Source organism: Camarhynchus parvulus, chromosome Z (genome assembly GCF_901933205.1).
Source record: "Camarhynchus parvulus chromosome Z, STF_HiC, whole genome shotgun sequence".
NCBI classification, from domain to species: Eukaryota; Metazoa; Chordata; class Aves; order Passeriformes; family Thraupidae; genus Camarhynchus; species Camarhynchus parvulus.
This window is the reverse complement of record NC_044601.1, coordinates 43,598,900-43,887,257: the sequence shown is the minus strand read 5'-3', so window position 1 is coordinate 43,887,257 and position 288,358 is coordinate 43,598,900. Positions and strand designations below refer to the sequence as shown.

Here is a 288,358-nt window from a genome sequence, read left to right as displayed (position 1 = left end):
GAAGGCAAATATGACCAGTCTGCCTCACAAGCCAAATGTGGGGCTGCTCAGGACATAAACTGTGAATAAAACATATAAATTGTACAATCTGTGATTCGGAGCCCCAGTACCTCCTCTATTTCTTTTTGGCAGGTATTGGAGAGCTTGCAGCACAATGCCATCCGTGTATGGAAAGAATTCAATGTGCACAGTGTCTCCAGCTGGTCAGTCTGCAAGCTGCCCCTCTCCAGTGTCAGCAGCAGACTTTTCCAGTGAGCTTGCATGACACAGACTTTTTTGTTGGTTTTTGCAAGCAAAACCAACCAGGGCATTCAGTCCGAGTCTTCTACAAGTGCATGATTGGCTGAGAAAAACCACTTTTTTATTGGTTGGGACTGTGCCATCCTTGGAATTTTGCATTCAAGTGCGCTGGTCATGCAAAACGATAGTGAGGTTGATCTATGTGGCTAAATGGAACAAGCAATGCTCTAGTGGCTATGAAAATTTATTTTTCTTTTCCCCAGGTGTTGCTGTCTGTTTGCATGTGTTAACTAGAAAGCTTACTAAATCTCTCTGTTGGTTTCTCTGTTTGTACACCTGAGTGTGAAGATGCTGTACATCTGAGTCAGGCAGTGGGTGAGCTTAGAGACATCTGTGGAAATAGTTATGGAAGGTGAGCACAACTCACCCTGTGCTTTCTGAAATAAAAGAATATACCAGTTCCCAACACCTGATAAACAAAATAAGCCCCATATACACAGGGTATTTCTATTGTTACATCTGTACAGTAACAGTATGAAATTTCCTTCTTAGTAGCTGAACAAGGTTTTGAGTATAGTAATAGAAGAAACTGAAACAGAAGAATCAGCTTGTATCCACTTTGAATCCTCCTGCGAAGTTCCTCTTGTCAGCCAACAGACTTCACTAAATCACCCCTCTTTTATCTCCCTTTACTCTCTCCTGTTCCTATAGGATGTTTAACATAAAAAATTATATTTTCAGGGCCCTTCACAGCCTCTTCACAATAGTTTCTCATCTCCCACTCTCTTACATATCAGCTCCCCCCTCCACATCTATCACCTGCTTCTTTGATTTTAAACATCTCTGTGCTCTTTCTCATAATGACTCTCACAAATGAGTTGCATCCTGTCAATATCAAGAAATCAAGAACAAGTCTTACTTTTTCAAAATTAAACCCTTAAAATCACTTTTATTTACAAGACTGCCAGACTTTTCGTACTGTTGGGGCTAACCCAAGGAGACAGTTAAGGACTCCACAGACTCCTTGTCACTTCCCCCCATCACTCAAGGGGTATCAGGGGCAGACAAAGGTGATACAGAAACCCTATCATCAAAAGGCATGAAAAGGCACTTATGAAGGAGAAGTGAAAGAAGAGAAAAAGTAAATAAAGCAAAACAAGGGATGCAACCTCCCATGGACAGAGAGATATCCTGGGAGCTTCTGAGTAAAAGATGGCTAACTCTCCTAACATCTTGTCTTTTCCCTCTGTATTGCTGAGCATGATGTTGTATGACATGGTGCATGCTTTCAGCTTGTTCAGAACATCTGCCTAATTTTCTTCCCTTCCAATCTATTCTAGAGGCTCAGAGTGAGATCCAAAGAAGGCTTTGATGCAGTGCAAATGCTCTTCAGGACAGTTAAACCACTGTGCCTACAGCGTTTTGGTCACACCTCTCACAAAAACTTCTATGAAAAAATTTAACTCAATCCCACCCAGAGGCAGTACACATACTAACCACTGCTGTCCACTATCTCCTTTTATGTTACCCATTTGCTGTAGTTTACTTCATGCTCAGCAATAGTTTACTTCATGCTCAGCAATAGACTCTTCCTACCTACAATCTGGCAGAGTGGTATCCTGGGCCTCAGGACTCAGTGATATTTCCACGAGTACTGATAATCATCATAAAAATACAAACATAACTAGCAGAAACTGACTGAGAGAGCTGGTGGGAGTGCTCTCTGAGCCACTCTCCATTGTTTACCAGCAGTCCTGGCTAAAATGGGGAGGTCCCAGTTAGTTGGAGGTTAGCAAATGTAGCCTCCATCTATAAGAAGGGCTGGAAGAAGGATACAAGCCTGTAAATCTTACCTTGGTGCTAGGGAAGATCATGGAGCAAATCATCCTGAGTGCCATCACACAGCATGTACAGGTAACCAGGGGATCAGGCCAGCAGGGGTTTGTGAGAGGCAGGTTCAGCTTGGGCCACCTAATCCCTTCTATAACAGGGGTGGGTGGGTGAGGGGAACACTGTGGATGTTTCTACCTGTACTACACTAAAATCTTTGACACAACTTCCCACAGCATTCTTGTGGAAAAGCTGTCACCAGTAGTGTTCCCTAGGTCTCAGTACTAGGGCCAGGTTCTGTTTAATGTCTTTATCAATGATCTGGATGAATAAATCAAGGGGACCTCCCTCTGTCGACTTGAAGGTGACGCCGGGCTGGGTGAGAGTGTTGATCTGCTGGAGGGCAGGAAGGCTCTGCAGAGGGATCTGGACAGGCTGGATCATAGGCTGAGCCCAGTGGTGTGAGGTTCAACAAGGCCCAGTGCTGGGTCCTGCCCTTGGGTCACACCAACCCCACAGTGCCACAGGCTGGGGCAGAGTGGCTGCAAAGCTGCCACAGGAAAAGGACCTGGGGGTGCTGGTGACAGCAGCTGAACATGAGCCAGCAGTGCCCAGGTGGCCAAGAAGGCCAATGGCATCCTGGCCTGTGCCAGCAATAATGTGGCCAGCAGGAGCAGGGCAGGATTTTCCTCCTTGGTTCTTGGTTCAGATGAGGCTGCATCTCGAATCCTGTGCTCAGTTTTGGGGCTCTTATGACAAGAACGATACTGAGATGCTGGAGTGTGTGCAGAGAAGGGCAATGGAGCTGATGAAGGGTCTGAAGCATGAGTCCTTCATGGAGTAGCTGTGGGGGCTGGAGAGAAGGAGGCTCAGGGGGACCTTATCACTTTCTACAAGTGCCTGAGAGGAGCAGATAGGGAGGAGGGGCTCAGCCTCTTCTCCCACATAACTCACATCTATGACAAAATAAGGGATGGCCTCAAGTTGCACCCGAGGACGTCTAGGTTAGATACTGGGAGAAATTTCTTCATTGAAAGAGGGGTCAGGCATTGGAATAGACTGCCTAGGGAAGTGATGAAAGTGCTCAAAAAGCTGTGGATGTGGCACTTGGGCCATGGTTTAGTGGTGAAACTGGTGGTGCTGGGTTAAGGTTGCATTCAATGATCTTGGAGGACTTCTCCAAACTTGGTGATGACTACAGAAAGAAGCTAATTTTTGTAAGCTTATAAACCAATCTCTTAACCTTCAAATAACCTTCAAAACTGTCAAATGGCAAAAGGCTCTAGACATCCATTTAGAAGTGATAGGCCTTTCCTTCTGGTTATGCTGACAGCTTTTGATGATCATTTTTTTAGCACCCTTTAAAGCATTTTTTAAGCTTTTAGAGCATTTTTAAGCTTTTGGCCAAGGTCTATCAACTGCTCTTCCACCCAATTTCCTTTTTTTTTGAGGGACATATCAAGCTTCTTCCTCCTCCTGAACACCCCAGTTCCCACAGTAGCCAGTGTGAAAACTCCTGTTTAGCTCAAAGGCAGCAAAGACAGCACCAAGTAATTATTTTGTTACACCATGGACAAAGGATCTGAGGTTATTCAGTTATATCAAGCATCAGAAGCTTCAGGAGACAGTATTAATTTTGTCAGTGGTCCAGATTTTCTGCTCCCACAGCGTCCTCATGGCACAGGGGGATTTAGCAGCCTTCTTGATGTGTTAAACAACTCTAATTTTCCAATTCTCTCTTATGGTAATATTCTCCTTACTCTTCCATTCTTGGCCACAGCTTTCTCAGTTTGCCTTCCCACAGAGGGTGGTCTTCACATTTTACTGTGTTTTCTCTGCTGGTAGGGAAGTGTTCACAAACATATGAATTGATCTCCTGAGGCTGGATGAAATAAGAAAGAACCTTATCAAGAGGTGTAAATAGAAGTCTTCTGCATGTGCAGCAAACACTTGATAGCCAGACTGTCTAGTTCCCTTGCAGAGGGCCCCTCATGACTCTTTCCTGGGAAGGGTTACCAGCCACCCCACCTATCTTTGAACTCTACTTCAGCTGTATTGCTCTCCCATGCCAAGAGCTTGATTGATCCTTCAGTGTTCAAATGCTCTGTGGATCACACTGGCTTGTCCTGTCTGGGCTCTTTGCTTCTAAATCCAGAAGAAACTCAACCTTTTTTTCAGGAGTGAATAGTAATATGCATCACAGAAAATTTCATTGCTCACTAAATTCAAGAAAAATTACAGGCAGAGAATGTAAAATTTATAAAGAAAGCATTATCTTAATGGAGTTTCAGAAAGGGTTTAGAAAATATTTATTTATTTGTTTGGGTTTTTTTGTTTGTTTGCTGTTACCTACAGTTTGCTGGCATATTAGCTTTGAGACAGGTTCAATATCACACAACAGGATCTGAAAAAAAGTCAATGAAGAAATGTATAAACTTATATATATTTTTTCCTCCTGAGAAACAACCTCCTCTGAAAGGTGGAGTTTGTATATCAAGTCATCAGGAGAAATTCAGCTTTCAGTAATACTAGGCTGGAAAATAACTTGTCAAGGCACTTGAAGGAAGATAGTAGTCTGGTGACTTTGTTGCTTGAAACCCTACCTGGAGAGGTCTGAGAAACCAGATTTAAGGTAAAAGAAGCAGTTTTAAAGCCTCTATTTCCTTCTACAGGCTTATTGTTTACTTATGCATGGGAGACTAACACTTCATTGAGGCTTATAAGTGTAGAAGTCAGTGTTCAGACTGTTCAGTCCTGTCTGTAGCCTGGTCTTCGTTAAGAAATCTGTCTTGTGGTTTTGTTATAACTCAAATGTTAAAAGAGATTTAGTTACATTTTGTTGTAGCTCTTTTGTGCCAGAAAAGCTGGCAAAGCAGGCATTTTAATGTGTCATTTAATTTGAAACTTTTGAAACCATTCAGTGAACTAATCTGTAAAGGCCTCATTAATTTCTTTTCATTAAATTCCATTTCAGCTGAGTTTATCAAACCTTGCTTTCTTGGCAAAAAGGGATATTCTTCATATCGTACTTGCATAGAAAAATAAAAATAGAGTTTATGAAAACACATATGCTATAGATATGTTTCAAATATTTATTTCAGGGTCCCTAGTCTAAAAAGAAAAGATCATAAAAAAGTTTAACAACCTCAAGCACAACAGAAAATAAAAGTGACTATAAATATCCATATTACTTTACCTCATATGAATTCTATCTAAATTGCATAGATGTCATACAAAACCACCATTCTGGCTTTAGTCAGTCTTCAAACAATGTACATATAATTTTATTAATAAAAATGTAGCTTAAACAAATCAAAACCAGGTGCTGTTTTGTGGCACTGTAAGGTATACACAAACATTTCCATGAACATTCATTCCTGTGGCTCCCGACTGCGCTGAGAGGGGGTAGTTTTCATTTTTACACCTGAACATTCCCCATCACAAAGAATTCTAATTAGTAATGGAGAAAACTGGAAATTTAAGTCTAAAGCAGAGCCAGACTTCATCCTGAAATTCAAAAGGAAAAAAAACTTTCATTAAAGCTTGTAAAAATTTGGTGACATGTTTTTTAATAGCCTTTTTTATAACCTGATTGTTTTGAGCATTTTTTTATTTTATACTGAATGGCAAGACCACAAAAAGTGTTCTGTTTCATTTCTGCTCAGCCTGATATGAAATAATGTTACTGATTAAACTTTTACTGTTATCTCTTGGTAAAAAGCTACCAATTAAGTCCATTTCCAAAATGTGAGGTGCCTTAACCTAGAGAACATTCAATAGACTAACCTGTCAATAGACCTTGTAGCCTCTGCTGGTTTCAAGAACACCAAGCAGATAGTAGGTCTGAATAGGCTCTTCTTTAATGTCTTAGAAGAAATCTAACAAGGAAAGACCTATAGTAAGTTTGTTTATATTTTCACTTCTCTATAAACAAATTAGATTTCATCTGCTTGCCCGTTATCAGTGCTTGCAAAGAAGCAAACCCAATGTCAGCTAGTGCCTCCATTACAGTTTAAATTCTCCATTAGGCATAAAATGCAGTGTATAGACATGTATCTGTATATCCACAAAAACACAATCTTTTGGGAATAATTGATTATTAAATAAGTGAAAAACTATCCTTTTTCAAATGTCCTTCCACAAAAGACACATGAAATTTTAAACAGACACAGCACAAATATTTTCTTACCAAGAAATGAAGTGGGATGATAATGAATGAAAGAAATGTTTTTCCTGTAAATAGAATACTTTTCATGTTAAGAAAAACTCACATGCTCACCCTTTTTTCTCCTTCCCTTATTTATCTTTATGCTGGTTATTCTTACTGCTTCTTAAAGAAATGTATGTTCAAATGACATTTAAATCCCCAGTGCTCCCTTCAGAGCCGAATTTGTGACATCTTTTATTTCAGTGGCAAGATAATAAGGTATCAAGACACAAATGCAAATTCATTGCAACAATAAGCCTGTCAAAAATCTCAGCTTAAACTAAACTGCAAGGCTGAATAACCTTGTTCAGAGGAAGAAGGAGAACATAGGGGAGGCCTCTACACAAAACTCCGTGATCTGTGGCTCAAATATATTTTGGAAAAGAAGCTGGGTGGCAAGAAAGAAACAACAGATTTGAATAGCAGTGAGAACTTCCATGTATCCTGAGAGCTGTGAGTGAATGAAAACACAGCTCTCAATAATGCTTAATTTTAATACTTTTCTATTGCTGTAAATGTTCTGTACTTAGATAGGAAGAGAGCTCATAGATTTTTTTTCCCCCTCTTTCACTTAAATAGGTCATTGTTTACAAACCTGGCTAGGACTATTCTTACTCAAGGATGCAGGTGGCACCATCTGTCCTTAGGAGCTCTGTGCCAGACAGTTCTGGCTTCACTTTGTATATGAACTCTATTATTGCATAGAATTGCAATATGCAGATCCTGTGAAAATTATTCTGCCCAAAAGAGTCACAAATGCACACAGTATACAAAATAAGAAAGACTGCAAGGATTAATTTTAATAAATAAAAAAAAATGGAAATTTCTTTTTAATGTTTTTCCTTGCAGCACCTCATTCAGAATTTAAAAAATATGTCCCAAGGTGATATGGCGACTCTTTAAGCACAGTTTGGTTTCCTTGTAAAGTACAAACATTGTCTATCTAGTATCTCTTTCTAGGTAGCCTGAGAACAAAACTTCTCTTCTGTGGCAGGAACTGATGAGACAAAACAACACAGAATTCACCTTCTGGATCTGCGCTGCCAGCTCTCTGGGATGGGCCTCCTACTTGCTCCAGACATTCAGATCAGGGCCATTCCAGACCGGGAGTCTCCAAAAATAAATCAGCTTAGTTTGGGTGCTGAACATGATGAACCTACTGCTCTTCACAAAGCTGATGTGGCCCCTGGCTTGGAGAGGCAGGACCCCGAGGGTTGGCCTCTGAGGCCCTGTTTCCAGATCTCTTTCCCACTAGATGTAGATCCTGAGCTGGTCTTTCTCATGGGACCTGTGCCTCCACATTGACTCAGGGGCAGGGAATGGAGCATTCACAGAATTGTCACAGAATTGCTTTTTCACAAGAAAAGAGCAGAAGACTCTGTTGTGTTAAAAATTTTGTCCTAAGATCAGTCCACCAAGCTGTAGATGTCTAGTAGCAAACTTTCTATTTGTCAGAATATCCATTTTTTAGGGGAAACTTTGCAGCAGGGCACCAGGCTGGTAAAAGGATTTACTAGTAAAAGTATTTATCAATAGAGTGTGTCTGGTCTCAGCTACACCCTGTGACTCCACTGAAGTCCACTGAACTTAGTCACAGGGAAACACAACAGAGCTCCACTGGGATTAAACTCTCAGTTACATGCATGCAGCCCCAGTGGATTCAGTGAAGATGCAAAAACATACATGATGGCAAAACTTGGCCTGTTGCTGTGTATCAAGATGCAGGTGGCACCAGATGCAATGGGTTTCCAGTCACTTGGCAGATGTTCACAGCTGTCTGAGAGCAGAGAAAAACTCACATAGTTAAGTCACATTTGGGCAGCAGTTTGAGAGAAAATTACATTTGTTTTGTTTTTTCAGTTTGCTGATGCTATTTGTCACTTTGAAGTTCGCTGTTATTTTTGGAAAGAAAAAAAGGAGAAGCCCCCAAAAACCGCAGATCTACATGATGCATGTTGTTGTTGATGCCAGGACAAAAATGAAGGGACAGATACCCAGATTTTATATAGTTTATGCAAACATCTTCAGTTTATGGGTTGGCCAAATGTTACTTACCATCTATTTTTCCACTCAACACCATTGTTTTTGTTCTTTAATCTAATCTATTTATCCGTGAAGGTTTGAAAATTCATACTCAGCATGTATTTTGGAACATCACAAATATATACTGTTGTTTCATAGGGAACTTAAACAACTTTGTTATGATAAAGGACATGGGAGAGAGGGTAGCTTAAATGTAAACAATGGTGGTTTTATCCTTTGAAAAATCCAAGGGAAGCTGTGTTTGTTGACAGCAAAGTTTATTATTCTGAATGAGTAATTTATTACCCTGAATGAGCAATTTTCTGATCTCCTCTGATCTGCTCAGCTCCTCTTCTTTATGTCTCCCTTACTCTGTCATTTCACACCAGGCCTGTGTTCAGGCAGATACAGATAATAAAATTATCACCATCTCTGAAACATATCCTGCTTTGAAGTGTTGCTTTTCCAACTATATTGACACCATTTGACATCGCAGATTTGAATGAGTTTTTCAGCAGATCTTGCTCATTCTGACAGACCTACAGACCCTTCCCAGTCACGCAGATTATGTTACAGCACTCGGAGAGAGGAAAAGCAGGGCTCTCTGCTGTGGAGCTCCCCGAAAGCCAGACCCGAGCACCTCAAGCAGAGGCCGTCAGCCCGATGCCCACAGGCAGACACCCAAAGGCTTAGAGATAAATTTGGTTTCTCCCTGGCGAACGGTGAAGGCTCACTGCCACCTGTGGGCAGCGAGCAGCATCCGCAGCACTGCGCTCCTGCGAGGAGCCGGGCTGCGAGAAGGTCTCTAGCTGCGACAGCTCTGCTGGATGGAGCCACCCTCTGTGGCTAAAGAGCTGCTGCAGAGCTGCACCCATCTGCCAGTGCCAGCGGGCAGCGGTGCCTGCCTTCCAGCTCATCTCCTTCAGACCGAGACATCGGGAGCTGCTCTCTGCTCCAGCGGGCTTTCTCCTGCCTGCTGGCCTATGCCAATGCTTAGCCACACCACGGTCTCTGTTGGTGTGTGACACCTCTGTGATGGCTCTGCCCATTTCCAGTCCTCTGGCACCCCATAAAGGATCACCACAGGCGTCCTTCTTACAGCCTGGATGCTGCTGTCTCCAGATCTAGAAAAACTTGGTGGTATGGGAGACTTCATATTCTCTGTTAGAGTGAAATTGCTGATGTTTGAAACATTATTAGCGGTGAACAGGACAAACAAATAGAAACATACTAGTTCTAGTCTCAAAAACCTGGTCTTCTAAAGAAATGTGGGCTAAACCATGGTGTTTAGTTTTAAGATATCCTTAAAATCCATTATCTGGATTCCATCCAGGATGTGATTGATAGACAACAAATGGTTTTTCAAATTATATCTTTCTGGAATGGCAACTCTGATGATCTAGTTTCAATTGTTGTTTTGTAGGGGAAAAATAATTTTACAAAATTTTTATTGAATTGTTGAGTATCTTAAATTAGAAGGGACACATCCATAAGGGTCATTGAGTTCAGCTTCATGCTCCTTGCAGGACTACTTAAAACTAAATTACAAGACTGAATGCTCTAAGAAAGCAATTCTCTTGAATTAAAAACAATTGTCTTGACTAACTAATTTTTTAACATAGAGTGCCATCAGGAAAATCCAAACAAAATTAAAAGGAAGGCATTAAATTAAGGGATAGCCTACATTCAAAAAAATAATAAATTTTTACAGCCTAAGAACTATGTAAACAGCAGCAAGCATACATACCTGAGTTTAGACTGGTTCCGCATGTATTATTTTATAATTATATCCTGTGAGAATTTAAATATCTGTGCATGCACATTTGCATACAGTTGTCTTAAGTTGAAAGGGCTGGCATCATACGTCATGCATTCATTTGCATTCATGAACTCATCTGTAAATTTCTCTGTCCCTGAGCAAGTGAAGACAGAGCAGAGTGCCTAAGCAGAATCTAGCCATACACAAACAGACACGCTGCAGTCTGTATGTACACAACAGTGACATTCTCTCCACTGCGCCTCCACCTAAGGAGAATTTGCCTAGAGTGAGACAATTTGCTCTTAAAATACTCATTAGTAGCTCACTGCATTTGGGGTTCAGTGACTTTCCCTTCCCAGCATCCCATCCCATGGGCTGAGCCGCAGCCGTGCTGGGGCACTGGGGTTGGGAAAGCGCATCTCGGGAGCCCTCGGGTGAGCTCTGCTGTGCAGAGAGGCACGTTGTGTAACACCCATCTGCTAAGAGCTGAGGCACTGACTGCAGTGGAGTCCTGCCAGACTTCTTGGCTCTGAGCGAGTTCCAAACACTGCAATAGGTATGTGATCTTATCTTCCTAATAGTGTGTAAAAACTTAGCACAATTTGGACACAGTATAAATATTGTTGACAGCGTTCTTTAACAAAATTGTTCATAGCAACTTAGTTCCAGCTGTAAAACTTCTGCTGTGCCTCTTCTTTAATACCTCTATAATAAATATTTACAATGCAGTACCTGTTTTCCCAAAAGGTACAAAGATTTGTTTATGAATTCTTCTTTCAAAAAGTTAGCATTTTTTCGGTGTTTCCAAACTTATAATAGTTTATTATGATTTGGGCAAAATCTGAGATAGCTGTACATAAAAGAATTCAGGACATCTGTTAATTCTAGAATATTTGATTATTACTATATAAACAATTAATTACATGTTGAGTTATATGGCAATATGAAGTTTCCTTTTATACGTATCCTTGTGAATACTAATATTTTCATCAGGGTTCATGAAACTGAGCCAGAGTGAAAATGCGTTTCAGCTTTTCCAAGAGCAAATACAGGATCAGCCATAAAAATAGCAGATTCTTCTAATCTAGAGGAAAGTAGAAGTACATGTTTGTGTGTCATATGCATGCTTACTTAAACAAAATTAGATAAGTTCATGGAATAAGATTTATCAAGGACTGTCTGACATGAATATGCTGGCTCTGAAGCCTGTGAATTGCAAATACCTGGAAGTTGGAAGATCATCCTGGATGTTGATGTTCCTTCCTTTTGGTCTTCTCTAGGCCTCCAACACTGATCTCCATAACACAGGAAACATGGCTAAGTTGACACTTTCCTACCATACTACAGATATTCTTATCTGAAGCTTTTAGGATGGAATGTGATGTGACCTGAGAGAAATTTATTCTTTTTAAGGGACAACAGTTTCCTCTGGCTTTGTATTTCTGCCACTTTCTAGGCTGGGAAACGGCCTGGGCAGAAGCTGCACTGTGGTCAGACACACAGTTAGGAAGCAGAAAAAAAAGTGAATCCTAATTAGTGGAGCAGATGGACCAGAGTATTGTATTGTTCTGCTTGTGCAGTTGTGGACTGAGCCTCCCTAATCTTACAGCTGTTTCTTTGTTGGTGTAATTGTTATAAACATCTTTCAGCAAGCAGTGGGGAGAACCACCAGTAGGAAAGCAAACTGAATCCCTTTTTCTGTTCCCAATGCAGTCTGCATTTGTTGTCTGCTGCCTAGAGACACAGCTTTTCCTTGCAGCTGGAAAGCCTTTTTTCTTATTATAAAATGCTAATTAATAAGACATGGAAAGTATTTGGTTCTGCATTTGAGGCTTGCTGCATAGTCCTCCCCAGGAGATGGGTAACTATTTCTGTTCCGCCTTCTTGGCCTCTGGCACACTTCTAAATATTGAAGTATGTGAAGGAAAGGTGTGCCACCCACTTATGCTAAAGAAAGGTCACAGTGTGAGAAGCAAAGGAAAAAGAGGAGTCCTACAATGGACTTGTGAAGATTAATTTCCTCTCTCCTGTTGTCAGTACCCAAAAAAATACAGAAGCTTTACAGTTGCATTTCATGTCAATTCCACCATATATCGATTTCCATTTCCCCATCTCCTTGAATATTTTGCAAACACGTTAGTATTTGCCTTTCCTCTGCTACGGATATGTGTCCTCTGCTACAGAGCCTGGGAAGAACAACAACCACAAATGTATGGTTCTGTGGTTTTTTCGGGGTCCCCCCATGGCAGGAAGGAAATTATGAATCTGACTCCATGTTCTTAGAAGCCTAATTTATTAATATAATATAATATAATATAATATAATATAATATAATATAATATAATATAATATAATATAATATAATATAATATAATATAATATAATATAATATAATATAATATAATATAATAATAATTTATTATTTTATGACATGATATTATATTATATTAAAGAATGCCATACTAAAACTATACTAAAGAATAGAGAAAGCATGCAGACAGAAAGCTAGAAGATACTAATGAAAACCTGTGACTCTCTCCTCAGAGTCCGACACAGCCTAACCGTGATTGGTCATTAAGTCAAAACAATTTGCATGAAACCAATCAAACACCCACCTGTTGGATAAACAATCTCCAAACCACATTCCAAAGCAGCAAAACACAGGAGAAGCAAATGAGATCATATTGTTTTCCTTTTTTCTCTGAGGCATCTCAGCTTCCCAGGAGAAACATCCTGGGCAAGGGGGTTTTTCAGAAAATATGATGGTGACATGGTTCCTAAGAGCTGCTTTCTCCTCATGCACCTGCAAACAGGGACAACACTACCCCTTTTGGAGGATGTAAGGTCCTTACACCACTTCTGCTGGAAGCCGCAGTTATGTCACCATAACTTCATTTAACTTTAGACTTCAGGGCTTTCAGAAAGACACACTGTGTAAGTATGGAATAAATCTATTTGATAGTTTTGTTACTATCTGAAGTTACTGAGTGATGTTGCTCCTTTACTTTCTTAATTTTTTATAAACTGTACTCTGAAATGGCCAGACTAGCTCTTTGCTCTCCTGAAAAGCAATGTAGAAAATACATTCAAGACCTGGGGTCAAAGTTTAATAACCACTGGATACTGGAGGTCACAGACCAAAGGTTACATACCAAAGATCCTGGACACTGGCATATGTTTTCTCCAGCGATGAAGATATAAAGCAGATATAAAGAAGAGAGCTAGAAGAAGGCTTTTATCCTCCTCGAATGTTAGCTTTTATCAAAAGGGCTGCCTTATCTAGAGCCTGTAATGGGAATGGCAGATACAAAGGAAGAGTGGCCCTGATACTAAGACACCTGATGAGGAGCTCCTTTGCTTTGCTTCATTTCATAGTGGATAAGGTAACATGGCATCACATGTTGAAGGTGAGGGTGGATAGCACAGGCCATGGGGAAAACGCCTCACTACAAACAGTTTGCATAGGCAAAATCATCTTTTATGGGTGTGTGGACATGATTCCTTTAAGAGGTTAAGACAGTCAGTATATAATACATTTCAAAATGAATTAATTTTTTCTCCCAGATGTTGTTAGTCACAGGTTCTTGGCCTTGGTTTGACTTGGTGAAGTTGCACATAATTTTTCTACTTATGTTGCTCCTCAAAGGAAGGAAAGAGATCTCAAAATTCTCATGACCAGAAACACCTCTACTGTAATGCTGCTGACTACTACCAAATTGCCTCAGGAAAATACTCTGTCCATGGCAATTACCTACCTTGCAGATATAAAACAGTCTCAGATGATACAAATACTAACCAGAAAAATGCTGTCCCTGAGTTACTTGTAAGTCCAAACATCTTTTGCTCTAAGTCAGCCCTCCAGTCACCAGCCTAAGATGGACTCCTCTGTTATTTAGGTTTCTACCTTTTCCACCAGGAAAATGTAATGTAAAAGAAATAGTGTCAGAAAAAAGGCACATAGGTACATGTGGATGCCCTTACACCTGACATTCAACATGACTTTGTAATTTTTGATTTTTTCTACTCTTTCTTTTACTGAAATCACCTTTGCTTTCTATCTGCCTCCTTCTTTGTTAACAGCTGGTTGAAGTTTTGCATACAAAAAAGAATAAAATTTTGGATGTCCTGGCAGTAATTTATGTTCAAGTGATCACACAGCAGCATTTTAGATTAACTGACAAATCAGTTAACTGTAGCAATAATGAAACTCAAATCATCAGACTGAACAACTACATTAGCTACAAAATAAGCGAAAAAACCCCAATTTACCCACAGAAAAAAGGTCTCCTTCACTAACTTGCATTTGGAACTTATTGGACCTCTGACTTGTACTAGTAGCTTCCTTTCAAAATCCAGTTTCAGTCGCTCAGCAGTGCTGTCCCTTCCTCATGATCACTCCCTGGTGTCCTGCTGGTCACTTGCACCACGGATCTCATCTCTCAAATCCCCTAGCCTTGTCTACTCTGTATTGATGCTTTCCTGTAGGTAGAGAAATTTTCTGGAACTCATTTTTTCTACCTCCTGGCCTCAGGGCCTGCATTTCAATAAGAGCAACAACACGTGCTAGACACTTTGGTGCCAAGCAGTGCAGGGATGTCATTCAGTTCTACCACATTTTGACCGCTCCAGTCTAGGGTCTGACTTACTGTAGAAGCATCTTTACTTCTATATTTTTTTCCTTAAAAATAAAGTGTATGTTATAACATGTCAAGCATTTCCATTCAGGTTCATATTTACTGCATGTGTGATTTTTAAATAATCTTTTACTTTGTTTATTTCCAATTGTATGTCTTAAAAACTTACGCATGAGTGTGTGTGTGAAGGAAAGGCATTGCTGAACACATGCATGGTGGATTTTTGCAGTGCTTATTCTGCCATGAAAATGCAGAGATGAACCTGGCCAAGATTTGTCAGACATGAGGGGCAATTTTGTAATGATGGTTTGTTGGTATTTTTTCAGATGTAGCAAATTGTGGAAAAGCCTAACCTGAAGGACCCTAAGGAGGAACTTGATTTTCAGAAAATAACAAGAAATTTTCCCTTTGGAGACAGATGTGTTTACTGGGCAGATATCCAGCTTTGTCACTCCTCTACTGCTGTCCTATTGCTGTAGGTATATGAGTTAAGATAGGCAAGCAGTAAGAGGGCAGAAAATCACTGACGGTGTACCTGCTTTTTCTTGTTCTCCAGGTCCCCTGTGCCCACACAGGCTGGCCCAGCATCCAGAAATACTTGTATCATCAGAGACAATAAAGCTGTTCCTCCTGGAAGTGCTAAGGTCAGAGACCTTCTCTTATGGGAGCAGCCTACTACCTCAGAGCAAGGGAAATACAGACTCTGGAAGGACAGACAGATAGCTTCATCCTGAGACATGGGCTGCAGCACTGAGATGACAAGATATTGCAATTTCTAGTTGAAGACGACAGACTGGACTTAATGGAATGGGGAGCAGGCCCCCATCTTGCTAAGGATATGAGTTTCTAGAAAACTTCCTCTTGCTTTTATTTAAGCATGCTGTAATTGTGGATGTTTTCTGTTATGGCTTGTGTTTGTTGCCTTTGCCTGGGGAAGACCAATTCCTTGTTCGAATTACTCTTACCGGCAAGTGAAGTACAGCTCAGACCACTCATCTGTATCCCATAATTAGCTTTGCTTTTCTTCTTGGGATGCATGGGCTCGTTTTTTCCCATTTCTAGCTTTTGCAGAGGAGTTCCATGTGAATTTCCACTCCTCTGTCTTTAAGTACTTTGTTGAGCGCTGGACCCTAAAAGATGTCTAAAATATTTTGCTGTAGAAAGACGACTACAGAAAGAGTTTGCATGGATTGGACCACAGTCTGTTACTGGAAGGGGAGCTTAACATTCAGCTTACGCTGTCAATTTCCCTTTGGCCTGGGTATTGCCAATGTTATCGTGAGAGTTCCTGTGGTTCCGTAAAACCTACTGCTCATCCATCAGCAGAATACAGGCCTTTTAATTTAGCCATGGTGATATATGTGTAACTGAGCCTAACAAAAAAACACAAGGAAAAATGCAGTTCCCCACTTCCAATCTCCTCCCCAGCCCCCAAACCTGCCTCCTTCACTCTGCAGTGGAAAGTGAAAACAGAACTTTAGCTCTGTTTTCTCTCTCCTGGTAATCCACTGTCAAGAGGCTGTCTGTCACTCTTTCTACCTCAATGAAAACATCATCAGCTTTTTCATTTTAAGTGTTGACTTGAGAGACAAACCAGCCCTCATTTGTACCTTAATGTTCGTCTAGAAAGTGTTTTAAGATTTCAGGTTACACTCAGCAAGCCAATGCCCAGTGGGTCTAAGGGCTTAGATGGAGCTGGCCTCTCAGCTTGGAATTTATTGATTTGACACAGTTTCTTTTCTTACTTCTGAAGCACAAGGCATGCAATGGTGAAGGGGGGAAGACCTCAATTAATAGAAGCATGAAATAAAACACACATGTAAAGGGAGGTAAACAATAGGCCAGGAGCAGAAAACATGTAGGAATCAAGTTTGCAAAAAAAAAAAAAAGAAAAGAAAAAGAAAAATGCAGTCGCATTTTCTTGGAAAAGAAACATTCAAACACATTTAGAGACTCAAGCTTTTAATTCCATAATTGTTATAGTCCCAAGCAGACCGTGTGCACCAATCCCTCTCGGAAGGTGACATGCTACAGGTCTGTGTCAGTCAGGATTGTCTATAGGTCTCCTTGTTGAGCTTTACTACCTGCACTGGAGTTTACTACATAAGGAGGATGAACAGTTTACAAATTTAAATTGAAGATCAATACAGATAGTTAATCTAGTTTACCACAGACTATATATAAGTCCTTATTTATCAGCTGTTGTCATTGAGTTGTGTCTGACACACCACACATAGGAGGGGGGAGGTGTTTTCCATAAAACTGTGTGGATAGCTGTTGGCTAGTGCAGGCCCTTTTACACTGCCTGTGCTCATGACAATCTTTCATTTCTTTCTCAAATATCCATGACTTTACTCACCAAACATGCACAGCAGGAACCAATTTCTTTCTGTGCTTAGAGAGTTAGTGGCTAGTGAATAGAGGAGCCCAGAGATGATGTGCTTGTTGGCATGCTGGAAAGGGTACCAGGATGCACCCTTCACAAGCCCTTAAGACCAGGCAAGACAGCAGATAAATTGGTTTAAACCACAGACTGAGCATATCCCCATAGGCTGATTATGGTGATAACGATTAATGATGAAACAACTCACACCCCCATGAACATGACCAGGTAGAATAGGGGCAAAAAATGTTATTTAGAAGTCAGATCCTATAGATATTTTCTATGCTGTTGTGTCAAGTCACCTGTAACTTTACTGACTTATTCTGGATGTGCACCAGAGTAGGCAACTTGTATGCAGCAGACCCTTACATACAGGGCTCATGCAATGGCTAGTAAATAATATCAAGCACTCAGCAATGCTTCTACAAAATAGAAATTTTAAAATGTTAGAAAAATAGACCACATGAAGATAAGGCTGAATGCTGAAAAACTTAAAAAGCTGGAGTAATTATTCTGTGAGGACTAAGAAGCTGTGAAAAGTTCAAGCATTTAAATAAGAATTGTTGAACTGGAGCAGCACTTCTGAAAAAGACAGATTAAATGGAATAAAGGCAGCTTTGGTACAAACGCAGCTTTACTACCACTTTATTTACTAGTTTCATTAGTGTTAGACCCTTGGGTGAGTTGAATAATTTGAGGTTCAGGTTTTGTATTTTTATACCTATATTATTTTTCCTCTGTATCAATTTTTAAGGAGAATGATACAACAAACTCACTTTCATAGTTATGTGGGTAAAGACTGAAAAGAGCCTCATCCACAGCTGTAGGGGAAGTTAGTCTTTCTTAGAGTAAGAGAAGATGGGCTTAAAAATGTGTAATTCCCATTACATGAATTCTTTTGTATCAACAAAATGAAGCTTTTAAAAGCAAAGAGTAATGCTTCCCCTCATCTTACATGTAACAGTGAAATGACAGGCTTGATTCACCACTGCTTTTTTTCCCATGAATGAAGCCTCTTGGAAAGTAAATTCACATTTTTTTACTAAGGGTGATGTTATAAATGAGATTAACACATGATCGATATTTTAATCCATGGTTAATCTGCTTCTCCAATCCTTAAAGAGTCCAACAACTCCATAGATAGTTTATAACCATCTAAAATGCATTAATCTCTGTAATATGGCTACAACATCTGTTAATCATTTGTTACCCACTTGTACAGCATTTATAAATGCAACCTTTACATAAAGTTTAAATGAATTATTTTGTGTTTGTACAACACATTCCTTTCAAGGAATGCAAAGCACTTTGAAAGCATCATTTATTTGAGGCTTATTACTGCCACATGTCATAGGTAAGTTGTATCCTCACTTTACCTACAGCCAGGCAAAGAAATAGGGTTACATCCATACTAGAAGAAAGTGGTACTTATAAGCTACCTCAAATCAACAGACTTTTGTATCCCATAGACTTCCTGTCTGAATTCCTGCCCATGACTACTGCCACAGAGTGTCCATGTTATGCTTCTAAAGCCTCATGCCTACTCATGAGACACAGGCTATTGCAACTCCTTCCTGGAGTGAATATGAATAGGTTGAAATCTTCCAAGGATTGGTCAGCAATATCTCCGAAAGATTTTCTTGAAGCCCAGCTCTGCGGAGACTCCTGTTTCCTGTTTGTAGTGCTAGAAGTTTGCATGCAGAGAGAAAACTGGTTTTGCCCTTGAAGGTCATTTAAGTATGAGCAATCTCTGAAGTTTGGGTTAGAGCCTTATCTCAGCAGGGACTTGTATGTCCGAGCATGGATGTTTACCCATGTGGTGGATGGTGGGTGTCCTTGGGCCTTGGAGCAGGCTTAGACACAGGTTTGTTTTGGTGATACCCCAAGTCCTGCAGCTCTCATGACTCAGTGAAGGAAGGTGTAGTATGACAAAAAAGAGACATCTGGCTTTCTTGTTCCATTTCAATCACAAGCAAGTCCTCTCTCCCTGCAACCATGTTATACCCTGAGTTTTGCACTCGTATCTCTTCAGAGCCAAAACCCCTTTCTGGGCTGAGTGAAGCAGGGCTGTCTTTCCAAGTCATTCTTGATATTGACATTACCAAGGACAACCTCCTTGCAAACAACCATTTGGTGAATCTGTTCCATCCATCACCCTTCATCTTCCTCCTGCTGGACACCATGACTTTCTATACTACTTATTCACCCTACAGTCTTTGACACCCATGAAAAACCTTAACATATGGACATTTTCTGTTAGACCCTGAGAAAAGATGGTCAGGAAGATCATGGCAGAAGACATGTTGAAGTTCAAAATAAAGCACAAAAACGTAGCTGTTTGGGAGTCAAGGAATTAAAAGATGAGTGAGTATACTTATTACAAAGCTCTGCTCAACTCAATTTCAGTTCCTTGAATGTATTAATATGTCTGCTTTTTCACTTGTGACAGGATATTTTCCAGACTGTCTTATACATAAGCCTCCTATTTTTCTGAAACCAGGACATTTTTTCTTACCATTTTCTGCCTAAAAAAATAATAACCAATGCTTTTTTTGGATCTCTTTTTAATATGTAGAAAGAGTTGAAAGGCTATACCAGAATAAATTTAAAGAGAGTGAATTTGATAAATACACCTGGTCTGAAAGTCTCCCCCAGCCATGGAAACAGTCACAGCAACGTGAGGCCTATTCCAGAGTATCATGACTACCTTGTGGTGGTTACTTTACCTTGGTGACCCCTTAATGAGGCAGGATTTGCAGTTTGTGGAGTTTGAAGGAAAAGCTGTTCAAGCAAGAGCTTTAAGGGAAAACAGCCTCTCTCTGTGAGATCCTTCCCCACAGCCTCAGGGGAAACAGCCCTGTAGGTACCTATTAGCGTTTGGACACTCCTGCAGCAGCCCTGCTCTCTGCCCCCAGACTGTGGTGGCTGCTGCTTGGGAAGGCTCAGCTCCAGAGCGAAAAAGTACTGAACTCGTACATCACAGCCCTGGGCACTCAGCAGCAGCCCAGTATCCTTTCCTGACCCAAGTCCAGTGGGACTGTCACCAGTGGCACAAATTTGGCTCACTGAAACAAACTTTTGATGTATCTGCCTTGCAGACTGCTGTGTGTTGTAAGCAAATCCGTGTAAGCTGCAACCAGATATAGTAGGGGCTCTGAAAACAACCTGCTGGGACAGCACAATACTTAGCAACACCCTGAATAAAAAGCTAACTCATGTTGTTTTTTCTCAGCTTTAAGCCTTTTCACAATTTTTTCTTATAGGTTAAGGCAAGCATTTGTATGAATGGCTTCCCTAATCCTCTGGTACCTGATAACTGCTCCTGCCTCATGGACTGACAGCCCCTCAGACTGTAATGCACCTTACCCCTGACCACTCTCCCATCTGTTTGGTTCTGTGATGCCCAGTATCCACCTTAGTGCAACAGCACAATAGATTTCTAAAAAGAAGGTTGAGGCCTCCACTTGTCCTTATTTACCACTTTTTTCCTATCAGACCAAAGTATCACTTCTTCAGACCTTTCATATCAACACAAAGAATACCCACGTTAAATCAAAATCCTTTGGATACCAAGGGTTATCCAAACAGTGGACTGGGTAAATATTGTTTCCCAAGTTGTTGAACAAGTGCTGATGGATGTATGCCTGATTGATCAAAAAATTTTTAAAGTATTTGGTGTTTGCCTTCTCCCTTAGCATATGTCTTTTAATGGGACATGTATTTGTTCATCTCCTCTGATTCTAGTCCTTCTAATGTAGCTATGAGGGCAACAGTAGGATAATGCATACCTCTCTCTTCTGTTGTTTCTGTGCATGAAAGTCTGAAATTTCCTGTGACAGCAAACAGTGTGACAGTGAGACAGACCATCTCAGCACAGGTCTGCACCCATTGAGAGCTGTGTGGTGTTCTGCCCAATTATTAGAGTCCACTTCTCCACCACAGAGACTCCACAAATTCACACCTTGTAAGAACCACTGTGGGTACTTTGTTCCCATACTATGACAAATGTCAGTCTCTTGCTGTTAACTGGCATGTCCAGTTCAGACAGTCCATGACTGAAAAACACATCATTGTAACAGCCTACGATCTCCTGTTTACCTTACAGAGTCTGTAACTTGTTTCAGAACAATATCAGTGTTTCTGGTGCTTTTAGGCTTGCCTATCAGCCCCCAAGTATAACTTCATATACAGCTCATCCTATTTCAAGGTGACAGTCTGTTCTCTACCATGTTTCTCCAGGGAGAAATTCTGCTGGGAGGATGGTACTCTTGTACCATAAGAGAAGACAGGTGTGCAAGGTATAAAAGCCTTCTGCTTCCTCCTTCTCCTCAGGCAGACTTAACTGCATTATGCATTTTCTGAATTCTCTTCATAGATTTCTGGCATTGTCCACTTCTTGCAAAGAACTATGGTCCACTATGGTTTCATAGAATTCCAGTATAATAGAATGGTTTGGGTTGAAAGGGACCTCAGAGACCATACAGTTTCAACCCCTGCCATGAACAGTGACACCTCCTACTAGACCAGGCTGGTCAGAACTACCTGGCCTTGAATCCAACACATCCCCAACTTCTCTGGGCAACCAATCACTGTCACAGTAAAGGATTTCTTCCTAATATCTAATCTAAACCTACTCTCAGTTTAAATTTGTGCACCTTTCTCCTGCCACTGGTGGTCGTTGGAGATTGAGAGGGTGAATGTGGCCCTAGGGATTCTTTCTGAGGGCTTTTTGCACTGATCAGCTTCATAAACTTGCATTCTAACCTGAGCAGCATTCTAACCTGAGCAGCATTCCAACCTGAGCAGCATTCCCACCTGAGCAGTATTCCCCATGCTTTTGCTTTTTCAGTGGCCAAATTCTGGACCTTACATGAATTTGTTTATGTGCATTTTAACCTATGCCCATGTAACCCTCTGCATAGGCAGTGATCTGTCTTCATAACACTTTGTGGGATACACAAATAATTATGTCACCCAACTGACAACTTTTTATGGTGCTTTACAACATGAAGCAAACATTGTTTTAAGACCACAGTGAGGTATCATGCTTGCAGTTTGATTTCCAGCAGGGGACATTTCACCTTGAGTTAGTTTTCAACCACTTGTCAAAAAAAGAAAAATAAGCCGCTGCATTTGGATATGGAGTGTAAAATCACCCGGATGGGAGTAATGTGAGTGCACATAATTGTACACCTGTTAGTTATTTCTGAGAAACAAACCTGTTCATGCTACAATTAGGTACAGTGTAAATCACAAAGACAGAAAACACATTCAATCAGTTGGACATGGTGACGGGAAAAAAAAATCAGATTTCATGGCTTGATAGAAAAATCACATTAAGGTCCAAATGAATTATTTCTATGACTCAAATAAATTATCATCCAGGCTTACATTGGTATTAACAAGATGAACATTTTGGAGAGAGAGAATTATATACTCTAGGGGAAAGTGGGTGTAAATCATTGCAGTCAAAGATACAAAGGTTTAGCTAGGGTATGCGCTGAGAGTGCTTCTAGAGGGGAGTCCAATGAGAAATTTCCTTGATGTGAATGGTACCATATCTGGTAGATTTTCCAGACATAAGCCCACAAAACTTCCATTTGCAGTGTCAAAAGATGATTTGCTGGCATCACATCAGCAATCCTGTGCTTTGAAGATAAATGTAAACCAAGGCTGTAGCAGCAGGCTTCAACACCTTGTCAGCCACACATAAGGAGTCTCAACTGCACTATTTTGGTGTGACAGGGAAATGTGCAAGTTTTAAATACCGCCATGGAATTTAAAACTTGACCATTCAGTCCTTAACACCAATGGCCTGGTACTGTTTGGATGCTGGCAGCTTGACATGGTGTCATTTCCTTTCTCTCACAGAATTCACTGGTATGACATTGTGTGACAGGTCATGCGTCAGGGCATGGCATCTGCACATACTTGCTTCCAAAAAAGACAGTATTTCTACAATAAGTTGGCTAAGCTGGCATTTTTGCTCAAATGACAATACAAATAGGATGGTATTGCATAAAAAAACAACTAAGTGGTTTTGCATGTTTCTGCAGCACTGAAAAAAATTAATAATCACATTTTACCCATGTACTTTTAAAACTCTAACAGATATTTCCTAGGGAGTCATGAAAAGTCTATATGTGTGAATACACAGACAGTATGTGAAATGCTCCTTTGGTATTACTATGTGTCCTGAAGTAACTGCCTGCATCAACAACTACATCCACATTGATATATGTCCTGAAATTGTGACCACAATCAGCAACAAGAATTCTGTTACAATAAAAAATACTTAATGATTTTTTAGACACAACCTTTAGCTCAGTAAGCCCTGATATTTTTTTTTTTTGCCACACAGGCCTTTGTTTAAAACCCTTGAAGGTAGTAGAATTCCTTCATTGTCTGCGTTGCCTTAGATTGAATGCACCAAGTGCAACTTTTTGTGCATGCTGACAATCTTCTTTCTAAAACCATTAGTCAGGTGCATGACCACTGAAATCCACAATAATGAAGATATACCAAATGAGTAGAAGATGAGCACAGTAACAAGAACATGCAGTCTCACTTAGGAAATCATTGATCATTTAATTTGTGCTAACATATTTAAATTTCCTTTGATTTGTAGATTTTCCAAGACAAAAGATGAAGGTGCCCAGCCAACAACTTAAATATCTCTTACGGTCACAAATACAATCCTCAGTCTTTGCATATACCTAATATTAGTGTTGATTCCACTTCAACATGGTTTCTGAGGAAGCCATATATAGGGTCTGTATATATATTCTCCTCTATTGCATCTTCAAACTTACAACAATAAATTCTAAGTTTGGGGTCCTGTGAAAACAGCTCTTTATTTGATGCAATAGGTGTGTGTTTATGTATCAGAAACAGTCAGCCTCAGCACTTTAAATCTTGCATAATCAGTTCTTGATCTGGGCAGTACGGGGTGGCATCTTCTGTCATGATTAGTGAGACCAAACAGGTGAATATAAAAGAGATTTTCACAGCAGATCTGGTGTCTGATGCCTTTGGATCTTTTTTGCGTCATGCTTACTGAGCAGATTTAAATATCCAAGGTATACAGCAATTAAGATGTAATGATGCTTTTCCAGGACATTAAAAATTATTAAATAAATGCTTTGAAAATGAAATCTTAATGTCTGTAAATAAGACAGAGGATGGTCAGCAGCCATTCTACCACAGCTAAGAAGAAAAGGTAAGGGAAAGTCGGATCAGAGCATGAGTTGAGAGCCCTCCTTCTAAAGGAATTACCTCTCTTCAAAGAGAAAATAACTGGAATGTGTTGTTAGTTCAGCCGAGCTGTGGCTTATAAAGTTTATCATATATAAAAGCTAACAGTGAGAAGTGAGTTTGCCAGTAAAGTCAATATGTATGCCCTGTATCCACTGGGCTAGGTTTGTGATGCCAGCCTCTCTCTATCACTGAACAATGTCCCAGAGCTGGCCACCCTTGATCTGAGGGCAGCAGGATGCTGGCCATCTCAGCACAGCAGGGGCTGTGTCTTTGAGCAGCCTGCTGCAACAATAAACACTGAGGTGAATGGTGGGAGTGGTGAAGCAATCATCTGCACTTTCTGCTAAGTACATTTGGAGATGCACTGCAGACTGAGTATTTTCGATTTTGTCTTAATGCTGAAACCAGAACTCCAACAAGGTCAACCTGAACTGTTAACCAGATGAAATAAGTGTTAATTTGGTAAATTCTTGTACAAGATCCTCTTTCATGATTAGTAACCGAAGTGTGGACACTAGGCCTGCTTGAAAGGGTGCGTCTGTCATCATTAACAAGATGAGAGTACACAAGGCTTTGAAACAGAGGAAAGCTGATCTCCTAGTGTAGCTTGATGCCTTCAACACAATTTCCAGGGAATCAGCACATCTGTAAGCAAAACAAAGCAAGGACGTGACAGCTAGCACAGTGTGTAGAAGAGCAGAACAGGAAAGGCTGAAATTGTCTTTCCACCCTGCAGCAATTGTCCCTTGGCTAACAGAATTCACTGGGAGGAACAGAGCAGAGGGGGGGCATAGGCACATGAGGACTTCCCTCAGGAAAAAAATCTCTATGCCATCCTGGAATACAAGCACCCCAGAGCTTGAAAAAGAGAAGAAGGAAAAAGAGAAGAAAATATTATTTGTTATAATTTTTTTCTTCAGTAGCTGCGATGGCCATTGCACAATCTGTTGGGCAAAACTACACAGCTCAGAGTAAAGTGCAGTACTCACTGTTTGCAGGGAAGGGGTAGAAAAGGAAATTGCAAGATGCAAGGGAAAAATAAAAAAAATCACTCCTCCTTGTAACAGAAACTAGCAAAAAAATTCAGATCCAAAATAAAAGAAATGTAGTTATTTCCCAGAAAAACTGAAGGAAATATGTTTGCATTTCAGCTTCTGTGGGAGAGACTATGCAACTTGTCAAACTCAGAGGCAGCAGCAGAGACAACAAAGGAGATGTGCTGATACTGAGGACCTGAGGAGACCCCTTTGGCTCTACCTGATTTGCATCTGGGCAGGCGCTTCTACCTGAATTCAGAGTCTGTAAGTTGTTTTTATACTGCCAATGTTTTGTTAAAAATTAGAATTCAAAGCCAAAAAATTAATTCCAGAGACTCACTTAAAACTTTCCATTAAAAATGTATTTTAATGTGAATTAAACTGTAAATGGCAGAAGCAGAAAAAGCAAATGTAGTAGAATGAAAAACAGACACCAATGAGTTATTCTGAACAACTCATAACTGAGAAAGCAAAGTGATTTATAATGCTTGGTCCTTTTTTCTTTTAATGTTTTTCTCCCTAAACCTATTTATTGTCCAAGTCCAGGAGGTTCTCAGTGTCAGACTGACATAATGATAGCTTTTCTCCATCAAGAGAGAGAAAACAGTTTGTTACATGCTTTCCTGACACTCCTCATTATCATCTGTGCAAAACAGGCACTGAAAGAGAAGTAGAAATCAGAAAAACTAACGCCTCTTCCTGGAGTCATTCATCAAGAGCTTTAGTAGCAAATGTTCCCAAACTTGCAACACAACCTCTTGAAACAAGAGCTGACTTCTTGCTAAATTCCAATATTAGTCACAGTTCTGCGGTCACAGCTCTTTGTTTTTAAATAGAAACCTTTCTCATGGCTGTGACAAGTTACTTTGTGGAGGCAAGAAAGGAAGGTAGGAGAGTTTAGGCTGCTGTTTGCTGTCCTCTGTTGCAGGTGAGCACAGAGGGCAGGATGGATGGAGGAGGAACAAAACAAGCTCTCCAGAGGCTGACAGACAGAGGGCTTTCTGGAGGGTGAACAATGCAGGCAGTGTTACCCACAAATGGGACCTTTCAACACCCTTGGAAAGAAGAAAACTTAAAAAATTAAACATTCTACAGTGAGTTCCTAGTGGCTTATACTCAGTGCCAGCTACAGCCAAACAAGCCTGCTTGTATAAGCTTGTTAATGGGGAGAAATACATCTGATCTGTATGGCATTTGAAGATGATTAATGAGAGGGCTTCTGACAGGATAAACTTTCTTTCCTTTTATGTGTCCTTGGCTTCAGGCAGCACCTGCTCTCTTGCAGCGAGGCGCTATCGGGAGATCTGTCACTGGAGCTGGCCATCTGCGTCAGCAGGGCTTAAAGGGCTCCTGCATCAGGCACAAGGCTGCATTACAGTCTGCAATGCCAGCAGAAAAAATTGGGGGTGCCAGGGCTTAGTGCAAGAGTCGCATCAGGCATGCACCCTGGCCCCTGTGACCACATGGAGTATCATAAGAAAGCTCATCTGAAATGTCCAAACTCAGCCCTGCTCCTGGTTGTTGCACTCACATCCACTCACCTCTCCTGACCACAGCAGCAAGACTGCTGACTCCTTGGGGCGTCTGGAGATCAAACTGATCTATCAGCTGATCCCTACCTCCAGGGAGGGTGACTCAACCACTTCACTGGAGAGCCTTTTCCAAAAAATGAATTAAGTAATGGATAAGGCTTAACACACAGCCATTGTAGACAATGGAAAGTTAGAAAGAATAATCTCCAGATGCAGTATGTGTTCATTAATCCTGGTGTCCCAATTTGAGTACCGCAACATTCATTTTAATCATGTGTAGTAGTGCAAACACATGATTAAAACTCTGGGCAAAAATTGTCTCCCCCAAAGAGTTCTTTAGAAGTTAAGCAGATTAACTTTACCCCAATTATTGTTGAAATTTGTTTATGAGATAAAGTTCTGCAAGCTGTCAACATCTAATAACAGTCATTTCTCCTAGATGAGAGTGAGGTAGCACATTATGCTTTGTATGTTGTTAATGCATAACCTGTGGCGTGGTTTCAATGATAAAGTGCAAAGATCAGGGAAACAGCAGAGCAAACAGCTGTTTGAAAGAGAAACTAAATAATTGTTGCATGTGATATTTTTACAATTTTTCTGGCATAAAATGGAGGTAAAACAGCTGTATGAGTCCTCTGTGCCTCTTCTTCATGTTAATTTCTGCCACCTACCAAGACAGCCTGCAGAGTGAAGACATTCATAAAATGCAGTACCTTATCCTTACCGCTCTCTAACTTCTGGTTCTAGACAATTTAAAGCTTCCAAAGCCAATCCAGGCAAGAAAAAAGACACTGTCTTCCCAAGCAAACAATACACATAATAAAACCCCCTGCAATATTTCCTTTGTATACCAAGTAACGTATACAAAACACTTGAATGCCAATAAAAATAAAAGCTGTAGCAAGATAGCAAAATATTCCAGTTAAAAAAATAGTGTAATAAACCCTTTCTAACAAACATTAGGACCCTAACTTAGAACAAAATGACTTGAAGAAATTCTATGCACATTCAAAACCATTTGTTAACAGAGAAGTGCTAACCACATTAATGTAGAGTCTGTGATTCCTCATGTTCTTGTGCCTAGCATGAAATATTAGGATTCTATTAATTAAAGTAACTCTTCATTTTAGACCTCTGTGATGAAATGTTAACATGTTTCCAAATCCATTTCATTGAAAGAGCTGCATATCATAAAGTAGTAGTTGTCTTGAAAAGTGCTAATGCTGCAGGCAAAAGGTCTTTTCTGCAAAGGCAATTGTGAGCTTAAAAACCATGCACCTGCATTCAAGATATGGAGGAGTAAAGCAGAAAAATGAAACCAGCCAAGCAGACAGTTCTAGAGTCAGCCACGCAGGAGACCAGTCCTAAATGCTGTGAAGCCCTGGGTGCACAAGGATGTAGGGTTCTGACCCCACCTCTGCTGTGTGGGCTCTGTCCTGACTCAGCCCACGGCAGGGACTGCTCAGCTGGGTGTGGGTCACCTGGGAAGAATTTTACAGGCAGGCTGATTGATGTAGGTGGATTTCTTACCTGGGTTACCGTCAATGCTTTAATTGCTCATAAGGGGCATGCCAGCACCAGCTTTAGCAGAGTACACCAGCAAGAGCTAAAGAACAAGCCATACTTTTAATTTGATCATCCTCATGTTTTCTGACCCCACCCTCAGTGTCTGTGAAGGAGAACCCAACACAGTTTTCCTTAGCACAGCACTCTCTGGTGTACTGATAAACATCAAAAAATTTGAGAGGATTACAAGGAGATCACAACAGTGTCAAAGGTCTATTTTGCCAAGACTGCAAAGACTTTCTGCACTCTCAGACTACAGGAAACCTTTTGTTTTTTTCTATATATTTTCTTTTAATAAAGGTACCTACTGTACTTTAGATGTCTAAGTAAAAAAAAATCAAAGCCACACTTTCAGTGTAGGAGTTATGATCTTTCATATTCAAAGAATAAACTGAAACACAATTCTTGTCAAATCTGGCAAGAGCTTTGTCATTCTTCTGCAGCAGCAATGATGTCCTGCTCTGAAAGATAGATTCTGTCAGAGTAACAGTGAAAATGAAATGTAGGATCTGATTTCTGTATCTATGCCCTTTCTCTTGCAACTGGAGCTGGGATGTTGCTGTGTGGCTTCCTGGAAATGACTGAAATTTTGTGAAAGGGAAGTAGACCAGTCTAGTTCCCATGAGTGGTCAGAAATGTCCACCCATGCCAGCTGCACTCAGACTTTGAATTGCTAATGACAACAGAGCAGTGGCTCTATAGTGACAGCCTCATTTTAGTGGGGAAAGGTTATCATCCTATGGATTATCAGCTAGGACTGCAGCAGTCCTTTTTGTTCTTTTGGGGGAGAAAGCTTGAAATTTGGTGATGAACAGACTTACAACATCAGTTCAACAAGAGACATTTTATAGAGACCTTCAAGTCCACGAACCTGAAATATATTTGATTCTTAACTTAGAAGTACATTGCTGGCTATCAAGCGAGAGCAAAAGCTCCAAACAGATGGCATTGAGAAACTGTGACAGTGTTCTGTTGGTACTGAAGACAGGTACTCATGTACTAATGAAGACTGATACTGTTGAGACTCATGAAGACTCGTACCTGTCCTAACTTCTGTGCATTTGCAGCTGAACAGTTACGGGGGAGCAGCAATCTTTGATCAAATAAAACTATCCACCTATCATAGCATCTGATAATGGCCAAAAACAGATTCTGGGAAAGGAATGAATTGTAAGAACAAACATGTTGTGATACATCCCATACATCCCCTAAAAAATGATTCAATCTCCCATGAATTGTTAAGGTAATTTCTGAGTCAAAGGTAGTACCTTTGTATTTTACATACTTTGGTGGATTTCTCATGCACATTTGTCCACCTTTTTCTCAAATGTGTTTAAATTTTTAGCAGCCATATTGCGTTGTAGCAACCTGTTTCACAGAATATTCCATTCCCACTCTGCACTGAAATAAACTTTTCCTTTTTTTTTTGGTATGAAATGTCCCATGTTGGTTTAATTTGTTACCATATCTCTTGTATGCAGACAATATTATTTCATAACTGTTAGGAAGTTTCAAATTAAAAGTGCTTTACACTTAAGAACAATCACCTCTAACTATGTGAAGCTGACTTCGGGATATGTTTAGATTTTTTAAAGGTATCAAATTAATAGTTTTCTGAGCTGTTATAACTGAATAACAGTCCACATAACAGCAACAAAGAAGAAAGGGTAACAAAAGGAGCATGTGCCATGTCTTAAATACTGAAGCTGGAGGAGGCCAAGCCTTGAAAAATAATGCATCATCAGAACCTCAGTTCTGCAGAAACAATGTTATTACTTTCTTTTTGCCCTGTGCCAGAGGATGGTATCCTGTGAAATTAATGGAGAGAAAGATGAAGACACACAGAAGATAGTAACATTACTGTACATAACAGACCACCACTCTGTGAACTCCACCATTCCATTAAAATGAGAAGGTATCTTGGTTTTATGGGGAGGATAACTTTATGAGCAAAATAACACCTAGTGCACTAGTAACCATGAGAGGAAAGGATGAGACTGCTCCCAAGGACTAGAAGGGAAATCTCTCTGGCGCATCACAGTTACCATTATCTCATTCTCCTTTTCCCTGTATGTCTTTCTATCATCATCAGAAAATAGCTACTTCTGAGAAGTTGTTTTGCAGATCAGAACATCTGTGATGAAATCTTGAAAACACATGAAGCTCAGGAAGGCAAGATTCTTGTAGAAACCACTGGAAATATGCCAGAGGGAGAAGCAGGAGGTGCTAGTTAAAGAAGAACACAAATTATTCTTAAATACTTAGATATTCCCCATGCTTTGTAAGCATCAGTAAGGCAAAAGGATTCCCCCAATGGGACAGCTACTAGAAGAAGACCCTCCAGAAGATAGTGCTAATTAGCAAGTACATATGTGCTACACTGATCAGCCAGGACAGATTGCAGCATTAAATTAAATTAAATTAAATTTCATTATATTTCAGCATTTCTGTCACAGTCATGAATACCAAGATTATGATTTTAAAAGTGCTGAAACTTGAAGAGCGAGCTCGTGGACCAAAAATCTTCTTCCTTTCTTGTTCCCTGTGATTCACTGGCAAACATACTCTCCAGACTTCTTAAACTCATGTTTTGCCTAAGACCCCTTACTGCAGAAATCTCTCTTCCACACCCTCAACATGCAGTGAAGCTCTGAAATAGTTAAATAGGCCAAGTGACACATGGGTATTTGCCTCTGTTTTGAAGTTTAAAGGACGGAAAAAAGCTCCATCACTTGCAAATCCCATGCAAGTTTCTGCAGGCGGAGCATAAGAGGGAAAAAGCCCTGCCATGTCTGTGTTTATTATGACAAATGCCTTTTAAGCTCCCAGTCTACATTGCGTATGCTGGTTATTTTTAACAGTATACAACAAAGAGGGAAAAATGAAGGGTGTGTCTATCCTCTACCCTTCTGCTGTTATCTGAAGATCTACTTTGAGAGAATTACTCTTCTGTATTACCTGTTAGCTCCCCACTGTCAATGTCGAACTAGAAAACTAAAAAGAAAGACAGGACAGGAGACTAACCCTGTGTTCTTTGCATCTGTAAATGCATTCCCAGCAATGTCAGCACGGGGATGAGAGAAGTCAACTCTCAATAGACCAATCCATTCTTAGAGAAAGAATAACAAGCAAGTTAACCTAAGCCTTAATTAGCTGGTCCTATCTGTTGAATTTCCTTGCCTCAAAAGTATAGAACAGGAGAGGAAACTCAAGAGTTTCAAGGAAGACTCAAAAATTCTTCACTTCTCTCTTTGTCATCTCAAAGTCATCTTGCATCAGCCTTGGGTACAACAAGCCATAGTCAAAAGAATCAGGTGGCCTAAATGGGCACTCTGTAAATCTTTGCATAGAAGGAAAGGTCATATACTGGGATGGTTTAGGTGGAAATGGCCCAAAATAATTATTGCGTAAAGTTATTTCCTTTACACTGTATGTTGTGCTATATTATTTCTATAGAATGTGTGTGCATGGATCAGGTACTTTTCCCCATCCCATTGTAAAATACCAGAATAACTGGTGCTTGAATATCACTACAGGTCTGCACTGATGCTAAACCATTGATTGCTCTAGCTAACTTCAAAATGTTCACTTTAAGGCAACTCATAAGACAAGGAGACCAACAGGACACACCCGCACTTCCTGATACTTGTACTGGAGATGTTTATATTGGTCACTGGTTGCCACAGAAGATTTGCAAAACTGTTGGTTTTAACTAAAGTGTCTGTATTTAGTAGAACTATTCAAGGAATAAAGAAATTTTTCTTTCTACTTAGCTAAAGACAGCATCAGGGTGTGCTTAGTTGAATAGCTGCCTTATTTTACTGCTAAGAATTGGCATAACTGCTTTGGAAACAGGTATGGTTTGGAGCTAGTTTATTTTCTGAATTAAGCCAAAAAAAAAGGCTGTTATAAGATGACCTGTAGGAGATACTTCATCAAAACTTTAAATGTGAAGTAAGCTGAATTTCTAAATGCTCAGACAGACACAGGTATAGAGCAAGGCACAACCAGCAAGTACAGTGTAGCAGTAAGAGGTCACAATTCTTGAAGGAAGCTGAGTTTTTGCCTTTTTTAAACACCTTCACAAAAGCATTTTCTGAAAGTGGAGTGTCTTTAAGTGGTATGAGTTCTTGTACTAATGTAGTTTACAAAGGTAAAACTATTTGATCCATAAAATGATTAATATGGACTAGTCTATATGAGCCTGAGAGTGGCTGCCTAGACCAGTAAATCAAGTGCTTGACTATAATGAAATTACTATGTAAAGTCTCACTGACTTCATAAAAGCTCACATTTTTGAGCTTTTATGGGTTAAAGATTTTGCCAGGTCAAAAGGGAAGAAGTGACAACTTCTTTTGGGAAAACATGAAGAACAGCCCATGCCTTCTAGTGATGTATGAGTGCCCCTAACAAGCAAACCTTTGTGAAAAAAATCTAGGTTATTTTTTTACTGGACATGCTTATGTGTCTCAGCCTTAAAAATTTACAAGAATATCATTGAACAAAAATACCTAAAAACTATTTCAGGAATTTATTGCAAAGTGGAACATCAAAAAGCTGCTTTTCCTGTCAGTAAATGAGAGGACACCAGGACAATCCTCTCACTGGCGGAGTTCCTTCTAAATATATCTACTTACACATAGAAGTAAGCTACTGAATAAAAGTCTTGCTGACTAGTCACTTTTTATCTTGCATTTTTCTATTGTCATATTTCCACAGTTAAAACCCAGTTAAAGGAATTTGTAGACATGGTAAGCAGGTGGAACTCTCTAAATGCACACAGTCACAGTTAAGAAATAAGGAACTTTGGCCAGAGTTTTTATTTTGTTAAAGAAACGCTGTTTTATTAATGTTAGCTGTTGGTACGAAAATAATTAAATTTTTTGCTGTGACAACAGCTTCAACTGATGCAGTGGATTTCCAGTCTTCAGAAATGTAGAAAGCTACTCCTGTATGTAATAACACTGCAGTAGGGGCTCTTTAGCAAGAGACTGGTATAAACCCTTGCTGCCATTTGGGAGAATACTTCAACTCTTCTCTAACACATCTCCCCCACTTTATAATCTGCAACACTACTAAACCCTCCAGAACAAGACAAAAATGAGGTTTATTGTAAGCCATGTGGACTGTTGGGAGAGAAGGATTGTGCATGTTGACTGTTTTTGCTAAGCCCCTGAGAGAAGAACAATGAAACAGAAATCTTGTAAAGGATTTATGATGCCTGGGATTAAGGAAATGTGTGAATGCTCTTGCTTAACTAGTCTGAGATAAGAGAAACATGTGGAACACTTCAGTGCAACGTAACTAATGTTTCAGTGCAGGTGCTAAATAAAACAAATACTTGTATCAAAGCCCTTGTCCAGACATCAAATAAACAAATAGATTGAAGTACAGTTCAGAAGTGAATTTAGGAAACCATTCCAGTGACTATAAACATAATGGAATTTCCGAGGCTGTTATGAGAGTATAAGCTGCATTTCCCTGCACAACTGTACCTGAATTAATTTGCTTCACAGGAGCCTTTGGGATGTAGTTTTCACAAAAGTAAATGACTAGAGTTACCCATCACAGCTATTAAGAAGGTGGTTAACCTGTTAATCTCTTAGCTCTGAACCTGTTATGTTTAGATTCTTACTACATTTTAGTCTTTCTGGGAGAACTTGTGAAGGTTGTTTTGAGTTTGTGTCCAGTCTCCTTGTTCTTAAAATTATCATAGCAACCCTCCATGGAGGAGTATTTTTTTACTAGGAAGTCACCAACAGACCACTTGGCTTGATATCAGGAATGACAAGAGCCACAGAACTTGCCACTTGCACAATCTCAATTTAGAAGTAATATTTTTGGACTGAACACAAGACTGCCCTTTTAATCACAGAGATCTAGAGATCTGACAGTATGATGTAAACATGGAGATACCTGTGGCACTTGTAAATCTATCAACTAGAGATAAAAGCAGCAACTTCTTTCTCACCCTCAGCTCTGCAAACAGACAGAACATGCAGGTTATCAGATTACTTTTTTTTTTGTCTTCTGCTGGTGCTGAACTATAATAAATTTTGCCACCACTGTATCAATCAGTCTCTGTCTATTCTAAAAATTACTTATTTCTGGTTTTGTATCTTTACTTTCGAGCCCAAAAATACATCTCTTTGCTGAAGGTAAAAAGAGGTATAAGTCTACAGGTAAGTCCTCTGAGGAACAACTGAGGGAGGAAGCAGTTTGATGTGAAGAAAAAAAGGCTCAAGGGTGACTTTATGACTCTCTACAACTGCCTGAAAGAGGTTGTAGCCAGGTGGGGGTCAGGCTCCTCTCCCCGTAGCAGGAGACAGGATGACAGGACACAGTCTCAGCCTGTGCCAGGGAGGTTCAGGCTGAACATAGGGAGGAATTTCCTCGCAGAAAGGTTGATTAAACATTGGAACGGACTGCCCAAGGCAGTGGTAGAGCCACCGTCCCTGGAAGTGTTTAACAAAAGACAGGATGTAGCACTCAGTGGTTTGGTCTAGTTGACATGGCAGTGCTCAAAGACTGGGCTGGATGATCTCAGAGGTCTCCTCCAAGCTAATTGATTCTGGGATTGTGGGACTCTGGATGACACAGATAAATCAGTACCTGCAGTTAGGTCACAGGTGCCGGATATGTCACCGTTCCTGAGTGTGATTAAACGTAAAAGACAGCTGACTCATCTGTCACAGTAACTCACAAGTGTAAACTTGCTAACAAAAGCAAAGGACTTTCAACAGCCTGAGGTGATACAGGTTCCTGCATCTCCACAGTAGGTCCTTCCTAGCTACCAATTCACTCTAAGCCTTCTTTCCCATACACAAAAGCTGTACTGCACCACTATTAAATGATGAAGTTATGGACTTTTGCAAGTCTGAGATAAACTATGTCGTGGAGATGATAAAAAGTTTTCCTGATGTATTTTTATTAGGCAACAGAATCTGTGCTAGTTTTAGAAGTTGTTTTTAACTACTGGAGAAAATATTGTTTTTTATAGGATCCTTGCCACTGTTGGTGTCTACTAACATGCTGTGCATTATGTAATGTATGTACATGCCTTTTCAGAGTACATAAATTTACACACAGTTAACTATGAAATTTTACTTCTAAGCAATGTTGAAAAATACCTTTTTGAAGGAGGAGATATATGAAACAATGTAAGAGGTACCATCTGTTCGGGTTCCGTCCTGAAAAACATGCCACTCCTGACCACCTTTTCACCATCTGACTGTAGTAGCTGTTGTTGAACACAAGTGGTTCACAGAACCATGAACATCCTGGCTGGTAAAAGCAAAAAGATGTCACAGAAGCACTAAAACTGACATTCTACAATAGCACCTGCAGTGAGTGTGTACTTGAGAAAGAAACAGCTGAAGTTCCTGCACATTCCTTGAAGTAAGAAACCATATTATTATCTTGTGACAGAAAGAAGTTATAGCAGACTCCTCTTTTCAGCCTGTAGAGTGATTTTACAGCATTGATGGAACTAGATAGTATTCAATTTTTTAATACCGTGGGAGCCCATCCCTTTGAAAGCTAATCATCCAGTTTTATTTAGTGGGTAAAGAACAGTCGTTTTCTGGGCAAAACTGACAAGTTTTGTTTCTGGCTGTTCATTTGATACTCCCCTCTTTTAAACTGAAAAGTGATATATGATTTCAACTTTCTGACAATGGCTCCCACAATAACGATGTAATGTGTCTGACATGATGTCCGATGCATTCGCATTTTGGGATTTGTTTTGTAAGGCAGTACCCCAAATTAAAAAATACCTTGCAGTCCTTGAATCTTTAGAGGTGATTGATTTGTATGCAACAGACAGTTTTACTTGCCTTCTTCATGTGCTGATTAGATGTTATTACCAAAAAAGAGGCAAAAAACTGTAGAAAAGCTGTGTTCCAAGTAGATTCTGAGACACAATCCAAAAAAACAAAGTCTCAGTTTGGGATGGATACTCTGTGTTCTGACTGTGGCTGGGAGTCATGGAGAAAGATCTGTTTGCTGTGCTAGACTCAGAGATTCAGAGCTGCTTCCCCCTAGGAATGAAATACCTATTGCTTCAAAGCCTGTTATTGCAGGTAATTCCTCACTGCACGATAGTACCACAGAGAAATGCCAGACAAAGATCTGTGCTCTGGACAGACATTGTCTGATCTCCCTATTGCCTTGCATATGGTGTCATTTTCAGAAAGCCTTTTAACCTGTTTTTGTAATGGCAAATGTTTAAAACATCAGATTTTGCTGGTTTACGTCCTTTCTGTGTACTGGAGTTTCTGATGTTGCAGTTGCAAAGGGCTGGGGGAGAGGGAGTATGTCTTTCTGTTCCCTCTAAAGCAGATCCTGTTAATTAAGTGTGAAGGCTGCTTTCAGCTGGAGTCCCCTCTTTCTGGTCTCCTGTTTCCTCTCCCTTGTGTCCCTGTCTTTTCTCCCTCACATTCTTTTGAATCCCTGCTACTCTCACCTGTCCTTCATGGGCAGGCAGCCCATTTCCCAAAGTCCTTTGGGTCCCAAGGGTTAATGTACATCTCTTTTGTTCCTGCTGCCAAACAGGGTTTGGTTTTATGTACACACATATCTTTAAAACTGTAATGTTTATAATTTTTGTATATATATGTGTATATATAAAAATAAAAAAATAATAAAAATATATAGCAGAGCTTATATTATATTATATAAAGGGTTAGTTAAAGTGAATGAGAACTTAAAGTGAATGAGAACTTTAACATTTAGTTAAAGTGATGAGAAGTGGGGAGGGAAAATGATACAATTTCAATGAGTCACCTATTCTGCAGGCTCTCCTACTACTCATTTCCACTCATCTTGCACTGAGTTTTTCAGTAGACATACTTCTTTGAAATGAATATTCTTCTACTGTTCTCTTCTCATCCAAGGACATGGATTAAATTATCTTCAGCCACAAAACTTCCAAGGCAAAATCTACAGAATAAGTCTCAGTTGAGATAGTGATGGCAGTAAGTCTACTGAACAAATGACTGCTATTGTTGGGAAGAAGGCACACAGACAGTGATCTAACAGAGATAATGAAGAAAAATGCCATAAAGAAATGACGTACGGAGGGACTTCCTTTAGACTACTTGAGTCAGTGTTGAGAATGAAGTCTGGAATTGCAACAGGAGTTAGTACTACAAAACAGAAAGTGCACTGCCACCCAGGCACCCGTAACCAATACTTCTTCCCTCCCTAAACTCAGACATGCCAAATGTACTTGTAACATATATTTATTATGGACCTGTTTCTAGCAGTGCCTTCAACAGTGTCAACCAACTAAGGAACTCTTTTGAAACCTGTTCCACCCCAAAACTGAAAACTGTCACAAAGAAAGCCTTGAAGTGAAGCTTCTTGTAGCCAGAAAGTCTTGCACTAGCCAGTGCAAGAAATGGGTGCTGTCAAGTTCCACCATCACCTCTGCAGCAAAATGTGTGCTCAGGTGGCCATGGCTTTACCCACCAGAGATAACATGCCCTTGGCTTTGGCCTCTGGATCTGCCACCTCTGACTTCCGGAGGGTGAAAATTTGTGTGAAGGGCTTGGCATGTCTAGAGCAATAATGTGGTCTTATATTGTTTCTCCAATTTTGGAAGATTATATTCTCCCTGCACGGAAGGGGACTTACTTAGGGAAAATATCACATTTAGGCCACAGTAAACTAAAAACCAAATGACTCTGCCTTCCCTTCTCATTCTCATATCATCTTTAGGAAACAAATTTTACTTGTTTGATTTTCCATGACTATTTTCCTAGATCTACAATTACTCTCTAAATTAGAGGCAATAACCTTCTAAATTAGAAATTGAGTGAGCTGATGAAGCTGCTTTGCATCTGGCAGTTTTATTTGGGCTCCTTTTTTCCCATAAAGCACACATGGTGATTGTGCTGAAGACTTAGTTTTTCATCTTGATCTTTTTATAAACCTATCTGAAGCATTTCCTGAGGAAGTATTTATGTCAAAAGAGATTTAAACTCCTTCTCTTCTCAAATGCTTTAAGGAGATTTCTTTTCTTAAGCTCTTTGCTTAAATGAAAGATAAATTGTAATCCCAATTAACTGCAAGAGTGAAAGTGACCCAGACAAAGCATGTTCTTAAGTACTTGCTTGAATCGGAGCCACATAATCGATAGTTGCTGTCAGGAATCTCTCAAAAATGAATCATTCTGTTACCAGATCATTTATTTTAATTAATTTGTGTTGAAAATTTCATGGTAGTACCTACATTATGACAGTGCAACATACTATGGTAATGGTTGTTTGTGCTTACCCATGTGAATATGAGAAAGAAACAAGATGTATAAGAATGTTCAACCCTCAGGTTTCAATAATCAATAAAGGTAGAAAAAAGGGAGGAGAAAACAGCACTAAAAGAAAGCATTAAAAATCTAATCCCAGTAAATAATCTTTTTTTTTTGCCAGAATCAGCTGAAGGATACATTACCCACTCACAGGAGTAGGTACAGTGTTGCTTAAAATCTTTTTAGGATCGAAATAAATGAATCTGAATTTGACATTACATGTAGTCTATGCATAGTAATTTTCAAAAGCAATTTCAATTGAGTTTTGTGATAAAATTAATGACATTCTGTTGTGTAGCTTTTGTATAATCTATCAAGCACTTCCCAAAGGCCAAGAACAATTCAGTGAGAAGACTTACGTAGTTTTGGTTTTTGAGAAAGGAAAGTTCTCATCCTTTCCTGGTCAAACATAACCCTAAAGATGTAAATGAGCACTGACAAATGATACCGGTGTTTTTTCCACACAAAGCCCAGCAAAAATGAATGTGAACTTCTCAGGCCAGCTATGAGTGTCCTTTGAATTCCTCTGTCTCCAGGACACTCCAAATTCCTTTCTGAAAATGGTATTGGACTGATGAGCTTCCTTGACGGAGTCTGAGATTTCTCTGATCTTTCTCCATGGGTCTATGTGCAGTCTTACTAATTAAGTTCCTACAGTAGGTTAAAGCAACTGTATTGTGAAACTTTTTCATGCATTAAGGATTTTCTAAGACAAATCTAGAAATAATTTTATCAGGTACAACACATTTGTTTAAAGTATATTTCTTCTGCTTGGTAACAGAAACCATGTGAGTAATTTCTTAGCATATTATGTCGTAAGGAATTTCTCAGGATAAAACAATTATAGATTTGTATCAAAAATACAAGTTCATCACAATCTATGCAGATTTTCTTTCTTCTGGTTTATGAAGGCAGAAGAAGTAAATCCTTTTCTATTAGTTTTACATATGGCAATTGCTACCAAGTGAAGAAAAGTGGACAGACAACTCTGAGCTCCCACAGTGGACAGACAACTCTGAGTGACTGCAATTACACAAGATGCTGGTGTTCCAAAGTACCTCCAGGCTCTGTGGGAATGTGTGATAGTGTGTGCCCAGCTCAAGAAAGTGGTACAAAATACCTTCCCTCCTCAGGTTGCTTTGATTCCTTTTTTTATAGCTGGAGGGGGAAAAAAGGAAAAAAATGTGGGATTTAAGATACAAAATATATACTGTGGCACTTCAAGTTTGAGCCACATCATCTGTAATGAAAACAGACCAAAAGCCTTCAACTACAGCGACAGAGACAGATACCAAAAAAAGAGAAAAGGGCCCAGCACTGCCAGAGACATGGTCTGAAATTGTGCCAAAGATTTCAGGCTGGCAAATTAGCAAAGGAGCCAAATAAATCAGAATGGGTGTAACAGGCCTCATCTATTTCAGCACATCTTAGCCTCTACTATGTCATTGTCATCAACACACAAAATATACTTAGTTGCAGGAATAAGACTATCTCACTAATAAAGCAGAACTGAACCATCGAGAGGAAAACAAAAGAATAAAAGGAGAAGTGTAGCCATAACTGTGTAATAGTGATGCAGCTGAATTATTCAAAGGAAGGGGGAAAAGTTTTATATACTGAAAGAAGAAAAAGTTTGGTGTTATTTTATAAAATAATTTAGTTTCCTGGTTTTGATTTACATTTACTTGTAACAGCTGCTTACAGGTCAGGTAACATTATCATTCAAAAGCCAGCCCTAATAAAATAAATTCTGCAGTTAATATTGGTGTTAATTCTATTTCATGCTTTTGGGCTCAACAGCACAGAGAATTATTTAAGACGGAAATGCCTTGCAAACACACTCTACAATATGCACAAATACCCACAATCTGCCATTAAAGCAAAACCCTGAAATATATTTCTTCTCACAAAAAATGTACAGAATGTACAACATATAAAACTCCATCAAAGACAAGCCTAGTCCTTACTCGTGCAGAAAGTCTGGGCACAGCTGAGACATTTTATCTCAGCATTGTGGGAAATGTGTCATACAGAGAACCCTTGTGCAGGATCTGTGAACATCTGCTGGTTTCTGAGTACAGGGCAGGATCTAGCTGGATCTGCCCAAGGCGGTGTGCCAGGCTAAGTGTGAGTTTTCACACATATCTCCTCTTCTTCATCTCCACAAAACTGAGAGAAAGCAACCAATGCACAAGCTGGAACAAGGTGCCCTCTGAGAAAAAGGTGTGAAAGCTTTTGAGACACTTAGAAAATAAGGTAACCAAAACCCTCAAGTAACTGAGGGCATGTATCCATCACACATTAGAGCATGATGCCAGCAGCAGCAATGAAATACAGGCCAGGTGTAGAAGCTGGAAGCCCAGGACACCTGAGCCATGCAGCTTTGTGGCACCACTACAGTGCAGAGCTCCTACCACCTCTTATAGCAGTAGGTTTGGGCTTTGACCTTTCCGTTAAAAATCCTCCATTTGGCTTTGAAGAAGCAAGTCTAATCTGAACTGAACTCTCTGTGATCATAAAGGGGTTATTTCAGTTGAGAAGAACATTAATAGAGTTTAAGATTACTTTGTTATTTTCACAGCAAAGATGGACAGAAATCATTATAACGTGCAATAGGATCTGTGTAATGAATAATGCTGTCTTCCTAAATCAGGCCTGTTGTGTTAAGAAGACTATTGGTCACTAGCAAGATAAACAGCTTTGATGGACACAATGTAGAGAAAACCTTCAAATTCTGGTAGAAAATAGTGCATATGTGTAATATTTGGGAGCTTCATTTTCCAGTTGTGAGATTAAATTAATTTACATTGACTTCAGCTGTATTTTTGCAGCTGGAAGTGGGAACTGAGGATCCATCTAACTCTGACAGAGAGGATAATAAAAGTGTCCCACTAAAAGGTGTGGTCTTTCAAGCATTTTTCTTTATGCCACACTGCCAGAGTTACACTAATGGCTTTACACAACAGCTTACACAAAGCCCTTGCAAATGCAGCAGACTCAGACCCTTTGTGTTATTCTTGGCATTAAGCAGGGATTGCTCTCCCAAAGCGAGGCCACTTATTTTTTACCTGAACTCACCAAGATTTTAAAAAATCCTTTCATGACTGTTTTGCAAGACAGACTGTGTGGGGTTCAGTTTTGATCTAACACCAAGCTTGTACTCATGCAAACACAGCGATTAATTTTCAAAATTAAGCCTGCTTTACACCTACAGAGATGAAACGAGAATTAGTGCCTCAGTCTCCTTTGCTAAATTAATGGGAGGGTGACAGGATAATTCCTGTGTAGAAGATGATACTTGCTCACAGACGATACTTGCTCCCTTTGCCTCTTTCGGTCTCGGTGAATTTAAATTATTATTAAACTTATTATTAAACTTATATTATTAAACTTATGATCTGCAAACTTTGGAGGGAATTCATGGACTTTTCTCAGAGATTACAGGAGCAGAAAAAGCAAGTCTACATCCAGTGCTGACACAAGTTAATAGGAAAACGTTGACGGATTCACAAAGAGGCGTTCTACATGCAGCCCTTGTAGCTGTCCTGCAGCTTGGCGGTCCCGGTGAGCAGAGCAGACTGACGCCGTTTCCTCACGCCGGATGGACGGGAGCAGCCGAGGCGCTGTTACGGCGCGGCTCGGCTCGCAGGCGCGGGGGCGAGCAGCGCGACCCCGCTCCGCCCGCCCGCGGGCCGCAGCGACATCCTGTGGCCGCGCCGGGGAGCGCGCCGGGGAGCGCGGCCGCTGCGGCACCGCGTCCCCCCGCTGGCAGCAGCGGCTCCCGAGGGGCGGCTCTGCTTCCCGCATCATCAGGCGGCGCGGAGCTGCGCTGCAGACACATCTTGCAGCTTAACTTGCAAGTTAAGGTGTTTCTGGAAAAGCTCGCTGTTGTACCTGGGAGGATCTCGGGATCAGTGTTCCGTGTTTGCAGTGACTACAAAAGCCAGGACCAGAATAGCAGGTGTGAGCTTTTACGTTCACAAACACCCTCCTTTCTGAATCCCCATTTTCCCCTTGTTCATATGAAGCAGACCCATTTATGGCATCTCAGCCAGAAAAGAGCATAGTAATTTCAAGAGAAAAATAATAGGCCCAAACATGGATCCCATATGTGAATTTGGCATTTTCTGAAGCTCCATAAGTTTTATATTCACTTTCCTTTTCTTCAGTATCATGGAAACTGGAAGAATTTACAGGGCTAAAAAATTTCTTCGATACTTCCACAAAGTTCACATGAAGTAGGCTAGAATGCCCCGTCAAAACTCTGTGACTTAATGTTTTTGATTTGCAGTTTCAAACAATGACAAGCTTATTAGATTTGCTTGGTGTTTAGCAGTTTGTTGTATAAAAATAGACTACCATCTTCAGGAACAGAGCTCACATCAACTTTTGAACCTGGGTCCAAGCCTATGATACCTTTGGCATGGTTACAAAGCAACTAAAAGCAATGAGTCGAGTTTTAGAAAACACTGGAAGTCAGGTTTATGATTTTCTTTTTTTCCCTTCTAAATAGACTGGGAAAGAAATCTTCAAGACTTACAGGTAATTGGCCAAGGACACAGAGTGGAACCCTGATGGAGATCAGAAGTTAACCTTATTCTCTTGAAATCAGTTGCATCAGAATGCCCTTGGCAGATAATTTAAATGTGATTGCAGTTTTCAAGGACACACTTTCTTCAAAGTACTGGAGAGGGCAGCAAGCTTCTTCACCCTGGAGCTTACCTGGAAGTCACCCTGACATTTTCTGTCTATATTCTCAGAACACAGAAGTAGTGAAGTACTTCTGAATAAAACAAGAATATTATTCCTTCAGTACCAGTAAAGCGTTTGGCGTAGACTTCTTTTTTTTCCCCTTCCCTTCCCTTCCCTTCCCTTCCCTTCCCTTCCCTTCCCTTCCCTTCCCTTCCCTTCCCTTCCCTTCCCTTCCCTTCCCTTCCCTTCCCTTCCCTTCCCTTCCCTTCCCTTCCCTTCCCTTCCCTTCCCTTCCCTTCCCTTCCCTTCCCTTCCCTTCCCTTCCCTTCCCTTCCCTTCCCTTCCCTTCCCTTCCCTTTCTCCTTCTCAGCTTTTTTCCTATCAGTCCAACAGCCTGTCACATGTTTTGTAAAAAAAAATTAGAATGGCAAGGCTTGCACGAGGGATGCAAGCCAAGAACAGCTTAGAAAGTATCATTCCTAAGTACACTCCTCCTCTCCTGTTTCAATTATCTAGAAATCAGAGACATGCAACAAAGAACAGCAAGAGGAACTTTTTATCTGTGAGGGAGCCCCAAGTGACACACAAGTCCAAATTATATAGAGAACAGAGTTGTACAGAATATTTGCTAGAGCAGTGCAGTGAGCTGATTTGAAACATTCTTTTTTTACAAGAGAGGTATTTGTCCTAGGAAACGGACATAAATGTTGAGTTTGGGCTTTGCAGCAGTGACTTCATCATTCTGGCTTAATTCTTCAAAGAGTTTAAGAATCCTTGTGCTAGGAAGTGAGTGTTTGACTTTAACTGTGAGTAACTTCTCCCTCTTCTTTGTCTACAAAAGTTGACATTTGCTATAGATACCAACTGAACATGTTATTACTTTTATTAATTTTTTCTGCAGATAAATTTAGCAAACTTGTCTTATAGGGTGTTATGAAGACAAAAAAATTATATGAAGCAAAGATATTTCAAAATGAGCAGGAGATTGAGTCAGCTTGTCCCTGCCTCTCAGTGCTTGGTGTCCATTACTATATCCAGGAGACTATTTGATGTGGAAAATACAGTGTATGATGTCTGAACTGTACTGCTGGTATGGAAACAAGCTCAGCCTGTGAAATTGCTCACACAATACCTCTTGGTGCCATGCAGGGGGTATGTGCTGAAATCAAGCTGAGGATTTGGGTCTAAACCACAAAAGCTGCAACCTCAGTTACCACTGCAGGGCTGCATAATGAGACCTGGATCCAGTCATAGGAGTGACTTGGTTATGTGATTTTCAGTGTATTTCAGGTGACAAAAAATAGTTAGAGACTTGCAAACTGTAATTCAGACTTCCAAAGTTTTCACCTGTAATATACCTATGTAATGGAGAAGTGTTTGAAAAACTTAAACTGTTAAAAAGTTATTTTAGACCCATTATCAACAGAAATATTCTTGAAGTAGAGACACTTTCATGAAAATACATGTTAAATTCCAGGCAGTAATTTGTCGAAATACATATTCCAGAATGTTTTAACGGTTTACTCATAACCATTTATAATGTGATCATCCTTTTTTTTTTTTAAGTAGTCAGATTCGCTTCTCTCACAAAGTCACATATAGGATGGCCGGAGAGAGTTGCTCTTGGTGCTCCGTAACCTCTAAGTAGAACACTTTGCTGCTCCTTTATTTCTGTAGCATGTTACATATATAAAATATTTTTACTACTGCATGTAATGTGCCTATGCATGTTTTTATATACACTTAAAACATCATCAATTTTTGAATACGTTAAATATTTCATTATCATATGCTTGAAAGCCTGTATGCATACACATAATTTTTTTTTTTTAATGTAATTGTCTCACAAACTTTGGAGACTTATGACTTTTAGTGGGATGCATAATTATTTATGTAGTTAGGATTCTTTAGTTGAAATTATTTGTTGCTCCAAGGTGAAAGCATCAATGAATATTGGACACCCCAAGTCAGTTTTCCTGCGCAGCAAACATATTTCTACACCTAAGAACATGGATACTAAGAAAGAGAGAGAGGAGATTTTTTTACAGGAAAGAAGGGGAAAAACTGTATCTGAGTCCCGCCATCTCTCTTCAGAAAAACTGAAACTATCATCCGAAGGAAGTGGATGCCGAAAGACCCTATGGACATTTGCCTTGTTTATACCTGCTGTTCATTATTCAAGAGGCAGCTGGGTATACAAACTCAGTAAATTCCCAGATGTTCAGAAAGGGATTAATTTCTGCACCAGTGCCAGGACCAGAACAACTCTGAAGTGGGAAGGCTTGGAAGTTGCCCATAGGCTCAGGATTTTAGGATCTACATCTACATTTTGCTCAACCTGCCAAAGCAGCTGGTACAGTCCCAATCATGTATGCAAGTTCTGACACCTTCTAGTTCCCTCTATTTCCTCCTAGTTCTTATGTATGTTCCTCCCCTTCCCACCATTCCCAGTCTCTATCAGTAGACAGTGCCAAGTAGACAGTGCCAATGTGAATAAGTTTCACACTCTCTTTCCCATAGAAAATACCTTCCTTTCCCGTGTCATAAGAGTTCTACACAGGATCCTCCCCAGGATGCTCAGGACTGGCCTGCTGAATTGCAGTAATTAAGGCGATGGTTCTGGAAGACCTTCTACACAAAGGCTCCACTGACTGCCCCTTTTAGGTGAGAAGTAGTGATGTGACTGCAGCCTTTCTGTTTCCATGACTGAACCGAAGAGCAGGTGAGCTGCTGCCTGAAGCTGGACACGGATAAACAGCTCTGCCTTCGAGTACCCGATGATGTGTGGTCATCCCAATCCATGGCTACAGGACCAGCTCATCTCTACACCTAGCCCAAGCACAGTATTCCATTCAGGCATATTCCTAGAAATCTGCTGTCTCGTCTGTGTAGTTTACCAGCACAAAACACCCAACCAGAAATCAAGATCTGTCCCCAGATCTTCTGTTTGGGAAGTCTGTTTTCCAGGGCAAGTAATGACCGTTCTGAGTTTCTTCATCACATTCATGCCTAGAGCAGATCTTAATGCTGCTTGAGCACCTTTGTGGCCTAGTGAGACTGATGGAGCTAAATGAAGAAGCAGTTTGCTCCTTCCAGTTGTGCAAGAGAGAAAGAACTGATGGACAAGTCGCTAGTCTCCCTTCTGGTGGACAGTGAAAGTCCTTTTTAACTGATGGCAGATTTATAAAAATATCATTGGGAATGTTAATGACAGCAGTGAATGGTTGATTCTGGTAGATGGGGATAAGGAATCACAGTGCTGTCTTCTGCTTTTGCAGTTGTCCAGTATCTCTTTATTTGCTAAACCCCACAGGCTTCTTCACTGGGAGCTTTATAAGGGAGCTGAAAAAAATAGTCCCTGGAAAGTATCCAGGAAGGTCTTATAAAGAATAAGAAGTAGGAAGAAAAAAAGTTCATATCAGAGATATAAATATGGTCTGAAGGATGTTAGAAGAATCCAGGTGACAAATGGCATAGCTAGCAATGGGTGTTCCTTGGATGCTCTTCCACTCTCCAAAATCTGGGCACAAAATCAAGTGCTCTGGAAGTTATGAGAATAAGCTAACATGAGATTCATACTCTCTTGCAGTCTGGACAGGAAATGTTCTTGCAGTGTTTTGGCTTCATTCTTTGTGCCCGGATGACAAGCAACAGTGTGTGAAATGAAAAATTATGGAGTAGACATGGGTATAAATAGGTTGATGAATGACAGCATTTTGTGTCTTGAGAGAGTTTTGTATCTTAAATGGAATCTTTGCTCACATTCAGAGGAAGGAACATGAAAAAAAAATCATTTTGAATTGTTCCCACATTTTTGGATTGTGTTGACCTGCCCCTGCTAGGCTGGAACTGTGAGCAAAATGCTCTGAGAAGGGAGACCTCTTTAAGAATGGGGAAACTCTCTGAAAGCACACAAATGTGCCAAAACCTCCGAAATATGCTGAAAAACATGCAATGTCCTGACAAGTTATTCTTGTGGTCAGGCTGCACTTTGAAATACTTTTCTCCATAAATTCCTAATCAGAAACTTCATCAGTTTGAACAATTACGCTTCAGAAATAGGAAAGCTTGATACTTATGGTAGAATACCATGATTTCCAGCATGGAAAAAAAATAAGAGAAATTCAAGGGAATAAGTTTTCTCTTCCCCCTTGGACCCCTATGTAAAGATTTCAAGCTTAAGGTAATCTTCCCAGCATTAGTCACTGGGAATTAATATGTCCTCCCCAGCTGTTACTTGTAGATGCCAGGCCAGACTGTAAAAACTAAATAGACTTGAGTGGAATGCCTAAAATTAATTTTCTCACTCAGATACTTTCATCTCACTCATTTCACTGTGTTTATGGGCTGGCAGGTTTCCTGAGGGCAGCCATGATTTAGATTTACAGTTCCCTGGCCAGTCTGATTCTGAAGAAAAGTTATAACACCTGTAATGTAATACTGTTTCCAAAAGGAGAGAAAAATGTTTCAGTCTGAAAAGGAAGCCTCTAAACTCCAATAATCACAGTATATCACATATCTCTGCACCCCATTGCAGCAGCTGAGGTTGCCATTACTTCAAAACAGTTTCAGCTTTCCTTCCCTCGTCTCCACCCACTTTTTGCAAGGAAACCAAACTTGCCTCATCATGCTGGAGACTTGCCTTTAGAAATTTTCCTGGACTTTCTCCTGTCCAGGTTAGGCTGGGAAAACACTGGGATTTTGGAGAAGGAAGGAAAACAACTGTGTGATGATGCAGTGCCTCTTCCTGACTATTTAAAATAGACTGGACATCCTTGCCATGTCCTGCCAAGCACTGGGCAGCTAGATTTTCACTCTTCAACATTTATGGACTCCCATATATGTGCTGATGACCACCAAAGCATGCTCCAAGCATCACCAAGAACGATGTAAAATAAAAACTTCAAAAGAGTAGGAGGTCAGAAACAACACCAAAGTGGTTTTTTTTTTACGATAACAGCAAGAAAACAGAAGTTTAAAATAAAAAAAAAAAGAGGGGAGTAAGGAAAAAGACAAACACCCCATTTTCTTCCGAGCAGATTGTTCTTACTGTATCTTTTATCATTATATTTAGAAACTGCTTAGAGAAACAATGATTACTGTTATTCCTCCCATACACATTAATTTGAATGTGATCCTTTTGGGTGTGATATGAGCTTTTACATCTACTGCAGCTTTTTACTTCTTTTCTTTTCAGTTTTCCACATGCCTCTGTAATTCTTGTTACTAGACTATTGGAAAGGAGGATGGTCTAGGCATTTCTTGGAAAATGCTTTTTTTATGGGATTGGTCATTGAAATGTAGAGATGCAACACTGAAATGTGTGGCATACCTCTTTTGAGTGAATCAGAGGTTCATAGATTTGTTCTTAGGTAAATAGATTTGTACTTGTAAATAAGAAAAAGAAACAGGCCCAAAAATTCTCAATAACTACCTTGAATTAAATACTGATATGTATATTTTTATATGGAGATATTGTCTCTCCATCAACAGCAAAGAACTTTTCAGCTATCTAAGAAGGAATTCAGTAATAATAATCCAAGCTCCTGATGACAGAAATAGAAATTACTGTCTCACAGAAATACTTCGAAAGTCACGTATTATATTATTCCAGATCTGACTGCTCTCCCTATTTACTGTATCCTTACTGGGTGCTCAAGAATCACATAAGGTGTGTAATGTTTCTAAACTAAAAGCCATTTAACTTTTATTGGAGAAAGGAGCTGCTTCCAAACGAAGCAAGTCAACAGTTTACTTTGATCCCCCACCCACTGGCGTTCTTCTGAGTAATCCCCAAACCAGCTTTATTTTAAGCTTTAAATTAATTTACATCAACTTTGGATCTGAAACTACCCTGTAAAGGAGCATATCATGTGTCACCATTCTTCAGACCAAGGGAAAAAGGGGAGGACAGCCAGGTCACAAATTACTTCACCCACTGCAGTGCATGGGGATTTGGGGCCAAGCCTACATCTCTACTACTTCATGGCTGGTTCTTGGCAGCTGCAGCTGATGCCAAGGGAATCTGTGGGCTGCTCTCGCCTGTGAGCTGGCAAGCTCTGCCACCTTAATCTGTTTCTAATGCAGGGCTGATAGGCTTAACCACTGCCTCCATTTTCTGTGAAGAATGTCATTTAAAAACTGGCCTTGGTGTCCATTATGCTTTCAAGAAATGTAGCCCTGCTTTGAGCAGGAGGTTGAACCTGTTGACCTCCTAGAGTCCCTTCCCTAGGGCCTGAATTACCCTGTCACTTCTAAGTTTTGGTGATGACAGGCTTTGGCTTCATCTGGTTGGAAAACACCGGGATTCTCAGTCTGTGTAATATGGATCTATGCATGAGACAATGACAAAATCACATTGTATGTCCTTTACGTTTAGTGTAAAATACTCAACAAAACTTTTGGGGAATGAGAGCTGTAACACACAAAATTTGAAGACACAAAATTGCCATGGCACTGCTCCAATGACTTTTTTGTCCTGTGGCACACACAGTGCTGGCATGTCTTCTCTGTCTCTGCACCCTCAACAACCGCCCCATGTATGAGGAATCCGACATCAGGTAAAAATCTGAAGGTTTGGACATGCCAGCATTCACCAATATGTGGTTTCTGGAGTGATTTAGCCCCATTTCAGGAGCAGAAAGCTCATGGAGATTTGAGACCGATCAGAAGTGACAGTGTAAGGCAGCACATACCTCAAAAATTAAGGCTTCAAAGGAAATCACAAATGTGCAGATCTGATTTTTTCTGTACTTCTGTACTTGTGGGTTTGGGGATTTGCTTCAGGAGAAAAGCAGCAAAATGGCACCCAATGACATGTGAGGTAGTATCAGTCTGGCCTGCCTTTGTTCTGTCTCCTTTAGAACGTGCTTCATTGTGCAAATGAAGAGCATTTGGGCTTGAAAATATGACTCTCTTCTTCTACCTTAGGGATCCACAAAACCTGAAATAACCTCTCCTGGGGTACAAAAGAACAAGATGGATAACAGGATTCTGGAGCCTTCAGTGAAATATAATCCCTATTATCCCTACAGTAAAGAGAATAATCCTGTAACTCAAACAGTGAAGGCTTGGAAAAGACAATGATTTTTCAGCTGACCTTTTATTTCAATAAATTATTTTATTTTGTATATCAACACAAGTACTATGTTAAAAAAAGTTAATGCTATTGAAAGTGATTAGCAAGGACATCTGACTTAGCATTATGTAAACATAATAAAAGTTGGCCTAAGAACAATGCCTGCTTTAATCTATTCTGTTTAATAAGCATCTCTAAGGAGTTCATCCCGAAACCCCACAGCTTTCACAACTGCCTGTTTGGGAGGACAGTGCCTGGGAGCCCATGCTGAGATGCAGCATTACTCCCTAGTGTTGCTTGGTTTTCAACATCTTGTGCTTACCTGCTGTGAAATGGAATTGCTAGAAGCACTGGTAGGCTGTCACTCTGCAGCTTTCATGGAGTTTGTCCTGCACGTGGGAGACCTGACATAGGGTTAAATGGAAATGAAGTCCCCTGAATAAAAAAAAAGCAGGGCATGATCAATCCTATTTTGGCTGTTTAGCTGCCAATAAAGCCAAGCCCAGGAAAATTGACCATGCATAGTTTCACTATATTCCCAGGCCATAGTTTTGGCTGCCATCACCAAGGGCATCTCAGATAGGAGGTGGAGAATTAGCAACTGTACACCTAACTGTGACATTCCTAAGCCCCTCTGGGCACTGGTTGCTCTTGAAAATTACAGAGTAACAGTATGGCTGCTGCTGGTAAACCTCTGCTGCTCAAACTCTCTGCTCAAGCAGAGCCATCTACAACCAGTTGCCCAGTACCCTGTACACGTGGCTTTCGAACATCTCCAAGGAGGATGGCTCTACAAGATGCCTGGACAGCCCTGTGCCAGTGCTGGGTGAACCTCATATTAAAAATATGTTTCCTGATGTTCAGAGGGAGCCTCCAGTTGGCATTCATTGTCCCTTCTCTTGTCACTGGGCACCAGTGGAAAGAGAATGCTCTCCTCTTGTTTGCTACCAGTGAGTGCCCAAGGTTGGACTCAGCTGGAGAGAAATGAGCGTGACCCCATCAGCCCCCAGGTGGGTGAGAACTGTCCTTCAGGAACTTGGCTTGCTTAGGCTTTATTATCAGATCTTTTTTTTTTTAAGTGCACCTATTCATTACATAAGTTGAAGAAAATTTGTCCAAACTTCCTGACAGTTCTTATCCACATTTCCAACAGAATCAGGATTAGCCTCTATTCATTGATTGCTCCAAGTGGGCTGTAGGAATACAGTTGATGTTTGCAAGGTCTGTGTTTTTACCTTTAAAGGAAATGGATACCTTGTTTAGAGACAGAAGATGGCAGGAATTTCCCAGCCCGCTTATCTGCTACAACATGGCTCTGACCTGGAGCAGAAGTCCAGACTTTGGTCAAGTTGCAGTGATGGCTGTAGTGCCTCCTGATGACATGATTTTTGTCAAGCATTGGAACAGGCTGCCCAGACTTAAGTCACTATCCGTGGAGGTATTTAAAAGATGTGGAGACATGGCACTTAGGGACATGGCTGAGAGGTGGACTTGGCCATGCTAGGTTAACAGTTGAACTTGGTCTGAGAAGTCTCTTCCAATCTAAATGATTCTGTGAGTGTCTTTCCAAGGACTCAGGGGGCCAACATAGTTCTGCCAAAACAGTCCCCTACAATTATATTCTATCAGCTTCTGTGGCAGATTCAGGTGGGTTGATCCCACCAGCCAAGCATTCACCCAGTTGCAGCACTCTCCAGGGCATGAGGGAAGAGAACTAGAAGGACAAAAATGGAAAAAACCCTTGATGGATTGAAAAACCTGAAATAGTTTTAACAAATGCAAAGGGCTTTGACTGCTTTGATAGTTTTCTCCAGCAGCTAAAAATCAGCAAAAAGTGAGTCATCATTATCATTTTAACATTTCTGGCCTTATCCTTTAACTAGACACTGGTTCCTTCTGTGTCTGTCTCTGCTGAACTGAGAGGCTTTTGAAAACCCAGTAGTTTTTTTTCCATGGAGGTATTAGTAGACTACAATGAAGCTTTTTCTCAAATTCTCTGTTTCTCTGTAATTTAAAACCATTAAAGATTTCAGAGCAGATCTCTAAATCCTTGCTGTAAGATATTTCTTTCACCCCATCAGATCATTGTATGGCTCTTTTCTGTACCCTTTCCATGTCTGTAGTTTGTGTGTGTGCATGCCCAACTGTTGAGTGTGTGACGTTCAAAACTGTCCAGATGCCCAGTATCCAGCTCACTGACATTATGGTCAGAGGGAAATTTATACTTTCAGCCATTTCAGGTTTTTCTTTTTTATCTGTTCAAGAACTATAATAATCTGATTTGTCTCTACATCAAAAAATTAATTCCTGTTGAGCTGAGACTCCTACTTATCACACTGCCACTCACACTGCAGCCCATGCATTTGTAGCCATGACTTTAGGGCTTCCTTTTATGACCATGGCCATGTACTAAATAGTCACATAGAAGTCAATTTTGCATAAATAGTTCAAATTCTCCAAACAATCCAGGTTGCTTAAGCAAATATGCATATGTATTTGTGTATGTATACACAAATGCCATTTATATTATTTGTATGTATTATGAATTTATATATTTTATATGTGTGTGCCACTATACCAAAGAGTCCTCATGGTTATTTGCCACCTTGTCAGTTTGTGTCATCTGCAACTGTTATGAGCTCCTGTGCTTCTGGATCTCTGCCAGATCTTCAGCCTGATCATCTGTCAGAGGCAGCTCTCCATATGAGTTAAGGACCTATGGAAGAGCTGGGCTGTCAGAGAAGAGAGAGATGAAGTGGCAGGAGATGACAAAGTCCTCATGTTTAGTAAAAATGAAATTCTATTGTACTGTAACTTGGAATTTTTCAAACATGTAGGCTTAGCTATTTTAAAGTCAAAAAGCAGAAGAGACACTCATACACTGAGGCACTTATGCATTGTTTCTCTCATCATTTGTCTGAGTTGCAGTTCTAAAGGCATATAAAAGGACATATTAGAAATGTTTAGTCCCTACAGTTTGTTCAAAACAGCTCCATGAAAGCCATCTCCTTACCATAGTACTTCCCTGCCTTATTTTCTCATTCACTTTTCAGTCTTTGAATCCAGCATTAAGATTTTTCATCTTCACCTTCCAGAGGATGCGAAAATATGCTATGTCCTTCATTTGGCTGCTGCCCTGCAATCTTTTGCTAGCTGGATCTGGATGTTGTACCTGCAGACCTGCAAGCATTTTTGCTTGGACAGCTCCTCAAGCTCACACCCATGTACACATTTTGGTACAGGGTCCATCCGTTATAGGAGACAGAGGCTTACATTGGTATGAAAGGACCTCAGGAAAGGTTTTGTGAAATGCCTATTTCTGAAAATGAGGCTTGTCCTTTGGGAAGAAAGCAGGTTAGACAGGAGAACAAAAAACTTTTGTTTTGACACTTTCAGGCTGATGGCACAACAGCTTGTTGAGAGAGCAGACATATGTGCCAGGGTGTTACTCCCCTTTGCCAAAGGCAAAGTGTCATCTTTCTCTGCAGGTACTCTGCTAGGAGTGGAAACAATTATGCTTACTTTGGCGTACTTTATGATTCTGGGAGACAAAGGAGTGTCACATGAGAGTTGGAATGAGTATTAATACTCAGCACTCACCAGCTGTACTCCCTGTCTATTGAAGGGCTGCAGTTGCTTGCCATGCTGCAATAGTTAAACCCCTTCCTGACTGTTTAGCTCAGTGTGGTTTGCTATCTCTCTCACACAAACACATAAACTTTGTACACAACCAACATAATGTAGGCAAAAATTTTTAATGAGCCTAGTGAGAAGCTCTCATGGATGTAAAATGACTACGGATTCTTGTACTGTGTCTCTTAGAGTTGTTTGGTTGCTCATTCTGTGTGGTGTGGTTGTGCTGCTCTATAACCTCTCTGGTTCAATTTGGCTCGAAGACAACAAGCTTATTCTGCCATTTATTAACTGGCTGGAGGGCATTCTGGAGAGTTTAAAATAAAATAAATGTTCAACTATAAAATAAATTTTAGCATAAATTTTAAACCATAAAACTTGAACAGCTAAGCCTGTGGTTTGAAGGCATTAAATTGGAAATCCAGGAGATGCACCAGCTTCTGTAATGGCTGTTGAAATTCTGCTTTGGGGAAACATGTCCAGTCATGCAGGCAGCTGCATTTTAGTTGAAAATTATGAAAACTAATAGTACAGCATTTCCATTATTTAATATTGGGGCAGTATTAGTATGACTATGCTCCTTTGAGGATATGAAGCTGCAATGGGGATAAAGATGCATTAACCAAAGAAGCTAATACATTTTCCAGCTCTATCATATATTAGACCAAGAGATCATGGTAACACTTTCTATGATGCTGAGAAATCATGATTACTATTTCTGTGGTGCTGTTAGTGAACTGATTTTCAGGCTATGTTTATTATCTGGTTAATAACTTCTTGAATATATGACTTGTAAAGCTTTAACATCATGCCTTGAAAGACTTAGCGAATTGAAAATACTGTTTAAGCTTGGAGCTATCAGTGCTGTAGTTTGGATATTCAATGGAAACATTAATTAAAAGACCTTAATGGATAGAAGAGAAAATATAACCCAAGCTCTTGCTTAGCATATAGCACCCCTAGAGCTGCTCATTAGAAGTAAGGGTCTGTTAAACCAGAAGATAGGGACAGATGAGAAGAAGGTGTTTCTGTATACACTGGGGGAAAAAAGACTGCCTAAAATAATTGTCAGAGGTGGCTTCTGTAGTCATCATTAGCTATAAAAGCAGAAAAGACACAGATCTAAAACTCTCCAGGACACGACAGCCTTAAAAGACATTACAGGTACTGATTAGTCAGAATCACAGGCAAGTGGCAGCACTGCAGAACCCAAGCAAAATTTTCTTCATTAAATATCATCTTAACAATGTATTTGCTATTTGATCTTCTGGTAAATTTCTCCTGTTATTGTCAAACTGTGGCTTTTAAGTGTTCCCTTATTTGCAAAGCTTAAACAGTTTTATGGCTGAAAGATCAGACATAAGGCACTCCATTCCCTGGGGAATGGGTACCTTACAAACCCCAGCTGGAGACCATTGTCATAGTCACCAGCATATCCCAGCTCTCCAAAGGCTAGAGGAAGCACCTAGATGGAAATGGAAATGGCAATGTTTCTGCATAAAGAACTTTTCATGCTGTTCAGAAGATGTTATGATTCAAGATCATGGATTAAATATCAATGCCTCAGGAAACAGACTGTGATAAGTGAAACACCAAAGGTTGCTGTCACATAAGCCACATGAACTGCTCACATGAACAGTCACATTTTATGCAGCACTACTGCACAGGGAAGGCATTGGTAAGCATGGATACATGTGCTGAGGAATGCCCTCTGTTTCTAAGACACAAATCCCCTTTTTATTCCTTCTTCCACTGAGTCTGCAGATGACTATGGCCTGTAAAGGTATACATTGTTCATTTACTTTAAGTTTCTATTAAGTTTTCTGGTCTTTATCCTTCTAATAACCTCAGGCCTCATTTGTGATTCCGTGGAGTCAATACGTGTGTAGTCTAACCTAAAGTGTTTAAGAGTGTCTAAGGTGTGAAACTAAACATCTTCCAGCAAGGCATAAAATAGATGGGTAAGTGCGATAGTACTGCAGAGGGCACTGCACCTTCCTCTGTGTTACTCTCCCCCACCTGCAGGGCTTGGCCGCTCAAGGGACTCAAGGCTCAACTTTGCTTCCCACTGGCTGCATAACCTCAGCTAAGGGTGCTGGTGAAGCTGCTGGCCTGACAAAAAGCTGTGTAAATGTCCATAGAAAATAAGCAACAAGGTTAATAAGGGTAAAATTACAGGCAGGGGATCAAGGAATCCCAAGTACATAAGTGGAAAGATATTGACATGAAGACTTAGTAACTGCAGATGAGGAAAAGGTGGAAGTGCTTAATGGCTTCTTTGCCCCAGTCTTTAGTGGGAGGATAGCTTGTCCTCAGGACAACTGTCCTCCTGGGCTGGCAGATGGTGTCAGGGAGCAGAATAGCCCCCTACTATCCAGGAGGAAGCAGTCAGAGAACTACTGAGCCACTTGGATGTTCATAAATCCATGGGACCAGATGGGATCCATCCAGGGTGATGAGGGAGCTGGCAGGTGAGCTTGCAAAGCCGCTCTCCATCATTTGCCAATAGTCCTGGCTCATTGGTGAAGTTCCAGAGGACTGGAAGCTGGCCAGTGTGACACCCCTTCCCAAAAAGGGTGGGAAGGAGGATCCTGGTAGTTATAGGCCAGTCAGCTTGACCTCAGTACCTGGTAAGGTCATGGAACAGTTTATACTGAGTGCCAGCACACAGCACTTACAGGATGGCCAGGGTATCAGACCCAGCCAGCATGGGTTTAGGAGGGGAAGGTCGTGTTTGACCAACCTGGTCTCTTTTTGTGGCCAGGTGACCTGCCTGGTGGATACAGGAAAGGCTGTGGATGTTGTCTACCTGGATTTCAGCAAGGCCTTTGACACTGTCTCCCACAGCACACTCCTGGAAAAGCTGGCAGCCCACGGCTTGGACAGGAGCACTCTGTGCTGGGTTCAAAACTGGCTGGGTGGCCGGGCCCAGAGGGTGGTGGTGAACGGGGCTGCATCCAGCTGGGGTCAGTCAGCAGTGGTGTCCTCAGGGGTCTGTGCTGGGCCAGGTCTGCTCAATATCTTTATTGATGACATGGATGAGGGTGTTGAGTCTTTCATTAGTAAATTTGTAGATGACACTAAGCTGGGATAGCGTGTTGATCAGTTGAAGGGCAGGAGGGCTCTGCAGAGAGACCTGGAACAGTTGGATGGATGGGCAGAGTCTAACAGGATGATGTTTAACAAGTCCAAGTGCCGAGTCCTGCATTTTGGCCACAATAGCCCCCTGCAGTGTTACAGGCTGGGGTCACTGTAGTTGGAAAGGGACCTGGGGGTACTGGTGACAGCCAACTGGACAGGAGCCAGCAGTGTGCCCTGGTAGCCAAGAAGGCCAAAGGCATCCTGGGCTTTGTCACGAACATGTGACCAGCAGGAGCAGGGAGGTCATTCTTCCCCTGTACTCAGCACTGGTGAGGCCAAACCTCGAGTGCTGTGTCCAGTTCTGGGCCCCTCAGTTTGGGAAGGACCTTGAGACGCTTGAGCGCGTCCAGAGGAGGCAACGAGGCTGGTGAGGGGCTGGGAACACAAACCCTGTGAGGAACGACTGAAGGAGCTGGGGGTGTTTAGCCTGGAGAAAAGGAGACTCAGAGGTGACCCAATCACTCTCTAGAACTCCCTGAAAAGTGGTTGTAGTCAGGTGGGGTTGGTCTCTTTCTCCAGGCAGCAACGGGCAGAACCAGAGGTCACAGTCTCAAGTTGTGTCAAGTGAAATACAGCTTGGATATTAGGAAAATGTCTTTTACGGAAAGAGTGATAAAGCACTGGAGTGGTCTTCCCGGGGGGGTGGTGGAGTCACTGTCCCTGAATGTGTTTAAAAAAAGACTGAATGTGACACTCAGTGCCGTGGTTTAGTTGAGGTGTTAGGGCTGGGCTGGACTCGATGATCTTGAAGGTCTCTCCCAACCTAGTCATTCTGTGGTTCTGTGATTCTATGAATAAGCTCCCATTGGAAAGAAAGTGAGAGCTGGTTGCCAGGCTATTGGGTGTACTTGGTATTGATGGAGCTGGTGGAAAAGACATTGGGTTTTAACATCAAAGGTTTGCTCTAGAAGTGGTATGCTCCCCTACATGTTACCAATGTGTGACAGAGGCTCCTTGGATTCCTCACAAGAGGTGGTCTGTAGCTCACCAAATCATAGCCATGTTTTGTGTGTGCTAGGCAGGAAACACTTGCGATGTGCTTGTGAAGTTGTACATATCCTGTTTGTGAAGTTGTACATGTCCTGTTTGCAGAACTTCTTGCTCATGACTAGACTACAGACACCTGATCAAATGGACATGAAAGTAAGGTGACAGCAACAGGTGACACAACCTTCTCCACAAAAGTGACCCCTGTGCCAAGTCAGCACAGGCAAAATGTATGTGATACCACCAGTACAGTGGAGGAGATTCTCACACAGGCATTGGGGTTTACCCAGCACAGAAATCCTGGAGTCCCTATCTGGTGGACTTTGAAAAGAGCTTTAACTTTTACACCAGATGTTCTGTGCCTTGCTTGTTCTGATTTATTAACAATATATAAAATGATCCAATATTTGGCCACTGCCTTTAAATCATAGGATTTTCCATTCCAAATGACAACCTTTGCATTTTATTAGTGTGGCTTAGTCTTTATTAGGCCTTTACTAACCCCATATATCTTATCAACACTCTTGGAAGAAGCTTTTGTGCATATTATAAATTACCTTGTGGAATGACCACATCCACTGGCATACCTGAGAATATGATGGGCTGCTGCCCCAGGTCTTGGCAAGCACATAAGAGAAGGAAGCATTTGTATTGCAGTAACACCAAAAGGGGAAGGTGTGGACTTGTGGTGTGGGTGGCAGATGGGGGTGGAGTAGCCTCCTGAATCCAACAACTTCTGCTGTGACCAAATCTCTGTGAGCCATGCAAAGGTGTTTCACTCCTTTTCCTCAGTTTCCTCATTCCTGAAAAGCATATTTTTATTCCTTGGAGAGACACAAGAACTGATTGAATAATGTCTATAAAACAGCAAAGAGAGAAGCACCGTGTAAATGCCAGGGTGGATTATTGATATTCAGTCTTCCAAAGGAGCATCAAACTATGTTTTGCATTTGAGCTTAGCCAGATCTCTGGAGTGAAACTGAGGGCTTATCTTAAAAATTCAGGAGGTACTATTTAACAGCCTCTGTAAGCACAGCCAGAGAGTGTTTGCTGTGTGCCCTGAGCTGCATTTGCCTTACTCACAATTCCTTTTGCTTTACCTGGGAATACACTGTTATTATTAGTATTATTAACAAAATTGGTCAGTATTACCAATCTGTTGCTAATTTCTATGGATTCTTCCTCATTTTTCCTCAACTCAAATATTAGAATGCTATTTTTGAAGCCACTGAGAGGAATACATTACGAGTGTGAATTCCTGAAAGACACATGTTTGCAGAAGTCCCTGACAGCACTGTTTGGCCCATCTGAGCAAGGACTGCGAAAGGACAAGAAATCATGAATGCATACTGAGCAAATTCCAGCAGTGATTCTGTGTCATCCCCTGGCAGTGACAAAGACTGGCAAACATCTTCATCTACCTATAAGGCCTTACAACCATTTCTGGTAGCTTATTATAGGAATTACTTCTTTTTCCTGTGTTTTACAATATTTCCACATGAAGCAAATTTCTCACCCTCAAGCCTCAGGCCCTGGATGTTTTGGAGAAGGTTGTTCTGCATTTTGTGGGTCTGGACCACCTGTAATGTGGATAATCTCACCTAAGACTTCCTTCACTGGAATCACTGCAGTGAAAGCTTGCAAGGTCCAGTGACTGGGTAGCTGGAGATAAAAGCAGTGTGTCATGAGACTCTGCTTCTGCAGGGGATGGGCTATCCTTGCAAAAAGGTGTATCTTATATCTCTGAAGGAGCCTGTGGCTCACCAGGAGCTGATACGACAGGCTTAGCTCCTTGCATATCTAAAAATGCTGCTGCCAAGAGAACGCTCTTGGGTGCACATCAAAAAGGTTTCCAACAACTTGGAGTGCGTTCCCCTGCTTCAACAGCAGTCCATATCCTCAGGCTCACCAGGTTGCACAACAGTCATAGCCTGTTCTAGACGTCCTACAGTTTGTATACTGCTGAAGGTAATGCTATAAATGTTTCCCTTCTCTCCTCTGCTTTGTGGTGGTCCTGCTCTTAAGATCCTTATGTTTTCTATAGAAAGGACATCCCATTCACTCTCAGATATCTTGTGCCTCCTGCCTGCAGAGTCCCCAGTGGTGTCTGGCTTTGCCCAGATATTCACCATCCTCCCCTTTGCTCCATACAGCCACTGGGACTGAAGTTTCAGCATTCCAGTGGAGGGGATCAAGGTCTCGGCTCAGCTACTTGACTCTGGAGGAGCTTACTTGTCTTATTCAGCCAGCTGTGCCTCTGTCTCGCACTCTGCTCTTTCTGACCCCAAAGGTCTGCAGAGGAGGGTGCTTCTCCTGCATGTCCCAGTCCAGTAGTGCATTTCTGATTACAGTAGGGACTAGACGGGTAGCCAAGATAAGCGTAACAGATGTCCTTCTGTTTTCTCTGTCTCTGCCAATGACTACAACAGCATGAAAATTCATAAGTTCATTGTATCACAGGACATTCTGACTTGGAAGAGATCCACATGGATCATTGGGCTCAACTCCTGACTTTGCATAGGACCATCCCCAAGAATCCCACCATGTGCCTGAGAGCATTGTCCAAGCAGTTCTTGAACTCAGTCAGGGTTGCTGCTGTGACCACTTCCCTTGAGAGCCCCTTCCAGGGCCCAGCCACCCTCTGGGCGAAGAACCTTTCCCTAATATCCAACCTAAATCTCCCCTGAAACAAGTTCAGGCCATTCCTTTGGGTCCTGTCACTGTCACCACAGAGATCAGCGTCTGCCTCTTTGCTTCCCCTCTTGAGGAAGCAGTAGACAATGATGAGGTTTCTTCTATTTGTTTTCTTGCTTTCTTCCCCAAGCTGATTCTCTTCTTCACGCCTCCCTGGTCCACACCTCTGTACATTAAGGCCTTTCAGTTCTCTGAAAAAGGAAAACATTGCATGAAATAATAGGCCATAGCACCTCTGTGAATTGGACTGTGTTGATTGAGAATGGTTTTACAGAGCTGTATAGCAAATGGTTTGACTCTAAAATCATGAAAGTGATGTATTTTTTTATGGAAAACCTAGTTCTAGAAGCAGGTGATTCACAGCAAATCAAGATGTGGTGCTGCAGTGTTCTCTTCAGCAGAAACTACGTGTGGAAGGCATTTCCTGAGATTTGATATAGACCATCAGTGAGTTTGGATAAAACTGTAATTAAGAACTCCATGGTTAATGCAAGTAAAATGATGAGTGGAGAAGTGGATCATAATCTTTAAATGTGGGACTGAGTGAAATTATCTAAGCTAGCATCTGCATTATCTCAGCTAGCACCTGAAATTTTTAAATTTGGCGTTAAAAAAAAATCTAATTCTGTATTTATACGTATAATTAAGAAACCTAAATGCCAGAAAGGATCAAAATTATATTGCTGATGTTTCCATGAGATCATATACTGCCCTACAGGTTCACTGGCAAAGGCAAATTACTTTACCTGGACTTCAATTCCTGGTCTTTTTCAGTGTCTGTCTGGATACTTTGCCATAAGAGTCAAAAAATCTGACCACTTTGTATTGTTGTCAATGTAACTGAGTAAAATGCATGGTTCATCTTTTATTTATTAGAAGACATAGCCCTAATTTTGAATGTGTTTAATTTTCAAATCAAATAAAAATGCTTAGTTCTCATGTCTGTTCAACTTCCTCTGAGCTAATATCAAACTATTGTTACTTCAAACTAATTCTGGTTTTGTGCTGGCCTTTTGTACTTTGGACCACCAACTACTTTTTGTCGATGTTGAAGTTTTCATGGGGCTCTCTGTTTTCATCATAGTATATTATCTGACATTGCATTGTACCATCTGCTCTCTGAGGCAAAAAAGAGCTCTTGTTTACTTTTCAAGAAGTATTTTTGACTTCGTATGGATAATCAGATGACATGACTTTTTCTAGTCCTCTAAACAAAATGGTGCAGTATAATGAAAGAAGAAATATTCTCTACAATGTTTTTACTTGCTGTACTGGTTTAATTGATGAAGCAGGGTGGATCTCTGCATCTACATTGAATTTGTGCACCCTTTACTGATTCAAAATATAATGTAGATAATGTGGGACAATGCCATACTTTAAGTGTTTTCCAAATGACTACATGGACTGAGATGTAATTCAGATGAGTCCTCTGCTATCCCTCCATGTATGTGTTTTATGAAAGATCTTTAGTACATTATCAATAGTGTCCATACTTAGTGTCACAGATCAATTCCCTTTATTTCTTTTTGCCCCACCAGTTAATGATTTTATTATCAATTAAATGTCAAATCACCCCTCAGAAAGAAGCCAGCTTAGCTTGCTTATGCAAACATACTCAAACCTCCTTAAATCTAGAAAAAAGCTCCAAGATCTGATATGAGTGAGGTCTTTGGTTAATTTTTTGAGATGTAGTTCAGAAGGGGCACAGATGCACAGTGCTGGAAAAAAGAACATTCAAAGAGTAAGACTATTTCATTTTGGGGTGGAGGTTCCAGTTGGCCCATTCCACCCAAAGTACTTCACCTCTGGCCTGAGCACAAATAGGAATGGTTTTGCCTTGGAGAAAGATTATTGCCCCTCTCACTGACAATGTGTGCTGGGGCAGAAGGAAACCCCGGTACACGTGACTGATGATACTTATGGCTTGTTTCAAGTCACTGCCTGCTCTGTGCATGAGCAGCAGGATTCCATTACACAGAAGTACTGAGTGTTCTCTTACTGTAAGGGAAACCAAACAGCCCCTTTACCTGCTGGCTGGAGGCTACTGTCCCTTGCTGTGTAAGCTTTAATACTTCTAATAATATCTTCCATCTTAAGACATGGTAATATTAGTTACGGGCTCTTCAGGATAGCCTTTTCATTATTGTCCTAAAAGGAATGGTGACAATAGTGGATGGGAAAGGTAGGGTAGCCCACATTGTGCAAAATAATTCAGATGAAAAACATCTGAGTGCTTCCCTACCCCCAGGAAGGATGCAACCTGAGATAGGACCATGTGTGTGCTGATTTAGAATAACATTTCCTTCCTATGTTAGTCTCTATGAAAATGCAAACAGGTGTTAGTAAGGTAGTGTTACATTCTGACAAAATCCCTTTCAACAACAGGCCTGGGCTTGCACCAGCTCAGGGGCAGGAGCCAGGAGAGATGGAAAATAATAAGTAAGCTCCTCCTAGAGGTGCAGCACAGCTTACCCAGGTTTTAGGGATCTTCTTCCCTTGCTTTGTTCCTCTCTCCTCCATCCCTTGGGTAACTACATGTCAGCAGCATCTGATCACAGACAATGGAATGAAATTTTGGGCTGTGCCAAGAGCTGGAAGTATGTATGCTGGTGAAGCAGAGGCAACAGGCTGGGGCTGTCAGCCTGACCCTGCTGCCAAGAAAAGATGCCAGGGAGTTTTCCCTCAGGCTCATTTACCTTCCCCAGGGCCAAACGTCAGCTGTCTAGAAGTAAGAGAGTTGGGGACCGCCTTCTGTAATGCTCTTGCATCACTCACTGGAGGGGAGGGGAGGGGAGGGGAGGGGTTCTTTGGACTTGTCCATCTGTGCACTGGCAAGGGAAGAGCCAAGAAGGAGAGGGAATAGCTCAGCCGATGCTTGTCTTGTCAGGCTGGTTTTGCCTTGCGTCAGGGTGGCACCTCTGTGCTCCATGTGTGGCTCCATGTGGCATGTGTGGCTCCACATTCCTCAGGTGTATGTATTTGTCAGGAGTATATGCTGTTAAAAGTAGAATATAACCCACCTGCCTGCTTTCCTAAGTCTTATTTAGGTAGAACAACAATACACAGCCACAAATGTATAACAGATGCCCAAAATTTAACCTGTACATCTAGCTTTTAAGGTTTTTGCCTTTGCTCGCAAGTTAGATGGCCCTCAGCTACAACAAGGAGAATTCTGTCTGCAGGCTTCTGTCTGGTCTTCATCCACACAAAATCCATGTGGACACAGCCCCACAAACCTTTTTATGCATCACATGGTGGAATTATTCAACCCAGTAATAACCTGCATCTACAAATTCGGGTGGTGAGGATTAAATGTGGATAAAGGATGGAAAACATGTTGCCTTGTGCACAAGAGTGGCATCTGATCACACAACTACTGTACACCTAGACCACTTGCAACACTTAGGGGGGCTCAAAGACACCTGCTTCTGAAAAAATATTTCCACTTGAAAATTCTTATTGAGGTGTTTTGGGGAAGGAAGAAATAGCATTACTATCCCAGACCTATGAGTGTAAAAAAGCCAAAAAGAGGCCCACAGTACTGAAACTGATGAACATCAGATCTGCTAAAGGACTTAATACAGGTCTTCATGTACATAATTCAGCTGAGAACAGTATTTAGCCTTATTATTTTATTACATAAAAACTGACTGGAGTCTGGTATGAATCTCTGAACACTCAAGCCAATTTTCTTCACATTATCTATAGCAAAATGAAAAGTGAAAAGGATAGTGCTTCAATAATTTGATTAGTTTTACTCTAATTGAAACTTTTTTCCTTGTGAGTGGAGAGAGAACAGGTGCCTAATTCGAGCCCACAATAACTCTCACACAGATATAATTAAACAGGAAGATCAATAAAAATCTCTTCTTCCTAAACAGTTGCCACTTTGGAGATAGATGTTTAAGTGTGAAAAAATAAATCCTTTCCCTGAGGAGCACATAAGAGCACTCTTTGGGAAAAAGATTTTACTTATTTATCTTTCTATCATGGCCATGGTACTCATGAAGAGTACGAGCCAGCTTGTTAGGAAAGAGTTTTGCTGCTACTGAAAGATTGTATGACTGTATACAGAAGGTTTTTTTTAAAAGTAAATTCTGCAGGAAATTGTTACTTTTCCAAGATCTTCTGGAATTTTTATGAAGTATGTTAAAGAAATTTTATTTTTAATATATTCATGGAACAACTAGAAATACCTTCAATGGGTGAGACTGTTTGGCCCTGTCTTGAGCAGATGCTGGCTCCCACGTGAATTTGGCTGTTCTTGAAGTGCATGGCTAGTGCAATGAGAGATACAGAGAATATCAGAATTTGGAGGACCTGTGGACTCCTTGAAGGCAGAGAAGCCCTTCAGAGAGGCCTTGACAAATTAAAGGGCTAGGCAGTCACCAACTGAAGGAAATTTAACAGGGACAAGTGCCCAATTCTGCACTGGCAGCCCTAAATGTGCAGACAGTCTGGGGAATGAGATGCTGGAAAGCAGTACCACAGAAAGGGACCTGGGGTCCTAGTCTGTGTCAAGTTGAACATGGTCAGCAGTGTCCTGGCAGCCAGGAGGGCCACCCATGTCCTTGGGGGGCATCAAGCACAGCATCATCAGGCACAGCATTGTTGTCCTGCTGTGCTCTGTGCTGGGGCAGCCTCACCTCGAGTGCCGGGGGCAGCTCTGGGTGCCACAATAGCCTCATGTAAGGCTAGAGAGCGTCCAAAGGAGCTCCATGAGGATGCTGAAGGGCCTTGAGGGGTAGCCCTACAAGGAGCAGCTGAGGTCACCTGGTCTGTTCAGCCTGGAGGACACTGAGGGGAGACCTCATTGCAGCCCACATCTTCTTCTGGTGAGGGGAAGAGGATGGACAGGCACTGATCTCTTCTCTGTGGTGACCAGTGACAGGACCCACAGGAATGGCCTGAATTTGTGTCAGGGGAGGTTTAGGTTGGATATCAGGAAAAGGTTCTTCAACCAGAGGGTGGCTGGGCACTGGTAGAGGCTCCCCAGGGAAGTGGTCACAGCACCAAGCATGACAGAGTTCAAGAAGCATTTGGACAATGCTCTCAGGTGCATGGTGTGATTCTTGGAGTGTCCTCTTCAGAGCCAGCAGCTGGACTTACTAACTCTTGTGGGTTCCTTCTTATTCAGGATATTCTACAATTATCACAGAATCAAAGAATTGTTTTGATGGACTTCAGTAATGGACTCAATAAAAAAAGAAGAGCCAATTGCATTGTCATTTACTGTGGTGGATACCTTGTCTGGAGGGCACAGCTAACATGAAAAATAGCACAGATAATCTCTCAAATGAGCATAGCTGTTATGTGTCCTTTCTTTTTTGTGTCCTCAGTATGGATCCTTCATTTTTGAACCCTCAGACAGTGTTGTGAGGAGAAGAAAGCATAGAAAAAGCAAATATTTCCTTTAATGAAAGGAAATATTTGATTCAAAATAAAAGAAAGACTAAGTTTTCATTGGGCCATGATGATCTCAGAGGCGAAGGCACTTCTTTTCACAGCCAGTTTTGGTGCTCTACCTACTACAGTGTGTCTTGGATAACATAAGCATAAACACACAGTTCACCATCTGCCAAGTCCCTCCATTCCTGATATATCTTGTGAAAGTATCTTCTTCAGAAAGGGCTGCAGTATTTCTGGTAATGGCATTATAGGGCCTGAAAATGCACTTTACCATAATGTTGCAGGTAGCAAAGGCTGCGTTCTAGTGAAAATCGTGGAGAAGTGCTATGAAATTCTCTACTCATGGCAAATGTGTTCTTCCTGCTTAATGCACCTCTAAGAAAACACCATGATGATTGGGCCTTGAAAATTCCTAATTTTCTTAAAATTTGAAGAGTCCTAAAGTCAAATCCCAGCTGCTGTTTTATGGTACCATTTGTTAAAATCTTTTCTTCTCTTAAAAGAAAACCACAGAAGTGTCAGCAGATCTTCTGAGCTAAAAAGTTACTATTTCATTACTTTAAAAAACCATAATAGTGTACATGATATTATTACTGAAATTACTTTGTGCTATAAATAAGATTTGCCCTGCTTATACTGCTGGTGTACTGAACATTCTTAAATGTCTCATGAAGTAATCCTTATTAACTGCTGTCTGTATCTTTTTGCTTACTATTAGTTATCAACTGGTAAAGAGTCCCCTCCAACCAGACCATTTAATGCTGCTTTGTTGCTCAAATTAAAGTTGTGGAAACTTCACACAGAAAGTAATTATTAAGCAGATTAAGTTACATTAAAAGAAAGGAACAGGGAAAAAAAAAGAAAGGATTCTGATAGTCTACACTTCAAGACAAATGCAAGATATATTCTGCTGCTCTGCTTTTTAATGCTTCACTGAAATTCTTAAGCAGTATGCTACTGGCCCTCTTGATGTTTGCTTGTAGATCACAGCAAACAGAAAATGCATGCATAATGAGAAAGATCAAGTCTCATTAGAACATCAAGACTATTGTAGACAGAGACTGTGTAATACCAGCTTTTGTCTGTGACTACAAGTGTCTCATGAATACTTGAAGAACTGACTTGCATTGCTAGCACAGAAAAAAATGAGTGCCTGTATTTGGTCCCTTCTTTGTGCTTTGCATTTTTTAAAAATTATTTTTAATTTTTTTCATTATTGTTGCTAGTAATTATTTGTCTGGGAAGGAACATGTGGAGAAGCCAATGTGAAGGAATTAATGTATAATGTCTGCTGTTAGGCAGTCTTTTGGACGGATCATTCTTTCTCAGGCAGGCTAGAGACTCTGGGTTATTTGGTTAGTTGGTTGGTTGGTTGGTTGGTTGGTTGGTTGGTTGGTTGGTTGGTTGGTTGGTTTTGCCAAACTGGATCAGAAGCAGTGGAAACACTGCTGGATTCCCAGCACTGCAAACCCAGTACAATTCACATTGACAAGAATATGAAAAGTTTCTTGCTGCCTTTGTGCTGATGCCAGTTACCCTGTTAGGTAAGCTGGACTTCCATAGAATGGAAAGATAGAAGTAAGCTGTTCTTTTTCCTTTTGAGTCCTATGCAAGCATTCTAGTCCCCAAATAAAGTGTTCAAGGAGGTAGTTTGGGCAAGGAGGTAGTTTGTTTACTCATTTTATGTTTTCTACCATTGCTTGTTAGAACATAATGAAAATGTGCTCATCTTGAAAGGAAATCTAAGAAATGAAAGCAATGTAAAGATTTAGGTAAAGCATTTCAGGTGTAGCCCTAAGGTAGAAGAATTTACAGGCATGAATCCTGGTCAACATGGTGCATTTCTTTCTGTCTATTTACAAAGTTTAAGTTTTGAGAATTAACTGTTCAAAGTTAAGGAGAATTTGGAACTAAATGGTAGGACTAAAATTTTTTGTTCCTCATACTATCTGTCTTTATCTTAGCAAAGATTTTTCAGATTCATGGGTTTTATAATATTAGACATGAATAGAAAATGTGATGAGGCTCCATGAACAAAACTCCAGAGAAGCTGAAGTCCTGCTCCAACCTGTGACTTGATTGCTCTGTGCAATGCAAATTAAAGTTGCATGGTCTCCTGGTCTCCTGAGGACAGTGAGGTTGGTCCCTCATTTCTCTTGCAGGTGTGAGTGGATTTGCACTTATAATTCCCCCTTTCCAGGACAAGCTGCAGTTATCCTCATAGTGAATGTTGTCACTCCCAGGTCTGTTGCAGCTGGTAAGGATCAGAAAATCCCTTTGAAACCTGCCTAAAGGACATGGAATGGACATAGAAAAACTACCTTCTATTGCTGCCTCCTAAGAATGGAGGAGAGAAAAGAAGGCCATGTGGCTGAGCTGCAAATATGAAGTTTCTGCAACTTCCCTTTCTTGTCTATTACAAGCCAGAGTGTCCCCATCCACAGCCCACAGCAACCAGCTTGTATCTACAGTCTCTCTGCAGCAGACCTCCGCAACCACCACCAGCTTTCCTCACTCTCATTGGGCTTGTTCTTGCTCACTTCTGGCAGTCCCATCCCTGGGTAACCTTGTGCTTTTCAGAGGCAGTGTAACATATTTTTTAATTTGTTTGGATGAATGCAGGAGAAATGTGCTGTTAATGAACCTTCACATGTAGTTAGGTCTAAAAGAACAGTCTATTTGGATCAAAATTGGTCACACAAATTTGCTGACCACACAGGTCTGCTCAGTGTGGCCAATGCACTGGAGGGTAGGGATGCCACCCCAAGGGGCCTGGACAGCCTGGAGAGCTGGACCTCTGGTGCAAACTTCTGGAAGTTCAACAGGGTCAAATGGAAGGTCCTGCACCTGGATCAGGGCAATCCCAGACATGGATACAAGCTGGTCAAAGAATGGATTGAGAGCCATCCAGGTGAGGAGGACTTGGGGATATTGCTGCACAAGAAGCTCACCATGACCCAGCCATGGGCACTCCCAGCCCAGAGAGCCACACGTGTCCTGGGCTGCATCCAGAGCACTGTGGGAAGCGGGGCCAGGGAGGGGATTCTGCCCCTCTGCTCTGCTCTGCTGAGAGCCCACCTGCAGGGCTGCATCAGCTCTGGGTTCGCCAAAATAAGAAGGATATGGACCAGCTTGATTTGGTCCAGAGAAACATCACAAAGATGATCAGAGGGCTGGAGCATCTCCCCCATGAAGAAAGGCTGAAAGTATTGGGTTTGTTCAGCCTGAAGAGGAGAAGGGTGTGGGAAGACCTTATAGCATTTTCCAGTACCTAAAGGAAGCTACAAGAGAGTTGAAGAGGGACTTTTTTACAAGGGCATGTGCTGACATGACAACAGGAAATGGCTTTAAAATGAGAGTAGGTTCAGATTGTATATTAGGAAGAAATTCTCTACTAAGATGATGATTCGGAACTGGAACAGGTTGCCCAGAGAAGTTGCTGCCCCATTCCTGGAAGTGTTCAAGGCCAGGCTGGATGGAACTTTGAGCAACCAGGTCTAGAGAAATGTGTCTCTGCCCATGGCAGGGGGATTTGCACTGGATGTAAAGTCTCTTCCAATGCAAATCATACTATGATTCTAGGTTTCCATGATTATTAAACAGATGACCTGGCAAGAAAAAATGCTGTCAAAGCACTGTGGAGGTATTAGACTGAACAGAATTTCATTATTGGAATTTGGTATAAGACTTTTCAGTTATATTTTATTAGACCTTTCCATGTAGGCAGATGCATTATTATTAGGTAGAGCAGTACTTACTGTAATGACAGTTTGCTGGGTTGTCACCTGTATACACACACAGAGCTCTGTCACAGTCAGAGAAGCCAATGTAGTCTCTAGAAATATATTAAGAATTAAGATCAAATATATGATTCTTGAGATAAAGGTGAGAGAAAAACATGCTGAGGACAATGGGAACAAAGCCAGTACCTCATCTCATTATTTTCTGCCCTGCTCAGATGAAATACAAATGGAAAAATCATAAGTAGTAGGTGAGACCAATACTGGAAGGCATATTCAGCTTAGTTGTATTTTATTTGTAGAATGATAACTAAAACAATTTAGAAACATTCCTTCTTATGAAAAAGTGGAACAGGAGAGACTCTTGTTAGAAAGAAGAAACTATGAACTCTTAGGTACAGGCACCCAAATACAACACTTGCACTCATAACTAGGGTTGCCTCTCCTCTGCCATGGAAGTTAACAAGCTTATAGCAAAAAGAACCAGCTTCAGCAGATTATCTGTTTAAAAGGCTGGAAATTAGTAACTTAACACCATGATGACAGGACTTAAGAAAATACCATAAATTACCAGGACCATTTCACTGCAGTTGCAGAATCATTAATGGCACATTTTACTCAACAAAAACCAAATGAACAAAAATTATTAGCCCTGGCTTCTGAAGGAAAGAAATTCCTGAAATTGATCACTTTTTCAATCACCTTCACTCTGATAGTTTGAGAATGGACTCAAAAAAATTTGACAGAGAGATTTCTCAAAAATAATTGAGTGTATAGAAGCCTTGTGGGAAACTGAAAGTTGGCTATAGGAAAATTTGTAACTGGTTTCTCCACTAACAGCAGAGAAAAAGTGAACCTCAACCACTCCCTTTTTGGGTGTCTGGCCGGGAGGGGTCATCATCTAGGTAGCCTCAAACCACGTAGAGCTATTTTGATAGTAGAAGGAGTGAAGTAGGTGTTTCAGGAATGCAGAGAGAAGCTGAAAGATGTGCTAGGTAAAGAGTAGAGGGAAAGAAAATTAATATTGTTAATGCATTACAGAAGTATAGGGCACAAATCCATAGAAAATCAGGCTTATTTTCTTGTTATATTGAATGTCTTTTAAATGGAAAATAATAGGTATCAGAAGCAAAATAACAGTTCATCAGATGGTGCTCCAGTTGTAAGGCACTATATATAATGTGGAATGTCTGTACTTTACCAGCACAGGTTTTTCTCACATTGTTATGTGTGAGCAGAAGTTACTATTTCACAATATACTGCCAAGTGCTAACCTTTCTTGGAGTAGAAAAAAGCAGTTTTAGGGAAGAAAAAATTCTACTGAAAGCTCGTTGTGTGCCTTTGAGCAAAAAACCAAAAAAGGACATACATGTTTTATTACACTTTATTACCCCCCCCCCCCAGCTGAGGGGCAGAGTTAATTTTGCATATAGGTGCTCAAATGCAAGATACCTCTTATGGCAATGGTGTTCCCTTTCTTCAGAGGACTGGGTGCTACAGATCCCAACTTCCAGATCTTTAGAGAAAGGGCCCAGCCACAGCCTCTAGTCACTGCTGTCTGCCCTTGCTCTGAAGGGAGTCTGGCAGCCTAAACAGATTCTGAAAAAAAAAAAATCTGAACAGCCTGTTAGGTTTATAATTGAGAAGGGAAGGTTGGAGTGTTAAGCTACTGTCTCTCCAAAAGATGTCACATGCTCCACCTCTTTCTTGTAAAGTGAATAACTTTAATTGTCAAGAATTTTGTGTAAGATTTGAACATTCTGACATTCTTTTCTGTAAATTTTCCAGAGCTTTAATATGGTTTGACCATTTCCAACACACAGACAAGCTTCTGTATGAGTAATTGGGCTACTTTGCTGAGGCACCAGACCTGTGGCTAACATTAATACTCCTGGCTGGGAAACCTGGCAGCAAAGAGCTGCCCAGATCTAGATGATCTTCATTTTTGCCAGTTTTATGATGCTCTTGTCATGAAATATCCAATTACTTTTACTCATGCTTGTAAGATTTACTTTTCAGATACATCTTGCCTGGGTTGGATTAGGTGGACCAGCACATGGATTTGGATTTGAAGGAGGCTTGGATAGGAGTTTTGAAACTAACCCCAAACTGTGTCTTAAGACTGACAAGTGGAAACTGGCATTCAGATTCAGTGATATTTACCAAAGCTAGACAAATATATGTTCTCCTTTATGTCAGGATTAAATACCAATGGTTTTCATAATTTTTAAGGAGATGGCTTTCAGAACAGAAATGGTGATGTCAGTGCTCTGTTGAGATGTGAGGAAACTCAGCACTACATCTTGTGCTCCAATCTGGCCTTTGAAAATGTTTTAATTTGAAAGTGTGTCCATGCAGTAAGTATATTCACCTATCTTCATTGATTATTCCAGCCTTTTACATTTACTTTCCTAGCATAAGCCACAAAAGAACTCTCAGTCTTCAGTATTTCTGCAAGAGAAAACTGAGACTGTCCTACCAATTTTAGAAAGTGCTGTTCCATCTGGCTCTTTAGCCCGAACACCTGAAAATTCAGATTCCATTAGTCTCTTTGCTGTAAATCCTACCCTCTTACTTACCAGCTCTGCTCTGAAAAACTCAGGCACATATACCAGTTAGAAAATAAGACAAAGGAAATAATCTTGCCTAACTTCACTCTGTCTAGGCAGTCAGCACCTGCTAGAAGCTTCCACCACGCCTGACAGAGGCAATGTCTGATGGCTCTGAAGATGGACATGCTGCTGGCACAATTAGAGAGGTTGGTAACACCTCTGTGATGACATATTTAAGAAGAAAAGCAAAACAGCACGTGCACAGTTTTTTCCAGTGGTGGCAATGAGCCGTAGCTGCTGCCATCTCGATGCGGCCCACAGTGGGCCTTGCCTGCCTGGCCGCCCCTAGTCAGCCACGCCATGGGCAGAAGGACAGAGGTGGGGGTGGCTTTCCCTTCCCAGACCCCGCATGAAGGGAGATGTTAAATAGTGCCAGTGCCACAGCAGCCGTCACCGCCCCTGCCATGGTGGCGAGGTCACCTGGCTGGCAGCAGAAACACAACGAGGGACTTCCCAATGCGGAACCTCTCGGCACTGTGAGATCCTGCAGGAATCTCTGAATTGGTAGAACTTGTTGACAATGGTACCTACTGTCCCAATCCGACCCAGGGGGTACAGATGGCGGGGTTGATTTTTTAGGTGCAAAATAACCAAAAAGGCACAGAGGATTTACAGAAACAAATCAGATACAGTTTTATTGAAAATCACAGCAGAATGGCGTTGGTGAAAGGGGGGAACCAGAGAGAAGAGGAAAAGACAAGGAAAAGAGGGAGGAAGGAAAAGGGATATGGGTTATAGCTACCAAAACCATGGTCTTACTTCTCGCGGTCCAGCCGTCAGAAGTTCAGCAGGGTACCAGGTCTTGGGGAGATCTCGAAGGGACGGCTGTTCTGGGACCCTAATTATACCGTTGCTCATTGGGGGAAGGGAATCAATTTCACAACCGAAATCACGAAAAGGGGGAAAGAACACAGAACTCAGGGTACAGATACACGGAGTCCAGATAACTAGCAGGAACCATTGTTTTCGTGCTTCAGTGCTTGCGCTTCAGTTCTGGGCAATTTTCCCCCTTCCCAACAGCACAGCTCTCCCTCCCCACCACCAAGCTGGGCGGGGGCAAGTTTTGGTAGTTCAGTCCCAGTCTTTATAAGAAGGTACATGGGGTCTGATGGTACAGGGTCTTCTTGTCTTGATCCTTCGATGAAGAAGCCTGCATCTTTGTTTATTTGTCACAATGGTTGAAGGCAGGCCGGGGGGGTCTCCTTGTTGGAAAGGGGCCATATGCACAGTCCAAAGCCAGCCAGGCTGAGAGGCGGGGAGTCCAGATCCATTGTTTCGAATCAGGGGGCAGAATGTCCCATGAAGTCGACAGGTAACTACCTATGGAGACAGGTAGCTAAGAGGCACATAACTTCCCCACCCTGCACTGGCTCAGCAGTTTTTTCGGTGGTCTTTTTTGGCAATAGTGAGGCAGAAAAATGCAGGATTTTGGACAGACTCTCACACCTACACAGAGCAATTTTTCTTCTAGTCAGAGAAGAGGAGGAAATGAGGATGTGTGAGAGAAAACAACATGGTGGCATCAAGGTCAGTGATGCTTTGAGGGGAAGGATGTGCTCCAAGTGTCTGACGTGAGATGAGGACTGTGGTGAAGCAAACTGTCCCCCTGTAATGCATGAAGTCCATGGGGGATGCAGATATCCACTTGCAGCCCATGGAAGAACTGCTCACACTGGAGTGGGTGGATGCTGGAGGGGCCTGTGATCCATGGGAGACCCAAATAGAAAGGGAGGGCCCCTGCTTCCAGAGACAGAGAGAGAGGGTCCTTACTTCCAAACCAGAGCAGCCTGTCCTTAGAGGACTGCAGCCTGTGGACCCTGGACAAGTGACCCACGCCACAGCAGGTTTGGGAAGACTGTTTGCCCATGGGAGGGACCCCATGGCAAGGCAGAGAAAAGATTCCTCTCCCTGAGCGAACACAAAATCTCAGCTGATGAACTGACCAGAACCCCCACACCCTGTTTTCCTCTACTGTCAGTGGGAAGGAGGGGAGGGCTGGCAGGGGAAGGAAAAGGTGTTCTAAAGGTTTATTTTACTTTTCCTTATCCTCCTCTGACTCTGTTAATAATAAATTTATCTTATACCCTTAAATTTGAACCTGGTTTGCCCTTAGAGTATTTTTCTCCCAGTCCTTATCTCAACTCATGAGCATTTTGTTATTTTTTTCCCTCTCTTCTGCCCAACTATAACAGAAGAAGGTGAGTGAATGACTTTTGTGGCTGTCTGGTGTTTGGCCAATATCAAACCGTGACACTAATTCTGAATAGCAGCACTTACCAATTGTCAACAGAAAAGCCCTCATGTCTTGCTCATAGGCATTTTTTGTACCCTTAGAAAATGCACTATCTCTGATTCTTTAAATAAGAAATGACCTAATTCCTTTTAATGGGGACATTAAGAACTCTGATGTTCCAGGTATAAATTCTGGTTACTACTGTGCACCTTAATTTACTATTCATATGTGAATCCCCTTTGGGTTCCCAATTACTATCCAGCACTGGCAATTGATTCCTGAAATTACTCCCACAGGTATGACTTTGCAAAGGACACCGCAGTTTACACCTTAGTTCTCTAATTAAAGACAGAACACTCAATAAACCTTGAACAACTAGCAATTGGAACCTAAGTTAGTCTCACCAAATCCCTGTTGACATGGGTTTTGTTGCCTGATAACTGACCACAAGTGGGTCATGTGAGGTGTGCAGAATGAGTATTGAGGTCACATGCTAGTGAGGATGAACTAGTAGGAACTGACTGAAAAACACTCTTGTGTAGACACTGCCTTGACAAACACAATTTGTTGCGACTCAGTGCACAACATCTAAAACACTACAGGTGTTGCAATTCCAGCTATCAGCTGGGACGTGAAATACCAGGTGAGATTGGTGGGGGAAGGAGAGATGGGTTTCAAGAATCTTGTCATCTTTCTCCCTGTACTTCTCTCTGTAAATGCAACTTAGCCACAAAACAGTTCTTTTCATTTTAATCAAAGTCCTGGCCATGATGGTATTCCAAGAGCAGAAATTTGTTTCCTGTTGGTTTTCTTTTCCCCTGCAGATTCAAGCTCCTAAAAGCAAAAGGAGCATAACCAGGTTTATAATTTCTTTTATTACAGCAAAGCAAAACATTTATAACAGCGCTCATTCCACCGTGTATTTATGTCATTCTCTTATCGAAGTGTGGATCTCTGAAAAAACAACACGGAATTTCACAGATGTTCCAGCCAATGACACAAACAGTTTAAGACTGATACTAAGAATGGCTGCAGTTGAAAAGCAGTGTTGAGCAAGAGTTTCATTTAAGGTTATTGTTCTTTGATCAAATGTGTTCTTCCTTATGTGAAGTAGGAAAAAGTTTATGTGCAACTGTATCAAAACTGCTATCCTACTTATTTGAGCAGGAGCTTTTGAAAATTAATTAACATTTAAGTGTCAAGGTAAAACAATACAGATTATAAACAACTCACAACTTCAATACTTCACCTATTTTGCATCAATCCCTTCACTTCCCACTGTTATATTTGCCACGGTAAAAGGACAACATAAGAAGGGCTGTGGTGTCTCAAAAGGAGGGTGCATGCAGCAGCCAGCAGCCCATCTCCACTACTAGCAGTTGTCCAGGAAAGAATAAGAACAATACAAGCATATCCTGCTGCCATGACTCCAAGACTCTTCCCATCCTTCACTTATCTTCAGATGTGATTTGCTGAGTAACTTTCTGTCTTCTCAACATTAATACCATCTTCCTCTGATGGAACACAAAGGGGTTTTTATTTACAGTTTCCTTTGGGAAGCAGCTTTACACACCAAATGCCGACTGATCAAAAATATCTCCTTTCATTTGTTTGAAATGTGATTCTTTGATAGTCTGTGGTTTTTGTACTGAAATAATTTTGTTCTTATTTCCAAGGGAGTCTATAAAATGGGTCTACTTGAGATTTTCCACAGAAGAGCCCTCATAATGCTCTGCTTTGCACTTGCAGCTACAAGGGTGTTGATAACACACCAGTGTTTTGGCCTCTGCTGAGCAGTGCTGGCACAGCATCAATGCTGTCTCTCCAAAATTCTGCTTGCTGCAGGCTGGGAGTGGCAGGATCCTGGGAGGGTCCATAACCAGGACAGCTGGCCCAAACTGACCAGGGGATATTCCATACCTTATGACATCAGCTCAGATATAAAAGTTAAGTAAAGGAGGAGGAAGAGGGAGGCAAGGAGGTTTGCCTTCTACAGCTTGTTGAAGCCCTGCTTCCCAGACAGTGGTGAGACATGGCTTCTCAAGCTGATGGGAAGTAGAGAATGGTTTTTTTTCTCTTTGCTTGTGTGTTTTAGTAAATTGTCTTATCTCAACTGACAAGTTGTTTTCCATCTTATTTACTCTCTCCTGTCCAGCTGAGAAGGGGGAGTGATAGAGCAACTTGGTGGGCATCTGGCATTCAGCCAAAGCCAACCCACCACAGTTTAGTAACATGTCTTTTAAGGGTCTGACACAAAATTTCCTGGTTCTCGTACAAGATCTTGTACCCCTTTTATAAAGACTTTCACACCACTAGTGTATGTTCCAGCTGGTGCCCTCTTACACGAGCATGGCATTGCTATACCTGCAACTAAAACTAACACCAGGGCAGCAGAAGGTAATACCAACCCACAAATTCTACCTTTGACACCTTCTAGAATTCCAACAGTTCCAGATACTGACAGGTTTCTGAGAGATGGCATGGTTTGTCTGTTTATGCCCCTAGGTTCCAGACTGACCACAAGCAAGACTGCAGTGCACTGGCATCATCCTCCCCTGACACCAAAAACCTGCACACATCCAGCAAGTAGGGGTCTGCCCTTAGGCAGATTAACTCACTAGGTTCAATCTAAAACACTCTCGTCAGGTGCCAGAGGTGACTTTTATTTCAGCACCTAATCACTATAAAGAGAAGTACAGCCCTACAGCAAGTAAAACATCAAAATGCTTTTATTCTTTAAACCCCAGGAATGAGGCTCTGTAATGAAATTCAAAGGTAAAATGACAAACAGAAATGAAAATACTACATCTCCAGATGGCAGTAAAGTTCATTCAATTTGAGCACCTTAGGCACAAAATGAAAAAGGAAAGATGGATATATCAAAAGATCACTGCAATTCTCTCTTTACCTCAGAAAGGTTCTTCATTAAAAAGTGAAACAACACCTCATTAAGAGCAGAAATAATAGTCCCAAGTATGACAAACATGAGCCAAGTAAGGAAAAAAATGCAAGAGAATTATACCAAAAGATCTACTTTGTGTCTAATTTTCAGGAAGATTATTGGAAGACCACTCACAGTAGAATTGCAGCAAGTCCTTGGCTGCACTGAGTGACAGTGGCCACCAAATTCTGTGCGCCTGTAATAATTTTGCTCCTTACATTTTTATCTATGTATGCTTGGTAGATTGAAAACATGTTCTATCTGAAATGCGGGAGCACAAAGCTGGCTTTCTCCACTGTGCCAGGTGCTGTGTACACAGACAAATGCAGTCCACTCTCTACAGACCTGCAAATACAAACACCAGAGGACACAATAGAAACAGGGACAGCAAAGACAAAGTCAGTAGATAGTGTGTGAAATATGCAAGGATTGAAGCGCTGAACTGCTTGTGGGATCACCAAGTACTGGTAACTGATATGAACAGAAAGTCATTGTGTGGTACTGAAAAAAGAGAAGGAGAAAACATTTTATAGATAATCAACCCTAGGGCCATAGTCCAGGGAGCTCTGGAAAGACCTGTCTTTTGTAGTGGAGTTCCATTACCCAATTCTGCTTGACAAGCTGGTAGGGGGACAGCTTCCCAGACAGAAAACAGCAAGGGAAAACATAATTATTCTTCTTCTGGGCCCAGTGTGGATGCAACTTCACACATCTGCACAATACAGCTGAACAAGCACATCAGTCCCAGGTAGGGACTGAAGTTGTCCTGACATCCTTGGAGGAACCACTACTCTTGTGGACTCAAGAGACCACCATTGAGCTGGGATCCAGGAGCACTGGAGGGCTGCTGTCTGATGCTGTGTGTCAATGAACCACCACAACTTCACTCACAGGCACCATGCAGCTCCAGCCCATCTGCCAGCAGTGCCACTGCCAGCTCGGGGAGCCTCCCAGAGCCCAGAGCTCAGAGCCTGGGCTAGGCTATGCCTCACTGCTGAGGATCCTCTGCCTGCCTTGGTGCAGACCCTCAGCTGGGAAGAAAAGGCACAACTGACCACTCACAGTGCCTTGTTCCAGTGTGCAGTCAGCAGCACAGAGTAACAGGCACTGCAGTGTTCCTCCTATCCCAGGCAGGAGAGACTCCAGTCCCTGTACTCAAAATAGGCTTATCCTGGTTGAAAAGGCCAAACACAAAACAGCAGCTAAGGACTAACAAGGAGTCACCTGTCTGCTGGCCACCCAAGACAGTAAATGATGTCACTTTTTCTCTTAGAAGCCAGAAGAAATCTATTCTCTGAGGTGCCCTGTGAAATGAGCACTTTGTGTATTACTGACTGAAGTAAAATTGGCTGTGCACACTACATTGCTGATGGGTGGGCAATCTGAATAATCTGCTGTGTTAAACAGAATCAAGGTCATGACTGCACATGGTTTGACAACTAATCCGCGGTTCATCCTATCACTGCTGTTCTGCAGCAGCTGAACAGACATCCTAGACAAGAGTTTGCTAACTGCCCACCAGCAATTGTTGAGTGATAACACATGCAGTTTCCCACATTTATGCAGATACTCAGGTTTATTTGACAGTTTTATACCTAGAAGCTCAATACACAGTAATTAAAACTAAAAATGTTTTGAAAGTCAAGACCATTGCTGTAAAAAGCAATGGTTTCAAAAACTACAGTTCTATAGATAAATCAGAATGCTGCAACAGAGAATAATTTAATACAAGACTGGTAATGTAAAGAAGCTCTTAAATACAGGCTCAGATTCTGATTGGGAGAAGAAGAAACTATGAGAGATTAAAGAGGAAAAAAAATCTTGCTAAAGAAGGAGTCAAAGAAAATGCTAACAAAGGTCTTAGGTTCACACCCAAGGCCATGCAGGTCTGTGATACGTCTATGCAGGCACAATATGAAGTTAGTTATCTTTGATGAGGCTCTTTGACCCAGAGATGAAATAACTCACTTGGTCCCACATCCCGCTACACACATGCTACTGATACAAATGTCAGGAATCATGCCTAAAGGTATTGAAGAGGATGCTGCCACACAATTTTACTCTGCCTTTTCCCAAGACAAATCAAGTAGTTGTTGACAGCATATGTGATTCCTAAGGAAAAAACCCACACAGCAATCTAGATTGTGCCTAGTTTGTGCTGTGTGGTGTTTTCTCTGATATACCTCATGATGATGAAGTAACACTGTTCAGTAGTAATGACTGTCATGGGATACCTTTTAAATAATAACAATATGAACAATGGATTTAGACAATCCTAACAATTCTTCCTGGTACTTTGAAGGACAAAAATTGTTCTACTTCACAGCAACACATCCCCCTACATGCTGAATCTGCAACTGAAACATCTGCAAGGTTTATGTGTGGGCTCAGACCTGCCATTGGTTTTGTATATTGAAATACAATGTAATGTCTAAGATGAATGTAGAAAGGACTAGAATGCAAGAAAGCCTCTTACTGCATCTTGATTTTGCCATGAAGACTTAAAAGCTACATATAAAAGCCTGCAGGCTCTAACCTTTAGGAACAGAAATGAACATTGTTGGTCACCATATCTGTGAAAAATTTCAGACACACATAATACACATACACTGTTTTTTAAAAATAAGTCTCTGCTGTCTTTAATTTCAAAGGAAAACTGCATGAAGTGTATGAGATCTCTACCACTAAGAATGAATGCCACTAAATCACCTGTAGCAATTTCAGAGAGTCATTGTTTAAACTGCTATTCAAATAATTTCAAGATTAAATTTCAAATGGAGCAGCATAAAAATACAAGACCCCACCTGTGCAATGTTCTTCCAGAAATGCATCTTCCCATTTACAAAGCACTTCTATTTAGCAAAATTTATTAAAAAAAAAAGAAACCAAAAAATAAGCATCCTAGTTTCTAATTCTCTAGGTAGGGATTACACACATCCCAGATAGTGAGAATATGCACACATCCCAGAAAGAGAGAGAGACTGCCACTTCAGGCTGTATAAAGTTAATAATTCACTTGGCATTGAAAAATGTATATTTATAAGCAACCCAAATTACTGAAAATAAGAGTGTTTAGTAGCAAAGTATGTGAAATAGGCATAATGATAAGAGAAATGAAATTACACTTCCTACAATGAAAAAAATAAATGAAGGCTTTTTGTTAATGAATGGGTGATTGCTGCTATGTTGCCATGGAAGTTTTTCCTTTAACCTGGCAAGACAAATGGAAAAAAATCGTTCCATGAATCTGCCATATGACTTTTCTTAAGTGCAGCTTTCTAAAGCATTTTAAATACATTTAAGAATCTGACTCTAAATGCAAAGAGATTTCCAGGGTAGATTCCAAAAAATCCTCTTAGAAGGAGTAGCCATTTCTATGCAAGTAAACAGCCCTGAGGCTAAAGTAACAACAACTAGACAACAAACCCCAGAGCAGATTGTTTGCCAAAAAATTCACTTGTAGGTATGTGATGCCCTAGTCGTATCAGTAAGAGTAAGGGGATTTTAAAAAGTCTGGAGCATCTGCAAATCTCATGGGAGCTGACAAAAAAGTGGACGTCTAGCATTTCCGAAAACTGGGTCATTTCTACTTAACCATAATGACTGTGGAAGGTTTACTCTAACTTACTACAGGACATATTGAACCCTGGAACCTGGGCCTAATACAGACTGATCTGCACATTCATGGTACATAAATTTTATTACATATCTGTGAAACAGAGTTTCATCTTAAACCTTAGTTTAGAGCTCAAAATCATTTCCTTTGAACTCATACAGACAGAGTAACTTCTTGGACCAGTCCTGGTCTACTGAGAAATGTAAGTTGTGCTATTTCTTCCTTTGACCTCATACTAACCCAGAGGCGGAGATTGTGCAAATCTAGAGTGTTAAATTAGACACAACACTTCCTCGTGTGGAAAATTTTCTTCCTGGGCAACAGATAGAAAGCAGGGGTTTCTGCCATTGCTAGGATCTTTTATTTGCCTTTCCTCACCTTGTCTTGACTTTGCCTTGCCTTGACTTTGCCTTGCCTTGCTCCACTGCATTTTGGTTTTCTTCTGCAAACATTATACATAACACCCCTGAGGTTACTGTTGGGGTGGGTAGGTAGCTTTCTTCTGTCTGCATCTCAGATGCAGCAGAAAATAGTGACTGGTATTCTGGTAGCTCCATTGACTTAGCAGGGAAGGGTAAGTGCTGATGCTGGCTCAGTAAGAGGGACCTTGAAAAGTTCAAGAGTAAGTTCCCTACCAGTGAGTTACTAAAGAGTCTTATTTAATGTTTCCTATTTTCTCCTTGGAAACTAAGAGGGGAAACTTCAGGAGAAGTGTTAACTATGTCTGCAACTCCCAGTGGTGGCTGAGTCCTACAGAGCAACACAGGTCTCTCCAGGAGGCTGGTTCTGACAAGGCACAGCAGTGCCTTCAGATGGTCCTGGTACCAAGCAGTGGATCTAATTCTGGCAGTCACACAGACAAAAATGGGTGACTGAGCAAAGGGCAGGGCATCACCAGCACACAGGAGCCAGCAGGGACCAAAGCCTGACAGTACATAAAGGGCTCTGAAGCACTTTGAATGGGGACACTACATAGCCCAAAGCTGGTCACATTGGCTCCACCTGTGGAGCCACATGTGCCTGCTGCATGCCACAGAATGTTCTTCAGTTCCTGAGCCACATCTAGCCGTAAGTATGCAAATATTTGTGAGGGGAATGTTTGCAAAATGCACCCTACGGTTGCCATATTTATTGAAAGAATGAAAACCGAAGTGGCATGGGTGGGGGGAAGTTAATTAAATCGTTAGTAAATAGCTACTAGTGTTCCCATTATAGTCATTTAAACTTAGTACTTATGAGTCTTTTGTACCTCCTGCATCTGTTCTGATTTTCTCTCTTTCATTGTAAATGTACACAACACTGAGATAAGGCAAATTTTTCCTCTTTGATGGGAAGACATTAAAAAGATAGTTGGTATTTTAGAGTGTCATTTTGTTCTTACTAACATAAAAACTGGTTTGCTGCATGGAGTTTTCAGGTCCTGCCAGTATTAAAGTAAGGATTCTGCATATGGACTGCTGCAACTTTTCAAGTATCTTCCATTTCACAATCGATAGTCAGGGACCATATTTTTTCAGGTTTGGGGTGTAGGGGAGGCCTGTATTGTAACTGCACATGCGAGCTTCATTTTGCAACAATGCATTTATGCATAGTACTGAAAACTGAGAAAGAAAAAAATGACAGTCTTTGTAGCAGAGAACTTAAAACATCTTGCCATGGTGATGGCAGAAAGCCAGACAGGCAAGAGCAATGAGATACTAGACAGCCTGGTGCCTGGTAATTTATTCCAGTTCTTTATTTTCATGTGTTTTCTAGAACATAACTTGTTTGCTCACCAAAAAAATACCCAAAGATGACTTAACATTACCCTGCAAAGAACTTCTTCAGAACTTTGCATGCAAATTAGTCAGGAGAAATCAGCCTTTGCCTTTTTATGAAGAATTAAAACAAGTGGGGTGTCCTGGGTTGACTATATGATGCTATATGATTGCTAATTGCAATAAGCTGAGCCCTAGCCTATGCTTATCGCACTCTGTTAGATACTGTAAAGCAGCAGACAAAAGCAGGGGGGCAGGGAGATAAATCAGCTATCCCAGTCAGTCAGGCTGCAGCCAGCACGCCAAGCTCGAAGCCAGCTGCCAAACCAGATAGTGAGCCAAAGCCAGCAGCCAAACCAATGGCTGTTGCTACCAGTACTAGAAGTAAGAAATGCACAAACAAAACCAACCGACCAGCAGATGATGAAGATGATGATACAAGAGAAAGAACCTCAACACCTCCCGACATAAAATCAAAAGTCAAAGCAGCAAGTGCAAGATCTGATACAAATATTGAGTCCTTTTCCCTGAAAGACCTTCGTGGACTACGGAAAGATTACACCCGACGACCTGATGAATCCATAATTAGTTAGTTAGTCCGTCTCTGAGATGCTGCAAGTGAGGCCACAATTCTAAACGACACTGAAGCGAAGCATTTGAGATCCCTGTCACAAGACCCTGTCATCGACCAAAAAATGATGAGGGGGGCTAATCCACAGAGCCTCTGGGCACGGGTCTTAGAAAGTGTTGCACAAAGATACCTGTATGCAGATGATCTTTATATGCAACAAACACAGTAAAAGACCATAGAGCAAGAGATCCAACGCCTAAGAAAAATAGCAGTAGCAAAGATTATCTTCTCAGATGATGTAACAACTAAGAACCCAGACTTAGTACCATACACGTCTATGATGTAGCGAAAACTTGTGCGACTTGAGCCACATAAATATGCTTCTGCCTTAGCCATAATAAAGAGAAATGAGAGAGATGAGACTGTGCTAGATATGGCAAAGAAGCTCCGAGCATATGCAGACGCTGTGCATGGCCCAACACATGCCAAAATCTCAGCAGTAAAATCACGTCTGCAGAAATTAGAAGACAAGATAAAAGAGAACCACAAGAAGCTCAGAGAAGAGATTAAAGAAGACCTTCTCCAGATCTCAGCAGTACAAATCAGAAGTTCTAGTATCCAAAGCAGACGTTTCCCAAATAGCGAGAGAAGGTACACCCCACGAGCTGAGTTGTAGTTCTACCTGCGTGATTGTGGAGAAAACATGAAAAAGTGAGATAAACAACCTACTGCTGTTCTAGCACGACGAGTGCGTGAATTGAAAAAAGACAAAGCTGAAAGAAAGAATTCCACCAAAAAAAAAGCAGCTCCAGTTGCCCGTGGCCGAACTGCCAAGTATGATGATGATGACATGTCCGATCCCCTTGAAAGAACCTCCAAAGCATATGCCCAGGGAAAGAAAGATAACCAAGCTTAGAAGGGCCCTGCCTCTAGCCAAGTAAAAGCTAGAGAAAATCGTGTTTTCTAGTCTGTGTAAATTCGTTAGCCTAGCACATCAGAACCACAAGAGTATAAAGCTTTAGTTAATACTAGTGCACAATGTACATTAATTCCATCAAGACATGTAGAGACAGAGTCTGTTTCTATTGTTAGCGTGACAGAGAGATCCCAAGATTTCACTTTAATAAAAGCTGAAGTAAGCCTGACTAGAAATGAGTAGAAGAAACACCCTATTGTAACTAGCCCAAAAGCCCCATGCATTTTAAGCATAGACTTCCTCAGAAGTGAGTATTTCAAAGACCCAAAGAGACTCAAGTAAGCATTTGAAATAGCTGCTGTAGAGAAAGAGAGTGTCAAGCAGTTGAACAGTTTGCCTAGACTGTCAGAAAACCCATCTGCAGTAAGACTCCTGAAAGTAGAAAAGCAACGAGTACCGATTGCCACCTCAACAGTGCACCGCCGACAGTACCGAACGAATCAAAATGCTGTGATCCCCATCCACAAAATGATCCGTGAGCTAGAGAGCCAAAGAGTAGTTAGCAAGACCCACTCACCCTTCAACAGCCCCATTTGGCCTGTGCGTAAATCTGAAAGAAAATAGAAATTGACTGTAGACTATCGTGCATTGAATGAAGTGACTCCACCGCTGAGCGCTGCTGTGCCAGACATGCTAGAACTCCAGTACGAGCTGGAGTCCAAAGCAGCGAAGTAGTATGCCACTATTGACATTGCCAATGCATTTTTCTCCATTCCTCTGGCAGCAGAATGCAAGCCCCAGTTTGCTTTCACCTAGAAAAACGTGCAGTACACCTAGAACCGACTGCCCCAGGGGTGGAAGCACAGTCCCACCATCTGCCATAGACTGATCCAAGCTGCACTAGAAAAAAGTGAAGCTCCAGAACATCTGCAATATATTGATGACATCATTGTGTAGAAGAAGACAGCAGCAGAAGTGTTTGAGAAAAGAGAGAAAATCATCCAGATTCTCCTAAAAGCCGGCTTCGCCATCAAGAAGAACAAAGTCAAAAGACCTGCTCAAGAGATCCAGTTTCTAAAAGTGAAGTAGCAAGACAGACAGTGTCAGATTCCCACTGATGTCATCAACAAGATCACAGCAATGTCTCCACCATCCAGCAAGAAAGAAACGCAAGCTTTCCTAAGTGCCATAAGTTTTTAAAAGATGCATATTCCCGAGTACAGTCAAATCGTGAGCCCTCTCTACCTAGTCATCCGCAAGAAGAACCCTTTCCACTGGGGCCCAGAGCAGCAACAAGCCTTTACACAAATCAAGCAAGAAATTGCCCATGCAGTAGCCCTTAGCCCAGTCAGGACGGGACCAAAAGTGAAGAACGTGCTCTACTCTGCAGCCGGGAACCATGGCTTGTCCTAGAGCCTTTAGCAAAAAGTGCCTAGTGAGACTCGAAGCCGACCGCTAAGATTCTAGAGTCGAAGCTACAGAAAGTCTGAAGCCAACTATACTCCAACAAAAAAAGAAATCTTAGCTGCCTATGAAAAAGTCCAAGCTGCCTCAGAGGTAATAAGCACAGAAGCACAACTCCTCCTGGCACCCCGACTACCAGTGCTAAAGTAAATGTTCAAAGCAAAAGTTCCCTCTACGCACCATGCCACCAGCACCACATGGAGCAAATAGATTGCTGTTATCACACAGCGCGCCCGTATTAGAAACCCAAATCGCCCTGAAATTCTAGAAATAATTACAAACTAGCCAGAAAGTGAAAATTTTAGTCTCACTGATGAAGAAGAACAAGAAGTGACACGAGCTAAAGAAGCTCCACCATATAACCAGCTGCCAGCAGAAGATACACGATACGCTCTTTTTACTGATAGTTCTTGCCGCATTGTGAGAATAAACCAGAAGTAAAAAGCAGCTGTATAGAGCCCCACACGACAAGTTGCACAAGCTACCAAAAGAAAAAGTAGATCAAGCCAGCTTGCTAAACTCAAAGCTGTTCAGCTAGCCCTAAACATTGCTGAGAAAGAGAAGTAGCCAAAGCTCTACCTTTACACTGATTCATAGATAGTAGCCAACGCACTGTGGGGATGGCTGGAAAAGTAGAAAAAAGCCAACTAGCAGCGTAGGGGAAAACCGATCTGAGCTGCTGATGAATAAAAAGACATTGCCGCTCAGTTAGAAAAGCTACCTGTAAAAGTCCGTCATGTTGATGCCCATGTCCCCAAGAGTCGAGCTAATGAAAAACACCAAAATAATGAGCAAGTAGACCAAGCTGCAAAGATAGAAGTGTCAAAGATAGACTTAGATTGGCAACATAAGGGAAAGTTATTCCTAGCTCGATAAGCCCATGATGCCTCAAGCCATCAAAGTAAAGATGCCACCTATAAGTGAGCACGAGACCGAAGAGTAAATTTAACCATAGACAGTATTTCTCAAGTTATCCATGACTGTGAGACATGTGCTGCCATCAAACAAGCCAAGCGATTGAAGCCCCTGTAGTATAGTAAGCAGTAGTCTAAGTACAAGTATGAAGAAGCCTAGCAGATTGACTACATCACACTGCCCCAGACACGCCAAAGCAAGCGCTACGTGCTCACAATAGTAGAAGCCACCACTAGATAGCTAGAAACCTACCCTGTGCCTCATGCCACTGCCCGTAACACTATCCTGGGCCTAGAAAAGCAAATTCTCTAAAGACATAGTACCCCTGAGAAGATTGAGTCAGACAATGAAACTCATTTTAAGAACAGCCTTATCAGCACTTGAACTAAAGAACATAGTATTGAGTAAGTGTACCACATCCCCTACCACGCACCAGCTGCAAGCAAAGTAGAGAAGTACAACAGACTGTTAAAAACCACATTGAAAGCATTAAGTAAGAGATCTTTCAAAAACTGAGAGCAGCATCTAGCAAAAGCCACCTAGTTAGTTAATACCCGAAGCTCTACTAACCGAGTAAGCCCTGCCCAATCTGAGTCTTTGCATAGAGTAAATAGAGACAAAGTCCCAGTAGTACATGTCAGAAGTTTGTTAGAGAAGACAGTTTAAATTAATTCTGCCTCGAATACAGACAAACCCATTCGTGAAGTTGTTTTTGCTCAGAGACCAAGTTACACATAGTAAATAATGCAAAAAGATGAGAGAACACGATGTGTACCTCAAAGAAATCTGATTGTTGAGTAAGACCTATGTGTAAATATCACTGTTTGCTAAATAGTATTACCATTGTCTGTGTATAGCTGTATAATAGATGTATAATGTATGTGTTTGTAGAGTTAAATTTATATTAGTTTTAGTAGTAAGCAGACAATATAAAGATAAGGAGTAGAATGTCCTGGGTTGACTATATGATGCTTTTATCCCCAAATCGTCTCATTGGTTTATGCTGAATAATAATAAGTTTTGCACCTTTAAGACTTGTTGCAGAGAGTGAGAGGGGGGAGAGAAGAATCGCACAGTTCTTTTTTCCTCGCTCAGACATTGCACGTACTCCCCCGCATTCCTGCTCCAGGACTGTGTTGTCTGCGGACAGACAGACGGCAGGACAGAGAGCTCTCCTTTTGCTTTTGGTTAGTTTTAGCTAGCTGAGGCAAAGAAGAGTCCCTGGACTGTGGTTTTTCTTTTCCTTTTCTTTAGACCTCTTAGAACCTGCTCTGGACTGAACACCCAGGGAAGCACCGGCAGCTCACACCTGTGGCCACCGGGCCAGGCCGGGCCTGGCCTGTGAGAATTCCAGCACCAGAAGGACTGATAAGAGACTGAGTGAGCTGGGCTGCAACCGGGAGGGGGTTTTCTCAATTGGTCATCTCTTTTAGAGCGGCAAAGAGTTTTATTGTTTTAATATTGTTAGGTTCTATTGTTTAATAAACAGCTTTTTTCCACTTTTCTTCAAAGAAGTATTTTCTCCCAGACTAGTTGTAGGGGGGAGGTGCCGATTGAATTTATCCTCCTACTAGAGCCCCTCTGGAGACTCTCTCTCTCTCTCTCCCAAAATTTTGCTCTAAACCAAGACATGGGGGTGACTAAAAACATTTTTCTGTTCTCTGAAAAATAAAGAGAAGGGGAAGAGGAAAGTAAGATACTACTGAATTATTGCCCTTCAAATCATAAACCCTTGAAGTAAGCCCCTTTTTGCTTTCCACTCTGGCAACTGCGAAGTAGAGTTTGGCCAAAGATGACATGTTAGGGGAGGGAGGAGGATCTGAGAAGGTACTTCAGGTTACCTGACTCAGAGGTGTAAAAGAATGACTAGGGAACAGCCTTCAGGTAATGAGGTCTTCCCTGCTCTGTGATATTGAGTGGAAAGAGAACATAGGACACAACTCCCAGCAGCTCACTGTCAGTGGCTCTGGAGGACACTGGTGGTGACCCACAGATGGCCTTAGAGGGTACCATCAAATCAGCCCCATGCACATGTCTTCCAGGGGGCTTCCAGTGGGCTCTCTGCAACTGCTGCTTTGAGGTATGGCCAGACCCATTGCCCACACTTTTACTGGTCTGGGGAACATGGGTTTGGACCAAACAACTAGCAATTACACTAATATTGCAATATTCAGCTCAGATGATACCTTATGGTAAGTATAATCTGAGTGCTCAACCTCAGAAATTAGGCCTCTGGGGGTGTTTCAGACTGAGCAAGAAAGAAAGACAAGCCACTTCAGAATCACTGCAAAAGTCCTGGTCAGGCACTTAAAAATGCTAACTGTTCATTCTCATATGTAACTTTTCCATTAAATCAGAAATCTTGAAGATTTTCACATTTTGCTAGTTAAAAAACATGTGACAGGAAAAAAATTTGTTTGTGTGTCTATAAATCATGTGAGCTTTTACATCTGCATGCAAAACAAAATAAATATATTTTGCTACTACTTTGAACTATATAGCCACTTCTATTAAAAGTGGCATTCAAATAGCTATCTCTTGTGTGCCATAGATTAGTCATACTTTTTTCCAAGGAAGATTATAAATAGTGCTTAGGAGGGAAACAGAGAGTATTTTGCAAATGAGTCCAGATGGAAAACTAACAGATGGCCTAGTGCTGTATTTTGTATGCTTAGCTCTATATTTAAATAAAAAATTTTCATAATTAAGATGAAGGTCTGTAACAACGCTAGCTACTTTTCCTGTGGCAGCATCATACATCAAGATCACAGGTATGAACTGCAGACTTTTCATTAAGTAGTGGTTAAATGTATATACAAATCTTGCTTCTCAATTTATTTAAAACAGAGGGGAATAAAATGTAATTCATAGAAATTAAAGAAAAAGAAAAATAAAAACCTTTCATACAAACATATGTCATATAGTGAAGACATTTACCACCATCTGGTCTTCTTTTCCCTGCAAACTGAATGACCCACCACCTTACTTGGAAGGGAAAGGAGAAGGATCGCATTTGTTATAGGTCTTCAGTCAAGAACCATAATGCCAGTAGGATTTTCCTATTTCATTACCTGAAAGAAATTGAGTTTCTTGAATTTCAATAATTAGAAGATCTGGAGAAGATAAACTGTGGCCCTACACATATATTGTAATCTGAGAACCGAATCCATAGAAGTGCCTTACACGTTAGAATCTTCCATCAAGTGGCATGTGTATGTGTGTAGATATTACTGCCAGAGAGTGCTGCTGCAGCAAGGGCTGTGCCTTGCCCACAGTGTAGCAGGTCAGGGGACACAGCAGCCAGAGCAAGGGCTCCTTTCTCAGCATGCAGCCCCAGCCTGTGCTCCCTACCACCCACAGCGTGGATGCAGCCTGACAGACATGCAATTGCATTCACACCAAAGAGCCTCTCTACATCTTCAGCATCCTTTTCATGCCACCTGTGAGGAGGCAAGAGGTGCTCATTTTACAGTGGTCTGCAAGCAGGGTCTATTGAAGTCAGTGGCAGGTTACACTTGTTTTTGGGCCACTCAGAGTTCAGGAAGAGAAAAAATGGCTTAAAAGAACTTCCATCTTTCTGCTGTGCTCCCTGAGGTTGTCCTCAGTTGTCTCAATCCATAAGCCAACTGTAACTTTGTGGCAAGAGGGACTGCCTCTGTACAAGACAGAAATGCTACACAAATCTACCTGCCAGGAAATCTTTAGTATCAGCAGGGTTCAATAAAGATGACTCTACCAGGAGATATCAGGCTGCAAGTCAGCAACTCAGTGGGCTTACAAATCATTCACAGTGGTAGAAAATATGTGCTTTGTTATCAAATAGCTTCTTCTATTGCTCTCACAGTCATAACACTCAAGTGCCTTACCATAGCACATTAAATACTATGACTCATAACTATCATCTGCCTCATTTTCCAGTTTATCCTTACCCCACAGAGGGAATTTGATGTACAGCAGGGTATCTTGTTTTGGTAGGGTAAATACTATTTTTTTCACATGTTTCTGTTTATACATTAACAAAGGAAAGCCTGAAGCTGCACGCCCTGAGTTGGAGCAGAGCAAGGGATGTTTGTGGCAGTCATTTCTACCGTGGGAGGACAAGGAGTACAGGCACAGGTTAGCTCCAGGGATGGCAAGCTTGCCCTTTTTGAGAACAATGCCTTTTTGAGGCAAAGATACCAAATTTAGAGACTTTTTATTCTTGATAAACCACTCTGTAAACAGACAGTTCTAAGGTGCTCATGTTGCTATTTTTAAAACCAAGTAAGATGCTGATTCCTTCCTAGGGAGTGCTACTATAATGCTGTCAGTCTCTGCTCTTCTGGAATTTGCGGTGTAGGTTTGACATTTCTGGAAGTCAATCTTAAAGTGAAGGCTCACTCATTAAATTCTTCCTCTTTTCTTCTTGTGTGCAGCACTGATCAGTGGTTGCAGAGACATCTGCTGGTTGTTACAATTTTGAGCATGTAGTAATCATAAGGAAGACAGAAAATTTCTCAAATAACATTTAAATTCTTTCATAACTTTCTCAATTTCCTGAAATTTGTTGAATTCAGATTGGGCTGATTGATGTAAGGGAGGAATAAAAACTGGAATAATCTGTTTCTGTTATGAGATTTAGTAAGCTTTTAGAGTTGCAGGAAATGTTGTTTGAATAATGGCTCTGATTTTCGGGATTGAAGTTTTGCATTAGCAATATCAGAGTTAGGTTTGTTTAAACTTTTATGATGACTCCTACATTTTTCATGACATCCCCAAACATCTTACCAATGTACAAAATAGTGTTTTGATTTTACTTCTCTATTGCAAGAACAAGTTCTTTGAAGTAAAGCATACTCTTTATTGGTACACTATTTGGAAAAGACATACTGCCATGAAGGGAGATATTACCTTCTATTAAATTATTTCCATGGCTTGCAGTGCTTAATGTTTGTGGTTGAGAAGATGGACTTCCCATTCTTGCAATAAGGCACTACTCACACACTGTGCTACCCACCCCCTGCCCCCTCCACTGACATTGTCAGAGCTTAAACCAATTTCACCTTACTTCCAAAGTTATCACCTAATTTACATTATTCGGAAGATCTGGTAATTCAAGAAACTGAAACACCAGTTTGTAATACAGCAACATGCAGTGTAATCTGGATTTTCAAGGCTCATAAATTTGACTGTAAATCAGTTCTGTGCAGAGGTTTGCCTCTTCTGTGCTTAATTACACCTGTGCAAACATCCATTTGTTTATCATTGCCATATGGCATCAGCTCAGGTGGAAAAGCTAAGTAAAGGAGGAGGAAGGGAGAGCACTGGTTATTTACAGTGTTTGCCTTCCAGAGCAGCTGTGACATGTGCTGCAGCCCTGCTTCACGGGAAGTGGTCCACTGTTGATGGGAAGTGCAGAATAAAATCATTGTGTTTTTCCTTTGTTTGAGTAAGAACCATTTTACTTTTCCCTTAGTAAACTGTCTTACTTTGATCTGTGAATTGCTTTCCATTTTATTTTTTCCCTTTCCATGCCCCGCTGACAAAGGCAGTGCTAGAGCAGTTCGGTGGGCACCTGGCATCCAGCCTGGGTCGACTTTCCACAGTCACATTTCATGGAAAGCTTGTAAATAAAATGCTGGAGTTCCATGCTGTAACCTCTGCCTGTGGGAAAACCCCAGAAGAGGCTCAAGAGGCTGTGGCTGCAGAGAGGCACGAGGCAGGCATGGCAGAGCCCAGCTCCCAGCCCTGCTCTATCTCCCTGCTCTCAACCGTGTGCTGCGCAGTGACCAACCCAGCTGGCATGTGGGCTTGGTGCTGTGACTTTATTTCTCTGAGGTACAATCTTTGGATTCAAGGGATCTGATGAGGGAACTCTGCTGAAGACTCACACATCACATAATAACTGATAGCAGAGAAAATGTAAAAATCTGCTAGTGATAAGGCATATAAGGACTTTGTGATGAGATTTACAATGAACTTAGCTCTCATTAAACTGAAGAAGACAATATTACTTGGATTAGATGAATCTCCTGCCCCAGAATAGGGTTTTTTTCCCCGACCTAGATGATTCTCTGATTCTATATAAGCACAAGGTCTTTCAACAGTTCTGCAGACATAATGTACCAGTCCATTGCCCAGGCGACCTATCCAGGAGACGGGCTATGCCTGTCAGGCAAAACCAACAGATTTATCTATTTTCTTGCCCCAATTTTTTGTGTAACTATATTCTCTTCATGGTTGCAGAAGCATGGCTTTTCTGTGACTGCTGTTGTTAATAAAATTTCTCAACTCTTTTAATAGGACTCCATTTCAAAAGAAGCTGAGCAGTATCACTGTTAGGATCCAGACTTCAGGGGCATCTTCACTGTTGTCTGACATTTCTGCAACTTATATGGTCCTGGACTGGCTGTCCAAGAGCAGGCTGAAGCAGAGGTTAATAGGCATGGGGATATTTGCGCTATGGGAACTTGGGCACTTCAGTCTTCAGAGCAGGCTTCTGTGACAGAGCTTCTTTCTCAAGTACTGCTCAGACCAGCAGCTAAATTTAAATGCTTACCATGTTAGATGAAAAACAGTGTTTTGGGAAATGTGCTGGGACATTGCAAGCCCCCATCACTGATTAATAGAGGAGAGAATTACCAGTCAGTTGATTTTCCCCCGCTAAATTCAGAAATGGCTGTTTTAGGGCAGGTGTTCAAATACTCTCACAGACACTCTCCTGCTGCCAACAGACCTAACAGGTGGAAAACTGTTGGTGTGACAAATAAGTATGCAAAGGAAAGGTTGAGGACAGCTGCAGATTTTAGAGTAGTGACCCCAACACAGTTGCACAGATGGAAGCAGCCACAGAGAGGCAGAGAGCAGATATTGCAAGTTTAACCATGGGAGAGATGTAAGACGCAAGAGCAGGAGAACCATTTCCTTCTTTTTAACCTTGGGATGTCCTTTCTCAAAGCATTTCTCAGCTACTTCAGTTCACAAATAATGAAATTATCATTTTCAGGCATGATCCTTTTCCTGGAATTCTTCAACAGAAAAAAAATTTCAGTTGCTACTAAAGCTGGAGTTGTGGCCTTTATCTGGAAAGAGGATGAAAATAAGGACAAGAGGAGAATTGTTTCGTGACTTGAAACAAACTGCAGAGCTCCAAAACTGGTGCCTCACTCCATTTCCTTTAAGCTCACATGCCCTCACAACGTCTCATTGTCCATTTAAGATAGCAAATCTGTCATGATGATCATTGTGTTTTCTTGTGAGGACAATTTTGTTTACACACAGAGCCTGCTTGCTGGTTCTCTTCTCTAAAGACATTGTTTGGTTCTGTTTTGCTTGAGCATGTCCAGGGGTATCTTCAATTATCAAATCTTGAATGAGTGGTTCACTACCTTCTTAAAAGCACTTTCACAACTGACAGATGAAGAGTAAAATATAAGTGGACTGTTTCACAGTACAACATGTAACATAGATGCTAGAGGAACCATGAGGGTACTGCCTTTTGTTAGTATACCTAAGAAAAAGGGTGATTATTTACAACATCTGTTCTCTATTTAATGTGACATCCTTTAGCTAATGAGGGAGTTTCTGCTGTTTGTGAAAAACAGAACAAGAATTTTTAACAGTTTTTTTTTAACTTCCTGTAAAGTATAGGTTTATCTGGATCATTTTGTTTCAGAAAATGAAGTCAGCTGCCTGTCTCCATCAGAAATTTATATGAGAATACATGATACTTTGATTTGTCAAGGTTAGGTAAGGTAAGGTGAAGGCTTCCTATCCTGGCCTGTGGGGAGGGCTGTACTTTTGCAGTGGGCAGGACTGCCAGCAATCTCGCGGCTGACCTAAAACTCACCAGGGTTTGATACTGTTTATGCCTGCTGCAGCTGTCTCCAGTTTAATAAATTGAAGTGTGTTGGAGGCACAGCCCACTGTAGCAATCAGGTTTGAAAAACATTCTCTCTCCTGCTGCACTGTTTTGGGAGCCTGGAAAACCAGGCAGAGGGAAAGACACAATTGGAAACAGCAAACTGTGCAACTGCTAAGTGATTGGATGACTATCATGCTCCTTGGCTCTGCTTATGGACTGGAGGGCTGGAGTCCGTTCACAGTGGTCATGGTCAGTGCAGGCATTTCAGCAGAACTTGATGTACATGCCTGTTCTTTGCATAAAGGTAAATGCTGCTTGGTGAGAGAGTTTATGCCTTAAAGTTTTCTGTTGTCCCTTAGACACTGTGGGCATTGCTTACAATGGAAACTCAGTGTTGTATCCTTAGCAAGCAAGTCTCTGAGACTGAAATTGCCACAGCTGTGAGGATAAATGCTGGCCAAGTCCAGCCTTTCTAAATGCTCTAAAATTATATGACATGCAAAATTAAGCACAGGATAATTTATGCATCAAGCATTCCCCCTTGTTTAACAAGGATGCAGTGAATATCCAAGACAGTGCAGTGAGGATTCTATCACAGGCTATGCTACAAATGGAGCAAACTTCAGCAGAGGGACTGAGAGCTGTTTTCTTTCCTGAAGCTGAACAATGAATCAGTGGAAATGTGACAGGCATACTGCAGCCAGGAAATGAGGGTTCCAGAGGAAACTTCTTTTGTGGATGTACTTTACAAATCCTTTCAGATTCTTAGAGCAGAACATTCTCTCCTGTTGTGATGGGAGAAAATAAATTCCCTGAGTTAGATCCTGAAGTTAATTTTGCTTAGTGTTTGGGAATCTGCCTGAGGAAAGGCTAAGTAAAAATGGGCTAATAGGACAGCAGGATTTTAATCAAGTCTACATATGGTGATGTTGAGGATCATCATAACTCTCTGAAAAAATTCTTACCTACCTCAGTCTGAGACAGACAGCTAAATGAATGGCACTGGCACCAGAAGTCATGTCCTCTTTCCAAGGCCCTCAGGGAATGCATACACACAGGCTTATACATTTTGTGAGAAAGTGCATTCCTGGGCTGCTGACTTAAGGCTCCATCCATAAAGAGCACCAGGCTTTCCACAGAACTCACCTGGCATGACTCAGGCTGCCCACTTGAGGGAGGTTGGTGTTGCCCCCTCTGCCCCCAGTGCTATGCTCCTACAGTCTGGCTTGCTGGGATAGCCTCAGAGGGCAAATCCATGCCTGTTCTGTGTTAGCCCAACCCCCCTTCTCCTATTTTGTGGTGAGTTGGCTGGCTATCCAGAGTACTTAGACAAGGCAGTATTTCTGTGAAATAACACTGCTCTAAAGATACCACATTTTACTCTTGCTTCAAGCCACACTTTCAGTATTGCTTTTGATGCACACAGCTCCACCACATGCCTGAAGGAACTCCTGTCCTGACCTCCTTTGTAGTGCAAGGCTGCGGGGAACAGACATAGCATGCTGAATAAAGTTCCTGATGGCTAACACCTTGGCAAGGTTACTGGACCGCCCAGTTTTCTGCAGTTATAGAAATGCAAAGACTTGCACAGTTTGTTGTGGGGTTTTTTGGCTCTGCTTCTGCAATAGATGTGTAATTGAATCATATTCCCAGTGTATTAGATAATTACAGCTCTCTGCAATAAAGATGTCTTAAGGTTTTCCAGGTATCTGAGATAGACATCTTAGATAATCTTTCCACAGACAGCTCTTAAATCAGGTCTGCAGAAATAGTTTTCTAGGTCCTGTGACATAGCAGGGTAGTGGAGTTTACAATAGGTAGAGACAAAATAGACGGAGCAAGCCGTTACCATGACTTTGTTAGGATATTTTCCTACAGATGGGATGCACACATTTAAAATCTGCCATTTTTTGTTTTTTCTAGAATTGATCTTTCAGGTTGCAATAAAAAAATGGAGATGGTGCTTATTCCTGCACTGGGCATCATTGCCTTTCTCTGGGGCCATGTGCTACTGGAGAAGAAGCTGGGCACCAGCCCTGTGTTCCTTAATTTTCCCTTGTTCCCATACCATGCATTACGAAGGAGCACAACTGCCTGCCAAACACTGTTATTACCATGCTGGAATCAACAAGGTAGTTTGAAGCTAGAAAAAAGCAGTCATCACTGGCTTCCTATTGTTCCTTGGGCCTTGTGCTTTGCCTTTATCATTCTGCAGTGTTTCAGGACAAAATATACTAAACACCTTAATAAGGAGCAGCCAGGCCATCCCATTCTGAAGGCTTTTATTCCTACTCTTGCAGCAGAGGCATCACAGTTATCAAAGGGTTGTTCTTCCCGCTGTCCCTGAAAGTTAGTGCACTGCAGCATCATTACAATGTGGTCTGCATTTTAGGGCAGGAGATGCTGACAAGAACATCAGCTACAGGGAAGGCAATGAAAGGACTATATCCTGCTCAAAATTAGGCTTGTTTGTACAACACAAGGGAAAAAAAACATTTAAAACATAGTAAGCACAGCTGGTGCTAAATCACTCTGGTGTGTGTCTTCTTCTCTTTCTTGTGGTAAGCACTCTTTTTAGTGAGCCACAGTGCAGTCACACTGTGCACTGCTCTGCCCTTCTCCTCGTGCAGACACACATGTGCGCCAAGCCCTTACTGTGCAGAAGAACACAGACAGAGCTGACCTCCTCCTTCTGTCTTCCTGCAGTGCTTTGACTTTCCTTGGGTCTGAGACTTTTCCCCTCTTTCCTTCCCTGCCTTCTTATACTGCCAAAGCTGAACCTTCTCTCGAGATCCCTAGGTTTCAGCTTCCTCAGCTGATTGTTGCTTTTTACATTATTTTCTACATGTTGAAATTAACATTTTAACATTATTTTCTATGTGCAGAAAGTGTTGAATTCTGTTTTTCTTGTTTTCAAGGAAACAATTTGCCATTTCGTCTTGTTCCAAGGCTCAGATAGCTCTTGTCTGCTCATCCTCCCCCTTTGTTCTCTTTCCACATTCTTACACTGAAGAGGAGTGGCTCTGACCTTCTCTCCATTTCTCTGTCTCACCACTTTTATTCCCTTCCTGGCATCAGCTCTAAAACGTAGAGCTCTCAGTTTTTAAAAATCTAGCCACTACAGAGAAATGCAACAAACAGATGAAATCATCCTGTTTTTCTCCCCTTCCTTCTCTTATTTTTCCTGAGTTAGGTAAAAAACTGTTTATATAACATCCTGCCACAACTGAAAATGGCAAAATGCTTTTATTCTGAAGGAGAAAAATGCATGGATGCCTGTGCAACAGGCTGAGCCCAGAGATATGGAAGACAATCAAGTCCTTCAGGATACAAAATGTTTGAGCCAATCTAATTGTAGCTTTTGATTTCTGGTCCTTTTCTTTGACTTTCTTTGTTCTTTTATTTAGGGTTTTTTATGTGTGTATGTTGTTGTTTTGCAGGGGGGGTCTGTTTGATTTTGGTGTTGTGGAGGTTTTTTGTTGTGTTTTTGGGGGGCTGTTGTGGGTTTGGGTTTTTTTTGTTTGGGTTGGTTTGGTTTTCTTAGGGTTTTTTTGTTTGCAGGTGTTTTATCTTTATTCCTAAGTAATAAAGGAATGTTGAAAACCTACCTTTATAATACTGATCACATCTATGCTAGCTCTCAAAAGAAAAGTAGCAATAGTGAAACAAAATTATTTTTTAACACCATCTTTCCTCTGCGTTTATTTATCAGCAGATGTATATATGGGGCATTGGGCATTGAAAGAGGCATTTCAAAATTGTTTTCCTCATTGCTTTATCACATACTTTGAAGATGAACAAATTATAATGAGCAAACTATTCAATGAGTTTGAAACAGTCTTTAGTTTGTAAATGATGAATGCAGTAGTTTACATTCTGACAGATTTTTTTACTCGTAAGGTTTTGAAATACACTTTGTAGCCAAATATAAATTCACGGTTTGCCCACGAAGAATTTGCTTCAACTGCTTGTTGGTTGATTATCCCTTTCTAGTGGATTAGCAGCAAAATATACAGGAAAATAATTCATTTTCTTACTCAGAAAGCAGGAAAGAACATCAAACCCATTAATAGAACTGCTAAATATCCAGGTATTAATGAATACAGCCACAAAAGGCCACTTCCAAAAAATGTAATCTGTGTAGGAAAGTAAATTTAACAGAATCACTGGGTAATTTAAGAACATGCTCAACAATAATTACGCCTTCTTTTCTTTTTCACCCTGCTTTAGTCTACATGACATTCTCCTCTGATCTGCTGCCCATCTCTGCTGGACCTCCCTTGTTTACTATAAAGCAAACTTTGCAGGATGGTGTTCTTGGACAGAACACAGAAAAAGTCTTCTTTGTATAATGAAAACACTGTGAGGGAGTCATTTCTTGGATTGGCATGTTGTTGTTTTTTGCTGCTTGAATGGCAGATTTACAGGCCTTTGCTGCGTAGGTATTTACTGCTGAGATAGGGAGGAAACTGAATCATAAACATCTCGGTGACTTTGAATAAAAGCAAAAGAAGTGCTGAGGTCATTCTAGCAGCTTGTGTTTGCAGAGTGCAACAGAAGTTGTTCAGCACAAGACAAATACTTTCCTTGGCCAGCTGCCCTAGAATCTGCTCAATTAATGTTATTAACTATTATTTGTTTGTATGAGGGAGATATCAAAAAACAGTGCTCTTCTCAGTAAGTTACTTTGTCTACAATTTATCCTTCACAAAAAGATTCTTGTGATTACAATATTGAAAATATGTGGTGGCTGAAGTGTAATTGAGATCTTGTCCCATTGCTTAGTCAAAAACCTTGCTATGTACAATTAAGTCTCTTTTTGAGAAGCACAAAAATCTCCACATGAAGTTCCTTACCCACTCCAAATACTAGTTTGAAAGATGGGATTAGGAGGAAATAACAAGAGGAAGCCCATCACAGTCAGTAGCTGCTCTACACTTGATGCTTGTGTGCCTTCTTAAGGCACACTCTTCACTCAACAAGAGGTGTCTCCTGAGAGACCCTTGTCTGCACAGAAAATAGAGCACAGCCCTTTCTCCCAGCGGTCTGAATAAGGAGAGGGGAGAAGGCTACGGGTTTGGATGTGGCATTAGCCACACATAGTCACAGTTGCTTAGCATATGTTTTAAGCTACAAGTAGCTAATACATCTACATGTAGGAAACTATATATTTTGTCAGCAAACATAAATTCCTCCAAATATTACCCTGTGTTTCTGCCAGGAAGATGACAATGTTCAGGGCTACATGTTACATTTCGATTCTCAAAGCCTACATAGTAGAACTCATTATTATCTTTTGACAGCAGATATTACCACCCAAAAAACACCACCACAATTAAGGAATGGTAGTTTTTGCTTAAGTTTTTTCATTGTGTTGTACCCATATACAACTGTCTCAACTGGTGTTAGTTCAAATACACAAATACTGACAAATACTTTGATAAACTACCACAACTGAACCGTGTCTTACACTATAAGGAGAATAGCACTCCCTACAAACAGAGGTCAGCAAGATGTTTTGGCTATCTTAAGAAATTGCTCAAGCTTCCATGTGTTTATTCAGAAGTCTGTGTACAGCATTTTTATTTTGTATTTACTGTCTGACCAAAGTTCACGTTCAGGCTTTATTTGTCCTGATGTAATCCTGATGTGTTCCTAAGAATTATAATTTCTATACATCCAGTAGATTTACTTTGCCATAACTCCACTGCAATAATAATAACTTATTCAATTTATGCAGAAGTTCTGTATCCCATATTTTCCCACACTTGTACTAATAGAAGAAATACACCTTTTAAATACAGGATTTTTTTAATCTAATACTTAAAGTATATTTCTACTTTGTTCCTTTCCTCTTTGATGTTGCAAACATAACCTGTTCTCACTGACTTCACCAGGACATGGCAATGTTGTCCACATGACATCACCAGGGTAAGACTCACATGCCAGAAGCCAAGATTCCACAAAAGCAGTATTTTAGTGTTCCACACCGAATTTCATCTTTAAAATACAGTACTTGGGCAGCCTTGACAACTGGTAAAGTCACTGTTGAAATGTGATCTGTGAAGCTCATGTCCTCTCTTGGTGTCTAACACTGGACATATGCAAGCTGTCTCCTCAGACAATCTCTCCTAAGGCAACCTAAGGAGTATCCTTGCAATAGCCCAAATTCATGCAAGATCTGATCAGATGGCTTTCAAAGGTGGATTCAAGAATTTGCATAGCAGTCCAAGGAAAATACCACATTCTTGGGGTAGGCAGGATTATCGTATCACAAGACTCTTCTCCCACCTGTGTGTCACCAAGGTAACCTAAGATGACAAAGCCATCCTGAAACCAGCAGAAGTTTTAACTGTGTAACTGTAGTGCCTTCTGTTCACTTTGGGAACTTTATTTAGTTTATTTATTTACTTTATTTAGTTCAGTTCTCCTTTCAACCAGCACCTCATGCTGTGTTAGGAAAAATATATAATCTATGACTTATTGAACAGAATGGCATCTATGGCCTCCCTGAAAACAGTATATCATTAAAGAATGTACCAGTCAAGATTTGCAGCAACTGTCTGTTGTGTATGAAATGTAATCTGCATTTACCACAACGACTTTGAGGAAGCCTGTTCATCACCTGTTGTGTGACAGTCATGTAAAAGAGAAAGAGAACACAAGGAGAGAATTTTCCCCATTGCTCCTGTCTCAAATCATTCCTCTCAAATCCCCCATAGACTAAAACAAGAGAGTCAACATGAGTTGCTTTCAGAACCCTGGGGATGTGAGTTTCCCTGCTGGAGTGATAATTTGTTTTCCTTCAGGCAGAATGTATCATTCGCAATTCCCAGTACAAGTGTGGTTTCTAATTCTCTTCTTAAGGGAAAAATATACCAATTAGCTCAGTTTGTGGTTTGCTGGGTCTTAATTCATTAATGGAGACAGGTAGCTCAATGCCTGTAAAACCTGACTTGATATGTAAAAAAGCTGCTGCTGGTCTCAGAATAACATTATCAAGGTTCTTGAGCTCTACCCACAGGTCTGCTACTGTGCCCCAAGAAACATCTCTTGTCCCTACCACTGGCATAAAAATAATCCCTGTACTGCCTTCTGAGTTATTGCTGAGATTTAAGGCATGACTTTGTATAAAAGTGCCTCTCTTGACCATAAAGCTTGATGTGCTCAGTCCAAGCTCCTGGAAGCAGAAGGGTGGTGTAGCAACCCCAGTGAGAAATACAAAAGCCCCAATGCTATCTCACATGTCCATCAGGATTGCTTCCAAGAGCAGACAGGTACTCATACTACTGCACCTGAGCAGTCGTGTCCTGAGCTAAGTCCAGCCTATCACTCCCACTCCCACCCCACAGTAGCTGCATTCCAGCACACAGGGATGAGCCATGGTGTTGTGCTTCTCTGCCAGTTATAGGGCTTGAGACTCTGGACCTGTATCCAAAGGGCTCCCAATCCCCTGACTCAAACTAAGAATGTCTGAGGAATAGACAGACTGTTTCCCTTTCTACTTTTGTAGAGTTTGACCTGTCTGACTCAATGCTGGCTTGGCATCCTTTCTCTCAAGTCTATTGAAAGCATTAGGATTTCCTTCTCAACTCTGCAAGACTCCTGCTTGTTTTTAGAAGGCCACTCCTGCACATCTGAAGTTTTGCCAAGCGATTTGATGGGGAGATAACTGAGGCAGCGCTTGGTCATTCTTGGACTACAAAAAACCCTGTCAGTAGACAAGAACAAGGCAAACTCATTTTGATATTTCTTGTCCCACTGCAAGTGGAAGCTCACCCTTGTCCTCCCTATCACTTTTCTCCAACACACACTCAGAGCAGTTGGCAGAAATACCAGCCTGGAACTCTGCAATGCAAACTTTTCTCATGGGAATTTGTCTGATTTTCTGTGCAGAAAATCACCATGCAAGTGCCTGCTGAAAGAGCATGCTGTTTCTGTACTGTTGGTCTCTTGAAAAAAAAATTAAAAAGAGGAAGTAAAGAGGAAGACTGGGGGAGTTGTTTAAGCTTGACTGAAAGGATTTATATAGTCTGTGTCAGGCAAAGGGATTTGGATGGCAGATGTGGAGATGAAGTCACTGCAGATATTTTGTTTTGAAGGCCCTGGCTTTCATCTGGAATACAGAAGGCCATATTCAACTCCTCAGTCTAGGGAAATGGACTTGAAAGAGATTGGTACGAAGTGTAGGTGTAGGCTTTTGTTAAAGTTTGGCTTTTGAGAACAGCTCTCTCCATTAAAAGAGAGTAGGTGGCAAAATATAGGAAAATCACGGACTTCTGACTTAATGCCAAGAAAAACTCAATGAGGATGTTGCAGGCAGCTGATTAAAACTGATGAACAAAGCTATGTTCGATATCTACATGCATAGCTATTTTCAAGGATCCAATCAAGGGAGGTATAGTTATTCAGTAGTCCATTTAGCAGCATTCCTCCACCTCAGCTGCTGCCCATTTGCAGCAGTTCATCCATGGAAAGAACTTATGCCATGCTTTCTGCAAACCACTAACTCAAAGTACCCAGGGGCAACTGCAGAAAGACAGAATGAGAAAGGCACTGAGATCAGACTTCTTGCTGCATGCCTCAGCCTGGAACAGTGAGACACTCTGGCAGGGCTGGCTCATCCCCCAGCCCAGACACCTGCCACCCACTGATCTGATGTCCTTCAAATGCCCTCTGGTGGCTATGGCTCTGCCTGGGGGCCCTGTCCCCGTGGTGCAGCTGGAGGAAAGAGCGCTTTGCATGCACACATAAAACATAACCTGAAAGCACATGTGTGGAAAATGACTGGTGCTCACTGGCAGCCCCCAGCTCCCCCATTTCTGGTGCTGCTACACAAAAGTACCGTCCAATAGTGCAGCTCTCTGCTCCACTGAGCAGAAGAGCTAGGTTGGGAAGGAACTGAGATTCCAACACTGATGGAGGCTCAGTGGGCCCTCCATGTGTTCACACAAGGTGCATTGCTGTTTTAAAGACCACTGTCTGAAGGGAAATTTTCTCTTCTGAATCTCTGCTTAAAAAGAGACATAGCACTCCAGGCACCAGGGAAAGAGATTAGGCTCCCTGAGACAACATGGTCAGGATCCACTGAGCAAAGGATCTTAATGTAAACATCAGTGGGGTCTGTCACAGACTGGACAACGAGGCTCTATTGCTGAAGGTCCTAAACAGTAATTGAGGAATCTTCTGCAAGGAGTACAGCTTGGTGAAGAAATTAAAGGAATTCAAGACACACTATGAGCTGCATGTTTACGTAGGGGAGTCAGATGGAACACCAACAGGACCCTGTCCCTGTCATCAGGAAGCATAAGGCTGGTTTCTGAGGTGTCTAATATGCCTGTGAAGTTTGGACTTTCAGGTGAGGGCTTTGTCTGACCTGCATTTTAAGGTTTTGAGGAGCATACTGGCTTGGCTTTTGCGCAGATGATCATGAGAAGTCCAATGGCTGTGACAGTGAGAATCAACACAATTGATGGGGAGGCTGAAAATCACTCTGCTATTCTCTCTAGATTTCTTTATATTTTTCCAGTATTTTGTCCTCTTATCATCACAGAGATGCTACTTTTTCTTTTCAGCTGCTATCTTTGCTTTCCAAACCAGTATTCACTGACTGCTCCATGCTTGGCCCTTGCTTAGATAACCTTTGGGAGCCACACAGCTCCCACTTGGAGTGTCTGTGACTGCAGAGTGTTTTTGTAATGTTGGGTTTGGCATTGCTAGCTTCTCACACCTGCTGCAGACCTACCTAAATTATTTCTCAAGTAGTTTCAAATTTGTGTGTGAAGCAAGAGAGTTACAGAAAAACTGCTTCACATCCTGGTTCTCTGCAGCTATATTAAGAGTGTAAGATATTTGGGGCAGGGATCACCTCCTAGAGCATTGGTTCAGCCTGTGCTGCAGTGACATCCAGAAGACCTAATATTTTACTGCCCAGAAAAGCAGAGAGGAAAAAAAGGCACTGCATCCTTGTGGGAAGAATGCCCTGATCTATTCTGTGTGTGGATTTGCAAATTACAACAGATGATGCACTTAGCAATTATGTTCTTTGCATACATAAGCAGGAACAACAGCTCCCAAACTGCCAATATCTCTCTCAATTCTCACCAAATGGCTGCGTGTCACATGGTCACACAGCAAGGGGGATCAAGGAAATGAGAGGAAAGAATGACAGAGGAGGAAGCTTCAAATGGGTAGATACATGCCTCTCAAATTAACTGCATAGTTTTAAAAAATGCCTGAAATTCACCTGCTCTTCAGGTCTTTTCTTCTTTGAAGTAGCTTGTTTTGAGCATTTGAAAGGATAAAAGTGTCTTCAGCTACCCATGCCTCAGAGTGCACAGCCTGAGCCTGTCTGTGGTGGGCTGCTTCTTTTCCGCCCTACCCTTGGTGTCGCCTGGATCTTCACATAAAAGAACAACCCCTCCCCATTCCCAACCTGCCCCCGCCCCCAGAAAAGCCCTAAAACCCCACCCAAACCAAATAACCAAACAAAAAACCTCCAAACCCAGCACAAACAAACAAACAAACAAAAGTCCCAACACAAACAACTGAAATAAAAGAAAACTGGCAGTTCTTCTCATAGACCACCTTCTGAGAATTTCTCTGATTCATTCCATGTTCTGAATTACACCCCTCTGCTTACACAAGAACCATGGCAGACAGTAGGCACTAGGGCAGATGATGTTACCCTTTCCCATGTTGTCTGTATTTTGAGCACTTCCTACAAGCTCTCAGAAATTTTGAGAGAAAGTGTAAGAGCTGTGTGTGGTTTAGGACCTCTGAGGCTGGCTCCTCCTAGCAAAGGGTTACTTCTGCCCTTAGAAAGCTTCACACTGACATGCTGATGGAAGGAGGACTGCAATTTCTACAAGTGTTGATAACCAGATAATGTTTTATATCACCTGCCACACAGTCTTCCCTGAATCATGGAGTCTGCTGTCTTTTTTGTTTTTCTGCAGACTTCAGGAGAAAGAAACTCTCAACTTCATCTGCATATGAAAAAAGGTTGAGACCTCCAAACTCAGACATTTGCAAGATGACATAATTTGACGTGAATCAGCATGATTGGCAGTCGACACATAATGCTGGCTCTTGCAGCTCAAAAGTGCCTGGTAAACTTGTGGAACTGTGAAGCTCACCATGTTGTAGTCTGTGAGATGCATTTCTTGATATTCCCTCTTTGTACAGTACCCAGAACAGTTATTTGATAGTTCTGATTATTCAGACCACATCAGGGCTCAGGAGAGGTGGAAGAAGACAGAAATGGAGGTGGCCTGATCTTCTGACAGGTAGCCAATGAAACAATGACACCAGGTGCGAAGTCACTTAGAGCGAGCTTTTGAAATAACACAGCCTGTTGGGTAGTGCTAAGCTCTGTTTAAAAACTGGGACAGAATTTTTGCAATGGAAACAGCTGGATACTGAGTGCTTTTAAAAATCTGGCTCTTGTTTAGCTGCCTCCATGGGAACTGAGCTTAACTGAAAACCTGGCCCTGACTGGGCATGCTGAGCACTTTAAAATGAGCCCTTCTGGTCTTTAGAAATTTCAGCTGATGGCATTCTGCAAATAGCTGAGATTTCCCTTCTGAAGTACTACTGTTCTGTGTTCCATGTTTTTTGTTGTTCCTTTCTTTTTCAGCTGACACAAACGTCAGTGCCTGCCAGTCTGTTCCAGGCTTTGTAAGCTTGTGCAGTTACAGCCTGCTAATTCCTTTGCTTACATGCCAAAAGCCAGAAGTAGCTATCCGTCACCTTGCTATTTGCTGCTTTTGAATCCCAGCCTGAATGAGTGTGTGACTCCTTCAGCCTGAGTCCAGAGTAATGCTAAAATTCAAGCCTCATCTATGGGAGGGACACTGATCATCAAAAACCTCAGCCAAATCTTGGGGCCCTGTTGTACTCACAATTGTGCAAATAAAGCTTGTATATTCCTGCAGAATAAACAGAGAATATTGACATGCAGCAGTGAGAGAAACAGAAGGTATGAAGTGTTGAAACCACTTAGATAAGAGTGCACAAAGCAAGGTGGCAAGAATATTAGATCAGATTTCTCTCACTGTGTTTCAAAAACACAGCTGGAAAAGTGCTTAGTACATACCACCAACTGTAAGGAACCAGTGAAGGGTTATTAATAATTCCCGATAACAATGAGATGGGTGATTTCAAATGCAGGCAGAGAACCATATGTTAAAAGTCTCTTATAGGGCTGCACCCAGTTATTTAGCATGGGTGGCTGCCAGTTGACAAGTGAGCTGTTTTCATAGCTTGCAGTGATGCTCTCACAGGAATGTGAGAGGTATCTGGACAGCATATCTCCAACACTCATGTCAGCTACACACTGTTGAGAAGTGGTGATTGATGCCATGTAGTACATTAGTGTTCTTGGATGCTCTTGCCTGTAGCATGGGGACATGTAGGCACCAGCAGTGCTAGCTACATGATTATGGTGTGACTTCAGGGCACAGTATAAAATCTGTGGAAATAAGCTGTCAAGTGTTTTTAGCAGTCTCGTTCCAAAGGGCCAAGGCAATGCAGCAGGCAGAAGGCCAAATCTGTCTTCCCATGAAACCCTGGTTTTTGTACAGGCAAGGAGTCATTTACTGTTTCTCTGAAGCTGAAGAGTGATGGTAAACAGAGCCTCAATCCCAGCTGGAGTGTAGGCAGATAATTCTGCTTTCATATGAAAGGTATGAGGCTGGTCTGAACCACTTGACCCTCTGGGTAGAGGACAAACCTTCCTGCTGCTAACTTCCTGTTGGCTGTTGGCTTCCTGCATCTGAAAATGTCTCCTTCTGAGCAGTAACGTCAAAGCAAAGTGGCAAAAAATAGGAGAGATACTCCTCCTGCTTTTCGTGAATCTGTGAATTTCTTGCTGCACTACTTGGGTCTGTTCAGAAGAGAGCAGCCAGCTTCTGCTCACCCCATGCCTAAACAGACTTCATTCCTGTGGTAACACTGTCTGCACATTTGCGTGCAAAGTAGAATTTTCACTGCACTGTTTAGATTGGCTATTATGTGATAAAATCATTCTGTCGGGGGGGGGGGGAGTAAGGGAGGAAAATCCTACCTAGTTGTTTTTGCTTCTGCAGTCTGAGTACTGTTTTGAGTTTCTAGAAAAAAAAAAAATTATGACACAAACAGGAGAGCAGGAGAGGGAGCACCAGCATTGATTGCTGCTAGGGAAAAGAGCCTTTTGTTGGCTAAACTTCATAATGAATTATGTGCTCCTTTTCCCACATTAAAGACCATACCAACTGTCTTTTGATGTTATGTCTGTGACCACAAAGCTGAGTGCAGATGTCTCTCCTTCTCTTCCCTCTGAGTGATAGCAAGGACCGGCTGCACCCTCCACAGGTGCAGATGGTGTCTGGGGTCTGCACTATGCCCACTGTCAGGAGTGGGCTTAATATTGTAAAAATTGAGATCTTTCTGTATGAGACACTAAATTAACTATCTCTTTGATATATCCTTGAGATAGTCCTACCAACTGTCTTACTTCTGAGCGAATCCTAACAAAAGCCTGACACAGATTAGATTAGCTGGGGTCTAATACTGGGCATTTTCTGATGAAAGTTTTGCTGTGGGTGGTTTGGTTCCAATTTGAAGGAGACTCCTCCTTCTGTTTCTTCAGTATCTCAAAGGTAAGGTGAAGAATGTGCTCCCTGATGTGCATTCTTTCTCGCTGCTATTTCTGACTGTGGATAGTCTGCTTCTCCACAGTGCCCAGGCCAGGGTGTTTAGTACATTATGGGAGATTAAACAGATTTCCCTACTGTGAGAGAACAATAATCTTATGATCATTCAGTGGCTGTTTGGTTCTTTTTTGTCCTAAACAGTTTCATGATACTGGAGTTTCATGTATCTTAAACACAGATCCATAAAGTTCAAAACAAGAATCTGGCTTTGTGCAACTTACTAATACAGAAGGATGCCCACTTGTGAAAAAGAAAATACAGAGATTTACTGCATATATTGTGGAGAAATACAGCAGTGCGACATGAAACCCAGCACCAAATTAGGGGAGGAATTCTCAGGCACAAACATCAGCCTCATGCTTCATCTTCATGCCTTCCTTAGGTAGTAGCCATTAGTTATTCACACATGGGATCTGAGAGCCCGCTCTACTGATTTTGTTGGAGTAGATGCAAGGATGAGCCTTATGAACTAAGAGGGAGCAAACCTCCTACAATGATAGGAAGCCATGGAACAAAGGATGGAAAAATTAATTCCTTCATATTGAAAAGATTTACCACTCCTACCCTTGGAGAGGCTGACTATGAAATTTTCCTTGTCCCTCTCATTTTGCTTTTCCACCTGCAGTTTTGTGCATGTGGGAAAAAAATGGCCACCCAAAAACCCTCAGAAGCACAGCTTTTTCCACTGATCCATGTTCAGCACGGCATTTGCAGTGCGCACATCCACCAATGGATTACATATGGTGCCCTCTGCTCTCAGAGGGATGTGCATGGGACAAGAGAGGTAGCAGAGCCAGCATACCTCTTCAGCCTGCAAGCTGCTGCTGGAGGATGCTGTTGATCACCACATGAGCTGCAACTGACAGTGTGAGGAGAAGGTCTGTCCCACAAAAGTCCCAGAAGCTATCTGTGTGCTTTCCTCCCTGGGCTGTCCTCTTGCACAAACACACTGCTGCTGTTTCATCCAAGATAACAGGCTCCACTGATACACAACTGGGCTCAAACTGGAGCCAGCAGTATCCCACAGGCAGTGAGATGGATTGTGCATGTGTGATGGCAGGTTTGCAACTTAACAGCTCCCTTTTAAAAATGTTAAAATGGTGCTTAACTAGCTGCTAGAATGTCCTCATGAGGACTGTGGCAATTAGGAATTGATCTTTGAAACAGGAAAAATATTTCCCACCAATGCATCAAATTCTGAACATAAACTAGTCAATAGGTGGAGAGGTTTATTTTGATGACCCTTCTGTTCCAGTTTGCCCTTCTCAAGATATGGCTAGCACAGAAGAAAATCAGGGATCAGGAATCAGCCAAGTCACTCCTCTTAACAGCAATTTAAATGTCTGTCCCTACAGTGTAAAAGACATGAGAGGAGGAAATGCATAATCTTGGGTCTTCATCCAAATCATATGGGGATATTAGGAATTATACTATAAAATCATTGGGACTGGAAACACATGAGCATTTTCTGCAGTAGACCTCACCGACTAATAGTATTTTTTTACCTGACATGCAATATAACGCTAATAATATATTTTGTTGATAAACAAAATTATAACAAATATATACATGCAGTGAAATAACAGGGAAAATCATGTTTTTGCATATAGAGCAAAGTAGACATATGTTGCAATTTATCTCTCTATACTGTTACTGCTGAAAGAAATGTACTTATATTTAATCCAGCTCTGGTGCACGTGACAGGCATTTTGCAGAGGTCAGTTATGTTATGTACTGTAAACTCCAAACATCCATTGTAAAACTGTGCTCATTATAAGGAGTAAAATATGGTACCTGAATCTTAACTGAAGTTTTAATAATAAAAATGGATTACATGCATCTTGTTTGCTGAGCAATTATTGCAGGGATGACACTGGTTTCAGATTTTGCCTCACTGACTGAATGGCAGAACAGGTATTTGTATGCAGCGTCTCTGACCTGAGAGAAAATGTCAGAAACTTTATAAATTTTATAAGGAGAAATAAAAGGTTCTTAGGGTTTTTTTTTGCTTTAACTATTAAGTAAAACTCTATTGTCTGTGTTATTTCTTAGAAAAAGAAGAATCTCAGAAAAATTAAATATAATTTATTGAATAAAAGTCTGCAAAAACAAAAATTTCTCTACACTTGAACATGGTCTATTTTTTGAATGTGTATGATTGAGGCTTTGTTGATTGGGCTGTTAATGAAAACTCCAACTCTGTGTAATGGGCATACACTTAGATTATGCAGTATTGTTTAATTTTACAGCAAGCTTCAGATGTAGGCTGCTTGAACTGCTTAGCTTTTGTATGTACAGAAAATGTATGAAACATTTCGCTTTTCCCTGTGCGGAATGCTGGGCCTCTATCTACAGCTCAGCCATTGGCAATGTGTACTAGGCAAGTTCTATGTATGTTCCAGTGCTGGCAGCCTGATTTCATAAAATCAAGGAATGATTTGGGGTAGCAGATCCAAAGAAAGATTAAAGATCATCTAGTTCCAACCCCCCTACCATGGGCAGGGACATCTTCTACCTGATCAGCTTTGTCAGGGCCCCATGCAACTCTGCCTTGAATATTTCCAGGGATGGGGCATCTGTAACCTCTCTAGGCAATTCCTTCCTGTACCTCACCATCCTCAAAGTAAGAATTTTTTTCCTAATAATCTAATCTACATCTACTCTCTTTCAGCTTAAAGCCTTATTCCTACCAATGCATGGCTTTGTAAAAAGTTCCTTTCCAGCTTTCTCACACACTCTTTTCTTCAGCCTTTTATTTGAAGAGCACTCTTGTCTAGGCAAAAAGTATTGAAACAGTGTGTTCTACCCAAGAATCATGCTGAATCAGGACAAAGAGCATCTTAACTGTCCAGTTTCAAGGGGAAGGTGAACCCTGAAGCCTTGAAAGTTACCTTGGCGAAGCTTCAAAAGCTAGAAATATAAACCCCCAAAACTGGCGTAACAGCAGCTGACTTAAAGGATTTCTTATTGCTTTTCATGAGATCTAAATTCCACTGAATTCAACAGGGATTTTTCTTGTTGTGGATGGTGTTTCAGACTTCATGTAAACTTAACCCCAGTGTGGTTCAAATCAGGACCATTTTACCTAGGGTCAGGCAATGTGTGATGACTTTCCTTCTGCTCCTTGAAAAGGACTGTTCACATCTGAAGGGGCAAAACCATTGAAAGCAGGAGGGAAAAGCATATTTCCAGTGTTCACTGCCTCCCAGACAAGTGAGATGGATCTGGTAGATTATGGTGGGACCATTTATCTTGTGGCCAGTGCCTCACATGCCATCTGCAAGCTGGCTGCTGTATCCATGGCAATGGGCAGCTCAGCTTCTAACTTTTAGACATGCAGAAAATTATTTCATACTTGATGTAATGGTTGTCTGGTTGGACATTCATGGCTAATAAACAATAAGCTTTAGGTCAGGTGTTTCCTGGCAGCTAATGGCCACCTATGCTAAAAGTTGTCAGTTGCTGCAATAATTCATTAAATGATAGAAAATGGTCTTTATGTCAGTCATTATGGCATCAATACAAAAGTTTTGTTTCAAGTGTAATTGCCTTTACAACACTAATGTCACTTCTTAGTGAAAAAGAAGTTACCTGGTAAGTAGAGAAGTGCAGTGTACACAGCCAAACTGGTACTTGCAGGGAAAAGATCCAACTTGTGTGACCTGCCAAATGCCAGTGAAAAAAAGAAATATCATTATCTTTCTTGACAGAAAGCACTACATCCTTTACAACTTAGACTTTTTCTGAAGAGCCAGGGGAAGAGGGATGTACAGGAGCCCACTTCAACACTTTACACATTGATTCCACTTCTACAAAATTATGGATAAAGAATGTTTCATACCAGGACGTGAGAAACAATAAAAAAGCAAAAGCTTTCCCTACAGGTAGTGTATAATGTTGGCAAGAGCACATGTATGAATTTCTACTCAGAAGACATTAAAATCACAAGGGTCATGTAAGTATTCACAGTTGCCAGAACCATGTATTTCTGGGCATACCAGAAATCATAGCATCTCTTAAGAGCTCCAGGCTTGGAACACATCTAAAGGAATCTATTTTCAAGTTTTACTTTGTGCCTAATCTTTGCAATCTCTCCCATTCAATCTAAAAATGGCAATTGATTTGTACACGGATGAGAATTTGTAATAAAAAAGTGCAGGAAGATATCCTCTTCTTTCTTCTTCAAACACCTTTCTTCTGCCTTGGTGAGGAAAATGTTGCACTTAAATTGAGCTGTATACTTCACAGAGGCACAGTGTGGTGTAACTTCTAAGCTCCGACCAACCAGAAGTCTAGAAAAGAGGATCATAACCACCTCTCCAGCAATTTTTAAATCTGTGTGTTGACTCTTGCTATTGAATCGGAAACTACTTATGCCTCAAAACCCATGCAATGTGGACCAGATACTGGAAGGAAAGTATTCCTGTGACCTCTGTAGCTGTTTGACAATTAGTGGTTGCACAGCTGGCAGAAAAGCCAGGAGTAGCCACTGGGTCTGGTATGTGTCTGTGGTACCTGAGCTGAGCGCTGGAGCAGAACACATCAATTAGGACAGCCAACCATTTTCAGCTGCATCTTCCAAAGAGACATCCAGGCTTACATGTGCTTACATGTAAGGATGAGGAACAGCAGCAAAGCAGGGCACAGCTGGGCAGATGTGCTCTACAAGGGCAATAGAAAGGCTTATTTGCCTGGTTCTGCTTATCCTCAAAAAAAGTCCACAGAGATTCTTTTCCACAAATAGAGACAATGCTGATCACTTACGTTAATAAGTAGCTAGTATCCTCAGACAACCATTGAAGGGCACAGAATTCAACAGGAATTTTATCCCTAGCACCCTCAGCCTAGGATGCTACCACTGGCCCTACCTGCATAGCATAATAGTCATGATTTACAAGCACATGTGAAAGGAAGAAGGAGGATCAGCAGGGGTAAGAGTCATGAAGGATGGAGAAGACAATTGTATCAGCTCTACTACTTGACCTCAGGCCTCTTCTCTAGTTCTAATAACTTTTTTATTATTTGAATAAATTCACGAGCTTTCACTTGCATTTTAGCCAAAGGTGAAATAGCAAGCAAAACGTTGCCTCCCTGAGAGTTTTGGAGCAGCACAGGAGGAGTCTTTACTTTTGTATACAGAATGGCAGGTTCAAAAAAAGGACGGATGGTCATGGGAGAAAAAAAGGAGCAGAATAACAAGGTAGCTACACTGGCTGATGGAAAACAGCAGGTAATTTGAGAAGAATTTCATTACACAGGGCAAATTAAAAGATTGAACTTGCAAATAGAAGCCAATAAAATGACAGTGATGAAAGAATTAGAAAATAAATAAATTAAAAGGCAGAGGTAGATGGAAGTAAAATATTGCTTTTGTCACCTAGTGCAAAATGTGCATTAATGTTTCAATAACAGGACAAAGGGTGAGAGAACTACATAGTACCATAATTTTAAATTAATCTTGCAGCAAATTCCCATATATATGTACATGTATATAACGTGTGTGTATGTAACAAATATGTGGAAATTTACTCCCACTGCAGAAATTCCTATCAGATTTACCCCCTTCCACAGAATTGTTTCAGTCTGTCTAGTCCTTACTAACAGCTCTGTTTCTGAGGTGAAAATGGAAAGGTGAATAGCATGTGATTCATAATGTCTTTTAAAGTGCACCGATGATCTGAAGAAACACTAGAAAGGTACAAACTAGCTGAATTCTGACATCTGAAGTTAATAGTCTGCATCTTATTAAAAATAAAGTACAATATGAAATTAAATATAATACCCCATTATTATGAGATTTACTGAATGCATAATTAAACTACTAAAGAATTTCTCTATCTGCCACAGTCCTTTGCAAACTCCAGAAGAGTCTTTATGAAGACGGAACAGGCTGCAAGTGGAATGGATTTGATACCTGGCTGCTTACTAGACAAAGGCCGGCAATCTTTGTCATTTTGCAATGTAGTGCCTTAGTGTAGATACACCCACTGAAAACTGTGATCTTGAGAAGACAGAGCCACGCATTTCAGCAAACTCACACTCCTTGTGTCCTTTAGGGTGATGAACCAGATGCTTTTGCAGGGAGACTTTAAAATAGAGAGAAAACCTACTCAGACATGACATCTGGTTTTGTTTCCTTCACAAATAAGGGATTTAAAAGGTCATCTAATGGAGGTATATGTCATCCCACTGACAAAGAAAATGATTGAAGCAATATAACAGTTATTATGAAAGTATGAGATGAAGAAGTGCCAGTGGTGTGTAAAAGACTTATGTGCAAGTTATTCAAAGGGAAAATTTTGACTGAAAAAGGAACTATAGAAGGAACATAAATTTTCTGAAGTGCTTAGCGGTAACTGGACTTTATGTATCTCTGAACTAAACAAAACTCAGGCCATGCAAAAGTTCTTCCCATGTACATCCTACAAATGGCCCTATCCAAGGAGAAGAAAAGGAGTGCGCCTGCAAAAAACTAAGTTTTGCATTTGATTAATTTGTGTTTATTCTATGTGAAGACAGAGGTGATTGAGCCATCTGTGCTGTTCAAATAAAAATCAATTCTAAAGTGCATGAATCCTACAGCACCTTTAAAAAAGAAAGGTTTTTTTATTCTTTGGAGACCAAAACTGGCCTCAAGCTATATTACCTAATGAGCATCATGCACTACCTAATGGGCAAAAATGTGAATGGAAATCTGAAAATCCTTCAAGTCACTGTGCAGTGTTTCTAGTAGCAAGAACATCCTTCTTCTCTCACATCACTGACAGCATCAATTTCACAAAGAAAAGTAAGTAATGAGTCATTTTGAACAGCAGGTAATGACAGTACTGGCCTTTATTCTCACTTGTGCCAAAACCCCTTTCACACCAACCTGGGAGACTAGAGAGTCCTAAAAGCAGCACTTCACCATGTGTTGAGCAACCTTAATGAACATGAATATCAAACCCATTACTTGAGAGAGGGTATAATAAAATGTCTGGATGCCAATAACCCTCACAGGTGCCCCACTCACTGGGAGACAGAAAGAGACTCATCAAAGTAACTAGGAAGGGAAATTATTCCATTAGCTGCAGAAATCAGGAAAAACACTTCCAAGAAAGGTGACACTTTTTACTTTGAAGGAAGGAGAGCCTCTCTCCCTCTCTGCAGCTGGTTTTGCAGACAGTAAAAGGTTGTGGGAGGAAAAAAACAGAAAGACTGAAGGAAAGAAGAGGTCTTTCTAAAGCTTGAGCACTGGTCATCTGCCGGATCTACTAACTCTGCAAGACTGTGCATTGAGCAGACAAGTGCAGCTAAGGATGACTGGAGAGACAGGAGAGAAGATAAAAGAGAAACAAAGAAGACAAAAACTGAGAAAATATTACCAGAGTAAAGCTAGGGAGGAGAAAGAATCAAAAGTAAAAGGGAGGAAAATGAAAATTAAAAAAGCCAAACCCATGAACAAATAACCCTACAGACTTAAAACAGATGTCTCTAATAAGAGTTTGGGCTACAATGCAGTACAAATCTGAGCCTAAGAGAAAACAAAAACAAGACACATGGGAATACTTTCTCTTTCAATTCATCCTTGTTTGTTACATGTCCTGATTTTACTTCTGAAAAGGGAAACTCTCTGGCTGAGAAACAGCCTTAAACATTCCTTGATGTTACCACTTACTTTCTCATCTCACATTATTGGAGTGTTTTCACTTTGACTATGGACATTTTCTCTATCATCAAGCAGCTGCATTGAATGCATCAACCTGGGTTCAGTGGAATTTGGGGCCTGGCACTGGGGAAAAAGGATGGTAGTGACACCCAAAATCCACAGGGCTCTCAGAAGAATATTTCCCATAATAAAGGCACATAGGCATCATGCACCTTTTGCACTGAAACATTTTGTTTGTGTCTTATGCCCAGAGCATGGAGGCAGTAACCTTGGAATGCTTTACCTTGGCAGTAACCATCAGGAATACTTTTCTAATCTGAAACTCTGCTGTACCCTGCAGCCTCCACTGAACCAAGACTGGCTCTCGTGATGCTTCTACACCCTGCTCCACTGCTTTGCTCTACTTACAGAGGGGAAGGTTAGTTCAGTCCTGCAGGTTCCTCCAGGATGAGTGTTCCCAGCCTGGGAAATGGTCCATGCCTGACCTTGGAAAGTGCAGCACTCTTCTCCTATGCAGACTTCCCAGCTGTGGGGGTGGCCCAAGGCCATGGTTTTTATTCTGTGAGCGATATTCCCCACACTTGCAAAGGACAAGCACTTAACAGACCATCTGCCTATGGTCTTCTCATGGTCTGCCATGCTCCTGGCAATACCATACCTCCCATTAAATTTCAGCTCCTCTTCCCTCAGATTCAGTAAAGCACTCACGTGTGTGATATCAAAATCTTGACACAATATAAAGGGATAGAAAAGGCTCCAAGTTAGAGGGGAATTCTACGTATTTCTGACATGGTAGAAGTTATTATTTTGCACAATGCCTACTCAACCCCAGAGTGATGCAGCAGATGGAGGAAGGGAAAACAGGTTACATGCCTGCAGTGTAAGTGTACTGACAGGCTTTGCTCTGCCAACTACATAAATGACTTGCCATGCCTCTGTTAGAGTGGTTTCTGAGAGGATGTGAAATTGCAGTTTAGATTGGGATTTATGAATGCTTTTCATGTCAGAAGTGTGTGCTGAAGCACAAGTTTGTCTGCAGGTACCAGCCCTTGGGTTATAAAATAATTATTTGGTAAAAGGCAAAATATTTATCGTTTGGATATAGAAAACAAAGAGTAAGCCTTGATTGGAATCTCCTAGTAAGAAGCATCTTGAAAAATCACATTATTTGCATAATCATGTTATTTGCCATGCTGTGACTTTAAAACAAAGAAAATTAAAATAAAAATTTCTCTGCTTTATTTGTTTCCAAATTAATTTTGCCGGTTGGTATTTTATGACTTCATAATCTCAGCCTTCACACCAGCACTCATGAGACTGCGGTATCTTAATTTTGTTGACGCATACTTAAGATTAGATCCAGGAACTTCGGAAACTAGGTGTTGAGTTCCTGCTAATATGTGCTTCTTAAGGACAGTCCTGGGAGCGCTGAACCTGAACCGTCGGAAGTCAATCCTGCTTTCAGTTCCACTAGGAATCCTGGGCTGGATTTGAAGAAATAACATTTTTGAAATCTGCAGGTTTGGTTTACTACCAAAGCCAGATTTTTTTGTAAAGTATGCATGATCCATGGATTTGTACCTGTTTCCCTGCAGGCCATACATTAAAAAATGTCTACAGTATTTCCTATTACAAATCAATAATTACTTCAGCAAACTTTTTAATTTCAAAGACAGGTAAAAGACTAGTGAGGTACAAAACTATGTGAAACAGGCTGAGATTCAGAGTTTGCAGTATAGTGGCCTAACATACTAATATAGCAATATCCTATTGGTTTATACCTGACAGACTTTGTAGCTATGCAGATAAAACAAGCCCAATTTAAAGCTGTGGAGCTCTAACTTGCCAAGAGTCAAGCTGTTTTACAATTGTCTTGCTAAATATTTTCTAAAAAACACCCCACCCATTTCAAATCTAGACAAGTCCATGTATGGCTAACTTGGACAAGAAGGAAATGGTTTTTATCCCACCTTGAATTTCTGCTACTCAGGAACCCCAGGTCCTTTCCAGTGTCCATAATCAAACCTACCCTTTCCCATGCCTAGGCTGTGGCCCCTACCTTTGCTGACCACCACAATGCACTAACAGATAGGGGTGCCCCTTCCCCATCCAAGCAGTGGTAGTGCAGGCAGAGGGATGCAGATGGAGGGCCTTAGCTCCAACATCTGTTGTCACATCTGCTGGTTATGGCCCAGAAAAGTGACTTGCAAGCTCCATGATGAACATGATAACACTTCTTGTCTGAATTGTTAAGATTTTTGTGCTTAACAGCTTAATAGGTAAATGGGCTTGTCATTCCATCCCAAAACATGCACAACAGCATGCTCATACAGGATCTGTGTGAAGGAGCAAGGAGAAGAAGGTTGCTTCAACTTGTCCCAGTAAGTTTCAGTTGTTCTGGTGAATTTTGGATGTAGCAAAACCACTTGTAAGTCTGTCACTCACATCTAAAATAATCTGCTGTTCATTTCAATTGTACAGTCCTTTTGTGAGATTAGTTGAACAATTACAAAGAAATCTGTGCTTGCCTGGAGCTGAAATCACCCACTAGCACTGAGAAGGGGGTTTGGTAGGTACCACTGCCTGCTTCACCACTGTGTGCCCACAACAGCCTCTCCATAGCAGCATGACTCAAGGACTCAGTGCCTTCCCACCTGCTTGTGCACAACCACCATCTCCTCCTCCGTTTCTAGAGCTCTGCTGCCAATCCACATTACCTGACAGCAAACATGACAAATTGCCACCATGGGACAAGGGGCTCAGACATTCCATCAAGGGTGGTAATATACTATGCCCTCTCCCCTGTCTTTTGTATTTCCCTCACATTACCATTGCCTTCATTGATCCTTTCCATGTCTACTCTTCCATCTGTACTATTGTCAGTCTTCAATGACATGGTGCCAGCCACATCCCTCATGAAGCCAGTCCACCAGGTGACTAACCTTTCCACTCAAGGTGTCCTTGTCAGGAATTTTAAATTCTAATTAAGTATAGCTTCACTGGTTTTCCACCTGTGAGGGAATGCTATCAAGTGCTGTAGCACAAGGAGGTAGGTAGACAGTTATAGGGAAGAAACTCATCTTAATTCTGATCCCTTGAAAACACTGCTCCTGTTTTCACTGTGTATCACATTTAGGTCCTTTGGGTGTGTTTTGAAGATGTCCCCCTAAATAATAAATTAAAACAAAACAAAACAAAACAAAACAAAAAACCCCCACAAAAATCCAAAAAACAAAACAACCAACCAACCAACCAACCAAACAAACAAACAAAACCAAAAAACAAATAAAAACCACAACAAAAACCAAAACCTCTGGGATTAAACTATCCTGCTTTTGCAATCTTTTAGCTGCTGTACTGCCACTGCAAATCAGTAGGTCACACTTTTTTATTCCCACACAGCAACTCACCAGCCACAACAGAGCCAAATGAAGCTTTACTATTCATTCGATTTCTGTGTTCTAATACCTGCCAAGTGCTTGACCACAGCATGTTAGCTTGTGCCCACAGCCTCCAGGACCCTGACCTGGCTTGTCTCCAGCTAGTAGCTGGGACTACTACTACCTAGCTAGGACTACAGCAGCACAGGCAGTGTGCACTGAGGCCATTGGCACATTGAATTCATGTTGGATCTCCAGCTCTTCACAGGTCTTGGAGGAAAAGGGAATCCACTGAACAATTGGTTTGTTTTTGCAGAAATATGTAACAGTTCTTTTTTCATTTTTGTAGCTTTTCCTACATAATGACGTTTCCATTTAGGGACATCTATAGAAACACTGACATTTTGAAGGTGCTTCTGGAAAGCAGGAGACCTAGAAGAGACATTTTGAAAGGCACACCAATCTGCCAAATGTATGAAAATGAACTGTGAAAGAGTAAACATTTTAAAACAGATTTTAAATAGTTTCAAAGTCAGTGGAATATACTGCAAAAATCAGCCCTTTAGTTTTATAAGAAGTGTGCAGCTCTCCATCACCTCCACCTTGGCTTGCATAGAGCATGGACCAGTCTTTCCTTGAATGAAGCCAAATTAGAACTTGCACACCAAGACTGCAACGAAGGCACTTCTGCCCCAAACCAGTCCAGGAGATTAGAGTAGAGAAAGTCCAAAGCAAAATCTCCACCACTCTGAAATGTACATACTGTCCATGTGGGTCCTTGGCACCAGCTGTTTCATTTTGTCTTGTCTTGGAGCAGTAGAACTTGTCTTGGAGCAGTAGAAGCAGCCTACAGCATCTTACAATGAAAACATAGTTTATTGCAACCTATCCCATTATTCTGGAAGTTGAGAGTATAAACTCAGCAGTGCAGGAGCAAGCCTTAGCATCTGCTTTCCATGTGGGAAGAAACAGATAGCTCCCCTCCCATCTGATACTACAACTACCATTTACTGGAGTAGCATCTAGGGGCCTTTGATTGGGATTAAGCCACAATTACAGGTACTGCTTGGACTTAATAAAGTAGCCTCTACCTCAAATAACAAAGAAAAAGTGTATGCTGAGGTACAGCCTCTTTGTAAAGGAGCAAGACAGAGGTTACCACTGTGGTTATACACTTTTACAGGCTAGGCATAAATGGGGTCACAAGTGAAAAATTCCTTTAGTCTCATTCTCACCCAGATTCATGTTTACCACTAAACTGCAAATCTGGCAGAGTTAGCTGATCTCAGCTGAAGCCAGCCCTAAGAATGCAAAAAATGCTGGAGGTCAGGAGCCAGGTGGGATGGAAAACTCGGCAAGGAAACCTCCTCCAGCCTCCCTCTGCCAGCTGCTGTTTCTGAAAGCCTCTGCCAGGAGACCTATGCCTTTTCTAGCTCTAAATCCACCCCTGACAGCAACTGAATGTCTTTGATTTGTATGAATAAATTTAAAAATGTCCTGTGATTACAGCTTCATAATATTCCAGAAGCAGATGGCAGGCACAGATGACACTAACAGTAGCTCTAAGTGCAAATAGGTGGTGGCAGAGAGGAGTGAGGAAAGACAGAGTCAGTTTAGAAAAACTATGAAAGAAAAAGAGCTATTATTTTGAAGATGCAACCAAATAATGACAGCAGGTAGAGACGATTCAATTGCCACTAGGAGAGAAATACAGGGCCATTCTTCTTGAACTTAAGTGTGTACTTAAATGTCTTACTAAACAGAGAATAGAGGGACACAGAGAGAAAGACAATATACTCAACTTCCCTTGACAATTCAGACCAAAACTCTGCTCTCCCAGGAAATAAACAGCAGTATACATTTCAGAAACCAGCACTCATCACCTGGATAAACACACACCATTAACCCCAGCTCTTCCTTTACTTCTGAACCAGGTGAAGTTCATTAGTCTGAGACAAAGCACTTTTCTAAATCATCTTAGGAAAAAAAGTATTTATCTGCTAATCCCACCAAAGTTTTAAAAAGCATTATACCCTCACTGCAAACCTTGAGGTGACATTTACTTTTATTAAGATGCACGTGGGAATGAGAAACCATCCATGTTACTAAATGAAGTTCTCAAAATGTCTTTTCAGAATACTTTCACTCTCACTCCAGGCAGCAAGGAGAGATTATTTTCTTCCTTCAACAATCTAAAGAATTAAGCAATAGAGAGGAAATCCCCTGGAAGATACTCAGTGAGTATTTTTCCTCTCGTCACCACCTCGCCTTTTCAGATTTTTTTTAAACATAGTGTACATCAAAGTAAAAACTGACATGCGGTTCTCTGAAGTTCTTCTACAGTTTTTTGATTTTGGAAATTTCATTTTCTACCTTATGACGATTATATGAGCGAGGATAAAATGCATGCTTTGGGGTTCCTCTTAGACAGAGATGTAATAAACATTGTAACTTTCCACTGCAATGGAACAAATTCTTTTGTAGAAGGGCAGGAAGGGACTGTGTGGATTAAATTATATCTCAGCACTTGAATACGAATAAAGATGCTATGTGGAGAATATATTAGAAGAGTGGAAAGGGGGAGAAAGAGAAGAAAAGAGGCAATGGTGGCTTTGAAGATGCAACCAGAGGCAACCAGGAAAGTCCTCACTTTTGCTCTAAATGCAGTCCACCCTAGTTTCTCAGTCCCACTGAGCTGCAGCTGTTCATATGCACACGTGCACACACACACACACACAAAATCCCAATTATTAACAAACAATTCATCATATTTTGCAGTTTTTTCTCACCTAATTGCCAAATGTGAGTCAGCATAAAGACTGAATTACACCTGCCTTGTACCAAAAAATTTGTTTTTCCAGGTGCACAAAGCAAGACAGAGAGAATTTCAACCATGCCATGCTGTGCTAGATTACTTGTTTGCCTTTTCTCTTTGTGGGATGCTGTTGTTCAGAAGGGACACCACTGAGGCTGATAAATTCACCTTACTTCCAGCTGCTAAGTAGGAAAAAACAGCTTTGTGTTGTATATAAATAAAATACCAAAGTGCATCTATACCTAAAAAGGCAAAGGTCATCTGCTCAACACCTCTGTCTTAGACACTAATCTTCCACACCAGGATTGCACACTAGGTTTGCACACCAATCCCTGAAAGATCCCGCTCAACTTTATCAACAATATCCAGCACTTTGTCTTTTAAAAACATCTTTTTAATTACTTTGGTGTCTTGACATGCAGGTCTGTCCTCAGTGTATGAATGGCCTTCCTCTGCCTCATCAGAATGGGGAGAAATTAATCCCAGAGATGCTGGGGCAGAGCCTGGTGGAGAGCACAGTGGTGCCTGTGTCCGGGACACTCCTCTCCTGGTGTGGGCTGTGGCTAGGACCAGGACACTCCTTTCCTGTGCAGAGCCACTCATCATCCTCCATCATGCTCCTTGCTTGCTCTGGTTTGCCCAGTTAGATAACAAAAACCTCACTGGGCCACTGACAGTGCAGGCACCAGACATCTGGAGCACAGTTCCTCCACATTCCAAATGTGCAGAAGATCAGAGCAGATTAACCCCTGAGAGCAGAGGGCAGACTTAAAGACAGGGTAGAGCAAGGCTAGGAAGGGAGATATCATGGAAAAGTAAGCTTGGTAAGGTTCTTTTTCAAGGCTATATGCACTAGAATTCATGACAGGGTCATTCTTAGAACCAGGAGCTGGCATTGATGCTGAGATCTGAAGTGCACACTTAGCTAGGTCTGATGGGCATCTGGGTATGCATTAGCTAGGTAACATGGGGAAAGTTATGGGTTAGCTTGTCCATTTCACATGACTCATGATATTTTGGGAGCTTAGTGACACTACCTGGGCACGTTTGTAGGAGATATGTGGCACTTGCATGGTATAGGCTTGTTGGTCTGCAAGACAGGATCTCCTCAATGTGCTGTTTAGCTTGGCTGACAGCCACTGCAACCTGCTTTGGCAGTGTGGTTGACCGATCTTGGCATTTTGCCTGTATCTTCGAAGGATTTAGGTTATGGTGGATTGATTTTATTTTTTCAGTTTATACCCAGGCATTGACCTTTGGCTGCTGGCAGATTGATCCCTTCCCAACAGCTTTGTTCATCCAGAATTTATACTTACATCATGACAGTAAAGGTTGAAGAACCTTTCTTACAGCTATGCCTACAAATAAATAGCAATATTGTAAGAAGGCAAGGGCACACTAAAAAAACTTGAATCAACCCCAAATGCAGCCAAGTCTTTCACATAGCAAAATCTACTTCCATCAGAGATGACAACAGTCCTACCTGGTGAAAAAGCTCCTTGACCTTCACCAGCTTCTCTAGCATACTCAGTCACATCTTGACAGTGGTGGGAAGGAAGAGATAAAGCCCATTTCACAATGGATGTATTTGTATGATTTTAGCAGCCACAGAGCAAGCAAATTTATCAAAGTGTCACATGTGGCCCTGCTGAAATGTTGGGAAAACACTGTCCAGACTGTCAGAGACAAGAGTTTATTTGAATTTGAATCATCCCTTTTATGAACCCCCCTGGGGATTGCAGTTATCACCTTGCAAAAATTGGCAATGTCACCTATGCTGATTATTCCAGGGTACTGGCGCTGGGTTTCTACTTGGACAGTAGAAACACAGAGAAACTGAAACACAGAGAAAAAGAGATTGTTTCTGGGTGACTCAAGAGCTGTTCAATGCATTTTAGAGAAAGCACTGCATGTAGTGGATCTTTGAACACAGAGGCTTAGGTTGCTTCTGAAACACCATAGTTCACTTCAATTTGTCTTGAAATAAAAGGTTTTCATTTTACTTCAAAATAATTGGACTGCAACTGCTAGTGATTCAGGAGCTGTTTTACGCATAGCCCAGTGGTCTTTGACACAGTTGAGCTGTCCATGGGTGAAGAATGGGATGGCCTATATTATTACAGGAGGTCATCTTATTAGTCCTCCCATCAATAAATTGTGATGATTACACAAGTGATCCTTTGCCTATGCACATTTAGATTTTCCACATCCTTACTTCAGACAGGAGTATTACTTTCCTAAAGTACAAATACTATATAAATGCCTTTTTCATAGCATATAGCCTGATAGCTAATGGGGCTGAGGCAGCTTAATAAAGTTTTAAGTATAAGGGCTACCTTTTTGTGGCCTAACAAAGCCTTGTGAATAGAAGAACTCTCCAAGCACAAACATGGCCATGGACCAGGCAGCTCTGAGGAGTGGTGTCAGCCTAACACTTAAGAGAACCCAGACCTCAGTCTAGTTGTTGTTTTAAAAATGTGTATCTCTATTTCCTGTTACACTGACTTCTGCATCTCTTTAAAGGTGTGGAAAGACTTTCAAGAGTTTATAATTCAGCCAACATGAATGTTGTAATGTCCTCAGCTGCCTGTTTCTTTGCTTTCAATAACAACTTCATCTGTCATCTCTAAAGCCCTGTCTTTGCTTTTTAGAATTGCATTTGTGCTCTTTCCCAAAGACTTCATTTGCAGCTTTTTATGAGTAAACATGGAGAGAAGAGAAATTGTGTCAGTTAACCCCTTGACTTTTTCATACTGTGTCAATGTGTGTCTCCTCTACCTACATGCAGCAGCCTGGATTTCTCAGTTTATTTCAGACATGTATCCTGGCCTTCCACTCATATGTAAATCAACTTCATTGATGTAGCGTTAGGACTTACATATTTGGTTTATTAGGAGAGCTTAGTTCTAAAAACTTCAATATTAAAACCCCACAGTACACTGCCTAGCAGGCAAAAATCTCATGCTGGTTAGTCTAATTGTCCACTAATAACAGACATATCCCCTTTACTATGACATACTATTAGAGTTATGATGGGAATTGTCTAAAAAGCTTCTTCCTCTCCGTGTTCTCTCTTTGTCACTGCGGAACAGTACCACCATCTTTTTTTTTCATGTATGCCCTATACATTATATAAGTCGATGGTAGACTAAGAAAAAGGAAATAATGACTAGTAATTTCATGTTTCATTCATCAGAAGAGTACTGCATAAAAAGTAAAATGGAAACTCTTATTTGAAGTTCTATCTTTGTCAGGAATAAATGAATAAACAGGGCAACTTCTTAATGAGAAGAAGACGGCAGGTGGTTCACCACACACATATTTTGCTGTCTATCAAAACTGCATTCAGAGTCTTTATACAAAGTTATAAAGTATTAGGGCTCCATCTAAGATATCAAATAATGTTTCTGCTTGTCAGCAAGATGAATCATACAATGTGTCCCTCCTACTCTCAAACACATTATATGCTCCCATATGCATATGAGCACACACCCCTGTGTGCTTTGGACTGCTCGATTTAGGTTAATTTCTTAATTTTCCAAATCTTAACAGAATGCCAACTGAGACTAATTTACCAGGTTTCCTAGTGGCACCATGTATCATTTAATTTTATGCTGGAAGGAGATCTTACACATAATAATGCAATTGTGAAGTTTTTAGCTGCCCCTTCCCATGTAGTGCTCCTGTGTTTAACACTCAGAATTTAATCACAAGGATTTACATCAAGATAAGAAAACCACGAAGATCTGGTTTAAGCTGAGTAGAGTCAAGCTCACCCATTTTAGCAAGTCCCTAGACAGACCAAACCTTAGCTTTGAACTAAATCACTTGAATGACATAAGTATATTCTGAAAAAACAGGTTGATAAAATGAGTATATTAACATATTCTGCATACAGTTATGTGATGTTTGTATTCTGTCATTTTGAGTCCCACAAAGCCAAAACTTAAAAAACATACATTAAAAAACATACTGGATGGAAATTATGTAAATGCAGACCAACAGCAGAACCATGATCTATTTATATAGAAATTGAAGTTAATTTTAAAAAAGAGGAGGAATTGATCATTAAGGATATTTTGCAGTGTCACTTTCTATCTTGTCACAAGCTCTTGGCGAAATCACTGCTAACAAATCTCTTAAAATACACCTTCTATACCCAAGAATCCATGCCAACAAATTAACAGCCCTGAAGCATGGTCCCTGCAGGAACTCTCTTTGGACTGTGCAGCTGCCCACAGTTATCAACATGCACCATGGGAAAATAGAGAATGCTCTCAGCTTCTTCATTTGAAAGTGAGCTGTACTCTGGAAAACCAAAAAACTAACAGTTCACTTCAGATGTCTGTCTGTGCAGAGATATTTTGTGTCAGCATCTCAAAATGTCTGACTGAAGCCATGTTAAAATTGGTCCTCAAGAAAAAGTGACAGCTTTATTTTTTTAAAAAGAGCCAGAGATGTCATTTTCTTGTTCCTTTCATGATAGGAACTTCCATGCCTTTTTATTTCAAATTCAGAAATAATCATATCTTGGGCTACAGGTTATTTATTCCCTCTGCCACACTCCTCCTGAAATGGCATGGACTCTGAGGAACACACTACACAAACATCCTTTGTAGAAGTTTTCAGAACACTTTCAGCATTGTGGGTCCCTTCCAACTCAACATAATTCTCTGATTAACATCTAGGCAAGGTGGATACATCCACACGAGGTTCCTGCAAAAAGTAAATAATCACCAAGGTGCTCATTGATAAAATGTTCATTATGAGTTAAGTCCTTGTCTATCATTGTGAATGTGAATGATACTTTTTACAATAATGGAAGATAAAGAAGCATTTACGCCAAATATTTTTGCCATCTGACTCTCATTTACCTGCAACATTACCAAAATTTCAATAGCTTGCCCAGGTAGCTGGGCGAGGGAAGGGCACTCAGCATACTCATTGCTATGCAAAGCATGATGAACAGCGATGGTCATCACCAGTTTGGCAATTATTTCTGCATTTTGTCATTTCAATATGCCTCTGAGGTAGCACAGAAAGCTCTATGTCTCAACCATATTTATGGATATTCTCAGTTGTCTGCAGTTATTGTGTAGTTCTGATTAATACTTCCTTCTCTGTGACATAGAAGGAGCTGTATTCTAATACCATCTTTATTTTTTCTACCAGATCCCATATTTTTGCATTAAAAAACCCCAGCTTATAAATCAAGGAAGTAATGTTGGAGGTCCATAAAATGTAAGACCATGAAAATGTCATCATTATACATTTTATTTTCCTGTCTACTCTTCTTGAATCTTCTAAATGTTGTTAGCTGATTTATGGCTGCATTGCTCATTTGGGATACCTTATTCTTCGGAGTTATTTGGGCCAGGACGTCCAGCTCTACTTCCACAGCTTAGGTTGTGTTTGTAATGGTTATTTCAGCTTCCCTCTTCATAGGCAAGCTTAGCCCAATCCTGTGGTAATCTTAAAGCATGCATTGAGTACTGTTAATCCCATTTTCCCAACGTCTGGCAAAATTACTATACGTTAGTCACATTTTTATGTACTTTATTTTCTTCAATGACCTATGCTACTTTTCCTTTGATCAGAGTAGGCATTAATAGGTTTCATATAAGATTTCAGCAACAAAGATCACATTGTACAATTGATATCAATCTAGTACTGTGTGAATGGGACTAGATTGCATGGATCAGCTTGCCCTGCAAAAAGTTGGAGCAGTTATCACCTGGGTCTTTATTTTCTTTTATAATAAAACTCATATCATTTGTCTCCCCTTAAAGGCAAGTTAGGCCAGTCCTATACAGACACCCTCCTTTTGAATTAGAGTCTGCAATCTAGAAGCATAAGTTGTATTGATATAACCTGTATTGATATAACATGTTTATAACCCGTAAAGTGGGCTGAATGCTTGCTTCAGCCTGCAAAAAATGACATTTATAACTATGTATTTCAGTAATGAAATTATTTCTTTTTCTCTTGTTTTATAGTACTCAGTTCAATAATCGCTTACAAGACTTAAAGTTGCCATCTACATGTCCTTTATAAGCTGAATCCAGTTAAATTTCAACAGTTATGTGATACCTCTGTTGCTAAGAAAATCTTTTTAGAAATATGCTATTGTGTAGTTCAGTGTAGTAACTCTAACAGGAGTTGCCATGGGTTTATTACAATTTATCTGAAGGGTACAAAGTGGTAAAATGTTCTTTGTCCAGCAGGTGAGGAGAGTGTGTGTCTGTGTGTGTGTAATACATATATTTTTCTAAATTTCTGTAACAACTGTTGGTGGAGGGGAGAAGGAAGGGAACAATTGAATCAGACTGAAGGTCTCTGTCTGCCTCTTGAAGAGCATTGCCAGAGCATTCTGAGTGACTCTTCCCAACTGTGATAGCCAAGATAAATATCCCAGCTTACACCTAATATCTGAAATGGGGGGCCAAATAAAATGATGGATAAGTAAGGCCATGGACACAACAGTAGGAGGAAACTGAAATATAATGATGCCAGAGCCAATACAGGTTGCAGAGAATTAAGCCAGAATGGAAATAAAAAATCTATTAATAGATTCCCCAAATGGGAAAAAAATATTCATCCTGATGTTTAGTTTAAGTGTTCTTTGTCTATGAATGCAGTGCTCCCTGAGTTATTATCTTCAGACAATATAAGCGTTCATTTATTATCTGTACTGTAACTTGTACTTTGGGATAACTCATGAAATGACAAACAATTTATTATGCACCACTATAACTAAAGTATTCAGCATGCATGTATTTTCTTTCCTCACTGTGAATATGATAAAGTTAATGCAGTCCTTTCTTCATGAACTGCTGTAATACTCAAAGCAGAAGTACAATACATTCTCAAGCATAAGTGTGCTGATAGAAAATGTACTGTTTCAGAGTTAGTTCAACACAATATATCACCTGGTGAGGGGCATAAATGCATAAGAAACCGTGACAAAGGCATTTGTCACATCATCAGAATAATATTTGATCCAACACATGACAGTCTGAAATGCAAGGAGTACACTGTAACAATGAATGTGTAATATGTAGTATGTAATAAATAGAATGCATAATAAATAATATAAAGATATTACAAGAAAATATTTATATTATTACAATACAAAAATAAAAAGTATATTATTGTGCATACAGTGACTTCCAATCCAATCAACATTTCACAATGCAAGGTGCAATAATGACTAAAGACAAAAAAGCAGTGATTAAAATAAAAATCATGAGACAGTGGCCAGGCAACATTCAAATGCCAAAGATGGGGAGAGGAATGTGTAGACAGAGATGGGCTTCACTCACCCTGGAAAGAGATGGGACAGCAGACATTAGCAGGGCTGGCTCACAGCAAACATGCTCTTTCCACGAAAAAACTGTTGGGCAAACTGAAAAAACCTCAAGATGGCAAAACACTGACACCATTTTCTGAAAGACTAAAGCTTTGTACAGCTATGTGTGGACTGACCCTTGGTATGAACACGTCCAGCCCTTCCTGAACGTGTAAAGGAAACATCTCACCTAAGTTAGTTCATCATGCAGGCTCACATTTTTTCCTTCCAGCATTGTGGAGGTCAGTCTAATACAGCATCTTTGTACTGCCTTACTACAGAAGTGCATTTGCTGAACATGCCTGGGCAAAAAGCACAATGAAGTCTATGCACAAAGCACAATGAAGTCTAGTTCATAGCATGGATGTAATTTAGCTCAAACTGCATGATGCTACATGCTTTTCAGTCACAGCCTTCACTGCCTGAAACCAGTTATTCTCCAATTACGCCTGAAGCAATGATGAGAACAAGCGCCTTTCATCTTGTTCTTTCAGTGTTGCTACCTCTGCAGGGAGAAGGAAGCATCTTCTTCATACTGATGCTACAGCCAAAAGTATACAACATTGCTTGGAAGCCCTGAAGAAATCTGACAGGGCATTGATCCCTTTCCTAGTGATTCAAATTCCTTCACTAGACTCCCTCATACTCTTACAAAATCAGTCATCTGGCTAAACCTTGTCCATAAACACCTATAGAAAAACACAAAACTCAACGGAAAATATTCTGATTGTCCACATCTGTTTCATGAATCTTAACAATAAACAAACACATAAATAGCCTGGAAAGCCTTTTCTTCTGTCTCTTCTGTTCACTTCTGTCATGACATTTACAAGCACGGCAAGAGGGAAAGTATCTATTTTTAAAGATGACACACACAATTATTGCCATCTCAGTTTGTATTGCATCATCAGTTTAGCAGCTTTCTTCACAGTTATTAGAATCAGCAATAGAATCCTCAGCTCAAATGAACACAAGCTTTAAGCCTGAGAGTGCTTGGAAACTTAAGCACATACTTGCAGTCAAACACATGCTTATATCTTGCCACATTGATCATTTCTGTAAGCAGGTGTGCCTTCATAAAAGAAAATGTATTTGCTCTCAACAGAGTGGATTTGAAGCTGCTCTTATGAGTTGTCATATCAGCATTGATTTCTAGCTCAAGCTGTTTTATCAAGAGTGACTAGTAAGAGCTGAGTGGGTGTGGACAAAAAGTGTAAGCAAGTAACTAGAAAGATGTGATTTTATAGATGTACATGCCACTGTGACAGGGAAATGCTGAAAAGCTGAAAAGACCTTGCTAACATCTCCATATCTGGTAGATACTGGAGTAGATTGAACCTAAGTTTTTCCATTGAGCTCAGCTGACACAGAAAGGGATAGAAGGAGATGCATCTTTCAGGCTAGAGGACATGGATAATTTTTTATTTTCATCATGTTATTTCCATAAAGCAAGACAGAAAATTCTAACTTTACCACAAGTTTGAAATGATGGTCAATTCCGAACCTGAGATTAAAAACCAGAGCAGGATCTACTGAACAACATCCAGCTTGTTTCTGATTGCTTTTGCATATTTTGATCTTGAATCCAATCAAAAACTCATGCAGCATCACTTGTTTATGCGATAATTCATTTACATGTCATGTAACTATCCCAAGATTATGTTTAACACTGTCTGATTAGTGTCCAGGTAACCCTAATTCACCATACAAAGGCAATCACTCACATTAACAGATTTGTGTTTATTGGTCCAAAAAGATATTTCCATGCTCACTATCTGTAGTCCTTGGTAAACTACTCATATTCTATCTCTTCTCAATAGTATCAAAATGTTTATTTTACGTAGATATATACATATATATGTGCCAGTGTTATCTGCATTCAAATGTCAGCTTGACAAGATGTTGGCTAGAGCGCATTACATCAAGTAGAAAAAGACTAAGGTGATGTCTCAGCTTTCCCAAGTGGGAAGCATTCACATTTTAATATTTTCTGGGATAGTGCACCCAAGGTAATGTATTAGTGGCTGTGTGACACTAATGCTAGCAATTACTGAGAAATGCTTATTATACATGCTATACTAAGGCAGTATTGCAATCAACAGAAAAATGACAGCATTTGCTCGAGTTCAGCATTCAAGTTTTCTATTAAGTTAAAAAGAAAATCTTTAAAGCCAAGCTAGTTTATTCCATTGTTATTGATACATGATTCTTCTGTCCAGGACGTAAAAAATATTGAAAGCTTTTAACAATTTAAATGTCTTAGTGTCTTTTCAGATGTAAGTCTTTTTTCATACACTTGTGCAATGGATTGAGTGAGAGCTTTGAACAAGCCCTGCCTTAGCCTCAGATTTTTCACAGCAGCTCTGCTTAGATGACCTGCACCTAAATCATTCTGGCTCACAAGTTCTCAAGAATGGCAGATCAGGTCTGTTATAAAATGGGTTATTTATTAAATAGACAGGAGATTAACAGACAAAAGGCCTTAAACAGAGTTACTTACTACACAGGATAAAACAAAAGAACTACTAATAGATTACATAAAACAGTGCTCGACATAAAGGTACCTATGTAACAGCTAGCAAAGAAATAGAATAGGAGTGAATGTAACTTACCACCAAATTGATCATGTGGTACACAGAGACCTTTCACTCAACCCTTGGGAGAATAACTCAAGACAGGCATCCCAAACCTTGAGGAGAGCTCCCCACACATTTCCAGGGAATATGCAAATGAAAGTATGGTGTAGCTTCTATAGTTTGTAAAGTGAAGTGTCTGTCAGTCAGAAATTCAAGATTATCTTCCTACAATCTTGCTTTTAAGCCAAGATGTTTATTGTCAGTTGGGAATGTCACCGCCATGGTGCTGAAATAAATTGCTACAAGACAAGCTGCCTTGACTGAGTTATTTTAGCAATTAGTAAATACACGTGAGGGGAAGATGCCCTGAGCTACTGCATCAGCTGATAGGTAACAGGCCCTCCTAGGGCAGGGCACTCTGCCACAACTTGTTAAAAAAATTTGTCATTATGGAGATACCAGGCACAATTCAATAGACAAGCTTTCAAATGAGACTCTTTTCTGGGGTGAATAGATTGATGGCTACATGCAAACTGCATCAGGAAGCACCTAAATAAAAGCAGTTCTATATATACACTATACATACAAAATGTAAAATTTTCCAGTTATCAAAATTTTTTTAATCTTAATATTATAGGACTCATCTGTGACATTCTCCCTCTCAGAAGTCTCAATGTCTCTATTCTATTTTGGGGCCTTATACAACAAATCTTTAAGCCATTAGTAACTTCATGCATATGGGTGAAAATCAGGTCCTCTGTGACTTCTGCCTGGCAGGTGCCACAGATGACTATTATTTTAGGATATGTTGTAGGTTAATGCTGGTCAGCATGTCAAGCCTACACAACCACTTTATCACTCACCCACTGTCAGACAAGGAGAGAATAGGAAGAAGAAAAGCAAGAAAATTCAGGGGCTGAGATAAAAACAGTTTGAAATGGGAAGGAACAAGAAAGAAGAAAGAAAACAACAATAACCAAGAATAAAACAAAAGCAAGGTATGCAAAGAAGCCACTGACCTCCTACAAGCACACTGATACTGACACCTGGTTAGTCTCCAAGCAATGTCTACATTCAAAAAACCCCCAAACCCTCCCCACCCCTGACATTCTATGGCATAGGATAGCCCTTTGTTCACTTTGGGTCAACTGTCCTGGTTACATCCTCTCCCAATATCTCATGCTCCACAACCTTCTTGTAGCTGAGGCAGAGTTGGGAAAAGAGAAATCCCTAATGCCACACAAACCGTGCCACAACACTGAGCCATCACCACTGCTTTAGTCACAAATCCAAAACAGAGCAGCATCTGGAAGAAAATTAACTCCATCCCAGTCAGGTCCTGTATAACGTTTATCTTTGTATCTGTGCTCCCTATTCAATCCTTAGCAAATATAAGACTTGACCCTGCATTCAGACAATGCAGAGCAGAGATGCACTGGCTGCAAGGATAACACGTTAGAGCAGATTCTTATTGGAGGGTCAATGGGAAGTAAACATATAAATACATTTTCTACTTCCTTGACCAGCTTTTTATGGGCATGGAATTTCCCTCTGAGAATTACTTCTTCCTCAGCTAAAACAGGCAAATATTTTGACTATTTGATATTCAAAAACATGTTTTTGCAGCTTTCCTCACATTTCCAGATTTCTCTTGGGAGAAAGGGATGCCAGCCTTCCATGAAACATGAAATCCACAAATGGGCAGTAAACCTTTCAGGCTGGAAAGAACACAATGGTTTGAAACAAGCAAGAAAAGTGCTATTAGCAGTCTTCATCTTTCTTGATAGAAGCCTTCTCATGGTGGCTGCTGTTTAAAGGCTGTCTCATCAGACACCAACATTGACTATGAAAAACAAAGACAAAGCAAGGACTGGAGTGATTCAGAGGCCCTGCTTCTCTCCACACGGTGCTCTCCAGAAAATGTGAGGAATTTCTCTGCCTGTTCAATGCTTCCTGCTTCCATGGACTTCAGAGCACAAAACTGTTCTACAAAAAGCTTCAATTTCATTAATTCAAGGGTTTTAAACACACACCTAAAGAGCTGTCCTAAAAACTGATATTTATATGAATTACGCTAGACTATTGTGGGCACCCAAGCACCACACAGACACTTGCTCCCTTCCCCACCCCCAAAGACAGTTTAATGGGGAAAGATAAAAGGAAAGAGCAAACCCCAGAAAATTCATGGTCAAGGTAAGAGTGGTTTAACAGGCAATGGAAAAGTGAAAGAAGATACAGAGAAAAAAAAACAGAGCTCATGATACAAGGACAATCACTAATCACCTCCCATGCTAGACTGATGCCTCATCAGTTGCCAAGCGATAGACAGCTAACCTACCTAACTCCACTCTTCCCGCTCTTGTATTGCTGAACATGACACTGCAGGGCATGGAAAATCTCTTTGGTCAGTTTGGGCTATATGCCTAGTTGTGTCCTCTCCCTGCCTCTCACACACTCCAATCTATTCACTGGGGTGAGAGTGAGCAGCAAATGCTTTCATGCTGCACAAATGCTGTTCAGCAGCATCTGAAATGTTGGTCTGTTATCAGCACCAAAGGAGTTGTTATGGTGAAAAAACCTTTCATCCCAGTCAGACCTAGTAAAAGGGCTTCAGATCAGTAACCGGCAGACAATCCTAACTCTGACCTATCTGGCAAACCCATGAGTCCTTTCAGTCTGGCCTTTGGCATCCCTCTTGCTTTTCACTGTTATGCTACATTTTCAGAACAAAGACAAATGCCTCTCTATTTCTCTCGATGTAGTAGCTGCAAGACAAATTGCTTTTGCAATGAACAGATGTAAATTGCTTGAAATTAATTTTTCTAATAAACCTTGGTCCTGCTTCCCTGGACAGTATTTTGTGTTTATAATGGAAACTCTCTAGGAATTTACCTGTAGTGAAGCCATGTTCAACTTTTACACCTGAATAAAACAGTTAAATTAGATTGCCTTCCTGTCTTCAGTTCACTGATCATAGCTATGGCAAATATTTGTATGGTTAAGTTCTATCCAAAAGCTTCTAAGTAATTTGTACTTGATGGAAATTATTTCACTGTCACTGAAATAGTAATTCCAGCGAGGGTTACAGTGGGACAAACGTCTTTGAAGTCACTGGAGTAGCAGTTGATCACATCAGCTTAGTACAGCCTCTAATGTTTACTGGAACTAGTGATGCCTCAGTAGCTCTGGGCAATGGTATGGCTCAGGGGCTTGGGTTGCTATCTATCTGCTTGTCAAGTGAGAGTTGCCATGGTATCGGAGCACCTCTGGAAAAACAGCTTGTTCCTGCAGGCCTACAAACAAACAGCCAGCCTAACTGAGCTCTTAGAAGTACTATCGTGCCAGGGCTGAAAAACAGCATGTATGCATTGGCTCAAAAAGAAAATTAGTTAATTTGAACTTGGGTTCTCTGGAATCTGTGATTTTGAACTTTCTGAAATTGCAGAAGACCAAGAAACCTGGTTCCTTGTTTGCTGAGCAAATCCTGTTGCATTAAAGGGAAAAAAAAAAGTTAGCTGGACTGCCAGCTGTATTTAAGAAGGAAAATGATCACAGCTGCTCTCTTTCGGGATGATTCAGCAGTACACATTCAGGTGCATGCTAAAAACACAGCCACAGTACTGGATCCCTTTGGAGCAGTAGGCACAGGATAACTTATCAACAACCTCTGAGCAGGCTCAGGCATGACCTGAAATGCAGCCCTCAGACCTGTCAAGCCAGCTGCAGCCTAGGCACGGATACATACCTGGAGTACCTTATGATGAAAACTCAGGTTCCTACGCAGTTGAATAGGTCAATGTACAAAATGGATATACACGAGTCCGCCACACAGTGGGGCTACACACAGGGGCTGAACAGCTGAAGAGCAGCTTGTCAGAAAATGTGCTGGAGGTCTGAATCAACAACAAGCTGACCACGAGCCAGATGTGTGCCCCTGAGGAGAAAAAGGCCAGTGGTATCCTGGGTTGCTTTAGGAAGAGCACTGCCAGTAAGCCAAACAATGAGATCCTTTTTCCCTGCTCAGCACTGGTGATGCACAGATAGATGCTGGATCCAGGTCTGAGCCACACTTAACCTCGTGGAGGGAGTCTGATGACAGACCACAAACACAGTGGACTGGAGCACCTTTCACAGAAAGAGAAGCTAAGAGAGCTGGAACTGTTCCACCTGAAGAAGAGAAGTCTCAGGAGGGTCTTATAAATGTGTATAAACAACCAACAGAAGAGAATAAAGAAAATGGAGTGAGACTCTTCCTAGAAATACCCAGTGAATGAAGAGGAGGCAGTAAGAACAAATCAAAGTACGGCATTCCATTTAACCATGAGGAAAAAAAATACTGTGAGGGTGACCAAACACAAGAACAGGTTTTCCATAGAAGATGGTAGTCTCTGTTGCTAGAGATATTCAAACCAAACAGACGCAGCACTGAGCAACCTGTTGTACCTGACTCTGCTATAAATGCCCACCCACCTCAGTGGCTAATGTTCTGTTGGCCTCATGGATTCCATGCTTCCACTTAGTTTCTAGGTGCCTAAACTTTTCCATGACTTAACAACTGACTTAAATGACGTAACAATTCTGTCCTGACTGCCAGCCTGCAAAACAAGGGCAATATTTGCTCATTTCCAAAAATTATAGAGAAACGGAAAATGCTAGTTAATATCATATTTACCCAAATCTGAGTGAAAATTTACAATGGAATGAAATTAAAATTATTCAAGTATTTGCAAAAGTTAAGAAAACACCCATTCAGCATACAAAACTAAGTCTAGCACAGAGTTATACTTTGTCCCCTGACCAGAGAGATGCAGGAAGTTGGATATATTTTCTGAAAGGAAGGTTTGCAACAGAAAAAGTTGAGCAGGAGCTGAAACAAATTCTCACTTTTCAGCATTAAAAGCAAAAGAACCTCTTGCAAATCTGAGTACCGGGGAAAACGTTACAGCAGTGAAGAACTTGTAGGGAAGGAAAAGTGGCTGAGTTTCATCTAAATTTACCTAACACATTTCAATTAGCAAAACTAATGAACTTATTTTCCCTACTGAGAGTAGGGAATTACTAGTTAGCACCTTTAATTTCATTTTCAGTGGGTACAGGTTAATCTTTAGAGAAAGTTTAACAAGTCTGGCATCTGTATCACTTCTTCCAAAAACCTTAGACATCTTGTGAAACATCTCTGAGACAAACACCTACAAAAATTGTTTTTCTGTGTTGAGAAAGCATCATTTCAGCATGATGCATGCTCAATTTTCAGCATTTGCAGACTTGCCAATATTTTACCTTAGAGCTTGTTTATACATGCACCTTCCTCCAGGCACCACCCAATCTGTCATAAACAATGAAAATAAGATTAAAGTCTGCCTGTTTTCATCTACTCCGTTTGCCAGCTCAGTTTAAATCACTCTGCAGAAGGGAAACCTTAAACAATCAACGAAATTGGGAACACCTGAGTTTTGGTCACCTTTGAATCTGCTCCAAGAGCTTCTAAAGAAATTATGCTTTTAAGCCCAAGTATATCCTTCATGACTGAAGAAGGTAAAATGAGATAATTTTTGTCTGCATCTATGAATGGATCACTTATGGAAACATTATATATAATGTAACTGGAGCTCCAACATAAGAAGGACAAGGACCTGTTGAAGCAGGTCTAGAGGAAGGACACAAATATGATCAGAGAGAGATAGAACCCCACTCCTATAAGGATATACTGTGAGAGCGGGACTTAGCCTGGAGAAGAGAAGACTCTGGGAGACTTTAAAGCAGTCTTCCATTGTGTAAGGGAGGTCTAGAAGAAAGCTACAGAGGGACTTCTTGCAAGGGCTTCTGGTGGTAGGACAAGAGGGAATGGCTTCAAACTGAAAGAGTAGATTTAGGTAAGATATTGAAAAGAAATTCTTTCCTAGGAGGGTGGTGAGGCACAGAAACCGGTGCCCAAGAGAAGCTGTAGACGTCCTGTCCCTGCAAGTGTTCAAGGCCAGGCTGGATGGAGCTCCAAGAAACCCAGTCTAGTGGAAGGTGTCCCCACCCATGGCAATGAGTCTGGTATGGAAGGATCTTTGAGGTCTCTTCTAATACAAACCATTCTATGATTCCAATATCTACTCTGGTGAGCACTGTTAGTGTAGCCAAGAAAATTCTGTGGGAAGGACTGTAAGATTAGGCCCCATATTTCTGTAATTAGTAGTTAGCACTTTTAAATATGTTGACCTTGATTATCATTATTAAGAAGCTGACCTTACTTGCTTATTTAGGCATTGTTTGTTGTTGAGAACATGGTCACGCATTCAAAAGCTTTCTCACAAAAAAGAATAGACCTTATTAGACTCTGCAAAATATTCCTTTCTTTTCTCTTATTTCCCGATGGTTTTTCATGCTCTGGCCTTCAGGGTTCTGCAGAATTAGGAATACATTTTATAAACACTGCTACATCTCTGTGCTTTGCTTAAGCAAGCCTTAGTACTGAAGCATTAAGACACTTATTCTGAGGAACAAGCTGGCAAAACATATTAGAAGAGCTTTAAACTACTTTTTGCAGAGAAAGAGGATGTTCTACTGGGTTATCAGAAACGAACCAGGAACAACAGCACTTTAGGGAACAGCACGGAAATACCTGTAAATCATCCCAAAAGAATTAGAGAGGGCTCTTCCCAGGAGATGACAAGGTGGATAGCCCAGCTGAAGTGACTGTACACCAATTCATGCAGCACAGGTAACAAGCCAGAGGAGTTGCAAACCATGGTGCAGTTAGAAAAGTATGACCTAATGGCTATCACAGAAACATGGAACGTGAGTTATATGACTGAAGCATTGCAGTTGAGGGCCACAATCTTTTCAGAAGAGACAGGCTGGGAAGGAGGGGTGGAGGTGTTGTGCTCAATATTAAGGCAGGGTTAGATTGTGAAGAGGTGTCCCTGATAAACAGCCATAAACAGACTGAGACCCTGTAGGTGAAAACCAAGGACAGGATTAACAAAGGACACCTGGTGACAGGAGTCTGTTATAGGCTGCCTGATTAGAGGGAGCCTGTCAACAATGCATTTTGCTTCAGATACAGGAAACACCATGCTCAAAAGCTCTCATCCTGATGAGGACTCCAACCACCTGGTCATCTGCTGGGAAATCAATACAGCAAGCAAACCAGGAGACTCCTGGAAAGTGTGGGAGACAACTTCTAGCACAAACTAACCAGAGGTGAGACATTACTGTACTTGGTACTCACCAATGTGATGGATGAGCATATCAAAGGAGTTAAGATCAGAGGCAGCCTAGGCTGTAACATCAACCCTGGCTGAGTTCATGATCTCAAGGAGTTTGGGCCTGGCAAGGAGCAAAATCAAGATCCTGAACTTTGCAAGAGTTCAAGCTGTTGGAAAAAAATTGGTGAAAAAGGTCCCTAAGAAGAGAGGGGCTGATGGGAACTCTCTTAGAGCACAAGAGATCTTTATCCCAATGTGTAGGAAATCATGGAATTCAGGCTGGAAACTGGCATGGCTGAGTATCTGCTCATCAAACTGAGGAGTAAGTAAGAAATGTACAGCCTGTGGAAGTAGGGACAGGTAAGCTGGGGAGACGACTGGGATATAATTTGGATGTGTAGGGATAGCATCAGGAAAGTCAAGGCAAAGCTGGAACCGGACTTGGCAAGAGATGTGAAGAACAACAAGAAGGGATTTTATAAGAACACAGGTCAGAAAAGAAAGGCCAAGTAGAGTGTATGCATCCCAGTAAGTGAGAAGGGTGAACTTGTGAAAACTGGAAGGCTGAGGTACTCACCGAGTTCTTTGCCTCAGTCTGCACAGGCAGTCAGGCTTCCCACTTCTCTCAAGTCCCTCGTTCTACCTGTGGCTGTTGAAGGATCAAAGTCTCTCGGGGCCTTTTCTGTCGCTGCGACCCTGAGAATGTTAAAAGTCTCTTTTCCCAGCCCGGCACTTGAAGAATGAGTTGGAGCTCTTCAGCTCTAGGTCTCAAGGTTGTTTATTGCTCCTTATCTATAAAATATTTTCTCCTGGCCTGCCGAGGTCTGTCCAGCAGGAGAGTTCCAGGCATACTGCCTGCCCCCAGGGCGGTGTTATGTCTTTATACTAAAAACTACTTATACAATGTTTACAATTACTTTCCAATACCTATCACCTATGTTAGACAGTGAGCTTCTACTCTAAACCAATCTAAAAGTGCCAACATCACAGCAGAAGATGGAGGCCAAGAAGAAGGAGGAGAAAGGCTGGACATGCCCAGTTCCCTCCATCTTGCCTCCTGAACCCCCATACCAAAACCCCTAAAATCTACTTTTCCACTCTGTGATAACTTCACTATTATTGTACCTAAACTGTTGTGGCTTGCTGATCTTCATATAAGCTTGGTAATTTGCTCCACAGGTCATAATCAAACCCACAGGTCTGTTGGGCTCCATGCCAGGGCTTCTGAGCCCCCTGGCAGGGATCTTGGCCATCCTGGAGAGCCAGAGGGATGTTTTGGGTTCCCACAAAAGTCCTTCCCCCTATAAGCAAAGAACAGGTCTGGAATTACTTGGTGAAGCTGAACAGCCACAAGTCTATCAGATCTTATGACATGCACTTCCAGGTCCTGAGGAAAGTGTCTGATATTGCCAAGCCACTCTTCACCATACTTGAAATATCCTGGCAGACAGGTGAAGAAACTCGAAAAAGGAAACATCACTCCCATTTTTAAAAAACAGGAGAAAGGAAGATCTGTGGAACTATGGACCAGTGAGCCTCACGTACATGTTTGGGAAGATTATGGAGCAAATTTTCCTTGTAGATATGCTGAGGCAGAGAAAAGACAAGGAGGTGATCTGAGGCAGCCAGCAAATTTTACTGAGAGCAAATCAAGCCTGACTAATCTGGTGGTCTTCTATGGTCAAGTGACAGCAATGATTGACATGGGAAGACAGATATCTCCTGTCTCCTTCTGTAAGGCCTATATACCTACCTTTGGAGGTAATGGTGCCTAATGACACCACTACCTCCAAACTGGGAAGACATGTCTTTGATGGAAGTACTATTCAGTGAATAAGGAATTTCCTGGACAGACACAGCTAGAGACCTGTGGTCAGTGGCTCTTGTGAACCCTCCAGGTGGAGGCTGGTGAGGAGTGGTGTTTCTCAGGGCAGACAGAGGTCTGGGGTCTGGTGCTCTTCGATATCTTCATCAATGACACCAACAGTGACACTGAGTGCACCCTCAGTAGGTTCATAGATGACACAAAGCTGAGACACTGAAAAGGCAGGATCCCATCCAGAGAGATTTGGACAAGCTTGAGAAATGGGCCCATGGGAATCTCTTGAGGTTCAATAAGTCCAAGTGTGAAGTGCTGCCCCTGGGCCAGGGCAGTCCCAGATATGAGTACAGACTGGGAGAAGAGCTCATTGTGGAGAAGGGCCTGGGGGCTCTCCTGGATGAAAAGTTGGACATGACCCAGCAGTGTGTGCTCACAGCCCAGAAGGCAATCCTGTCCTGGGCTGCACCATAAGGAAGCACCAGCAGGGAGAGGGAGGGGATTCTGCCCCTCAATTCTGCCCTTGTGAGATCCCACCTAGAGTGCTGCATGGGCTCAGAAAAGACACGTGGACTGTAGGAGCAGATTCAGAGGAGAGCCATGAAGATGATCAGACAGCTGGAGCTCTTCTCATGTGAAGACAAGCTGAAAGACCTGGACTTGTTCATCCTGGACAAAAGGCTCTGGGGAGACCTCATTGTAGTCTTCCAGTACCTTAAGGGGGTTTATAATAAAGAGGGAGAGAGACTTTTTATATGGGCAGATAATGACAGGACAAGGGGCAATAGTTTCAAACTGAAAGAGGTCATGTTTAGATTAGCTATTAGGAAGAAATTCTTTACTGTAAGAGTAGTGATGCTACCAACTGTACTACTTGGACTCAAAGTACTCATTTGGTAATACCTTGTCAGATGTTAAGAATTGTTAAGGGATTTTTGCTTATTTTCATCCTCATTTTCAGACCTAAGATTGTTAAAGTGAAGTCCATGAATTTTTCAGAAAAGAAAACTAACCCACAGAGGAATACTTCTGGCAGTTGAAACTGTGGAAGTCTCAGTCTCATAAAATTATTTGGTTGTCTTTTTTTCACAGACTTCTTCTGAGCAACTTGCATTCAGATGGTGCTTAATGTCATTGATACCTATAGCCTTGTGCAAGTCAGTATTCCTTGCTGTAATCATACTAGGTTACATTTCCAGTCAGAAAGCTAACCAGGAATAAAAGACATGCCCCAGGTATGAAGACTTCCTTTGCTTTGCAATGGCAGATGCATCAGAACAACCTAAATGACACAGATGGTGAAAAGATATTAAGAATGTTAAGTTCTCCCCTTCTGTCACAATGCCTAGGAAAATGTTAAAGCAAAAATGCTGAGAAATTACTGAAATTAGAGGAAACCAGCCTAATCACATTCTAATTATATCTGGAGGTGTAGTTATACCTGGAAGTTGAAAAATATTTTTCTCTATAAATATCTTTGTTCTAAAAGCTTTCTAAAAAGGTTTGAGAAACACACAGCACAACACATAGCCAGCCTTTTACAGGCTACATTTTTACAGGAGTGAAAATCCATCTTTTGGAAAAAAACAATGGAATTACAGTTTCTGGACAAAATATGAACCTGTTGTGGGCAAACCACCTGCACCAGCTTTGAAGCAATATAGGTATTTATGTTAAAGAGCTGCTTGCATGTCATTGTAGAAAAGCAGCAAAACACCACTTTCCACCACTTCAATGACATTCAGAGTAGACTGGATCACCAAAACTCTGAAGGAATAACATCTGCCTGCAACCAGACCTGTTGCAAGGTGAAGAAGCCAGAATACAAAAGGACTTATAGATAAGCTATACATATTTATTATATAAATCCAGTTCCTGGAGGGTTCAAAAAGCCCTTCCTACATTTCAGATGCCTCTTTGACTTTCAACTTGCATTTAAAGCATGCCTTCCTGGTTTTCTTACTTCAAAACATGGTGAAGATTAAACCAGACAGATTTTGGCACTTCTTTTAACCTCCAACTATTCTCAATATTTGCAGCATATTATCTAGGAATCTCTGAACTACAGGAAGTCGCAGGAATGACCAAATGACTGGATTGAAAGACTATCAAAGAATCAAATAATTTGAAAATGCAAGATAGAATAAAAAATTTAAAATTTATTCTTTTGTGCAAATATTGTTATTGACACCGTATCAAGACCAATATAAATTTCTAAATCAAGTTGCCTAGATTATAAAGCATCTAGGCAACTTAAAGAATACTGTGCCTTGATTCAAGATATATAGAGGCTGCTTTTTACATTAACCTGATTTAAGAAAGAATGAGAATGAAGCAGCTCTTCTGTAACTTTCCCAAGAAATCATGAGACCTTTCCCAAGCAATTTCACATGCATTATCTGTGGTCTATAAGCTAGAAAATGGAATGTTTTTGCTCAGAAAGAGGATCCTGTCTTCTCTGTCACTTCTATGAGCTAGAAAGATGAGGCTGAAGTATCAATTTCTTTACTCTTATTCGTGAAGAAATTGTGAGACTGTACAAGCAACAAATGAAATAAAAATCCCATGAACAACTAGACTATCCTTTTAGGGAACAGCAGGCGTTGCTAACAGAAAAACATTTGTTCAGATTGTGCTAAATTCCATTTTTCCTAAGAGGTCAAATGCACTTTTATCCTTAGACAAAACCAGATTTTTAATGCATTCCTGATACATATACTTCACATTCATCTGATACTCTGCACTGCAGAATTTGGAGAAACATTTTTATTATGGATTTCAGGATCTTCTTACTACATATGATTTAAGGAACTTTTCTGCATGTATTCTGTAACGTGTGGAAAATCACTCCACAAGAGATCAGAGTGACCCCACCACTATGATATCAGTCATAAACCTTAGTCATGGTCATGTTGAAGTGTCATCTCATTTCCTAAGAGCTCCTAATATGTCCTCATTATTCCAGGCTGCAATTCATGCATCAGGGGGATATTGTCCATGAGTGGCATATAACAGGGATGTTAATAAAAGCACTTGTCTGAAATCAGACCTTTTGAGAATTATGGTCCTATGTCATCAATACACATCCTCACAAGTATGCTTTGTGTTAACAAATGTTGGCAATTTACTGCAGCCTCAACCTGGAAAGAGGATTATTTTTATTTGGAAACAGCTGAAGTGGAATCTGGTTTGGACCAACACAGTGCAGCATAGAGTTCACCTCCAATCTAGCAGCTGCCAGAGAGGAGAGGAGGAACTGCTGAGAGGGAAGCGTGGAGGTGTGCTGCACATGATCACCTCATGACTCCTTCCCCCAGCCAAATGGAGAAGGTTACCTTTGCAGGAGCAGACTTTTTACTTAAGACATGATAAAAAAAGCCAATCAAGCTTGAAGGGAATAAACCTTTACAATCCATCCCAAGTTTCACTCGCATTTCCTACCAAGCATACAACAAAGAGCAGATCACTCTTACGAGGAGGATCACTGCAGAGAGAACATTTTTCAGTGGACCAATAAAGAAGCTGCCCTGGTAAAAAGTGGATTGGCTGCATTTATAGCATACTGAAGTTTATACCAGCAGCTTAATGCAAATTTCTGTCCCTAATGGTTGTACTTAAACAAATTTTACTAGGAAGATACAGAGCATAACTCAGCTCCAGCTGCTGCTAAGAGAAAAAAAAGTTATTTCTACAAGAAATGCAGAACTAACAACAGTCAAAACAAAGAACAATGATACTTATTTTTTTCCAAAACAATAGCATTAGGGTATTTTATAAACTTACTACAGCAAGACATCTTATGTTCTGAAACTTCTTCAACTTTGGAACTGAGTTGCAAAAACCTACAGATATTTCCTAATCTTAAACATAAATATTTGCTGAATAACATGATTTGACTTTCATTAGACTATCATACAATCCTGTTGATGCTAAATAGATATCTATTCCTACTGAAGCTGCTTCCAAATTAGGAGGAACGACCTCATCCAGAAGTATTAAAACTGCTATCTGTATGTAATATATTTTATACTTAAATTAATTTTTAAAAAGCTCAGCTGGCTGTGTTAATTAGCTAATCACACACCTGCTCAGTTTAGGTTTGAATCTGGAAATCTGTAAACGTGACAAGTGTTAAATTCTGCAGGCAATGCTGCTCAAGTACAAGGACAGTCCTGTGTGAGCAGCTGTTCCACAGGGGCTTGTCTGACTGTAAGACTGCTTCCACTTGCAAATTTTCGTGGCTGGGGTAATATACAAAAAAAGAAATCAACCTGCAACAGAAATATCTGAAAATGAGAATTTAAAATATCTTATTAATGTAAACTGTTGACCTCAGATGACAGTTTTGTTTCTAGGGGCAGGGGTATGTCTATGTTTTAATATACAGTATCTCTTAGTTATGTCTAAGACTGTAACTAACTGGAAGGAGAATTTTCTTTGCTTTTTTTTCCTTCTTTTTTGTGAGAGGTGATTTTTCAGACAACAAAGTTTGTCAGCTTCAAGTCAAAGACAATCTCCTATAAATGCACATTTACAAAAAAAAACTTCTGCAAAAAATCTCTGTTCTTCCTAAGGCAACAGTCAGAAAACCAACATAGCACACCTTACTGCTAGATCAGGCCTCCAAGTATTTGCAAATAGGAATATAAGACATTGCTGCCTTTCCCTCAGTTCAGCGGGACTTCTCAAACACTCCCAAAAATCATAGTGCTATTCAAGAGGACAAAGAATTCCAAAGCCTTATTTCTCCTTAGTGAAAGTCAATAACTGCAATGTATATTATCATACTGAATGATATTAACCCTTGTGGTACCTAGACACATGAAATAGACTATTTGCCTTAGTTTTATGATTGTCGGTCAATCTACCAAAAAAAATCCAAAAACCAAACCAAAACACATGAAAAAACTCAACAAATCAACAACTTTCCAGGGGCAAATGCTCAAAAAATTAAAGAATTTAGAATGGACTCACTGTAAACAAATAATTAAGCATAACTTTTTTAGATTGAATAATACTTGAAAGCAGGTGAGCGGTTGTTCATGCATATTTTCTGTTCCTTACTTTAGAAGAAGAAAAACTAGTTTCAGAATGAATAGTCTAGTGAAACAACTAAAAAATCCTTCCAGCAAACTTAACATTTATTTTCATCTTTTTTGATTCACCAATAGAGTTGCATGACCAATTTCAAAAGAAAATATTTCAGGAAGACAATTTTTGTGTGTTTGCTGCAATTTTCTACAAAAACATGTTCTAAAGAATAGTTGAAACTTGTTGGTATTCATCAGCAAATTAAGCAACTTTAGAAATGTGTAGAACACTACAAGAAAGAAGATCTTAAGTATAAGTATGCTTGTTACTATAGGATTTCACTTGAAACATGAGGAGATTTAAACCTTTTCCTTTTCATTAGATCTGAAAAGCATGTTGCTTTTCAAATGAATCTGCAGATGGATGCATCACTAGTAAAAATTCCTGTCTGGAGGTGCTATGAAATACAAGCAGACTGTAGAAAAGATTTTATTAATTTTATGCTCTTGGATGAGTAAGAGACATTTCAAGTGTTAAAGCAGAGTAGCCATAAAGATTACAGTTGAGACATGATTAATTTTCCCCTTGCTGTCACCTGTGTTAGTCTGTCACCTTTCCCTCTGACCTATTTCTATTCTCATTTCCTCAGCACTCTGTGGACCAAATTTGTATTGGTGACATCAGTGATGCTGAGATCAGAAATTGGCTCCTTGCCTCTGTTTTTGCCTTGCCTTCCCTTTAATTTGCCTTTCCCTGTGCTTCTCTTCAAAGATGCTTTGCTGCAGCTCTCAGTGCTTTGCAGGTATCCTTGACTACAGCTGACATTCCCATTCTCTGGCCAGCTGGAGCAGGTCTGGATATAATCCAGATCAAAAGCAGGTGGGTAATCAGCAAACGAGCAACTTGTTGGCACACAACAGAAGTGACTAAGTCACTACTGGGTCCCCCCTTTTCAGTCCTGAATTTAGCCAAAAAGTAGCTGTGGGTGGTGGATCTTGAAGAAAGTGGATTGTGAATCATACTGCAAAAAAAACCCCAAACCCTACAACCACAAAATGGCTCTTTTGGAACTGAACAGTCACAGATAGCCAGCCAGCATCCAGCTAGCAGGCAAGCCAGCAAGGGCCTATACGGTAGCACACTTGTAATGTGCTTTTTGGAGAGTGCACCAAAATAACTTTGTAGTGCAAAAATCTATGATTGGAAGGATAGCAGAACTTCTGTGGTATGAGAAGAAAACCTGCAAAGTATTTTAGCAAACCTTTAAAGATATTAATTGCACAATAATGTAACTGTTGCATGAGATTTCTAATATATAACCAATCTAGCATAGGTTCTAGGAGCAAACAAAGCTGCCATGTGCACAGTGATTTGAGTATGTTTACAAAACCTGTTTGTATTTGAAACCAAAGTGCATCCTCCTACAAACACTTCCACCTCGTGACGTTACTCAGCAAATCGCTATAAGGGTAAGATAAGTCACTATTTATTTTCACTATCTCTTCTTGGACAGCTTGTTTTCTAAAGAATTTTTACTAAAGAGAACCCAAATTTAAAACTACAAGTATTTAAACCTACCTGTCAAAAGTCTTGTTGACCATGGTTATTTTACAGAATGCCTTCAAAATATCCCTCTTCCTCCCATCAAGTAATTAATGCAAATTATCGAGCTGAAAGAGGCAATTCACTCTATCAACACAAATGCAATATTTCTGTGACCTAGATCATTGGATAAAGAGTTGACCTCCATGTACTGTCCATGTATCTACCACTATATTATTCTTTCTTTCAGGGAAATTGCATGCTGTCTTTGTGCTTTCAAAGTGGAGATTATCTAACTTTCAAGAATTCAGGTGTTTGGCCAAATTACATTTTCAGCACAAGAATATTATTCTCCACAGTGTAATTGTAGATGTAAGGAACTACTGGGGGAGAAAATGCACCATCATGGCATGCTTAGCTAGAAATTCTACCATCACACGTTAACATGGCTCCATATGCCAGGAGTACATAAAAAGAAGGCCAGTATAAGGGATCTGAACAGGAGTATCAATATAGTCTACTCAGTTTAGCTTCCAATGCAATTTAATGCCACTTTCTTTAAGCCAAGGTACAAAAAAAACCAGTGAAAGTAGTATTTGTCAGGACAAGAAAATATGGTAGCTATGTGCAGCATAGATCCATAATGCTTTGGCAGCAAATAATTTGCTGTTACCTGAGTTAAAAATAAAAGAATTTCCAAAGAGGGACAAACCCAGATTAACACATGTACTTTCAGAAACAAAGTAGAAAAGGTTCAGTGTATGACCTTTCAAGTCATCTGTGCTAACACCTTTGCCAATTTTTTTGCCAATTTGAAACCAATGCTTTGATTTTCCAGACGGCCTGTGGCAAAGCCTGGCCATTAAATAAAATCTTCAATATAACTGCAGACCTCCACTCCTAAACTGATGCGCAGGTTGTATGGTCTGTTGCATTGCTTGTGGTAGCTATCACAATCACAGTCCTTGTGACAAGAGATATTCTACTCGCCAGTGTCTGCTAATAGCCAAACTGTTTCTTGAGTAAAATTCCACAACAACATAATCCTTGAAATGAATAAGCTGTGCCTGGTAAAAAGCACTTTCATAATGACTGAAATTTGAGATCTCTGAAGGTGGATTGCCTTAACCCTCGATTCAGCCTCTCCACAATTGCAGCAGCATTAACGCACTTGTTTCTTAAATTGTTATAACACTCCTTTAACCATAACAAAAAATAATAGCATACGTGAGCCACAGTAGCACGATAAAAATACTACTTGTTTACAATCTCTACTAAGTCTTCTTTATCCCTAAGATCATCCCGTAACCAACTACAATCATAATTGCTTCTGTGCGAAGTTGCTTATACAGGGTGTTCCAAGTACGCCTATCAGATGAAACAAAGCATAGAAGTTAAAGTTATATGCTAGCTACCTGAAAAACCTGCACCAGCCATGAGGAGGCAAAAGAACTGGCCCAGTCAAATGTGCTTCCCACTAACTGCCAGGAATCTCCATTTTACATTCCTTGGCCTGAATATTTTCCCATAATTTAGTTTTAACTTGGTTTGTTTCTTATTCCCATTATGACTTTTCTCTTACTCTTACCTTCTCTTGTGCATCCTCAGCTCCTCTCTCATGCAAGAAAAAGGCCATTTTTCTTCTAGGCAGACCAGCTCCAGCTAGGAACACAGACGCAATTAATCAAGTTTCATGTATATTTAAAGGCAGACTTACAAAAAAACAAATAAACAAACAAACAAAAAATATGGACAAGCCCCCCACAAAACAAATAAAAAACCCCATTCACTCTAACCCACAGGAAACAGGTATAGGAAACAGAATGGGTATGTAGAAGGACCAATATTTTGGGGGACCCTTCATTCTTCAAAGCAGCCAAAATTTTGCATGTTTAATGGGTGATGTACTGGAATCAAGGAATAGCAATGGATACATCAATGATGCTGATAATGGAGCCTTATCCCTAGACTTGCCAGAGTAACACAGTTTCACATCCTGTCAATGTTATTCTCTGTGGATGCTGACTAGGTAGCAGTGAAACCCAGTGTAATTGAGTTATTCTCCAACAGTCCACAAGTTTTTGATAGCTGGGCTGGAATGACAACTTGCTGCTACTGCCCTTACTCATGCATAAGGTCCAACTCCTTTATTTAGAAATTCTATGCTGTGACAAACACAGGTTTTGCAGGCCAATTCCCCAGGCAACAAGACTAGCTAGAAGTCTGCCCAACTAGCCAATCAGTTTCTAAGTGGACAATTTCTATTTAACTTTTGGGATGGTTTCTGAATTTAGCATGCTGCTAGTGTATTTAGGGTTAACCTTCCAGTTTGGATATGCCCTGTGCAAGGATTTGTGCCACACCTTTGCTCTCAGGGGTTCTTCTGGAAAGCCCTCCCTCTGTGCAGTGGCTTCAGAAACAGACATGCCTGTGCAACCTTTATTTAGATTGCTCTGAACATAGCTCTTTCTAAAATGCAGCCTGTTCAGAGTCTCAAGTGAAAAAAATAGCTTTTGGCCCAGGCAAAGTAGGAAGCAATTCAGAAAAGCAAACAACCTGCTTTATTTGGGATAAGACAGAAATAATCAGTTGTTTCAGCAACCTATGCAACCTGAAGAGTTGGTTTTACTTGCTACTCGCATAACCTTGGCTTCTGAGGAAAGAGTTGGAGGGATGCAAGGCAGCAGCAGAAGCAAACAGGATTAACAAAAGCACCACGTTTTTTTCTTCTCCTGGTTGTCCTACACCACGGCAGAAGTAGCAAACTTAGTCTCTTGCAAGTTCTCCTGAACAGGCAGGGCAATGGCTGAATGTAGTGGGAGTGATGTGGGAAGAGCTGCTGAAAGAGAGGAGACATAACTCTTATCATTACTTCAAAACAATTTTCCTGTTGCAAGAACCATTATCTCCTCTTTCACAAAAAAGACAATTTATGATAATAAATTCCAATTAATTAATAATAATAATGCCCCTAATAATTTTCTAATAAAAAAATAGCTTGGTTTGTTTACAATAGTGCAGGATAATGAATGCTTTGCAAGAGACTTCCATGTGGTCCATACCTGTTTCAGTCCTTACACAACTGCATCTCCAACTAAACTGTTGCTAGCTTGGGGGTTATTTTGTCATAATATCCCTTACATCTAGGGCTATAATAGCTTATTTTTTGTAACTGATTACATTTGTTTCCTTGTCCCTGGGATTTTCTTACACAGCACTCCAGTAATGGTTTCCAGTTACCTTTAAAATGTCACTTTATTTGGTCAGGGGAGGGATGGTTGTCTTCCTATTCTTCTTAGTCTGCTTGCATCTATCCACTCACAAATTTGTTTTCTTCCTTGTTAATTATTCTTAATGCATCCAGTCTTAGAAGAGGTTCAGTAGTTCACCAGCAGAATTCAGGTTTTCTGTGTTTCTTGAAAGACTCCTGAGAAAGTTTAATACAATTATGCATCTGCGCTGCTTACCAGTCTGTACACCACACATATGAACATTCCTGAACCTAAATGTCAACACACACTTATACCCAGGCATACCACACTGACAGCCTGCTTTGCTCAATAATTTATTCACAATACTGAGCCTGGTGAAAAGGCAGATGGCAGTCAGGGGCAAAAGTTGTACAGCCACTGTCTTAGTGATATTGTTAGCACATATTAGAATGCATGAAGGCAATAGTGAGGCAGAGGATTGTACCCCTGACACACCTAGAAAAATCAATTTGCCCTGCTAAGTAAGAAGTAAACACAATGGGCCAATAAATAATACAGGAAACAACTGACAAAATTATAAGCACTATGGACAATATAACAACAATGTATCAAGCTAGTTTTATCACCCAGAATATTAATATCAAGCCCTTTGTAACTAAGGCCTGTATGTTTACTTAGCTTATTGGCCTCCCTGGAATGGAATCATTCTGCTTTCCAAACTTCTAATCAGAGATGACCCATTTAAATGCATCCCTTTACATTTACTGAAATTAGCAAGTGCTCTAGAGTTAAACCCCTATTAGACAAACATCTCTCCAGTACAAATCCACACTTGCATGATGGCTTATTTTCCTTGCTATTTTCATCTTTTATCCTGAAAAAATTAACACAGAGGTATTAAATTTATCTACTTTCTTCCAGATACTAGTATGTTATGATTTAGTTGAATCTTTCTCCTTATTGTCTAATATTAATATTCTTCAAGAACTCTTATGTCATTTAAGACACTTTATAACACCTCTATAACTAGATAGGCAACAAGAGATGACAACTTTTTGCCAGATTCCCACTCTCTGCTACAGGGATTAACCTCACAGTTGTTTTGCTCTATTTTGTTATTGCTCTGAGCACACCATTCTGTACAAATCTTACAGTGGAAAAAGTCCTCATTAATTTTGCAGAAAAGTCACAGATATTTTCAGTAAGTTGTAAATTTTCAGAAATTCAGAATGGCTGGTTAACTGCACGTGTTTTATATGCTCTAGAGGAAGTGAAAGTTGGAAAAAAATTGTTTCATGACAGTTGATAACAGAAATATTTGAAAACCATTGATAAGTTCTGTGCTACAAGCTTCTAACTCCTCTGAATATCTTCTTATCAGAAACAGATTATTTTAACACTGTTTAAAAGTAGTATCCAATTCTGCTCCTTTAGTTACAAAAAGCATTAAAAAATAAAGTTTATAGCCCTAACTTTTTTCATTACTGACAGTTTTTCATTAAAAAGGGATTCTGATTATTCTCTATTTTAGGAAAATAATTGAAAACCATGAGGCTAGATACATCTATACTTGAGACAGTTAGAGGCTTTCAGACTGATGAAGGCTTTTAAAAATCCTAAAAATAAAATAAAGTAAAAAAAATCAGGTGGACAAGAACACAATGTTTTGATTGTGATAACAGTCTCACACATCCATTATTTTCCACCTGAGTATTAAAGAGTGCATGGCAAAGGACATAGGGCTCTGACTCATAAGCATTGCAGCAAACTGTTGCAGCAGTTAGACATTACTAACACACCATTCTGCTCCTGCCAGCCAGGACAATGGAGCATCCCATGATGTAAAGTCTTTTCAACAGGCTAAATTTTCTCTTCATGGAAAGCACAGGGTGACTTTGTGAAGTTGGCAGTGACAGTCTCCATATCCCTAGACATCCACAAAGCCCCACAGCAAAAACCACTGCATGTTTTGGCTTAAGCAGCAGCGCCATACCCACACCTCAGCTATCACAGGTTAAATTGGAACAGCACCATCAAACATAGACCCGATAGTTTAATCTCCACAGACATTTAAGAATCTAATAGACCAACTCCAGGAACATGTTTTATGATTTATTGGAGAGGAAGCCTACCCAAGGGGTAGTGTCCTATTAAAATATTTTATTTCAAACTACTAAAATTTCTGTCAGAGCTGTAATGAGAGAAGCACTATTTGAGCCTAGTAGAATCTTGAAGAGTTTAGTAATTTTTCATAGGAGATCTCTAGCAAAGCTAGTGAGAATAATCTGTGCTAAACCTCAAAATTTCATCTACTGACAGACATTTTTTTTCTGCATTTATGCATAAGTCTGTGAAAGTATAAAGATTTTTCCAAGGTATGAAGACAGTATAGAGCTATAGCTTCTCTGAGAACTTTCTTTGCCAGAGGCTAACTACCTCCTAGCTGTCTCAGCTAGCTTACCTTTTATTGCACAAGACAAACTGGACAGTAAGTATCATCATCACTATTCTATTCTATCCAGAGCTGTCAAGCACATGATAACGAGTTAACTCAAGTACATTACACAGCTAGATTAAAACACCATGTATTAAAACAATGCTTTTTAACTGCCATTAAGTTTAACATGCACAGGTCACTGAACAAGATTGAAAAGGCCAAACAGCCTCTAGCTCTCAGACAAGACAGCAGGCAAAGCTGCTGTAACAATGAACACAACACTCTTGCAAGCTAAGTAGCAGAATTTATATGCAATAAAGTAGGAAACATATAAAGAGGCTGAAAAACAATGATTTAGAAATCATTGGGATTTCTAAAAGGAACACAGGTAACTTCGCAACACAGAAATGTTTCTGGCTAAGCTAGACTACGCGAACTTACAATTTCTTCACAGTTATTAATCCCTTGTATGCTATCCTGTTTATGACTGGATAATTTTTTTCTGAAATCATCTTTTTGTGGGATTAAAAGTTGCCTTCACCTATCACATTTCTTGTGAAGAATGAAGTTTTCTGTAACACGTCAAAAACATAGTCTGAAGCAGCATTACTTTGCCAAAATGCAATGTGTTGGTTCATATCATAGAATCATAAAATGGCCTGGGTTGAAATGAGCCTTAAAAATTATCTAATTCCAACTCCTGCCATGGGCAGCACCACCTTTCACTAGAACAGGTTGTTCCGAGTGCCATCCAAACCCACCTTGAACTCTTCCAGTGAAGGGACATCAACAGCTACTGCAGGCAACCTGTTCTAATGCCTCACTGCGTTCACAAGAAAGAATTTCTTCCTAGTATCTAATCTAAACCTCCTGTCTTTCAGTTGGAAATCATTGCCCCTTTTACCTGTCCTTGTAAAAAGTCTTTCTACATCTTTCTTGCAGGCTCCCTTCAGGTACTGGAAGGCTGCAATGAGGTCACTTCAAAGCCTTCTCTTCTCCAGGCTGAACAAACACAATCCTCTCAGCCTTTCCTAACAGAAGAGGTGCTCCATCCCTCTATCGGCTTAGTAGCATCCTCTGGACTCACGCCAACAGTTCCATGTCATTCCTGTGCTGGGACCCCAGAACTGATGCAGCCCTGCAGGTGGGGTCTCACCAGAGCAGAGCAGAGCAGAGCAGAGGGGGAGAGCTTCTGCCTGCTGACCACACTACTTTGCATACAGGCTAGTACACATTTGGCCTTCTGGGATGTAGGGTCATATCCAGCATACCCAATTAACTTTACCAGTCAAAATTAACCTGATTTATCTGAATTTCTGTGTTAAAAGTGGCAATATGAATAGTTGTGTAAGCAGACTGCTAGAAGCAGTGACTAATGTAAAAAATAGTTGCAGAAAGTTGGTATTTACTTCTTCCATTAGCATTACTGAATGGCCTGTCCTGTACACCATCCTCTGATGAACGATTTATTTTGGCTTCAAGATCACTTGTTCAAAGCTAAACAGAAGCAAACTATTATTGTATCCTAACCAGAGTGTGAACACTAATTTAGAAAGAGTCTGCATATTGACAAGACCAGCTGAAAACAAAACTCTGCATCTTAAATTGCATACCTTCCTTCTTGAGTAGCTGTTTTTCATGTTCATGCAACTGATTTAGTAAGGAAGAAGTATAAATAGAAAATAAAAATATCTCCAGAGTCCTACTTACCTATAGCAGTTAGCAATGAGCTCACAGGGGAGCACAGACAGAACACCCTTATGAACGCCCTCAAGGCTTTATCTGGTCATTACTCTGCAAGCTGAGTAGCAGCAGAGATGGCTCCAATTTATCCAGGTGTTTGATAGCCTCTAGAAAAACTTATTCATCCTAGATCTGCTATATGCCTTTGGTACTTCTGATCAAATTGTGTAACTGAGCAGCTAGCAGTCATTCATCTGGGAAAACTCTGTTATAGTACACAACAAAATTGCCCTTGCAACATTTAAAGAAATACTGAAACAATTCTCTCTTAGCAGACCATTTCCCTCCCCATTTTACTGTTGTTTTCCCTTATCATCATACTCACCAGGCTGATTTTTGATAAAATACATTTCTGAGATAAGAAGGCTAATGAGACATTCCAGGACTTGTTTCAGATGTTACACATTTAGGTAGGAGAGAACTTCACAATATTCTGCTAATTCATACAGAGCACTGATTTATAAAATTTACCAGAAAGTTCTAATTGTATTCAGTTGTTATTGCATTACGTGAAAATATACCATGACTGAGAAGTTGCAAACATATTCTACTGCTCAAGAATTAGGAAAAAAATATTGATACAACCTGTGACTTGCTTGTGGATTCACAATCTTGTAATCTGAAAACTAAGCACACACGAAACAGGACCTAGAAAAATACTGTGAAAACAAACAAAAAATCTCTACATTTTCTCTTCAGAGAATGAGAATTAGAGTTTCTTTTTCTGTCTGTGCCTTTTAATTTTTTTCCTAGTTGCCAGGACAAGAATATTCCCTTTCATATAATGAATTTAAGTATGACAAAGAACACATTTTAGGGAGGATGAAAGTCCTGTTAACAGCAGTTAGCTCTACTTAGATTCCACTGTCTTAAACATGCTTGCATCTGGGCAAAACCAAAGTCTGTAGTTCAAGATAAGAAAGTTGCTCCTAATTTGTTCTCAAACATTGTTTAAATGGTGACTAGTAGCTTATAAAAATGAGTATTTTTTATATAGTGCAATTTCACTTTGTAGTCACTGTCTGTAACACTGGCATAAACAGCACTGATGAAGGAAAAAAATTCTGGAATAAAAAGCAAATTAAAAAAAAATAGGTAACTGTAAAGAAGGAAGGAGAAAAGTACAAAGATAAACACTTGTGAGAAAAAAAGAGAGGAACACAACTCGAATTTGATTGGAGGAAAGAAAAGTGGAAGAGAAAACAACAAATTTTGGGAAATTCTACTCATCGAACAGTCATAAGATTTTCCTGGTGTGTAGATGTGGTTTATACAAAATTTTCGGGCAAGTCATGCTTTTCAAAGGCCAACAGTATTCACTGCCTAGACAGTTTCCCTTTCTAACCTAATAGCATATTCCAAATTAGAATATACATTACATGTATGTAATATATGACATTCTTTGAATAGTGGCTTGACTTGAGCCTTATTTGAAGAAAAACCTCATTGTCCTCCATACTTGTTTTTCACTTGGATTAAAATGAATCACCATAGTCTTTGTAATCATACAGCAAAGAAATTATTTTTCACGATCTAGTACATTCAAAATTTTACAGCGGTACTTTTCTTCATGTATTCTGACACTGCCCTGTAATTAGCATGATTCTAAAAAGGAACACCAGAGTAAGTTAATAATGATAGATTCTACCTGCCTCTTGTACTTAAGAGGCAAATTCATAGGATATTTAAAGATGGGTAAATTCACATTTGCCATAGGAGCATTATTAACCACAGGAAGAACAGCAAAACAGATTCTCTAAGAAATCAGGCTTTAGTTCAGAATTCTGGGTTTGCTCCACTGAACAGAAGACATTTGACCACATCCAGCAGGCTGTGTAACAGGCCAGGAAGAGGCAGAACTAGAAAACAAATCATCTTACTACAGGCACACAAGAAGATAATGGGATGCCAGAACGGCAACAGGTCAACACCCTGGAACGAATGCTTAACAACTGAGGACACTTCAGAGTACCAGAGAAATCCATTCTAGGCATGGTTATCTTCAAAAGTCTTTTAAACTTCTTCACTAATGAGAAAGTTTACAAAATCTGCAGCTGACACGAAGCTAGTGGGATTTGGTGAGCACTGCAGAAGAGAGGATTGGAACTGAAATGGATGTTGAGAAATTGCAGAGGCTCAGAGACCATTAAGATAAAATTTTAAAAAATCAAGTGTCAAGTGTTATTCTTGTAAAAACATACACACAAAACTGGTACTATTTGCTCGGGAAGTACAATGGCAGCCTGAAAAGAACAAAGGGAGAAAGAGATAACACAGTGTACTTCTCCTCTCCTGTAACATATGACATCAAACCAAATTCTAGAATTTTAGAGAACTACAAAATAAATAGGAACAGTAGTGGATTATCTCTGCAAGCCAGCTCACCTTCCTCACACACCAGCTTTATTCTGGAATGTATTCAGAAAGGATCTTTTGACCAAGAAGATTGATAATAACCTCTATTAAGCCTTGAAAAGATCACACTTGAATATTGTCTTTTCGACATAACACTCACAAAAATACCTTGAGAGGTTAGAGCAAATGAAGCTACTTTGAAACAGGTTCTATCTTTTAAACCTATGAATGCAGATAGATGAATGTGTCTCCAGAAAAAAAAGACTAAGGGGAAAGGGACATGAGTACAAGCACATTCATAACAGTTGTATTTGAGCATAAGTTTTACTTTTAAATTAAATAGTAATTAACTTTTCCACAAGAGAAGGAAAAGCTTGAACCAGCTCCAATTGATTTTGTTGTCAATCATACCAGGCTGATATACACTCTACATACAACTGAGTATCATATATTCATATCATTACAAGCAGCACAACAACAGATGGTTAAAGAGTAACCTTCCCTCCAGGATTCACCTACTTCATGGAAAGTATTGCTCCCCTTTAACAGACAGGTCAGGAGAAGACCACTGGAGGTCATAGCCTCCTAGGTCAAGCAGGATCCCCTAAAGCATGGCAGTCAGAATTTTGTCTAGACTACTTTTGAGTACTCTAAGGAAGGAAACTCCACAACTGCTCTGGGCAGCCTGCCCCAGTGCTCAATTAGCAGAGAATTTCTTCCTCACGTTCAGGTGGATGTTTCTATGTTCCAGTTTCTGCCCATTACTCGGCATTACTAAGAAGAACTTGGCTCCATCCATCAGATACTTATATATATTGACGTGATCTTCTGTGAGTCTTCTCCAGACTGAATAGGCCCTGTCCCAGCGGGGATGCTCCAACCCCCATCTCAGATGGACAAGCTCCAGGAGCTAGATGCCTCTCTTGTCCTGAGGAGCCCAGAACTGGACATGTTGAATTGCAGACAGTTCCTCTATGCCCACCTATTCAAGCTGTTGAGGTCACTCTGAAGAGTTGCACAGCTCTCTCTCTCCACTCCTTCCAGCTTTGTGTTTGTCAGTGAACTCACTGAGGAGGCATCTGCCTCTTGATCCAAGTCACTGACGAACAAGTTAAACAATACTGGACCAGTACTGAATCCTTGGGAGCACCACTAAAGACAGGCCTCCAAGGAGATCCTGTGCCACTGATTACAACCCTCGGGGATCTGCGGTTCAAGCTCAGGAAAACTGGGCTGAAATGAGTGGTCAGTGAGGTTGTACTTCACTGTCCACTCACCTAGCCCATACTTCCTGAGCTTGTCTATGAGAATAACACCAGAGATAATGTCAAAATCCTTGCTCAAAGTCCAGGTAAACATCCACTGCTCTTCCCTCTCATCCACCCAGGTAGCTGTCTCAGCATAGACGGGAATCAGGTTGTTAAGCATGCTGACTACTCTTGATCATCTTTGTGTCCACCACATGTGTGGAGGTGGTCTCCAGGATGAAATATTTAATTACTTTTTCAGGGATTAAATGAGACTGATTGGCCTGTAGCTCTCTGGGATCTCCTTCTTGCCCCCTTTGAAGATCAGGGTGGTACTTCATTTCCTCTAGTATTGTGGCACCTCTCCTAACTGCCATGACCTTTCAAAGATCTGACAGCAATCATGTCTACTAGTTCCTTCAGCGTTCACAGGTGTGAAGGAAACCATCAGAGCCCATGGACTTGAGGATGGCAAGTCAACTTCTTTATGATTTACCTGGACACGTGAAAGAACATTTTTATGCAGAAGCCTGAGCATAAAGCCATCCTCTTGGAATGTTTTAGCTGTAGCCCCTTTTCACATGCCACGCAGGCTAAAGCAGCTGAAATACTAAAATATAATATTTTCTGCTATTTCTGTTGCAGTGAGTGCAATTGTCTCTGGCAGACAATTGGTAGCAAACCCAGAAATAGCAGCCCTAACTGTTACAGCAGGGGTTTCAAGGTGGTAATGGTGAGGTTGCAGTAAACAACTGCAACTCCCAGGTGGCAATGACCTCCTTTTGGCAGAAGTGTCTCTGCAAGAGTACCACCAACACATTGGTTTCTAAACAGACTTAGTATGTTGGTATCATTCTTCAAATAAACAAGCTTTAGTTCTACAACAACATATCTAGCTAGTTAAAGACAAACCTCTTTTTGTAGTGGTACCTCATCTAGTTTGAAAATTTTACATGCTATTTACCATTAACGGCCACATCCAAACCATTAATTCAAGGACCCTCATCTTTTCTTCCTTTTGTAATGTAAGATAAATTAACAGGGGGAAAACAAATTTATCCTATAGCATGTGACTATTCATCATTTTTACATATTCATTATGCACAAAGCTTCAGCTACTTAAGTCTCATATAGGGAAGCCTTACTGACCCAATTAAGATTTTCATATCAGGTGAACATGCCTCCCTTGACAAAAAAACTCTCATGCTTCCCGTGCCCTCCAGCTGGATTACAATGAGATTCAATGGTACTTAATCAAAACAGAGAAAGAAAAAGCCTTCAGACTGACACCAGCAACAGGCATGTTCATGCTCTCACAAAATGAAATTGGCTAGTGCAACCTTCCCAAAATAAATATAATCATTAACTAAATATAGTGCATCTATTCCAGAGTCAAGTGAACCTTTTTTCTTTTGCCTAAAAGATTAACTTTTTATTTCTTTTTCTTCTTTGTATGCTTTCTAACAAAAAGAATGGGTTGACCTCGTTTAGAATGGTTTGAGTGTTGCTGAATCCAGCAAACAGTTGAGCTGTTTTGAAAGAAAGCTTCCCTTCCATTATTTAATGTTTGTTTTCTCTTCTGCAGAGAGAAAAGGCAAACAGTCCTCAGATTTACACTGGGGAATGGAGGAGGAAAAACAAACCACAAACGCAAATGACTGCCTAATGAGAGTTTCAGTATTAAGAAAAGGGTATTAAAAAAAAAATATAATCAAAAAGCATCTCTTTACCCCTTTCATTTCTATTAGCATAATGTTCCAAGAATGTTAACTACATTCTTTTATCTCTTAGACACCAGTTTGCAGCTTAAGACAAAGCTAAAACCAAAGCTATAAATTACAAGTGGATCAAAATATTTACATAATGACCTAAGTTATTTTGTATATTAAGATTTGAATGATTCAATTTCTTTGATTTTGTTCCCAAGTAAATATTTTTCACTGACAATGGTGAATTGAAAATACAGCCTTTTAAACTTTTTACTTTATTGATACTTTGTGTTGTCCAGTTAGCACTGATTCTTACACACCTATCTTTCAGCATTTTGGTCATTTGCATAAAAAATAAGATAAAGCCGATTAAGCTGGAAAACTACAGGAACAGTAGTAATTAACACGGTATTGCCAGCATTGTAAATTGGTGATTTGAACAATAAAAAGAGCTCCAAGCTAAACACCATGTAAACAATATCTGTTACTTTAAGACCACAAAGTGCATTTGGTGCTACACTGCTTCAGGTCTCTAACTACTCCACCAGATCACAACACAGCACCTCACACCTCAGCTTCTGTAGTAGCTACTAATTTTACTTAGGTTCCTAAGAACATTCTTGCTCCACCGTACAAAGTGGAATTTTACTTTCAGAATGGAAAATACCACCCATATGACATGATCTTAAAAAAAATATAACTACCTGTAACATGTAGTACAGTAGTCTGGCTGTATTTTTTTTATCTCTACACCCCGCGTTCAAGAAGAAACAACAAACCCTCAGACAGGTGGACCCATTATTTTAATGAAGTACTTAGTCGCCAGTTACATGAGCAAGTATAGCTTGTACAAAAAACATGAGGGCTCTGCAGCCCCTGCTGCAGACCACGTAAACCATCTAAACCATTAAAAAAAAACCACCCCAAAAAACAACCAAAACTCAAACAACAACAAAGAAGAATAAAACCAAAACAAACAAAAAAATCCCAAAGAAACCGACACTAGGATACGGAACTGGAAAGCGTCCTTCCAAACCAACTTAAAAAAACTAGTCAAACGGCAGCCAGCAAGACAGACCAAACACAACTACACTATTTTCCCTCCCAATCCCGCAAAAAAAGAGGTCCACGGTTCTTCACGGGGGCTCGCTCTATCCGCCGATGCCCCGGCAGCCGCCCCGGCCCTGCACCGCGAGGGGCTGCGGGCAGCCTCGGCGCCGCTGCTGGAGCCGGAGCCGGCCTGACAGGCCGGTTCCGCTGGAATGCTCTCTCGCTGGAGAGCTCTCGCCCTCTGCTACCGGAGACAGGGGACGGGGTGTAAGTTTTCCCCACCACGTGTTTTTTTTTTAAGGGGAGGGAGACACCCGCCCTGGGCACGCACACGCACACACACTCACTCCCAACAGCCAGACACAGCTGATCCCAGGCCCGTCAGACCGGCTCCTCCCCGCCCCTCCAGCGGGGCAGAGTAACGGCGCAGTTCCAGCACCTTCTTCACCTCTTCCCCAAACTACTCCCGCGAGCGCCGCCCGCGCCCTGCTGCCGCCTTCGTGGGGAAAGAGGTCCTGCCCCTCTCTCCGCACCGCAGAGGCGAGCTGGGAGGGGCGCGGGAGCGCGGCGGCGGCACTCGAAGGGAGCGCAAGCCGCCACCGCTGCGCGGCCAGCGCGGGAGCGTAGCGCTCGCCCTGCGCACAGCGCCGCGGAGCGCAGCGCACCCCGCCCCACGCGCGCTTGCACACCTCCGCCCCCTCCGACCTCCCGGCTGAGCGACAGCCCCCCAGGCCAATAGAACTGCCCCTTCTACGCAAGGGGGCGGGCACTCCCTGCCTGGTAGACCAATGGCAACATCGCTGCCTGAGCAGTGGCGTCCGTGAAGGGGGGCCGGAGGAGGGGCAGGAGTTTGGGAAGAAGAGGAGGGAATGGCTGTCATCAATGAAGTCATGTTTGTAATCTAGTCCCTCGCTCCGGTTCTGGACTTGGGTGACTCACTGAGGGGGGAGAGGAGCGACAGTCAGCACGGCGCTCCGCCCGGGCGGAAGGTAAATACAACTTGCAACTCGGTCCAACCCCATCAGCTCCCCGTGCCCGGCACTGTCCTTTATTGTCACCGGCTGTGCCGGCTCGCACCGTGCCCACCTTCCCTCTCCCCATCGCTCCCCTTCCCCGCGCACGGCCCCGCCGGTCCCAGCCGCCGCCGTGCCACCTGCTTCCTCTCCCCACCTTCCCCGGCGCCCGGCCCTCCCGAATATTTATATCCCCCAGTGGGTGGAGAGAAGAAAGTTTTGATCCGGTATGATTCTGTAATAATCACGATGCAGATCGTCGGAGTGGGAGCGACAGAACCCCCACGGAGTCGCCGGTGGCTGACTCGTGAGTCAGCGGCACTCTCGGTCTTGCCGCCCAGCGAGCGTGTCACGGGCTGCGGGCAAAGCGGCCACGGGAGAAATAGATCCTTGGGGAGCGACAGCCCAGACGGACGGGCCGGGGAAGGCTCCGCTGCAGCTGCCGGGGGTCGCAGGGTGAAGTTCAGGGTGTCCGGAGGCAGCAGAGCGCGGTGCGGTGGGGCTGTTTGTCTGCCGTGGCACACGCTGGCGCAGACCCAGCCGAGCGAAGGGAAGTGGGGAGGCATGGGGAGGGAGGAACATGGTGCATGGGGGAGCGGTCTCGCCTGCGAGGAGAGTAGCGGCATTCCCCGGCAGAGCCAGGGAGGCCATGATCCGGATCATCGCTGCCTGCCTGTCACAAACATTGCACACACCGGGGAGGGGGAAGAAGCGGGGGCTGGGACTTTAGCCCAACAGGGCTGCGGCTCCTGTTGCTTTTCGGTCTCTTGTTTTTAACTGTACAGTCACTCCTGCTGTAACGGTGTCGCGGTTTACTTCCCAAAATAGCTTGCATGTCGTCGTACCCCTCCCGTTTTCCCTGCAGAAATTCGCCCCCCTCCTCCTCCCCACCTCCAAGCAGAGTAGCACAAAACATGCGCTTACAATTTTGGAATCGCCTGCCAAGCAAAAAAGCGTTTTATTTCCGGTGTGCGCGGAAATTTATTTTTTTTAACCCAGCCGGGCGGGAGTGAGGATGCAAACGCGCGCGGATGCTCCGGTAGCTGCGGCTCGCCTGCCCCTATGTCGGGAGAGGGGACGGCGGTGTTTGGCACCTGGAAAAGTTCTGTGCCCAGCCGGAGGCGGGGGTGGGCGGCAGAGCGCTGCTGCAGCCAGCTGCCGGGCGGGGCCGGAGGGCAGCGGAGCCCGTCCCCGGGCCGCTGCGGGGCAGAGGCGGGAGGCAGCGGCGGCGGCGGCGGGGGGAGGATAGGAGGGTGGGTGGCCTTTCTCGTCCCTCCGCCTGTGCAAGCGGCGGCGGATCAGGAAGTCACCGCCGCCACACACAGGCGCACAGACATGTTTGGTCGGCGTGACATGGTGGCGGAGGGAAGGAGAGGCGGGGAGACGGGCCCAGCCCAGCCCTGAGGCATGACCCGGCTGCTCGCCCGGCCGCCCGCCCGCCTGCCTGCGGCCGAGGTACGGGGCCGTGCACGGGCAGCGCCGTCAGCAGCGCACCCGCTGCTTCGCGGAGGGGCGGGGGCAGGCAGCAGCGGGGCCGCATTTCCAGGCAGGGACGTTTTACAGCCTGTCGGCCGGGGAGAAAACTTTCCAGAAAGGCTGGAGGGGGAAAAACAGGGCCCTGCTGGTTGTGCGCGCCCGCCCCGGCGCCTTCGCGGGGGAGGCGGCGGGCGGCCCGGCGCCGAGGCCTGCGCCCGCTCGTCCTGCAGGGCCCGAGCACCCGAGGGAAGAGCAGCGGTGCTGCCGCCGAGGGAGGGAGGGAGGGAGGGAGGGAGGGAGCGGCCGCCTTGCCCCGCTGCCCCCCGAGCTCTCGGGTCGCGAGTCCTCCGCCGCGGCTCTTCCTTGTGTTCACGGTGCAGAAATGGAGTTTCTTACGTTGTCTCCTCCTCTCTTAAATTTATAATGGTGGAACTACAAACTGCGCACGGCTGGAAAAGTTACAGCTCTTCTAACTCGATCTGAAGTTACAGTTTAACGATTGACTTGGGTCGTTTTTTGTTTTGTTTTTTTTCTCTGAGCTTGCGTTATGGTCAAGTAAAGGGAGTGTATAAGTGTCTGCAGATTACATACATCGTACCGAATTTGGTTTTTTTTGATATCTGGTTCATACATTTGATAGTCGGACTTACCGAATGTTAGGCAAACGCTGTTTTTTTCAGGATGTATTTTTATGAATATTTAAATGAATATGAATATGCAAGTAAGTAACTAGCTGAAGAATTGAAGAAAAAAAGTTGTTGGTTTTTCGGTTTTTTATTTGGTCGGGTTTTTTTCTGCTGGGTTCAGCATGCTTTCGTTGGAGAATCGATCTGGAGTCTGTGACACGACATTGTTCCGTTTGCGTTCTCTCCTGTTTTGCTTTAACGTTCTGAAGTGTTAAGTGGTTTTAACCACAGACCCTAAGACCCAAACGATAAACACTATACCAGAATTTAATTCCTTTGGTAGTCTACCAGTTACTTGATCGAGGTGGGGCAGTCTCCTCTGTGCAAGTTACTATTGTTGTGCAAATACGGGCACACTTTCTCTTTCCGAACCTAATTGCCCTATTACTGTCTCTGACTTTGTTTCTTTTGTCCTTTTGTGATTCTAAGGAAAAAAAGTAGTGTTTCAGAAGGATAGGCTTGCCTCAAGGCAGGTTTTTATGTCTGTATAAATATATGTATATGTCAGTAATAGAAAGCAAAAAGACTGTTTGGATAGTGAGCTTTTAAAATTTAGAGTGGATCATACAGCATATGTGGACTTGCCAGAGGTGAGAGTAAATCTTCATTAAAAACATTATTTCTCTCAGGAGTTATTTCTCAGCTTTAAGACTGGTATTTCTGTGGTGTTGCATGGATCATGTGCCAAAAGACTGTGTTCAAAGCGGTCTTAGATCTTTTGTTAATTTCCGAGGTAGTCTATGAACGTTTCTTGTCAAGTTTGAAAAGTGCTTTCACCAACACCTGAGGCTTGAAAATTGACAGGAGAAAAAGTCCTTCAGCTCGCATACCTATATTACATATATTCGTGACAAAGGTGTGTTTGAAATTACCGTCTCCATATATATATTTCTCAGGTTTTGTTGTACTTTTGAAGTTAAGGTCAAAATGTGCACAGTAGCAACTTAAAAAATGTCTACACTTTACCTCTGGTTTTTTGTCGTCCTGATGAGTAATATTGCTGTGAACTACAAGTGATCCTTTTCAGAAGAAAACTCCTCATTCTTTGTATGGTTTAGAATATTTTTGCAAATTACTCCACAAAATGTCTATTACATTTCTGTGTGTTTCCTGCTTCTGCCAGAATTCTCTATGTGTAGTAGGTGTTTCCTGGACCTCCATCACTTTTGGACTTTATCAGATTAGGTTGAGGTTTTTTTTGATTCTCTACTGGAATAGTAAACACAACATTATGGCATAAAGATCATTTGTCATAAAATTGGCATTAGAGAAAAGCTCATGTCTTATTTCCAAGATAAAATAAGAGAAGGATGAATAAGGGAAGGAAGTAAAGCTTTCTTAAATACAGCTTTGATAGTTTGTAAATACAGTAGAATGAGAAGACTAATACTGAAAATGGTTTTCTTTTTTTGTGACACCTGTATAAAGTCAGTACTTATTAGGCATTAACATTTTCCTGTTTGTCTCCAGTTGGCAGAGAATATTTCCTATTTATCACTTCACAGTTTGAACACCTAGGTGGATCATTTAGAGGCGGGACATTGGAGAAAATGTTAAAATGATAAGTTTGTTTTTACAGTAAATATATATTTTACATACAAGTAACTTGTATTTAAAACAATTTTCTCCCTTCTTTGTCCTCTTCTTCCCTGCTTAAGTAAAGCCAAGGCCTGTTGGTAATGTGGTGCGTTCCTCTCGCCTGCATCTCTTACGGCTTTTTATTTAGAAACAGATGAGAAGACTGTGTTCAATAACTGTGGTTAATACCTGTAGTAAAGCTCACAGTATGAAAACTTAATCCATGACCATTCAGTAGTGTCCTGTATCAGTTTTCTGTGCTTGAAATTTACAATGGAATCTACATATGTAGCAAATGTGGGATTGATCTTGGACATTGTCTGATGGCAGTTAAACTTTTGACTGTAGCTATCTGCTCTCTTCTTTTGCTGAAGGCTACTGTCTTCTGCAGCAAAGCTATCAGAAAGGATCATATGTCTGTGCTGTAGTGTCTTCACAGTAAAGTCTGGCAGCGTAGCTCAGCCTAACTTGTGTGCACTCCGATTTGTGATTATGCTTTTTGACAGTCTGGAGTACTTTCAGCTCCCAGCTGTTAACAAGTCATTTTTGCTGCTGATGTTAAGTTTTTCCTGAGAGGGTAGGCTATAAGCTAGAGCAGCTGAGAAAAGCTGAACTTCGTGTAAAGCTGAAATATCTATACAGTAGGAGTAAGAATGTCTACAAGAATATTTCAAGGTGAGGAGTACTGACTGTCATCCTAAACTGTTTCATGCTGCATGACTCCACAATGAAATTTCTCCTTTAAGCATTCCACCTGTTTAGCGAGTTGTATGGGGATGCTCTCTGCAGTTTCTGGCAGAGAGCTAGACATGCAGCTAAAGGAGTGTTGCAGAGGTTTTTTTCTTCTGGCCTAGGTGTCTGGATAAGTAATTAAGGTTCAGCATTTCTGGTTCTGTGGTTAGTATTTTAAACTACAGATGCCCTTGCATAAAAGGTTTTCAGGTAACACTGACATGACATAAGTGAGCATGCAAAGGCACATGTTAGTGTATTTGGCTTTTCTTATATGAACTAATAACTCTGGTATATGTTAGTTGAAGATTTGAGTCTTCTCTCTGATTTTTGTTGTTGCATGTAAACCTGTTTATTGATTGAATTGTCATTTAATGAAATGGCAGTAATTAAATTATGATAAAAGGTAAAGCAGTGTCCTGTGAAGTTGTACAATACAAAACACTGATTTGCTTCTAAGTGTGATAAGTTATTTAGCGATGATGAGCTATGATTACTAATCAGCTCTTCTACTTTGAGCGTATTAATTTGATTATAGTTAGCAGATTATGCAAGTAATACAAATCACTGACAGTATAATTCCATGTTTTCTGTGGTAGTATAATAAAGATAACTCCTGTAGCCTACAGTGTATCACAAGTTTACAGTTTATCTTTTCAAAGCCAGCTGTGAATCCTGACTGCAGTTGGAAATGTGTGGGGAGAAGTAGATTGTAACTATTTCTCTTGTGAAGACAAAGTTACACTTTGCAATGTCTGTGTGGCTGTTGTGTGGGTCCATATTTCATAAGCTCTAAGCGGTATAGTTTCGTTACTTTCCACTGCATATCCAAGGCAGGAGATGTGGCCAAAACATCCTGGCTGAGGTTCAATTTAGGTTGAGAGGAAAGGCAGAAGTTATATTGGATGGTGAAGGGAACTAGCTAGAAGAATTATAAATACTTACTGCTTCATCTGTTCTTAGACTTGGTGTGTGCCCTGTCAAAGCAGTGTGTAATCCCTGGATCTTTTTGGGTGTACAGCTGGTCCTGAATTCCAAAGTAATGCAAATGGTTTTTTACCTGCTGTGTTTTCATTTGGGATCTACTAATACTTCCTCATGTGAAAAAAATCCCTGCCTTTGTTACCTGTGGGTTTGTAGCAGGTTTATACCAAAATGTGTGTAATAGAAACGTTGAACCGATGAAGACCATATTGTACAGTGAATTAGTTAGATCTACAAAACTTTCTATATGTATATAAAATGATAGTGGAGAAACATTTATGCTTAGAGGCTGTTATTTCAAATTGTTCACAGTGCAGATATTCACTGTCCTAAACTGTTTGATCTAGAAATAATTGAGCAGAGATCCTAAGTCTCCCTTAATCTTTGGCTCTTGGTTTTGTGGCTGTATTTGGATCTGGCTAAAGTTATTCTGACATATGAAAGATGCCTTCTTTATTTCCCTGTCTTAGCTCTGGTTGTGTCCAGCAGAGGTGGAGAAATCTCTGAGACCACACGAAGAGCCATGTGATTCACCACAACTGATTCAATTGTAGTAGTTCATCTGGAGTGGTTCACAAAAGAAAATTGGTCATGTTGATGTAAATAGATCTAAGAGTGGTAAAGGATTACGGTTCAGGAAAAAACCCCCATCCTATTTGAAGTCATGTGAATAATACTACTCCAGTGAGCGTTTTGAGGAAACTGTAAGATTGGACACTTGAAAAACAATTGAACAGCATGTAGTGTGTTCAAGAATCAGGCCCAAGAGCCTCATAATTTAGAACAACAGGATGGTATTTTAAATTTTTTTTTCGTTTCACTATAGTCTTGTAATTTGTTGGAAACATTTACTTTTTTTTTTGCTTCTCCTTCCCCCTTGCTTTTTAATTCTAACAGGCACTACTCAATAAAAAGCAGTCCAAAGAAATAGGTCAGCACTGGCTTTTGGCAGGGAGTTGGCTTCATACTGCTTTTTTCATTGCAGGCACCAGAATTTAGCCAAAATAGTACCAATACTATCTGCACGGAACTCGGCGACTTTTGAACCTGTTGTTTTTTGTAGATTTTTCCTTTGACTTCAATGAGACTTTCATAAAGGCCTAAATGAATTAGATATCTAGCTTTTGCTGAATGTTGATGAGAGCAGGGTCTCTAATTTCTATGGGGTACAATCTCAGACTTAATAAATACAAACGAAGCTATTTTTGAAACATGTCAAACTATAAACTTTTTAGCAGGTGATTTCTGTGAACAGGTACTTTGTTGGGAGGCCCATTCTGTGTTCTGGTTGAGGTCAGTGGCATTTTTTTAAAATTTTGTGGGCTACTGTTGCCAGAGAAAATTGCTTTGTCGCTTTATTTCCATGACTGTCTTCGGACAGAGTTTATTACTTGAATTTAAGTAGTGTTTTCCAATACTTTATATTCCCCGATATAGGTTTTATAAATTACTTTTTTTTTCTTTTTCTCTGACGTATAAAATATCTGAATACAAATCTGTTTAAGACAATTTCCAGTTATGTGAGATGTATCTTTGCTCAGAGAAAGGTGATGAGGGGACTTGGTCTGGTGCAAGTGATGCAGACATTCACCTCTGATAGTTACTGTTTTTCGTAGTTTGGACACTTGCTATTCTATCAGAAAAAATTCTGAATTTTTCAAATTTGCATGCAGGATATGTTTAATGTATTTGTAAATGGCAGTGTAACTAATGTACTTGAGACTGGAGCTAGTTTTTATGAGAATTACGAGTTGAATTTGAAATAGGATGAGTAGGTGAATAGAGAGAAAGATTTTAATACCCATTTTAATGCATGGGTATAGGTAGATGTCTTTTGTGAAATAAGATATTTTGGGATACTGTATACTGATAGAACTTTTATTATTGGTTGTGTTATGGTTCTGTATACATTATTCTGGATTGTAGTGGTGGTGCTAGTCATCTGCTTTGTTAAATGGATTGAATTTTTTTTATGATGCATATAGTGCATGACTCAGCTGTGAGAGTGTCAGTCTTAGATTTTGCAATATCGTGATTGAAACATGTAGAAACTTTTTGTTGTATGGAAATGTGTGTTGTCCTTCATACAAAACACAGGCCTCTTAGAGGATGGTACGGTGTTTGCAGTTGTGAACATTTGATAAGTTGATTCCTTTTGTGGTCATGTTGTGGAGTTGTAGAGGACTAATTAGTGACTCTAGAGTTTTGAACTGAGAAGCTTCATAGGCATCTCTGTGTTTTACCTTGCAAGGAAACAGGATCCCAAGATAGCAAGTCATAGAGTCACAGAATATCCTGAGCTGGAAGTCACCCAAAAGGATCATTGAGTCCAGCTCCTGCCACTCCACAGGGCACCACAAGAACAACACCAGGTGCCAGAGACCTCTGTCAGGCTTGGTGGCATGACCACTTCCCTGGGGAGCCCATTCCAGTGCCCAAAAAACCTCTGGATGAAGAGTCTTTTCCTGATATCCTACCTAAACTCTTGTGGCAGAGCTTCTGACAGGGTCATTATTTTAGGTCCAGTCATAGAAGAGACACAGTGACATTGGTGACTTTTGGTCACCACATAGAAGAGACAGAGTGACATTGTCTGTCCCTCCTCTTTACCTCATAAGGAAGTTGTAGACTGCAGTGAGGTCTTCCCTCAGTCTTGTCTTCTCCAGGCTGAACAAGCCAAATTACCTCAGCTGCTCTTTGGTACTTACGGTTTGGGCCTTCCACCACCTTTGTGGCCCTCCTTTGGACACTCTCCAGTAGCTTTATCTCTCTCTTATTGTGGCACCCAGAGCTGCCCCCAGCACTCGAGGTGAGGCTGCCCCAGTGCAGAGCACAGCAGGACAATCCTCTCCCTTGCCTGGCTGGCCATGCTGTCCCTGATGCCCTCAGGCCACACTTGGCTCTCATGGCTGCCAGGGCACTGCTGATTCATATTCAGCCTTCTGTTGACCAGGAGCTCCAGGTCCCTTTCCATGGCACTGCTTTCCAGCATCTCATTCCCCAGTCTGTATATCAAGGGTTACCCCATCTCAGGCACAGGATTTGGCATTTGGCTTTGTTAAACTTCATACCTTTGGTGATGGCCAAATCTTCCTATTTTTCTAAGTTTCTCTGTAGAGTCTCTTTGCCTTTGGAGGAGTCAACAGCTCCTCCCCCTATTGTATCATCTGCAAAAGTAGTATCCCTTTAAGTCCTTCTTCAAAGTCTTTTGCGGAGGTAAGCCAGCAATTCCAGCCTAAAAAGCCAACTGCATCCTGTGTTGCAGCAAAGGAAGTGTAGCTCACAGAGTGAGGGAGGTGGTTGTCCCCCTCTACTCTTCCTTCATGGGACCCTACCTGGAGTGCTGTGTCCAGGTGTTGGGTTTCCAGTATAAGAAAGACATGGACCTGTTGGAGTGGGTCCAGAGGATGGCCTTGAAGAAGCTTAGACAGAGCACCTCTCCTGTGAAGGAAGGCGGAAAGAGCAGGGGTTTTCAGCATGGATAAGAGGATATTTCAGGGAGACCCCATTGTGGCCTTTGACTATCAGAAGGGGCCTTACAAAAATGAGGGAGAGAGACTTTTTGTATGGGCACACAGTGGCGGGACAAGGAGCAGTGGTTTTAAACTTAAAGAAGTTATGTTTAGATTAGCTGTTAGGAAGAAATTCTTTACAGTGGGGATGGTGAAGCACTGGCACAGGTTGACCAGAGAAGTTGAAGATCTCTATCTCTGCAAGTGTGCGAGGCCAGGTTGGACTGGGCTCTGAACAACCTGATCCAGTGGAAGGGGTACCTGCCCATGGCAGGGAGGTTGGAACTAGATGATCTTAAAAGTCCCTTCCAACCCAAACCATTCAGTGATACTGTGTTTAAGAGCACAGGGCCTAAGGAGGAGCCCTGTGGAACTCCACTCGCGGCAGGTCACTAGCCTGATGCCCCCCCATTCACTGCAACCCCTTGTGCCTGACCCATCAGCCACTTGCTCACCCAGTACTTGATGTGTTTACCCAGCTGTGTGCTGGACATTTTGTCCAGAAGGATCCTGTGAGAGGCAGTATTGAAACCTTCACTAAAATCCAAAAGGATTGCATCAACTGGCTTCCCTTGGTCAAGTAAGTGGGTTACTCTGTCATAAAATTAGGTTAATTCTGACAAGCAGGACTTTCCCATCATGAACCTCTGTTGGCTGTGACCAATGACTGCATTGTCCTTCAGGTGCTTTTCAATACCTCCCAGAATAGTATTCTCCATCATTTTGCCAGTCACTGAAGCGAGACTGCCAGGCCTGGAGTTTCCAGCCTCATCCTTCTTGCTCTTCCGGAAAACTGGGACGTCAGCCAGCTTCCAGTCAACTGGGACCTATCTGGATTCCCAAGTTCATTAGAAAATCATTGAGAGAGGTCTCGTGATGACATCAGCCAGCTCTTCTGAGTATTCTCAGATGAATTCCATTGGGCCCTAAAGATTTACGGGGAACTGGGAGTTGATCATTCTCATAGCCACTGCCCTCCAACTCAGGGCCCTGGGACCCATTAATCCATCATTGGCATTGAGGACAGAGGTAAAGGAAGCATTAAATATCTCTGCCATGTCCATGTCCTTGTTTGTGAGGTGACTGTTCTCATCCTCTAGGAGGACAATGTTATTTCTCCACTGTCTTATGCTATTAATGCATTTTGAACCCCTCTTTTTACGTCCCCCTCAACTGTTGCCAGCTTCATCTCCGGTTGAGCTTCATCATGACAAATTTTCTCCCTGCAGTGGGGAGCAGCATCTCTGTAATTCTCCCACGTCACCTGACATTACTTCTAATGAGCCTACGCCTTCTTTTTTTGCCTCTACCTCCCAAAAAGATTCCTGCTCAGCCAAGCCATCTTCTGCCTCACCTGCTTGACTTCTGGCATTTGGGAATTGCCTCTTCCTATGCCCTTAGAAGATGGTGCTTAAAATGTGACCAGCACTGACAGACCCCAGCAGCTGCAGAGCATTTTCCCAGGGTACCTTACTGACTGATTCCCTGAGCAGCCTGAAGTCTGCTCTCCTCACATCCAGAGTTGTGGTTTTGCAGCACTTTTCCTTCTGTCAGCAGATTTTGAGCTTGATTATTTTGTGGGCACTGAGGCCAAGAATGGACGCTGATCGCTGTGTCACTCATGAGACCCTCCCTGTTAACAAGCGTGAAATCAAGGAGGGCATCTTTCCTAGCCAGCTCTCTTAGGACTTGAACCACAAAGTAGCCTCCAGATGTTTTAAGAATTTCCTGCACTTGATTGTGCCAGCTGTGTGGGCTCCCTAATTAACATCTGGCAGGTTGAATTTTGCCATAAGGAAAAGTTTTAGGGTTTCCCTTGGTTACTTGAGGAATTGATCTCATTGTTGTGCTTGTATGATCTATAGCAGCCTCCCCTGATGACATCTTCATTATTTGTTTATACCTTGATCTTAACCCAGAGGGTCTCAATCTTGCTATTGCCAGTTTTAAGCTCCATACATTCTTGTCCCTCTGTTATTATCGATGCTCTACCCCTGCTTTGCCTGCCCTGCCTGTCCTCCTGAAGAGCCTGTAAGCATCCAGCATGGCACGCCAGTCCCAGGACTCATCCGACAGAGTTTTTTTATGTCAGTGATTTCATATTTCTGGCACTGGGACAAAGCTTCCCCTTGCTCCTTTCTCATGCATGTACTTCATTGTAACCTACATCTCATGGAGCAGATAGAGTGATCTCACTTCTTCCAGTTCTTGTGTGCCATCCCATTGCTTATCACTGAGAAGCCTGGTTTTATCCCTTCCTGCCTTCCAATCTAGTTCAAAGCGCTGTCAATGAGCCCTGCTAGCTCTTGTGGTAGAACCCTTTTTCTACTCTGCAAAAGGTACATACCTTCAGTTATCAGCACACTGTTGTATAGACCATGCCGTGATTAAAAAAAAAAAATCAGATTTTGCTGATGACATCCAGTTTTGGAATCACGTGCCCTGGGAAGCAGCAGACTTCTCTGTGTCTTGGGTCTGGTCTGCATAGCAGGTCTGTGCAGACCAGTGGACTTCTTAAGGAAGTCTGCACCTATATCAACTACCCTTCCCTTTTAATTAACAGGGGCAGTCGTGATGAGGGTGGCAGGCTGTCTTGCTCCACATGGTTCCCCCATCCCAGAAGGACCTTTGTCTACCTCATCACTTGACTGTCCTGCCCATTCCAGGGCATCATACTTCTTGTAAATGGTACCAGTTCTATTTGTTGTCTTCAAGTTTTCAGGAGGAAGAGTGTTATGGCTAGTGTGGCCGATGGCCAGCTTCCAGTGTTTGTCTTCAAGACACCGCTGCCTTCCTGCTTGGTAGGGTTCTGAATCCGCCTGCATCTTCTCTTCAGTGGAGGTCTGAGACTTGTGCAACATTGAGAATAGCCTGTCAATCTCTCACTCATTCTCACAAGTACTGCACAGGCTGTTCACTTCACCCATGGCTCCTTAACCTGGCAACAGCTCACTTACAATAACACATCTTCTGTAACAGGAGTAATGGCAAGCCCCAGCCTTACGGAGAGGCATCAGGCACTCCTGGCAGCCTGAGTTGTGAAGAACTTCATCTGTGTAACTGTCTAGCTGGCTGAAGGCTTCTGACATGGCTGGTGCAGTGAGTTCAGGGGGCATGAGCTCTGTGGCTTGTCAGAAATCCATACCTGAGGGAGCATTCACTAATAAGAGAACGCCCTTCTTCTCCAACTACTGGGTCTGTTCATTGCCTCTGTTGGCTGCTCCCAAGTGGTCATATGGGAGTGCAGCCAGTGTGCCCTGGTCACGTTCACTAGGACCCCATTTGAGAGAGTTGGAGCAACCGCCATCCTTGCTGGCTTCACTCATTCCTGGTCGGCTGCTCTAGGGCAAGCTGCCAGTCCCAGGTGGGTGTCAGTGCTCCCCTGTGGTTCCCCTGGCTCCAGCCCTGCTCACTGCAGTCCATGGCTCCACACTGGAGCTGTTTTCCTCGGCAGGGGGTGGTTGGGTGCACTGAGGCCATGTTCCAGCCCATCTCTGTCACTACTGGCTCTGCCCACTCAGCCACTCCAGGGCAGGCTGGTGGCTCCATGTATGTCTCAGCGCTTTTGGGCAAGTGAAAAAAGAGTTCTGAAAATAGTCTTAATAATCCTTTTAATGTTTTCACTGTATTACCATGAATTTTACAAGCACAAATTTCAGGCTTATCACAGCTGTTTAGGGGAAGATTTTTTAACATATAGGTTACAGAGATGTCCTACTCTCTTTCTTGCTTTTAGTAACTACTGTGCTGTACTTGGCCCACATGGCATATCTGGTGATAGCAAGTCAGTTCAGCTGTTTTTCTGATAGATGTTTCGCATAGCACACCGGCTGCTTTGTTCTGTGGGTACCATACAATGTCCAGAAACTGATGGAATTATTAGGATCCTTATCTTTCTAGTGGGCTTTTAGAAGGATGGTCAAGCTAATGGACAACATTAAGGACTGTGTAAGCATTTTTTGCTGGTGACAGCTTGCATGTGTATTTGTGCACATTTGTGTGTGTGTGTGTGTGTAACAACTGATTTTATTACATTTTTTGTCATACTCCTAATATCACATAGAAATTGTGTTTTTGTTTTTGTTTTGTTTTGTTTTTTGTTATTAGAGCTATTCTGCTAATTGAAAAGGAGACAGAAAATAGATGTCCACGCCTACAGACCCTGGCGCCATGCCTCATCCTGGTCCTTCCCCTGGACCAGGACCTTCACCTGGACCGATTCTGGGACCTAGCCCAGGACCAGGGCCGTCTCCTGGCTCCGTTCACAGCATGATGGGGCCAAGTCCTGGTCCGCCCAGTGTCCCACATCCAATGCCAACAATGGGGCCTACAGATTATCCACAGGAAGGCATGCATCAAATGCATAAGGTAATAGTTTATTAAAAGTGAACCTTTTTTCCCCGCTTTCTCCACTGATGAAGAGAGTTACTTAAACTCCACATTTAGACCTGCTTAACTGCTGTTATACATCACCTGCAGAACTTCAGCTACACTCTTACTTCTTTCTTTATTACTAAAGATTATTACTAAACACAGCTTCCTTGTTCTTAGTAGACTACTTTGAAGTATAGTTAGTATTTTAGAAGTGTTCATTTGTAAATTGTACTTTTCAGTATGATAGATGTTACTAGGGAGAAAAAAATGAAGGATAGTGTTAAAGCTTTAAGGTACACCATTCTAAGCACTTTTTTTCTCTTCTTCTTGTCTATTTGGACATAGCATGTGTTTTTTTCTGGGGTGGTTTTTAATTTTGAATGAAATTATTATTCTTTTCGTTTTTCTTAAAAAGAAAAAAAAACCAAAAACCCCAAAACAAACCTAACCCACCTTAAAGGATTTCTATTACAAATTTGTTTACTCTTCCATATTGAAAATGTGGTTAAAAACATGGTTTTCAAGTTATTTTATAAGGACTTCATCTTACAAAGGAATATAAAACATATGACGTATCATGATGACCTATCATTTAGAACATCTCAATAATTGTACTTCTGTGGTTATTGTTATACACTTAAAATTAGACTATGTGTGCTTAGACTGTGTGCTTAGGCTATTGTTAATGTTTTTTGCTTTGAGGAAATACTTGCCTGTGTGGAAATTCCTTTGTGAGTACAGTTTCTTTATGTATTGTCATTTTTGTTTGGTTGTATATCAGAGATTCAAAACCCAGAATAATTTTGATTGCAGTGATGTTCTACTCAGAAATATGTAGTAGCAGCTTACAGAGCCAAGATATTGAAAACATTTTGGCAGGTATTGTTTATTCCACTGGGAATTGTTATATGCACATAGAGAAAAAAATACAATAAAAAACTGTTTTAAAGTGGTAGAAAGATGTTTTAATTTTCCTCTTGAAATTATGTCTTCATTTTGACACTCTCACATATGGATCAGTTTCATTCATTAAAATAATATCCAATCAGTAGGGACATGGCATTACCATATTTTACATGAAGAGCTAAAAATATTTTAATAACATAAAGACTAGCTGATGTGAAGGAAGCTGTGATCCAGCTTTCCATTTGCACTGACCTGCTGTAATCTCTGAGAGGTCAATATGTGCAGTAACTATAACCTTTGCATTTGAATCTTGAGGTATCTGATTTAGCTGTTAGCCAGATTAGACATTTGCAGTTGGCATTTTTTTGTTTGTGGGGTCAGTTACAGCCCAGCTTTTCAGAACTCTGTCACCAGACTTCATAGCCAGGGTTCTCACTTCATTGCTTTCAATTTTTCTTGTACCTGTAGAAGAAGGTGGCCCCAGGAATTTTACATACAACAGCTGAATACTTAACACATTGTTTTAAATTGATATATCCTGTTATACTGCTATATAAGGCAGTCAGTCTTGTGGTATAGTTAGAAACAAACCAACAAATGTCATCGCACAACATTTTTTCAGGGACTTCAGAGAGCATCTCACAAGGTTCCATGAGCCAGAGCAGAAGGTCTCCCATTGAGGTGCATTGAAATATTTTGAAAAATGTACCACAAAGAGTCTGGATAGTCTATTCTAAGATGATCATTCAGTATAGTTACAGTAAATTACCTTTCCTATACCTTGATTCTGATAATGGAATAAAGACTATAATTTCACAAGTCTTTATTTTTTACTAGCAACAGGCTTGCTGTTGTCTTTTACATTTCTACTTCTGAGGTTCCAGCATGTCTTCACATGTGTCTGATTAACCTAGAAAACAGGTCTGTTGAGCTGATACAGGTGATAAAAAATAAAAATGAAATAAAATCTTACTTAATTTTCAGTCTAGATGAGGTTTTAGGTCTGTTTTTCTGTGCAAATCCAGAAATAGTGTATTGGGATAACTGCTGGAGGGGTACAAGAAATGCTGTAGAAGGGTCCCTCTAGATTATTTTGCAAATCTTACTGGAGTGCAGTTCATGAAATTAAAAAACTGGTCAGCCACCTGTAGATGGACCACATAAACATTTTCTTTTTGCTTAAATAAAATATACTGACTTGCAAGCCATGATATATCATAACACTATTTTTTAATGAAATGCAGTAAAAATGGGGGATTGCAGCAGAAGTGTCCCAGTTTCACAGTTGCTCTGTGGGATACTCATGTATGCACTGGCATTTAGCTCTTCCTTTTAAAATTCACATAGCTTAAGTGAAACAACTTCATTCTGTGTTAGATGTTTGACTAGCTTACAAATGGTAATATAATGCAAAAAGCTTTAAAAAAATCCAAAAGATCAAGCAATACCTAAAACTGATTGAAACAAATTTATATTAATAAATCATAATTCCTAAAGCATGTTTACTTAAGAACTGTTGTTATGAAAATTAAAGATTGTATATTCACTTAGTAACCAGAAGACCTTTCCACGGGAAAATTTACTATTAGTTTACGTAATGCAGTTTTGACAGAAGCAATAAATTAACTTCATTTCTTGCTGGTTTCTTAAGGACTGTCAACCAAATTTCCAGCAAAATATAGGTCCAGATTTTACTGAAGTGTATCTTGGAGGCATCACACCTGTGTTTAAGAGGGAATACTTAACAAGTTTGTCAGGGATACTGCTAAATGGACAAACTGTAACAGTCTCAGAGAATCTTGTGAAAGCAATACTTGGAAGCTGAGGGATGTTAAAAGAAAACATTGCTACCTTCCTTGCCCTAGTCTTACTTTTCTTCTGCATCCACATAGAAGATCCTCTGGGGCAGAGCGAGGTTACATGGTTTTAGTCTGAATTGATAAAGCCTTTGACATAGTCCCCCACAACATTCCTCTCTAGATTGGAGAGAGATGGATAAGAAAGTGGATGGACAGTCACACCTGGAGAGTAGTGGTCAATGACTCAGAGTCCTGATGGACACCAGTGCCAAGTGGTGTCCCTTAGGGGCCTGTACTGGGACCAGTGTTACTTAATGTCTTCATTAATGACATAGGCAAGGGGACTGAGCAGGTTTGCAGATGATACTAACCTGAGTGGTGCAGACAATGTCGGAAGGATGGCGTGGCATGTAGAGAGACCTGGACAAGCTTGAGAAGTGGGTCCATGGGAATCTTAAGTGTTTTAACAAGGTGCTGCACCTGGGTTGGGGCAGCTCCTTGTATCAGCCCAGGCTGAGGATGAAAACATAGAGAGCAGCCCTGCTGAGAAGGACTTGGGGGTGCCAGTGGCTGAGAGGCTGGACATGACCCAGCCATGGGCACTCCCATCCCAGAGAGCCAAATGTATCATGGGCTGCATCCAGAGCAGCATGGCCAGCAGGGCCAGGGAGGGGATTCTGCCCCTCTGCCCTGCTCTGGTGAGACCCCACCTGCAGGGCTGCATCAGTTCTGGGGTCCCAGCACAGGAATGACATGGAACTGTTGGAGTGAGTCCAGAGGATGCTACTAAGCCGATAGAGGGATGGAGCACCTCTTCTGTTAGGAAAGGCTGAGAGGATTGGGTTTGTTCAGCCTGGAGAAGAGAAGGCTTTGAAGTGACCTCATTGCAGCCTTCCAGTACCTGAAGGGAGCCTGCAAGAAAGATGTAGAAAGACTTTTTACAAGGACAGGTAAAAGGGGGAATGGTTTCCAACTGAAAGACAGGAGGTTTAGATTAGATACTAGGAAGAAATTCTTTCTTGTGAACGCAGTGAGGCATTAGAACAGGTTGCCTGCAGTAGCTGTTGATGTCCCTTCACTGGAAGTGTTCAAGGTGAGTCTGGATGGGACTCGGAGCAACCTGGTCTAGAGACTGCCGCTGTAAGGGGTTTGGAACTTGATGATCTTTGAGGTTCCTTCCCTCTCAAGCCATTCGATGATGCTATCATACAGCCTTCTGTTATCTTCTTATGAGCTGGACCACATGATTTTAGCTGCTTAACCTCTGGTTATGACAACATTGTAGCTTGTTAAGTTGAATGGTGCTCACTTGAGGGATGGATGAAGTGCTATGAGCTCTTGGTTTATTTTCTCTTCCAGTTAATTGTAACCTGATGCATAATCACTTCTTTTGTGAATTTGTAATGGGATATACTGTAAATGATTGCTGACTGTGGAATAATTAGAATGATGTCATGGAGAATATTACTGGTTTTGGTGAGTGAGATAAAATTTGAGGGAGAGAAAAATTCTTCAGAAATACAGTAGTTTATACTAAATAGGTTAGTTGTTCACTTAGACGTTTAATTAAAACAGAAGGCAAATGGTTTCCTGTTTCAGATATTATTGGGTAATAGATTAGACATTCTGAGAATCGAAGTATTTCTGTCATGGTCCTGGAAGTAACAGCGTGCAATGTCAGTAGGCATGTTCTCTGGTTTTTTTTGTTGTTGTTGTTCATGTCTACATTAGTAGAAAAGAAAGGAAGTATTGCCAAAAATTGCCAACCTTGAAAAATCAGCAGAGAACTTAATGTAAAATGGTGATTTTGTGATTTTTTTAGAGATTAATAGAATTGGTGGCTAAAAACTACTAATTCCTGCTGCAAGAGCTACAGTCAGACTGGATGTCCATCAGGGATGCATTGTTATGCTGTGTAGTTATGTAGTATGTTGTAGTAGTAATGTTGTAACAGTAGTTATGCTGTGTAGTTATGTGGCAGTTACATGACAACATGTTGCTGTTCGCCCTCTGTAATTCTGTTGTTTTAGAAGCTGTATGGTCTGCAAGAAAACTAGTCTCAGTACTCAGTCTTTGATTTTCAGGCTGGAGGGTTTTTTTGCTTGATGTTTTTTTTTAATAAGGTGGATTGAAACAACAAAAAAAAAAACCACCAGACACTCTAATGTCACAGTTTACTTGAAAATAGGTCAAACGGTGATGCATCTGTGAGAAGACCTTAGTTGCTAAATTCAGAGTAAAAAGCACTGTAGGCAAATTTTTCCTTATGCATTAGACATTATGTAAGTCTGCCAAGTCTATAGGCACATGGTAGCCTACAGTTGAAGCTTATCCCTCATTCTTTTTCTATAGTCATTATTTATTTGACCTGTTCAGTACTTTTTTCCTTACTTATGGGGACCAATCAAAATTCTAATTTCTACTCTAAGTTGACTATGTCTCAACTTCCTGTTTCCCTTCTGTTCTGTCACATTAGAAGACTAAAACAAGAAGAGTACCCCACTGTAATAGTAGTGCTTTATTGGTAATATAGGTTACTTATCCCAACAACATTTTTGTGGAAGATAGCTTTAATAACTTATACAGGACTGAAGAATTTACAGAAATTACATTGTGTTTAGATCCTTCTGTAATTTTTAACCTGTTGCATAGATTTAAAGTTATCCTCTACCTCTGTAACTATCAGTGATTTAGAAAAGTTACCAAAAAAAGCTGTTCCTCAGTTCTTGTAGGCCACTGCTGTCCTCTGCTGAATTGTGTTCCCTATTGTATATGGTTTTTCCATAGCCAGTAGAGGTTCTTTTATAGAAATACATTCTTGGATGTGCCAGTCTCTGCATACATTAGCAATTATGTAGTCATTAAAACTAATTTTGACTTCACAGAAGTTCATGCCATCTTCATATTTTGTATTTTCTAGTAAAAAGCTGATTTATGCATTCTAATGAATTTAGTTTTCAGTTTTTTCACCACATAAGTAAATACACAGACGCAAACCCCTTTCTTCCTATATGTGTCATCTCCCTTCCATTAGAATTGAAGCATTTCAATTTGCTACACTTGTTTTTGTGTCTGTGTTTTTTAATAATACTTTTTTAACAAAAATCAGTTCTTTTGATCAATTATCTCCACAGAAGCATGCCTTGAATTAAAGTTTTCTTGCATAGTCATGTTACTACCTCTCTGTTCTTGATTGCTTTTAAAAAAAATTTGCTCTGCCAAAGGCCACATACTTGCTTTTCTTTTCTCTGTGGCTCTTTTTAAACTTGGCAGCTGCATGGGCAGCTCCTTTCCCCATGCTCTTTATGCTGGTACTTCTGATGTATGCATGCTGTGTGCCTTCTTGCTCCCATCTGAGCTGTTTGCGTTCCCAGAGTTTCATGGTTGCCACCTATTAGTGCAGTGAAACCCATCCCTGCAGTTACGGGGATGCCAAAAATGTACAGCTAGTCTTCTGTTCTGGAGATCAGATCAAGTTACCAGCAAGTCTCCTCCTCTTGGTAGCCATCAAGATACCACGGCAGCCAGCACATACTATGACAAAATAAGAATGCGTCTGCTTTATAGGTGTTTTGGTTTCTGTAATAGTCAGCTCATGCAGACAGAATGTGAAGCGAGAGTTCTCTTCTGCACTGGCTGTCTTTGTAAGAAGGGGTGAAGAAAGAGGGAGGGATCTTCATGCCTCAGAAAAGGGCACTGGGGTTTACTCGGTTTGCAAAGTGGAACTATTTTTAATGCGTCAGTCATCTGTGCCTACATTTCTACGCCATATCCCAAGTTCTTGTATTTAAAAATAGCTTCTTGAGTAGTATGTATTTTTCTGATACAATTTCTTTTCACAAATATTTTTATACTGTCATGATAATTAAATGATTTGGTGAAACATGAAAAATCTATTTTATTTTTCCTTTTCTATAACTTTTCTATATATTTTATTTTTCCTTTTCTTTTATACTGTCATGATAATTATTTGGTGAAACATGAAAAATCTGTTTTATTTTTCCTTTTCTATAACTTTCCTCCTTTTAACCCAAACTCCTGATAAGAAAAACTGAAAGTGAAATCCTTAAGAAATGCTGAACAACAACAAAAAATTCTGTGTATTTAAAGCTGTTTTCAGTCTGATGATTGTACAAATCTGATGATTGTAATTGAAAGTAGAAATTTAATGTGAAGGGTTTATGAAAACTGAGATTTAGAATTATTTTTTCTTTTGTAGAAAGGGTGACCTTTGTTTAGTTCGTTGAAATTTAGTCATGTGCAACAAATTACTCAAAAATAAGAAATGTGACACTTCTTTTCTATGAGCTGATGTAGCTTCCTGCACACTTGTTTAATTAACTCCTTTCATTTTCCACTGGAATAAGTTATCTTTAGTCTCTTTTTAAAAAGAATTCTCAATAAAGAGATGTACATTTAGATAAAACAGACCACAAGGTCTCCATTCACAGTAGTGTTTGCAAGAGCAGCATTTAGTGTGCATGCACGCATGTGTTAGAATGGGACAGAGCTGTTTATTTCTGTAGAGAGAAGCTAAGTAAGTGATGCCGGTCTCCTCCTTGCTAACACAAAGCCTTACAGAGCTCTAAGTTAGGAATACAATAAAAGTTTTGCTTTCAATGGAAAACTTCATTGTTTCTTGGGACATCTTTCTTCCAATGTTACTTTTCCCTAGTTTTCACTTTCAGAACACTTCAGTTTTTATTATGGAGCCTTTTTCAGTGCCCAGAATGCTTTCAGCATGTTTTTCAGACTCCAGGCTATCTTTTCTACGCTCTCTAAGGAGAGCACTTTGAACTGTTCTGTGTCTGAAGTACCATGGGATCTCTAGTTTTAGAAGAGTGTATGAGGGGACAGGAGCTGTAGGGAGCACAAGTATTGTTTTCCCTTCCTTGACTGCCTATCCTTGTTTTTGTTACTTCCTGCAGTGTCACCCTTGTTTTTGAAGAGAAACAATGTTGTGACATTCCAGTAAAGCAATGACTAAAAGGGCAAAGTTTGGGCTAAAAATAACTCAAGTTAAGCCACAGGCTCTATTTTCATAAGTTAGTATGTATTACACTGCTTTGTAATATGAGGCCAATACAGGTTATGTGTTTGTATTTGGACAGTTTACCTCCCTGCCATTGCCAAACAGTTCATAAGGGGAAAAAAAAGGCAAAAAGGAAACAAGAGACAAGCAGTCTAACAGTGTTCTATGCTTCCCTAAATGTGTGATTTCAGGGCAGAGGTTCGTGGTTTTTTCTTATTTTGAATGACTGCTGAAAGAAGTTTTTCCTCTTCATATATTTGTTTAGATTTTGAGTTAGTCATTCATATTTTTAGAGTGGATTTATATCCTATCTCTCTCTAAATACTTATTTTGTTTTCACAGTCTATTGATGGCTTACATGAAAAAGGAATGGTTGAAGATGTTCACTGTGGCTCCATGAAGAGTATGCGACCTCCTCATCCTGGAATGGGTCCGCCTCAGAGTCCAATGGACCAGCATAGCCAAGGTTTATCCATACTGTGCATGCTCTATGATTTTGGTGCCTCTTGTTCCACAAAGAATCTGTAGTTCCATATCACAGATTGCCAGTTATTTCCCTTCAGCTTTGTTTGGAAAAGCTGAACAGGGCAAGGCAAATAGCTGAATTGCTTTGCTTTCTGGAGTGTCCATTAGGCATGTATTGGAGAAATGTTAAGGTTCAAGTCTGTGGTTGGGGCAAGTCTATCACAGATTTCAGTTTGCATCTCTAAAGAAAAGAAAACCACCAACTTACTTCTTATCTTATGTGGCTACTGTGAATGTAAATACATTTTAATATGATTTACTATCATCAAGTGCTGATCAAAGTACTTTCCAATGTTTTTTATGCCAGAAGATAGAAACTCTTTTTAACATATCGCTATTTGCCTTCTTTGTGTCTGGAGGTTGGAACATAAAAGGACATGCATTCTATGAGCAGCTTGGTATTCTGGAGATTTAACTGGAAACACCTGCTAGTATTAATAAGTTCAACAGCAGACAGAGCTTTCTATGTTGCATGCTTAATTATTTTACAGCAACTTCTGAAGAATCCCAAATGATATTAGTCTCTTGGTGTGGCACACTCTGTACGCATCTGTTAGGAGGTGGTCCTGAACTTCTTTGTGCTTTTCAGTGGTATGTGACTGAAACTCTAGTCTGTAACTTGCCAGCTGAATCCCAGTCTGGGACCCAGATAATTAGAAAGTAATGTTTTTCCATTACACCTTTCAGTATCAATTAAGTAAAATAGAACTGACTTTGCAGAGACAAGTTCTTCAACAGGTAAAACTTCCTTGCTTGTTCATTTCAACAAAATGTAAGCATGATCGTCTGAGAGACAAATTTTGCTTGTCTTTGCATTTAGAGGACACTTTTGCTTGGTGCATTTGGTCTAAAGACAACGATGGGACAATTCATATATTATGTACTGAAAATACAGGAGCATAAGTTGCAAATACTTCAAATACAAGTAGCTTCTGTTTTCTCCTTTTCTCTGCTGCCTCAGGTCAGATTTCCAGGTTATTTTGCACTGTAAAAATATGATTGATTGTATTAATAGTAACTTTGTCAGGATAGATACTGCAGATTCTTACTCTCTTTTTTTTGTATGCCAGCAACTGTTACAATGTAAACAAAGATTACTAGAGTTATGATGTGGAGCCGGCTTTTAAAAGAAGTGGTCAGAAAAATCACCCGATGTTTTAATATTCCAGATACTATTTTTGACATTATAGAGGACTGTTTTAGCTTTCATTGACTCTATGTCTCCATTTTTTTTTTGTTCTTACACAACTGTCTTTTCCACAAAAAAGTGGTGATGGCACTTGATGCTGTTCTGATACCTGCTGGGCAAAGTTCCATCTACTAGGCTTGTATGTTTTTGCCATTAGTGTCGAGGTCCAGGGTAGAAAACCAGGTTCCTTGATAGCCTGTCAGCCTATTAGATGCTTTTTGTCTGATTTCCCACAACATTAGAGAAAGTAGCACACTTGTATTTTTACAAATTTTGTGGAAATACGCAGTGTGGTTAAAGAGAGTTTACCCATGCCTATACTCTTGGCAAAAGGACAGTATGACTTCTCTGGGAATCCATGGAAGGATGCCTGGTAACTCTTGAAGTCCTGACAGAATCTTCGGTTGGGTATGGTAGAAACCAAGGCTTACTTTAACATTCACTTCCTCATGAATGTCTAATAGTTGAGCTTACAGTACACTGTTGTGTACAATTTTTAACAATGTAAATGTCAAGTGGAAATGAGACCTCATTAGTTCTAGGTCTGTTTTTTTCATGGCTTATTGTGTGTAGTCCTCAAGTTGAAGTAAATATGCACTAATTGATATTTTTGGGGGGCATTTGAGGGAAAGTAGCTGAATAAGTCCAAAACCTCAGGAAAGGGATCGCTTTAAATTTCCCCATTAATTTGAAAGCTTAGGGAGAATGGCCATGTGTCAGTAAATATTGTTGTAGGTAAAAGAAAAAATCGTCTCTCTTTATGTGTTTGTGGTGTTGTCTGTAATTCAGACCATCAAGAACAGTTTTCTGGAAAAATCACAGAATCCTAGAAATGTAGTATGGTTTGGGTTGAATGAGGACCTTTTAAAAGTCATTCTGTCCAACCCTTTTGCAGTGAACAGGGACATGTTCAATTAGATCAGAACCCTGTTGTTGTTCATAGTTGTTCAGTGCCCCATTGAAAGTGACTGTGAATGTTTCCAGGGATGGGGCGTCTACCAGCTGTTCTGAGCAATCTGGCCAGAGTTTCACCACCCTCTTTAATAAAAAAAAAGTTTTCCTTACACCCAGTCTGAATTTATTGACTAAAACGGTTCCGCCTTGTCCCATAGTACTGTCCTTGTAAAAAGTCTCTTTTCAGCTTTCTTTTAAACCTCATTCAAGTATTGAAAGGCCACAATAAGATCTCCCTGGAACCTGCCTTTCTCAGCGGGAACAACTTCTACTCTCTCAGCCTGTCCTCACAGGAGAGCTGGTCCAATCCCTCTGATCATCTTTGTGGCTTCCTCTGAATCCTGTCCAACAGTTCCATGTCCTTCCTGTGCTGTGACCCCAGAGCTGGATGCAGTCCTGCAGGTAGGGTCTTGCCAGAGCAGAGCAGAGGGGCAGAATCGCTTCCCTGGCCCTGCTGCCTGCACTGCTCTGGCTGCAGCTCAGGATGCCATTGGCTTTCTCGGCTATGACCACACAACAATGACAGGTCATGTCAAGCTTCTCGTCCACCTGTATCCCCAAGCCCTACCCAGCAGGGCTGCTCTCAACCCCTTCATTCCCCAGTATGTATTGATACTGGGGTTTGTCTTGACCTTTGTGCAGAACCTTGCACTTGGACTTGTTAAACCTCATGAAGTTCAGGTTGTCACACTTCTTGAGCTTGTCCAAGTCCATGTGAATTGCATAAAGTCAGCCTTTAGTCTGGTAAATTTACTATTACATATTATGTAAATATGATACTATTATATTATTTTTATATATGAGTCAAACTAATCTGTCATTTTTCTGGAGGCCGTAAGCTAAGTTCCTTCATTAAAATGTCAACAGGTCTGATATAGTATTTGTACAGTTGTCAGGAAAAATTATCTTAGCCCATGTATGGGGCTTCTCTGTGCATTGTTAAAGCCAGTAGCATGATGATAGACACAACCTTGTCTGCCTGGTAGAGTTGTAAAAAATTCCTTGGCTTGTTACTGTATGATACTGTGATTTAAGACAAAGATATCGCTAAATAAAATCAATATAATCTGCATTAAATATATTATGATAATTAAATGACAAATTATAAACTTAACTGTAAGTAGAAGATGATCATCCAATTGTAGATTTTTCTAGTCTTTTAGAAGTCTGGTTTGGTTCAGTGCTGTTCAAGGTATTTGTGATCTGGAAAAAAGTTTGAAGTCAGTACAAATAAAAATTTTATATAACACAGAGGTTTAGCAGTGAATAATAAATGAGTTGGTTACAAAGGCTGATCGGAATCTGAGAAGAATGTACTTATTTTTCTAGCACAGGTTTTAGCACAGCCAAGAGCAATGCATGTTGTGGAGCGAAATAGTTTGCTGTGTAGTAGTATAAACTGTGTCATAAAAAGCAGTCTATACTGCTGAGAGGAGTATGTTTGTTTTATCCTAGAGAATGTTAAGCTCCATTTTTTAATTGGTCTGACGAGAGAGTTAAAAGAATACTTGATCAGTCTGCACATTCCCAGACAGTAAAAGGGTTTGCAGTTGATGAAGCCTTTAAAGGAAAAAAAACCAATAAGCAGTGTATTTTGCTATCTGCAAAATTACCTGCAAACCATTTGAATTCGAAATGCCTTCAAATAGCTGTATTTTACTTAATGAAGATATTTAACCTTTGGAACAAGGTTACCCAAGTATTTGTGGAAGGTTTTGTGTCATACAAAAGCTAAATCAGCACTGGATGTTTTTGTCATCTGTCCCATAGACCAAAGGGAGAAGTTTGTTTAGAGGTCAAGGATTGGTCCATTTTGGAAAAGTTAGGTAGACTATTGTAGCTGTAGTGGTCCCTCATTGACAGAAATCTGCCTGTTCACAGGCTCCAAGATTCTGAGAAGGACTGGTAAGCTACGCTGGAAAACAATATCTTTAAATTTTTTGACAATGGCAAGGTGGATAGTCTTCATAAAATACTTCAGTACTTAGAAATCTGGGTGGGATACTTGTGACGAATCCATAGGCTGTTGTCCTTCTGTATGCAGTTTACAATGGGAAGTGGTCACAAAATGAGATTTCATTTAAATGCCAGATATTCCAAGAGCAGTCTTTTTAGTTCTTCTTAGTAATTTTGTAAAAGAGGGAAAAAACTTATATCTAAGTACAAAAGTAAGATTTTTTTTATAAAATACATGCTTACAAATGTGGATGATAAATTAGAAGTAAATTGGCAAATGCACATGCAGTTGTAGATATGGTTATGTAAATCAAGCATACAGTTGTGAATGAACAAGAGAAAGTTAATACAGAATTTTGGAAGTAATGATGCTTATGTTAAGAAATAATTAACTATCCTTTTCTGAGGTGAAATGAATGATGAGCAAGTCAGAAACATTTGAAAGCTAAATCTGCAAGAACTGTGTCATTTTACTTAAGTGCCTGTTCACTGGTTGTGTGGTAATTACTGTTCTGAGATTTTTGCATTTTTTTAACCAACAGTAATTACTAAGTTAACGTATGCAACTTTATTATTTAGTTTCTCTGTTTATTTTTTTATTGGTGCTCAGTGAGATGTGATTCATGCAGAAAGAATGTTTTACTAGCTCAGACAGGTCATCACATTTTTAATGTGTACTGCAATATAAGGATTTTCAGGAGTCTGAATAAATGGGGGAAAATACTATGAGTTGGTATATTTCTCCTCAGCAATTGCTTCTTCCAGTCTTACTACCAAATTGGAGAAAGGGTAACATTCCTGGCTAGTTTTGGTGACAGATTCTCTTTTCTTGAACTTATGTACAGTGATGCTCCTGTTTAGTGTTAATGCCTTTGTTTTGATGCTAACAGGTTAAATGAGTGGAAAATGCATTGCTCCAGCTTCATATTTAGCTGTTTAAATAGTAAGCTTACAAAATGTTGCTGATTTTGAATTTGGTTAGAAACTGTCTTCCGGCACGGTGAGTGAACTGCGGTGAATTCTGCAGTATTTATATGAGGAGTATGAAATTTACTGTAAATTGTTAAGCTCTTAAACAGTTACCCAACAGATTAAAATCATGGTTAGAATTGACTTTTGAAGGAGATTGGGTAGAAACTGGAAAGACAAGCCAATTATTTATATAAAATAAAATACTTATATTATAAAAACTTCATAAAAATGTGTAAATGGACTGGAACAAACAATTTCTGTGGTTTTCTGTGATTTGTAAAAATTAAATGAAGTTACTGTGATACAGCAGTGAAATACAGACCAATTTGAATTGTTCTGCTGTCTTTTCTTGTTGTTTGTAAGTGGAAACGTAAGGGCTGAAGGAATTTAGCATTCTGGAGCTTGATCTATATTACTTTTTATTAGTCATGCAGTATTTTTTAACTTCTAGAATTCACTAATATACTGCTGCTTCGCAGGTAATGTTCATTGTCCCTACTGTTCTTAAATTAGTTGCATTTTACTTTTCTGGATTCATTCAGACTTCTAAAGATGAGAAAAGACCTGCCACCTTATTCATCTGCCTGCCAGTGTAAGACCTCTCAACAATTTTATTTCTGCAGTTCTAGTTGTAAATCACTTGCACACATGACCTCTCTTTCTTCTTTGTTCAGTTTCACAGTAACTGGTGTTAACCCTGGCCGCACTACCGAGAGGGAATTTTTATGTTTTGCTTGCCTTAGGAAAGTTTGTAGCTTCAATCTGACGTGGACATACTTTTCACTGTGTTCCAAAACACTGTGCTTTTGTACTGTGTGTGTGTACTTGATTCTTTTTCTTTGTTTTTTAAACTAACTTCAGTTGATGACTGAAGTGATAGTTCAGTGAGTTACAGAGCTGTATTTCTTCAGTCCTGTCTATATATTCCAAATCCAAAGATTTTCTTACATTCTTAAGTACAAATATACCTTTTCTGTTGGTTTTAGTATAAAGATGTGACCTATATGTTCCTCAGACACTTTCATTGTTTAAGACTTAGTAAATTTTAGTGGCAGTTCAAAACCTCTGTTGAACATTCCAGTGTTTGGTCTGCTAAAACTTTGATTTTTTTTCTGTATCTTTACTAGGTTTTTGAATTAATTTGTAGGTGTTCTTTCAATTTCATTATAGCATTACAAGTGTTGAAAAAAGGGTCTAAATTTTTAGCACTCTGATTTTCCAGCTTTAAAACAGAAAAGAAAGATGTTATTGTTTCTGTTATCTGAAGTGAAACAAAAAACAATTAAAGCAGAAACATTGTGTATGCACTGCCCTCCAATAGTACTTGGAGAAGCGTTAGAACTAGGATTTCCTTCAATGTTCATACTGTAAAGAATATGCATTGTTTATGACGTGCTGTGTTGTGTTTTTGCTGAACAAGTTGATGCCAAAGTGGGATTAAATATGTTTCTGATTATGCGTTCAGTTAGGAAAACTTGAGAAGGGTTTCTGATGCAACCTCTTCTATGACCCATTGAAGGATTATGGGAAAGACAGACAGGACTCTCCTCAAAGATGCGCAGTAAAAGCAGAGAAGTAATGTTTACAAATCGTGTAAGTGAAATTCTGATGGGACTTAAGGGAAAGGAAGTTCAGCATTAGAATGATTAGGGGTTACCATCATTTGAGGTTTTCAGAGCTCAGTTAGACAAAATCTGGAGAAACCTGATAAAGCTTAGAAATTACCACAATTTAAAATTATAGACAGGGTTGTTTGGCCTCCCTTTCCTGGTATTCTGTGTCTTGTTTGGAACTGTAGGTTACTGTTGTCCTTTTATAGTGGGACAATTTTAGGGGATGTTCTCATGTGCATGCTTATCTGTGTTAGAGTCTATGTGTAATAAGATAGGAAAAAAGCAAGTAGTATAAATCACTTTATTAGGTCAGGCTTGTGACTGTATCTTTTTTCACTGTCATAATATGAAAGTTTTCACACTTTAAAGAAAAATTTTCATATAGCATCACAAAATTTACCTTGTGTAAATGCCACATTTTAGCATCTTTACAAGAAGTTTGGACGGATTTTGTTCTTTCCCGACTCTATAGAATTTTTTTTATTCTTCTTCTTGCCAAGCACAGTCTTCCATTATTAAAAATGCTAACGTGGAAGACTTGGAGGAAGAGAGAAGGTATAAGTAATAAATACATAATCGGAAAGATCAAAAAATGTCTGCTTTTGCAAACTCCTCTTTGCAAAACTTAGTCACAGACTTGGCAGCTTGAACTGTCAGGACTGAAAACAAATACACAACATCTTAGACTACCGTTCTAAACTTTATAGTCCAGATGCATTTCAAGATCTTGAGTCTGAAACATATCAGTCATTAAGGAATTTAAAACTTGGGCAGTATAACTTGATGAGGGACAGAAACCATTTTTTCAAAAGCAGTTCAGAAAACAATGTCATTCCAGTTAGGTGCCATTTAAAATAAAACCTGAGATTTAGAAATGTAATAATGGATAAACATTGCAATAAACTTCACTTTGTAGTATAAACCAGTAATGCAGTTGCATTTTTTTGTTTTGTTGTGGTATGATGGGTATTTTTTTAAGCAGTGTGCTCAGCAAGAGGGATTTGTAGCTTCCCCTCTTCTCTTAAAATAATAAAGAGATAAAAGTAAGTTATGGATAAGTGGAATAAACTTGAGTTATTTATCATACGTTTTATCACCAACAAGGGATGTGCAGACAATTTTTATATTGAACTAGTATATAGCTCCAGTAGTTCTAACTTTTTAATGTCTCTTTCTTCCTTTTCTTTAAACTTCTCCCCTCATTTTTCTCTTGAACTGTGTAACTTCTCTTATTCTTTCCAAAATCATCATCTTTTCCCATAGTCATCATCTTTAGTTTGAATGTTTCTGTCTTGTCTGATCCTTTCCTATCACAAATCCCCTTTTCCCCACTGTTATTCTATCTCATGTTGTTTGGGTTTTTTTAGGAAAACTGAAATCCTTTCTTTTTTTTTCTTCTGTCTCATACATTTACAATCTTTATTTAAATTGAGCATAAATTTCAGTTCTTTGGCACTCTAATCTTCACTGGTTAAAGTTCTAGTGACTTACAGCTCCCAGAGTTGAGAATGTGAGTGACTGTCGTCCCAGAGTTGAGAATGAACAGCGGAGACTACTTTGAGGTTTTGCCTATGTTGCCTTTACTGAAGGGTCAGTAAGAAAAGAGGAGCTAAAGGGCGAGCAAAATTTCTTCTGTGATCTGTACTACATACAGATGAAATAGAAGTCGTTTCACTTTAAAGTGACAGGAAAATTGGGAGAAGAGTAGATTGGGTGTCACATAATCATGAACTGAATCATGGTCTTTGGAGTTACGATCTTTGGCTTATGAACATGGAATATGAAAGTGAGCCAGAAGAGTTTAGATTTTTATGAATTTTTTTTAGACTTTTCCAATTTGTGAGAAGATTATTTGTGTTCCACAGTACCAGAGCAAAGTGAGTAAATATTGTTACCCCTTTTCCACTCTTGGTGGATAAAATCCCCAAAAACTAGCTGTCTGTTGTGCTTTTTGGAACTCAAGAAAATATGTAGTAGGTGTAATTAATATTCAGAATTAAAACCACTGCATTTTCAAGTGGTATAGTAAGATTTGAGCACTGTTCATTTCAGAACTGTGATTGCTCTTGACATAGTCTTTAGCAGCTTCTTCAGAGGGTGATTTTTGTGCTTGCAGTTATGTTTCAAGTTTTTGAGTATCCAGATGGCAAAAGGTATTGAACATAATCTTTGTATAAACTAAAGAGTAGTTGTATGGGAAGTGAATATCAATTATTTCTACTTCTGTATGTTGGTGAGTGTTGGCAAAGAGGGCCTGTAGAAGTGAATGGGTATTCCTTGATGTGTGTGCCTCAAAATAAACATAGGCTATTGAGCTGTAAACTAGGCAGACTTCACTGCATATGTTCTACAAATAAACATTTTTCCATAGTTCTAGTAAACAACACTATGTCCCCAGGCTTCTGTATTATATTTCATATTTTAGTTTGTCTTACTCCAAATATGCAGGTAATTGTTATGTTTAGGAATTATTGGACTAAATAACTGTAGTTCTTCTTAAAGAAGAGCTCCTGAGGCTATCTTGGTATCCCAGAGAACTTTGGATTGCGCTTTCGTCGTCACAGAAAATGCTACAGCTATCCAGACCTGAGAAGAGATACTTTTATACTTTATGTACTGTTAAAATATTGGATGAAATTCAGGTTTAACTAGCAGAATGGTAACTTTATGATTCTTGTACCTGTTCTAGGTTATATGTCTCCACATCCATCTCCACTAGGAGCACCGGAGCATGTGTCCAGTCCAATGTCTGGAGGAGGTCCAACACCACCTCAGATGACTCCCAGTCAGCCAGGACCCATTATAGCAGGAGACCCACAAGTTATGAATCAGCCTAACAGAGGGCCTTCCCCTTTCAGCCCTGCACAGCTGCATCAACTGCGGGCTCAGATTCTAGCATACAAAATGCTGGCTAGGGGTCAGCCCTTGCCAGAAAACCTCCAGCTTGCTGTCCAGGGCAAGAGAACCCTGCCTGGCATTCAACAGCAGCAGCCTCCCAGTGCCTTCAACAGGCAGTCTGGTAAGTGAATCTTTGGTAAGAGTCATTGCTCAGGTAATTCTCGAAGTTCTACCTATGATAGTTTAAGAAATGGGTGCTGTGCAGGGCTGTAATTTGGAACTGTATTAAGCCTTAGCAAGTGCATAAAACACATCTGTTATTAAGAGGATATTGTCAAAATAGAATACTAATAACTGAAATAGAAGTTATTTCACTGTGAAGTACTGCATCTGTACGGGTATGCTTGACAGTTTTTGAATGTTAATTGTACTTTACTGATAGCAATTTCCCTTGTTTTCCTTATGGTGAACTTTCATTCTCCTGTTGCTATGCAGGAAAGTAGATAAATAATCTGGATCGAGTTGACTGATTATTTAGGTTGTTGAAAATAAACCACATACAGTGTGCTGTTAGGTGCAAAATATAAGAAAAAGAAAGTGTGCTTACTTTTTTCTCACAATGGTGATGGATGTTGCAGTGAGGTAAGCAAGCACATTGTGGTCCTAAGAAAACTCTTACATTAAACACCCTGAACCTGTTAGTTTCTGAACACTTCCATTACTGCGTTTGTGTTGGAATCAAGGGTTAAGATGATATTGTTTCTTAAGTTTTAATAATGTCACTGTTCACTTCATTTTGGTGGATATGGCTTTGCTACCAATTAAGTTGGGTTTTTTCATTAAACATGATTTTAGGTATATATATTACTTTCATATGTATTAACGATAAAAACTACTTAAATCCTTACTTAATGAAGAAAAGCACTGCTTGCCTGAATAGACTAGCATACTACAAAACAATGATTTTTGAATCTTGGAAATAGTTTGTGTTTCAGCAAATTTTATTCCTCTGTCAAATTGCAGGTATTGGATTACATGCAATGAGTGGCACTGCTGCTGGACCAGGGGCTGCACCAGGGATGCCTGGACATGCAACTGCCATTACTCCTAAAACGTGGACTGAAGGTATAGTGGGAAAAAGATGTGGGGAAAAGTAAAAAGGAAAGGTAAAAAGTTGTGCAAGGAAAATAGTGTAACTTTAACTGAGTCAAAGATTTTAATCAAGGAATCTCTAACCTTTTATTCATTTGGAAGAGACCCACATGAAATTACTGCAATTTTTAGACAGACTGAACATGAAGCACCTTTTTGCAGTCAGAGTGAAATCTGTGTGTTTTCTGAGGAACATGCATAAAACTTAATAAGTTATGTTCTGAGTATGCTTAATTGTAGCAAGCTTGTCTTTCACCTTTGCTACTGTAAAAGAAGTTTTCAAATCATGTTAGAATTATGCTGTTTCCTTCTGTATGTTTTGTTCTTTTGGAATCAAATTGCTTTGAACGATCAGTGCAATCTTTGAGATCAAATGAGCACTGCAACTTTTTTCCCCGTGTCTTCAAATATATTTGTCATTCATTGCACAGTCATTCAGCTTCCTGGATTCCCTGAGAACTGAGGTTACACAGAGGATTTTGATGGGCTTGCTTTTTTTCCTTCGTATAAGCAGAAATGCAGTGTAGCTGCATACAGAATCTACAGCTTGTGCTCAAGTTCCTTTTCTGGAGTTTGATGCAGATGTGTGAATGACAAAATGGTGATCTCTGTATATTTCAGGATGTTGGTTTGAATCAAGGTTGATTACAAGATTGCAGGTGTACTTTGCAGTTGTTTTCCCCAGCTTAAATGACTATGACTCTTGAGATAATTAAGCAGCATCTTTATTTTAGCAATGTCTGTTAACAGTGAATTCTCGAATATCTGAATGCATGGGTAACTTGTCATAATGAAATTCTAAAGTCCATGACCTTTAGGGACTGTAAATGACAGGTACCATTTTCGTGTCGACTGAGGTGTTGCTTTTCAATGTGATTAGAATAATTGAGTTCCTGATACTTTAAATAAATAAAAATTAATAGGAGATCATAGTAAAACAAAAGCTATTTATATCTGGCAGGTATTTCTGAATACAGTTGTAAAAATTTTCATATGGTTATCAAGTTCTGGTAGAGGTCTGAAATCAGACCTAGTTCTGCTTGTTGTCAGGTTGTGGTTAGGTGCTTTATTTTAACTGCAAGGATAGTGAACTAGACACAGAATTAGGTCTTGCATTTGGAAGAAGTCAGTTCTACAGCTGTTTCATTTCTGGTAACACTAGAATTAAAAGTCCACAGAAATAGTGAAAGAAACAGCCTTCATTATAAAATTTCATGTGTTTTGTTTTTCTTTTGGCCATTTCTTACAATGTATGGTATACCTGCATTTTAGTATGTCTGTTTCAAAAAACAGAGTGTCGTCTCAGTGTGACTTCTCTGGTGATTTTGAATGTTTACCTTACCTTCATGTCTTGTATTCAGAAAGCCATCTTGATTTTCTTCCTGCTTTCCATATTTCATGTTATGAATCAGTACTGTTTATGTTTCAGGCCAAGCCCCAGATATGAGTGTCTCCAATGTGCAGCAAAAGCTTCCAGCGCCAGCTCCTAGTGGGAGGCCTTCTCCTGCTCCTGCTGCCGCCCAGCCTGCTGCCACCATGCCTGGGCCCTCTGTACCACAGCCCCCTCCGGGACAACCTTCACCCATTGTCCAGCTGCAGCAGAAGCAGAACCGCATCAGCCCTATCCAGAAGCCACAAGGACTGGATCCTGTTGAAATACTCCAAGAACGCGAATATAGGTAAGAGTTTATAACAAGATGAAAATTATTCTTGTTTTTCACATCCTTAACTGGAACTCCTTACAATCAGCTACTGTAGTGGTAATAGTGTAAACAAAGTTTCCAGGGAAAGGCTGTATTACCAAGAAGTACACAAATATCAAACCAAATAATTATTTAATTCTACCCCAAATGATGAACTAGTGAAGCATACTGGCAGTATCACTGGAAACCATTTAAGTTTAAAGAGAAATCAATTTTGTGACCAAGGTTTTTAGAAGAGAACAGAGACGGCCAAAAGGCTGAAGAGTTGGTAACCACAGCAAAAGCACATTTTATGAATATGATGGATTTGTCTGGACAACCAAAGAGTGAAGAGAATAAGAAAGTCACAGGCAGGATTAGAAAAAAGTATACCATTTAGAAAAAGGTATACCAAGTTCAAAAATCGCTTCCCGAGTGTTCTGTTTAGATGATGAAGTATATTTGTTAAAAAGTATAGGGTAGAACATTTCTTTTGGTGTTAGAAGGAGACTTCTTCCCTCTTCACAGCATCAAGGCTATTTAATAACTGACCTTGAGAGTCTGCCAGGCAGAAGGATTCTGACCTGCACCTAAAATATGTTCCTGATGATTATCAGTCAGAGGAAAGTAATTGCACTCAGAGTACTACCTATTTTAGTTTAATGATGCATCTTGCATTGTTACTTTGAGTTTGTAGAGGAAGGTAGCCAAAAGGGATGGTGGTCTCACAGAAGACTGGTTTAGCAACTTTTGTTTTATGAAGGTAAAGCACCATGAAGCGCTTTTGGGTGTGATGCCATGCCCAGAATTCAGACCTTGATTACAGAAAAGCTGTTACTTTTTGTGTTAACTAATTCTATCAGTGCATTCTTGTTGTCATTCTGCCAGTCTTATATATACACCCTAGGACTGAATGGCTGTGTCTCTTTCAGCATGAGCAATCAGTATTTTCCAGCATCTTTTTCAGAAGCTTGTAGAACACACCATTTTACGGTTTCACAGTTACTCTGACAGAAGAATCGTAGCACTAACTTCAACCAAGAATCATATGGCCAGTATGATGCAATATTTTCTGCATCAATAAACCTCAAATTGTTACTCTTCCTGTTTTCAGCCCTGCTGTACTGCACTGTTTGTGCCAAGCTGTTATGTCTTAGTGTTCATAAACAGAGGAAAGTAATAAGTAACAAAAAATAAAGCTGACGCTTTTACTCCTAGAAAACCTGTTACAGATCCAGCATGTTAGGTTCTAAACACACTGGTGTTCTTGGCATAGTGAGATGAAAGTTTCATAGGGATTCTCCAGCAGAAGGATTTTCTATTTTACGGGATTTTTTCCTAGAACAGAGATAAAAGATCCAGACCTTTTTAATGTTGAACATAACTGGTGTTTAATTTTGCTTCGAGTTCCAGAATATGTAGAGCTCCTGGAAATCCTTTCATTACTTTAAACTGTGTAAGTAACATCAGACAAAAGTTTTGAAAAAGGCAGTTTCACAGCTTCTATGGTTTGAATGGTGCTGGATTTAGCTTTAATATAGGCAAGTTTAATTCAGAAATGTGTCTTCACAATTTCTTAATAAAAATGGAGCAGAAAAAAGCCAAAATAAACATCCTTATCCTGAAAACACTGAGGTTAGTGAAAGCTTTATGAAACAGTTGGCTCTTGAGATCTCACACTAAACCCTTTTAATAAAGGAGCATTATATCTTGAAAACCGTTTGAATTCCAGGTGGATCTCTGCATCCCTGCAGTCCCCCATGGGCTGCTGGGGCACAGCTGCCTCACCATCACCTGCACCATGAGCTGTGGGGGAATCTCAGCTCTGCTGCCTGTGGCCCTTCCTTCTCCACTGATCTTTATGTCTGCAGAGTTGTTCCTCTCACAGGTTCTCACACTGCTCTTCTGTAGCCACAATTAATCTGCCTGATAACTTACCCCCCCACCCCCTTCTTGAGTCTGCTATCACAGAAGCATTGCCACCATTTTTGATTGGCTCAGCCTTGACCAGTGGAGGGGTCTGTCCTGGATCTGGCTGATGTTGGCTCTACAGGATATAGGAAGACTTCTGACAGCTTCTCACAGAAGCCAGTGCTGTAGTCCTCCTGCTAGCAGTACCTAGCCATGCAAATCCAATACATGTTTTTATAAAACTCTCCTTAATGCTTTCTTCAAAATAAAGTGCTGCTTTTTAGTCTCACTGAATAGCTGTCTTAAAGGCAATAATGCCTATAATTTAAAGTTGTTTTATTATGTTGAAAGGCTTTTTCCACCCTCATTCTCATTGCACATTAAAAAATAATACACTAGGAGATGTCCTGCAGATTGTACATGGTTTCTTTCCATTATCTGCGAAGTATTTTCTTAGGCACCTTCTTTACTGCCTGGCATCCATGCCAGACAGGTTTGATTGTACAACCATAACCTCTGCTGCTGACCTGAGTTAATGAGGAATGGGTGTGCATCACTTACTTTGCAAAGAGATTTCTGCGTACATTCAGTGGCCACTTTCTGCTTGGAAGTAGATTGCTGAACTGCAAAGATTAATTTATTACATCTCCTTTAAATGGTGAGATGATATACTTCAAGTGATTGTAAAAAGATCTAGGAAACTTCTTTCTTTGAATTCTCTTTACCTGACAGCTGTTGGCATTGTTCCATGAAAATAACAGTACAACAAACAGTGGTCACGTCCTTTAAAGACTAGAAGATGGCAGTGATGAGAGATAGCTCAAGCAGTTCTTCCATTCACATGACTTGGAATTCTTGAAAAACTCCTACTGACTACTGAAGAAAGCATTATTATCATTACTCTGTTAGTACCATAGACAATACATATAAATAGTACTTCTGGGAGAGTATGACATTAAACTTCAAAGCTTTTTTTTTTTTTTTGTTCATACATAACTCATCTGGTTGTCATTTTCTTTATTTTTCCATACAGGTACTGTAGATTTCCTTTTACTACTTCAACTTCTATTGTTCTGGACTTTTTTTTAAATAGAGAACTGATCTGAGTTACAATTAGAGTTTTCTGAGGTAATATCTCTACTGACTTAGAAATACTGATGTTTTTGTTTGTATTCCTTCCCTCTGACAGGGTTGTTAAAGGAAGGGCAATCACCCACCAAAGCCTTGAATTGTGATTGTTTGTACCTCAGTGCATTTCAACATATGAAGGAAAATAGTTGAAGGAAAAGTTATCCTGGATATACTAATCTGCTGTATAATTTAAGGATAAAATTTCATGTGCATTCATTTCTGATCTGCTTTTTTTATAAGCTGAAGTTGAAAAAAAATTGTTAGCAGTGAAATGGGTATTATATGGGAGGGGCTGCATAATGGGATGTTGGTACATAATAAGCACACTCTGTGAGCTTTGATTATGTTTAGACATATCTCAAGAAACACGTATATTTGGATTTTAGTTACAAATTTTGTTGATAGAAATGCAGAGGCCAACCCACCTTTGGCAATTGCTTGGACTTCTATTATGTAAACTTTTACAACAGCAAGCATTTTTATATGTTTTATACCTGAATTGAAAGAAAAAAACCCAATTCTGACAGAACTAAGTCAGCATTTCACTTCATGTTTGTTTGGAAGTGACTCTTACAGTTAGTTATCTAAAACCGTAAGGTATGCCAGAGGGGACCTAGATTAACTTATCCGCATGTATAGTAAAAGAAGGAACATTCATTGCTAGTAAGAATGTAAAAGGAAATTGAAAATATGTTCAATATTCAGCTGCTTTAATAAATTCACAACTCAAAGGTTTGGAAAGGTTGTGACTGCTCCCTTAAGGTTTCATTAAAGTCAGGGAAACTGGCGTTTGGCTATAACTGTTTTGTAGGTGATAGTTTCAGGAGATACACCGCAGCTATTTGGGAAGGGAAAAAGAATTAAAAATAATTGTTGTGATACCCACACATGGATGCAATCCTGCAAGTGACACGTAGAACATATGATTTAGAGCAGCTTAGCTGCTTTTTTGTAGGAATGTACACTGGCTAGTACATCTCTCCAAGAAGCTGCTTAATTCTGAAGATTTTACATTCTTAGGTGAACTAAAATATCTTCTTACTAACTGGAGTGCCCAATTGTGCAAAATGTGAGCTTTTTTTGGTGTGGTATATAAACTGGAAATGGCAAAATAAGGCTGTGTCATTTTCTGAATGAAGACTTTTTCTGCAGGAATAATGAACTTTTCTGGACTGAGACAAGTATTTTCAGCTTTTAATTAAACGTTTTCTAGTTTAGAAATAACTCTTCTTGATTTGCTTTTCAGCCTGTATGACAAACATTACTTACCTAATTCTGCTTCAGTTTTTTACTCTCTTAAAGATACCAATATAGTCTTCTGCAGTAATGCAGCATCACATCCTGTTTGTTGTTCCAGGAACTTCAGAATTCTTCTGGTAATATTAAAGTCAGAAAAAATCAAGTTCTGTCTATTAGTCCCTCTCTCTCTGTCTCTCTCTCTCTTGAATTTGCGAATGAATACAAAATACACTCTTCTAAAGGAAAAGTGAAGTAGAATTCAATTTGCAGTAGCAGCTGTATAGCTGCAAATACTTTATAAACAAACTTACTTTGTCAATAAAATAATGAAATAGAATTCCAGATAATAAGGCAAGTATAGTCTATGTTGTCACTGACTACACTGCATGAAAATAATACCCATCAAAGAAGCTTGAAAGCAGAATCCTAAATAGTATGTGTAAAATAGAATTCCCAAGTTTATTTTCACATATCTAGTTCCAGTTGAAAAGAAAAGCCAAGGGACATTTTGAACACTTGACAATTTATTTTCAAAGTGGAAAAAGATACCCAGTGTCATCTCTGCAAAAGCCTGTTAGCTCAGAAAAAAAAAAACAAGAAAAAGACAAGTAAATGCCTGAGTTAAACTGACTATTTTTACTATCTAATTTTAGTAATGCCTTAGAGATTGCTTGTGGTGTCATACCCAGTTTTCTGATTTTGTAGACTTCAGGCTCGAATTGCTCACAGAATCCAGGAACTGGAGAACTTGCCTGGTTCTCTGCCCCCTGATCTGCGGACCAAAGCTACAGTGGAGTTGAAGGCCCTTCGGTTACTGAATTTCCAACGCCAGGTAATGCCATTTACTTGAGGAAGATTTTCATAGCGGTCACAGGCAAACCTGTTCCTGCAGCGAAGAGTGAACTGGAAAGAGATTTTGGGTTATTCCAAAGTGTAAGCAGATTGTGCATGAGAGCTGACGTAACCAACAAGCAAGTCACAGAAATGTTAGATTTTATTTTATTTTGGTAATAAAAATGTGCAGGGGCTGCTTTTATTCCTTGCTTTATCTTCCAGTGTAGAATGTGACCACAGAACTGTGTCTTTCGAAATGAACATGACATTGGTAGGAAGACAAAATAAGTTCTGGATAGACTGCAAGCTGATTTTCAGCACAGACCTTCTCAACAAATACCTCTTTCTGGACATACTTAGTATTTCCACAGGTCCCCTTGTTTTAATAGAAGTTGTGTGTTGGTGTTTTGTGTGGTATTTCTCTGTGATTTGTTTTTGGTGTTTCCACTATGCTACAGACTTTGAAAATGAAACACAGCAGGATCATACATAAAATAGATGTTGAATGTTTAGTCCCTGTATCAGCAAATTAATTTCAGGAAAGGAATCAAACTGCCAGACTTCTATGGGCCTCTTGCCATTGGCTTTTACAGCTAGTTTGGAAGAACAAAGACGTGATTTGGCAGGTCAGCCAAAATACTTCCTGACAAAAGCCTTGGCAGGAGTTTTGCCATGGTGTCCTAGTCCTCCTTCCTTTCTACCCTTGGCACTCCTTTGTAATGAAGTTTTGTCAGAGGTCAGATGAAAAGCAGCAGGCTCTCCCTGCTCTACTGCTGGGACTATAGCAATGCTGTTCCAAGCTCTTAACATTTACCTCTCCCACCTGTCCTCTGTACAGCTGGCAGTGAAACAAATTGTCAGTTGCGTTCAAGTCCAGCGCTAGAAAATGTGTTATGTATGTGGTTCACTTGCATTTTATTTTGATGGTGTAACATCTTGGCTGGCCCATTTTACTGTGGCAGGACAGTTCTTACCAGCATCTTGTAAAGAGGGAAGAAATTATGATTAAAAGTAATTAATGCTTTTGACCATTTTGAAGGTTAAAGTTTTTTGTTTAGGGTAACTGATGTACCTGTTGCAACTGTATCAATGCTGTATCTTTTCAGAACTATAATGAAAACGGATGAGGAGACTGCGATATATTTTGAATTGTTTGCTTTTTTACTCTGCCAGAACAGTGTTTAAAGTTGTTTTATTAAGAGCTATTATATTTTTTGAGTGTTTGTCTTTTCTCCCCTCCCTCCACTGGTAGTTAAGACAAGAGGTAGTAGCCTGTATGCGTCGTGACACAACACTGGAGACAGCACTGAACTCCAAAGCCTACAAACGAAGCAAGCGGCAGACTTTAAGAGAAGCTCGTATGACAGAAAAGCTTGAAAAACAGCAGAAGATAGAACAGGAGAGGAAGCGTAGGCAGAAGCACCAGGTATTTTAACTTATTAGGTGTTTGCTCCATGACAGAAATGCATTTTGCTTTGCTGTGCAGATATTCTCTTTTACATATTTTATTTACCTTTGGAGTTTTTAAAAAAACTCCAAGTGCTGTGATAAGTAATTGGAAGACTGTGAGATCAGAACTCCTACGTTCCTGATTTCAAATCCTTGCTAGGTCAGAGTGCCTGCACTAACTTGATTCTCTTTCTAGGAATACCTGAATAGCATATTGCAGCATGCTAAAGATTTTAAAGAATACCACAGGTCAGTCGCTGGGAAAATTCAGAAGCTTTCTAAAGCTGTGGCAACTTGGCATGCCAACACTGAACGTGAGCAGAAAAAAGAAACGGAGAGAATTGAGAAAGAAAGAATGAGGAGACTAATGGTAAGAAGTAGAGGAAGGAAGATGGTTATTTTTGTTAAAGTTATGTACTGTATCCCTTTAAAATGCTTATATATTATCTCAGCCACTCCCTTGCGTTTTCTTTGTGAAGTACTCAGTAATGAAAAAAATATAAATCCAAACTACATTTTGTTATGTATGTTTCTGTTAACGCTAGTGTGATACTGTTGAATTTAAGCTATGGGTCCTTCTTTTTTAAGGTTTTTGTATAGAAATATCTTGGTGTTTTTTACTAGCACGAAAACTTATCACAGCCACTTCTGAATAACAGCAACGTAATCTTATTAAGTTCACATATTAACACTTCTGTATGATTGCAGGGCTATTGGTCCATTTTACAAATAATGGATTTCGGTTTATTTCTAGGTTTATAGTTTGGAAGATTCCAGATTAAGTTGTTCATGCATTACTCCACAATTTTTACATACAGTTGATTCCACATGTAACCAATAATAGTAGCACATGTATTTTGAGAATGAATACCAGTCAGTTCTACCCATTTAATGCTTCAAATCATACTCTGCACCATTTCATGGTTTTTCCTTCCCTATAACCTCACAATATCAGTTGTATCATTCTAAGAACAGAGTAAAATGGGTTTATGTATAATCATGTCTTTTCAGAATGCTGTGGAACCAGTTGGAGGGCTGCCTAGATTTCAGGAGTTAAAATATTTCAGGAATTCAAAGCATAGAAAGATCAGTGCATATGTACAAGTATGTCAGTGACTTGGGGTAGAAAAAATTCTTCAAGACATTGGTTAGCTCTGGCTTAACATTTTATTAATGTTTCACCAACACAGAATGAAAGGAAATGGACAAGTTTACTTTGTAACTTGCTGGCAAAAAGCAGTATCTAACAGAAGTGCAGATACAAATGCGCCTGTCCAGAATCTATTCCCACCATGAAAATGGGCTGAACAGTTTCATTTTAAAAATCACAAAATGCAGAAAAAATAATATATAACAATGATAGAAACTTGGAAAAGAAAGCTTTGTAAATTAAGAACTTGCATAAGAGAATAACAGATATGTAGGCCCTAGAGCATTTCTTAAAATTACATGGTAATCAGTATTATAGAGCTTTTTTTATAATTGGAGGTCATCATCATCCGTTTGTATAACCTAGCTTGTAAAAATGTTAATTATTAGCAAAAAAGGAACTGATTTTTAAACAAAAGCAATATTGTCATTTGGAAAATACTTCTGTGTGTTGTGAGGTTCAGCTTATATAAAATTGAACATGCAGTGTGATAAGTAATGAAGATGTGCACTGCTGAAAAGAACAAAGTAGATTTGAATGTCCAGAAATAGAACAGGATACCAGTGCTTTCTCCTAAAACCTCACCAAGACTGGTTAAGCTCTTACCATACATACAAAATTTCGTAGGCGTTCTCAGTTTAGGGTTTTACACCTACTGCTCAATTAAATCCTTCTGCAAAACCAATCTATGTGTTTTGTTAAGGGGATTACTTTGCGTATTTAGTTCTAGTCCAGTTGTAGTGAATTTGGAATTCACAGATGTGTACTAGTGGGTTTTTTTAAAACATCATCTCCTCTTAGATGCTTGCCATGGTCTATGAAAATGTGCTCTGTCTAAAACTTTTTGCATATCTTTTCAGGAATGCTGAATTCATTCCACAAATTTCTCTTCATTTACTATGATTAGAAATAGTGATTGTGTCACAGCTCATTAGCAGCACTATATATGTATCATGCAAAAATGGGTATTGGTGTGATTTTAAAATATGTTGTCAAGACAAGCTTAAATATATAAAAGAAGTATCTTGGCTAGATTACACAGACTGTGTATTCAGCAACATTAGAACAAAAATAAATAAAAAACAACAATCGTAATGATAATTTATTTTTCCTGGAAACTTGGGATTTGAGCAGTGTAATTTTGATGGGTTGAACATAGCAATGGAATTTTGCAAGCAGTTTTGCAAGCTCAGTTTGAACATTATAGCTATTTTTCCTCGCTGTATGCCATTCTGGTGTCTCTAGAAAAGCAGGAGATCTGCCAGAGTGCTGTATTTTAAAGTAATGATCTTTAAAATATTTCTTGCTTGTGTTTGATTTTTATACAGCACTGTATACTTCCTTAATTTGTTGTTTCAGCCAAAATTGCTCTTCCTTAATTTGTTGTTTCAGCCAACCTCTGCTGCTTTTTTGTATTTTTCTGACATTCTGCATTATATCAACATAGCACATGAAAATAGTATTTGTTGTATGTCCAACACACTTACACAGTATGACAGGATGCAGAAGTTGCCAGGATGACTCAGATAGGATTTATCTGGTGAATCCTGTTTCTGATAGTGAACTCTATCTCAGAGATTAAATAAAACCAGAGTAGAAAAGCAGTGCATAAACAAAAAAAGAAGAGTTCACATGACATCTAGAAGAAAAGAGTCTATATTCATACTGGAAAAAGGACTAAATGCAATTTGATGTCCAGCTCCTGTGTTCCTCCCCTTGGTGAACTGCCTGTAGTTCATGTCTTCGAAAAGTCATCTCTGTAGGAGACTTACCATCTCTGTTTCAGGACATTCAGTCAGCCTAATGTAGCATTGATTTTTTTTTTCCCTCCATTGCCAGTCATAGCTACTGCAGGTTTTTCTAGTCGTTAGTCCATGAGAGTAGGAAATGTGTAGAATTGTGGAATCTCTGTCTCAGAGTCACTTAGCCTGTCAGGGATCTCTCTAGTTGAACCACCTTCCAGAAGTGTTAACATTGAGTTCAAAACAGATTGCTCAAGGCTTTTTTCAGTCCTGTCTTGGAAATCTCTAACCTCAGAAATGGCACAGCTTCCCTGCCTGTTCAGATCCTTCTGAAGCGTAGCCCAACCCTTGAGCACATTGACAGATATCCTATGGTTTCATGTCCTCTGCAAACTTGACGGAAGTGCCCTCCATCCCTTCCTCTATGTCACTGATAGTCGTGTTAAACACAACATGATGCAGGGACTCATGTGGTATTGCTCTTCATACTGTCTTCAGATAAAGTATGACCTCTGATACCTTCCAGTGAGGGATTTTGGGTGTATTGGGGGATGACAAGGCGAGCAGAACCCAGCAATTTGCGCTTGCAGACCAGAAAGCCAATCATATCATCACATCAAAAGCCAAGGCCAGTGATAGGCAAAGTGCCATTGAAAAAAGGCACTGCCCTGTTGAGTCACGACAGCCCCAGACTGGGGCAGAGTGTCTGGAAAGCTGCAGAGCGGAAAAGGATGTGGGAGTGTTGGTTGGCAGCAGCTGAACATGAGCCAGCAGTGCCCAGGTGGCCAAGAAGGCCAATGGCATCCTGGCCTGTGCCAGCAATAGTGTGACCAGCAGGAGCAGGGCAGGGATTGTCCCCCTGTACTCAGCACTGGTGAGGCCACACCTCAAATCCTGTACTGAGTTTTGCGACCCCACTTGAAGAAGGATATTGAGCTGCTGGAGCATTTTAGGAGAGGGGCAGTGGAGCTGAGGAAGGGTCTAGAGCACAAGTCCTATGAGGAGCAGCTGGGGCACCTGGAGTTTAGCCTGGAGAAAAGGAGGCCCAGGGGGGCCCTCATTGCTCTGTACAGCCATCTGAAAGAGGATTGTAGCAAGGTGGGGATTGGTTCATATTCCCAGGTAACAAGCAGAAACAGTCTCAAGTTGTGCTAGGGAAGGTTTAGACTGGATTTTACATAGAAAAAGTACTTCACTGAAGGGGTTGTCAAGCGTTGAAACAGTTGCCTAAGGAAGTTCAGAAAGCATGTGGATATCGAGCATGATGACATGGTTTACTGGGGGACCTGGCAGTGTCAAGTTGATGGTTGGACTTGATATCTTTGGGGTCTTCCAGTCTTAGTAACAATTCTGTGGTTCTGTTAAAGTATGGTTAGAGTAGGTATTAGGAAGAAATACTTTATTCTGAGAGTGGTGAGACGCTAGAACAGATTGCTCAGAAAAGCTGTGGATGCCCCATGCCTAGAAGTGTTAGAAGGCCAGGCTGGATGTGGTTTTGAGCAGTGTGGTCTAGTGGAAGGTATCCCTGCCCTGGCAGGGGAATTTGAACTAGATGATATTTAAGGTCCCTGCCAACCCCTATGATGCTGTGGCATTGATACAAATATATGACTCTCTGGGCCTGATCATCCAACAAGCTCTTTACCCACATAGCTGCCCGTCTGTGCAGATCATAATGACCTATTATTGACATGGGAGCTGGACAGTGTGCATTCACCATAATTTCTGTCATGACTGACATCTCTTCTGTGTCACTAGGCCGAAGATGAAGAGGGCTACCGAAAACTGATTGATCAAAAGAAAGACAGACGCCTGGCCTACTTGTTGCAACAGACAGATGAGTATGTGGCTAACTTGACTAACCTGGTATGGGAGCATAAGCAGGCACAAGCAGCCAAAGAGAAGAAGAAGCGAAGGAGAAGAAGGAAGGCAAGTAGTTACAGCTGATATTTTTAAGCTGTTTCTTCTTCAAATCCTATTTAAATATTGACAAATGTGGTGATGCCCGATTGTCATACATGTATCAGGGTGTTTAAAATAATCTACACCACCAAATTCTTAATGCTGAGGGAACTCATCTCTCTCTCTCTACTGAAATATATATCTTTGCTTTTATTAACTCAGAAGAAGGTGATAAGAGGCGAGATTATAAAATTCTTAGCTGCTGATCTCCTCATGGCACTAACTTGCTCATAAACTTTGTACAGGTAAAATTGGGACAGATGTATAAGTTAGGATTAATGTATCTAAAAGGAATACAATGTATCAAAAATGCATTCTGGGAAGAAGATGGCAAGAGTATCCAGGACACATATTTTAGACCTCCATATTATATACTTGGTGCTGTCCATTTTGTTAGGACCATTAAAAATGGCTAATAAACTTGGCTAGGTTTATTATAGTAAATGGATATTTTGCAGTAATACTGTTCATTGTACATTTTTAACCTTTAATTGAAACTTTCCACTTTTCTTTACTTTTCTTCATATGAAATGCAAGAGAAAGTTGTTGAAATTGAACAGTGCAATTTTCAAAAAAAGAATTCCATGTGTGAAATAGTGATTAAGAAATTATTTTTTATTTTTTACTACCTCAGAGTACCTTTTGTCTCGTGCAGAATATGTAAAATTATTTTTATAATCTATTTCCATGCCTAGTTTGCTACTAATTACTGCTATAAATACTATCATCATGTTTACAGGGTTTGCTGACAGTACTGGAAATATGCTAAAAACAACCAGTATAGAAAAAATACTGATCTTGGACATTAATGACCTAAAAAACAGTAAAAGTTTTTTTCTGCTCTCAAAAAAAAGTCTGTTCCTCAGAGTTTGTTCTTAACATAGGAACAGTAACCTGTCTTCAGAATAAAGATATTATATGGATGGGGTTCTTGGCCTGTATTACCAGTGAGAATATGCCTGATTTAGTATATAAAATGTACAGTAGAGATAATCATTATTGAGACTTCTATGTCTGTTTAGTCTAAGTATGTATTAGAAACAGTGTTATTTTCTGGCTATGTCAGTAAAGACATAAGTTTCTGTTCCTGAAGTTGAAAGGAAATATATCCAGTAAATAATATTCAGTGTTTATATATATCCCACCCTAAAACCTAGGGGAAGATTAGCAAAAAAAGAAAAAAAAAGTTTGCTCTGTCTTGGTCATCTGCATATTTTTGTTTGTAATTAACTTCTTTCCAGCAATCTTTTGCTCATCTGTGAAGGAAGTAGGAATTCACACAAATATTACCCTTTATTTTAATCTAGAATTCTATGAATTTGTCATTCCATGACTGTGGAACACCTTGCAGTTAGTGGGCGTTGTGTCTTTTTTGCAAGTCATACGCTTTCAGTTTTTAAACTTTTATATTTTGTAATCCATAATAAAGCTTAATTTACTAATACCTGTAGTTAAGGTTTTGTACTTACAGAAAAACAAAAAAGAGAGTTCTTAGGATTTTCCCCTAGAAATGGCAGTGAAGAAATAGATGATGAAGAAATAATCTTTGCCAGGCTCATTATAGATACCTGAGTGAACCTTATATTCTTAGTAGAATAAAATTTGAGATTAGTCCGTTCTTTCTCTGGGATGCAGTTTCTGTAGTCTTCATGATAGATTTTCTGTTTGTTTCTTTCATATTCCTCTATTTGTGTTTTCTGTCTCTAGCTTCGTACTGTTGTCATGCATAAGAAAAAATATCCCATATGAGGTTTTCATCTTCTAGGCTAGTTCAAATTGCAGTGCAGCTTTTCACTTTAGTGTTAGTAGTTTTTCCTGTCATTATGCAGAAAATTAACAAAATGTGCCTTCCTTCTTTTTAATACTGAGATTTCCCCAATTCAAGGGTTAAGTTGTCAACATTAAAGGTCTGTTTGCATGGTCCAAAATAAAAGTGCAAGATGTTTGTCATTATTTACATTTATTTTCTTTGTAATATGTTCTTCTGATTTCCAGAAATTTTAACTGTAGGTTATTAATGTTCTCACAGCAGGTTATGACTTCTGCACAGTGAACAGTGCTGATGCTTACTGCTTGTCTGTGATTTGAGTTGTAAGGTTGTTTTCCATTGCCTGTAGCTAAGCTATAACAATCTTTATGTATTAGACAGCATTCTCTAGTGTAGAAGAATGGATCCCAGCCCTGGTTCATCCAGGGAAAAAGTATTCTCAGTCAATGTGTGTTCAGCCAAGAGTAGATACGTGTTTTCCTAACTTATCCTGCTCTTGTGTTTATTTAAAATTTTCACTTCTGGAACGGTTCCTTTCTTTGTCAGCAGTCATACCTGCTGCACAGAAGTGCTGACGCAGGCATCCTTGAAGCTTGTATTGTTGTTGCTCCCACTGAGCATCAGCTGCTGCTTGTTCATTTCAAGTACATGCTTTAGATAATGGAATTTAGTGGCAAAGAAAAAGGCTGAAGCAGATATTAAGGATTATATCAATATTGAGAAGTGCAGCTATTCCTCAAGTATACTTCTTAAACAAAAAACGGAATCACATGATGGTCTGTATTTAATATTACTTGGAAGTTTTTTATCTCTAAAACACAATTTAAGAGATCATTTCTTGTTGTTAGTCTGTTCTCTTAACTTTAGTATCCAGAATATTTTGCTATAGTACTACAAATTCAGCAGTGTGACATAAGGAGAAGCTGTAAAATGTCCTTTCTTGCTCAGAATTGTTTAGGAAAGTTTGAATGCAGAAGCAAACTATATGTCTTTCTTTTTCCCTCATACTGTGCTGACATTTTAAGTAAGGTAGATAAGAATAAGCCGTGAGGAAACTGCACATTTCTCAGGTTGGAGAGAAGAAAATCTAGCTTTCTCCAGTGAAGAACTCCTGGGTTCTTTTTGTTTCTAATTTGAGTAAGGTCTACATACGACTGGAATGTAGTACAAAAAGCTCCAAAAATACTCCTTCTAGTGAGTTGTCAGACCAAAAAACCAGAAATATATACACAAGACAAAAGTGCCTTGCATGAATATGATGCCTGCTGACACCTTTAAAATATAATTAAACCAGTTTAGAGGAAATTAATAGTAAATAATGTGAAAATAATTTACTATTTTATTTGCATTAGAATAGCCTATAAGCAGCTGAGCTTTAGGTGTGAGCTGGAAATTGAGTGGGCCAGCCACTTCTTACATGCAGATTTATATCATTGACTGAAGTGAGTAGGCACCCTCCTTACATTAGTAAATTATTTTTGTATATTTATTGCTCTGGGCCTATCACTGTCTATATCCATCCACACCTTCAAAAACTTGAATTACAGGCTGTTCAGAAATAAGTGAAACATATTCATGATCCAAAATACTACATCATATAAAGTATACTTTCTGTACTTTTAATCTGACATAGTATTTATGACTTCTTTATTTGTTGTAGAAAGCTGAGGAAAATGCAGAAGGAGTGGCTTCTGGTCTTGGTCCTGATGGAGAGGTATGAATTTTTACAAGGTGTTTTTTTTCTTCTTGTTACTTTTTGGTTTTTAAAAAAAGCAACTCTCCAGTGATTATTCTGGATTGTGTGTCATGGCTATAACTTCAAAAAGAGTTATGATGACAAGTGTTCTAGGAGCTGTTTTTTATAAACAGAAATAATAATTACGTAGGTTAACATTTATGCTAGCCTTTCGCTGTTCCTAAAATCAAAGACTAAAATGAAAACTACATTGAACTGAGCATGATGAAGTCTGCCTCTCAGTTTTGTAATGTGCTTACAAGAAATATTTTTCTTGCAGTCTGTATATAGACTGCAAGAAAATTAACATCTTTCTAGTTTGAGCTAGAAAACCTTTCTAGTTTGAGCAAGAAAATTAACATCTTTCTAGTCTGAGCTCATGAACACGATATAGTCAATCTTCTCATCTTTATAAAAAATACATTGTTGACATTGCATGTAATTATCTTGCAGTCACAGGACTGAGTACAGTGCTGTGATGGATTAAGACATCTGAAAATTCTTTCCACCTCAGAAGCAAATGGAAATGAGTAATTTTTCTGTGTCATTCTTCAGATAATATTGTTCATTCAGTAGCGCAGCATGTACTGCCTCGTTCAGAGGTCTTCTGTTAATGCAATTTCTCTGTTCCACTTCATTTTAGAAAAAGACTTTGGAATTGTATTTGTTTTACGTGTCCTCTCTTTTTGTACTTGAAAGTGATAGTTCTGCTAGTATAGTTAGAGTTATAGCAAAAATACTTCAGTATATTTTTATTTGCACATAATATTCCTGTAACTTCAGTATTAATGGAAACTGGCTGTGTTTTGCACTCTGTCAGTCACTATTTAGAACTGTTCAGAATTAGTTTATCTTGCTCATATGTATTTATTTGGAAAATATTCTTGGGTAAAAACAGTATTAGAAGGCAAAAAGTTTTTGAAGTAAAAAAATCTGTGATTAAACAGGGCAAAGAGATAACATATAGAGTGATTATACTATTCTAGTTCTGTTACAACACAGATGAGAGATTTTGTTCTTACAGGTGCTTCATCAGCTTAGTTGAAGAAGTTAGGACAGTGAATCTTTAAAACAGGCCTTTACTTAGAAAGTTAACTGAATTGTTTGATTCTTGTTTCTCAAAAAAAAATCCATAAGGTCACTATATGTTTTTTGTTGCAGATGTCTGTTGATATAAACAACAGGATTAAAGGGCTATAAAATACATAACTTGTGTCTTGGTCCACAAAAACCAATAGCATGTTCTTTTCCATGTTGTTTTTGTTAATTTACTTGAGATGCTGGGATATATTTGTGGATGTCACATAGAGTATGTTACACACAGAAATACTATGACTTAGTGTTTGCTTAGTGGGAAAGTGTGGCATCTAGTAAACAAAACTTCACTGCTTGTTCAGAACTGGAATTTTGATCGTGCTATTAGTTCTTTTTATTATGTAAGAAAAGTATGAAGTTGCCTTATAGTGTAAAATGTCACTTGAATTTTTAGCCCATAGATGAGAGCAGTCAGATGAGTGACCTTCCAGTCAAAGTGACTCACACTGAAACAGGCAAAGTTCTTCTTGGACCAGAAGCACCCAAAGCAAGTCAGCTGGATGCTTGGCTGGAAATGAACCCTGGGTAAGTAGTTAGTATATGAAGTAGACTGTTTTTTCTGTTTGCATTGGTGTTTTTCATGTTATACTTTCTTGTTTACCAGTTCTTTTCTTGTTTCAATTTATTGTATGTAAGCTGAGTAGGAGATGTATTGAACCTGTTAGCTTCCCCCTTTTAACTGTAATTCATGATCTTTGTCATTTTTGTATAGCTATGAAGTTGCTCCCAGATCAGACAGTGAAGATGAAAGTGGCTCTGAATATGAGGAGGAGGTATGTTTCTTCAAAAAGAAATACTGTGACAATACAGTAAAAAACAAGTACTTATTTCATATTTCATTTTCCCCTTCTTCATAATGAAGAGAGGGGAGGTGATAGCAGATGTGCAGGACTGTTATGAACAGGAAAATTAATTGATTGTGTAGTTCTTGATTTCTAGCATTTGTTCTTTATATACTCTGTAAAGGCCTAACTGGCAATTGTCATTAGGAAGAGTAAATATTTTACTCTGATTATAAATGGTAATGAACCAGAGTATTTAGCAGGTTCCTGTTTTAAAATACATCTCAGAAAATGCTGCATTGTGGCTTCATGCTGAAGGAAATTAACATCTTCAAAGTTTATGCATTGAAGGTTTTATAGGCAGTAAAAATCATGGTTACTACTTATGTGTATGAAAATGTTAGGGATTATGCCAGGGATTTATATTCAGACTTTTCAGGGTAGGCTTATTTGATTCAGTATTTGGATGGTGATTTAAATACTGTTATTACAAAAATTCTAAAAAGAATCTTATCATTAACCCGCACAAACATCCCAGCCTTGCAGGGTCATCATATTACATACTATGAATAATGAACAGTGATAATTGCATAGCATTTTCAGATCAGTACTTTCTAAAGGAGAACAGAAATGAGGAATAGAGAAAGGACCATGTTCAGTCAACAGTCTGGTAGCAGAACTAGGTATAGTACTCAGATCTCCTAAGTTTAGCAGCCTTTACACTGCTAGACCGAACAACCACTGAAATTGACTGGACTGTATGATGTTACGGTGTGTCTTTGTAGGAGTAATTTCTGGTTATGTAATTCTACACCTCTGTTAGTATTAAGGTAGGAGAGAAGGACCTGATATCTGTCAGATTTTAGGATCTCACTTAGTGAGATTTTAAGTTAATGCTATCTGTTGCAACAGTAGTCAAAAGATGAGTTATTTCAAAAAGAGTAAAAATAACTGGTTTTAAAAAATTAAGAAACTAGAGGCCTAACTCAGTAGTACGTGACAGTATTTTAAGCCTTATTAATTTATCAGACATGTAGAATACAACATAAAAATATACATGGTATTGGAATTCTCTCCATAAATGTGGTAGTCAGAGAAAGCCTTTGTTAAGGAAGATCATTACAGGGAAAAATAATTTTTATTTCAAAGTATTATGACTTCCTGTTGGTTAGTGTATGTCAAAAATTAATAATTTTGTTATGCTGCAATGCAATTTTATTGCAGAATAGGTGTAAATTGAACCTTATGATTCAGATGTCTGTTATAAAACACTGACCAATGAAAGCTACCAGTATGAGAATGCCATTTGAAAGTATGACTGAGGTACACATTACACTTTCCAGCACTTCTGTTCTTTTTCTGTATTTCTGTAGGATGAGGAAGAAGAATCAAGCAAATTAGAAACAGATGAGAAGATACTCCTGGATCCTAACAGTGAGGAAGTTTCTGAGAAAGATGCAAAGCAAATAATTGAGTGAGTTTTCCTTAAGTACTGTTTATTAGGAACTGCGATACAGTGGTGTTTCACAAGAGTAGCTTTCTGTAGATTACAGTGAATTGCTTTACTTCTCTGGTGTAAATACCTGCAGGAGAAGGAACATGATCGTTTAATTGTATACTCTTTATAATCTTGCACCCTTTGGTGTACTCACCTCAGTCACAACTGAGGACTTGAACTGTTTCTTTAGACATGTAAACCGCAGTCAAAAAGTACTTGTTTGTAGGAATTCACTTGAGTTCTTTTTCTGCTTTCCAGGACAGCAAAACAAGATGTGGATGATGAATATAGCATGCAATATAGCGCTAGAGGGTCTCAGTCCTACTACACTGTTGCTCATGCTATCACTGAAAGGGTGGAAAAGCAGTCTTCCCTTCTTATTAATGGCACATTAAAACATTACCAGGTGAGAAGTCATTAAAACAATAAAATACCTAAAACTTGGAATTATGCCAAACATTTCAGTGTAATCTTTCAAACAGCAAATTGAAAATTTGTTAAGAAATACAAAGGCTCTAGTAAGTTAGAATTTGGAGGTATGGACAAAGCAATGATACCTGTCACAGATAATGTTACGTACATACTCCTTGAATAATACAAACTTTTACAGCTATCTCTACCTTTTCTTCATTGCGGGTGAATAATATTTTGATTTTGGTATCCTTCTCACTGACTTGTACTTTCATTTCTTACTCTTTTAATTTGTGGTGGATTAACAGTATTTTCCTCCTTCCAATATTTACAAGTTTAGAATTTTATTTTTAATCAAGGTCCTAATATTTTGGGGCAGTGATAAGTACAACTTGAAACTAAGAAAAATATTTTGCTCTGGAGGTTGGTGTCACATGTTCTTCACAGACTTTTGCTGGATTTAGTAACCAGGACTTTTACTATTTTGATATAAGCTAGGTTAACATGTGATTGAAAATGTCCTTGATGCATATTTTCGACACTTCTGCTATCACACAACTTTCTAGTGAACTCCAACAACCTGCATCTTATCTCTATTCAGAACATTGCTTGTATATATAAAAGAATAATTATGCGGACAAAAGAGCTTTCCTCAGTTCTGTAGTGACTTTGTAGGTAGGACATAGAGTGACACTACAGATTTCAGTAAGCTCTTCATGACTTTATAGTAAATATGAATCAGTCCACATGTATGTAAGGCCAGTAAATTGGCAATGTTATTTTGGATACTGTCTTGCAGGAAGAACAGACAATTACTTCAAAAGTGTTTTGTAGAATTTTCCCTCTGAACTTTCTCAGGCCACCTAATTTCCTGCTCTCTCCATGCATGGGACACACCAAAACTCTGGATATGAGGAGCAGAAACTTCAGACATCCATCTGTAATGTGATACACACATGTGAAAATCTTCTGAGAAGGGAGTAGTTCTTTCTAGCAGTATTCCTTGGAGTGTGAAATTCTGTTATGTAGATACTGCTAAGCTACAGAACTCTGGCTTCCGTCCAGCTCTGGAATTTTATACACAAGGCATATTTGGACAAAGGTGGCCTACTCTGATGTGGAGTTTTGAATGGCAAATAATAAATAGGCTACAAGAGCTTTAGCACACCAGTGATACAGTTGGCAAGTGTGAGACTGTGTTTTGTGCGGTTTTGATGAGTTTGGTTTTGAAAGATTTTAATTGAGACACGCAAATGTCATGAAATACACACAGAAAGTTTCAGCATTTATGAATGTTGAAACTGAGGGACAAATACCTGCTGTGGTGTTTATCAGCCTTACTATAAGTGCTTCTGTTGCTTTGTGTGCAGTAGTAAAAACTTTATACGTGAAATCTGATTTCGTCTTACAGAGTGTTTTAAACAGAACATGTTTTCCATGTAAAGATAGGCAGGAGTCTCCATGCATATAATATTACTAAAGGAAATCGAACTTGTAAGTAGACAGGGACATCAGAACATTAGTTCCGTGTTGCTGATTTATTGTTAATTGTTTTTGTGGGTTTTAAATAACCGAAACTCTTTCTCTTCATTTCAGCTCCAAGGACTGGAATGGATGGTTTCTCTCTATAATAACAATCTGAATGGAATTTTAGCAGATGAAATGGGACTAGGAAAGACAATACAAACTATTGCTCTGATCACTTACTTGATGGAGCACAAAAGACTCAATGGCCCCTATCTCATCATTGTTCCCTTGTCGTAAGTAATGGGTCTCATTCTGGCATTATTGTTCTAAGCATTGCAGATTGGTTTATTTGGAACACAACACGCGGCAAAACCAGAAAGCTGGTAAAACACTTGATTCTATTAATTTTGGCAAAGTGTATTGAATTTACTGTAATTCACTCTTAAGCCAAAAGAGGGGGAATTTTTTTCTTTCCTATTGCATGCAAGCATTTCACCTTTTAGCTTTTAACTGATAATAAAAATCTCTTGCTCAGTTCTTTAAGCAGCTGGTGCCTCATCTGATATCATGCAAGCATGCTTTAATGAGGTTGATCTTTTAAGTACTGTATAGGTATCCCTGGATATATGTAGCCTTGATTGATATGCACACTTTTGTCAGGTGTGCAGATTATGTTTATTGTGCTACTCCCCTTTTGCTTTTCCTTAGCTTTTCAAAATGCTGCTTGTTTTATAAATTTCTTTTAGCGCATTTTATTTTCTCCAAGGGTCAGGCATGGGTTTTAGTGATTTGAATAAAAAATGTCAGTTGTTGTAGAAATCTTGTGTTGAGGAGTTATTGTCTTATTTTTATGTGTAATTGACTTGATTGATGTTGAGAAGTTCCCTAGTAATTTCATTAGCTAATCTGTCCACCAATTGTGCTGAGCATGCGAATTTGTTCTAGAATTAGGATAAATTTGATTTGTAGTCATCTCTTGACTTCTTTTGAGGTGTCCTCTCTTCTGGCTGTGCTGTAGTAGTAACTGATTAACTAAGATAAATGCCACAGGTGTGCTTAATTGTATGAACACAAATGATAAGCTGAGTTTGACAAGAAGCACCTGGGAGAAGATCTATAAAACAAAAATAGTGGGAGTGTTATTAATGTCAGTTTTCATGTGGGCACAGTAAAAAATATGATTTCTTTTATGTACTCCAGTGTTTTTTTTAAAAAGTCAGAGAAGCTGAAAGTTCTTTCTTTTATACATTTTAAAAGCTGCCTTTCTCTGCCTTTTCTACATTGCTAGCATTGCTGCCATCATTGGTACACTAAGAAGAGGAAAAAAATGCAGCAGCTGAAAAACCTCAAGGGTTTTTTTTTGCTGTTGCCTCATGATAGCAATTAGCTTCACTATAGCAACATTTTTGTTGGGATCAAACAGCAGAAACAGTGCAAGAATGGATCCTCAAAGTAGTGGTTGGTGGCACTACAAGTAGTTCTGCTTGAGTAGATAAAGTCTATTATCAGTTTCATTGGACTGTATTTGAAAAGCTGTAGTGTCCATTTTGGATGATATATCTGGTATAGAGGAACTTGCAAATCTATTTTTTGTCCAGAGACGCTGTTCTTATTGTTACTATGTTCCAAAGTATAAAAGTGCATGTAAACACTACTTTTACTCATTTCAGAAAGGACCCTGAATACAAGCTGAATGCGTGTTTCACACATTTTTTTCTTGTTGCTTCCCTCCAAAATGCTTGTATTTTATTGCAGTGTATATAAAGTGTATTTTTAAAAGAAGTTGTTATTTATGTGGGTTGATAACATAAAGTGTGTTGAAAAGCTGGCAACCACTTGGAAACACTTAAAAAGTTTGATCTGCAGATGATGAAACATGTTACTTTTTCTCTATAATCTCTATAGGACTTTATCCAATTGGACATATGAATTTGACAAATGGGCTCCTTCAGTGGTGAAGATATCTTACAAGGTTTGATTTGCTTTTTATGTGACTGTAGAATTGAACGAATGAGACCTAGAGACAGTTCTTCCTCTGTCTCTGCAAGCTTTTAAACTATCCGCTCATCAAGTTTTGTCATACGCTAAGCAGTGTGAGTTAGCCTTACTAAGAAGACTATAATAAACTGTGAAAGACTGTAGAAGTAAAACAGCTGTAAATCATTGTAAAAAATGCAGAACAAAATATTTAATTATCACATTTGCAAGGCTTCTGCTGAGAGTTACGAATGGTAACTACCTAACATTTTATTCCTAGCTAAATACTTTCTTGTTTGGCTCCTGTAGTAGTAATATAGCCAAGCAATTTGTATGGAGACCAGACCGCTGGCTTTATATTTCTGTGAGCCCCATCAGCGGCTTTACAGTCTAGCAGAGGTTTAGGGAAGGCACTCTGAGAAGGTTTGGAATTTTGTCAATGTATTATTCACAGTATGGTAGGATTGCAGGTTCATCTGATTGCTTATTATCTGCTAATTCATAAAAACAATGGTTTTTTTTCATTGAAGTAAAGAATAACACTTCACGTGTCTCTGTCTTTTAGGGTACACCTGCAATGCGCCGCTCACTTGTTCCTCAGCTTCGAAGTGGAAAATTTAATGTTCTTTTAACTACATATGAGTACATAATAAAGGACAAACATATCCTTGCTAAGGTAATTTTGACTATTATGTCTCTACAGCAAGACCCAGACACCTTCAAGTGGTGCATACCACAAAACACATTTTTGGTTTATGGGGACATTCCTAGTTGTTCTGTCCTTCAATAAAATTTATCCCTTTCATTTACATTTCTGTTTCTCAGTTTATGATTGAGCTTCTCAGTCATAGCTGTCCATTCTGTAAACACTAGGATTTTCCCAAATGTGTCCAGGGGACTAATTCCTTTGTGCAATTCTGTCAGTATCCTATACCTAGCTGTCCTTGGAAGAACATGACTTTTCTCACCTCTGCATAATATTCAGCCTAATCTGCATCAGTGACTTTTCACTTTTTCTGTTCTTTCTGTCCTGAAACTCACTCCTATTAGGGCCCTTCCAGCTATGTGGTCACTTTCCCTCACATGACTAAATAGTTACCTATATCATCAATTTGGTGTCCAGGCTAAAGAGTCTACACCTTGCACTTCTTAGGGGCTCGCTGTCTCTCTACAGGTAGGTATCAAATATAATTCATTTAAAAAGCCTACTGTACTGTAAGACTGTTTCATGTGTGCACAAAGCAGAGGTATTTTGCTATACAGAGAAACCATATTGGTTTTCCTGTAGTTTTATTGTTCGTTTTTACTTCATTTTCATCTGTTGCATTCTGCATATTTACTGCATATCACTTGCTTGTCCTCTCTAATACAAAGGAAGTGCATTTTCTTAGTATCATTCTGAGATGCTTGAGGACCGCTTGAGACTACATAATGTTCTTTTTCCTTTTTTTTCCCCCACTCTTTCTGAAAGATAGAAGGACAGCACTATGCCACTCATCCTGTCCTGGGAAATTGAATTAGGTAGCATGTGTAAAAGTACAAACTGAGGCCTTCCTAGTCATATGGTCAGTGTGACAGTCCGTATTGTAGTCCAGGTGATAACAGAGAGCTTGAACAGCAGCTTTCAACATCTGCCGTGATTGCATTTAAGATTTCATACTAAGAAATAGAAACTTTAGTTGAAAATGCAGTAACTGAAATGTTTTTAATTATGCTGCTTTCTTTTCAAGTAAAAACATAGTATTAGCTGAAACAAAATAAAGTTCAGGGTTGCTGTTGTTTTTGAGCATACTTACCTTTATCTGAAAAGGCTTTTGTCTCCTGTCAAGGTTCTTGTTACAGACAGATTTGTTTGCAGTTTATATGGTTTCTTTCTTCCACTGTGAACCATATTCTGGCCTTGAAGAGCCAGTCATTCTAATCTCTTTCCCAAAAATGGAAGGAATCTGCTGTTAGCTGTTTCAATTCCAGTCAGAATTCACCATCAGATTGCGTGTACCTAGTGTTTGTCTCTCTGTATATTGCTAGCAAGGACACTGATAGTTGCATAATGCTTGATTTGGCTTTCCTCAAGGTTGAGACTGATTGATGTCTCAGGCTTTAAGTATTTTTGTTTTATACTTGGTGCAAGGACCTTGACAAAGTCTGGCCTGTTCTAACTTTGCCAACTTTTCTTCTTTTTCTTTCAGATTCGGTGGAAGTACATGATAGTAGATGAGGGCCATCGAATGAAGAACCATCACTGCAAGCTGACTCAGGTCTTGAATACTCACTATGTGGCCCCTCGACGAATCCTGCTGACTGGGACTCCTTTGCAGAACAAATTGCCTGAACTTTGGGCTCTCCTCAATTTCCTTCTTCCAACCATTTTCAAGAGCTGCAGCACCTTTGAGCAGTGGTTCAATGCTCCATTTGCCATGACTGGAGAAAGGGTACTATGGCAGTGTGTTTTTTAAAAGATGAGAAATAAACCACTTTGATGAAAACAGAAAAGAGCTTACTCAGAAAGATTAGTGTTTGAACTTATGCTGGTACTTAGGGATTTAACATAACTAAAAGACCCCTTTTTTATAATACCAAAATTTTAATGTTTAAAGTGCATTTTTTGACTCAGTGTCAGTTTGTTTGTAAGATGCAAATAATCATTGCACATTCTTAGCATTCCATGTGAGAGAAGACATTAACTAATACATTTGAGTTGCCTTGTAGTGACTTTTGTAAACTTTTCTAGGTGGACTTAAATGAGGAAGAAACTATTCTGATCATCCGTCGTCTGCATAAAGTGCTTCGGCCCTTCTTGCTGAGAAGACTGAAGAAGGAGGTTGAGTCTCAACTGCCAGAAAAGGTTTGCAATGAGAGGAGTTTTGGAAGGGGTTTAATAATCTTTCTAAGCATTAAGTTTTGAGATTTATTTTGCAGAACAGGACTTCTTTAGTGTTTGTTTGTTTATACCTCTTCAGTGGAGGCTGAGGAAGCCTGAGTACCTGAAGTGTCTGCATTCTCAGGATTCCTCTCCAGCCTTAAATGTGTTTGTTGTAACCAGTGTAAGATATGCAGCTTTTATGCATTATAGTCTGGTTTCAGTATGTGAGCCAGCTGTACACTGAGGATAAAATTCTGTCCTATACCATCGTTCTTGCACTGGGTTGAAGCTAGTTCACTGAAATTTCTGAGGGACTACTGCACTTTATAAAGCAGGCACAATTTGGTTTATTATCATTTAGGAGTTGTGTGAAGTGTCTTGTTGAAATTGCACAATTATTTTTAACTAGTGGCATTTTAATTCAGAACATAAAATTATTTTCTGATTCAAAGGAATTTGTTTTTATTTCTGGATAAGTAATTTTGTCCCATTGTGTCCTCCTCTGCAATTCTACATCCCTCTTCACAGAATAACAGCAACTAAAATAAAAAAAAATAAATTTGAAGGTGTGATAAGTCAAAGTTGGTTTTAAGGTAAACTGGATTAAAATCAAACAAAACTGAAATATTTATAAGGTGTGTTATGAGCTGACTGGCTAAATGAATGGAGAACTGTGTACAGATGCTTAGAGACAATACAAAGAAAGGCATTTTAAAATCATTTTTCATCTTTGTAATCATGTAAATACTACTTCTGTTGCTAATTTCTGTTCCTTCAAATATCAAATTCTCAATATCCTCAGAAGAATTTATTTGAGAATAAAAAATGTTTGCATTTGAAAATAATACTTAAACCACTGATAAATCTAGTAATAGACACTGGAGAGGCAAAATTTTCAAGTTACATACACACTCATACTCAGAAGACCATGTTTCTTTTTGTTGCCATTATCTGAAAAAAGGAGTTTATCCAGCCATGAGGATTGAACCTGGGGGCAGAAGCCTAATGAGGTTCATTTGCTCTTGCAAATGTTAGTAAACATTGAAGAAAGTCACTTCTCTTTAAGTTTATACTCTTGTCTTTCTGAGAAGAAAATAACCTGATAGTTTTCTTCCTGTTTATTTATTAAACATGAGGAATCTTACGCATTGTCTTTCTTTCATGGCTTGAAAGATTTCTAGCCACTAGTGTGGTTTTGTTATGTTACAGTTTTTATTTGACATAACTTACTAGAACTGTAGTGATTATAATCTGGACATTGGGCAATAGAAAAAATTACATAAAATTGGTGTGTGAAGTCTTTCTGTTACTGTTTTTAAATCTAGTATGCAGTTAAGAACTAATTATAGTTTTGCAAAGCTGAGCAAGTCAGGCTGAATGTAGCAATCATACAATACTGATTCCTAGTGTTTTAGTGGATGTTGAGAAGGTGGTGGCAGTCTAGATAAACATTATGCCAGTTAGACTATAATTACTAGATATATATTATGATGCTTTGCTTGATATTTTTACAATACTTAACAGACACAATAAATTCAATTGGTTATTAAACATAAAATAGTTTCTAGTGGCATGTTAATTTCAAAATTAATTTTTAATTATTTTTTTAGATTTTAAAAATTAGAGAGTGAGAAATAAAGTATGTTTGGTAATCTTGCAGTTGCATTTTTAGGATCCAGCTGTCTCACTGCAGCTGTGACTCACAAGTACTCATTTCTGTGCTTGCAGTTCTATTGCTGGTCATTGAAATTTTATGTGGTGATCTGGTAGATAAAAGATTAGTAGGGTTTTTTGTTTTGTTGTAGAATGACAAGAACCTACAGTTAGATCTGACTAACATTATTATGCCAGCATGTTCATGGTTTTGGGGTTTTTTTTAATACCAGGTGGAATATGTGATCAAATGTGATATGTCAGCTCTTCAAAAGATCCTGTACCGTCACATGCAAGCCAAGGGGATCCTTCTCACAGATGGTTCTGAAAAAGACAAGAAGGTACAAAAGAAACACTAAAATATAAAGGAAATAATGTATTATGAGTGAACATGTTAACAACATGACTTCTGTTTTATAAAATTAATATGTAGATCCTTACTGCAGGTATCTCCCATGGGAAGAGAAATTTCAGGTGTGCCTTTCAGTTACAAGACAGGAGCTATTCACAAGGAGAAGTGTAGCTGCACTCAGTTGTATTCAGTGTAGTTGCACTGCCTTTCTGCAAACAGGCAGTGTTTGAGAAAAAACTGCATTTTCCTTGGCTGAGCTTAATTCAGTAATATATCTGAATAATTGTGATTGGGGGAGTGATGGCTAGAGAAGGTCATTTATCTTGTTTTTCAGAGCCATTAGTTAAGTCTTGTTTCAGTTAGCTAGGACTGTATGCGTGCATTCATCATATTGCTAGTATATATTACAATTAAGTACTGAATTTTCCCCTAGTTTACAACTCAGAATTGGTCAATTGTTTTGGCTGAGATTTTTAAAATAAATCTGAATTAGTCATATAGTAAACTTGGAATACTGATGCCACTCTGATCACATTTTTATAAAATGGCAACAAAACAAAATGGCATTAGAAAGCAACAGGTTTTTGGCAATGTTAATATGATACAATCTTAAACATACGCTGACCAGCTGCAGTTGGTTTTTAACTGTATAGTGTTACACCTGAGTGTCTGATGAGCGTCCTGGTTCTACAAGATTACCTGTAGTGTATGTTTTGAGAATATACTTCCTTAAATAATAAGATTACTCATGAAGTTGTTGAGCTTTAGCATTTTAGTATCTCTGGCCTGATGTTTTGCTTGGCCTGGAGTGAGAAATCCATATATTGAGTTAACAGACTGGAGAAGCTACTATGGAATTGAAAATAATCCAGCTAGAATTACTTCTGTTAGAGGATTCAGACACTATGAAGTTTGTATGGTTTCACAGTAAACAGTATAAATAATTAGGACAGTAGATGCTTTGCTTCCCATCAAGAACACTGCAGGTAGAAATGTAGTGCACTTTGTCGATTACTTCCAGGTCTTCCTTTTTCATTACAGAGCATCCTTATGACAGATAAATTTATAGAGCAAGACAATAGTTTTTTGATTTTTGTTGTTTTGATTTGTCCTGGTTTTTTTTTTTTCTTATTGTAGAGTTTTGTTGTGTTTTGATTTCCTTTTTGTTTTTGTTTTTTTTTTAATTACTGATGTAGTGTTTGGATTTGGAATAAAAGTATCTTGAAAGGGTATATTCATAAGCTAAGAAATTAATTATTTGGTTTGCATTGTTTGTACCCATAGGGAAAAGGTGGAGCAAAAACTCTTATGAACACTATCATGCAATTGAGAAAGATATGCAATCACCCATACATGTTTCAACACATTGAGGTAAGACTGATAGGTCTGATTTTGAGAGTTACTTTTATTCAATAAAATAGGATAGGATAGTAGAAAACTGCTGCTAAAGCTTATGTGTGTGGGAGGGGACCTCTCTGTCCACATAATTTATACTGGAAAGGACATATCAGAAAAAATATGTATTATAGTCGACAAGTGCCATCTTTTTATTGATAATCCAAAGTCTGTTTCTAAAATAGTCAGTTTTATGGAGCAGTGTCTTTAAAAAGTGAAGAGTTTTTTATTAATTTAAGACAACCCAGAGCTACTTGGTATTTGCAGACTCCAAATTCATTATGTGTAGACACTGGTTCAAAATCTTCTGCAGTGTCAACTGCAATTGTTCTATTCTATCCATCTTGTTTTTCAGCAAAAATGTGCTATCTATATACCACCTCTCAATAGGACCTAAGTATACCAATGTAATATATCTGGAAAGATATAAAAGTGTCATAGAGATCTGGAATATAGCCAAATTTATGAAAATATAATTAAGTGCCTACTGTGATATAGTATTTTTATTATTATTTTTGTAGTAGTTTTCTCTCTTTGTGATCTTGTATGCTAATTAAATTGAGTAATTTGCAGATGGATCTTCTCCTGATCAATATAAATTAATAATCAGTATTCTACTGTATTTGTAATCTGGTAAAATGTATGCAGCAGAAGTCAGTTCTGCAAATCATGAATTTCAAATAATTGTACAGGAAAACGTTAAGCAGAGCACTGTTGCCACAAGATGGTTTCCAAGAATATGAACATCATTGAACTCAAACCACAATACTCATATATTTAATTTGATTTCTGTAAGAATGTATAGTTTTTGGCTGCTATGTATTTTGTAATATGTTTATTGCTTATGACTTTGCAGGAGTCCTTCGCTGAACATCTGGGCTACTCAAATGGGGTCATTAACGGGTAACACTCAGTTTTTCCTGCTGTCCATAGTGTTGTATTGGAATTAATGATCACTTTATTTTTCTGGAAGCTACGTGTTAGGGAACTCAAGCATTTTATACAGAGGCAGAGGAAGTACAGGGCACATATGTAAAGCAAAGCCTAATAGTACTAGAAGCGTTACAAGATCTTTTCATCTCCTTCAGGATGGTAGACAGAAAAGACTCGTGTCTTCCTTTTCCCTTATTTTGAAATAATATACCATGTGAAATTCATTGGGATGACTCTTCAGAGATACCTGTTAGGATTTTCTTCTCTTTATGTTACTTTTACCTTTTACTTTACCTTTTTTACTATCTCATTTCCAAATTAAAGTAGCATTTCTTCCATTATCTGAAATCAAAAAGATTTTATTTTTCTTGACACTGTGCAGCTGTCAAGTTAATGGATGCTTTCTAAACAAAAAGTGTGTATTATCCAGCTGACTTTCTTCCTGTTTAGGTACTAATGATATATTTTTTTCTTATCTAGTATACCAGACTCTTTGTGTCTTTAGCTAGTATACCAAAATACTTGTCTCCTAAACAGTTTAGGCTGATTACAGATGTGTACATATCAGAAGGCTATGTATCTTCTAGATTTTGTGCCATTGCTAATGATAAATTGTATTTTGCGAGTACAGACTCAAGGTTAGAGAAGCATTGCATGAAGGTTATTCCTGTAAAGTGTATCACTGTGGTGTTGATTTAGATGTTCTGTTTACTTGTATTCATTTTCTGGGTTGTGGGTTGCATTTCCATGCTAGGAATTGGTTTTGGAATTCTTGCATACAAGAAAAAGAGTAGCTAAACAAAGCAGCAAAATACTGTTCGGGATGACCAAGGTTGTATGGCTAAAGAGTATATGTCAGACTCCTGCCACTATCTCCATATATTAGTTAGTAGTTCCATTTGCAATATTTCACTTCTGTGTGTGTGACAGTTGATTGGAAAGGGGGTAATTTCCAACAAATGCCTGAAAAATACAATTTAAAACTACAGTTGCAATTGAAAGTTGTTTTTAATGCCAGTTGAAAACAAAACAACAGGTGAATGTCTTAGCTTATAGAATGCTTATCTAGCTAAGAAATAGCATTTGTTTTAATAAATAATGGAAAAGAATTAAGTGATTGAAAGTCAGCACAATTTGTGTAATTGTAGAAAATTCAGGTAAACAGGACTTTGCATGTGTTTATTTTCAACAACACGGGCAATTTTAAAGAAAGAAAGGGGCTATTAGTCTTGTTTAGATTAAGTAAATTAGTCTTTTTGTTATACTCTGACATGATAATGACTACAGACTTTTAAATGTGGGCTTATTCGGGTATTTACTTTGCTACTTCTTTCCAACAGAGCTGAACTTTATCGGGCCTCCGGGAAGTTTGAGCTACTCGATCGTATTCTACCAAAGTTACGAGCTACTAACCATCGTGTGCTTCTTTTCTGTCAAATGACATCACTCATGACCATTATGGAAGATTACTTTGCATTTCGAAATTTCCTTTACCTGCGCCTCGATGGTAAGCTAAATGGAAAAAAAGAGGTCTTTTCCAATCTATTTGATTTGCTAATTGAGTCCTGCAATTCTATGAAAGAAAAATTAAAAATATTGTATCCCACCTGAGTTTTAAAGCAGTGTGAAAAAAGTTTCCATTTTGGTCTTCTTCCATGTTGATGATCTCTACCTCATACTGAGCTTTGTAAATAGTGATCATTTTTGTGTAATGTTTTATCTCATACATTATAGTATTACATAAGACCAGCAGCATTTATCAGAATGCTTTTTAGTAGAGAAGCAATGATTTAAGGTAAATATAGAGAAGAGTGTGAGTGAGACTTGAAGTTTCTTTTGAACATTTTTAACAGAGTTTTAAATTGACTCTTAGCTTCATGCTTTAATCAGAAGAAAAAGTAGGACCAAGAAATGCTCTCATCCTTTATTAATATTAATGAACATTGTCGCTGTTGAGGCGGTCGCGACACAAAGCAGAGACTTCAGACAGTCTCAGTTGGCAACACTTTATTTCTGAACATGGCTAACTTTTATACACTTTTCAATTGTTTATACTTCTTCTGTACTAACTATTGGCCACAATAAATCAACATAATACTATTGGTGAAGAGTTATAGTGACTTCACATCTAGCTGCAAGATTCTCTTATCTTTCTTTTCTCGATCTCCTTGGTTACAGCCTTGGAGAGAGCTCTTTATCAGCTTCTTCTTACTTCTCGACTTCTCGCTCCTTTAGCTAACAGGCCCACTGTTAGCCCCTTCTACAGAACATGAAGTTGAACCAATATTATCCTTGAATATAAAATGGGATTATGAAATGGACACACAAATGAGCTATCTCACTGTGCCATAGAATGCCAAAAGTGTCTGCAGAGCAGCGGGCATGCTAACAAAGCCCTCTTCATACCTCTGGCCTGTATGTGCTTTAATACTTCTATTCAAGAAATAAGTAAATTAAAGAAGTATTATTCAACAAATAAATTACATTACATTTTAAATGTTTTAGATTACTTTACATAATGCATTTTTAAATTAATTCCTTTTCATGCTAGAATATTTATGGCAAGACACAATATGGTAAATACAACTCACTGTCTTTTTCAGGTAGTTCATTAAATTAGATAAACCCTTTTTCTTCCTTTCAAGTTTCATAATGACAGATAGTTTCATACTGGGATGTAATCTATCCAGCTTCCAGCTGTCTTCTTACATGCGAGTGTTTCCTACCCAGTTCATGTGCTTATTGGGTTCACTGTGTCAGCAGTGGGCTGGCAGTTTGTCTGTGTGATTGTGGTGGCTACAGATGGGTGGAGTTAATTTTCCTCCTAGCAGCCAATGTAATGCTGTGCTTTGCACTTGTGACACCACCAGTGACATTACCCCAGTGTTAGGCTATTGCTGAGCAGCACTTGCAGTGTCAAGGCTTTCTCTCCCATCACCCCTCTCCCCCAAGGCCTGTGAGACTATATTGAACTGGCGCCCAGGTAAGACAGCTGACCCAAGCTGACCAAAGGGTTGTGAACAGCCATAAAACCTGAGGGAAAAGAGGAGGACGCAGGGACATCACTTGCTATGGCATTTGTCTTCCCAATTAGTTATTACAGGTGCTGAGGCCCTGCTTCCCCAGAAGCAGCTGGACATCTGTTTGCTGCTGGGACACGTAAATAAATTCCTCTTCTTGTCCTTGTACACACACCTTTCACTTCTACTAAGCTGCCTTTTTCTCAGCACAGGAGCTTTTCTGTTTTATTTCCTGCCCATGTACTGCTGAGTGTGGGGAGGCAGGGGTGTGTATGTGGAAGCCAGTTGGGAAACAACCCACCATAGCAATAAAAAAAAAATTGTAATGTCATCTTCTAGACATATATCACCCTCAAGATGGGACATTTTAAGAATTTGCAGTCTTTTGGTATTAACTATGACTCCAAAGGCAAATAATGACATTTTGATAAATCTCTATATAAGTAGCTTTTAAAAATATTTAATGCTGCTCTAGCCAGAAGGCATTAATCAAAACTAGAACTCTCTTCTGTTTGTATATAGTAGTTTCAATTGAAATTTATATGAGTTGTAAAAAGTTATAACAATGTTAGCCAACATTTTAACATCTGCTTTAGAAATGTCAAAACAAATGCATTTAAAGAGACCTTTAGAAGTCCATCTCATAGATGTGATAGGCAGTTGACCTAAACATTCATGGCCAGTGTTATGGAAAATGTGGCAGAGATATCAAAAAGCAGTGCACTACAATAACCCTTTCACATGTAGTTTTAGCAACAGACATTATATTTCTATCATTTCTGTTCACAACTTTATTGTATGATATTTTTAATTTTTTTTTCAGGCACAACAAAATCAGAGGATCGAGCTGCTCTGTTGAAGAAGTTCAACGAACCTGGATCACAATACTTTATCTTCTTGCTGAGTACAAGGGCTGGAGGGCTAGGCTTAAATCTCCAGGCTGCTGACACTGTTATAATCTTTGACAGTGACTGGAATCCTCATCAGGTTGTATTTATTTTCTTATCTTCATAAAATGTGGAAAGAATCCATGATGCTTTTTTGAATTACTTCTTTAAATAGATGATGTAGCCTGGGATGAAAGGAAAAAATCCAAGGAAGAGATAAAATGCTGCTTTGAGAGGAATTAGTGAGGCAAACTGCCACAATCAGGAAATGTTTTCGTTTGAATAGATGAACTAATTCTGTGCCTACATATATATTTTATCTGAGTCTTGGAGCATCCTCGGTGCTAAGAGTGTTATAAACCTGCTTCATTAGTATTACTGTACTCATTCTTTAACCCTTAGGATATAATAACCAGCTCACTAGCCTTTGGTAGGTAGTTTGTAATACTTCAGTAAGGCTATGCTGAATGCTACCTGTTTCATAAAATTAGGTGACCATGTGAGTGCAGTAGTCTTGGCCTGAGGACAACTTACTCTGTGGTGGTTAGTAGTAACTACAGATACCAGAAAAAGAGGATATCACACCACTTTGGCTTGTTTTAAAAAGCCAGAAGGGGTAACTGAATTATGCCTTTGCCGCCTTTTTTTTTTCCTATTTGTAAGAAAGTAAGTTCAATATCCCTGGAAGTGCATAGTTGTGTGTATGTTTTCAGCTATTGTGCAGATGTATGCAATTCACATAATACTCAATGACCACATGTAAAATGTAAAGGAAGTGAGACTAAAAAGAGTTTTACTATCTGGGTTCACTCTCTCTGTTAGATTACTCTCTGTGTTCTTTGCCTAATAGGACTTGCAGGCCCAGGATAGAGCTCACCGAATTGGGCAGCAGAATGAAGTTAGAGTCCTGCGACTGTGCACTGTGAACAGTGTGGAAGAGAAGATACTTGCTGCAGCAAAATATAAGCTGAATGTAGATCAAAAAGTTATTCAGGCAGGAATGTTTGATCAGAAATCTTCAAGCCATGAAAGGAGAGCTTTCCTCCAAGCTATATTGGAGCATGAAGAAGAAAATGAGGTAAGGTAGTTAGAAATAATTACTCAGGAAGTACTGACTCTTCTTATATTCATAATTTACAAAGATTGTCATAACTCTTGAAATTAAAAATTTCATTATAATTTCTTACCATCCATTTAAAGAAATAATTTTTATCTTTTTTTATGGTCACACTAATAGGTTATAATCTAGGGGTTATGATGTAATGGTTATGGTTAAAATCTTGGTTAATCTATGGTTAAATCTTAGTGTAGAATTACACATTGCAACTTAAAACCCAGTCTTCCCATTATAATTTTGGCAAATAATTGCATTCAAACAAAGATTTTTTTCCCAAAACACATTACAAACTATTTCCTAAATCCAGTATATATGTTCAGCCAGGCACTTTGATTTTCAGTCACGCTGAGCAGCTAGTACTACCTAGGTTGAGTTTTGAAGGACCCTGCTTATTGTACTTCCTTTGGAATCTATTTAAGAGTTAAGATCTGCTTGGTATGCCTTGGGCTTAGGACAAGCCCGAAAGTAACTTCCTTTCTGGTGCTGTATCCAGCCCAGACTTCTCATCACCCCTTTCTCTTTGAGAAATAATTAGCTGTTTAAAAAGAGCTGTCAAGTCTTTTCTTTTAATAGTGGGAAGTGAGGGACACTGAGTGTCCCTCTCTTTTCATTGCGTTCTTTTATGCAACTCTGAGTATGGAATGATAAACCTATTCTTTCACCTGTCACTGCACATTCTCTTAATTTGAACAAAACTCAGTATTTGGACAAAAGCTATATTTGGGAGAAATTAAATAAATGTGTCAGTTATACTGATGACACACACAGAAACATTTTTGATCAGCACTGACTTTTTCCCAACTTGAAAATACCCTGAACTGGTTAAAAAGACAGAGCTTTTGAGACCCATCTTGCCTCTGAGTGGAGCTTGTGTGTGTGAATAAGGTGTACACTGATATGAGATTCTACAGCCTGTGTTTCACTAGCATCCTTCATTATATGGAATAAAGTTTCAAAGATCAAGGAGTTTACTTCTTTAGTCATTAATCCTTCTTGTAAACTCTGCATTGATCATTTAGAAAAGCATGATTAAGATGAAATTTTGTATTGTTTTAGTATTTTTCATAGAAATTAAAGAGTGACAAAACATTTTTATCAGTAATGGTCTTTTATTTGTGATGTTAATGCAGAAATTTGGTGATATACATATGTACCATTTTTGATTAAGTAAATTTGTAGTTGTAAAGCAGACCCTACTTCCTATATGAGTAGGAAACCAGCATTTTCAGTAATCCTGTGAATTTTTTAAAAAATTTGGAGTACATTTGTTTCTGAAGCATTTATTGACAGTGTTTCAGAAGTCAGGGCGCTGCTCAGGCCTGTGTAATGTACCTTATTTTGTAGATGACAGAACTTCAGAACAATTTGTTTCTTGTGTGTTGTATACTTAATCTGCCATACTGAAGCAAGCAGATTTAAAAACTGTTTATTTGCGATAGCCCACCATCAGTCTTTAAAGCATTGATGTTGCAGTCTGACTCCTAGCTGAAGCTTTTGATTAATACTTCTTTATGAACAGAGACTATACAAAACTCTGCCCAAATACTCAATCTCTTGAGGACTAGGAGGAATTGAATTTGCACCATCCTGCAATGGTCAGCCATTGCTCCTTCATTGCAGCAGCACTGAGTGCCACGTGGGAGATTGATGGGAAAAAAGTAAACCTCTCAATTAAAGTTAAATTATCAACAATATTGACACAGCTTTGACTTAAAAATGTGGACTGGCACATCTAACAAAGATATTGTTTACTGATAATCTAGTTAAATATTCCCATGCTAAGCAAGCTTTAAACTTTTCACACTTGTATGTAGAGTACTCTGTTCTGTTCATCCTTTTTCAGTAGTTTTTTTTTAAGTTCAGCATCAAGACTCCCCTTGTTTTTCTTTCTTCTTTCTTTTTTTGATCCATTTTTTCTTTTAGCAGTACTATATAAAGCAGAGAAGTAATTTCTGTGTATTTAGAAAGACTCATTAGAATAATATCAGTGTATGACAAGTTACTTGTTCATAGTGTAATTTTTTGTTGGCAGTTGAGTTTATTCATAATTTTTTCTTCTGCAAAGCCTACCTGTTTGGCAACAGGATTATTCAGCCTAACTGCTGATAATGTGGACACTGTTGTTACAGCTTCTACTGTAAGATCACTTATTTTTTCAAGTCAGAAGTTACTCTGAGATAATAAGGAAGTATGTGGCTCTTTCATGATGGTCACATTTATAAAAGAATCTTTTTTTCTCTGTATAAGTAACCATGTGACTTCCTTTTCATGAAGAGTGAAGGAGCAATGACTAGAAGTGAGAAGAATTAGCTCTCTTAATCACTTTCCCAGTTGCCTGGTTCATGTTAAAATCTAAATTATACGTTCATTAAGGTGCAAAGGTGTTCCTTGAGAATTGCATTAATGAGAAATGGTTTGGGTTTTTTTTCTGAGGTGTAGAAATCCAGGCACTGGAAGGGAGATGTGAGGAAAAATAAATTACTTACTATTTCTGAAAAATAAGCTACAGGATATTAGTTTTTTGCATGCTACATGCAACATTCTATACTCCCATTAAACTGGGCTCAAAACATAAGTTTTTTAGGAAGAATTATAAGTCTGTAGCATAGTGTAATATTTGTTCAGAAAGCCCTGTGTGGAGTGACCTGTTGTCTGTGGTTTCAGAATAATTCAGGGAGGAAGACTGAATATTTTGGGCTTTGTTTTAAAGTGGGTGTCATAATGGTTTCAACTTGAATATTTTCAGTTGAACACTACAGTTCTAAATTGTTTTTCTAGTGTCTGTTTCTGTTTTTATAAAGTAATCCATTTTGTCTGCAGTAAAATTTTCACATCTCAATTTGTAAGCAGAAAATGGTCAAGAGAAAGTGATTCAGCAGGGTTATTTTCCAAGATAAAAACATGTTTTGTTCTTTTCATTTAATCAGGAATTTTTCAGTCATCTTGCTTTGATGGGAAAAAAACCTCAGAATCTAGAATGGTATTTCTGAAGGGATATTGTAGAATAGCAGAACAGAAATACATCCGTTTTAACCAAACAACTAACTGTGCTTCTGACCCAGGAAAACCACAAGCCAAAATTTCCTGGTTTTGTATTTCGTCATTTCCTCATTCTCAAATTTTGAAGGGAGTAATAAGTCTCATTCATCATTCTTTCCATCTTATTTTTTTCCTTCTGAATAGCTGAACACTTTAAAAGGTTTCATTTCAGTTTAAGTGCTTCCACATGATGTCAGAGAAAGAGGGTCAGTGGAGCTCTGAACTGAGGGAGGCTGTTAGTTCAAGGTGCATGTGAGTACTTCCTAATAATTTTATCCATCTTTCTAACCAGGAAGAAGATGAAGTTCCTGATGATGAGACACTGAATCAGATGATTGCTCGACGTGAGGAGGAATTTGATCTCTTTATGGTGAGGATGGGTAATCATAAAAAAATCATCTTCCCTAGTGTGTTTAATAAAGGCCTTAACCTTTTTATCACTCAAATTTGTCAAACTTTACTGGAGAAGTAGGTTTTATTTACTTGTGTTGTTCATCTGAGGAAAAAAGCGTAGTCTGCTTAAATACAGAGTTCCTCAAATGACACAGAGCCTTCAGAGATTGCTTGCTGTCAGTGAAATAGTGACAGTCTAGAGGAAGAGTTTGACACAACCTGAGAAATTCATACTTCAAAAGTGTCAGTCACAGTTTGGCTTGCTAATTCTACAGCATACTATTACTATTCAACATTTTGTCTTACTTACGGACTTTGATATTGGCAAGGACAACAACGGGAACTTAGCAGAGTAGTAAATTAGTAGACTAACAGTGCTGTTTTCTTAGTGAGTTAACTGAGGTATTGTTGATGGTTTTATCAGGAATCCAATTAGCTGCATCTCTGCTGCTAAAACTGTTTGAACAGTTACCAAAATAGAGCTAGTGGTTCAAATGTGATCCAGTTCTTTTTATTAGTACTTCCCTTTTTGTTTATGCTATTTCAGCACTGATGGAATAATTACTGAAATGCCTTTATAGGCATGGCTCTTGTCTTCTAGTGTTTGTACAGTCTGAGGATTGCTATAGGACCTCTGGGCTTCACTGACACCAGTACAGGGCAATACTTAAATACTGAAGGTAAAGCACCATGCCCTCTAATTCTACAGAGGCAACTTTCTTCTGCAAGGTGAAATGAGACAGACACTCCTGTGCACAAATGGATGTATCCACAGAAACAACTGCCAATAGGACCAACGCAAAACCTGTGTACCCAGTACAGGTTTTGTTCCCTCGCTGTCTTCTGTTCATGAATTCATTTGTAAAAATTTGCTGTTACACAGGCATGCAGGGGCCCTTTTTGTGTAAGTTACAGTTGTTCATGTACACCGTTGGAAAAGGCCATATTTCCCCATATGACTCCTCTTTTGCTCTTGCTGATTTGCCAGTTTATGTTTTCGTGCTGGGCTTCATTAAGTGTACTCAGAACTGAAATCACTAAAGCCAGGTTGCACAGAAAAGGAGTGCTTACAGACACCTGTCTTTTTAAACTTTTCCATCAGTGATTTGAATGTAAGGAGATTTACATGACCCAAACCAAGAGGTGGCCATTTGATCCAAAACTCAAAAGAAATAATTTCATCTGAGTTATTGACTGAACATACCCTGAGTTTTGTGAAGGTGGATTTGCTGCTAGAAAAGAGCTTCTGATTTCTCCTTCAGACCCAGAAGGAAAAAACTAATCCATAGTTGAAAGTAGCTGATGAATTTGTATCTGTTTTCTTAAACTTATAGTATTAAATTGAAGGCTATTTAATGTAAGAAAAGTTGAAGAGCCAAGAGTAAAGACAGAATCACAATCACAGAACATACCGAGCTGGTAGGGACCCACAGAGTTCGATTCCAACTCCTGGCCCTGCACAGGACATGCCAAGAATCACACCATGTGTCTGAGAGCATTGTCCAAACACTTCTTGAATTCTGTCAGGCTTCGTGCTGTTACGGCTTCTCTGGGGAGCCTGTTCCAGTGCTCCATGACTCTCCGGGTAAAAAACCTTATCCTGTTATCCAGGCTAAACCATCTCTGACACAACTTCAGGCTGTTCCCTCAGGTCCTGTCGCTGGTCACCACAGAAGAGATCAGTGCCTACCACTCCTCTTCTCACAAGGAGCTTGACTGCAATGAGGTCTCCCCCCACTCTTCTCCAGACTGAAGAAAACAGGAGACCTCAGCTGCTCTTCAGAAGGGTTCCTCTCAAGGCCCTTCACCATCTTTGTGGCCCTCCTTTGGACACTCCCTAATAGTTTTGTATCTCTCTTTTACTGTGGCACCCAGAACTGCCCCCAGCACTCGGGGTGAGGCTGCCCCAGTGCAGAGCAGAGCAGGACAATCCCCTCTCTTGCCTGGCTGGCCATGCTGTGCCTAATGCTCCCAGGACACAGGTGGCCCTCCTGGCTGATGGGGCACTGCTGACCATCTTCAACTTGCCATATGCCAGGACTCCCAGGGCCATTTCTGCAGTGCTACTTTCCAGCATCTCCTTCCCCAGTCTATCAGTACACCCCAGGGCTGCCCCATCCCAGAAGCAGAATCTGGCTCTCAGCCTTTTCAAATGTCATCATATAGTTGGTAATTTCCCAGTCCTCTCATTTGTCAAGGTCTCTCTGCAGTCCCTCCGTGCTTTTGAGGGAGTCACTAGCTCCTCCCAGTTTTTTAATCTGTGAACTTGCTTAGTATCCCTTCAAGTCCTGCATCCAAGTTGTTTGTGAAGCTATGTGGGCTGAATGTGTGTTTTTCATATTAATTTACATGAAGTTTTTAAGGGAAAGTAAGGAGTTGGTAAAAAAATTTTAAGAGGCAAAACTACACACTTTGAAAGCCAGGGTTTGAAAACAGTAAGATAGTAAGATTGTAGTTAAATACTAATAGCTAAGAAATTATTTAAATTGTTAATACAAAAAATGGTTTTAATTTTTTGTAAACTCTTTCTCTATAAAAGAAAAACGTGAAAAGCAAGTTTGGCAGTCAGAGCTATTTGTCTTTTTATCAGTATTTCAAGTCTTGCATAGTCAGATAAACAGCAAAAGGTAGTCTGTATTTTCCTTGCTGTAGTTATACCTGTGCCACTTCATTCACTTTTAAAGTTGTGCATATGTAATCAGAATTCAGGAGTCTGCAATACTCAACAAAAATGTGTTTGGGTGTCTTCGTGTCTTAGGTGTGTAAAAGCATGTATTTTACTTATTTGAAGTGAGCAACAAGAAGGATCAGTTCCATGAGCATCTCTTCTGTAGTCATTTTGCAGGTTAGAAGTGTTGTTTGACACAGGACCTGAAATGTAGGTGTGGAGCTAAATACACTGTTCAGAGAGAGGGTGTGTACAAGTGGACTTCATTCCTGTGGTTTTTAGAGGCTTCACATCACAAAAAAATTGGAAAATACTCAGAGAAAAATCAAGGGGTTTATGTGACCTGTACAATTCTTGTCATTTCATAAGAATGCTTCAATAAGCTACTTCTCTGGAAAAGAAATAGTTCCCTTTTCTGTTAAAACTGCTTAAATAAAGTAAAGAAAACATTAAAAGAACATGATTTTTGATGTAAAAATGCCTTTCAAGTGGAAGGCCAAATGGGTACCAAAACTCCAGTTGTGCTAATACAGTTAATCTCCTTGAAGTGAAAATGGCAATCTACTAGAACTGGGTGTATAAATTACAGATTTTACACTGAGTGGTTTGAATGTTTTTTTCAAGGACTGTCTTAGTTATAATTTTGAAGCTTTTACATGGAATGGCTTTGATGTTTCTTTCAAGGACTCTCCTAGTTATAATTTGGAAAGTTTAAGATAACCGTCCACAATTCACAGGACATTAGTGTTCTGTGGTTTTTCTAAACTGGAAATTTTAGGGCTTGAGTGTGCCAACGTTCAAGTTCTTTGCTTAGCCTTAAGTAGTGGTAGCATATTATTTTTAGCATTTAGGCCTTATTGATGATAGAAAACATATAATTATTAGTTATATAAAAATAATTTAGATGTCTCTTGGAAGCACAGGTTTTGTAAGAGATGGGAAGATAGAACTGGAGGTTTCCCAGGTGTAAATATGGTTTGAGTAGTATCCTCAGGAAAAAAAAGGTCAGTTTATATCTGATATCTCAGATTAACTGAGATTATCTTTAATTTTCCTTGCCAAGCACTATTATATCAGAAAACAGCTGTTATAATTTACTATCTTAGTATTCAGGTTTTGTGTTAGACAAAGAAACATAGTCATTGGGGAAAAAATACAAAGATTCAGCATTGAGTTCGTGTTTTTAATGGCATTAAAATATGATGCCTTTTGACTACACTAAAGTTCTCAGCTAAATAATAGAAATAGAGCAATCTATTTCATTTATCCCATTTGAGCTGTTTCTTGGTGCAGCTGTCTTGTTGTCATGTTAGAATAAGCCAAGCCACATGTTTGGCGTGAATGAAACTTCTTGAAATTAATTCAAATTGAATGGGATGTTCTTTAATAGGTGAAATATGGAAGTCTGCTATAAAAAACTACAGGCTGCACAGCCCATTCACTGTTGTCTGAAGTAATAGGGAACAGGGAAAATGCCCATGTATTTATAGTTGCTTCTTGAACACAGTTGGACCTGCAGACTGAAGACCACTTCTTGCTTTTTGCTTTTCACTGAGTTTAGAAATCAGATAGTGCACAAGGCAAGGTGATGAAAACCAGTTGTAAGATGAACTTCCTGAGGTCATGTTTTAGAAATGTTCGTGTTTGAGAAGTGCCAAGATGAGAGAAGATTCAGCATATTCAGTGGTGCCATTACTAAGCCTCAGGTTTTAAATTTGGCTGGGTTTGAGCTGTCCCTCCAGAGAGATAATACCTGAATACCTCTGAATTAATGCATGTCTGTTTTGGCTAAGGTTGTAAAAGGATATGTCTAGTTGGCATCATGTTTTAAGTGCAGCATCATGTACACAAGGGAGACATTTGTACATAATTGAGAGTGGTTTTTTTATGAAGTTTTAGTGGCCAAAGCAGTAGCCTCATATGATGCTACAGCCAATTCTGATGTCAGTCTATTTACATAATTTTTTTCAAATACAAAAGTGAAATGTTGGTGGCCATATGGTTGTTTTCTCTGCTTAGCAGCTGATTATTGAGTGTTAAGTACTGTGTGAGTCTTCAAAAGGCCAATTTGAAATGCTTTTTCATATTATCTGATTTGAGTACTTAAGGCAATGCTGGTGCAATTCATGGGACCATGAGAGCCAGGTCAGTATGTAGTCGACAGAGGTGGATGCTTCCTCAGGAGGATTATAAAACACCTCGCTGATGAATCTACAGTAGATTGTAGGAATGTATCCCCTGTCTCCATGTCTGAGCTATTGTTCACCACACGTGAAATGAATGATTATTTAAATTTCAGCTGAAAGTTTTAACATCACCTTCTTATGTTTGTAGCACTTCACCTAAGCTTATCTGATATTTTTGCGTTTTGATTTTTGTCTGGTACAACAGTAAGATCAGAAAAAAATTCAGGGGTTCAAGCATGTTGGCTTTCTGGCTCTGTGTAAACAAGCCTTTCTCTGAATTTATTAGTTCTCCTTTGAGTCTTTGTTTCTTACACCAACTTTTAAATTTTCTTCTAATATTCAGGATAACAAAACCAGTGTATTTTTAGTTACTGTTTTTAGTTATGTAGTAGTAAAACCTTATGGGGACAGCAGTGTTCTTCTGATCTGCTTTGTGTTGCTTGGCAGTGTGTTGTCTTAGTTCCTTCAGTGAAAGCTAGTTATGAAGTAGTGAATATGACTGGAAGTTAACAATTGAGTGTAGCTTCTTTTTACAGAAGCATTTTAGAGGTATTTAGGAATATTATGAAAGGGCGATATCTGGGAAGGACTTTGTTTAAAGTTTCAAGAGTTATTAGAGCGGTGGGCATTGACAAAGTTCACTTAATAATTGCCTTTAAAACTTTTTTATCTCTTGCCAATTGCCATTGCAGCGCATGGACATGGATCGTCGCAGGGAGGATGCCAGAAACCCTAAACGTAAACCTCGCTTGATGGAGGAGGATGAATTGCCATCCTGGATTATTAAGGATGATGCTGAAGTTGAAAGGCTCACATGTGAAGAAGAAGAAGAGAAAATATTTGGAAGAGGATCCCGTCAGCGCAGGGATGTGGACTACAGTGATGCTCTCACAGAGAAACAGTGGCTGCGGGTAGGTTGTTGATTGGTTGGTTGGTTGATTTTTATGCTTGAAATTTACTCATTTGTGGTGGGTTTTTCTTCTCATTTTGGAGACTACACCAGGGAGAGCACAATTTTAGGCCTAAAATATCTTCATTATCCAGCTTCTGTTGCTATGTTGAAGATATAACTAAGTTTTGAACTGCATTGCACATACTTAAATCAGTGTTACTAAGTGCTGAGTCAAGACTATGATAGCATTCTATTGGAAGTGTTTTTGTTTGCATGGATCTTACATCTTCAGGTATTTTTGTGTGTGTCGTCTTCAGATGCATGAAGAATTGTTCAATATTCATGAAAACCATTAGTCAGTATGTATTAAAACTTTCTGTGTCACACAAGCTTATTATATTTTTAAATGCCTATATTTAATCCTTTTAAGAATTCAGAAATTTTCACTTAAATTTTCTTTCTCTCAGGCTATTTAATTTCCAAGTATTGAGCATTTATTAGCTCCACTGAGATCAGAATATTTGATAAAGGATTTAAGAATTTAAGATCCGAAAGCAAAGATTCTACACTAAACTAACACCAGATCTTGCTGTTCTCTGAAATCTACATTCCATGAATAATAATGCATGTGTCTTATCAGTGTGGTAGCAAGAGCTTGGTAAAAAGGTGATTGTTTGAAAGAAGTTTCAAAAAATTTATTATAGTATGATTTCCAAAATTTATAAATGAAATATTATAAGTGCAAAACTAATTTACATGGTTTGACAGAGTAAGTTTTGTTTTACAAACTCGTCTGTTTGATTACAGACAATAGCAACAAGAATATACAGTGTAGGTTTTGTGTAATTTGCTAAAGATAGGTAAAAATCTTACCTACTTAGTTTAAAATGGGATGCTTGAGAGACTGCATGGTGCAATACTGTACTAAGAGCTAATATAGATCTGTTGCTTAGGGGAGAAAAGGCCTGAATTATTCACCAGCTGTAAATTTAAGCAAGTCTGTAATACTGCAGAGGTTTGATACCTGACATTTTCAAGTGGAGAAGAAAGATCTAGAAAAATAAACTCCTGTTTGAATTCTTGAACATTTACCTTGTCCTGCAGTGGAAGTGCATGCAGTATAGTGTACGTCTGCTCAGGGTCATTTTAAGCTACTTCTTTTAATGATGAAACGCTCTGGCTATGGCAGCGTAGAAGTTAGCTTTGGCTTTTGTGTTTCGTGACTTCAGTTGGCTGTAATATTTGTTTTGAGGACTTTATTGTCAAAAATAGCAGGCCTAAAAGAAATCCTGTGATCCCTGTCGTACTGCAGGCAGAATCATACAGTCCTATGTCATTTATAATAGAGGTTCAGGATCTTACCTCTTCTAGGCATTTCTGAGCAGTGAACTTAGAAGGCTGGATTTTCTCTAACTGTTTGGCTTTTTATTATATTTTATTTTAATTTTCCAGTTGGATTTTCATCTAGTTACATGGTCCTAGTAACTCTGCTCATGCAGAATAGCCTGACAGCCCTCTTTTTTTTTTAACATTTCTTTGTGTCATAGGAGAGTTTTCTCCCAGTTGAGTAAATTCGAAAGGTTAACAACCATGATTATGCAGTCTTTTCCCATAGTTCCTGTATTCTGAATATCTTGATTGTTTTCACTGACTTCCCATAGTTGTTCTACATGTGGCTGACATCATTCTACAAGTTTGATTAAAAGCTAGACATCGGAATTCCAGATGCATCATCATTTGAATAAGGAGGAATTCTTTCGCATAACTTGTGTGGTACAACCTCATAGTTCAGTAGTTAATTTTCTAACATGGAAGGTATTGTCTCATGTTAAATTTTCGATCCAGTGTAAGACCTTAATCCTTTTTTGTGGCTCTACTTCCTTGCCAGCTTTTCAAAGCCATGTTTCATACAATCAGTCTTTCCTTCCTAAGAGGTTTAGCATATGCCCTTGTTGAATAATTTTCAAGTTTTCTTCACCAAAATTATCCCCAATTTTAAGCCTGTCCTTGAGTGAATTTCTGTCAACTTGGTGTTCTCTTGAGATTTAGTAGGCATACCTTCTATTCTGTCTTTCTAAAGACAATAAGAACACTGAAGTGATGGATCATTTGATAAAAAGCTATAAAGGGCTACTCTGAAAATAATTTCTTAGCAGGTCCCCATATGCTTTTCATTGTTTGCTTCTGAGACTGTATTGTGAAGCCAAGTTAGAAATATTGCTAGGCAAGATGGTAGATATACTTCCCTTTTTTCACCGTGGCTTGTTCTTCTGTTGAGAGAAATTATTCTCGCTTCTCTCTGTTGAGTAATTAGCAAGTTTTCAAATTCACTAAGTTGCCTTAGGACAGACTGCTTCATAGTGCATTGTAATTTCTACTATAATTCTACTGTATACATAGTTTAACATGCTTTCAGGTGCACTTGAGGGTGTGATGAAACAAATGGAAGCATAAGAACTGCTAATAAGAACTCCTGGCTCACTGGTGAGGTTTCAGATGCCAGTGTCACACCCGTTCACAAAAAGGGTAGAAAGGAGGATTCTAGTAATTATAGACCAGTCAGCCTGACCTCAGTACCAGGTAAGATAATGGAGCAATTTATATAAGTGCCATCACGCAGCACTTCCAGGATGGCCAGGGTATCAGACCCAGCCAGCATGGGTTTAGGAGGGGAAGGTCGTGTTTGACCAATCTGGTCTCTTTTTGTGACCAGGTGACCTGCCTGGTGGATACAGGAAAGGCTGTGGATGTTGTCTACCTGGATTTCAGCAAGGCCTTTGACACTGTCTCCCACAGCACACTCCTGGAGCAGCTGGCAGCCCACAGCTTGGACAGGAGCGCTCTGTGCTGGGTTCAGAACTGGCTGGATGGCCAGGCCCAGAGGGTGGTGGTGAACGGGGCTGCATCCAGCTGGGGTCAGTCAGCAGTGGTGTCCTCAGGGGTCTGTGCTGGGCCAGGTCTGCTCAATATCTTTATTGATGACATGGATGAGGGTGTCGAGTCATTCATTAATAAGTTTGCAGATGACACCAAGTTGGGGACATGTGTTGATCTCAGTTGGATGGTAGAAGGACTCTGCAGAGAGACCTGGAATGGTTGGATAGATTGGGCAGAGTCCAGTGGGATGAAGTTTAACAAGTCCAAGTGCCGAGTCCTGCATTTTGGCCACAATAACCCCCCTGCAGTGTTACAGGCTGGGGTCACTGTAGTTGGAAAGGGACCTGGGGGTGCTGGTGACAGCCAACTGGACAGGAGCCAGCAGTGTGCCCTGGTAGCCAAGAAGGCCAAAGGCATCCTGGCCTGTGTCAGGAACAGTGTGGCCAGCAGGAGCAGGGAGGTCATTCTTCCCCTGTACTCAGCACTGGTGAGGCCACACCTCGAGTGCTGTGTCCAGTTCTGGGCCCCTCAGTTTGGGAAGGACCTTGAGACGCTTGAGCGCGTCCAGAGGAGGCAGCGAGGCTGGTGAGGGGCTGGGAACACAAACCCTGTGAGGAACGACTGAGGGAGCTGGGGGTGTTTAGCCTGGAGAAAAAGAGACTCAGGGGTGACCCAATCACTCTCTAGAACTCCCTGAAAGGTGGTTGTAGTCAGGTGGGGTTGGTCTCTTTCTCTGGGCAGCAACGGACAGAACCAGAGGTCACAGTCTCAAGCTGCATCAGGGGAAATATAAGTTGGATATTAGGAAAAAGTTTTTCACAGAGAGGGTGATAAAATATTGGAATGGCCTGTCTGGAGAGGTGGTAGAGTCACCATTCCTGGATGTGTTCAGAAAAACACTGGATATGGCACTTGATGCCATGGTTCAGTTGAGGTGTCAGGGCATGGGTTGGACTTGATGATCTTGGAGGTCTCTTCCAACCTAGTAATTCTGTGATTCTGTAATACTTTTTGGTCTCTTCAGTGGCATTACATTTATAATGTAACATTGCTTGTGCACATTCAGAATAAAACCACCTCATTGGATAGATAACAAAATGTAAGTAAGTGTTCTGGATTTTTTAAAATTATCTTATTTTTCACGTGTGAAACAGAGTTCTTTGTCACACCCACTGTGCTCTCAGCAGCAGTCAGTTTTGTGTTTTTGAGAATATGTTTGGTTTTTCTATAATGGTATCTCAAGAAGATGTCATAATAATAGTATTGTACAGCATATTCAAGGGAATACTTAACTATGTAAACAAAGAAAAAAATTATGCCATTTTCCAAAGGTAACCATGGGCCTATTTTTATTGCAGTATTACAAAATAAGGAGATTACCAGCAGCGAGGGATGCCCCTCACTTTTCTTCTCTTGCTGTAGCTGATTTATAGCTTTATACCTATCTTCTCATAGAGTTTTCTGAACAAAACCTTGTGTTTCTGATCAGTAGGTTGGTTTCATAATATTGGTGTGTAGTACTGAGCTGTCTCTTTTATGTCTTGGGGAGTTGTCTAGATCTTTTTCAAGGTGTTTTGCCTCATTCAGCAGCCACAGCTCTTGATTATGGAATAGGTGCTGACTCTTTGGACCCTGAACTCTCTGCTGATACATGCCAACACTGGAGAGTGTAATTCTGGCATATCCCAACAGGACCTCAAGGACAGTGTAGCTTGAGGTCTGTATGCGTGCCTGTACACTGACCAAGTATGACAAGCTCCCTTCTTGCTAGGAGATCAAGTAACTGACTGTAGAATCAAGGGACAAAATAGTAACAGAAGCCAAACCTGTGATCACAGGCAGTATTTAGTGAGATTGTGCTGTTGCCCAGAGCAGCCTGTCATTTACTGACAGTCTCCCAGGAAAACTCTTAAGACAGTAACAGGCTTCATCACTAGCTGTCGCTGCAGCTCGCTGTTCTATAACCGTTGGCATGACAACCATATTTCCTTAAAAAAAAAATCTGGAAGGAGGAGTTTGCTTCCTGATCTACAAAGAATTTATATACTGGATGTATTTCATGCTCTAGCAGATTCTGTCCTTGCACCACTTCTACAGAACTGCAGAATACTTTGATGGTTCCCATGGCATATTATTTCTACTAAGAGTTTGATTGGCTGAGACAGGCTTCAAGAAACAGAGGATTTATTTGAGTAGGTAAAATATCCTTAAGACTCTTGCATCTGGTTTCAGCTTCCCATGCAATTTAATTGCTGGTTAGGTGAAATAAATAAAGTCATAGTCTCTAGTTGTCCTTGTTAATTTGAAATAGCTTTATATGCTGGCCAGGGAAACATACCTGAGTGTGACGGTTGTCACAAGGGTTCTTGGGTGAAGGAAGAGACGAGAAGGTTGACTCCATTATCAGAAGGCTTGATTTATTATTTTATGATATATACATATACTGCAACTACACTACAAAGAAAAAGCAGGAGAGCTTTTCAGAAGCTTGCTAAGCTAAGAATAGAAAAGTAAAGAATGATAACAAGGCAGCTCTCTCCGACAGATTGCGAGAGCTAGCTCTGCTGTGACTGGTCACTGAACCAAAACATCCACACCAGACCAATCCGGATCACGCTGTTGCATTCCACAGCAGCAGATAATTATTGTTTACCTTTTGTTTCTGGGGCCTCAGCTTCCCAGAAGGAAAAAATCCTAAAGAAAGGATTTTAGTGAAAAGGATGTCTACGACACCTGAGTACAAAATTAACAGCATCTCATTTATGTCAGTCAGGTAAAAGTCACGCTTGTTTTGCTGATCTAAAAATTGTAAGTGAAATTCCTGCATTTGGTTTGTAATTAGTCAGTCTTACTTAAAGAAAAACAGTGCTGACTTTCACTCATACAGAATATCTGATGAGTACTATTTAACATAGTCACGACATAAATTCTGTTTATGTTTACTAAAGTTAGGTGGTATAATAAATCAAACTACCTAGCAGGCAAAATTTTTGGCATTTTTTTAACTGTTTCCTCATCAACCTGGAACTTTAACTTTTTGATTTTACACACTTTCTAATAGGTTTGATAGCAGAGATAGTGAATTTGGATCGATTTGTTGGTATAAATTGGTATAAATTACTAAAAGTTTTCAAGTAGATTTGTGTTTTCTTAGAGCTTCAGTTCTATATATATAACTTCAGAATCAATGCTAGAAGGGTGTTTTAAGACATTTTTGTAAACTGGGATAGTGGAATTTGATTTTACAGGAATGTTTTGCTGATGGTTAGGGTCAGAGACAGACACCAACTTAAGCGATAGTGTAGTTTACTATAATGCAAAACTGCAAAGAATCACAAAAGGATAAGCTAAGCAAGGCATCTAATAATTACTACAAAAAATGCCTATAGTGATTAAGAAAGGTGACAGTTACCCTGCTTTACCCTTCATCCAGATCTACATATCAACCCAGGGAAAGTGTCACAGTGAAGGACTGGAGAACCATGCCCAGCAGCTGGGAAATCCTGCAGTGCATCCACCTTGCAGGTGATGAGGCTTCTGACTTCGCTGTGAGAGTAGCCCCACTTTTATAATAAGCAAGCTACCATTACTTCTAATACAGAAACATCAGGTTTTATTCTCCTATTGGGTTTCTCTCAAAGCCTGGCCAGGGCTCAGGAGGAACCAAGGGTGTTGTCTGTGATCCTCCACCCACAAACAAGGCCAGCTGTGGCCTTGTCCTGTTTCTAAATAAAGAAAGGTAAATACGTGTTTCACCAGTGAGCAGGTACATGTATCATATTGCTAGTAATGCTTCACCGATTAATGGATACACATAACTTTTGGTTGGAGAGTTCATCTAGAGGTCAGCTTTGGCACAGGGCCTGTTGTTTAGGCCTTCCTACATTAAGTACTGAAATACCTGTGTGTAGAATTACTATTGCAGTCTGTAGTGGTTTTAGTCGATATTGGAGGCTGAAATTCATAGAAGGAGAGGGAAAAAAAGTTTTAACTTAGTGGATCTTTTATCTGCGTATTTTATGTGCATAATACTCCTGCACCCCTGGTTTTCTTTCTTTGTTTCCACTCTATAACATTTCTGGTTGCAATTGCAAAGTTTCCTGAGTTGCTGCTAAACCTGTTTCACAATCAAGTGAGTATTTGCGCAGGACATTTGAAGAAAATTGCATTTTGATCTAAATCCTGCTCTGTAGTATTGAATTGCAGATGCAGTTGAATTTGTTAAGCCGTACGGGAAAAAAAGTGACACGTAAAAGACTGTTACTGGAAGATTAAAAAGTTCATCATCCTAGGGTGTTGTCTGTTTTGTGACCAGTGATCATCCAAATGCTCCAGGAACTGTTTTCTAATATTCAGTGTGAGGCTGATAAGTTTTATGCATGTGGAAGCTGCTTTTTGAAAGGTTATAAAATTGGATATGACTTCAAGGCCTCATTGAACCATTTTTGTATTTGGTGTACTTACTATCTATCTTTCATGTCCTTTCCATTAAATTCAATTCAGAATCTACTTAAGAAAAGGAAAAAAGGGTACTTTCAAATTGTAGTGAAATTAAAACTAGTGAAGCAGAAAGGGTATTTTCTTGGTTTTTCATGGATGAGAGGGAATTTAAATGCATCTACCTGATAGCTTTGGTTCACTATTTTGGCAGGATAGCTTTGTTAGTTTCTAAGGGAAAGAGCCTGATCACGCTGGGTGACTTTCTCAGAAAAGACTCTTGTCTTTTCTCAGAGTGTGGAATTAATTTTGGAAACTAAAAAAGTACTTTGAAATGCTTCTTAAATGCTTCTTCTTCAGAGATATTCTCCATAAAGAAATTTTATTGTTTGACTTTTTTTTTTTTTTTGTGAGAAAGACTTCAAGTCAGGAAATCTGAACAGCTGTTTATGAGGAGTACCTAACAGTAAAAAAGTGTCATATTTTCATAGGATTCTTTTTATATCAGTCTGATTTTGACTATACAATGTTGCATGTAAAGTACCATAAAACATATTAACGTGCCTTGAAGTGGAATTGTACATCTATTCTCCTCTAGATAATCTTAAATAGTAATGCCAAATAAATACTTACTTTAAAAAAATTTGGGGAGTACTGTTATCATTAGAATAAAATAAACTTAATTTTCTTTGAAATAGCTGTATCCTCTGGCATACCAAGTTTATATAGCCTGGAAGTTGTGAGATAAAAATCTGGGTTTCATGTTTTGTTAAATTATTACTGTTTCAATTGCAAAATTTTTCAGAAGAAGAATTAGTCCCTGTGGTTAAGATGCCAGAAATACTCCTTACATGGAAATTCAAAATTCCGATCAACTGCCTGAAGGGTATTGAGGGGAGACCTCATTGCAGTTATAACTTTGTTGTGAGGGGAAGAGGAAGGACAGGCACTGATCTCTTCTCTGTGGTGACTAGTGGCAGGACCTAAGGGAATGACCAGAAGTTGTGTTAGGGGAGGTTTAGATTGGGTATTATGAAAAGGTTCTTCATGCAGAAGATGTTTGCATACTGGAAGAGACTCCCCAGAGAAGTGGTTACAAGAGTTCAAGCAGCATTCACAGAATGCTCTCGGGCACATGGTGTGACTCTTCTGGTTCTCCTGTGCAGAGCCAGGAGTTGAACTCTTCCAACTCAGGATATTCTATGACTCTAAAACTGAAACAAAACCAGCTATTAAGTAATTCACAAAACCCACATGAACCAAAGTCTGCATTTGAAGTCTAAAGCATTGTTGTTGCTGGGGGCATATATGACAATGGAACAAGAAGCAACAAACATTTTAATATTTGGGTCCACTGCATTGTTATGTTCTCTGACATGACTTGAAAGTAACAACAGTGGGTGGTATGGTAGCTAACTTTCTGTCACATATCAGTTTTTTAATAAAGACATTACATTTTCATATGTTGATTTCCATTTGTGACATAGGTAAGTTACCCATACCTTCAAAGTGTATATTTTAGCCAAAGTATTTATTCACTCTGTGAAAAGGGAGCCATTTAATATTTTGCCTTGTCATCAGAGGCAAATTGTGAGACCTTTATTGTAAAAGGCTGTCTTCTGAAGGTAGATCTGAGCAGGTGATGGAAGGCTTTATGCTGATGTTTTTTATGCAGTATGCATATAGGCAAAATAATTCTTCTGGTAGATTGGTGTATGTATGCAGAGCTCTGCTTCTTCTATACAAAACTACTTCTATAGCAACTTAAATGATAGCAATTTGTCTTTTCTTGTAAGTAAACAAGTATGGAAGTACTAACTTAACAGATATGGAAGAACACAGAGGTTTCAGTCTGAGTTTCTCAAAAACTATTCAGCCAATGCTTAGGCATGTCGTGACTGTCAGTTAGCTTCCTGAGTCATCCTTAATTACGCTGCTTGATGAGTACAGTAGTGTACTTACTTATTCTAGTGGTAAAATTTTAACCTTAAAAAAAATCCTACAAAAACTTGAGAGTAACCACAACTATGTAATTTTGTCCCATACTCTGAAATTTGCATGTTTATCAAGTTACAGATCATGGTTCCATGGCTATTCATTATGTATTCTTTTCAGAGGCATCTGACATTTTTAGCTGGGTTTCAAATGCAGAACCAAGGACTTTGTTGTTGCTTACAGCCTTTCTTTAGTTTTTTGTATATGCTCTGTACTATACTATACTATACTATACTATACTATACTACACTATACATCATTTTGTTGAGAAACTTCATGTCCTCTTAAGTCATTGGCTTTTCAAGATTTTTTTTGTATTGCTTGTAGGTGATAGTTTGTGCTCATCAGACTGTGATTTGCAATGCAACTTATCCCAGAAGAGCAAAAAAGCCTTTTAGACAGATACTGCTCATGTTAGATTTTTACTTCCAGGTTGTAATATGCATATTAAAGGGTCAGGATCTACTGTGAGTCCTGGCATGGTCATATAACTGCACCTTTAGAAGCATCCTGAAGACATGGAACTCGCTGCATCAGTGCTCAAAGGTAGCATCACAACATATTGTTTTGATATAAAATACATAAAGAGACATATAATTTAGCTTTTTTTCAGCGAGTTTTACGACGTTTTACTTAGTTTCATTCCATGCAGTCTTCCTCCAAATTCTTCTCAGTTATTAAAAAACTATACTGGAATTGTCATAAAGGGATACCTCCTAGTATTTATTATTTAAGTACACTCTATTTCTATAAATATTTTCCGCTTTTGGCACAGGAAGTGAGTATTCTAATCTTTTACAATATGTTTTTGTTATATCATGCTCTCTTAACACTGTGTGCTTCCCATTCTTAATTGCCTCGGAGTACTTACATTAATAATGATAGATGTTTAAACCAAATTTCCCATGTTATTGCAAAAATTCTTAAGCTGTTTTCTGTGAATATGTAGATACAAGAGATCTGTGAACATCCACTGAAAAATAATTAAGCTATAGTGGTTTCTGAAAGCTGTTATTTTTTTTCCTCATGTATTTATTTTTTGCAAGATATTTTATCTGTTTTGTTTTGAGTTTATTTTCTCATTTTTGCTCCCATTTACTTATGTTCCACATTTTAAACTTGGAATAAAAGATTACATTTGAGAATATGTGAATATACTTAAATGTAAGGAAGAAGAACATGCGAATGAAAATATTTGATTGTTTGACTGTTGGCAGTAGCTGAGTTTATTTTGACGTACATAAAAATGCCAGTTTAAGCTTTGTACTATAGACTTCTCTTGTTACATCATTAAGAGCCATGGGTTTCAGGGCACAGAAAATTTATGCTCATCTTTAAATTAGAAGCCTTGTGTTAGTCTATTGTTCTGTTAATCAAAAAGAGAGAAAACTTCTGCTGTTTTTCTGAGCAATTTAGAAGGCACCCCGAGTATCTGTTTACGTGAGAGGTAAATAGTTCGCTTATTGTAACACTACTGATTCATCTCAAAATTAGTGATTTCATGCTGGAAATCCGCTAATTATCCCTTTGTGTTTTAGTCCTCACCTGTGTTGTTTCCATAATGGAAGAAAAGGCATCCTGTTCTTCATAGGAAACACTCTACTAAGATATGGTATCCTGCTGTTGAGTATGTTGCAGAACAAGAGTTTGTAACGGCTTCGTACCTTTTTCTAGTGGTTAGAATTGTCAATTTTATCTTTACCATAGAGCAGATGCCTGTTGCTGCAAATATTCGTAACATTCAGTGGAAGCAAATGTCCTGGAAAGAGCCAGGACTGCAGTTTCTTTGCAAAGAGCTGGTTTGATGAGGGTATAAACCCTGTCTTAATACCAGGTATTTTTCTGATTTAATTAGTAGGGTCTTAGAAGATAAGGGAGACAATTTTTTTGAATGAAGAAGGGCTAAACACCTGGACATTTTTTCAAAAATAATTTTTAAAAATCCATTAATTCCCATTCTCAAATTGAATTTTAAAAATCTTTTTCATTAGGAATAAAATGAAACAGAAGAAATCTTTAGTTGTTAGCATTATGAGCTGCAAAACATCATCCACACTGCTAGTCTGCCGGTAGGTGACATTATGAAGTAAAGATTTCCTGCTTTTTCCACAACAAAAGGATGTCATGTTTATAAAAAGGGAAATGTCAAGGGAAAAAAGACAAATTAACATTGCTTAGAATTACTCAGAAACCTGCAACAGTAACAGTATTTTGTGAAATGTGAGATAAAACGCAGCTGTAAATACTTGCCTCAGAACTTGGAAAAGAACCCATCCTGAATAACTATTTATTTATAAGTAGTCAGATATAAGTGTGTTTCTGATTGGTTTTGTATGCATGATCTCCCGTGTAAAGAAAACTATCTTAACCTTAGTAGGAGATGATAAATCCTTGGAATGCTGAATTCCTCTTTGTTCTTGGATGTGGTTATTATTGATGAGTATTTCCATAACTTCATTGCAGCATATTTCCTCCTCTTCTGTGACATTTGTCTGTGAGCCTGAATGGAGTGTAGGTGTTAACAGAAATACCACTAAATTAAACTTTGTGCATGAGTTCTGAACTAATTCATGAACTATTTTAGCAAATCATTAAAAATTAAATGTAAAAATTACCTCAGAAGAACAACAGGGCAGTAAATCACTTCAGTAAAAGATTTATTTTAGGCCAAAGAAGGAAGGAAGTTCTGGAAACAAAACCCTCAGTAAAAGCTAAGCTATTACAAGCTATTACTATTTTCCTTCCAAACTTTTGAGATGCCAGGGAAATAAAGAACATCTGTTCTCAGACAGAAACATGTTTAGTGCTGACTAAATTCCAAGCTTATTATTTTTAAGGAATTTAGGAAAAAATGAGAAAAGTAATCACCACTACTACCCCCCCCCGGTACCCACCTTCTCCTGATGCCCATCAGAAAAGATGATTTTCTCATGCAATTAACTTTCCTTGCCCCTTGTGTAGGGAAGATAATGTACTTGTTTAAGAAAAAGCATAACTTCAGTACCAATTATCTCGCAATGCCTTTGTCAGTATAGAGTTCTCTACACTCCTGTAGTAGGCTTTCCTGAATCATAATTCTTAATAAGACTGATAAAATTAAAAAAAGGGGAAACCTTCCCTATTTTCACATCTCACTGAGTAGCACCAGTTGCTAAATGCTCCAGAATCTTTTCTATGCAACAAGCATCTGTGTCTCTGACATAGTCAGCAAAATAAAGGGAGGAAAAATGAGGCATCTCTATCATGGCTTAGATTTTAGTTCAAGATGGATTGCTTGTGAATTTGAAGCTGGGAAACATGCTTGCAGTATTTTCATTACAGTCTTCCAGTGTCTTTTTAAGTTAGTTACATCTCATTCAGTCTCTTGGTTTTACTTCCAATCATACTTCCAAAGATACCTGCAACTATTTCCAGTAGCAGTCTGTTAACAATGTTTAGTCTTTGAGTTATCAATTTGCTCTAAGATTCTGAACTATATGAAGGCAATCTGAAATACTCAGGATACCTTGTACTTGAGAAATGCTATTGTAAGATCCCTTTTGGAATATGTTTGTTTATCATCTGGAAATTTTCCTGCCTAATATTTCACAAGTCCATTATAAATTGTCCTCCAGTCATGAAGGAGAGAGTTTTTTCCCCTGTGTTCACAAGTGGGTTTATTATTATTACTGTAAGTGGCAAGAATTCTTCAGCAGGTTATCTAGCTTTCTAAAATGATGGGAAGAAGGTTTGGGAAACACAAACAAAAAACCCCACCGCAACAAAACAGTTCAGTGATAAAGAGTAAGAGGATGATATCAGCAGCTTCTGGGATAGAATTATTTTGGATTCCTCTCCCATCTTTCTGTTGCTCCTAGATGAGGTTGGCTTGGTCAAGAGGCTTTTAAAATTAAGTCTTTTTAGCAAGACATTTTGAAAACTGTAGAAGACAATTGGCAGACCTTCAGATCTTCCCAGAGTGTGGCTAAGTAAATGTAGACCACAGAATAGTGATGATTTTTGGGTAGTTTCACATTCAGGGTCTTGACACAGTGAGTATGTATTTTCTCAGTGCTCTGATTGGTTGAGTAAAGTATCTTTACAGTCAGGATGATACAGTTGTTTCTTTCCATAACCCAATTCCTTCCCTCTAGTGGAACACTTCCACTGCTCACTGAGCAGACAAGCAGCGGGGTCCTGGTATCATGAGTAGTTAATTGTGCTCCTCAATTTCTCTGTCCCCAAAGTTTTTGAAAATCTCATTGGTGCAAAATCAGCTTGAGAAGTTCCATTTAACATCCCTGTTTGCCTTTTGGGAGAGGGACAAATGAGACTAATTATAGATTTTCTTTTATTTCTTTTTAACAGGATTTCACTTTTGAACAGACAAAAATTTTATCCGCTTGTCAGTGGGTTTTGTGATAACTGAGAGAGAGTTTATCAGTGCTGGCTCTGCATGATGCTTTACTTAATAATTATCATATTAAAGATGAAGCTTCTGCATTAAGATATCTTATATCAAGATTAAATATTAGGATATTTGACCAGAAAAAATATTCTCAGACCCAAAAGAAAACACTGATGATAAAAGTTTTGATCCTATTAATATTTTAAGTCATTACCTTTTTTTTTCAATATTATGCTTTGTTGCTTTGGTTGAGGCCATTTCTTTTTAAAGATAACTCATATTTTTGCGTGGTTATGTCAGAGCATTTTGTCATCAGTCTTTGAATTAAAATTTAGGAAAAACATATAATTTACATTATTGTTCTCCTTAATGTCTAGTTAAATATAGGCAGCTGGAGTTTCAGTGGAAATAATTGGGCAACTATTAATAATTTTCAAATCCAAAACAGAAAACAGTCTTTTTCTCCCTCTTCTTAAAAAGATGCTAGTTTCAGTGATGTGACAACATAGACTGTTGCTTGGTGAACATATGGCCGAAGAACTCATTTACCATATTTGGTGGAATTTCAGCCTGTTTCAGAAGACTATGTATTACAAGTTGATACGTTTTTTCAATAATTGCATTTTGAGTTTTTAGAAAAAACAATACTTTGATGAAAGCAAGTTAAAACTGGATGTAATCACAAATCCTTTGCATTTGACAGATTGTGGTCTGTATTCTGTTTTAGTTTAGTCTCAGAAAAGCTAGACTGGTGAGTCTGTTGTGCAGTAATACTCAACAAGGAGACGAAATTGAATTAAAATAACTCTTCACCAACCTTTAAAATTATTTTCAGGTATTTATTGATTGCACTGTTGATAGAATATCTTAAACCCTTTAATCTAATTGCCAAGTGTTAAAGTCATTTATCCTCACAGTCTTTATCTAGTATACTGACCTCTGTGTTGTTGCATAGCAAGATACAATTATGATGTAAGGAAACTTGCTGTACAGAGCCTAGAAACAATTCTAATGTGAGAATTAGAAGTAGTCCCAGATGTCAGGAATGTTATTGGTAAAAATATAAGCAAGAGAACTGGATTTTGAAGAGATCTATTTAAGAATGTGAACTGCAGAGTGAAAAGTTGAAATCTTCATTGGTTGCCAGATTTAATCTGAGAACAAATGTAAAATAAAGAATGGTAGGATTTCAGACAGAACAAGACAGAAAAAACAAAAACAAAACAAACAAAAAAACCAACAACGACAACAAAAAAAAAGGTAAAACAGGAAACCTTTTCTTGGAATGCCAATACAATATTCCAAGATGGATCATGTTGAAGAGAGAAATTGGTAAGGCTAGGTAGATGTCATTTTAGGGTTTCTGGTGTTTATTGTCAGCTGTCCCTAGCTTTCATTTCTTCCTTTCTTCTCTTCTAATGTGGTAAATGTGAACTTCATTTTGCAAAGCAGTCATCTGCTGTTCATTACTGCACTAGTGACATGTTTTTTGGTTTTAAGTGCTTAACACCCTAAACCTTAGTGCCTTTTGGCCATTACTCAGTAAAATGCTCTATTAAGTTACTTGTTCCCAAAAAAACTCATTCTTTCGGAGATTTTCTATGATGGGGTTAGTATTTATGTTTAGGGATTTGGTAAGATGGTGTGGTTTTTTTCTGGTCACCTATGTTTATGTGCTTTCTCTTGAAATACTGAGTTTAATTAGCATGCTAGGGTATTTCTTCGCATGTTAGTTAGAATAGCTGTCTTTCAACTTCGCAAGTTGGAGAGGCACAGGGTGTTGATGTTGGGGGATGCAGCAAGTTTTCTGAATGTTCATCTCATTAAGGTAAAATTGGAGAGGGACACAGAAAGAGTTTGCATGTCCTGTGCTCATGTCCTGTTTTATCTGAACAGCTTCAAGCAGACTTAATATATGGCTCTGTGCCACTTCTGCTCTGTGTGTCCAGTTTTTAGACTATATCTATTACTGATAGCCTTCACTATGTCTCAATTTTCTAGTTACCTAGTTATCTTCAGTCAAAGGAAAAATAATTATGTACTGCAGTGTTTCACCATCTAAATGAGACAGGCCTTAGACACCAAAGCTGATTTTATATGAACACCTCCATTGATTCACTCTGTGACCACACTTGAGTTACCTGATTCCTGTAAAATTATTTTAAAACATATTAGTTGTATAAGGCCTACACAATTATTGACTTGCAGAACACAGTCATGAAACAAAACTGAGCTGTTAGTACTAAAATCCTTAGTTGCATCTGTAATTCTGAATTGAGAAGGTATTGAGTCACAGTGCTGTATTATCACCGACAGAAGACTGCATATGTAGTATCCTGTCTTTCAAATAGAGAAAATAAACAGTTTGCATTTTATCCTTACTTTTTTCTGTTTGGAGCTCAGGTATCAATGTTGTAATGATATTCCCTAACAATGCTTCCACCTCAAAACAACTCTTCTTTAGGAAAGATGAAAATCTAATTGCAAGCAGCAATAGGGAGTCAGAGTGTCTCAGAAGTAACTTCTGCTTGCCTCCTGAAAAATATATATTTGCTCTTGGGAGGTGGAAGCTTCTTTTTGGAAGAAGACAGTTTGATTTCTTTAATCCAGGATAAGTGTGCTCTTGCCTCTTTAGAAATGAAATTGGATGTGTACATGGACTAAGTTACAGCAATATGTGTCAGAAAAGCAGGAACATTTTGTCAGTACAGAACTTAACACAGGGTCCTCATATTTCACTGCATATTTGCCTTTCATGAGATGCCTAACAACTTACAAAATTCGACATTAAATTTTTACAGCTGTCTTTGAAAAAAATGAGGTTTACAGACTTCTTTTGGTACTGTTCTGTCCAGTTTCCTTAATGGAAGGAAAGTGTTAAATTTTTATTTGTGTACTATTTTACTTGACTCCCTTGCTGTTCACCTCACTAATCCAGAGGCATTTGAACATGGGAGATGTCTGTCTTATTTTGCACTCTCACACAGCCCATCATCTGTCAGGAACTGGAGATTTGTGCCTGAGATTTATGTCATAGTCGTACTGGTAAAGGTTTGGAAGGGCATTCTCTTCAGTGTGGCACTTAGGGCCTGGAATAGCAAGCTTTTTTAACAAAGAGCTCAGTCAGATGAATTCGCTTAATAAATATGTTGGTGCTGATACCCACATGCTTGGATCATATGTGTAGATGTATGCGCAGAGCATTAACCTATCTGCTGATAATTGATTCATGTGATACAGTTTTAAGCCTTCTTTTGAGACAAAATAAAGCATATAGGTTTAGTTTTAAATGTCATTGTTTATGTACAAAATACAAATTTGTCTCTTGAGAACAGATGTTAAGAGTTGTAATAGCAACATTTTTGTACTACTTGTATTGTCAGAATGATTTTCGAGTGGGGTCACTAAGATCTTAAAGCTGTCTGAGTTTACATTGATGCATAGAAGTTTTGAAAACTTAATAAAATAATTGATTGATTTATTACTGGCTAAATAGAAAGTTTAATGTTTGATGATAGATTTGTAATTTGCTAAGAGTTCCTTTGCTACCTGCTAGCTACTAATTTTAAGAGTGCAAGAGTATATGTTAGTTTACTTGAGTTTTATTTTTATCATTTGTCTTTACTAAATTGCTATATGTAATATTTTAAAAAATCCCAACTTTTCACTTTTATATTTTCTTTTCGCTAGTATTTATTTCCCAAAATACTGCCTACTCTAACCAAAACTTTTATGCAGAATTCTGAAGTGAGATGTTATAAACCCTGTGATGACAAAACCACTGTGATTTCTTTTTGGTGGTAGAAAACCTGTTCAGCAAGCAAAAATATAAATATGTTGTAGTTAAGTGAAGTTTTCTGAAGGACAGAAAAATGTTAACAGAAAAAGTTAACAAAGTTAACAGAATGATTACTTGGTTGGTTTTATTTTTTTAATTTCTTTTAAATCAGAATAGATTATTGTATCGGTTTCAGTAACCTAAACTTAATCTGTTCTCTGTAGAGCAGTCGGAATACATTTTCTGTAATGAAAGTATCTTTAAAATGCATGCAAGCAATTTCAGTTTTAAAATCATACATGAAATTGTCTAATTGTGCTATTATTATTAGTAATAACAAGAATCAGCTAAAAATCTAATTTGAATGCTTAGAATAATAAGGGGAGAAATATGATAAGTAGTTGTCAATATTAAAACCAGCTGAAGGAGGAAGGCTTCAGGCCTTGTAGTAGGTAGAATGAAACAGCAGATTTCAGTATCCACAATCCTTTCAGTATTAAATTTTCAGTAAAATAAAATTAGTTGTATATGAAAACATAGCCTTTCCCCAGCTCTCTTTTTTTTCCTGATCAGCTGATGAAGAGACTAGCAGCTCGCTGCTTTGCTGGCTTGTTAATTTTATCCCCACTAACTGTGATTTCCGATAGCCGGCCTGCTGATAGTGGTAAGGTAAATATCCTTTTTCATTGCCGTCTTGAAGATTCAGTAGAACTACATCACAGGCATGTGTAGGTGTGTAACACATCAAAAGTCGGTGTTCTTCGTATTTCAATGTACAACTGAGTGCTTGAGGAGAGCAATGACATTAACTATTGACAGCCTTGCATGCTGTATTTAGTGTTAGCTTTTCTAGCTTCCAAGATATGCAGAGAAATTTCCTTTTCTTAATCTTCATTAGCCTCAGTGGTTTATAGTGCGTGTCCTGCTTTAGCCAGATGAATATTAATGAATTTGTGTGCAGATTTTTTTTTCCTCTTCTTCTTTCTTCCTAACTCATCAGATCTCGAGCCTCCTTCATAGTGAATATCTGAATGCTAGAAGCATGATGTAAATTGTCTTTTGATTATTAAGGCCTAGTTTCAGGCTGTCTCACAGGATTCTGCTTTTGTGTTTGCCTGTGGATTTGCACATCGGAGGATGCATAGGAAACAGATTTCAAAATCCCACTGTTTTTTTACACATGCCGGGTTATTTTGTGTGTGCATCAGGTTTTGTTCACAAAATGTTTTTGAAGAGACATTGTACACAATTGAGAAAAATTATGTCTAGTCTGTAATCACTTTTTTATATTGATTGTTATGCTCACATGATCATAAATATTAGCCATGTTTGCTGCTGTGGAGAAATGAAGGTAATTGCCTTAGGATTAAAGCTCTTTCAGCTACGAGAAAGGATTGATTAGCATTTGCATGTACTCAAGGCAATATTAAGAAGCAAAAGCGACAAATATCAACATTAGTTATGTTCTGAGAAAGCATTAATCAGAGAGCCGTAGTTTTAAGATTTTTTTATTTTATTTGTTATTTTTAATTTCAGTTGTCTTATGACCTGGTATTTTTATTTCTTTTCTTTTGTTTGCTTTCTCAAATCACAATAAGTTCAGCTTCTTGCTTTATGACGTGGATCTGATAATGTATGTGAACAGGTTCCCTCTATTCCTAGTTTGGTTTTTTGTAGCAATTTTTTTTCCCCTCTGTGTAGAGCTGCTGGGTCTGGTTAAAAGCATACATCCAGGTAATTGAAACAATTGAAATTAGTGTTAATTGTCTGTGATTGTGTGTACAGTTTAGTTTGTGGGATAGGTTTTATGCATCCCATGTTATGAGTCCTATTTACAGCAAACCACTGTACTGCCAGTGCTTCTGCCTACCTCATGGTTCCTATTCCAGAAGAAAATTAAACATTTTGAGATGATTTTAACACTTAGGTGATTTAAAAGTTGCTTTGAAGGCTTGGAAGAGGAGTTGTTACTACATAAAATATCTCTCTTTTGTGCGTATGCATAAAGAACTGTGTGTGAACTGGCTTTGGGAGCTGAGCACAGTTTAGACTGTCCTGTTTGAAAACATGTGATATCAAAGTCTGTTTTGCATGGAACTGTGTAACCCAGAAGTGACACTGGTGTGAGAAAATGAATGTTTTCTGTACATTTACTGAGACAATACCCTAGGTCAGTATGTGTGAAATGTGATTTGGTACAGAATTCAAGGTTCAGATAAAAGAACATGTTTAGATGATAGTGGGATCCTTAGGAAAAGGTAATGTTTGGTGTCTCTTTGATTGCTAATAGGTCAGTTTCTTGTATTCTTGTTTGTAAGTAAACAGAATATTTAGAGTCAAATTATCTGCATTCCTGATATGCAGGATGGAATTGCAGAGGGTTTTTACTGTTGTTTTTAAATCTGGTTTGTTATTTCCCTTTGCAATATCTCTTTTGTTTAAAAATCATACTTTTTGAATCCATGGTTGTCAGGCAATTGAAGACGGCAATTTGGAAGAAATGGAAGAGGAAGTCCGGCTTAAAAAGCGAAAGAGACGAAGAAACGTGGATAAGGACTCTGGGGAGGAGGATGGAGAGAAAGCAAAGAAAAGAAGAGGCAGACCTCCTGCAGAGAAGTTGTCACCCAATCCACCCAAATTGACAAAACAAATGAATGCCATCATTGATACTGTCATAAACTACAAGGATAGGTGAGCTTGGAGACAGTCTATCTCTATTACATGTGCTCTCTCCCTCCCTGCTGATACCATTATCTGTCTTTTATAACAACTTCGTATTTTTCAGTCTTTAGAAAGACATGTTGACACTGTTTTCTGAAGAGTAATTCCTCTTAGGGTCTGATCCTGAGAGTCTCAAGCTTTGTAGAGTTTTTTTTTAAGACCTATCTGATAGAAAGTTGTTGAAACAATTTTAAAAAGTAAGAAAAAAGTAAGTGTAGAGCTTCTGCTTAGGAATGAAGTAATTCTGATCAAGGTGTGTACTTAAGAACATTCAGCTTGAGCAGGGTTTTCCTTCAATTTAGTGAGCATGTGTTGAAATTAATCTTTTCAAAGACATGGCAATTGATTTATTAATTCAAGTTTACATGGATCTCGCAATGAAAGACTGAAAGACTGCCCAAAATGTGTAGGGCTCGTGTCATGAGCATTAGAGCTGCCAAAAGAAAAAATACAGAAATACTGAAACATCAGAGATGGGAGCCTGTTTGTCAAGAAATCCCCATTTTCAGCATAAAAGTATGCAAAATGGTTGGACTTCAGGGAAAAATACTCTTTCTAATCTGAAATGTCATTTGAAGACTTCTGTTTTGCAGATTATCAAACTGCAAATCACCTATGCTTCATGAGCAAGAAATTAAGAATTAGTTCATAATGTCTTTGAATCAGACTTGATTGTAAAAGTTGTATTTAAACTCAGTTTGTATATGCCAAAAATCAGTAGAGCCTTCTTGTGTGCTTATCCCTTCTTTGCTGTACATAGAATTACATAGATCGTATAGCACCTCTTATAAACTAAGTTAATACTAAATGCATTGAGAGAAAATCAAGAAGTATTTGCATTAGATGACCTGCACTTAGATGTAGCAATGTATTTTTTGCCTGTAAACAACTTTCAGTTGCTGGCTTTAAATGGCAACTTCACTCTGCCCTTTTTTGCAGCTACTGTTCTAAGTCTGCATCTGTTCTAGCTCAAGGGTAGTTTGGGTGGTACTTGGTGAAGCACACACTGCTGTGATCTCTGAGTTTTTTTGGGCATAACTGTTAAAATGAACCATTCTGTGATCTGTGCGCTCTTTATAGAGTACATCAAAAAGTATCTTATTGTATTGCAACAGCATTCATATCAACAAACATGATGAACAAGAAGCTGACTACAATCTCAGTGTATTTAGCTTGCCGTGACTCTCAGTTAACAGAATAGGTGAGAAGGGAGAAGTCTTTTAAGTTCAGGTATTCCAGTTAGGACTGGAAGGAAGCATCTCTGAATTTTGGATCCTTGGTCTTGAACCTTCTTTTGAAGCACCAAGCACTTCTGATCAGGATATCTACTTCTCACTTTTGAAATAGCTAGTAAAGTTGCTTCCACTAGTCTTCGGTAGGGGATAGCTGCTGGTAGTAACTGATGGCTTCTGGGGAGGTTAAAGATTTTTACCTGATGTTTGTGCCCCCCACGAAGTTCCTATCTGATGTAAGTCAAAAAAGTTAACAGCTGAGCTACTGTATAGTGACAAGGCATACTGTTTCCTCTCCCTGGAGCCCACATTTATGCAAGACAAAATTACTTCCAATTGAAAAAGTGTATGGACCTCTATTCTGTAAGGAATTAAAAATACGTCTTAAACTGAGGTTTTCAGTGCTGTAAGTTAAAAGGACGAGTTCCAAGTTTCTGCATTCTGATTTTTTTGTGAGAGAACATCAAACCACCTAATACTATGAAAAAATAGTATTACAAATTTAGGCATCAGGGAACTTTAAATATCTTAAAATATTTGGGGTTAACTTGCTCTAGAGTTCTATTAATATTTTCAGGATTTGCAGGTGTAGAATTATAAGGGGGTTTTAGGCATTGGAACCCTTCAATGTTGTTGGGGGTTCAGTGCTTGTTCAGCTCTGGGCTTTTGTGAATGTGAAGGCAATTGGGGCAAGTATAGAGGGACAGGTTAATTGGAAGAAAAGTAGGCCATGAGTTTCATCTGGGGAAAAAAATGGGTTTCATGTATTTAGTATTTGAATGCTTGAAATCATCTTTGTCTTTAGCTTAAATCAATGCTAAAAGATGTTCATCTTTTCTTTACGATAAGTCCAGAAGGCTCATTTGAACTATGGAGAACTGATTGTGTCCCAAAAGGTGGTCAGGTGATACCCATCCAAAATCTTACTGACTTAGGGCTGAGTTACTTTGTAAAAGCCAATTCTACAATCTTTAGTAAGTTTTGTGCAGATTAAAGTCCAGCACGAAAAAAAGTGAAAAGAATACATTACTAAGCTATTAAGTCTCTCCATGCTTTATCTCATGTTTTCCCTTGCTCTTGAGAAGAGTTACCTTTAAATACAGAACCACATTTGTGTTCTTATTAAAGCCTTTTATATAAAAAAAAAATAAAGGTAAAATCCATGGTGCTCACAAAAATCTGAAATTCTAGTTGGCTGCTTTTCTGTGGTGACACTGTCTAATGTTGATGCAGGAAGGATTCTTCAAGTGCTTTCATAACTGTCTAGAACTTGACTTTAGTCATAAATATCTGGGGATAAGTACCACCCTTTCCTCCCTTACGTAAAAAACATCCAAAAAAATTGTCTATGTCAAGGAAGGCTAAAGATTTCAGTAATACAAACGATGAGCTCTAGTAAATAGTAAATGCACAGTCAAACTTAAATGTGAAGATCAAAACTAGTTTAAACAGACATATTAGCAATATTTTAGGTAAATTTTTAGTGTGAATAAATGCAGCATATGATTCTCAAAAAAAGGGAATGCAGAGGTCATTATCCCAGTACTTGTAAACCTCAGATAAAGAACTCAATGCAAGAAAGTGGAAGTCAGCATTGAGGTAAATTTGCTCTTCCTCCATGTCCTCAGTGCAATTTCGACCATTTAATTTATATTTTTCTCTTTTACGCAGTACAGTTTAGCAATCCTCCAATATCCTTTTATTCCCATTGTGAATCCCAATGTGATGTTGATTTTAATGAAACATTCCATTGGCAATAAGTTTAATAGTTCTTTGAGAGCAATTTACAAGTAAAAGCTGATTTTTTTTTGGATATTTCTAGGGAGCTAGAGACACACTGAAGGAGAAAAAAACTGCAGTGAGATTTGACTTGACTGATGGCCAGCATTCATTTCCTGAAATTATGGTATCTAGGATGTGTACCACATAATAAGGAAAATAGTTAAAAAAGGAGAAAAAGGACAAAGATGGAGGACACTGAGAATGTTGAGCTTGCACTGCTTCAATGCCTTTGGTGTGAGAGTTGTTGAGGTCTTTGACAAGTTGACAGTACTTGATTTATGCAGTCTCTTTTGCATTGGATTTCAGTATGGAGTGATGTACTTCAAGATTTTCTTCATGTTGATAAGCATTTCTTTATTTTATCTTCATATTTATTTTGTTAAACTGGAAACAGATACCTGATACCTCAGTCTGAAGAACTGTGGGGTACATGCTACAAATCATTAAATAGAAATTACTATTGAAGTTACTGCTACCTTTTTAAACTGCACCTGTCATCTCATTACTCAGCTTTCAACATCAAACCATAAAACATGTAGTGGTACTACAGATTCAGATCCTTTTTTATTCTTCTACACTGCTTTGCCATAATAGGCAAAGCTGAGTTAATGTAGGTTTCATCTATACTCATTTAAAATAGAGAGTAGATCTGTAATGAAGCAAAGGTAGGAAAGAAAAGATGGTCAGAATCCTCTGACTTCTAGTCATCTGATGAAGTGAAAGATGTCTCTGCTCACCCACAGCAAAGAAGTTGAATTAGTTTATCTTCAAAGGTCTTTTCTGACCCAAACCATTCTATGATTCTACAATTTTGCTGAAGCATTTTTAGGGTACCATAGGAACATTACAAGCTAGTATGAAAGAAAGGAGATACAATGAGTAAACTCATTAATCTGAGTGAAAATAAGTAAAAATACCTAGCTGAAGGCACTATTAAAAAAGATACTGATAAGCTGGAAAGGAGTCTTGGAGAATTGGTGTTGGCTTAGATCACAATATATTTATGATATGTATTAAAAATGAGGGATGTCCTGGCCAGAAGTAAAACATTATAGTGGTGTGTTAATCACAGCAGACTGGACACAGTTATGTCTGGAGTAAAAGAAATGGCATGAAGTACTATATTTCAGAGTCCATTATATGGTACTCAAATAAGTACCAAAAAAATAAGAAACTCAGATAAGTATCAAAAAATAAGAAACATTTCTTCTGATTCAAGTGCCAGTTCAGGTGAAACTGACAGAAGAAGAATTACCTGAGAAATTATTGATCAAAGGCAGCTACGATCCATCAATATTGTCCAGACATAAGAAAACAGGAGCCTTATTGTGGCACTATTGCCTATGTGGATATGGAAATACTCATTATGGGTGTATGTCATTATATGTGATACTGTTAAAACTTGTATATGGTACCCAAATGCTTTTCCATTCAAGAAAGATTCGTTTACACCGGAAAAGTGTAAATAATTACTTCAGTGATAAGTAGCATGGGAGAGCTTTAAAAGAGGAAACAGCTTGATTTGTTTATCCAGTCTTGAAAGGGGAAGATGGTTGCTCTCAGTAAATTCGCTTGGGGAAAGAAGAGAAGCATAAATACAGGAAGTGTAGAAATATGTAAAAATATGTGATGGTGATCACAAGGTTATATGACTAGAAGCATTTGTTAATTCATACAAGTTGTTAATTAAGAGTTCTGTAATCTTTCATATGGAATGGTGGGACAGAAAGAACTAGATAGATTTGGCCTTTGTTCCTTGATTTAAAAAAGTTCTGTATGATTATGTACAATAACAAGACCCTAGATTCAGGGACTTGGAAACATGTTTCCAGTTACACATTGATCCTGATTTTCCCAAGTAAAGCATCATCTTTGCAGACTCCATTTGCAATACATATTAATCTGAGATTTTGTTGCAATTACTTCTTAAACTAAGATTTAAGCGCCATTACACCCATGTACCTTATTCTAACCTTGCAGTGTAAAACATCTGTTTAGAAGAGAGCAAGTTGCGCTGCATCAGTCTAACATTATTGTCACATGTTTTTCCAGTTCCCATGCTTTTAATTTGTCTTTCTTACCCTCCAAAATTGGGAATGTCCATAGAAATTAATATCATGGAATCTTATGTTATGTATCTTATGTATCTTATGTTATATATGTTATGTAGCTTATGTTATGTATGTTTGTGTTTTCACAACACAAAATCAAAGAACCACAGAATGGATCAGTTTGGGTGGGACTACAGCAGGTCATCTGGTCCAGCCTCCCTGCTCAGAGAGGATCATCCCAGGGCACATGACGCAGGGTTGCTCCAGACATTTCTTGAATGTCTCCACTGAGAGAAACTCCACAGTCTCTGGGCTGTCTGTTTCAGTGCATGGTCACCCACACAGTAAAGCAGTTCTTCCTCATGTTAAGGTGAAACTTTTCTGTGCATTGGTATCTACACGTTCCCTCTCATTCTGTTGCTTGGCACCACCAAATCAGTTTGGCACACAAAAAGTAGTTTGTATGTCTACTTGAAGTGCTGTAACCTTTTGAAAGAAGGGAGGGTTTTACTGCTGATAGCTTTTCTTTCATAATAAGGAAGTTTTATGCCTCATTGGAGCCCCAGCTGCTGATCTGCATCATACACACACAGACTTAGTTTCCTAAACTATGTTTTTTCTCTTGTGGTAGTTTTCCTCTTTATGGTTTATTTCAGAGGAAGACAAGCTGTAAGTGTAGCTTTCTTTTCATGATTAAATAATTAAATTAAAGTAGAGAAAATGAATTATACTTCATCCTGGCAGGATTAGGGAATGCTTGTCCCTCTGTAATTGGCACTAGTGAGGCCACACCTAAAATCCTGTGTTTTGGGCCCGTCACTTTTAGAAGGAGACTGAAGTGACGGAGCATGTCCAGAGAAGGGCAACAAAGCTGGTGAGGAGTCTGGAGCAGAAGTTCTGTGAGGAGCAGCTGAGGAAGTTGGGGGGTTTTAGCCTGGAGAAAAGGAGGCCTTGGGAACATGTTACTGCTTTCTTTATACAACTGCTGCCTGAGACAGGTTCAGCCTCTTCTACATGGTGGCAAGTAACAGAACAAGAGGAAATGGCCTCAAGTTGCCCTAGGGGAGATTTCAACTGGATATTGGGAGAAACTTCATTGAAACAGTGCTCAGTCATTGGACCCAGCTGCCCAGGGAAGTGGTAGAATCACTATCCTCAAGGTGTTGAGAAGGTGTGAAGAGGATGTGGCACTTAGTGGTAGACTGGGTGCTGGCTTAGTGGTTGGACTGGATGATATTCTAGGTCTTCTCCAACATAAGTAATTCTACAATTCTGTCATTAATACCTTGCAATCCTTCAGCTTCCTTAAAAACCTGCTGTTGTCTTCTGCCTTGCATCAGAATTTAATGTTTCCTGGGTACCAGTTTGATACTACCACTAGTTTGCATTAACTTTGCATAAATACCAACAGCTGAATTCAAGAGTCCCGGGATGCTGATTGCTCTGTTCCTTACAGTGATTTCATTTGTCCCCTACCTGCCATCTGATCTATTCATAGATTAAAAGTAAGGACTTGCGTGGTGTAGTAATTAACTTCACAAAATCTTCTCCTGGTATCACGTAGCTGTTGACCGCATTCAAATAAGGATAGAAAAAAATTGAAGGGTGGAGTTTTTGTGCCTTTTGTCCGCTTGGCAAGAGACTACCCCTGTCTGTAGTGCTCAGCATTTTGATTACACAGCTCAGGGAGAGGGTATTTTCTCTCCCTGAGAGAGAAATGGATTTTACATGAAATGGATTTTATTCATAGTCTTTGCAGCTGTTTTCTTAAGTTGCCAGTTTATAAGTGTTTTAAAATGGACAGTAACACAGCCATTACTGAACTAACTAGGAAATAATTATGCCAACTGGTACTCTTGGATATTCAAACACACAAATAATTTTTACTTACATCCAAGCTCAAGTTATGGAATACATAGCCATATGTCAAACCCCAGGGATTATGTATTTAACTATTTTTACCTGCTTCATTTGAATGGTGGGGACAGGTTTACCATGTATTGCTGTAGTCAGTTCCAAAAAGGGACCTTAAACACTAATGAAAATTAATCATGTCCCTACATAGCTGGGTTACTGTTGGAAGTCACTATGTCAACTCTTGTAATTCTCCTCCCCCACACTTTTGTTTTAAATAGCGTCTTTGTGAGTTGCATTTGATTTTAGAGTTGTAGTTTTCAAGCCCTGGTCCTGTTTGTGAGCTCTCCGACTTGGGCAAGCATGCAGGACTCTTCATTCTTGAAATTGAAGAAATTGAATTGAAATTGAATTTCATTGTCTATTAAAAGTTTGAAATTTACCAGAAATACGAGAACATATTGCAGTTTCAGCTTTATAGTTATCTCTCCTTTTAATGCCAAAGGAGAAAGAGTGTTGATAGTAGTATGCTTCTAACAGGCCTGTAGCAGCTTGTTTCTGGCCAAATACTGCCAGGGAAAATAAATATAAAAAGGAGCCTCATACAAATGGGTTCCTGCATTTCATTTCACCAAAGACAATACTGACTAAAAGGGTGGAATTATATGCTTGTATGCATCTTGTAAGATATTTGACAGAAATGAGAGACAAGTGAAAACATTGCACACAAGTATTTTTCTAAGCAAAAAACATTTTCTAAATAAGCAGTATTTCTTAATGCTGTTTTAACTTGTACAGTATGCAAGTATTTTTAATGTGAGCACACATGGGACTAGCATGTTGAGCTGATGCAGTAGCAATGAACTGTCGCAGTTCTTTCACAGTCAGATCTTTTAATTTATTCTGGTCCTTCTTTTCAGCACGTAGCCTGCTAGTTGCTAGGCAACCATAAGTGGTTTTTGTTGTTTTTTTTTTTTTACTGCGCATGATTTTTATGTGGTAGGTGTTGTGGTTATTATTTTCTAATTACATAAGTGAGCAAAAGGATTAAAATCAGAGTTGCATTCATAATTACTGATTTTCACCTACTGTATCCACAACACAGCAATTTGAGATTGTTAGAAAAGATCCCATTTGTTTATAGTATGGATGCACGTATACAGTGGAAGTGCAAGATAGTACTTCTTTGTGAGAGTAGATTCTATAAAAATGATAGAACAAAATAAGCTATTACTGATCTGAGTAGACAAAATCAGGCTGTAGTCTTCTGTCATGCCCTTAATGCTTTTTCTTTCATGGCCATAAGTGATTTCAGTGATTAATTATATCAAGCAAAAGCTTGAGGGTTTTCTATGGCATTCTTAGTTTAATAGAATGTGTGAACAAATCATAGTTGGCTGGGTTTGCACTTGGAAAATAGAATATTGCTGTTTAATAATCTATGAGTTGTATTTTTAATATACCATATGAGGGTGGGTGTGTAAGACAATGTGGATGTAAAAAGAGAAAAGAATACATCCATGAGATTAAAAGCTGTAATCATCAGAAACTACTTCAGTAGGACAAATGGCTAAACATGTTTTAAAATTTGATCAGAATTAGTTTATTAGTGGCTGTTTCATTTTTACCGAAGTAATTCTGTTCAGTATTAGACTCTGAAGCACAGTTGAAGAAACCCGGCATCAGTGGTTCGGTAATTTTACTCAAATAGGAATTTCTGTTAAAGCTGCTGAAATAAAACAAGCAGTGATAGTCCTTCTGTGTAGCTAATCCACACTCGTAGTGTACCCCAGTGCAGGCATGTAAATTACAGTGTGCTGTGTAATGGTGTAACAGGATACTGCTTTGTTTTGTTTTGTTTTGTTTTCCTCACAGTCAGTGCCTTGCATGTATAAAGTGGGCACTGACCACTTAGGAATAGCTGAATTCTCCCTGGGCTTCTGTATAATGCTCCTAAGGAGTCTGAATGTTTTGCAGATATAGTACTTATTTCGGAGTATTTTATGTTCATTTTATAAATGGGGAATAGAAACTTAAATTTTAAAATTCTGTTTGGGCACCAGAGATCCAGTTGCTGTTTTTCATAGTGTTGTATGTGTTCAGAAGAAATTCCACTGATCTCAGTTGCAGCTGTGACTGCTCAACGCTTCCCTCTGTGAACAAAAAAAAAAACCAAACCAAAAAAACAAATAAAAATGCAGTCCTCAAATTTCAAATTAATAGAAATGCACATTAGTTCAGTCATTTGTGTAGAATGTATATGTAATGCATTGCTTTTCCTTGTATTGCTTCCAGTTTCACTGTGAGAGGGCAGTCTGTGATGAAGACAGGTTCTGTCATGTAGCGTGACACAGACACAGGTCAGGAACAAGGCTGGTGCCTTTAAATCCATTCTATAAACATTTGGACAGGGAAAATAAAAAGTAATGAACGTGTGAGTCCATACCAAAGGAGATGGCAGGTGCAGTGGCCAAAATTTCACAGTTATTTGCTGGCAGGAGAGAAATAAGTAAGACTTGGCTGTGACATTGTATGCTTTTGTCTATTTCAGTAACAGGGTTCTTCCTAAATAAATTAGGTCTGTTGAGTGAAGTTGCTAGTAGCTGCTACTGAGCTGTCTGTGGTGTCTGTGGGTATCTGTCCCAATGACTGTAAGTTGTAGGAGGAATATGTAGACTTCACTGTCCTCTCCTGGAACAGGGATACACCGTATGCCCACTACCTTGTCTCACCTGCAGCAACCACACCCAGAAGCACACTCAGTGTGTGCCAGAACCTTGCTGAGACCCAGGAGGCAGCTTGGCAGCTCCTGCTGAGCAGGCAAGGGTCACTGCTGCTGCTGCTGCCGCTGCTGCTGCTGCTGGGAGTCTGACACAACTGTACAGGATGAGACAGAGACTTTTGGTTTCTAGGTCTGTGTTGAACAAAAAAATAGTCTAGCTGCCTGTTCGTGTCAAAATTTCTGTAGAATAGTGCTGATTAGTAGTCCGCAATTAGAGTATTTACATTATTGTCCTCTGTGATGGAAGGAGCAGCATTGTCTCAGGACCAAACTGAGAACAATAAAAAATCATGTGTTAGGTGAGCACCAGATAAGAAATGAGGAAAATCTGTTTATTCCTTCTTATTAGTTAATCTGTCAGGTCTATAAGAAAAATAGTACCTTCTCAAATTCTGATGTTACCTCAGGCATTAAGAAATGCATTCGGTATAGTAAGCATTCATTACTTCCATAAAGGGGAGAGCTGTTGCCAGCTTTATGCTTTTTATCGTCCTTATTCTCCATTGCAGAATTGCTTCAGTTAACCTTCAGTTCAGTTTTAGTTTAATGTCTGATAAGACCCTGCGCCACTCTGAAGCGTGTTGCAAGAGAAAGCCCAGGGGAGAACCAGTACTTGGTAGCCTTCTTGCCCAACTCCTGTGGAGTTTGATGTTCCTGAGATACTATCTGAAAATTCAGCTGAGAAAACAGGGCCTCTCTGGAGTAGCTGGGAGAGAAGGAAGCATGTGTATGTGAACTGGGAAATGCTTGTGAATGCTGTGTGTAGTTCTTCACAGGACTGCTTTTTTCTGCTACTCTGTGAAAATTACATGCACATGGGGGAAAAAACCCAACCAAAAACAGCACAAAACCCGTAAGTGTCATCAGCACATTTTCTTTCAAGGTGACTTGTAGCCATGTATTATTTGGAAAATAACAAATAAGAAGATTTAAAAAAAAAGATCCTCAATACAAAAGTGTTATAACAGCTGTTAAAAGAGGATGAACAGACACGTCTAAGTTATAGGCAATGTTCCGATAGTATAAAAGTTTTGTTGAAAATCTGTCGCTTTATTTCAAATGGGTGAAGAAGTACAAATGGCAGTAGCCATTTTCAATATAATTGGAATGATCTTCCCAGAAACCCAACAGTCATTAATAGAAGTTACTAGTTTTTTTAGTTGTAACATCGAGTTAGTGTAATAGCAATCAGCATATAGTATAATGAAAATCAGTATGGTTTGCTATAATGAGGAATTACAAGACTAACTATATAGTGATCAAAAAGAGGACAAACTTAAAGAGTGACAGAAGGGAGAATTGCTAAAAATTACTGAACAAGGAAACAATAAGAGTGTACTCAGCAAAAGACTGTGGAATTCAGATGGAAATCCTAATTCTTCTTTCATAAAGCCTCTTCTACATATTCTTCTCTAGTGATGATAGACGTCAATGACATATTAATGATATGTTAGGACAACAGTTTCAAATTGCAAATTGTAAGTTAATGATCTGTACAAAATTTAAAAATCAGGGTTCAGTTTCTAATTTTTTGAAAGAAAAACCATGATTTTATTCCATTATTTTAATTTTTTTCTCACTATTAGATAGTGTATGTGTTTTGTGAGAAAGTTGTAGTAATTCCTTTCCATATGGCTTTGTTTTTCTCAACAGTTCAGGACGGCAGCTAAGTGAAGTCTTCATTCAGCTCCCGTCTAGGAAAGAACTACCAGAGTATTATGAATTGATTAGGAAGCCAGTGGACTTCAAAAAGATAAAGGTAAGGAATGGAGGAATTTTGGAAGTGCAGGTTCCTCCATTTCTTTTTGTTTTACAGAAGTGTGACCATAACATTGTTTTTAAAATAACAATATTAATATTTCGTGCCACCTGTATTGGTGGGTTAGACTTTAAACATTGTCACACAGTTTGTTAGTAATTTTGTTTGATGTATATTGCAGTGTATCACTGTAATTTCAAGGCCAAATCAAACTATAGTAATGTGACAGGGATGACATCTCAGTCCCTTTTTGCAAAGACCTAATTGTGAATCTGTCAACAGATTTGGTAAAAAACACACTGCTCACAAAGATTTCATAGTTCTAGGGGAGTATACCTATACTTACGTTTAAAATCATAAAACCATAAAAATCCTGAATTAGAATGGGTGGACACATATCATCATGTCCAACTCCTGGCCCTGCACAAGACACCCCAGGAATCACACCATGTGCCTGAGAGCATTTTCCAAAAAGTTCTTGAACTCTGTCAGGCTTGGTGCTGTGGCCGCTTCCCTGGGGAGCCTCTACCAGTGCCCAGCCACCCTCTGGATGAAGAACCTTTTCCTGATATCCAGCCTAAACCTTCCCTGGCACAACTTCAGCCCATTCCTGTGGGTCTTATTCATTGGTCAACACAGAGAAGAGTTCAATGCCTGCCCCTGCACTTCCCCTCATAAGGAAGTTGTAGACCACGATGAAGTCTCCCATAAGTCTCCTCCTCTCCAGGCTGGACAGACCATATAGTCTCTACTGGCTCCTCATAGGGCTTCCCCTTCTAGACCCTAGCCTCATACCTTGGAAGAGTCAGGTCAGATCCAAACAGACTTTGGTAGATGGGGTCTAGGCGGCATGTTACAGCTTGGGTGATGTCATAATTCTATATCTTTCACTTATGTTACAGTTACTGGGTTTCCTTCCTAGAAAGACAAAACTGGAATTCTTTCACCAAAAGAGCTCCATTTCTCTTGCTTTTAACCCTTACAGTTCACAAAGAAATTGCTTAAGTTTTGCTCTTTTACGTTGATGCATTTCTTGAATAACATGCTAACAACATGGTTGAAGACATTCTGTTTTAAACAGATATTTATCTTGATGCTTAGGTAAATTTTTTTAAGAGAAAGTTTTTAATGTGTTGAATCAAATATTAATTCATTTTCCTCTCTGCTGTTCTTCTTTCTTCACTGCCTATCAATACATGTCTTCCTCAACAAATGCAACAGGAAAGAATTCGCAACCATAAATATCGGAGTCTTGGGGATTTGGAAAAAGATGTCATGTTGCTGTGTCACAATGCACAGACATTCAACTTGGAGGGATCTCAGGTCTGAATGAGTTAATTTCTGTTAAACATACGGGTTTTCCCTATCTAACATTTTTAGTGCTTGTTGATTACTATTTTTGTATATAAACTCTCTGTTTCAGTTCTTACTTTGAGTAGAGAAAAATGTCCACATTTTTAGAATCCAGAATTCACTGGACACTGCTGCTGTGTGTATTTTCAGAAAATTTGGTTTTAGCGCTAATTCTGAGATCAGTTTTTTCTGATCTGTGTGTACTTCAAAGCTGCAGTAAGACTGTTTGAATCTGTGGTGAAAAGCAGTGTGTGGAGTGATACATCAGTTTAGGTTTTCCACAGTGGATCACAGAAGTAGCAGATGTAACAGTACAGCTCTAGGACAGCATGTTGAGGAAATACATCATAGAAGGCTCTTCAGTTCTGCTAATGGAAGATAAAAATTCAGGATTGTCCGTCAGTAAAGATCTATGTAGCCTCTGAAGCATCTGTTTTTTAAATTTCTTTTATTATTGAAAGATGAGTCTCAGGTTTAGAAGGCAAACTCTTCTCAAACAGATGTTTAGCACACATGAATGGGCTCAAAATTCAGAGCAGTGTGCTGATGCAAAAGGAAGGATTATGAAATTTGGATGGCAGATGTGAAATATAAGATAGATAAGAAAGTTGTGTCACAATACAGTGAAACAGAGTCTTGGATGATTTTTTTTAAAGATGAGATACAAAAGTGTGATGCAAACACAATATTCAATTGGCCAGAGACCCTGAAGACAGCTTCCCTAACATGAAAGAGATAAAAAAAGATCTGAAGGCTAAATAAAAGTAAGCTGAATGATGATGCTGCCAATAATGAATGTTTTCTTAAAACATCTAAACATTAATGATAACATTTAGCTAAATTGGGGAGTTTATGGTAGATTTTGAGAATTAAAAATGAGTATGGAATGTATTATGAAGAGTTGTTGGAGACAGTTCATCATTTAGTGATTTATTTTGATATCAACAGACAGAAAATATTTTTTAAAGTAAATTAATCATGGTAGAATTCTTGGGACAAACTTTTGCTACATGTTCAGATGTAGATTTTCAGTTTACTGCTTATTCATATAGCAGTAAAATGGCTAAAAGTATCTAATTATAACAAGAGAGGGGAAAAAAGTGAAGGAAAGTTAATAAGAAAAAGTATAAATGAGACTTCAGAAAATGGTAAAGGTTGATAGAGGAGATATCAGTAGTGAAATGGGGAAAATAATGAAATTATTCACATCAGAATGACTCAGCCTCCTTATGGAAGGAAAACTGGTGTCTTGTTAGGCAGAGATGGTAGAATTGAGGGGAGTAATACTGAGTGGATAGAAGTGTTAGTAGATATTGCTACTCTGTTTGGAAATAATATGTATCAGTGTTGTAGTAGTATTTTCTGTTCCAATGAACCAACATTAATATTATTTTTCATATCATGAAGGCCAAATAATGTGTATCTAAAGGTTTTTTTCTTTTTTTTTTTTCCCTATAAAGTTCTCAGAGCATTCATTTTGATTTCTCCCGAGTCGCAGGACACTTCTGCAGTAGTCCTTCAGTTTTCCAAGCTTCCATGATACCTTGTGTTCTTTGTCATAGTTCTGGTCTACCTTTGCTCTGACATTACAATTCACTTCAGTAAATTAGATTATTTGTGTGTGCACTCAAAACAAAAGGGCTAATTCAGATAGTTGTTTAAGCACTCAGTGAACTTCAAGTGTTCTCTTAGTGTGGTGCCTGCTGCTTTTCCTTGGCGTAAAGCAGTCTCATCTGAGGTGGAACCATATTCAGGGTTTTCATGGATGGAATTACTTTATGTGTTAAGGCTTTTGTCCTCAGTGAAACCTCAGTGTTTTTAAAAGCTTTTCAGGTTATAGTAGTCAAATGACACACAGATGCATACAGGGTTAAAGATGTTTGTGTGTCTCTTCAAACAGAAGATTTCTCATGAATGTTGTAATTTGTTTGTGAAGTTCTTTTGTTGTTGCTTCTCCCTTTTTGAAGGAAGTTCTGCTGTCACTCTTGCTTGATTTTTTGAAACCTGTTGGAATTGGGTTTCTGTCAAAATAATAAAATTTCTATTTGCACAGCTATTCGTGAAGAAGCCACAGTGGGGTTTTTGTGTATCAAAATAGATCGGAATTTTGCAAGTAATTCCACATAAAGAAGGTTAAAATAATTTTTGAAACCTTTGTATTTCATTAGGAAACGGTTTGAAAGTCTGGGTCACATTGATGCCCTAAATATGTAGTGGCCAACATTAAAAAATAAAATGTTGCACAGGTCTTTAATTCTATTCGTCTTAGAAAAGTGTTTTTGTGAGAAAGAGCAGAAGGTTAGTTGAAAGAGCCATTCCTAAGAACAATTAATATGCTAGGTTTATGTATATGAAAAATAAATAATTCTCAAGAGGAACTTGGTAGGTTCTATCAGTAGCTGATTTGAAAAGAAGTAGATATAAGAGAAAGTCAATTATTATTTGACTTTAAGGAAGGAAGTTCTGGAGTATCATAGCTCACCAATGTTGTAAGATAGGACAGCAGCCTTCTCAAAACATTCAGGATTATTTTTTATAGATAATAGATACATAAAAATTTTACCATGATTAAGAGCAGTCAAACATCTCAAAACAAAAAGCACAGAGGAACTCAGAGAATGGGGAGCAATCCACAGTGAAAGGCAGTTTTTCAAAAAAAGCACTTAGTGGTCAAGTGAAAAAAGTAGGAATTGGATATTTCATGTTAAGTATTCTGAACAAACTTTTTTCTAATTCAGCTTGTTGAAACCACAAAGTATTAGAGCACTTGTATCACATTTAGGATACAGACTGCATAATGGCAGCCAAAAATCCTTCCATTATTTCTGTCACAAATACCTAGCATCGCTTTATACAAGGAAGTGTGACATTCAGCCATAGGAGTAGAATGACAGACAGCCAAGGTAGATGATCATGATGATGATGATAAAATCAAATGCAGTTTGTGACTCTATACTCTTCTAGGAATGATTCTTAATTTTTTAAGCTGAATTGTGCAGTGCTTGTCTTTTGACATTTTACCAAAAAAACTACACAAGGCCATTTGTTCAGGTGATGACAAAGAATCTGATACTCAGCAACACAGCAAGATTTTTACTTTGTTAAATCTAAGAAACGTGTTACAAGCCAAAAGTAGTCACTCTTGAGAGTCCCCTTCTACTGGAGGTTAAAGAGAAAATCTAATGTACCTAAGATACTCTGGATACTAGAGAATGTTTGAGAGCACATGTTCAGTTTAGAGGAAGCCTCAATTTTTTTTTTTTTCAGTTTTTTTAGATCTGAGAGGAAAGAAGGGATGAGCTGCTTGGGATAAATTATTTTCCTTGTAGCCTCTTTGAATTTCAGAAAAAAACTAAAGATAATTAAATGAGGGTTAGCCATTTGTCATTATTAACTGTATTGTCAGATGATAACTTGTGTTTTAATTATGCTGCTTACTGCTGAAGTCTGTTCCTTTGGCAGGTTTTCAAGGGTGTTATGATCTGATGAAAATGCACAATAGTTCCTATGGTAGTAGAAATAATAAGAAAAACATTAACTAGATGTTTTAGATGTAATAACTTGTAAGAGTTGTTTCTTTGCAGCTCACTACTGACAGATTTGTTCATTTAGAGCATGAAGGTTGAATGCTGGCATTTCTTATACAATTCATGCAACAAACATTACTGCTTGGTATTTGAAAAGGCCATGTACTCTGTAGACTTGCACTGGAAATTTAGGTCTATGCTGTGAATTTCTGATTCTGCTTGACTTCATAGTTCTGACAGAGGTTTGTACCTGTACTGTAGATCTATGAGGATTCCATTGTTCTTCAGTCTGTGTTCAAAAGTGCACGACAGAAGATAGCCAAAGAAGAAGAAAGCGAGGATGAAAGCAATGATGATGAAGAAGAAGATGAGGAAGAAGAATCGGAATCAGAATGTGAGTCTCCAGCTAGATACTGACAAGGAAATATATCAGGGGATGGAAGAGCAGGTTTTGCTGCTTTTGCATGGAGACTGATTATAAGGTTCTATTTTCTATTGGCGGAAGTAGTTTCTTACTAAGGTTGCTTAGGTGTAACATTGTTTTGGTCTTTCAACTGGGTGTTCTGGCTTACTTCTATTTAAATTACTCCTAAGCAAGAAACAATTTGTAGAGGTGCTTTGTGGACAACCATAATTGTTTATAAGCCCTTCAGGGCCTGTTCATGCTGTTTGTAAATGGAAGTGCCTGGAAAGGCTGGAGACAGTCTTTATCGGCAACTGGTCAACCTTCAGGCATGATGTGCCATACAAAGTTCATCATATGGTTAAGAACCAGATGATGTTGAAAGCACTCTTCATTGTGACAACGACTAAGTGAAATTCTGATTGTTTCAGAACGCTCATTACATCACTGTAGGTTTGGCAACATGATGAAGTGGAGAAGGATGGATTCCTTCATTGCACTTGGTGCCATCCAGTACATCTATCCAAATTCCAGCTACCCCTTTTCTCTGGTTACAGAAGCTGTAGTGCTTGGCCCTGAGTTACTCTTCCAAGCGTGTCATACATGTGTGCTAAGCATGCAGCTTCAGTAGCTCACTTGGAAATGAGTGGATATTCTGGAATCAGAATAACGTGTGCTTTAGAAACGTGTTAACTCAAAATTCACCAGTAATGTCCACACAGAATTTCTGTACTTTAAAATACCAAAAAAAGTCTGTTTATACAAAAGGTAAATATTTCTATGGTAAGGAAGAAAATACTTTTAAATGTTTTTCTTTTCAAAGGACCGTATACTACCTGTGTATACCATACATTCTGAGAATCAAAAGAAAATGTCTATGGTCAGCTAAAAGTTAGTCTTTATAGTTTAGTGTATTAGTGTTACAACTATTAAAAACAAGAGAAATAAAAGCAAATACCTCTTGCTTTTTGTTCCACAGTCCATGTAAAGTCAGAGGGGAATGCCTTTTCAGGCTGCTACCAGACATGAATTTCTGTGAACAAGAGACAGCATTTAAAGTTGATAAGTGAATGTTACAATAATGTACGCTGTTGAACTTTTTGCAGCTAAATCAGTGAAGGTCAAAATCAAGTTGAATAAGAAGGATGAAAAAAGTCGGGAGAAAGGAAAAGGCAAGAAGAGGCAAAGCAGAGCAAAAGCCAAGCCTGTTGTGAGTGATGATGATAGTGATGAGGATCAAGATGAAAATGTAAGTTTTGTTCAGTGAGACTGTGGAAGTGGTTGCAGTGATTGCGTCTCTGCCCTGTCCTGCTTGCTGTCAGAATTCTCAACTATTCATGCTTAAGCACATATTTAACTTGTAGTGATCATCCTGAGAGAACTGGGTGGGGGTGTCAACTGTACCTGAGTGTGTTTATGAGATCTGATCCCAGTGCTGGAAGACAAGAAGTCTAAGAAGTTTGGATCTTATTTCTTCGACATTCTACATTCATTGAACCTTTAAGTCTCATGGTCTGTTTGCTTTTGTCCACAGATGAAAAACTTACAGCTTGATTATTTTTTACCTTTGTTTTAGTGGGTGCTTCTATTATTGCAACAAATGAAAATAGATGTCTTCCCAGTTGTTTTTAAATGTCTGGATAGAAAGAAAGAGCTGGTGTTTCCTGACTCTCTGTCTTTCCTCTCTAAAGAAGTCTACAGCAATTAGATGAAATTTCATTAGAGAGAAATACTAGATAACACAGTACCTTTCTTCAGACTATCTTGATTTGTCACTTTGTCATATTTCTTCTTCATACTTCCTTTTATTTTTCCTTCTTTAACAAATTCCACAGAATAGCTGGAAAGAATTTCTGACTTGTCTTGTGTCTCTTACCTCTAGGACCAGTCGGAAGCAAGCGGAAGTGATGATGAGTGATCCATAGGGTTTATTTTCTTGGCAGAACTGACCCCTTCCCCTTCTCTTTTCTTTTCTCCTATTTTACACTCAGTGAATTCTTTTTGTCAAATAGACATTGGGTTGTTTCTGTATTCTCATTCTCTATAAATTAGCTTTAGGATAGTGCCAGACAAACATATGATATCATGGTGTAAAAAAGGCAAAAAAATGTAACATATTGTGACCAAATGGGCCTCAAAAAACAACAAAGAAACCTTCTGAGGGAAAATGTAGGTTGATAGTATATTTCTATGGGCTGGTTTTGACTTGGTAATGGTTTGATTGTGCCTGGTTTTATCATTTGATAAGGTTTTTTTCAGTGGCATCAGAAAGGCAACAAAAAAAAGTCTTTTGTAGCATTGATAACCAGAAGAAGTCATTAAAAGCCACTGGTTATTTTATTTTTCATCAGGCCGTTTTCAAATTTTTTATTTGTCCGGTATTGGTTTTTTACACTGTGGTACATATATGCGACTTTGTTTAATAGCTTATAAATGTTCAGTAGTTAGCTTTCATACACCTTACCCCATATACATTTTTCCACTTTATGCTTGATGATCATCAGAAAAAGCCTTTTTGAATTGTATCAAATTTATGTCTACTGTAAACTTTGCTTAACTTTTTTTTTCTCTATTAAAGAAGTTGGTTTAAAAATGCTATTGAATATTGCAATCTATATAGTGTAACGTATGGCTTCTTTCATCAGATTGATCTTCTATGTTACCAGTGTGGATTATCACCTTTTCCCTAAAGTGTACTTAATCTTTGCTTTCTTTGCACAATGTCTTTGGTTGCAAGTCATAAGCCTGAGGCAAATAAAATTCCAGTAATTTTGAAGAATGTCGTGTTGATGTTTTCCTAATAAAGCGATGCAGCCTTGTGTTACAAGTTCCACAAAAATATTTTTATAATAGCAATGAGAGAGCAGGAGTATCTCCTGTAGAGAAGTCCACTTTGGTCCTTCCTCAATGTAAAATTCAAATATCATAAAAGTATCTTCTGAGATGGAGAGAAGATATGCGATACCTGTTAAAGAATAATAAAATTGAAGTAGAAGACTGGTACCTTGAAATAAAAGCATAATTCATTACTTATTAACAATTGAAGTGATAAAGCAATAAAATAATTTTTTTTATTTTTCTTTCAGGAAATATAAATCCATATGCCTTAGTGGGCATGAATACAATTAGTTATGCAGGCAGTCAGACAACCCAGAAGTCAGTTTATTTAAAGTCTTATCTTGAGGTATCACAGTGGTGATGCAACATGATGCAGTAATCTAAATGTTTGAACTATATATTTGCAGTAAACATTGCTACTCTGCAAAATCAAAACTTAGATTTGAGCATATCTAGTGTAAAAAATGTACAAGCTTAGAAGCCTCTTTGTAAACAGAACATTTCTTTGTTATATGAACTTCTGAGAGTGTTCATGCTGTTCATCTCTTCATGCTGCCTTGCAGTATGTTAACTGTTTCAGATTTCTGTAGCTCATTTGAGGAGTGATCAGTAAGTTGGACTGGTGGCCATTTGATTATATTAGCCCTGCACTGAGAGAAGTCAGCTTTGCTTAGCTTCAACACTTTCAAACATCTTGTTCCTAATGTAAATTGAAGACCCAGTATTTAACAGAGAGAGGTATCACTGATCTCAGAGGCTCACATTGATGCTACCAATGTCTGAAGCAGCATTGCAAAGAACAAAGTCCTGGTGGACACCAAGTGAGCCAACAATGTATGAGCCAACAATGAACGTGAGCCAACAGTGCGTTATTTTTGCAAAGAAGGTATCCTAGACTGTATTAGGGAGAGTGTTGCCAGCAGGTCCAGAGAGGAGATCCTTGCCTTCACCTCAGCACTGTTGAGATGTACCTGGAGTGCTTTGTCCAGTAGTGGACTGCATCTGCAGAGAAGACATGGACATACTGGAGACTCAAGTTCAGGAAAGGGCCGCTGACATAGTTAAAGGACTGGAGCACATGACATACACAGGGAGTCTGAGAAAGCTGGCACTGTTCAGCACGAAGAAGAGTGGGCTCAAAGGCATCTTGTTGATGTGAATTAGTATTGGGAAAGGGAAGGTGCACAGAAGGCAAAGCCAGGATCTTTTCAGGGCAGGACCAAGAGGCAGTGGGCACACACTGAAATCACGGGCAGTGCCTATGAATATTGTGAAACTTCTCCTTTGAAGGTGACTGAGCCCTGGAACAAATTCCCCATAGAGCTTTAGTTTTCCTTGGAGATACTTAAAAGCCACCTCCAAGTGGCCCTACTTGAGCAGAGGGATTGGACCAGATGACCTCCAGAGGTGCCTGCCTATAGTCCTGTGATTCTATGATGCAGGATAATTTAGTTTTCAGTGACAGTTTCATAAGACCATACATTTCATAGAGATACGTTATTTTTTCCCTGCGAAATGAACCAAATCTAGTAACCTGTTACACATGACAAAAAGCATGTGGCAGTAGGCTCCAGTCACTGCTGGCCTAGACTGGATTTAAAAACTGACAACTTGGATATAAAAGGCACAGTATCACATTACCCATCCCCAGAGTCACTGATGATTTTGCAGTGACCCAGTTTCATTTATTTTTCAAGAACTCATTATTTGCAGATTAGTGTTTAGCTGGGTAATAAAAATTAACTAAGAAGATGCAACATTTCTGTTGAAATTCAGAGTAGCTTCAGGTTTGGTCAATAACTGTAAGTCATATGATGATACCAGTTTGCATGAAGAAGTACAGTTGAATTCTTACTGCAGTTTCTTTTATCAGCTTTAAGTAATTTCAAAATATTTTGAATTTCCTCTCTGAGTTTCAGAAAACCCCCAGAAGATCTGCAAATATTTTTTTAACATTAAAATAAGGTAGATTTAGGATGTAAGACGTGCTTATGCCTCCACTGCAGTTGGTCCTGTGATTTTGCTTAGGATTTTAATTCATTTCTACCAGAGTAGAATTTTAATTACTATCTGGCTGTTTCTCTGTATGAATTTACTGTATTTTTCAAGATGTGTTGTTTTCCTGGCAATCTTAGTACATTACTATACAAAAAAAAGAAAGAAAGGTGCTGGGAAAATTGTTGTCACATGTAACTTTCCTAATTGTTTACCAAAAAAAGGAGAAAATTTTTGCTTAAGTTAAAAATCTGTGTTTAAGGTGGAAATATTTTCTCCTTTACAGAATTCCCTCTCTAGTACAAAGTGACAGGCAAAACACTTGAAATACCTTTTGGACTGTACCCAAAATAACCTATGCTACAGTCCATACTGAGGAAATCTAGCTCATTTCTTGCTGTAGTTTCAAAGATAGTGTAATAAAATTGGAAATGGTGTACCTTGGGCTCTGATGAAGACAAGAAAAGTGGAGTAAATAAAAGATACTTTCTTGATGTGTCGGTTTCTCCTGGGAAATAGGCAGCAGTTTAAGTGGGCCAGATGAAAAACATTTACCATCTTTTATACATTTCAGATGCTTATTAATAATATTTCTTTTCTCCTCACATCTTCTGAAAGAAACAAAGAAAATACAGATTCTTCTCATCATTGATATAAATGGCTTCCTCCTTCAATATGTCTGGTCCTCAGTGCAAAGTATTTCTCATTCCCTCAGCTCATGAATGAAGGTGACGATTCAGTGATTGTGGAGGCATGAAGACATAGCAAATGCTGCCACAGCCTCTGTGCACACTGAGACAAAGGCAGAGCTGATGCAGTGGTAAGTCTCAGAGTTGTGTGCAGTTACTGAGCTGTTGATACATGCTCAGTCCTGCCAACTATCTGAGCATTAATAGCTCTGTTAATAATGCCCAAGCTAATGTCACTTTTTCAGGAATGCTTGGATGATCAGGTTTACCAAATATAATCCAGCCTGGAAAACAGAATACTAAAAACAGGACACAGAATATTAAAAACAAAATTAATTTTTTATAAAGGGATTTTTAGGCTGGTGTCTTGCTTTCCCCACTGTTCATCTCCTGAAAAACCTCTGAAATATTTTAAAGTTCCTGCAGTTTTTGAGTAGAGACTTCAACTGTATGCTGAAACATAGGTTCACAAAAGGAGCTACCAGAAGTATTTTACGGGGTTGTTTTGATCTTAAAGAAGAAGAGGAAGCAGGTTCAGGGTAGGCAAAGAGGCGAGTGATACAATTTTGATTCCTTTGCATTTGGCTTGTATGTTATTTGAGGAGTCACTCATCCCTAACCTTCTGTGCTGAAAAAAAGTGTAGAGGAAGGTGAGAAAAAAGCAATAAGCAAAAAGTGTGAAACAATTAGCATTTACCTAATTCAGTTTTGATGGAACTGGACATTTCATTCAGCAGGGACAGAACTTTAGGACTCTGCAGCCATATGAGTGTTTACTAACAGCAAGGACCATGTTTGCGCAGGGGGTAACTTTGTTAATTATGTTGAAATGAAAATGCCAGGAAGGATTATCCAGAGACAGTCTGCCTATTCTCTGTGAGGAAAGTCAGAAAGTATATTTTATTCAAAAGTTATTTAAACATGATACAAAACAAATGTTCGCTGGAAGTTGGTGCCTCATTCTCTCTTATTTCCCCTTAACAACCAAGAACTCAAGTGAGGGTAGGTTGGTGCAGACACAACAGTACTTTCTCATGTAGAAGTCATATCTGCTCTCCAGATGCTAGTCCTTGTCTCTCCATTAGCTTGATGAGAAAGCTACAGTGTGGCAGTGTTTACCATATTTTTGACTTTATGTTCACACAGAGATGGGTATGTTGAAGAACATACTGAAGTCTGCGCCTTGATCAGACGCTGTTATGTATTCTTCTGTCTATTCTAAAGAGCTTGTATTTCAATCTGTGTGGTGTTTTTCCTTCCTTGTTATATTTGTGACCACAGCAGACACAGTAAGAACAAACATTTTATCCGATTAGATGGTGACAGCTTCTGTTTTCTTCCCCTGTATGCCAGGTTGCTGTCAAAAAGGCTGAATCACAACAAATTGCTGCAACGTGAAGTTACTACATTTTCAGAGGGACAAGAAAACTTGTATTGTAGATTTATACACACAACAAGGACCATTTTCATAAGTTCCAATTTAGGTAGCTGTTTTGCTGGGTTTGTTCTTGGTATTCAGTGTCATGTTTTCATTCACAATCCATTGTTGTAGTCACATACACTGGTGTTTCATTGCATTTGTCACTTTTGGTGACATAAAGGGTTTAAGTTATGTATTGCATCATCTGCCACCTGCAAATACAAACTTTACATCAGCTATTCTCATGCCAAGAGATGGAGATAAAATCAAGAGAGGACCCTAATACTATGACATTAATTCATTGCAAGTGAAAGATAACTACTTGTATGCCAGATGTAATTTTTTTTCTCTTCTCTGAAACAGACATGGCTTCTGGTAGAGAGGAATTCATATCCACTTGTATTATTTGTATTATGGTTTATACTACATTTTGCAGTACTAGTATCTGTTATGTGCATTCTCCCCTTGGGCTTCCAGCATAGCTTCTCTTCTCTCCATCACATTCCATTGGAATAAATTTTGTATGAACTTCAGTGCCTTACAGACTTAAAGAAGTCAGTGCTTAATTGTGCAGCATTACTTCCCATCTCCTTTGTCATTCTAACTTGAAATGAGAAGAAGGAGGAAAAAGGCATTGCCTGATGATTCACTTAGAATTTTGCTTTTTCTGAGACCAGAACACCTTGTTTCTATTAATGCAGTTGTCTGGTGGCGTAACCCTAGGGACATGTCAGTGCTCCTGCACTTTTAGAAGTTTCTTTGAGTTATTCTTATGGTCAAAGAAGAAAGCAGTGAAGCTGAGCATATCGGACATTCCGCAGATACACAAAAGACGGTAAGTGTTCCATGTCAGTGCACTTAAGCACTCAGAAGTAGTAAAGAGGTACTTAAAACTGTGCAGTTAATTTCAACTACATAAGGGGCAGTCTAACCAAAACAAGAACATTTTAATTCTGCTTTAGAAAACCTTACTAGACCAGTTTCCACTGCTGTATCACTTCACTGAATGTAACTTTTTGTTCAGTGTCTTCATGCCATCTTCTGCTGTTTCTGTTTGATAGTAAAGATTTAAGTCATAGATATTTTGAGTCATTACAGGAAAATGATTCATCCTGGAGGGTGGCCAATGTGATGCCCATCTTCAAGAAGGGTCAAAGAAAGGTTGGGGGAGCTACAGGCCTGCCAGTCTGACCTCAGTGCTTTGGAGGACTATGGAGCAGATTGTTTTGAGTGCCATGCAGCATGTACAGGACAGCCAGGGGATCCAACTCCATCAGCAGAGGTTTGTGTTAGGCATGTCCAGCTTGTACAACTTGATCTCCTTTTTTGACAGGGTTACCCATGTAGTAGATAAGGGAAAGGCTGGGAGCATCACCTACCTGGACTTCAAAGACTTTGACAGTGACTCCCACAACATTCTCTGGGAGAAGCTGTCAGCCCATGGCTTGGACAGGTGTATTCTGTGCTGGGTAAAAACCTGGCGGTATGGGACCAGAGATTGGTGGTGCATGGAGTTACATCCAGCTGGTGGCCAGTGACCAGTGGTGTTCCCCAGGGCTCAGTACTGGGGCCAGTTCTGTTTCATGTTCTTCATGGATGATCTGGATGAGGGAACTTAGTGCACCCTCAGTCAGTTTGCAGATGATACCAAGCTGGATGGGAGTGCTGATCTGCTGGAGGGCAGGAAGGCTCTGCAGAGGGATCTGGACAGGCTGGATCATGGGCCAAGGCCAGTGGTGTGAGGTTCAACAAGGCCCAGTGCTGGGTCCTGCCCTTGGGTTACACCAACCCCAGGCAGCTCCACAGGCTGGGGCAGAGTGGCTGCAAAGCTGCCACAGGAAAAGGACCTGGGGGTGCTGGTGACAGCAGCTGAACATGAGCCAGCAGTGCCCAGGTGGCCAAGAAGGAACTGGATGTGGCACTTGGTGCCATGGTCTAGTTGATAAGGAGGTGTTTGGTCAAGATTGGACTCTGTGATTTTAGAAGTCTTTTCCAACCTTAAAGATTCTATGATTCTGTTAATTTTTCACTGTTTCTAGGGAATCTGTTAGCAGGGTGCATACCTGAATAACAGAAGCAAAGTACATTGCAGTAGTGATTTCTCTGAGATGCATAGGTTAAACAAAACAAAACAAAAAAAAAAACAACCAAACAAGCAAACAAAAACCCCAAAACCTCAAACAAACAAACAAAAACAGAAAGAAAAATTAAGAGGCAACTTGTCCTAAATCTGGTGAGTTGATTATTTCTACTTACGGGCAAAAAACAATTAAGGCTATTACTGTCTCTTTTTCCAGACTCAATTCAAAGCATCCTCCCTGTTTCCAGAACGTAAATGCCAAGTTCAGCTGACTTGAGACTCAGACACCAAGCTGTAGGTTAAGGGGAGAAGTGTGAATATATTACTCACAACTATTCAAGTGATTGATTTTTTCTTTCTGCCATGCAGTGATTCTGTCATTCTGACTACTTCTGGGGCTCATGCATGCTCTTTGTCTTTTCTAACTGTGCCATCTTGAAAGTTCTCACCTGAGACACGTTGCTGGAATAATAAACATGAACCTTCAGTGCACTTTTTTAACCTTAGTAATACGGAGAGCTATAGAAACTCTGTAACCCTTCTGCAAAGGCTGCATCCACCACAGCTGTAAACACTTTCAGGAAGGTCACACATGTGACCTTCTGCTCACAGAAGGACTGGAGTGTATGGAGCTCACATTTGTTGTGGGCTTCTGGGTAAGGATCTGCAAACAATGCAGATATCATCATGGGAGGCTGCTATAGACCATCCAACCAGGATGATGATGCTGATGAATTACTCTTTGAGGAGCTAAGAGACATCTCTTAATCAACTGTCCTTGTTCTTATCGGGGATTTCAACTTGGCAGACATTAGCTGGGAATACCACATAGTGGGCACAAACAGGTCCAGAAGATGGGTAGAACTCCTGGATGACCACTTCATGATACAAGTACTAAGAGGAAAGAGTTAGGAAAGATGCTCTCCTTGATTAGTTGTTTGCCAAACAGAGAGGGTTGTGTTAGTCAAGATGGGTGGCTGTCTTTACCGCAGCAACCATGAAGCAATCTGGCTTAAAATCTGCTGACAGAAGGAAAAGTGCTGCAAAACCTCAACTCTGGATGTGAAGAGAGCAGACTTCAGGCTGCTCAGGGAATCAGTAAGGTACCCTGGGAAAATGCTCTGCAGCTGCTGGGGTCTGTCAGTGCTGGTCACATTTTAAGCACCATCTTCTAAGGGCATAGGAAGAGGCAATTCCCAAATGCCAGAAGTCAAGCAGGTGAGGCAGAAGATGGCTTGGCTGAGCAGGAATCTTTTTGGGAGGTAGAGGCAAAAAAAGAAGGTGTAGGCTCAGCAGAAGCAAGGTCAGATGACATAGGAGGATTACAGAGATGCTGCTCCCCACTGCAGGGAGAAAATTTGTCATGATTAAGCTCAACTGGAGATGAAGCTGGCCACAATTGAGTGGGACGTAAAAAGAGGGCTTTTAAATGCATTAATAGCATAAGACAGTGGAGAAATAACATTGTCCTCCTAGAGGATGAGAACAGTCACCTCACAAACAAGGACATGGACATGGCAGAGATATTTAATGCTTCCTTTACCTCTGTCCTCAATGCCAATGATGGATTAATGGGTCCCAGGGCCCTGAGTTGGAGGGCAGTGGCTATGAGAATGATCAACTCCCAGTTCCCCGTAAATCTTTAGGGCCCAATGGAATTCATCTGAGAATACTCAGAAGAGCTGGCTGATGTCATCACGAGACCTCTCTCAATGATTTTCTAATGAACTTGGGAATCCAGATAGGTCCCAGTTGACTGGAAGCTGGCTGACGTCCCAGTTTTCCGGAAGAGCAAGAAGGATGAGGCTGGAAACTCCAGGCCTGGCAGTCTCGCTTCAGTGACTGGCAAAATGATGGAGAATACTATTCTGGGAGGTATTGAAAAGCACCTGAAGGACAATGCAGTCATTGGTCACAGCCAACAGAGGTTCATGATGGGAAAGTCCTGCTTGTCAGAATTAACCTAATTTTATGACAGAGTAACCCACTTACTTGACCAAGGGAAGCCAGTTGATGCAATCCTTTTGGATTTTAGTGAAGGTTTCAATACTGCCTC

At 39.6% G+C, this 288,358-nt stretch overlaps 1 protein-coding gene and 1 long non-coding RNA gene across 9 annotated transcripts; one reads left to right on the top strand and one right to left on the bottom strand.

The window, feature by feature from the left end:
• Nucleotides 1-149,655: 149,655 nt before the first annotated feature.
• LOC115915812 lies at nucleotides 149,656-162,467 on the bottom strand. 2 transcript variants are annotated; one of them, XR_004061525.1, is made up of 4 exons: nucleotides 162,168-162,467; nucleotides 151,308-151,494; nucleotides 150,713-150,906; nucleotides 149,656-149,729 (listed from the first exon to the last, which is right to left on the bottom strand). It is a non-coding gene; the product is annotated as an uncharacterized LOC115915812 (long non-coding RNA). The 2 variants fall into 2 exon arrangements; XR_004061526.1 differs by having other exon boundaries at nucleotides 162,260-162,467.
• A 157-nt stretch (nucleotides 162,468-162,624) lies between these two features.
• Nucleotides 162,625-280,056, top strand: SMARCA2 (SWI/SNF related, matrix associated, actin dependent regulator of chromatin, subfamily a, member 2). 7 transcript variants are annotated; one of them, XM_030969242.1, is made up of 34 exons: nucleotides 162,625-162,809; nucleotides 175,909-176,169; nucleotides 184,255-184,378; nucleotides 193,811-194,140; nucleotides 194,983-195,084; nucleotides 196,541-196,790; nucleotides 201,780-201,906; nucleotides 203,161-203,334; nucleotides 203,554-203,727; nucleotides 208,008-208,178; nucleotides 211,640-211,693; nucleotides 213,204-213,334; nucleotides 213,522-213,582; nucleotides 214,965-215,065; nucleotides 215,348-215,495; nucleotides 217,097-217,260; nucleotides 218,873-218,939; nucleotides 219,510-219,620; nucleotides 221,134-221,376; nucleotides 221,676-221,789; nucleotides 223,694-223,801; nucleotides 225,097-225,183; nucleotides 226,064-226,110; nucleotides 227,481-227,647; nucleotides 229,984-230,147; nucleotides 230,898-231,125; nucleotides 234,496-234,573; nucleotides 240,143-240,361; nucleotides 260,290-260,507; nucleotides 271,892-271,997; nucleotides 273,219-273,320; nucleotides 277,139-277,271; nucleotides 278,387-278,529; nucleotides 279,163-279,198. In XM_030969242.1, the coding sequence occupies exons 2-34, from the start codon at nucleotides 175,945-175,947 to the stop codon at nucleotides 279,196-279,198; spliced, it is 4,707 nt and encodes a 1,568-aa protein (XP_030825102.1). In that variant the 5' UTR covers nucleotides 162,625-162,809; nucleotides 175,909-175,944. The 7 variants fall into 7 exon arrangements, with proteins under 7 accessions (XP_030825102.1, XP_030825107.1, XP_030825106.1 ...); XM_030969246.1 differs by lacking the exon at nucleotides 162,625-162,809 and adding an exon at nucleotides 163,038-163,140; XM_030969245.1 differs by lacking the exon at nucleotides 162,625-162,809 and adding an exon at nucleotides 163,815-163,872.
• Nucleotides 280,057-288,358: the final 8,302 nt, after the last annotated feature.

Bases quoted from the DNA above. Each gene is read 5' to 3' on its own strand.
- SMARCA2 (XM_030969244.1), top strand. From the start codon at position 175,945: ATGTCCACGCCTACAGACCCTGGCGCCATGCCTCATCCTGGTCCTTCC. The intron at 215,496-217,096 runs GTGAGAAGTCAT...TCTTCATTTCAG, and splicing joins GCACATTAAAACATTACCAG to CTCCAAGGACTGGAATGGAT. The intron at 240,362-260,289 runs GTAGGTTGTTGA...CATGGTTGTCAG, and splicing joins CAGAGAAACAGTGGCTGCGG to GCAATTGAAGACGGCAATTT.